This window comes from Chrysemys picta, chromosome 9, assembly GCF_011386835.1.
Source record: "Chrysemys picta bellii isolate R12L10 chromosome 9, ASM1138683v2, whole genome shotgun sequence".
NCBI lineage: Eukaryota > Metazoa > Chordata > Testudines > Emydidae > Chrysemys > Chrysemys picta.
In genome coordinates this window covers 47215463-47491675 of record NC_088799.1, presented here as the reverse complement: position 1 = coordinate 47491675, position 276213 = coordinate 47215463, and the positions used below count along the sequence as shown (strand labels likewise).

The 276213-nt window shown below is 46.3% G+C and overlaps 7 protein-coding genes and 1 long non-coding RNA gene across 35 annotated transcripts in view; 4 read left to right on the top strand and 4 right to left on the bottom strand.

Moving 5' to 3' along the window:
• Positions 1 to 8333: 8333 nt before the first annotated feature.
• LOC101933935 (coagulation factor IX-like) lies at positions 8334 to 28634 on the top strand. 4 transcript variants are annotated; one of them, XM_065556124.1, is made up of 9 exons: positions 8334 to 8469; positions 9189 to 9311; positions 11218 to 11378; positions 14001 to 14025; positions 14195 to 14308; positions 16457 to 16591; positions 17264 to 18036; positions 26140 to 26257; positions 27911 to 28634. In XM_065556124.1, the coding sequence occupies exons 2-9, from the start codon at positions 9221 to 9223 to the stop codon at positions 28483 to 28485; spliced, it is 1992 nt and encodes a 663-aa protein (XP_065412196.1). In that variant the 5' UTR covers positions 8334 to 8469; positions 9189 to 9220; the 3' UTR covers positions 28486 to 28634. The 4 variants fall into 4 exon arrangements, with proteins under 4 accessions (XP_065412196.1, XP_023958995.3, XP_065412197.1 ...); XM_024103227.3 differs by having other exon boundaries at positions 8335 to 8469; positions 9192 to 9311; XM_065556125.1 differs by lacking the exon at positions 8334 to 8469 and adding an exon at positions 8508 to 8644 and having other exon boundaries at positions 9192 to 9311.
• A 3048-nt stretch (positions 28635 to 31682) lies between these two features.
• On the bottom strand, positions 31683 to 58298 carry IWS1 (interacts with SUPT6H, CTD assembly factor 1). Of its 4 annotated transcripts, XM_005286414.5 has the most exons (15): positions 58028 to 58286; positions 55322 to 55437; positions 47085 to 48111; positions 45164 to 45359; positions 44852 to 44909; positions 44145 to 44245; positions 42653 to 42803; positions 40790 to 40872; positions 39660 to 39789; positions 37988 to 38105; positions 36894 to 37005; positions 35812 to 35868; positions 35467 to 35578; positions 34695 to 34855; positions 31683 to 32080 (listed from the first exon to the last, which is right to left on the bottom strand). In XM_005286414.5, the coding sequence occupies exons 1-14, from the start codon at positions 58059 to 58061 to the stop codon at positions 34727 to 34729; spliced, it is 2424 nt and encodes an 807-aa protein (XP_005286471.2). In that variant the 5' UTR covers positions 58062 to 58286; the 3' UTR covers positions 31683 to 32080; positions 34695 to 34726. The 4 variants fall into 4 exon arrangements, 3 of the variants coding, with proteins under 3 accessions (XP_005286471.2, XP_005286470.2, XP_005286473.2); XR_010590140.1 differs by lacking the exon at positions 34695 to 34855 and having other exon boundaries at positions 35049 to 35578; XM_005286413.5 differs by lacking the exon at positions 34695 to 34855 and having other exon boundaries at positions 58028 to 58298.
• Positions 58299 to 61264: 2966 nt separating this feature from the next.
• MYO7B (myosin VIIB) lies at positions 61265 to 178426 on the top strand. Of its 3 annotated transcripts, none has more exons than XM_042853501.2 (49): positions 61265 to 61392; positions 95728 to 95770; positions 100076 to 100189; positions 101579 to 101731; positions 103140 to 103324; positions 104554 to 104675; positions 106342 to 106484; positions 106579 to 106692; positions 110441 to 110594; positions 111640 to 111716; positions 112093 to 112212; positions 112448 to 112590; positions 117601 to 117811; positions 121021 to 121156; positions 121425 to 121585; positions 125598 to 125735; positions 128982 to 129134; positions 129689 to 129787; positions 130341 to 130435; positions 131721 to 131805; positions 132315 to 132533; positions 133832 to 133939; positions 135076 to 135255; positions 137289 to 137498; positions 138731 to 138901; positions 144450 to 144530; positions 146314 to 146441; positions 148462 to 148588; positions 150100 to 150219; positions 150903 to 151076; positions 152053 to 152280; positions 152760 to 152927; positions 153705 to 153822; positions 153914 to 154040; positions 154622 to 154791; positions 155493 to 155677; positions 157351 to 157478; positions 158082 to 158239; positions 159043 to 159196; positions 163108 to 163263; positions 167414 to 167519; positions 167969 to 168082; positions 169243 to 169330; positions 170523 to 170629; positions 170959 to 171144; positions 172660 to 172776; positions 173730 to 173813; positions 174956 to 175075; positions 176727 to 178426. In XM_042853501.2, the coding sequence occupies exons 2-49, from the start codon at positions 95753 to 95755 to the stop codon at positions 176814 to 176816; spliced, it is 6543 nt and encodes a 2180-aa protein (XP_042709435.2). In that variant the 5' UTR covers positions 61265 to 61392; positions 95728 to 95752; the 3' UTR covers positions 176817 to 178426. The 3 variants fall into 3 exon arrangements, with proteins under 3 accessions (XP_042709435.2, XP_023959026.2, XP_023959027.2); XM_024103258.3 differs by lacking the exon at positions 61265 to 61392 and adding an exon at positions 87179 to 87326; XM_024103259.3 differs by lacking the exons at positions 61265 to 61392; positions 95728 to 95770 and adding an exon at positions 95906 to 96073.
• Positions 178427 to 179389: 963 nt separating this feature from the next.
• On the bottom strand, positions 179390 to 236298 carry LIMS2 (LIM zinc finger domain containing 2). Of its 16 annotated transcripts, XM_042853511.2 has the most exons (12): positions 236086 to 236239; positions 231027 to 231118; positions 216919 to 217005; positions 209127 to 209286; positions 206980 to 207046; positions 206536 to 206656; positions 191850 to 191999; positions 191064 to 191214; positions 189178 to 189270; positions 188024 to 188072; positions 187779 to 187854; positions 179390 to 183729 (listed from the first exon to the last, which is right to left on the bottom strand). In XM_042853511.2, the coding sequence occupies exons 3-12, from the start codon at positions 216963 to 216965 to the stop codon at positions 183582 to 183584; spliced, it is 1062 nt and encodes a 353-aa protein (XP_042709445.1). In that variant the 5' UTR covers positions 216966 to 217005; positions 231027 to 231118; positions 236086 to 236239; the 3' UTR covers positions 179390 to 183581. The 16 variants fall into 16 exon arrangements, with proteins under 16 accessions (XP_042709445.1, XP_065412174.1, XP_042709444.1 ...); XM_065556102.1 differs by lacking the exons at positions 216919 to 217005; positions 231027 to 231118 and having other exon boundaries at positions 179390 to 181067; positions 183578 to 183729; positions 236086 to 236227; XM_042853510.2 differs by lacking the exon at positions 231027 to 231118 and having other exon boundaries at positions 236086 to 236215.
• On the top strand, positions 194218 to 206113 carry GPR17 (G protein-coupled receptor 17). 3 transcript variants are annotated; one of them, XM_005286406.3, is made up of 2 exons: positions 194218 to 194363; positions 203202 to 206113. In XM_005286406.3, the coding sequence occupies exon 2, from the start codon at positions 203236 to 203238 to the stop codon at positions 204250 to 204252; it is 1017 nt and encodes a 338-aa protein (XP_005286463.1). In that variant the 5' UTR covers positions 194218 to 194363; positions 203202 to 203235; the 3' UTR covers positions 204253 to 206113. The 3 variants fall into 3 exon arrangements, 2 of the variants coding, with proteins under 2 accessions (XP_005286463.1, XP_023959031.1); XR_010590137.1 differs by lacking the exon at positions 203202 to 206113 and adding an exon at positions 198624 to 198753 and having other exon boundaries at positions 194233 to 194363; XM_024103263.3 differs by lacking the exon at positions 194218 to 194363 and adding an exon at positions 198622 to 198751.
• A 14658-nt stretch (positions 236299 to 250956) lies between the features above and the next one.
• LOC135973332 (uncharacterized) lies at positions 250957 to 254668 on the bottom strand. Its single transcript, XR_010590138.1, has 3 exons — positions 254532 to 254668; positions 251420 to 251495; positions 250957 to 251095 (listed from the first exon to the last, which is right to left on the bottom strand). It is a non-coding gene; the product is annotated as an uncharacterized LOC135973332 (long non-coding RNA).
• A 64-nt stretch (positions 254669 to 254732) lies between these two features.
• Positions 254733 to 257130, top strand: SFT2D3 (SFT2 domain containing 3). Its single transcript, XM_042853514.2, has one exon. The coding sequence runs from the start codon at positions 254853 to 254855 to the stop codon at positions 255510 to 255512; it is 660 nt and encodes a 219-aa protein (XP_042709448.2). The 5' UTR covers positions 254733 to 254852; the 3' UTR covers positions 255513 to 257130.
• A 2338-nt stretch (positions 257131 to 259468) lies between these two features.
• Positions 259469 to 276213, bottom strand: part of WDR33 (WD repeat domain 33) — a 99791-nt gene continuing 83046 nt past the window's right edge. Inside the window, exons 13-22 of one of the 3 annotated variants that reach the window (XM_005286403.5) lie at positions 275813 to 275899; positions 275386 to 275525; positions 274987 to 275139; positions 273441 to 274499; positions 270147 to 270249; positions 269442 to 269892; positions 265368 to 265534; positions 265166 to 265258; positions 261947 to 262132; positions 259469 to 260858 (exon numbers count right to left, since the gene is read on the bottom strand). In XM_005286403.5, coding sequence (XP_005286460.1) covers positions 260629 to 260858; positions 261947 to 262132; positions 265166 to 265258; positions 265368 to 265534; positions 269442 to 269892; positions 270147 to 270249; positions 273441 to 274499; positions 274987 to 275139; positions 275386 to 275525; positions 275813 to 275899 — 2669 coding nt within the window. In that variant the 3' untranslated portion in view covers positions 259469 to 260628. Of the gene's footprint in view, positions 260859 to 261946; positions 262133 to 265165; positions 265259 to 265367; positions 265535 to 267049; positions 269348 to 269441; positions 269893 to 270146; positions 270250 to 273440; positions 274500 to 274986; positions 275140 to 275385; positions 275526 to 275812; positions 275900 to 276213 lie in introns of those variants that run through there. The other 2 variants (XM_065556097.1, XM_065556098.1) reach the window with 2 other exon arrangements.

Here is a 276213-nt window from a genome sequence, read left to right as displayed (position 1 = left end):
AATGGGCAACAGGGGATGGATCACTTGATGATTACCTGTTCCGTTCATTCCCTCTGAAGCACATGGTCTTGACCACTGTTGGAAGACAGGATACTGGGCTATATGGACCATTGGTCTGATCCAGTATGACCATTCTTATGTAAAAATTAATTATAATAATAAAAATGTTTAGTACAGAAACTCCCCAACATAATGACTTCTCATGATAGCAACAATGTGAGATAACAACCTTGGCAAATAATGCATTTTAAAAATCTTGGCCTACTAGGAAACATATTTATATAAGTTTCCATTCCCAGTCACAAATCTAGCATCCTGGAGCACAGTCACTAAAATATAGTCCAACAAACAAATGTTTTTTTAACATGCCCCTCACTTTTCCCTCCACTGCACCCCACTCACTGGGGTTGTCCTTGGTCAGTGGAGACTCAGAGTTCAGAGGTGCTGTCACGTGAGTACACCTCCCAGGTGGGGGGCAAGAAGGCACCTTGCTCGTTCCTTCAGCTGCTCACTGTTCACTCTGGCCATGGCTGTTCGTTGTGCCACCGTTCACTCCACCACTCTGTTGCCAATGGCCCTACGCAGTCACCTTCTGCTGCCACTGTGACCTCTGCTAGTTGGTCTCTTGAGGTTCCACCCAGCCCTCAGTGATTTCAGCTGAGCTCTCAGTGGGGGAATCTTGCTGCTAGTGTAGTCTGGGCTGTCTTTTACACAAAAACACTGTACCCACAGGAACACTGTGCCCACAGCAGGACTAAGCACTTAGACCTGATTATCAGTGATTTCAGCTCCAGTGGTCACTTAACAGAACAAAAGACTATCTATGGAGCCTAATCAGCTCTGTCTTTAAACAGCAGAAAGGGACAGATCTCCACCTTCCCTCTTGATGCCCTCAATCAGCACAGGCTAAGTACAGTTCTACTGCCCTTTACTCACACAATAAGAACAACATTTAATCCCCCCACCACCCCACCCCGCATTCAAGTGATTTGTAACCCAACCCCAGCCAAAATCTATCACTTGGGCAACACAGCTCTGTTTGCTGGATACCTAGATAGATTAGGTGTGAATGTAAATACAATCTGATCCTGAAGCCTTTCCCACCAGCACCAGCTCATCACTAGCTGTCAGGGATAGCTCATTTAGACTGTGCTTACAAATCATCATTTGAAATTATTAGGTTGGCCAACATCACCGAAATGAATGCACTGACATTGTCATAAAAAACAACAGCTGTATAAGGAAGCTAGTCTATGTTCATACTTTTCAAATCTATTATACTTTCAGATACACGTATTTTATCATACATTACATATACTTTTAAAGTGTGTATTAATGTTTCAATTTCAATTCAAATTTCCAAACAGTCACTAAATTGGCATGTTTCAGAGTAGCAGCTGTGTTAGTCTGTATCCGCAAAAAGAACCAGGAGTACTTGTGGCACCTTAGAGACTAACAAATGTATTTGAGCATAAGCTTTCATGGGCCCACTTCAACGAATGCATAGAATGGAACATGTAGTGAGGAGATATATATACATATAGAAAACATGAAAAGGTGGTGTCACGGAGTATTGGGGGACTCAGGGCCCTGCACCCCCGGCTTCCTGCGATTCACCATGTCTCTCAGCCAGCCAGTAAAGCAGAAGGTTTATTTGGATGACAGGAATACAGTCCAAGACAGGTCTTGCAGGCACAGACAGCAGGGACCCCCTCAGTTAGGTCCATCTTGGGGTCCCAGGGCATCCCAGCCCCCCTTGGGAGGTCAGAGCAATCTCTGCCTCCCCACCATCTCACCACCCAGCTTCCCAAGACTCTGCCTTCAGCGACCCCTCCCACAGCCTTTGTTCAGTTTCCCGAGCCAAGGTATCACCTGGCCTTCAACCCCTTCCTGGGTTCTCATGTTACACACTCAGGTATGCGCCTTCGGGCAGACTCCCATCCCGCAATGCAGACTATCCCAGCCACACTCCCCTGTCAGCATTCACAGACCACAGTAAGAACAGTCCCAGTTCGTCACATCTCCCCCCTTCGAGACCGAACTGAGCAGGGTCACTTTAGCCAGTGACCCGGGGAAGTTCGAACCTACCCCCGTTCCCATGGATGCCCCCGCATCCCTCCCATTCCTTGGTGAGAATTACACCAGGCCCCTCCAGTTTCATGCCCCCCCTTAGGTCGGGGGTGCTTGATGGCACTCGCAGTTCGCATGTGGGAAGGTTTATGCGGCCTGTGCCCTTTTCCCACCCCCATACCTCTGGGGTTCCAACTGGGCTGTGGTCTTCTCCCAGCGCTCCAGTCTGGAGGTCTGTGCTTTGGGCTCTCTTGGTTTAGAGCCGCCCTTTTAACCTTGGCCACCCTCCGGAAAGGATCCTTTATGCTGGGCAAGGGTCCTAAAGCTGTTTTCCCCTTGTCCCAGGCCTTCCTCCCCTTCTGACAGGGGTCACAGGATCCGCAGTACTGTCGGACAGTAACAAAGACCCTAGGCCAGTAAAAGCTCCGCAGCAGCCTCTGCTGGGTACGCCAGGTTCCCTGGTGCCCTGAGAGGGGAATGTCATGGGCCCGGCACAGCAGCTGGCGGCGATACTTCTGGGGTACCACCAGCTGCCTCCTGATCCCCCCTGACTCCATTTTCCCTGGGGGAGCCCATTCTCGGTACAGGAACCCCTTCTCCCACAGGAACCTTTTCCAGCCACTTCGTCCCATGGTCTGTACCGCATTGAGGTCGGCCAGGTCCCTTATCTTCCGCAAGGAGGGATCTCTCTGCAACTCGGCCTGGAAATCAGCAGCTGGGACAGGGATGGCCACCTGCTCTTTCTCGCCCGCTGGGTCTGAAGCTGCAGCCTCCCTGAGCCGTGTCCCTGGGCGTTCCCTCCCCACCAGGTTAGGGTCCTGCGCCTCAGGCAAGGCACCCCCCCCAAGGCCAGGGCGCAGTGCCCCTCGCCGGCTCTGACTGCGGGTCACAACCAGTGCCCTTTGGGGGTTGCTTGGCCAGTTCTAAGGGTCCCCCCCATCAATACCTCAGTGGGCAAATACGGGTGTACCCCCACATCCTTGGGGCCCTCCTTGGCCCCCCACTTCAGGTGTACCCTTGCCACGGGCACTTTGACTGGTGTTCCGCCCACCCCCGTCAGGGTCAGGTAGGTGTTGAGCACCACCTGATCTGGGGCCACCACCTCGGGCCGGGCCAGCGTCACCTCTGCGCCCGTATCCCAGTATCCATTGACCTTCCTCCCATCCACCTCCAGGGGAACAAGGTACTCTCTCCGGAGGGACAGCCCCGCGCCCACCGTATAAACCAAAAACCCTGAGTCTGGAGCATCCAGCCCCCTAGAGGAGCTGGCCTGGGGTCCTTCTCTCTCTTGAGCAGTTGATAAGCTGCCATCCCCTCTTGCGTGAGAAGCCTGCCCCTCGTCCGTCTGGGCCTCTACCAAGTTAACCTGGTGCGGGTTCGGTCTGTTCAGTCCGTCCTTGAGCTTGGGGCACTGGGCCCGAACGTGGCCTCTTCGGCCGCAGTAATAGCAGTTCATGTCCCGTGGGTCCCCTCGAGCCGGTCGGTTGTCCCTGACGCTGGGCATTCCCCGTGGGAGGGGATTCCCCATAGTCCCCCTTTTGGAGGTCCCAGGGTGACTCTCTCTCTGCATCGCGGCGGGCCTGTTCCTTTGGGGCTCCTCCCTGCCACCCCCTGACCGGCTCTTTACAAACTCATCGGCCAGCCGCCCTGCGTGTCGCGGGTTCTCTGGCTTTCTGTCCACCAACCACAGCCTCAGGTCGGATGGGCACCGCTCATACAGTTGCTCCAGTACCAGCAGTTTAATCAGGTCCTCCTTCGTCTGGGCCTCATCAGCCCACTTGCTGGCGTATCTTTCCATGCGGACGGCTAGTTGCAGATATGAGATCTCAGGGGTTTTATCCTGACTCCGGAACCTCTCCCGGTACATCTCAGGAGTCAGCCCAAACTCTCGTAGCAGGGCCTTTTTGAATAGTTCGTAGTCCCCTTTCTCTGCCTCTTCCAGTTGGCGGTACAATGCCACGGCTTTGAGGTCCAGTAAGGGGGTAAGGACCCGGAGTCTGTCCGCGGGATCAACCCGGTGCAGCTCGCAGGCCGTCTCAAAGGCCTCCAGGAACTCATCCATGTCCTCCCCCTCCTTGTGTGGGGCCAGGATGCACTTATCAAAGCTCCGTGCAGTCCTGGGTCCCCCCTCACTCACCGCAGCCAGGGGTTCGCTGCCCTTCAATCTTGCCAGTTCCAGTTCATGCTGTCTCTGTCTCTCATTCTCCTCCCGTTCATGCTGTCTCTGTCTCTCTTTCTCCTCCCGTTCATGCTGACGCTGTCTCTCTTGTTCACGATCCCCCAGCTCTCTCAGTTTTAGCTCTTTCTCCCATTCCAGCCAATTCCGCTCCACGGATGCCGAACGTCGCCGGGAGGATCCTCTGCTGGCCGGCGAGCTTCGCCGGGAGGATCCCCTGCTGGCCGGGGGGGTCACGGCGCCCTCGGTATTTGCTGGGCTCCTCCCCACCCTTCCCCTAGGCATAGGAAGGAGGGGTCTCGGGAAGCCCTCAGCAGCCGGCTGACCACTCCCAGCTGGGACAGACTCTGGTGCCTGCGCTGCACTTGCCAGGCTGCTTCCCTGAGACACAGGGATCAGTTCATTCGCGCGATCTTCCGCCTCCAGCCGGGCAATGAGCTGTTCTTTGGTGAGCCTCCCACTGCGCAGCCCCCTCTGCTTGCACAGCTCCACCAGGTCGCTCTTAAGCCGCTTGGCATACATCTTCCTGCTGGCCACTCACCGGCCTGTGTGCTCACAGCTCCCCACAGTTCCCAGGGAGACCCCTAGTGTGCCAGCCCTTCTCGAGGTCACCGCCTCTCTGCCAGGGTCGAGCTGCAGACTCCTCCGCCCCTGGGACCACTCGCTGCGATCCCCCCGGGGGACCCTGTTACTGCAAAAGTCCTTCTCGCTGGTCACACACTCCCAGGGGTAATAACCGTCTCTCTCTCACTCTTCAGCACGCCTGGTCCTCGTCAATCCCCCTTCGTTTTACTGCTCCCCAGTCACTTACTGCAGGAAGCGCCGTCCACGGGGTGCAGTAGATCCCGCCGCTGCCACCAGTTGTCACGGAGTATTGGGGGACTCAGGGCCCTGCACCCCCGGCTTCCTGCGATTCACCATGTCTCTCAGCCAGCCAGTAAAGCAGAAGGTTTATTTGGATGACAGGAATACAGTCCAAGACAGGTCTTGCAGGCACAGACAGCAGGGACCCCCTCAGTTAGGTCCATCTTGGGGTCCCAGGGCATCCCAGCCCCCCTTGGGAGGTCAGAGCAATCTCTGCCTCCCCACCATCTCACCACCCAGCTTCCCAAGACTCTGCCTTCAGCGACCCCTCCCACAGCCTTTGTTCAGTTTCCCGAGCCAAGGTATCACCTGGCCTTCAACCCCTTCCTGGGTTCTCATGTTACACACTCAGGTATGCGCCTTCGGGCAGACTCCCATCCCGCAATGCAGACTATCCCAGCCACACTCCCCTGTCAGCATTCACAGACCACAGTAAGAACAGTCCCAGTTCGTCACAGGTGGGAGTTGCCCAACCAATTCTAAGAGGCTAATTAATTAAGATGCGCTATTGTCAGCAGGAGAAAAAAAACTTTTGTAGTGATAATCAAGATAGCCCATTTAAGACAGTTTGACAAGAAGCTGTGAGGATACTTAACATGGGGAAATAGATTCAATGTGTGTAATGGCTCAGCCATTCCCGGTCTCTAGTTAAGCCTAAGTTGATTGTATCTAGTTTGCATATTAATTCAAGTTCAGCAGTTTCTAGTTGGAGTCTGTTTTTGAAGCTTTTCTGTTGCAAAATTGCCACCTTTAAATCTGTTACTGAATGGCCAGAGAGGTTGAAGTGTTCTCCTACTGGCTTTTGAATGTTATGATTCCTGATGTCTGATTTGTGTCCATTTATTCTTTTGGTAGAGACTGTCCGGTTTGGCCAATGTACATGGCAGAGGGGCATTGCTGGCACATGATGGCATATAGCATATTGGTAGATGTGCAGGTGAACGAGCCCCTTATGGTGTGGCTGATGCGATTGGGTCCTATTATGGTGTCACTTGAATAGATATGTGGACAGAGTTGGCATCGGGCTTTGTTGCAAGGATAGGTTTGGGTCAGTGTTTTTGTTCTGTGGTGTGTGGTTGCTGGTGAGTATTTGCTTCAAGTTGGGGGGTTGTCTGTAAGCGAGGACAGGCCTGTCTCCCAAGATCTGTGAGAGTAAGGGATCTTCTTTCAGGATAGGTTGTAGATCTCTGATGATGTGCTGGAGAGGTTTTAGGTGGGGGCTGAAGGTGACAGCTAGTGGCGTTCTGTTATTTTCTATGTTGGGCCTGTCTTGTAGTAGGTGACTTCTGGTACTCTTCTGGCTCTGTCAATCTGTTTTTTCACTTCAGCAGGTGGGTATTGTAGTTTTAAGAATGCTTGATAGAGATCTTGTAGGTGCTTGTCTCTATCTGAGGAATTGGAGCAAATGCGGTTATATCTTAGAGCTTGGCTGTAGACAATGGATCGTGTGTTGTGTCCTGGATGGAAGCTGGAGGCATGTAGGTAAGTGTAGCGGTCAGTAGGTTTCCGGTATAGGGTGGTATTTATGTGACCATCACTTATTAGCACAGTAGTGTCCAGGAAATGGACCGATTGTGTGGATTGGTCTAGGCTGAGGTTGATGGTGGGATGGAAATTATTGAAATCATGGTGGAATTACTCAAGGGCTTCTTTTCCATGGGTCCAGATGATGAAGATGTCATCAATGTAGCGCAAGTAGAGTAGGCTGTAGACAATGGATCGTGTGTTGTGTCCTGGATGGAAGTTGGAGGCATGTAGGTAAGTGTAGCGGTCAGTAGGTTTCCGGTATAGGGTGGTATTTATGTGACCATCGCTTATTAGCACAGTAGTGTCCAGGAAATGGACCGCTTGTGTGGATTGGTCTAGGCTGAGGTTGATGGTGGGATGGAAATTGTTGAAATCATGGTGGAATTACTCAAGGGCTTCTTTTCCATGGATCCAGATGATGAAGATGTCATCAATGTAGCGCAAGTAGAGTAGGGGCATTAGGGGATGAGAGCTAAGGAAGCGTTGTTCTAAGTCAGCCATAAAAATGTTGGCTACTATGGGGCCATGCGGGTACCCATAGCAGTGCCGCTGACTTAAAGGTATATATTGTCCCCAAATGTGAAATAGTTGTGGATGAGGACAAAGTCGCAAAGTTCAGCCACCAGGTTTGGCATGTAACTAGTTCACAAAACTGTGTGTGTGTGTGTGGGGGGGGGGGGGGGGGGGGGGGGGGGTTGGGGAAATTCAGGGGGGGTGTAGGGAAATCACTGGTAAGCATCACAAGATTGACTCATAGTCAAACTAAAATTAAACATAATCACATTTTATAGGCTTTGCCTTCATCCCTAAACCTAGTAAAATAAATGTTACTGCAGAGAGTAAAGATTAGCCTTCAAGAAATCAAACAATTCAGGCACCGTGGTAAATGATGATAGCATCTCACCCACCCTTCCCAGCTTGGATCAGGGAACACGGTGGTCCAGTTGTAACGCACATGTGCAAATATTTGTAAGAAATCTAATCCCCATTCAGCAATGCACTTTTTTTAATGAATGTAAGTAGTCGCATTGATTTCAGTGGGACTGCTCACATGCTTAAAGTTAAGCATGTGCTTAAATGCTTACCTGAAGCAGGTCCAGTGGAACGCTAGAGAAGGGCAAATGCTTGGTGCTCTCCTGGACTCCTCTGAAACACACTTGCTCTTTTCACAGTGTGTTTCATTTGGGAGTAGAATTAAGGCAGAGGGAGTAACTAAGGATATTAATGCAGGATTATGTTTCTTGATAGGGAAGCATTTGCAGGAAATTGAACCCCAGGGACCTTTGCACCTGAGCGAATTGGGGCTGCTACCTACTGAGCCAGGAGGAAGGATCTGTCTCATCTATTAGTAATAACCTTGTCAAAGCTTCTAAGCCAAGGTTCCAACGAGAGGCAGCAAACATGAATAGCCATGATTATCACAGGGCAACATTTGCCTTCCAGCAAATGGCTCATCTGAATCCTTCTGCCCACACACGAATCTGAGGGTCACCCATTGCAGCAGATATTTACAGAGCTCAAAGTTTCATGGGTCATTCAAACCAGGTGATACCAATGCACCACCAAAAGACAGGATTTCAGAAGCCCTCCCACAAAAGCATAAAGGATACAATCAAAACCCTCCCCAAGAAGCACGCTGCAGGAAAACAGCCTTTAGTACAGGATTTAAAGATGGAACAAAACATTTTTGCTTTAGAGTGCAGGTTGGCTCCATGGACTCAAAAGAGCTTTGCTTCCTCTGTCAATATTTGTGATAGGTTAATGATCAACCTCTAGGCCCTCATCTCTGTCTTTGGTGTTCATCCAAATATTACTTCTAGTGCCCTAAAACGGTAAGTGTTTATAATTACAGTGCTTTCAAAATGCAAATGTATTCTGGGCCCTGGCTTTTAGAAGGGGCTGTCGGTGTCCCAAAACAGTCTGCACTGACCCGCTCGCAAGGTTCCCTAGTGTTTGATGACCGTGTGAAGAGATCCCATCGTTCCCTCTCAGAACCCTTACTGGCAGGTGTGTGTTGCTGTCCTGTGGACTTGCATTGGCGGGTGGCTCACTGTGTAAAAGTCTAGCATTTGGATCTTACTTGACAAGCCCATCAGGAGCTCAACAGCAGCTAATAGACACCAGGCTCGACTAGCCAATGTGTAAGCCAGATCTGGGTGTGAGGTTCTCCATAGACTTTAAACAGGGCTGTCAGAACTGGTTTCTGCTCAGTTTGGGCCTGATCCAAAGCCCGTTGAAGTCAATCAGTGTCTTTCCATGGACTTGGCTCAGGCTCTTTATCCTCTGCAACTTCCCTGGGTTCTGTCAGTCTGCACACTTGGCCTTGTGAGCGGAGCATTTGGGTTCCTATTACAATGTGCATCGTCAGTCACTTGGAGAGAGAATACAAATGGAGTCAGATGACTAAGACTAACAAAACCTAGTTTTTCTCTGTATTGCCTCCTCCTTTTTTCCCTTGAGTCCATTTTCCCCTCTCTCTCTCTTTCACTATGTGTTGATCTCTGCTTGTTTTTGTCCAGGATCTGTCTACTTCATTCTCCTTTTCTCCCAGCAGGGGACCATCTGTAAACCAGAAGATTCTGCATGGCCACGAAAATGGCTAGAGGTTCCTTACTTGTGACATTTCTCTTACTAATGTGTTTCATCTACAGCAGCTGGTCAGTTTCATTTTCAGGTAGGGACTTCTGACCTACATTTTAACTTCACTTTCTCACACCGAGAGCCTGCATTTAAAATTACACTGCACCCATTTTCTGAGCACAGCGTCTTGAAGGTTCAGCTGGCGAGAGGCACTTCCTGAAATGCACAGGAGAAAAATGAGAATTCATTCATAGTTATTAATGAACTCACCATATCTGGGCTTCCTACTTGAGGCCCAGTAACCTCCTTGTGATGCTGGACTTATAGGATCCAATGAGTTATGCACAGAGGGCCACATTCTCAGACTTGGATGATCAAAGTGAGGCACCTAAATCTGTGTTTTAGGAACCTGTGGTGATCTAATACTACTACTTTCCTGTTCTGTAGTGCTTTTCCTACGTAGCCCACAAAGCGCTTCGCAAAGGCAGGTATCATTAACCCCATTTTGTAGAGCTGTAATGAGAAATGAAGTGACCTGCCAAAATACACAAGTCAGCTGGGAACAGAACTCAGGTCTCCTGACTCTCAGCCCAGTGCACTATCCCCTAGACCCCACAGTGCCTCCTGACAAGGGACCCAATCCTGCAACTGGAATGGCAAAGGAAACAAAAAGCCTCATGCATCTGATTGCAGGATCAGAGCATATATCAGCATTTAAATGCTTCAAATTGTATTTAAGTGGCTCACTTCAGGCAGCCAGGTTGAAAATTTAGCCCAGAGAGACTCCCAGCTGAGACAAGCTTTGGAGAGCTCCTCCTGGCTCAGTAAGCGGGAAGTTCCCTTTCACTCATCCAGTAAAGCTGCTGATTACGATTCCTATGGTTTTGGGGGGTTTCTTTTAAGATGAGCTAATAATAACAATCTAATTTCTTTCATTGGGTTCCGGGATCCCAGGGCTAGTAATTTACTGACTCAGGAATTGCAGTATTGTCTCTCACAGCAGAGGTGCAGTGATACAATATCTTAACTATAGGAGACTAAAAACTGCTTAACAACCTCTGATTTTGGTCCCCCATTTCTCCAGGGCCACTGTTCAACAGGAGAGTGACAACAGTCCCTCTGAAATTCAGATATGCCAAACCAAACATTTGACATGCAATTGACAATCTCTACAGAATGTTTTAGCCAAAATGGGAAGAGAGTGATGTCACTGCCCAAGCAAAGGATAGGTGGGGAACTTTTCACAATGCTGCATGAAGCTAAGTGGTAGCAGTTTTCTTTTAAGGTGTTATCTATAGGCACTGATGTTCTCACAAAGGTGATTGTAAGCAATAGCTAAGCAGATGGAGGTGACGTATTGTAGACTTTCCTCCACTGCTATGTTCTATCAGAAGCTTTTTTTTTTTGTCCGAAGTTGCTTTACACTGGAAGAAATGTTCTGCCAAAAAGCATTATAACAGGGGAAAATGGGTATGCTTTATTGAGATATATATTCGGGGTGTTCTCTTTCATTTCTACTGAGTTTTTCTTGTCCTGGGTTTTGGCTTCATCTCTGAGGTGACACAGTAGAGAGCCTGAACATTCTGTTTTTATATTTTGGACATAAAATATTTAGATAAGTTTTATTTATTTCATTTGGACACAGTAAGTCCTTGATTAACTGAGACCTGCCGAACACTATGCCTGGTCATTAGCACAAATAAATGAACTTTAACCCAACCTCATGAATTTTGAGGCTGGGTCCTTTTAAATGAAGTATTCTTCTTAATCCACTGAAATACTAGTCAGCTGCTCACCGCCTAGTGGAATACTGACTCTTTGTTGGGGCATAGACAAACTGAGTAAAGTTGTCCTTAAGTCTGTTTTGATTTTTTGAAAGTTGTCTCCTCCGCTGTGTTATTTAGCCAAGTTAAAGCATAAATGACTCATTTCTATCCTAAAGATGAAGCTTTGGCTTCCTGTGACAACATTAATGGTCGGATCCAATTTTGTTTTCCTAGTGTTTGTGAGAAAAGAAGAAGCACACCAGGTGCTGAAGATCCGTAAACGCGCTAACCAGTTCCTGGAGGAAATTCACCCAGGGAACTTGGAGAGAGAATGCACTGAGGAAACATGCTCCTTCGAGGAGGCAAAGGAGATTTTCCAATCGCAGGAGAAAACGGTGAGGCATTTCACTTCAGAAAAAGCAGCAAGCAATAGCTGGTCAGTTGGGAGTGTTCTCACCCAGGATTTCCATTGATACGATTAGGGCTCTGGGTTTGTCAAGGAGGTCACAGAAGTCACGGATTCTCTGACTTTCCACAACCTCCATGACTTCTGCAGCGGACGGTGTGATTGACCCAAGGGCCGTCCAAGCAGCTGGCTCTGGGGCCAGCTGCTCAGGTGGGCCCGGGGACAGCCACACCAGCTGCTGCTGCAGCAGCCCCCCAGCCAGACGCCCCAGAGCCGCTGCTGGAGTGGCCCCGGGGCCAGCCGCACCGGCCGCTGCTTGGGCGGCCACAGGCAGCTGGCCCCAGAGAACGCCCAAACAGCGGCCGGTGCGGCTGGCCCCAGGGGCCGCCCGAGCAGCAGTCCTTGGGGCAGCTGGAGCAGCCACTGTCCGGAACCCCTGGCATCAGTCCTGGGGCGGCCAGAGCAGCTGCTGCTCAGCGGACCCTGGCAGCTGGTGCCGCTGCCCCCCGCTTGGCAGTGGCCCCCAGGGCACCCCTCCCCCCAGTAGTGGCCCCCCAAAGATTTAGTCAGGGGTATTTCTAGTATGTCATGGACAGGTCACAGGCCATGAATTTTTGTTTATTGCCTGTGACCTGTCCATGACTTTTATTAGAAATACCCATGACTAAATCGTAGCCTTAGATATGATTAGGGCTCTACCAAATTCACAGTCCATTTTGGTCAATTTCACGGTCATAGGATTTTAAAAATCATAAATTTCATGATTTCAGCTATCTTAATCTGAAATTTCAGTGTTGTAATTTGTAGGGGTCCTAACCCATAAAGGAGTTGTGGGGGGGTTGCAAGGTTATTGTAGGGGTGGGTTGTGGTACTGCTACTATTACTTCTGTGCTGCTGCTCGCAGCAGCGCTGCCTTCAGAGCTGAGCAGCTGGAGAACATCATAGAATCATAGAATATCAGGGTTGGAAGGGACCTCAGGAGATCATCTAGTCCAACCCCCTGCTCAAAGCAGGGCCAATCCCCAGACAGATTTTTATCCCAGTTCCCTAAATGGCCCCCTCAAGGATTGAACTCACAACCCTGGGTTTAGTAGGCCAATGCTCAAACCACTGAGCGCTCCTGGAGTGGCTCTGCAGCCAGTCGCTTTGGCGGCCCCCAAGTCAGACGCCAGCAGCAACGCAGAAGTAAGGATGTATGGTCTGGTATTGCCACCCTTACTTCTGCGCTACTGCCTGCAGAGCTTGGCCCTCAGTCAGCAGCCGCCACTCTCCAGCTGCCCAGCTCTGAAGGCAGCACAGAAATAAGGGTGGCAATACCATGACCCCTGCTAAAATAACCTTGTGACCCCCCCCTGCAACTCCTTTTTGGGTCAGGAACCCCAATTTGAGAAATGCCAGTCTCCCACGTGAAATCTGTGTAGTATAAGGTAAAAGCACACAAAAGACCAGATTTCACGATGGGAGACCAGATTTCACGGTCTGTGACACGTTTTTCATGGCTGTGAATTTGGTTGGGCCCTACATATGATAAACCGCAAGGCCAAAGGCCACCAGAATGCCAATGATAGAAAAAAATTATAATTTTGATCATTATTATTAGCTAATTCCAAAAATGTAATTAAGCATAAAACAAACAACCCAGAAATTATGTAACCTTAACAAAAGAGCACAGACAGGCTATGATGTCCTATTCCCCCATTTCTAAGGAACATGAGTTTTTACTCCAGGTTTCTGATGAATTGCAAAGCATCAAATAAGGTGCCAAGAAAGCTGGTTGAATAATTCAGTGCTACTGAAGCATGCCATGAAGGAAATCAAGATTTTCAAAGGCAACGGGTGATTTTTTGGCTGTCCCACTTGAGACATGTTGAAGGGTGATTCTCAGTGGGTGGATGTGGAGCACTGTCAGGACATTGGGTCCCTTTAAAGTGCCTGAGGTTGGGTACCCAAAACTACTAATCAACTTTGAAAATCTTGGCCAATGTCAATACTGTCCTTGCTGATTCTGGAGATCCCACCAGCTTACTTCAGATGCAGGGGATTGGGGACCCCTCACCACCCCAGATATAGGAAACAATATAAAGGAAGTACAGGATCTGTCAAGACCAGAGATGGGCAAGCTTAGCACTTAACAAAGAGAAGTACAATTATCTACAACCAGCTGATTGGGTGGTTACCTGTTAAACTCTTTAATAGAATCTTATTTGAGAGCCCCAGATGATAAATTAAGAGGCTAAAAGATCAGAAGTTTCAGTCTCTGAACATAGGAATTAGGATTGTTGGCTACTGGCAAGTTAAAAAAGGAAAATCTTTGGGGAAATCCTTATGCCTTTCCATGTTGTATTTTCCAAAGCAAAAGCAAGAAAAATAATCTGTCACTCGCTACCTGGTTCGCTACTGGTTTAACCAGTTAACTGTCACTTTGGCCCAGTGGTTAACTGGCTAGCGAAAGAGGCGCTCTCAGCAGCTAAGGGTGAACCCACAGCCACAATATAGATTAGTTAAGGAAAAAATGCTACAGGGACCATTATTTCCTATTTCCTATAGTCAGTAGATAATGTGTCTTGCCCTATTAACTAATGTTTTCCTCTCTTGTGATTATTTCTTGCAGATGGAGTTTTGGTTTGTTTACAAAGGTAGGAGCTGGGGAGATTTTCTTATGCTGTTGTTGGTTGCCACGAGGCAGTGTGGAAAGAAGACCCAGACAGAATACATGTCAACTTCCTCGTGCCAGGCCTTTGCTAAGTCACGGAACTGTATGTGATGTGACAAGGTAGCACAATGTGCGTCTCTTCTTCCAAACAGATTTAAATCCCTGCAAAGAAAATCCCTGTAAGAACGGTGGCGTCTGCAAACTGAAACACTACGATTATTTCTGTATCTGTCCCCCACTGTTCGGAGGAAAGCAGTGTGAAATAGGTGAGTGTGGAAATGCACACAGGCATTCTCTTGAAGAAAGGTTAAAGGCTGAAATTCACCCTAGACACTTATGCTGGCTGTCTGAGCAGGGCTGAATTTCACCTATAAAGAAGACATTATTATTAACTCCATTGGTCTGATTGAGACACAGCTCCTCCGGTGCCCTAATACCACAGAAACATATACTGTGATCACAGAGCTGCATGGATTGGGGCTCCATTATCTTAGTAATCAGCTTCATCAAGTGTATCATCAAATGCCCATGAGGGCAGGGAACTGGACTCGACCTCTCGAGGTCCCTTCCAGTAGTAGTCTATGAATCTGTGAATCAGACACGCTAGCCAACACTCAGTGTACAATACAAACATGGAGAAACCATATGTGCTAAGTTCATGTTAAGTGAACCATTCTAGAACAAAATGGTGGCACTATTGCCTTTAAAAAAAAAAAAACTTCTGATTCCTTCCCCTCTGAAACACCATCTACAGTCTGCAAGAAAGAACACGGCAGGAAATTGCTACCCAGAATAACTAGAAGTGGGAACTAAGAAAAATTACAAGTGACTCTTTCTTTGTCCATAACTTTGTCCAAGTTCAGGCTTGAAATTAGACGAAGGTTTCTGACCGTCAGAGGGGTGAAATATTGGAACGGCCTTCCGAGGGAAATGGTGGGGGCGACGGACCTGTCTGGTTTTAAGATTAAGTTAGATAAGTTTATGGAGGGAATGGTTTAATGGTAAAACATAGTAGTCAAGGAAAACCAAGCAATGGTAGGTAAATAGTATAATGGCTAACAGGGGTCAGGCTGGAGACTCTTGCCTATATGCTCGGGGTCTTACTGATCGCCATATTTGGGGTCGGGAAGGAATTTTCCTCCAGGGCAGATTGGCTGAGCCTCTGGAGGTTTTTCGCCTTCCTCCGCAGCATGGGGCAGGGATCTCTAGCAGGAGGGTCTCTGCCGATTGAAGTCACTAAAAACAGCATTGGGGACTTCAACAGCAGAGTCCAGGGAAGGGGTAGGGACGGTTTTATGGCCTGCAGCATGCAGGGGGTCAGACCAGATGATCATAATGGTCCCTTCTGACCTTAAAGTCTATGAGTATGAGTCTATGATCTCCCCAGTGAAGTTTCATTCACTTATGTTTGCCAAATACATCTCATTACAGCAATGTTGCTATTATTTATTATCTTTTCAAGTGCACCAATATGTTCAGCACCTCCCAGAAACAAGTGAAGGAATCTTCCCTACCCCCAGGCGCTTACAGACTAACTGCAGAAGGGAGATAGATAGTACTGTAAGCTCTTCAGGGCAGGGCCGGATTAACTCACCTAGGGCTATTAGATTTTGTGGGGCTGCTGGGGTGTTGGAGTGAGAGAGTGGGCTCAGGGCTGGGGCAGGGGATTGGGGTGCAGGAGGGGGTGCAGCTCCAGATGGGGCAGTTGGGCTCTGGGGTGGGGCCAAGGATGGGACGGGGTTGGGATGCAGGAGGGAGTGCGGGGTGCAGGCTCTGGCCGGGAGGCGCTTACTTCAGATGGCTCCTGGTTGCAGTGTAGCACGGCTAAGGTCAGTATCCCTGCCTGCTCTGGCTCCGTGTTGCTCTGCTCCTTGAGGTGGCCGGCATGTCCGGCCCCTAGGCAGAGGGGCCAGGCTGCTCTGCACCAATGGGAGCTGTGGAGCTGGTGCTGGGGGCAGCATGCAGAGATTCCCTGAATGCCCTTCACCTAGGGGCCACAGGGGCACCTTGGCGAGCTGGTGCTTGCGGCTTCAGCTTTGGGGGGTGCACCGAGGCTCAGGGACTGGTGTCCGGCCCACAGCACAGAGACTTGCCGTGAGCCAGATGAAAAGAAACAGCAGGCCCTGTCCGGCCCGCAGGTCCCCCTTAGCCTGAGGCCCTGGGCTGCAGCCCCTAAAGCCCCTGCATTAATCCAGCCCTGCCTCTCACTCTGTCAGGATCTTGGCCATTCAGTTAAATTGGGGGATGTGGTTTTACTTCTGGCCTCCAAAGCAGTAGATCAAATAGCATAGAGATGTATTTCTTCTCTGCCATTGGCTCCATTGGTTTGTTACAGCCCTGCTGCTGAGAAACTGATGTGCTACTGGGCCCTTTCCTAACAATAAGCAGAATGATTCAAAGTCTTTCCCCTGCAGAGAAGTTTGAATGCTGGTACAAGAACGGCGGCTGCTGGCAGTATTGCCAAGACACCGCACACTCCCTTCGTGTGATGTGCTCCTGTGCGGAGGGTTATGCCCTGGGTGATGATGGAAAGAGGTGTACGCAATCAGGTAATGGCTCTGGGACGCTGGGTTACTTAGAGTGAAGAGCAGGACAGGTTTACAGCCACTGCCCTTCCCTCTTCATTGGGTTGCCCACTTGCCCTTGGACTGTCACATGCACCAATGAATCTATGGGAAAAACTGGTTGCTGTGATGTAGAATTGAAGTATACTCATTTACCAATGGAAACACCAGCAAGCCTGGAAAATCTGGCTTTTTCTCCACTGTCTTTATTCCACTCCCTTTACTGAAGGCAAACTCTGATCTCGAAGCCCAAATATCCCTCTAGGACTTTCAGGCTCTGCCAACATTATTTCAGCAGGGAGGAATTCCTGGGCAAAGGAAAAGGAGATTACTCCACACTGTGTAGTGCAGGGAGTACACCGCTGACTCGGTGACCAGACAGGGAGCCTGGTCACCAGACACAGCTGCTCACAGTACATTGAGTAAAAGCACTTGGCATGAGTAACAGGGTTCCTAGAGCCTAGGAACCAGTGGAGGCAATGTGTTTGATCTATCAGGAGTTGATACCCATTGTACGTCTCTTCACTTGCATTTGGATGATGGGAAGGATTAATGGGTGGTCAATGGTTCATCTTCAGACAGCTGAAGAGGAGCAGAATTAGTTTAGGGATCAAAACTTGACACTTAAACCCAAAGGCTGTTTTTCTTATTTTTCAGCTCAGTTTCCCTGTGGGCTGATTAAAAGATCCATGAGTGCTTTGGAGGAAGTTGCCCCTGGGCTCAATGGGATGGCAGAGGGGGGAGCCCCCAGGCTCAACGGGAAGGTGAAGAGGGGTGCCCCCGGGCTCAATGAGTCGGTGGAGGAGGGCGCCCCTGGGCTCAATGAGTCGGTGGAGGGGGGCGCCCTCGGGCTCAATGAGTCAGTGGAGGGGGGCGCCCTCGGGCTCAACTGGATGGCAGAGGGGGGCTCCATCCCTGGGCTCAATGAGTCAGCAGACAGGGGCACCCCTGGGCTCAATGAGTCAGTGGAGGGGGGCGCCCTCGGGCTCAATGAGTCAGCGGAGAGGGGTTCCGGCCCTGGGCTCAATGAGTCAGCAGAGGGGGAGACCTCCAGGCTCAATGGGTCAGCAGAGGGGGAGACCCCCAGGCTCAATGGGTCAGCAGAGGGTGGCACCCCTGGGCTCAACTGGATGGCAGAGGGGGGCACCCCAAAACTCAATGAAACAGCAGAGGGGCGCGCCCCTGCGCTCAGTGGGATGGCAGAGGGGGGCGCCCCTGGGCTCAATGGGTCGGTGGAGGGGGGCGACCCTGAACTCAATACGTCAGCAGAGGGGCAGAATGTGCACGACGGCCTCAATCAGACCGAAGCTGAAGGAAACCTGACAGATGGAGATCTACACAGCTGGACAAATGTCTACCAAACTGCAGAGTATGATGATACCAGGATCACTGGGGGATCTTTCTGCCGTCGTGGCCACTGTCCCTGGCAGGTAACATTTCTCTTGCATATTGAGTCACGAACACGGCATCTCCTTCCCTTATCACTGCTCACTCTGTGCCACAGCCAGGACCTCATTAAGGTATTGCCAAGTATCCCTGTTCAGGGCCAAACAGAACCACGTAGATCCTCAGTGTATCTCCGAAGCTTCTTTTTTGGTGGCCCACACTGTAGTTACAGTAACTCCTCACTTAACATTGTAGTTGTGTTCCTGAAAAATGCAACTTTATGTGAAACGATGTTAAGCAAATCCAATTTCCCCATAAGAACTAATGTAAATGTGGGGGGCGGTTTAAGTTCCAGGGAAAAAAATTTTGCCAGACAAAAGACATTATATACATATGCAATATAAGTTTTAAACAAACAGTTTAATATTGTACACAGCAATGAATGATTGTGAAGCTTGGTTGAGGTGGTAGAGTCAGAGGGTGGGATATTTCCCAGGGAATGCCTTGCTGCTGAATGATGAACTAGTACTCAGCTGAGCCCTCAAGGTTTAGTATGCTGTTGTTAATGTAACCTCACACTCTACAAGGCAGCATGGCCTGAGGCAGGAGGGAGGAAACACAATAGATGCAGGTCAGTAGCTGCAAACACTTCCCTGCAAAAACTGAACATGATGATGAGCCCACGCTATCCAGCTGGAGCACACAACCCACCTCCTGACAGCACATGCACGGCTGCACAGATGCTGACTTTCCAAAGTGCTGGGGGGTGCATGCATGAGTGAGAGAGAGAGATGTGCATTGCCCCTTTAAGTACGCTGATGCCACTTCAAGTACATTGCCCTTTTAAGCAGATCAGCTAGTTCTGACTGGAAACAACAGCTTAGAATATCAGGGTTGGAAGGGACCTCAGGAGGACATCTAGTCCAACCCCCTGCTCAAAGCAGGACCAATTCCCAACTAAATCCCCAAATCCCTAAAAGGCCCCCTCAAGGATTGAACTCACAACCCTGGGTTTAGCAGGCTAATGCTCAAACCACTGAGCTATCCCTCCCCCCTTCCAGCAAGCTCCCTCCGTTCTGTCCCCGAGCCCTGTCCCCGTCCTCCACTTTGTGGAGAGGGGGTACGGAGTGGCAGGCAGGAGCAGGGGGACATCCTGATATCAGCAACCCTCTCCTTCCCTTCCCCAGCAAGCAGGAAGCTCCTGGGAGCAGCTCCAAGGCAGAGGGCAGGTCAGGAGCAGCACAGCAGTGGGGGGAGGGACAGCTGAACTGCTGCTGGGCAGCTGCCGGGCCAAATACCTTACAGGGAATTCAGGGGAGCTGATGGGAGGGGGGGCTGGCAGCCCCCCCGGTTCTAATCCCCACAATGAGGGGCTGTTCTTCCAGAGAATCCTGCAAACAGTGGACAAAGCAGGCAGCTGCCAAACGACGTTATAAGGGATCATTGCGCAACTTTAAACGAGCTTGTTCCCTAATAGATTAGCAACGTAACAATGTTAACCGGGACAATGTTAAGTGAGGAGTTACTGTACCTCATTCATTGGTGTACATGGGATCCTAAATATAGTCTATCATAACTCCTCTTCTTGCAGTACAGCGAACCAATCATCGTCAGTCTAAACAACATGTCCTTCACCTTAGTTTACTTACTTACCCAATGGTCAGTGGCAAATATTTTCATGAATCACTGTTCAGATTTTAACTTCTGCATCATCTGCTTGGTATGTGGCTGTGTTTCTCTTCCATGCATCCTGCCTGATAGGATCATGGTTTCGAATACCGTCTCTCATCAGCAGAAAAGGCACTTACTGTTTAGATACTGAGCTTTTCACAGACCTTTATATTCACTCATGATGCTTCTCTTTATTTCATTTTCCTATCTTATAACAGCATGTGGCAGTGAGCCCAGGGAACAAGACTCCTAAGCCTTTCCTATCCAGTGTCATTTTGGCCATATCTGTAATTAAAAGAACAGGAGTACTTGTGGCACCTTAGAGACTAACAAATTTATTAGAGCATAAGCTTTCGTGGGCTACAGCCCACTTCTTCGGATGCATAGAATAGAACACATATTGAGGAGATAAATATACACATACAGAGAACATGAAAAGGTGGGAGTTGTCTTACCAACTCTGAGAGGCCAATTAAGTAAGAGAAAAAAACTTTTGAAGTGATGATCAAGATAGCCCAGTACAGACAGTTTGATAAGTAAGTGTGAGAATACTTACAAGGGGAGATAGATTCAATGTTTGTAATGACTCAGCCATTCCCAGTCCCTATTCAATGCCACCCGCAGGTCTGTCATCTACCAATGTGCTATATGCCATTATGTGCCAGCAATGCTCCTCTGCCATGTACATTGGCCAAACCGGACAGTTTCTAAGCAAAAGAATTAATGGACACAAATCTGACATCAGGAATCATAACACTCAAAAACCAGTAGGAGAACACTTCAACCTGTCTGGTCATTCAATGACAGACCTGCGGGTGGCAATTTTGCAAAAGAAAAGCTTCAAAAACAGACTCCAATGAGAAACTGCTGAGCTGGAATTGATATGCAAACTAGACACAATCAACTTAGGCTTGAATAGGGACTGGGAATGGCTGAGCCATTACAAACATTGCATCTATCTCCCCTTGTAAGTATTCTCACACTTCTTATCAAACTGTCTGTACCGGGCTATCTTGATTATCACTTAAAAATTTTTTTTCTCTTACTTAATTGGCCTCTCAGAGTTGGTAAGACAACTCCCACCTTTTCATGCTCTCTGTATGTATATATATATCTCCTCAATATATGTTCCATTCTATGCATTTATACTGGCACTAGAAAAGGTTCAGAAAAGGGCAACTAAAATGATTAAGGGTTTAGAACGGGTCTCATATGAGGAGAGATTAAAGAGGCTAGGACTCTTCAGCTTGGAAAAGAGGAGACTAAGAGGGGATATGATAGAGGTATATAAAATCATGAGTGATGTGGAGAAAGTGGATAAGGAAAAGTTATTTACTTATTCCCATAATACAAGAACTAGGGGTCATCAAATGAAATTAATAGGCAGCAGGTTTAAAACAAATAAAAGGAAGTTCTTCTTCATGCAGCGCACCGTCAACTTGTGGAACTCCTTACCTGAGAAAGTTGTGAAGGCTAGGACTATAACAGAGTTTAAAAGAGAACTGGATAAATTCATGGTGGTTAAGTCCATTAATGGCTATTAGCCAGGACGGGTAAGGAATGGTGTCCCTAGCCTCTGTCTGACAGAGGATGGAGATGGATGGCAGGAGAGAGATCACTTGATCATTGCCTGTTAGGTTCACTCCCTCTGGGGCACCTGGCATTGGCCACTGTCGGTAGACAGGATACTGGGCTAGATGGACCTTTGGTCTGACCCGGTACAGCCTTTCTTATGTTCTTATGTTCTTATGCATCCGAAGAAGTGGGCTGTAGCCCACGAAAGCTTATGCTCTAATAAATCTGTTAGTCTCTAAGGTGCCACAAGTATTCCTGTTCTTTTTGCGGATACAGACTAACATGGCTGATACTCTGAAACCTGTAATTAAAATGAGTTTGGCCTTCTTCATCTGTATTTCTTATTTTACGTGTTCACTGCTTTTAGAACTTTCAGGTGTTTTTTGGCAAGGTGACAATGTCATCTGAAGTTCTTCTGGATCCCTTATTATTTTCAGAGCAATAGATTAGTCAAGCGAGTTTCCCTTTGAAGGTGTCTGGCGATACGTTACAGATGAGATGAAGCGTTTCATTTGTATTTCCTTATCTACCTCTTTACTGCCAACCTGATCGCTTCACCCACTTTGTCAAGCTGAAGTACCTCGCGATTAGTTAGGTACATGTGATTTAACATACTTCTTTCTACTCTCATTTAAGGGCTTCCTCCAGCTCCCATTAAAGCCAATAAAAATTGACTTCAGTGGGAGTCACATATGGGCTAAAGGTTGCCTAACTCTCTTAGGCTCCTTTGAAAATCCCAGCAAAATAAAGTCATATATGATGGCTCATTGATCCATGAGTGAAAAGTTACATCTAAATCAGGGGTGTCAAACTCAATTGCACAGGGGGCCAAAACTCAAAACTCGCGGGCCGAACAGTATAACCATTTATTTAACAGACTAAATATTTATGTTTTTTAACCATTAATATGAACCAAAATACAGGATATCATTCCAAAATAAATACATTTCAACTTAAAATATTTTGCTCTTCATAAAAAAATATCCTGTCAATACAATACATTCAAAATCTGTACATGCTGGAATATTAAAAAATCTGAAAATATAAATAAAAAATTGAATTTAAAGCAAAAGTATAATCATAACAAATCATAACATTCCATTTTCTTGTCCTATTTAGTCAGAGCCTGATACTTGGAGTCTTTTCTTTGCAACAAGTTCGTTTATGTTTGGGGTTAGGTTCTGTGTTGTGAAGATTCTCAGGATCGATTGCAGGTGTTCATCAGTGAGGCGACTCCTGTGTGACGTTTTGTTAATTTTCATCACAGAGAACAGCTGCTCGCACAGATATGTGCTGCCAAACATGGACAGGATTCGAGCCGCATGTTGGCGGAGCTGCGGCATCGCTTCAGGAATGAAGCGAGTGAACTGTGCTGGCCCCGCAGTGTCGTACTTTGCCTTCAGTGTCCCGTTACATTGCAGTTCTATCAGCTCCATCTGCATTTCTACAGGTGCGGTTTCCACATCGACTGCAAATGGGTTGCGAAGCAGCTCGAAGTTACTTTTCTGTGCCTCAAAGTCACTGAAGCGCTGTGCGAACTCAGTGCGCAGCGCGCTGAGTTTTTCAGCAAAGGTGGCATTTGGGAAAACTGTGGCACTTTCTTGGTTCCGTATTACTTGGCAACAGGGAAAGTGAGACAAGTTGCATTGGTGCATTTGTGTCTCCCATAAGCGCAGCTTCACTTGAAATGCCTTCACTGCATCATGCATATCGGTTATTATGTGCTCCCGTCCCTGGAGTTGAAGGTTTAAAGCGCTAAGATGCGACGTTATGTCAGCCAGGAACGCCAACTTACATTTCCACTTTTCATCCCGCAGAACTGTGCAGTCTTTCCCCTTACTGTCCATGAACTGGCAGATTTCCTCTCGCAGCTCAAAGTGTCTTTTGAGAACTTTTCCCCGACTTAGCCACCGGACCTCCGTATGATATGGCATATCGCCAAACTCGCTATCTATTTCCCGCAGAAAAGACTGGAATTGGCGGTGATTTAAACCGTGGGCTCTGATAAAGTTGACGGTTTGTGTTACAGTGTTCATCACATGATCCATTTTTAGGACTTTAGCACTCAGCGATTCCTGGTGTATGATGCAGTGATACACTGTCAACTCACCGGCACAGTTCTCCTCCCGCATCTTTGAGCGCATCCTTCCCACCAGTCCATTTTTTTCACCACATATAGCAGGTGCGCCATCTGTTGTAAGTCCAACGAGTTTTTCCCACGGCAGTTTCATGTCGGTTACACTTTGAAATACATTTCCAAAGATGTCTTCTCCTTTCATTGTCCCGTGCATCGATTTAATGTCCAGTATTTCCTCTGTTACGCACAAATTGGAATCCACACCACGGATAAATATCGCCAGCTGTGCAGTGTCAGTCGCGTCAGTAGTTTCATCCACGGCAAGGGAGTATGCAACAAAATCTTTTGCTCTTTCAGTCAACTGTGTTTTCAAATCAGTCGCCATCTCACAAACCCGATTAGCAACAGTGTTTCTGCTGAGGCTTACATTTGCAAACGCTCGCGTTTTATCTGGACAAAGGACGTCGCACACTTTCATCATACAATTCTTTACGAATTCCCCCTCGGTAAACGGCCGTCCTGATTTGGCGATCTCTTCGGCCACAATGAAACTTGCTTTCACAGCAGCTTCACTTTGTGATTTTGCTTTGGTGAAAAACGTCTGCTGGGATGTCAAATTCTTCTTCAACTCCTCTACCTTTTGTAGCTTCTGTCCTGCGCTCAGGTTTTTGAATTTGTTCTCATGTTTCGTCTCGTAGTGCCGTCTTAGGTTATACTCCTTCATTACAGCGATATTACTCCCGCAAAGGAGACACACTGGTTTACCTGCAATTTCAGTAAACATATACTCATTCTCCCACCGGCTTTGAAAGCCTCGGTTTTCAGAATCAATTTTTCTCTTGGCCATTGTTGGGGTCTAGCTTTGATTTGATATTAGCGTTGTATACATCAACAGACCGCGAACTTGAACCGCAGCTTGCCGTTGGCGGCAATTGCACTGCATCATGGGATTTGTAGTGTGTGTTATTGGGGCGTCATATCACAGGGCCATTAAAAACAGATATATAAAACGATTTCGCGGGCCGGATATAATTGTATGGCGGGCCGGATGTGGCCCGCGGGCCTTGAGTTTGACACATGTGATCTAAATCAATGCGGGAAGTCCAGAAATTTTGTACTCTCTTCATTAGTTGATGGCTAAAGATTTTTTCCTGCTTTTAATACTCAATTGACTGCTCTATATTTAGTGAGCTGCAACTTGCCTTGTTCTGAATGCACACCATTGTTATAGTGGTCTATCTTTACAATATTGTACCTTTGCTTTCTTTTGACCCCTTTGTGAATAATTTCCCTCCCGGGTCTAATACAGAATCCAAGGTAGTGCCATCCCTTGCTTCATTGTCCTTTGCCACTTTTGTGTTCACATTTTACTTTATATTTTAACAGTACAATAACTGGGCCCGAGACTCGGCTCTTTTACACAGATGTAACTCCAGTGACTTGTGTGACATTACTCCTATTCCAAAGCACCGTAAAAGAGTTCAGAATTAGGGCTGAAATTTATAAGCATCAAGCTCACAAAAGTCCTGAAATACCAAACATTCAGGTTTAATGCTCATCTTTAAACTTGTTCACACATAGCTATGCCTTGACCGTGTAGTACCGCTGTATTTTATAGCTTGTTCCTTTTTGATTTCTTTACGATACTTGTATTTAAAAAGGGCATGGAAGTTTGTTGTTTTTCCCCCCAAAAAAGTCATTTCTTCCCCATCGCCTCTTTAATTTTAACTTTAAAAATATGAGGAATATCAAGTCTGGTTTCCTTTAGCTTTGGTGAAGGACTTATTAGCAAGTTCAGGGAATGTGTGTTTTGATCTTTCTCAGTCCTTTTAATTAAAGTGTTTATGGTGTTGATTCATTAGCAAAGCCAGCACTCCATTCAGGGTAGACAACACCTGAACATCTAATATTAAAAAGAGGGGCCTGGGGAGATATCCGCCCCCCCCCCCCCCCACACACACACTTTTACCCTTTACAGCTCACCCTGACGTCCAATATCATTTTTCCTTGCCCTTTCTGTGTGTGTGGTTTTCCACAACTTTATAAATCTGGAGACCTGTGAGATGCTGGCTCAGTGGCTCCAATTCCCACTGACCTAAAATTGCAGGTGCTCAGGATCAGTTCCTCTTCATTATTTCTAATAGTTCTGTTTCTTTTCTTGGCCCTTAACTTTCGCTCTTCTTGTGCAGCTTCATATACAGCATTTTTTAAACTAGGCACTGTTTGGCTATCATAGTCTCTTGGCACTGACCTTGCTTTCTTTTGTTCTAGCATCTCCCAAAGCTTTGCAGCCAGTACTGGAGCTCACATTAGATTTGTTTTCCCTACAAGACTGACATCTCCACTTTGGTTATCGCCTTCTGCTTGAATTTCTATCCTGGTCTGCAAAAAGAACAGGAGTACTTGTGGCATCTTAGAGACTAACAAATTTATTAGAGCATAAGCTTTCGTGGGCTACAACGAAGTGGGTTGTAGCCCACGAAAGCTTATGCTCTAATAAATTTGTTAGTCTCTAAGGTGCCACAAGTACTCCTGTTCTTTTTGCGGATACAGACTAACACGGCTGCTACTTTGTATCCTGGTCTGGTGATTATTCTGTTCTGTTCTTACAATCTTATCATTGTCCATAATTACACTCCTTAGACCCATCCACCCTAGTGATATCACACTGATTAATTCTGAACACCTGTGTAGTATTTGGGATTTAGTCCTAATCATTTTCATCCTCGGTATCATAAAATTAGTAGTATTTTCTAGGGAACTATTAAAGTACATTTAAATAAGTCCTGTTGAGTGTGTTCTTGCTCTTGTTTTTTCACTGTAGGTACTTATCCGAAATAGCAGAGGTTATGGTTTCTGTGGAGGGAGTTTAATCAGCAGCCGCTGGGTGGTCACTGCTGCCCACTGCCTTGAGATTGTCAAGCCACATCATGTTACTGTAGGTGAGTGAACTCACAACTGGAAAAGTCTCTACGCTCCCGGAGACACTATGAAAACATGAGTCTGCTCTGAAAAGTGACTAGAAAGGCATCGGAGGTGTTCCAGTTCCTTGACTCTCACTGCTCAGTTTATAAATAGAAATAATTTTTTTCTAACTCCCAGCCCTGCAAACGCAGGCTCTGCTGTGACCATGGTAATGGAACTGGCTAGCAGGAATTGAGCTACTTTTAGCTTCAGGTTTCCACAGATAGCTGACAGGGCAAACCTGTGGTTAACAGAGCCACTGATGATAAAACAAACCTCAGCCCAAGTTTGGCTGTTTGTAGGGTTTCCTGCAGGACCATCTAGTGTGTGCACCTAGTTCCCTCTGAGCAGAACATGCTAGTTTCTCTTATGGTCTATCATGGTGAAAGTAACAAGTCACATCTGCCTCACTGAATCAGCAGAACTTACTTAGCAACTGTATGCAGGATTCTAATTTCCTTTAGGAGGAATGGGGGAACTGGATGATGAGGAAGAAAATAGCCTGTAGTTGAGGCACTGGACTTGGACAGGTGAGACTTGGGTTTAATTCCCAGCTTTGCCAAAGACTTCTTGGGCGAGTCACTTAATCCAGGGGTTCTCAAACTGTTTTAATGGGGTTGCCAGGGCTGGTTTAGATTTGCTGGGGCCTGGGACTGAAGCCCTAGGTGGTGGGGCTCAGGTTACAGGCCTGGGGCTGGAGCCCTTGGGCTTTGGCTTTGTCCCCCTCCCTCCCCTCACCCAGGGTAGAGGGGGCTAGGGTAGGCTCAGGCTTCAGTCCCCCATCCTGGGGTCGTGTAGTAATTTTTGTTGTTAAAAGGGAGTCACAGTGCAATGAAGTTTGAGGACCCCTGACTTAATCTATGCTGTGCCTCAATTCTTCCTATATAAAATGAGGATAGTACTTCCCTCCCTTACAATGTGTTATATGGATAAATCCACTACTGGTTGTATTAGGAGTCATGAAAATTCCTAATTAGAAGAGCCCTGTATCCCTATGAAGAGTCAAGCCACCATACGGAGGCTAGTGAGTTTTTCTTCCCTCTTGAATTGGAGTAATGTTTTCTTGGAGAGGAAACTGGTTGCTCTGAATACCTGCAGCACTGGAAACTTTAAGCAGTATCCTCTTCTCTTAATCTATCTATACACATGTAGACATAAAATAAGATGTGAAATTTCAAAGGACACATGACTTTCATTATCTACTTTGAGCAGGCTTGTGACTCCATGCAAATTAACAAACAGTCCAGTGTTCATTCTAATAAACCAGCTAGTTCTAGTTCCAACCAGCTTTGAGCCTGTAGTTAAATTGTGGTGGGTGTTTTAAAATGCATTTAAATTCTTCATGAGCATGGTAGTGAGGACCCAATAAACTCTCACACTAAACAATTTCAGATAGTTCCGCCCTCCTCTCCCTACCCTCTGCTGTGCATAGATCTTGTCATGCCAAATTATAAAGTGGTAGCAGTGCTGGCTTTAGACTGTAACCTCCATATTTAGGTTCATGGGTGTTGTAACCTATTTTGATTTAATTTGGGAGGCTGAAGCATTAATCTACTACCATAGCTGCTTCCCCCATGAAACTCTTACAGAAGGGATTTAGAATTCTTTAACATCTTTGTTTTCAATTGCAGGAGACTTTGACAAACACCAGAGAGAAGTGAAAGAACAAAAGATTGAAGTGCAACAGAGCTGGATACATCCACACTATGACTCAGATAACTATAACGGTGACATTGCTTTGCTCTACTTGAGCAGCGATGTTGTATTTAATGAGTATGCACTCCCCATTTGCCTTCCCAATCCTAACCTGGCAACCTTGCTGACTTCAGAAGGGACTAGGGGGATGGTGAGTGGATGGGGTTCCACACATCAGAGGGGTCCTGGAACACGCTTCCTCATGAAAGTCAAGCTGCCCATAGTAAGCATGGAAACCTGTAGGCAGTCAACAGCAAAGCTCATTACCGATAACATGTTCTGTGCAGGCTATGCTGCCAAAGCCCACGATGCTTGTAAAGGAGACAGTGGAGGCCCCTTTGCTGTCTCTTACCACGACACTTGGTACCTGCTAGGGATAGTCAGTTGGGGTGAGGGCTGTGCTGAAGAAAGGAAATATGGTGCATATACACGGGTAGCCAACTATGTACCATGGATAAAGGAGGTTATTGAAAATCTAGCTGATGCAGGAGGATTTTTACCTTCATTCTAATAAGGACCATTTTTAAAACATCAGAAATGCTACCAGTAATAAAACTGGAAATTTTACAATAGTTTTAACTTAAAAAAAGTAGCTTATTCAGTATGAAGCTAAATAGTCTATTCAGTATTCCTTGTTCTGCTAATAAATGTAATACAGTATTTGCTGCTCCTGAGACTTTTGTAATACAAACCACTGCACTAGAAATGTTGAAAGTGGAGGGTTTAACAGCATTAGGGATTTTGTTGTCTTTATGTTGCCGTGGAAGGAAATAACTTTGTTCTCCAGCTATTCCACTCACTGTGAAAGTACATTAACTGTTAAAAGACTCAGGACAGTTCACTATGTTGACAGTGATATATCTGAGTTAATCACTTTATAGTATGATTATTATCTGCAATGTGGAGGCTTCAGAATTCATCAAGTTGTCTAATGATAAGACTGAGTTGGAGTTTGAGTTAAGAAAACATATTAATATCATTTGTTAGCTTTATGGTAATCAGGAAAATAGGTGAAAAACTTTAAATATCCAATTTATTATAAAGAAAGTTGAAACTTTACATAGCAGCAGCAGCATTCAAAGGCATGGACATTTAACCCAGTAAGAAGGGAGAGGAACAGAATATAGTAACTAGTGGGAAACTATTAGAATTCCCAGTAGCAGCAATTATTCAAACTAACAATATGCAGTAAAGCAGGTTTAATCATCTTACTGCTCATGTGATGTCCTTTGATTTTTCTTGCAAGGCATTTAGTGCATTTAAGCACATTAGACTCTAAACTACTATCCAGCAGCTGGGGCAGTAGTTACCTACCATGGGTCAGAAACAGAACATATCATGGAGCCAGCTTTCACTGTTGGTATTTCCCTTTTACACATTCTAGCAAAAAAGATGTAAGAAAGGGAAAAAAGTAGCACTAGCCCCATAGAGAAAGGCATTCCACCCCTAGACAATTCTATGATTCTACAGGGTTTAACATTCAAGTTAGATGATTGTTCGCAGCAGATGATGCAAGATTAGTGGTTTTCTGACTGAGTATGACAGACTGGTGGGAGCAGGAGATGGGGTAAAAAATTTAGACAAGAGCTCTTTTACTGTGAAAACTTACATGCCATATACAATTGATTTTTGCTGTCAGACATGAAATAGTGGTGAACAAACTTGGAAAACCTAGTAATACTATGAGAAACAACTTTTCTAACCGTCTAAAAGCCAAAGGGCGCAGGGGGAAAGAGGACCAAGCCTCTAGTCAGCCATCCCTCTGCAAGAGTTTGGCTTTCAGGGTTTCATTTAAAAAAATTAAGAATGTCGCATAGCCTTCCACATAAATATACAGGTAAAACAACAGTTAATTCTGCAATCTTATTCTAAATTAATATCTCCTCTCACCAAGCAGGACTGTTACCACAGTATGTTAAAGAACTTCACACTGCTGTCCTCGGGTTCAAATATCATTAAACAGCACCCTTGTGCAGTATTTGGAGGTGATGGAGAAGAATTCCTTCCCACTTTAATTTTTTTAAGGTTGTATGAGACCAAACATTCAAATTTACTATTAAGTTTTCAGAGTTAAAAAATAATAGTTCAAATTAATAGAAATTTGTGTCCCTTCACCCTCACTCCTCAAAGCATTTAACCCCTAACTGTCACTGCTCTGGGGGAGAATTAAATGCAACTTTAAAGATTATTTGATTCCCATCAACTTGAAAGGAAAAGTCTGCTCATTTTCCATTGCAGGAAAGGACATCAACTCTTGGAGCAGTTGGTAAGTGGAAGAAAGTACAATGTAGAGCTACAGCACAATCTGCAATTTTAAATTTCAACCCTTCCCCATGTGGAGAGTAGCAGACTGCTTCATTCAACCATGAAGTAAATAGCACTAAAATACTGGCAAAAAACTCATGCATCAATGACAGGGGGGAAATCTTAGCAGTTGAAAAAGGAAGCTCCAACACATAAGGGCCAAATTTAGCCCTGATATTTTATGGAACTTCATGGGTTTCCATAGAGTTGCACCTACTTATGTAGCAGAAATGGAATTTGGCTGCACCTTTTTTCAAGGAATTCTTAATAAACTAAATCAATTCTCAGCATACCATAAGAAGGATGTAGTTGAACAGACACTGTACCTTTAACAGAAAGCCATGCAATTCAATGCAACAGTCGACAACTCAAGTTCAAATAATAATAGGCTCTAGATCAGAGTCCAGGGGTTTGCTTCTCTGCATCGTCCGTTACCTGCTACTTCTCACATCAGGCCTTTGTTTATTTTTTATGACCATGGTCCAAGCTCAGTATCAGAGGGAACAAACTGGAAGAGGAAGCATCCAGTTGCCTGGAGTTCTAATTTTTTCCAGCAGAAGCCATAGCATGCTAAGTGCTTTCCACATACAAAAGGCAACAGCACTCCTGCCTCAAGGAACTCACTGTGTATCCACTCTGATTGTAGAGATGTTATGTGCTTACTTGGAAAGATCATTGTTTTCTGACTGAACTCCAAACCTCTCTCTCAGCCCCAGTTTACAGACACCAAGAACAGTTTCAGAGATAAAGGTATACAATTCCACTCTAGTCTTTTTGCTGCAAAGAAATAGCAGCATGATCATCTAGGGGTTTTATGGGCCATTTAGTAAAGAAAATATCCAGCATTCTAGAGTCAGGCTGGTTGAGCACCCTTGATATCCTAAAGATTCACCCTTATGGCTCAGTTTTTAAGACAGTGAAAGTAATTGAACTAAGGACAATTTTCTTTAGTTAAGATGACATACTTCACAGTACTGCTCACCAACTGCAGCTATTATCATTCACCCTTAAAGATTTTGCCTTGATCTTTTATCAGTGATTACTAGTGATTCTTAAATGCTGTGCAATCTTAGGTCAACCAATCATTTTAGTCACTGGAAGTTTCAGCTCTACAAAGTCTTAGCTTCTTGGGGTATACACCATGAGATGAAAAATCACTAGTGGGAGACAGCCACTGTTTAAGGTGTTTGGCGAGCTGCAGGTGTCAGCTTTGGTATCAAAAGGCAGAATTGGTAATTAAAATAAAATCACTGGCACCCAAATAAAGGAAAAAACTGAAGAACTAGATGGTATGAACAGAATTCACAATTACTAAGTGAATGCTTGTTCCTAAACATTAGGTATTTACTGCCTTGTCCTGGCTGTCCCCCCACCCCTTTCACCAATCAACAGACACCCCCCAAAAAACAGAAGTATATTTTATTGTCTAAAGTGGGCAGCAGTACAACAAGTATTTGATCTGTACAAAGGACACCACAGAACAAATTTAAATACAGTCAGGAGGGAAAAGTCCCAGGATTCACAATCCTCAGACAACATTTTATTTCAGAAGCTGAACAAACAATTTAAAGATCCACTAAAAAAACAATTTTGTTAAAAAATGTCAAGGTCTCCAAAGAGTCTATGGGTGCAGATCTCTCAGCAGAGATCAAGGAGTATCCTGTGAAGGGTCACAATGGCATCTTATTGCCTTCAATGCTGATTTTCACTGCGTGGGCTGATCTGCTTTTTTTCCTGATATCTGTGAACTTCCGCATCTGTTTGTCCAGTCGACTTACCCCTTTCTTAGAGGTGCCTTGGTACTAAAAAAAATAAAACTTAAAATTACCATTGAAAAAAACAGAAGAAAGCCCAGAGATTCAAGCAAGATGAAACATGCATTGTTAAGTCTTCCAGCACCTGTTGCCCTGCAATGAGTGTTGTGAAAGTTCCAGAAAAATTCCAACAGGTTTTTTGGGACAGACGAATCCCACAAGTATATGCACTACAAACACACACAGCACACAATAAAAGCTTTCAGAATAAGGAAAATAAAGTGGCCATTTCATTGTCCACATTCTAGCTAAATGCTCAATAGCTAGAATAGTTCTTAAACTGCATTAAACAGTCTAGTGCAGGGGTTTTCACAACAAAATTTTAGGTGGCCTCAGAGTGCGGCCACCAACTCTTGCTGGTGGTCGCGCTGACAATTTTTCCTAAAATAATTAATTTAGGAAAAACAAATAAATATGCACATATACATGTCCAAATCATTGTAATTTATTTATGTAGGGGTTTTTTTGCAGACTCAATAATAAAAATAATGTACAGTTGTCCCTATTCCTTACTGGACCTATACAGAATAAAAACACAAATAAGGTGCTTTGCCTGTTTTGCTTTTTTTTGGTGGTGGGTTTTTTTTGTTTTTTTTTAAAAGACTTGCTAGCTAGTAAGTCTGCTGTGAAAAGTGATATTTGCTAATATCACTTTTCACAGCAGACTTACTCATCCCCAGCAAGCTGGGGGACAAATTAAATCCTGGATGGGGAGGTAGGTAAGGAGGCAGGAGGGACTGGATGGGGGGAGGAGGAGGTGAGTCTGGGCCTGGAACCTGGGGTCCTGCTACATGAGTGGGGGCTGGAGGAGGCAGCGGGAGCTAGGGGCGATGTGGGGGTGTGAGCCTGGGGCCAGAGCCCGAAACCCTGCGGCTGGGGGACAGAGCCTGCTGACCAACCACCACCCCAGGGCTGAAGCCCAAAGCCCAAGCCCACTACCCCCAGGAAGGGGGGAGAACGCACACTGGTCACCTGGCTTCTACAGTATTTGTGGCTCCAGAAGGGGGCCGGGAACAAACCCTGCTGGTGACCCTGGGGGAGGGGCCGCTGCTTTGCCCCCCACCAACCACCACCCAGGAGGCTGTGGCCACAAGAAAAGCCCCTGGTGGCCGCATTTGAGAAACGCTGATCTAGTGTCATAAGTACATTTCATCACAGCTTCATAAACTGCAGGTTTCCTGGTGGTGGCTGATGTGAGGACATGACTATACTTGGTGATGTTAATTGGTCAACTGAAAGTGATTCTACAGGTCACTGTAATAGGCACCAACAAGACTGGAGACTACTGGGAAATGTAAGTGGAAAGGAGAAAAAATGCCTGAGAAAAACTGGCCACAGAGTATTACTATTACAGGTGTGCTTGCATTTTATTTCTGTATTTTGACTATTTGCAACCGGAAGGCTAGGATGCAGCAGTAGGTAAGTTATTTTGCATAGACAAACTGTAAAGGCTCTGTAGAACAGTACAACAGAAAGACAGCAGGGCCCTTTCAGTCAATAAGCAATATTTCCTTGAAAAGATGAGTATTCAGACTGTATCAACACAATGTGCAGTAATAATAAATTATGGAGACTCAGGGAAAGAAAAGGATTTGGGAGATCTGATAGAAACATCTCTTCAGAAGCTCAGCTTTTACTTGTTGAGAATCCAAATGGTAACCAGTCCATAATCAGATTTGGACTATTAGTAGGGTAGCAGCTCTCCAACACCTGGATCCAGACAGACATTCTATCCACAATACAGAGAGAAAACGGATTCCTGATGGGAATTACATGCAGGGCTTCTCTGCTTTTTCATTTATTTTCTACAATAATTTAAAAAAATATGAAATATGAAGCTGAAGAGTGGCAGGGATAGTCCAGCATTATTTGCACTATCCTTTCTAGCCATCAATTTCTGCCATCCCTGCTCAAAGAACTGGAATATAGAAACTAAGGTGTCAAAAGAAATTCTGGTTAATATTTACTATTTGTTCTCTCTCCACCTAAGATTCTCAGCAGAGGATCAGCCTTCCTCCAGTCCCCAGAAGACTCTTTTGCCTTATACTGTCACTTACTCCTTAAGGCCTTGCAAAACAAATAACTTCCAAGGCCTTGAAGGGTTTCTTCTTTTAGATCTTGTTCATACTACTAAAAACTCAGCCACAGAGGTTATTATGAAGTGACAATGAGGTACTAAATTAAGGGCTAAGAATGCTTGTTCTGTGCCATTTCCTAGGTAACTGTTTAAATTAAATTGGAGGCCCTAATTAAAACATGAACATGTTTTACAACGTTACACCTGCTCATCTCAGATTACTCAAAGGTGGCTTCCTTTTTACTTAGATGCCTACCAAAGATATTTTTGTGGGTGGGTATTTTAAATAATACCTGCCATCAGGGCATGTGGAAGCTGTAGTGGCAGGATCATGGCAGAAGTTATGTGCTACATCAGATTATTTTCTGCATCAATTTGCACAATTGTAGGTCACAGTACAGACATTACAGAGATTAAAAGAGACTAGCTGCCTATGTGCAGGTTAGTGAATTCACACTCCTTCCACTGGATATGCAGACTGCCAACTGAAGCACATGCACTGTTCATACCTCCCTTAAAAGATACCTCTAAAACTTGGGGAAGGCAGCGTGTCAGGACTACAGGGGCATCCTGTTGCCTTCAATGCTGAATTTGATAGCCCGATGCACTTTGCTGAGTCGTTTCTGTTCAGCAAATCGTCTCTTGTGCTTTTCCAAGCGACTAATACCCTTTTTAACAGTCCCGGGCTAGAAACAACATCTCAGTTAATGAAAGGAAGGAAAAATGATGACAGCAGAATTTAATGATCTCTCCTTCCTCTTACATTTGGTTTGCCATATGAAGATACTGACATCTCTACAAATTAACCTATACAAGATAAATGGATGAACCAAGGTGGAACGCATGGGCCACATTTAGTGGCAGAATGTTAATACTTACCAAGTGTTTGATTCCTCAAGTCTGGGAAAGCCAACAGGAAGGCCATGATACTAAAACTTGGAAGTGGTTAAGAGGAGTTATAGTAAGAGACTTCTTTGACGCCAAGATGGTCTACAGCAATGGGTTTTCAGTCAGAGCCTTAACCTTGATATAAATAGCTTGTTCCTCTGTGTCAGTTATTGATTTTGATTTGATCTTATATGAGATAAGGAACCATTTAATAGGTTCACCTATGAGCAGGACTTATGGTCCTTAGACTACAACAGACGTAACAGTAAAGTGGTGCACAAGAGCCAATGGCACCTGAGATAATATAGCAGTGATTAAAGGATCAACTGATTCTCAGTCTTAACCACAGAGTTTCTAGATATAGGATCAGCATAAGAGACCAATTTCTTCCCTTTGCTCTGTGGCTTACCCTGGAAGATTCCATTTCCACATTCCACTTGGGTCTGACCACATAATCCTTGTTGGAGGGCATTGGAACCCTTGCACGAGCACAAAATCCAGGATCACCAGGTCTAAGAGCTCTGGGGGAACAAAAGAAAGTATGTATGTTAAACAGATCACTCTCACACAGAAAGATATACAATCAATACAATCCCTTCAATCCGCTGTATTTTCTGACACCTTTAAAAACACAAAGCACCACCACTTCAAGCATCTGCATTTCCATTACAAACAGAAAACAAACAGCTGCAGTGAAGAGCCTACAGACAGTCTTGTCATCATTACTAGGATGCTGCGAAAAAAGAGAACTTACTTTTCTTCTCCTGTTAACACCTTCTCCAGGTCTCTGCGAGGGGTCTGACCGCCAGAACTGTACAGACAAAACAGAATGTTACAGCTGCAGACAAATGCAGGGTTTCCTCCATCGGACAAAGACCACCTATCACAGCAGCCTCTCCCCCACATATTCAAAATATTTGATGTTGCTCTGGAGCTGCATCTATGAACTACACAATAAAATAAAAACCCACCACATTAAAATAAGATCCACCAGCTCAAACAGAACACAAACCAACCTAAAGGAGTGCTACAAGGGCATACCCCATAACTCTTGGGCAAATTCACTCCATGTAAAAAGGGACCAAGTCTATTTAAAAAAAGGTTTCACAGATACAAAAAGGATGCAGAACAAAGGAGGAGGCCAAAACCATAAACAAGAGTAAATGCAAAAACAAGGGTGGCTTGTGACTTAGACCGACCCATCTGCCAGATGATGACAAAGCAAGAAGCAATTACTCAACTTCTTAGAGCCAAGATTATGAATAGCAATATTTACCAATATTAAGTGCTTCAACTATATCCTTTGGCATGCTGGCACTTAGTCCAGATCATGGAGAGCAGGCATAACCAACACCACTGCTACTCTCAAGGAACCGGAGCAACTACCCGGGTGAATTTCAAGTAAAGAGTGCTATAGCAGCACATTAGAGGAATTAACCTGCACGGGATTCCTGGTTGTGATAGCGGCAACAGAACAATTATCATGTCTGTTTGTCTCAGAAAAGGAGTAGATTTTCTGGATAGATTAAAATAACAGCGACTTGACTACCATCACACATGGGGCTTCACGCTGAGAGAGCAGTCAGGAGGGCCCCAAATTTAGAAAGGAAAACCTCTGTTCATTATCCAGTGTAGAAAATCTTGCAACACATTGTAAATTGGACAAGGGTAAAGACAACAGCAATCTACTAAGGGAAAAGGATTGCTTAGAGGAAGCCTGCAGGTTCCCCCTAACACTTTATTAGCAAGTTATCTGATCTACCATATTGATCACGTTTCCTAAACAGAGTCTCAGATTCACAACATTCTTTGTTTGTCCATATTTGCAACTCCTACCTGCTCAATCGCCTTCGCTGAGGCATCTGTTCCAAATCCCTCTGCTCCCTTTCCTCCCTTGTCATTCCTTTGTAGTTTGAGGTAAGGCCAAAGATGGGTCGAGACCATTCATCTGTAAAAAGAAACATTTCAATGCAGAAACAGTATCACTGGGCACATACGTTTTACTTGCAGGGAACTTCAATGGGTCTAAATGCAACTTGCAACAGCTTAAGGCTAGTATTTGTGCTGCTTGTCTTTTTAACCAATAGGGTTTTAACCACTTTTAGTGTCTCATATATGTCAGAATTAAGTGACTTCTGAAACCCAACCTATTGGATTATAAAGTGAGTTCTTGCCCATCTACAGAGCTTTGGAAGAAGCATTTAGTGTCATGAGTGTCAAGGAATTACAACATGTCATAGCAGATGTGGTTTCAGATAATTAAGGCTAAGATTTTGTCATGGATATTTTTAGTAAAAGTCACAGACAGGTCATGGGCAATAAAGAAATATTCACGGAAATCGTGACCTGTCCAAGACTTACTAAAATATCCATGATAAAATGGGAAGGGGCTTGGCAGCTGTGAGGTGGCTGGGACTTGCAAAGGTCCCCCTGCCCTGCTGGCCGAGGAGCTGTGAGGATCCCCCTGCCCTGCTGTCCATGGTAGCTTGGAGGTCCGCTGCCTCAGGTGGCAGGGGTGTCTCACAGCTCCTTGACACTGCAGGAGGCGGCGGGACCCTGCAGCTCCCAGCTGCCGGAGCAGAAGTCACGGAGGTCTTTGGAAGTCACGGATTCCGTGACTTCCGCGACCACCGTGGCAAAATCGTAGCCTTAAAGATAATGTATACCTGTTGTGCTCCATACAGACTACAACTTGCAGTCCTTCCGTTTTTATAAAAAAACGAAGAACTAAACGTAACACAATGTCTTGCCAGAGATTTGAAGATGTAAAGCAATGTTAAACATTAATCTATGATCATATAGATTCTCTTATATCACCAGTTCAATTTGCTCTACATAGAACAGAAAATCAGTGTGTGGAAGAAACAGGTTAAACGCTAAAATGAGACCTCTGTGAGCAGACATGGTGTTGTAGGGGGAGGTTTACATACTGATTAGCTTCCCTGCCATGTCCTTGTTGGGTCTTGACTCCTTGGGGTGCTTGTAGAGGTACATTACAGCTCGCCCAATTCCACTGTGCTTCAGGGTCTCTTGGCTCACACTAGGCAGCTGGAGGACAGAAAAATACTCCGTAAACCATGAATGACATCTGATCTTAGTTTTTATTAATATCTGGCACCAATAAGCCCAATAGTTAGCCATACAAAACTGAAAGCAGAGTATATATTTTGTTACTAACTTGCTATTGTCATCATAGCTATAAAAACACTCCAGAGACCTTTTTTAATCAAACAGCTGTACTGGAATTGCAGTCTACCGCTAAACAATTAAAGGTGGTTGTTCTTTTTTCTCTAGACATTTGGCATGTTAACTTATCCTGACAATTTTTCTTACAAATTATAACTTTGTTTCTTAAATATAAAGTGGTCTAAAGTTCCTGAAAGAAAATACTCTTTTGCTTATATTAGTTACCTATGTTAAGTGCCTGCGATCGTATTAATCTGGCTCTGAAGCAATAATTTGTTGATAATGGCAAAAATCTCTCTGTGGGTTGTTTCTTTCAGTTTTACGGCCAGGGATTAGCATAATTACTTGTTTAATAGAGTAAATAAGGGAAAAATTAAAACAGTGATCAAGATTAAAGAATTGAAGTTTCCTAGTTGCCCTCATCCCAAGCTTTGTTTAGCCAGATGACATTTGTATGAGATAGGAAAAGCCTCTTAAAGCAAACTCAACATTTGTTTCAGAGTTTGCTCTTCCCTAGGTCTCACCACTATGGTCAGTTGATAGCAGCATCCAAACTGCATCTCACTACTACCTGCACATGCCATTTCCTGAAATGTACATTCTGGGTTAAAAGTTCATAAAGCCTCATCACTTTAAGGCTGCAAGTCTGTCACGGAGGTCTGGGAAGTGAGCAGCCGGTGCGGCTGGTCTGGGCCTGCCTGAGCTGCTCAGGCAGCCCCCAGGCCAGCTGCACCAATCACTGCTGGGGCAGTCTCGGGCTACTGCGCCCGTACACCCACCCCTCCAGCAGCAGCAGGCATTTGGGTGTGTGTGTGGGTTCAGAGCGGGGGCACGTGAAGGAGTGAGGGCTTGGGGTGGCGCTTACCTCGGGGGGCTTCCCAAAAGTGGTGACATATCCCTCCCTCAGCTCCTAGGCGGAGGCACGGCCAGCCAGGCGGCTCTGTGTGCTGCCTCCGCCTGCAGGCACTGCCCCGACAGCTCCCACTGGCCACGGTTCCCAGCCAATGGAAGCTGTGGAGCAAGTGGTTGGGGCGGTGACAGCACACGGAGCCCCCCCCCCCGGCCGTGCTTCTGACTAGGGGCTACAGGGACATGCTGGCCAATTCCAGGAGCCCCACGGCACTTGGTAGGGAGCCTGCGAGTCCTCCCCCGCCAGCAGCAGCAGGGGTCCTGGGCCATGTGCCCCAGAGCACCCGTGGCGCCCCTGGGCCGCCTCCTGCCCCAGAGCATCCAAGTTTTAGTCAGGGGTATATAGTACAATTGACAGGTCACGAGCCATTAATTTTTGTTTACTGTCCATGTCTTTTACTAAAAATACCCGTGACTAAAACATAGCCTTACTCATCACTAATGAACAGATTCAGCATGCAGGATTCAAGTCAGACCAAGGCAAACAGCTAGGCACCAGCTTCTAACCTCTTGTAGGATCTTCAAGAGCTCCTCACGTATCTTTAATGCTGGTAGACTCCGATCTGGAAGAGGGGAAAGCCACTCTTTGATGGCCGACATCACACCACTGTCAATGAAAGTTTCCTTAAGGTCCTGTCTGGAAAGTTTAGAATAAAGGAAGGTCAGAGTTTCAGGAACAGCTATGTCCCACTTCAGAGAACTGGTGAATGCAAGTTCTAAAAAACACCTACTCCTCTTGCTGCACAGACACATCCACTTACAAGACTTGGGCCTTGCTCTTGGTTTCTCCACAACAGACATTACTCTATAGTGGCTCCCGAATACAGGGAAAGTGACCCCTTTAATCTCCTCTTACTCCAAAACTTATGACATAAGCCAGTGGTTCTCACTGGGGTCCGGGGCCCAGTGGGCGGGCCGCGAGCTAGTTTCAGGGGGCCCACCAAGCAAGACTGGCATTAGACTTGCTGGGGCCCATGGCAGAAAGATGAAGCCCCGCCATACGGGGCTGAAGGCCAGGGCCCTGAGCCCTCCCACCCGGGGCTGATGCTGAAGCCTGAGCAACTAAGCTTTGCAGGGCCCCCCGTGGTGTGTGGTCCCTGGCAACTGCCCTAATTGCTGCTGCCTAACACTGGCCCTGGCTTTTATATGCAGAAAAACAGTTGTTGTGGCACAGGTGGGCCGTGGAGTTTTTACAGCATGTTGGGGGGGGGGGGGGCGGGCTCAGAAAGAAAAAGGTTGAGAATCCCTGACATAAGCTACAGAACTAAAGGAAATACTTGTTCCAAACAGCAACTGAGATCTATAAAACTACTCAAACTGTTGAAAGAAATCAAAGCTATCAAGCATCTCAGCATAGATTAAATAGGGGAAAGCAAGGCAGCCATTACTTCACAGCAGGTGGTTTCTATAATTTGTATCCTCAGCATGGCAACACATTTTAACTCATTTCGAGATAAGGGATTTTTTTTTTTTAATTATCTTTCTGAGAAGCCACCTAAACTCCAGCACGTTGTAGCCAGAACAGACAAGGAATCGGATTTTTTTAGCACACACTCAGCATCACCAGAGGGTTAATATATGTAGCCTTCCCAGTATTGCCCCAGGAGAGTAAGTAATGGGGAGAATCAAACACTTACTTTTTAAGGTGCATAACTACAGTTGGTAGCAAAGTTAGCTTTTTTAGTGCTGGTTTCTTCTGTGTATTCAGCTGTCTATCTTCCTGTGGGGAGTTCATGAAGAAAGAATTTCAAAATAATTCTTTCAAAAGAAGAGTAGAGTAGCAATAAACTCCAACTCTTCAGACAGTCATAGCAAAATGATTTGTCTTCTCTTGCAGTAGAATGGCTATCTGGGAAACCATATTAACCCTTGAAGGAGGACAATTCACTAATTGAGATGTACCCAAACTCCAGTTGTGAAGCAACTCTTGCCTTCATGTGGCCCTAAAACCTGCTTTAAAGAAAGATTTCTCTAAGGAGTCTCAAACTTGGTCAGTCAACGTTTTCCTTAAAAGATGGTAAATGTGAAAGGGGAAATTCCCAGTAAAAGTAATCACTTTTTCTACTTCAGTTCTATTGTAATTCCAGAAACTAATTTAGAGTTTTGTAAAAAGTTCTGCATATTATACATGGGTAGCCAATCTATAGAGCTATTTAATAAAAGACAAAAAATCCTTCTAAAAATATATATATATATATATATATATACACACACACACACACACACACACACACACACACACACATATAATGTAAGTATCAAGGCCACAGAAAACGTAAGACAACACATGCATTCTATGTAAAATGCATGCAAAGAGCTAATTTAACCTAGAAGTTTTGGGCAAAGCACAACACATTATATTACTAATTTATCACCACCCAGATATGTGCTTGGGTACTTCAAAAAAGAAACAGAAAGATGTGGTCCTAGTTCCAAAGGGCTTATTATCAAAGTCTTTGATCATAAAAAAGATGCAAAGAAATCCCATTACAGTCAACAGACCTGTGCCTTGATCACCTCATGTTGACTAGTACAACAACTTCCTTTCCCACCTCCTACTCTCAAGACTATCCAACATGCTGGAACTGAAAATCTTTCTTTTTTCCAGTGTTCCAACCTTATCACTCCATTTGAGACACTTCACTGGCATCTTGTCCTTACCATCAAGGCGCTACACAGCTTTCTTCTACATCTCATTTCTCATCTCCCATACTTTTCCCTCTCACAATGTCTGCACTTCCTGTTTCTTTCAGTCTCACTTTCTCAATGCGATTCACTGCCTTTTCCACTATCTTGTAAGCCTGGAAAGGTCTGCTCCTTCTCATGCTTCAAACGACTTAATTCCTTCCTAGAACTTCTTTGGGTTACCTTTACAACTTCTACACTACATACTCTCCCTAGAGTATGATCTTACATAGATACTCAGAGCCAAAAAAGGCAAAATACACTAAATATGCATAATCTGCTTTCCTTGAGAAATGACGCTCTGCCATCAGTTGTTCCTTTCCCATAATACTGTTGTCTTGCCATCATCTACCATGGTGTGCTGTTATTAGCAATGCTGTATGTAATCTAAAAAAGTTTCAATCCCAAGAAGCTTCTAGAAGAGCAAACACACAAATGGTGCTATATATTCAAGTAATGTTATAATAAAATTAACATTGATTGAAACTTGAGAAATACATTCTGAGTATCCAAGGTAGCTGACATAAAAAAACAAGTAAATATATAAAACTCTAGAAATAACTGGTTTAACAAAGTTTAGACCATAAGCACCAGTTTTATTCTCATTTTCAACAGCAGAAAACTTTGAAATTCAGATAAGTGAAAGGATTATTTGATGCAATAGTAAAAGTATTTGGATATTTGAAATTTTCAGCTATTCGCGGTGTACTACAACTGAACACAAGATTGTGTCTTATATTATGCTGAAAACAATTACTTTCCCAGTAAGCAAAAAGGGAACTTAACCAATATTCCTGGCACATGAGAAAACTCACCTCTGCAGCTTCATTCATTTTAACAATCATAGCACTGACTACATCATCTGCATCACTAATAAATGTCCCACCATCACGGTTTCGTCTGCGCTTGCCACTCATGCTCTTCTTCCTTTGTAGCATCATCTCAAAATCTGACATGAAGTCCATACTGAAATGCAGGAAAAGAGTTTACTGAAAGTCTGATAAGGAATCTTCCCCCTTTCATTTTTCTCTCTGCAGGTAATGGCTTTTGCACACTTTTATAATGCAATCCATCCAAAGATCTCCAAGTGCTCTATAAACACTGAGCAAGCCTCATTACATCCTTGTGAGGTAAACAATATCCCTATTAGACAGTGTGAAAAACTGGCCGAGAAAGAGGCTACGTGATTTCCATGGTCTCTCAGAAATCTTTGTCAAAACTGGACTAGCTTTGTTCTTCTGAAATGTACAGTTTTCCACTAAGCTTATGCATATTTCTCTCTCAAACTCCCAAGGAAAGGAGATATTATAAAAATTGTACTGTATTCTATGGGTTTGTGAACTTGGTGAGGTTACATTTAGCAGGGTTTCTCACAGGATGGGTAAACAAAGATTGTGAGTGGTAAGCCATCCAACATAGACAAAATCTACCAAAGAACATACACATACAAAGTCCAGAGTTCAAATCTGCTAAGAATACAAGTGAAAGTAGGAAACTTTAACTTAGCTCCTACCACACATTTGTGTCAGCCTTTCCAAGGCACTTCACAGCTCTATTGGCCACTTTTGATCAGAAGATGCCCAGGACTGAACTAACGTAAATGATATAGAACTGGATTCCTGTGAATTGTGGAAAGGCTACATTGGAGAGATGTGTGTAGTAGATCCTTATCTTATGCACTGGTTTATAGTCTGGAAATAAATCCCATTTTGCTCACCTGCCCATAGCAGCAGTATGAAACTGACAAGGATCCATTTCACTTTGCTGTACTTGTAGGGGAAAGGCTCTATGCTGAAGCAGCTGCAACACAGATGTGGTGCTCTGTTACTAGAGGAGCAATATGCAAAAGCATAGGAAGGAAGAGGAAACATACTGACTGTATATCCTTCCACACCTCATCACCTGCACTAGTAGAATATCACACCTATGCCGCCAATGTTCCTACATGTAGCACTTCACCAGTGGGCCATCAAAAATAGAGAATGAACCGATTAGATGTCAGTTTCACTCAGCTTCTGATGGGGAATTATTATCCTCAGGAACAGCACAAGTGGTTTGCTATGGGCTCAGAAGTCACTGACAAAACCAGGTTAGAAAGGGAAAAGAAAGACAAGCTGATTTGGTGGCCCAGTGGCAGAACATGTTACTTGAATATGGTCCCTTGCCTTTCTAAGCCAGCGGGCAGCCCACTCAGTCTCTGAGGATCCCTGTCACATGAAATCATGTGCTGGATGGTGGGAAGGGGGATATATAGTTGTCTGAGAAAAAATAAAATTAACCCCTTGCCATGTCTTCACATGGACTTACTGTTTCCCTCTTTTGATGTTATCATCAGAGTCTGAATCATCTGCTGTCTCTTTCATCTCTGCCTCAGCTTTCTCTTCTTCCAAATCCTCCTGGTTAAAACCCTGGTGGTACAGACAGTGCAAGTCAATATGGGGAGTTATTTTTGTATATTTACTCACATCTTCTCAATTTACACAATACATGCACTATCTTTTTACTGTTCTCTTCTTCATGCTGCTATTCTCTAAACCCAGGCCAACACTTTTCTCATCTACAACAAGGATTCTTACACAGACAGTACTCTCCAAACAGCAAGGGCTGACAAGACCATCTAATTCATGAATTGCCTCAGTGAATCTGACACAGACTCAGGGCTTGCCTACACATGAAAGTTATTCTGGAATAAAGTAAAGTGTGAATTTAAAGTGGAACAGCTGTTCTGGATTAACACTACATACAGACAAGCTTCTAAAACAATGGTTAGCTATCATGCTGGCCAATGCTGTCTCATTGTTTCCTTGTGCTCCCTCATTGGTCTAGCTGTATCCATCTGATGACTCTTGGCTTATACTTAAGATTGTAAACTCCTTCAGGCAAGGACTGTCTTTTTGTTCTATTTATGCAGCACCTAGCACAATGGGGTCTGGTCCATGACTGGGGCTCCTAAAATGCAAGTTAATAATAACAAAACTGAACCAGATCCATTGTCCAGTGGTTTACATACTTACTGTAAATTCCTCCTCCTCTTCATCACCAGACTCACCAAATATATCTGCAATCAGGTTCCTGTAAAAGTAATAGTAATATACTTATATTTTCCATTTCTAACAGATAACCCAAGAATAATATGACAATGACTATAACAATGTTTGCTGGGCAATTACTAATGTAATTGTGGGAATATCTGAAACATACAAAGAACTAACGTGTTCTTCCTGTGGACATTCATACTGTTATTGGGACTCATCCCTTTTCATTTGAGGCAAACCTCACTGTTCATTACCATATAGGAATTCACATTTAGAAAGAAACATACTTACTCTTGTTCATTTCCTGATTCACTGTCACTCCCAAAAAGATCCTTCTCTTCTTTTTTCTTTCCGGCGCTGTCCTTGCTCTCCTCCTCTTCCTCACTATCTGATGCTACAGCATTCTTCTTTCTTTTGTCAGATTTCTCTGATGCATCGCTATCAGATTCTTCCACATCTGAGATGATGCGCCCTTTCTTTGCAGCTTCTAAACATGGGAACATATTACAGGACACATAGTAACTAAGTTGGCTCAATTACAAGTGGTCCTCCCAACTAGCTACGTTGTGGCAAGAAAAACTACAAGACAAGGGAGAGAAATGGAAACTGCCCAATTCTTTTTTGACAGCAATCTCTTATCCGAGATTTTTTGTACAGATACAGTGACATTCCTAACCATGTCACCACTGACACTAATTTTTAAAACATAACCTTCACTAAAAATTATTTATACTCTCCTGCATGTCTTCTCTAAAGAGAGATTGTCATCTTGAAATCTAGCCAATTCAATAAATAAATTACTTAACCTAGAGCCCCACTGACAATTTTTGTAGTTTTACCATCATTTTCCTATTTTCAAAATTTTGTTTCTCTCTCCCATTGTATGAAAAAGAGGAGAAACCGTCTATACAAGGATAACAGTGAAAGTGACTTTATTCAAAGTGCTGTCAAATGCATAGAGTGAACACATTGCAAAAAAACGAAAAAAACTTCTCTAATCTCTTATAGTTCTAATAAACTTGTGTTACTTGTAAATTAGAAATAAAAATTAAGAGAACAGTACAATTTTTAGCAAACATTCCTTTTGAGTGCAGTTATCTAAAAACTACTGTGTGGAGTTTCATATTTATGGTCTCTCATTTAATCCTATGTGAGAGCTACTTAATTTTCAGGGAAACATTTTTATTTATGCAAGTCTTGATCACTCAGTTTGGAGTCTAGAAGTCAAGTTGGATTCTCTGTCGCTTGTGTAACACCAACAATAAAAATTCTGTAACAGGAACGTAATGAACAGTTCTCCTGTTGAAGCACAAGCCATTATGGAATCTACCTCATTCTCCTATAGCTGTAACAACTCTGCAGGGGATAAAACAAGTTAGTTTGCCAGGCAATTACTAAGGCAACTGTGGGAATATCTGAAAAATATATAAGAATTGAAGTTCATACTGTGGACATTCACACTGCTATTGGGACGCATCTCTTTTCATTTGAGGCGAACCTCACTATTCACTACCATATGGGAACTCACTACAGAAGTACTTACTCTTGTTCATTCCCTGATTCACTGTCACTCCCACATAGATGGCAGTAAAAACTTGTCTTAGGCAATAATTGAATACAATTTTAAATACATATAGGGGGCAGACTGTTTTGGTAAGAAGCGCTGTTTTTACAAAGCCACATTTCAAGACAATCATTCTTGAAGTGTATGAAAAAATATCATATCATGGGATACCGCTTAGTGGTTCATAGATTAGCAGGCTACATACATCAAGAAAAAGAGTTGCTGCCACCTAGCAACTGCTCCTACATAGAACAGGGTTTCCAAAGAGACCAATCTGAAGACAGGGCACTGTCAACCCCAGGAAGTTAGCTACATCGAATTCCTATGGGAAAAATGGACACTGAAAATAAATATTCAAAAGACATCTGAGTAAGTTCACATTGTTAACAACAACAGTAGGCTGAACTTCTCTTATCTGGGGATTTCAAGCAATGAAGTATAGTTAATAAAGAGGTGGGAAAAGCAAATGTGATAGAATGAACTTTTCCAGCAAACGGTTTGGAAGCATTAAGTGTATACCCTCCTTCTCCAAGATATGTAGTCACAACTTATCAGTTTAAATTATTATTTAAACCGAAATTTGATCCTTGGAGAAAGAGCTAGTTATCCATTACACAACTGTTTCTCGTATAGTTAGTATTTCCTTACGTGTTTTCTCATCATCCTCGCTGTCAGAAAAGACTGCTGCTTTCCTCTTGACTGCCTTGTCCTCATTTCTCTCCTCGTCTTCATCGCTGTCTGTTATTTTCCGTCTCTTAGGACCTTCCTCCTCACTGTCAGACGCATGAAATCCTTCTCCTGCCTGCTCGCTATCTGAATGCCGAGAGTCATTCTGCATTGCCTCTTTCCCATTCCCTCCGTCACTGTCATCAGACTCTATTTTTTGTTTGCGTCTGGGAACATCTTCGATCTCAGAGTCACTTGCAGGATGTTTCTGAGGCTCTTCGTTCTCAGAGTCACTAGCATGAACTTTTTGGGGCTCCTCATTTTCAGAGTCACTGGCTGCATGTTTCGAGGGCTCTTCATTTTCAGAATCGCTGGCTGCCTGTTTCAGGGGCTCTTCATTTTCAGAGTCGCTGGCTGCCTGTTTCGGGGGTTCTTCATTTTCAGAGTCGCTGGCTGCCTGTTTCGGGGGCTCCTCATTTTCAGAATCGCTGGCTGCCTGTTTCGGGGGCTCCTCATTTTCGGAATCGCTGGCTGCCTGTTTCGGGGGCTCCTCATTTTCGGAATCGCTGGCTGCCTGTTTCGGGGGCTCCTCATTTTCAGAGTCACTAGCTGCATGTTTTAAAGGCTCCTCATTTTCAGAGTCACTAGCATGACCTTTTTGATGTTCCTCATTTTCCGACTCACTGTGCAGATTCTTATGGGGATCCTCATTTTCAGAATCGCTATTGTGAACTTTCTGAGGTTCTTCATTTTCCGAGTCACTTGCATGGTGATTTAAGACATCCTCATTTTCAGAGTCACTTATATGATGAATTGGATGGTCCTCAATATCAGAATCACTGTCTTTGTCCCCATGAGCCCCTTCATTTTCTGAATCACTGGCATTGTGATTCGGAGGGTCCTCATTTTCAGAATCACTATCTTTTTGCCTTGGGGTGTCTTCATTTTCAGAGTCTGTCATGTGATGGCCTCTAGTTTGGCCATCATCTTCTCCATCACTTTGTTCATTCTGGAAAAGAAAAACAATCCCAGACAAACTATAAGTTAAGAAGCACAGTAACACAAAGAATAACTTTCCATTTGCTTAAGTGTGGCAATCTGAAAATATTTTAAACACAGAAATAAACAGACTATTGTATCACAGTGCTCCATCATCAAATTATTCAAAGTGATGAAAACATAAAAAGAAGATCCCCATGAGAATTCTGTCCGCTTTACTGTCCAATCATCTATTTAGGCCAAGATTTACGAAAATAGTGACTTTGAATACCAAGCCTGAGACACCTTAAGGGGCCTGATTGTCTGAGGATGCACACACAGCACTTTCAGAAAATCAGGCTGGTAAGGTGTTTCAGTTTGGGCTCCCAAATACTGAGCCATCCAAAAATCACTAATTACTGTTGAAAATCTTGGCCTTAAGATTGTAAACTCCCAAAGAAGGGATTGTGTTGTTTGTACGGAATATATTCCATACTAAAATAACATGTACACCTACTGTTATTCTTTATATTATAACATATTGCAAAGGGGAAAAAATGGGTTTGTGCCTTGTTCTTTAGGCCTTGTCTACACTATGGGGGAAGATCGATCTAAGTTACGCAACTTCAGCTACGCGAATAACATAGCTGAAGTCGACGTACTTAGACCTATTTACCGCAAGATCCACACTACGCAATGTCGACTGGAGACGCTCTCCCGTTGACTCCCCTTGCGCTTCTCATTCAGATGGCATACAGGAGCCAATGGGAGAGCAATTGGCGGTCGATTTAGCATGTCTAGACACACTAAATCAACCACTGATGCATTGATCATCGCGCTTCAAACCCTTGGTAAGTGTAGACAAGCCCTTAGAATGTACAAAGGCGGCCTGAATTTTACTTTATTTTTAATCCTGCTTGCTGTGTTATATTAGAAATTCAGGTATTGTCTGCTCTGGAGAACTATGACTGGAGAGCAATTGAATTGATACCAAGAGGGTGAAAGCTTAACAACAGAGAAGAAGAGATTTTTAAACAAACTTTTAACAGTGGTTTCTGTTAATTTTTATTAACATGTGTTCAATGACTAATGAACGTTTTTGGGAAAGGACATCTTTTTTAAAAGATTCCACACCTCTGCCCTTTCAATGAAGCAGTGAGCTAACAATATGTCTCCTCAGATACCCAGGAGATCACTTAGCAAAAACAAAGAAGACCAAAGATGACATTGTTGATACTTAACTTAAGTAGTAAAACAAGCCATTTTTTAAACCAATCCTATCAGGTCTTTTGTATGTCACAAATAAATGAAAAATGTCACAAGCCCAAGCTTTAAAAAAAAACACTTTTGAATATGAATGCTGGTAACAAGGTCTAACATTTTAATTTATCCTGGATGGAAAAAGGAAGTTTATATAATCCATTCTCCCACCAGGATAAAAACTGAATATTAAATTTTCCTGTTTAAAAAAACAAAAACAAAACACCATCATCATCCATTCCTTCAGAGAGACTTTTCAGACTTCCATCCCCTAGATATTATCCAATTCAATAGTTCAGCATATCAAACTTCCAATGCCAGAATAACCCTGTCTTCCTCCCGAACAGAGAATATAGCACTGTGAAAATAACTCAGTTGTTCTTTCTATAGCACTGATTCAAGTGGGACATCTCCACTTCTTATTAAGTTTTTTCTCTTGCCTAGTCTAAACTTTATCTTCCTTAGCTTTAGACTCCATGCTCTACCATCTTTGCAAAATTACTAACTTTGTTCTTTTGTTTATTTACCATGAACACATTTATAGACATATCTCCCCCCTCGTCTTCACTTGGCCGTAAGTTAAACTCTCTTGGGAAGCTGCATTCCTTATTCACCTATTTCTTCTACATGCATTTTCCCCCACAACTGAGAATGGCATACAATATTTCAGATGCATTCAAATCAGAGCTAAACTGAAGAGCACTGTTAATTTCCAGTTTTACTTAAAATTCTCTCACGTACATACACTTGAAATTTGATCATGATTTTAGCAACTGCTGTCTCCAGAATGACGATAGCTAAAAAGCAATGTTGTTTACTATTCAGTCTTAGATGCCAGATTTCAAGTGATGCATTTATCTCTAACTAGCACTCCAAAGATATTACCTGCTAAATTCCATCACTGCTGCAGATACAAGGAAGCAGCAAGATAGTATCAGAACTACATGATCTTAAAGCATGTATGTGACCAAATTTATCTTCAAAATGTTACTGAATGGTACTTGTGTAAAATCTCTCAGCAGCACCACAAAAGCAAGCTAACATTTTCTCTCGTTTGTTTCTCTCTCCCTGTAACACTGGAGGCCATTTGAATCTCATGATGATAATGTTAGTATTCTAAGTAGTTCCCATTTTCTATGTTTATAAGAAACTAGAGTGCCACAATTAGAGAATATATTAATTTTAAGAAAAAAATTAAAACAAAAAATTATAAAGGTAGAAAAATTCCTCCAGCAGCATGGGACCAGTAGTTCTGCTTGACCACAGTACTAACCACCTCCCACAAGTCACTGCAGGTTCCCTCGGGAACTAGCTAATCATAACATTGATTCTCTTTCCCTCCATTGCAAGGTATCTCCTAAGTAATGTACTAGGAACATGTCAAGTACATCTACAGATTATTGCTGCATTTGGCGTGCTTTCTCTCAACACATTATTGAAGAAAGAGCTACGATCAAGAAGAAAGCTGCAGCTGAGGAAGAGAAAGGTCAAGAATGCCTGTGGCAGTCAGCGCTGTAATCAAGAATGTCAGGATGGAATCTACAGAGTGAATGCTGGTCAGTGCTGTAGGTGGGGAGGATTAGAGGAACTTCTGGTCACCTTCTGGTAGAAGAGCCTTGTACCTTCCCACCCAACCTCCCAAGTTATTTTTTTGAATTTAATTTCATTGAACTGTACATCATGAAACCAGGAATTGTTCATGATACCAGCAGTAGCATGAGATTTTGCTGGAAAGGGAAACAGCAGCAGAGGTACAAACATTAATGTTTAAGTCCTTTATCTTACAACCTGCCATGGCTGGAAACTCTTTGGGGATATGTAATGAGAAAGTAAAACAATTCGATACCTGGGCCAATAGCGTTGACTGCAGACTATTGGTTTATCTTTCGGAATACACTAGAAAGATCTTGGTAACTTGGTATTCATATTAGTTGGTAAGAAATCAAAGCCGAACAATCACACAGACACATTAATAGCATCTCTTAGAAATCACACTGCTATAGCAAATCATAGCAATTCCAGCAGCATTAATATATGTTGCATCCTATGGAAACAACATCTTTCTCTAAACCTGTGACAGACTGACAGTAAGCATCAGGTCAGTCCTGAGAATGAAGAGGAGCTAACATCCTATTTAGCCTGTATGATGTTTGGTGCAGGAATTGTCTTTAATTTTGTTTGTTGAGTGCCCAGCAACATGGGGCCTCATTCAATCCTGATTAAGGCCTCTGGGCCCTACCTTACTACAAATAAATAACAAGCGCGCTAAAGACCTGTTTCAGAGAATACAATAGAAAATACACAGGTAACTATATGGGCTGAAAAGTGTTTATGAATAAAACAGTTTATGAAAGTCTGTCTTGGAGTACATAGTTTATGTGTATAACATTAAGAATGTGACTTTGCAGAGATATTATTTTAGTTAAATGACTAAATATGATGAACTAGAAAATGAAGCAAGGAAGAAGTTTGGGATCTAAGCCTTATGAGACAGTCAGTTATTTTACTAGTTCGTCTCTAAAAATTTGTTCAGCAGAAATTATGCAACACATGTGCATTTAATATCATAAGTTTTCTATTTTTCTTTTCCAAATACTTAGTTCAAAGATCAGACAATGTTAATAATAGGTCTCAGATAGCTGCCCCCACCCTATTTTTTGCTCTAATTCCTTTGCTTTCTTTTCTGCCTTCTCTTTATCTATGAACTTTTTACTTGAGATGTCCTTAATTATCTTTTTTAGCTGAAAGAATTCAATAACAGCAGACTTTAGTACAGTACAATGTAACAAATATATTAAAATCAAATTTACAGTTTTAATCTTCTATGTAAAACATTAACAGATTAGTAAATAGGTTATTGGATCAATGCATAAAGTTAAAAAGTTAGCCACCCAGTATGATCCCATGAATTACTACACCAAAGTTTATATAAATCATCAAATGGTGATCTGACAATAAATTTCTATTTAAAAATCCAAGGTAAATAAGAAAATGTTTTCCATAAAATCTTAGAATCCCAATTCTGCAACTGAATATGCAGGGATGGATCCTTATACCCACAGGGTCCCATTGCAGTCAGTAAGGCTCCATATGGGCCTGGTCACAGAATCTGGCCCCCAAATCATACCAACACTGTAAATTTGATTTAATATGCGTTACTGTACTAAAACTGTGTGTTATCTAATTCTATTTAACTAAAACAAAACTGATAAGGACATCAAAGAAAAACATTTATAGATAAAGTGGGATGGGGGAAGGAAAGCCGGGAAAGAATTGTAGAAAGAACCCCCCCCCACATATACCTGAGACCCACAAACCTAAGACCTACATAAATAAATCCTCAAGAGCCCTCTTTCTTTAAGTTAAGAACCTGGAAAAGAAATTTGAAAATTTTAAAAGGTTTAAAAAGTTAGTTTTAAAAAAATCTAATTGAATTCTAATTTAGAGACGAAATAGTAATTAAAAAGACTTATCTGATTAGGCTTTCTCAAAGGTTTTATTACCCTTGAATGTCATTCTTCCCACATTTTCCTATGGATGAAGAAAATAAGAGGACATAAGAAAACAAATTCAGGAAGGAGAATATGGTGAAACACTGAAAGTCATTCCTTTTGGGGGGCGGTTCTAGCGTGTTATAATTTCAACTACATCTCTAATCTTGACTTGTAGGAAATCTGGAAATTACTGTACCTTAAGACTTGGCATGCAAAATTAACACTTTTTAAAATAAATTTGTGGTTTTTAAGATTACCAAAATATCTTTAAAATCTAGTGTTAGGAGTCTTGTTTGAAATTAACTGGACTGATTATTTTATCCATTTTCAAATACAGAGGAGTCTCCAAGCAAGCCAGAGTGTACCTACCTCTTACATCAGTGTCACAAACCGGTCGATCGTTATCGACTGGTTGATCCTAGAGGATCTCCCTGTCGATCATGATCTCTGGCGGCACAGTGTGACTGCTGCTAAGGAAGACTCCCTGCCTACCCCGGCCTCATGCCGCTCCCGGTAATGGCCAGCGCAGCCCTGTGGCCCCAGGAGGGCAGGCGTCTCCCTCGGTGCGCTACTCCTGCCTGCAAGCACCGCCTCCACATCTCCCATTGGCTGGGAGAGCCACGGGGGTGGTGCTTGCAGAGAGGGGCAGCGCATGGAGCCACATGCCCGCCCCTTTTGGGAGCGGTGTAGCACTGAGGTAGGCAGGGAGCCTGCCTTAGCCTTGCTGCACCCACCATCGACTGGGAGCTGCCGGAGGTAAGTGCTGCCCCACGGGAGGCCGCACCCCAACCCCCATCCCTGAGCTCCCTCCCAGAGCCACCACCCCATACCCTATCCTGCACCCCAATCCCCTACCCCAGGCTCAGCCCAGAGCCCCCTCCCATACTGCAAACCCCTTGGCCCCAGCCCAGAGCCCGCACCCCCTGCCCCAGGCTGGTGAATGTGAGTGAGGGTGGGGGAGAGCGAGCAACGGGGGATGGGGGTGGAGTGGGCGGGGCTTTGGGGAAGTGGTGGGGACTCGGGGGAGGGGCAGGGTAGATCCTGGGTTTCCCTTAGATTCCAAAAATGATCTTGGGTGTAAAAAGGTTGGAGACCACTGCCTTACATACTACATCTCCCTTACATACTGCCATGCGCATGTACAACAAGGTCACTTAAGAGTGATGATAGCTCCCTAATGTTAGTATTCTCATATGTTTTTAATAGCAGTGGATATGTGAAAAAAGTCTGTCTGTCAATGCAAAGGACAGTCTGAAAGCAATTGCTTGTGTATTTAAACCAGATCTCAAATGACCATAAATGCAGTATGTAACACTAATGCCCCACAAGACTATACAAGAGTTTGAATGATTAACTCAACCCTCATACATCAGATGAAATGCTAATGGCCCCCAGGCGCCAATGTTACCTTCCCTGATCAGACTGGCAATTCTTTTGTTTTGCAATTCCTGTCATATTCTGAAACTATTAATTCCCTAAAATACTACCTGATCTCCATCCTGCACCTACTGAAGCCATCCCTCTGAGACCCTATCATCTCACTTATGCTAAGAAAATTGGTCCTACACAGGGCCACCTCTCAAGCTTCTCCACTCCCACAGAAGACACCCCTGATCACCGCCACCAACCATTTCTGATCTGGCTTCTTCTACTACAAGCACTGACCTTTTTTTCGCCCACACATGGCATTCTAAATTTAAAATCTGAACTTAAGTAAATTAAAAAAATTATATTTCATGTTGTTAATAAAAAATACTTTGTTCTATTTTCTCTTTCCAACATTTGGGGTTTGAATAAAATATAGTACACGAATTGCTCTTCTGCGAGAACAAAATAGGCCTGCATGCTAAGCTATATAAAAGAGTGAAGTGTTACAGTGTATCACATTAAGTATTTAAACAATTTGTAACACAATACACATCCAGAGACATCCACATCATGTAGTGTCAACCTGGAACACAGAACCAACAAGAAAGTTACTGCACACAAGCAGATATCCAAATTGTAATTAAGGCCCAGCCTTTGCGCTGTGTCAGGGTTGGATGCAGCCTCACTGCCAAATCCGTATCCCGGGGAGGAGAGGGGGGTGCAAGGTGACCTCCCACCTCTGTGCAGCCAGTGGCCTGTGCTCCCCACTGCCATGCTGGAGCCTCCACATTTATTTGACAAATAAAATATGCAGAATTTTTAAATATTGTGTGCAGATTTTTTTTTTGGTGCAGAATTCCCTCAGGAGTAAACTTTACTAGCTAAAGCACAGAATCTGTTATTTTATCATGATAAGAAAACTATTAACCTACTCGCTTGCCAAAAAATTACATCCCCTGGCTGTCTAGGCAAGTAAATTTTGCAAGAATACTCTAAGGGTCTGGTATAAGGAATCCAATATCAAATTAATCTCCATTAAGAGTAAGGCCCTCTCTCATTTAAACTCAGGCTACAGAAAGACATGTTTGGTTTGATCAAATAAAAACATTTCACTGGTACCTCTGAATGATGCCCTAAGCTTTCATTGTCTGATCCAGAATGCTGATCATTTACATCATCTTCAACGTCAGACCCTGAATCTCGCTCATCTTGTACTGGGGTGGCTCCACCATCATCTACACCAAATAATAAAAAAAAAAAAGTAAGATTCAATAACATCTTTCAATACCTATAAAATATGAGCTTTTTGACATTTCTGCAGATCAGAGAGCCAACAGGCATGACTCAGAACCAGAACTTCCAGTTCCAGAATTAAAATAATAGACACTGTTAAAAGACAGAAAGAGACATCAGCAAGTAGTGGATTTCAGAGCATAAAACCAGAAGCTACAGTACACTACCAGTTAAATGACAAAAGAATAAAGTTTGGTGCTTTTATAGCAGCTCCTTTATAGGTTGCGAATCCCATCATCTACATTCTTAAAATGAATTAGATTATCTCCAGAACAAAATTTATCAAGAAAATTTGAGGTAGAGGCAAATCCGCCACTGTGATCCTTACTACTCTCAGAGACACAGGCCATAGAAACTTACAGTATAACAATGTGACCAACAGGCTCATATGATCATCAAAAATACTATGTGTATCATAAAATCAATCACTTCATATTCAATCACACTTAAGTAGAGCTGTCACAGATCTAATGATGTTAATTACCTGCATGCTTTAGGGCTTGTCTGCATAGTTTTTGTACTACTATAACAACTTGTTTAGAAACAGATGTAGTTAAAATGGTAAAACTCCCATGATCAGGGCCCAATCAGCCCATATGACAGCTGCAGCCCATATGACATCCTGAGGGCCATCCAGGTAGTATATATATTGTTTGGATGCGGCCCACATAGAACACAGAGAGCTGCATATGCAGCCCACAATGGTAAATAGGTTGAGAACCACAGTATGCATATGCATATACAGCCCACAATGGTAAACGGGTTGAGAACCACAGTTATACTATATACACCAGTAGCTGCAGCCACACTAGAGAGTTGTACCATACAAGAACTGCACAAAAGTGGTATGTACTCAAGCCAAAACTGGTGCTTTCTTCCATCGTATCAGCACAATCCAATTACTTTAACACAATTTCAAAGTCACCTTAATACTCATTAATATGCAGGCTAACACATCTGAAAGCAAGTTAGCTGGTTGTGCTGTATCCTAGGAAGGAGTCTAGTATAACACAGCCACCTAACGAACCTTCAAACATGTTGGCCTACATCTTAGGTCTACGCTAGGAAAAAGGTGTCTTTTTAAAATGCAATAGTTAACATATTTTAAGAGTCTAGCACAGATAGGACAAGCTGTAGTTTTAACAATAATTGGTTCACCTCAACCAGCTAACATGTGTTAGAACTACAACTTGCCCTGACTGCTCTAGGATTTTAAAACATATTGGCTATCATCTTTTAGAAGCACCCCCGTTTTTCCATGGCAGACATGCTATTAATGAGAATCAAGAGGAGTTTTAACTATGTGAAAATAACCTGACCAAGCTGACATTTGAAAACCACACTTTTTTGCTCACCAAACCAGGACCTTAAATCATTTCAGCTGATCATGCTGTAGCCCATAGGCTTCATCTAGACTAAGATTTGAGATGTTAAGCATGTTAGCCAACAGTGCTAATTAATAAGTTTTAAAAATCTATTGTGGACAAGGCATAAGCTAAACTAGTCAAGTTAAAACCTAGTACCTAGCATGTGTAAAAAGGTGCTTATGTCACCATTAAATCCTAGCTTAGGCAAGACCTCTTGCTAGCTCAACTGGGTCAACCTGGTTGAAGACGACATCCTCAACAACCTTGACAATCTACAATAATTCACCAGCCAATGTGATGTAGGCATCATTTTGAGGCTAAGATATCTTTGAAGACAGTGTGGAGGTTCTATTGGGTCAGAAACATCTACGTGTAATAAACAAATGGGATACTTTGTTTAGAAAAAACTTTTATTTGTGGGGTAGGAGGAAAGCTTAATGACCTGATTCTCAGAGATCCTGAGCTTCATAACTCCTGATTTAAAAATGGTAGGTGATTGCCATGTAAAGTTCTCATTACTATCTCTTTGGCTTTTGATAGCATCTATCAACCACATGCTTAATTTGTCTCACCCATATTGGTCAACACCAAGCCTGTCCATTTCCAAACAGTACAAAATAATCCGTCACCACTCAGCCTGTCACTCACGCACCTCAGCCCAAGACAGACCTGTTGCCGCCCAGCCCAACACCCAGGCACCGCCTCCCAAAGACAGCCCCGTTGGCCCCCAGCCTTTCACCCATTCCCCCCCGGCCAAAACAGCCCCCATCAGCACCCAAGGTGTCACCCAGTTCCCCACCAAGGACAACCCTGTCACACCCAGGGTGTCACCCAGCTCGCTACCCCCAGGAGAGCCCCCCCACCCAACAACCTCCAGCTTGTCTCCAAGACCCCCCGAGCCAGCCTGTCACCGAGGCAGAGCCATGACCGCACTCTTAGGATATACTGTCCCTGACAGCCCACTCCTCTCTCCCTGGCCCAGGCGACCCCGCGCTAGGCCCACAGACAGGCCGTGTGGAGACAGGAGTCCAGCCCTCCGGTCGGACGGGCCTGGCGGCGCTGCCCGAGAAAGGGGATGAGAATCTCTCCCTTGAAGGAGCTGCCCCGGGCCCGGCAGCCGCCAGCCCTACCCGCCACCCCCAAAACGGTGTCTCCCGCCCCGCACCTGACTGGTCCCCGCCGTAGTACTCCGCCTCCATCGCGGGCCTCCGGCCCCCGCCTCCCTCTCAGGGCTCGCAGGCTGCTGGGGGGGGGCGGGGCAGGGCCCCCACTCCGGGACTTGGTACTAGGGACCTGCCGCTCCGACCCCCGCGCCGCGTACAATCAAATCCCCGGCGCTTCGTGCTGCCGCGGGCCCAAAATGGCGCCTCCCCCGCACCCTCACAGACAGCTCGCGCGCATGCGCTGCACCGGCCAGCGGTGTCAGAGGGCAACACACCACGCTCCGCTCGCGAGAGGTCAGGCACAAAGAAGTCTCGCGGCGTTTTGGCGGCGCGCGCGCTACCTATTGCTAACTGGGTCTAGCGACGGGGGCGGCCGCCCGCTCGCTCTGTCAGGGCCAGCCCACCGGGAGGGTGGAGCCGGGCTAGAGCCGTCTTCGTCCGCCCCCTGGAGCCTGGGGGAGACCAGGGCTCCACCGAGTGCCCCTGGGGCGGGCCGCCCCCAAGGAACAGGCAGGGGCCCTCCCCACGGGCCCCTCAGGGGACAACACCGGGCATGTGCTGCCCCCCCCCCCCCCGAGTGCGGCCCGTGACAGCGAGCCCGGCACCTCCTGAGTGTGACACGGAGCAGAGACCAAACTAACCCTGAACGACATAATCAGCAGCGTTCATCTCTCTCTGAAAGAATCCATAGTTCCGTGACTCGCCCATAGCCTATTGCAGTGTTTCTCAGCCAGGGGTACACAGGGATCGTCCAGTGGTACATCAACACATCTAGATAATTGCCTGATTTTACATCAGGCTGCATAAAAAGCACTAGTGAAGTTAGTACAAACTAAAATTACAAACTAAAATTTCATACAATGACTTGTTTATACTGCTCTATATACTATACACTGAAATGTAAGTACAGTATTTATATACCAATTGATTTTTATAATTATATGGTAAAAATGGGAAAGTCAGCAATGTCTCAGTACTAGTGTGCTGCGACACTTCTGTATCCTTATGTCTGATTTTGTAAGAAAGTAGTTTTGAAGTGAGGAGAAACTTGGGGGGGTACACAAGACAAATCAGACTCCTGAAAGGTTGAGAGCCACTGCCCTGTTGCTAATATGCTAATATGAATAAGTAACTGGTGTTTGAATATATATAAATGGCAAAATACCTCTCAGGTCATCCCGAGTGATGCACCTATGCAGCCCTTAGTTCTGAACAGGAAACAGCAGAAGAGTAATTAATGTGCATTCTTCCATCATCCAGTCCCATCCAAAACACAATATCTAAAGTGTGCCCAGGCTTGTAAGTGGAGTCTACCAACTACCTGGGACCATCCAGTGATTTTTACAGCAGCCCTGACAATCTAAAGCAAAACAAAAGAATCACCATCTGGGTGGGTGCTGGAAACCCAAGAACTATAGGCATTGATGACATCAGTTCCAGCATAGGAAGGAATCTATAGCCCAGCAAAGGCCTCTGCAGTGGAGCAGGTTGACATGAACATCAACACCCCAATCCTATCCTATCATCATCCCAGGCTTCACACATCAGATGGAGACACTCAATTTGATACAGATTTGAGGTTAGATGCAGTCTGCCAGCCACACTTTGGTTACACTCTGGCTCTCAGCAACCTTGGTTATACTGCAGGGTAACCCCAAAAGACCGCCAGTCCTGGATTTTCATCAGCAATGTATGTCTTGTACTGCCCTGCCCTCCCCTAGAAACTACAAATGTTTTAGGTCCATTATTCCTTAAAGGGAATAATATGCTATCTTATTAGCTCAAATAGTTAATCAGACACTTCAGTTTAAACACACTGAATTAAAGAAAACAGTAAAATAGGTTTATTATCTACAAAGAGAGATTTTAAGTAAGTAGAAGCGATGATATATCTATATATATATTATAGAAATGGTTACAAGAAAAATAAAGATAAAAGATAAAATGTTTACTAATGCCTAACATAAACTATATCAGATTCAAGCAGAGTTTCTGACCACATGCTTTCAGCACTTTTACTGACCAAACCCTGTAGGTCAGGACCCCCTCCCCCAGAGTCCAACGAATGCTTCCTTTGTCACTTCAGGTGCAGTGAATGTGATGGGCAGGGAGAGAAAGAGAGAGGTCCCTTGGGGCACTTGTCCCTCCTTTTTATAGTTTCAGTCTCCCTCTTGAAAAACATTTCCAGCTGGGCACTAGGAGACAAAGAATCTATACGGACAGATGTTCCCTGCTGGCTTTTTCTTACCTGTTTGAGTTTTCTTTGTTTCCATCCTTGCTTAATGACTCTGTTTACTGCTTAAATCCAAATTAAGGCAAGCACATATTCTTTTCTTTAGGATAAACATGTCTGCCGACTTTTGCCTGCGCAAGGTTGTGGGGTTTGGAACATGTGATAACATCATACAGGGAAATCTTATAACTTCACATACAATGTTGCCACACATATTTTATCAGGATGATACCGACCAGCAAATTATGAGTTTTCAGTGATGCCTTACAAGACATGTCTTGTATTAAAATTATTACAATAGTGTGTAGGGTGTGAACAGAGACATATGTTTTGTCACAGCCCCCTAGGAAACCTGTCATACAATGAGATAAGATTTCCTCTCCACTGGACCATGATCTGGAAGCATATACTATGGAGCTGGGCATTATGGACATGCCTAAGGAACAGATGAATGTCAATGACTGTTTTGCAGCATCTGTACTTGGTGCATTTATATCCATGAATATCCTCTGAGTTGAAGGGATGAATGTCTCTCAGGATACATCCTGCTCCTGCCGCTATACCACAACTTGCCAGCTGTTGTGCCACTCTCTCATTGGCTGGTCAACAGATGTCCCTCCCTGCCCTTTGCAAAGAGCCACATGGACTTCTTCCTTCTCTGTGAGCACTCTGCACAGCTGCAGAAAAATTTGTCACTTCCAATGAGTTGCTACCTCACTGCGTAGTTGTATGTCAATTCCAATAAGATAGTAACTGTGTTACAGCTCTGTGTGTATAGTATTTGCATGCCTATTTGTGTATGCATGTGTGTTTGTACTTCATAAGCTAGAGCTTGCCACTCAATTCCCCATAATATATGCTTCTAATGCTCTGTTGGCTACATTCCAACGGGAAGGATGGAGAGACACTCAGACCATAATGGGATTGCACGGCAGGGGAGCATGACCTGCCTTCTAACAGCCAGAGTGAGAAGCCCCACATTGTGTGAGTGGAGAAATGCAATGCCGCGGATCCAAAAGCCTCCTGGATCTGCTTTTCAACCCGACAGCATGAAGTGGCTGGAGTGAAATAAACCTTCCCTAAGAGACAGGATGCTCAAGAATACCTGGGGATGTATTTGAAAGTCCTTTGCTGGTATGTACTTTTCTTATTCAGTCAGCTTTTATTCTTTACAATGTGCCTTTAGCATTAACTACAGACATCAGTGATTTACAGCTATAAATCTGCTTAGCTAAAGGGAGGAGGTTAATGGGCAGTTACCAAAGGCTCAGGTTTCTGGATGAGCAGTAAGCGTTTAGTTGTTAACCCATAGCCACAACTCTTCAGAACACCCAGAAATGTGATTGGGACTAACATAAACCTCTGCTCAGCATCTAGCATTCTGTGATATGGAAATACTGAGGCCTGTATGACTTATCCAAAGACACTAGTGCCATGTGCTATTTAAACCCTCTGATCCAGAGAGAAATCTCTTAAGTAGGGAGCTGCTGGGAAGAAACAGTTTCGTCAATGGATGGCCTTACTGATAGATCTATTGTTCTTCAGAGCGGCAGGATTATTGTCACCTGGATTACACAGATTTTAACTTGTCACATTTCTGACCCATTTATTCATCAATATTGACCAAACTATCAAAATTATTACCATGTTACCACAAATTACATCTATAAATGTGTCTGAGTCCCATAACCATCACTGGGCTGAGCAATTAACATGTCCACTCACTGGAGGGCAGTCCTAGACAAATTCCTCTTGCCTCTCTGTGACGCAGCAAGGAGTGGGGAGTATTGACCTGGGAATGTTGCAGGGGAGTTTTACTGGGACTGTCTGCATTGGGGACGGGAGACTTTCCTTGAGGGAAGATACCTGAGCATGTAACATGAGAGCCCAGGAGGGGGGTTGGGGCCAGGTGACACCTTCTGCCTGGGAAACGGCACAAAGAAGGGAGGAGGAACCGGGGGAGAGGGGTGAGACAGCTGGAGGGGGTTTACGTTTAGAGTTGGCTGGGGAAATGGAGGGAGCCCCAGGGCTGGGGTCTAAGCTCCCTGCCTCCCAGAAGGACTTGACTAAGGGGTCCTGGTTGTACCTACGAGCTCTCTTTGGGACTGTGTTCCTGTTGTCCAATAAACTTTCCGTTTTACTGGATGGCTGAGAGTCACGGTGAATCGCAGGAATTGGGAGTGCAGGGCCCTGACTCCTCCACACTCTGTGACAACTGGTGGCAGTGGTGGGATCTACTGCACCCCATGAACGGTGCTTCATGCAGTAAGTGACTGGGGAGCAGCAAAATGAAGGGGGATTGACGGGGACCAGGCATGCTGAAGATTCAGAGAGGAGCAGTTTTGGGGGGCGGGGGAGCTATGCTTAACCCCTGGGAGTGTGTGACTGGCGAGAAGAACTGTTGCAGTAACAGGGTCCCCCTGGGGACTGCAGTGAGCGGTCCCAGGGGCAGAGGAGCCTGCAGCTTGGCTCTGGGAGAGAGGTAGTCCGATGCAAGGAAGGGGTCCCCCGGTGAGTGATTACAGGGGTGGTGGAGTCTGCAGCTCGATCCTGGGAGAGAGGTGGTGACCTGGAGAAGGGCTGGCACATTAGGGGTTCCTCCTGGAAACCGTGGGGAGCTGCAAGCACACAGGCCTGCGAGTGGCCAGCAGGAAGATGTATAGTAAGTGCCTTAAGAGCGACCTGGTTGAGCTGTGCAGGTAGAGGGGACTGCGCATTGGGAAGCTCACCAAAGAACAGCTGATTGCCCAGCAGGAGGAGGAGGATCGCTTGGAGGAGCTGGTCCCTGTCTCTGAGGGAAGCAGCCCAGTAGATGCAAGGAGGGCACCAGTGTCTGTCCCAGCTTGGAAGGGTTAGACCGCTACTGAGGGCATCCCGAGACCCCTCCTACCTATGCCTCGGGGAAGGGCTGGGAGGAGCCCAGCGAATACCAAGGGCACTGTGACCCCTGCAGCCAGCAGGGGATCCTCCCAGTGGAGCTCCCCATCCCTGGAGCTGAGGTGGCTGGAATGAGAGCGAGAGCAAAAACAGAGAGCTAGAGGATCGCGAAAAGCAGTGTGAGCATGAGCTGGGGAGCGAGAAGAATGGGAAAAGCAGCAGCGGCATGAGCTGGAGTTGGCAAGCTGAGGATCAGCAAGCCCCCAGGTGTGGTGAGTGAGGGGGGACCCAGGACTGCATGGAGCTGTGGTAAGTGCATCCTGACCCAGTGTAAGGAAGGGGAGGACATAGATGACTTCCTGAATGCCTTTGAGAATGCCTGTGAGCTGCACAGGGTTGACCCAGCAGACAGGCTCCGGTTTCTCACCCCCTTACTGAACCCAAAGCCGTGGCGATGTACAGCCGAATGGAAGGGGCAGAGGTAGGGGACTATGAACTATTCAAAAAGGCCCTGCTACATGAGTTTGGGCTGACTCCTGAGATGTACCAGGAAAGGTTCTGAAGTCAGCGTAAAACCCCTGAGGTTACATATCTACAACTGGCCATCCAAATGCAGGGATATGCTCACAAATGGGCAGATGGGGCCCAGACGAAGGAGGACTTGCTTGACCTAATCATACTGGAGCAACTGCCCCGAGCTCCAGGACAGACTGAGCAAACTGAACCCACCCAGGGTTAACTGGGTAGGGAGCCAGCCAGACGAGGGGCAGGCTTCCCAGGCAATGAGGGTCTGACACCTTTCCACCTGCTCAGGAGGGAGGAGTTTCCCAGACCAGCTCCTCTGGAGGGCTGGATGCTCCGGACTCAAGGTTCTCCATTTACAGGGTGGGTGCGGGGCTGTCCCTGCAGAGCGAGTGCCTTGTTCCCCTGGAGGTGGATGGGAGGAAGGTCAATGGATACTGGGATATGGGTGCGGAGGTGACGCTGGCCTGGCCCGAGGTGGTGGCTCCAGATTGGGTGATGCCCAACACCTACCTGATCCTGACGGGGGTGGGCAGGACCCCATTCAAGGTGACCGTGGCGAGGGTACATCTGAAATGGGGGCCAAGAAGGGCCCCAAGAACATGGGGGTGCACCACCATTTGCCCACCGAGGTGTTGCTAGGGGGGAACCTAGAGGATTGACCAAGCAACCCCCAGAATGCCCTGGTCGTGACCCGTAGCCAGAACTGGCAAGGGGCATTGCATCCTAAGCTTGGGAAGGGTACCTTACCAGAGGCACAGGACCCTACCCGGTGGGGAGGGAGTGCCCAGGGACAAGGCTCAGGGAGGCTGCGGCTTCAGACCCAGCTGGCGAGAGGGAGCGGGTCCCCATCCCTTCCCAGCTGCTGAGTTCCAGGCCGAGTTGCAGAAAGATCCCTCCTTGCTAGGGGACCTGGCCGACATCAGTGTGGTACAGACCATGGGGAGAGGTTCCTCTGGGAGAAGGGGTACCTGTACCAAGAATGGGTTCCCCGAGGGGAAGTGGAGTCATGGGGGATCAGGAGGCAGCTGGTGGTCCCCCAGAAGTATTGCCGCAAGCTACTGTAACTGGCCCATGACATCCCTCTCGCAGGGCACCAGGGAATCCGGTGCACCAGGCAGAGGCGCTACAGAACTTTTACTGGCCTGGGGTCTTTACCACTGTCCAACAGTATTGCCGATCCTGTGACCCCTCTCAGAGGGTGGGGAAGACCGGGGACAAGGGGAAAGCGGCTTTGAGACCTTTGCCCATCATAGAGGAGCCTTTCCAGAAGATGGCTATGGACATAGTGGGACCTCTCAGCAAGATGACCGGGTCAGGGAAGAAATAAATTCTGGTGGTGGTAGATTTCGCCACCTGCTACCCCGAGGCAGTGCTCTTATCTTCCATTGAAGCAGACACCGTGGCAGTTGCACTGCTGACCATTTTCAGCCGAGTGGGGTTCCCCAATGAAGTCTTGACAGACCAAGGATCCAACTTCATGTCAGCCCTGCTCCGGTGCTTGTGGGACAAATGTGGGGTCCGGCACAGCTGGGGCTCAGTATACCACCCCCAATTCAATGGGCTGTTGGAGAGGTTCAACGGAACGCTAAAGATGATGCTGAAAACCTTTATGAACCAGCACCCGCAGGATTGGGACAAATACTTACCTCACCTGCTGTTCGCATACAGGAAGTACCCCAGGAGTCTACCGGGTTTTCGCCTTTCAAACTGTCATATGGAAGAAGAGTAAGAGGGCCCCTGGACTGATGAGAGACAAATGGGAGGGGAAGGCCACTCCCAATGCAGAATCAATGGTGGAGTATGTCTTGACTTCCGAGAAAGACTTGCTGAGCTCATGGGCCTGGCCAAGGAGAATCTGGCCAGATCCCAGAGGAAGCAGAAAGTCTGGTATGACCGCACGGCGCGGACCTGCGCCTACACCACCGTGGATCAGGTGATGGTTCTCATCCCCGTGAGAAAAAACAAACTACAGGTCACTTAGGAAGGCCCTTTTAAGGTTGTCAAGCAATTAAATGAGGTAAACTATGTGGTGGAGCTGTCCAACTGGATGCATCAGTGCCGGGTGAACCATGTGAATATGATGAAGCCATATTACGATGGGGAAATGTGGTGTTAGCCGTGTGTGCACATTGGGAGGAGCAGGGAGATGACCCTTTAGTCGATCTATTCCCTGAGACAGGAGCTCCCAGGAAACAATTCCTCTCTCTGACTAACCCCTGCCCAGCAATCTGAGATCAGAGGGGTGCTGCATCTGTACTGACAGCTGTTTTCCAACCAGCCTGGACTCACTAATCTGACTGTCCACCGGGTGCAAACAGGATCGCACCCGCCAATGAGATGTTCCCCCTTCCGAGTCACAGGGAAAACTGCTCAGGACCTGGAAAGAGAGGTCAATGACATGCTGGCTTTGGGGGTGATCCAGCCATCTTCCAGCCCTTGGGACTCGCCGGTGGTGCTGGTCCCCAAAAAGGACGGGTCGATCTGGTGTGGACTATCGGAAGCTCAGTGCCATCACTGTATCTGATGCCTACCCCATGCCCATGCCTGACGAGCTCCTAGACAAGCTGGGAGGAGATTGCTACCTTACCACCATGGACCTTACAAAGGGCTACTGGCAAGTGCCACTGGATGCAGATGTCAGGCTGAAATCGGCCTTTATCACCCCTCTGGGGCTCTATGAGTTCCTGACCTTGCCTTTCGGCCTCAAGGGAGCACCGGCCACTTTCCAGCACCTGGCTACTGAGGGGGATGGAGAGTTTTGCCGTGGCGTATATTGATGATATCTGTGTCTTTAGCCAGACCTGGGAGAATCATGTTTCCCAGGTTAGACAAGTGCTGGACCAACTCCAGGAGGCTGGGCTGATCATAAAAGCGGAGAAGTGCAAGGTGGCGATGGCTGAAGTATCCTACCTGGGCCACCGGGTGGGGAGCGGCTGCCTAAAGCCAGAACCCGCCAAAGTGGAGGTGATCAGAGACTGGCCCGCTCCCCAAACTAAAAAGCAGGTACAAGCCTTTATTGGGATGGCGGGGTATTATTGAAGATTTGTGCCCCACTTTAGCGCCATAGCCGCCCGCATCACTGAGCTATGCAAGAAGGGGAAGTCAGCCAAGATGGTCTGGACCGAGCAGTGCCAGAAGGCTCTCTGGGCGCTGAAGGAGGCTCTGTCAGTGGCCCAGTTCTGGCAAACCAGACTTTGACAAGCCCTTTATGGTGTTCACCGACGCCTCAGACACGGGACTAGGGGCGGTGTTAATGCAGGAGGATGAAAAGGGGGAGAGACACCCCATCGTGTACTTGAGCAAGAAGCTGCTACCCCGGAGGCAAAACCACACAGCCATCGAGAAAGAATGCCTGGCCATGGTGTGGCCCTTAAAAAACTAGAGCCATATCTATTTGATCGACCCTTCAGCATGTACACTGACCACTCTCCCCTGACCTGGCTATACCAGATGAAGGGAGCCAGTGCCAAGCTCCTGAGGTGGAGCCTGCTCCTGCAGGATTATGATATGGACGTGGTCCATGTGGAGGGAAGTGCCAACATGATAGCGGATGCATTGTCCTGGAGAGGGGGCCCTGAACTTCCCCAGATCAGTGGTCGGAGTGACCCCGCTCAGTTCAGTCTAGAAGGGGGGAGAGATGTGACGCAGCAGGGAGTGGGGAGTATTGACCTGGGAATGTTGCAGGGGAGTTTTACTGGGACTGTCTGCATTGGGGACGGGAGACTTTCCTTGAGGGAAGATACCTGAGCATGTAACATGAGAGCCCAGGAGGGGGTTGGGGTCAGGTGACACCTTCTGCACGGGCACAAAGGCAGGAGAAGGAACGGGTGGGGGGGAAGATGGCTGGAGGGGGTTTCAGTTTAGAGCTGGCTGGGGAAACGGAGGGAGCCCCAGGGCTGGGGTCTAAGCTCCCTGCCCCCCCAGAAAGACTTGACTGAGGGCCCATACAAGCTCTATTTGGGATTGTGTTCCTGTCATCCAATAAACCTTCCATTTTACTGGCTGGCTGAGAGTCATGGTGAATTGCAGGAATTGGGGGTGCAGGGCCCAGGGCTGGCTCCAGGCACCAGCTGACCAATCACGTGCTTGGGGCGGCACCTGGTAAGGGGCAGCCAATCTTGGGGTGGTGGGGGCCACTCAGGGTTTTTTGTTTTTTTTGGGGGGGGGGGTTGGTCGGGTGGGGGTGGGGTGGGTTGTTTTTGTTTTGGCAGCTGGGGGGGGGGATTCGGCAGCGGTGCTCCAGGGGGGGTGTGGCGGCGCGGCGGGGTGCTCCACGGCGGGGGTGGTGTTCGGCAGCGCGGCTCGGCGGTGGGGGTGTTTACCGGCGCTCAGCGGGAGGTGTGTGTGGCGGCGGGAGGGTTCGGCGGCGTGGCACTCCGCGGTGTGGGGGGGTGTTCAGCGGCACTCCGCGGGGGGCTGGGGGGTCGGCGGCGCTCCACGGGGGGCTGGAGGGTTCGGCGGCGCTCTGCGGGAGGTGTGTGTTGCGGTGGGAGGGTTCGGCGGCACGGTGCTCCGCGGGGGGGGGTGTTCGGCAGCGCTCTGCGGGGGACTGGGGGGTTCAGCAGGGGGATTCGGCAGCACTCCACGGGGGGCTGGGAGGGGTTGGTGGCGCGGCGCTCCACAGGGGGCTGGGGGGGGGTTCGACGGCGCTCCGCGGGGGGCTGAGGGGTTCGGCGGGGGGTTTCGGCGGCGCTCCGTGGGGGTTGGCATGTTCGGCGGCGTGGCACTCCGCGGGGAGCTGGGGGGGGGGTTGGCGGCGCGGCGCTGGGGGGGTTCGGCAGTGCAGCGCTCCGCGCGTGCGGGAGGGTGGCGGCGCGGTGCTGAGAGGGTGTGTTATGGCGGCGCTATGCAGGGCCCTGACTCCCCCACACTCCGTGACACTCTCCACATCTGTTTGCACACAGTTTAGGAATCTTCCAAACTACAGCTTTCACACCCACTCTCAGACACTTAGGGCATGTCTACACTGGCAGAATTACAGTGCCGGCAGTTACAGCGCCACTCAGAGAGTGCTGAAGGGAAACCAATGTTGTGTGTTCACACTGTCAGCTGCCTGCGCAATAGCATGTTCACACTTGCGGCACTTGCAGCAGCCAGGGCCGGCTCCAGGCACCAGGCACCCAAGAACATGCTTGGGGCAGCACCTGGTAAGGGGCGGCGGGGGGAGCGCGGTGCGGCATTCCGCGGGGCGGGGGCGCTCCGGGGGGGGGGCGGGCTCCAGTTGCGCGGGGCTCGGCGAGGGGGCGGCGCGGGTGCGGCGCTGGAAGGGGGTTCCGGCGGCACTCAGCGGGGGGGGGGGGCATCGCGGGGCTCAGCACTGGGGGGGGGGGTTCCGGCGGCACTCGGCGCAGAGGGGGGGTGGGCTCCGGCGCGCGGCGGGGGGGCGGCGCTCTGGGGGGGGTTCCGGCGGTGCGAGCCGGCCCTGGCAGCAGTATTCGGAGTGGTGCACTCTGGGCAGCTATCCCACAGAGCACCTCTTTCTCTTCTGCTGCTAAGAGTTGTGGGAAGGTGGAGGGGGTTGAGAGGCATCCTGGATCCTGTCCCAGTGCCCCATGATGCATTTCTTCGCATCCCAGCAATCCCTGTGCTTCCGTCCACATTTGGCGCCATCTTTCAACGGTTTGTGTACTGCATGCCCTGCATCTTTGGGCTGTAGGAATGGATCCCTAACAGTTGACCAGTATGCTGCTCGCTGTGGAGTCATTCCTTAAACTACAAAGGCAAGAGGAGTGCAACATTGATCTCACCATGCGTAACAGCTACGATACAAGAATGCTTGTGGCATTCACGGAGGTGCTGACCACAGTGGAATGATGCTTTTGGGCTTGGGAAACAAGCACTGAGTGGTGGGATCACATCATGATGCACATCTGGGATGATGAACAATGGCTGCAGAACTTTCGGATGAGGAAAGCCACATTAATGGGACTATGTGATGAGCTCTCCCCAGCCCTGCGGTGCAAGGACACGAGAATGAGAGCTGCCCTGCCATTGGAGAAGCACGTGATGATTGCACTGTGGAAGCTGGCTACTCCAGACTGCTACCGATTGGTCGCTAATCAGTTCGGAGTGGGAAAGTCTACCGTTGGACTTGTTTTGATGGAAGTCTGCAGGGCTATTCATCACATCCTGCTTCAAAAGACCGTGACTCTGGGCAATGTGCATGACATTGTAGATGGCTTTGCATAAATGGGCTTTCCTATGTAACCCTTCTGCCCGTCAGAGTTGGCAGCAACAAGGGCCGGGTTCAGTATCTAGGGGTTCCGTGTCAATAACACAATGCAAAACCGGCTCGAGCCCCCACTCAGTGACCTGGGACAATTACATACCACCCCCCTGGGCGCTTCTAAGAGGCAATACTTCCCCTCTCACAAACACGGAGTCTGAGTGTAGCAAAAGCCTTTTAATAAAGGAGGGAAACTGCAGCCCCTGATCAGCCCCTGAAGTCCTTTTCCACAGCTCACCACCAGATGTCAGGGGAGAGCTCATTCTGACTCTGCTTACACCTAACTGCAGAGGGGCGATAGATGGCACGCATATTCCATTTCTGGCACCAGACTACCTAGCCACCAAGTACATTAATCGCAAGGTGTATTTCTCAATGGTTCTCCAGGCGCTTGTGGATCACCATGGGCGTTTCACTGACATTAACGCAGGCTGGTCCGGAAGGGTGCATGACACACGCATCTTTCAGAACACTGGCCTGTTCAGGAAGCTGCAAGCAGGGACTTTCTTCCTGGACCAGAAGATCACCGTAGGGGAAGTTGAAATGCCCATTGTGATCCTGGGAGACCCTGCCTACCCCTTAATGCTGTGGCTGAGGCCATACACGGGGCAACTTGACAGCAGCAAGGAGTGGTTCAACAACAGGCTGAGCAAGTGCAGAATGACTGTTGAGTGTGCTTTTGGCCATTTAAAAGTCCACTGGCACTGCCTCTATGGGAAGCTGGACCTGGCTGATGACAATATTCCTATGCTTATACATGCTATACGCTCCATAATATTTGTGAAGGGAAGGGTGAAAGCTTCACTCAGGACTGGACTACAGAGGCTCAGCGCCTGGAGGCTGAGTTTGAACAGCCAGAGACCAGGGCTATTAGAGGGATACAGCGCCGGGCCATAAGGATCAGGGATGCCTTGAGGCAACAATTTGAAGCTAAAAGCCACTAATATTTGTTGCTATGCTCGGGAGTGCAGTGCTTTTAATGCTAGGAGGTGATTGGTGCAGATGAGGCAACATGTGGGTTTAACAGAATTGTATGTTGCTTTGCAGGGCTCTTTTTGCTTTCAATTAATAGAATAAAGATTGCTTTCAAACCAACACAATTCTTTTATTGAAAGACAACAACTGAAGGAGAAAGTCAAACAAAACAAAGAAAACGATCAGCATTGAGGGGGATGGGAGAAGGGAAGGTCCCAAGAGGAGGAGGGGTCCCGGGACGGTTACAGATTTGTGTATGTCCAGGGATCATATCCAACCAAGCAGCAGGTACTGTACTTCAGCAGGGCCAAACTGCAGAGGGACGGGTGTTGAGTGTGGTGGGTAGTGGAAGTCCACAGTGCTGGACTGTGAGTGGGGAGGAGTGGAATGCAGCAGGTACAGATTGATAACAGTGTATTGGCAATGTCTGGGGGGAGAATGGGAAAAAGTTTTGCGTCGGTGGCTGCAGGGGAGGGTGGGCGCAGAGCTGCTCGGTTTGAAGAGCTAGTATTGCCTGGAGCGTATCTGCTTGGCGTTCCATAACCTTTAAGAGCCACTCCGTAGTTTCATTCTGGCATGATGCATTCACCTTTCGGTCCCTCTTCTCGCTGTCTGCCACTCCTTCAATTTCTGTTTCTCGGCGGTGGAGTGCATCATAACATCACGCAGAAAGTCCTCCTTAGTTCTTCTTGGCCACTTTCTAATTCTGTGCAGCCGTTCAGCCGCCAATAACAAAGAGGGAGGCTGGGCTCCCAGGCAAGCACACGTGAGCCACAAGACCCGCAAAATGGTGAATAGCAGCAGGGTAAATAACTCTTCCCAGACCCTGATGTACAGTGGGCACGTGGCTCTTGGGGAGAGCCTAGGGTTACCATACGTCCTCTTTTTCCTGGACATGTCCGGCTTTTCGGCACTCAAACCCCTGTCCGGGGGGAATTGCCAAAAAGCCGAACATGTCCGGGAAAATGCCAGCCAGGCACTTCCCCTCCTGCGGCGGCTCTGCTCCTCCCATGACTCTTCGGCTCTGTTTAAGAGCCGAGCTGCCCGAGCGCTATGGGCTTCAGGCAGCCCCCTTGCCTCCGGACCCCAGCCGCCGGCCGGGCACTTCCCCTCCCGGGCTCCGGCGGCGCAGGGTCCGGAGGCATGGGGGCTGCCCGAAGCCGGTAGCGATCGGGCAGCCCGGCTCTTAAACAGAGCCGAAGAGTCAGGGGAGGAGCAGAGCCTCCGGCCGCGGCGGCTCTGCTCCTCCCCGACTCTTCGGCTCTGTTTAAGAGCCGAGCGCTACGGGCTTTGGGCAGCCCCCATACCTCCGGACCCTGCGCCGCCGGAGCCTGGGAGGGGAATTGCCCGGCCGGGGGCGCAGGGTCCGGAGGTAAGGGGGCTGCCCGAAGCCCAAGCGCTACCGGCTTCATGGTTTGCCGGGCAGCCTCCAGACCCTGCGCCCCCGGCTGGGCGCTTCCGCTCCCGGGCTTCAGCTGCGCTGGGGAAGCGCCGGCCGGGGGCGCAGGGTCTGGGGGCTGCCCAGCAAACCGTGAAGCCGGTAGCGCTCGGGCAGCCCTTTCCGCTGGGAGTGGGAGGGAGGAGGGGGCAGAGTTGGGGTGGGGAAAGGGCGGGGCCAGGGCCCGTGGAGGGTCCTCTTTTTTTATTTGTTAGATATGGTAACCCTAGGAGAGCCAGCACAGTAGGTGGGGCCTGATAGTCATTCCTGTCCCCCACACTTTCCACAGGATGTGATCATTATGGAAGATATCTTGCTGCTGAGGGTGAGCAGGGACTCAAGGGAGGATCTTCTCCAAGACTGTGACTTCCTCCCTGGCCCCATGTGGCTCGCTTGTGTGCAGCAATGGCTCCTTCTGTCCCCCCATGATGGCACATTGGCGTGGGAAAGTTACCATTAATGGGGCCAGAAACAAAGCAGCTCTGGCGAAGAACCTGTGGCAGCAGATTGCCCAGTATCTCCACAAAAGTTTCCTGGAGATCTGGGGGAGATTCCCGTGAAATGAGGGGGTCAATCAACAGTCTGTTCCACCACTCAGATTAGGCATGCGGTGGGAGACAAGCCTGCTTTCTGCAACCCTCCTGCCCGCAACAACTTGCTTCAGCGATTCCCAAAATCAAATCCACTTACCAGCGGCCTCCTCTCCTGTTTGCACTTCGCCAACATCCAACAGCTGTGACTGGCTAGCCTCCTCCAGGGTAGAAAACAGCTCCTGGCTGCATGTATCTCTGACCACCGAGTCATCCTCTGCCTCTGGGTCCCCCTCCCCCACCACATCCTCGTCCAAGATTTCCTCCTCCTGACTCGGTCGCAAGCCACTGAAGTATCCATAGTGGTCTTCACAGTGGAGGTGGAATCGCCACCGAGTATCGCGTCCAGCTCTTTGTAGAACCAGCAGCTCATGGGCGCAACACCGGAGTGGTGGTTTGCCACCAGCGCCTTGTGGTAGGTGTTCTGCAGCTCCTTCACTTTGACCCTGCGCTGCAATGTGTCCCGGTCATGGCCCCTTTCTGTCATGCATCATGAAATCTGTCCGCAGGTATCATAATTCCTACAGCTGGAGTGCAGCTGGGACTGAACAGCCTTCTCTCCCCAAATGCTGATGAGGTCCATCAACTCGGCATTGCTCCAAGTGGGGGATTGCCTGGTGCATGGAGCAGGCATGGCCACCTGGAAAGATGTGCTGAGACCACTGCATGCATCACTGAGCAAACAGGAAGGTGACTTTCAAAATTCCAAAGGAATTTATGACCAGAGAGGCAAGAACAGGCATTTTGGGACACCTCCCGGAGGCCAATCGCTGTAATTGACCACAGTGTCTACACTGGCACCGCGGTGCTGTAGCCCCAGTGCAGAAAGCTCTACGACTCTCGTCGGGATGTTTTTTTTTAAAGTGCTACAACTGCGCAGTTTCTGCGCACTAAGTGGCATGGCAGTGTGTACACCTTGGGAGTTACAGCACAGAAACTTGCTAGTGTAGACAGGCCTTATACTGCAGGGCCCCTTAGCAAGCAGCCCTCCTTCCCCCAATCCATGTTTTACAAAACCCCTTGTAGGTGCTTCTTCTTGGTATGTCTGCACTTGAGCAGTCTGGCCTATGGTTTTTGTGATCCCTTTGTACTATGCTTGCTGTGCTGATCCACGGTGGCGCTGCTTCACACTTTCAGTATGTACTTCAGATTTATGATGCCAACAACACTTCCTACAAGCATGCAGTTTGTTTTCATAGGATCACCCAGACAACCTTGCATGGGCGGCAGGTAGCATAGGCAGGGGAAGGCTATGACTCTCCAAATAGCCTTGCGTGGCCCTGCCCATGCTCTGCCTTGAAGCCCCCTCCCCTGCCTGCTTCCAGTTCCCTTCCTGCTCTTCTGTGGCCCAGAGGCTGGGGCAGGCAGGCTGGGGCCAGTGTGCACAAGGCCTGGGGCTGGGGCCTTGCCTTGCTGCCTGTCCACCCCATGCTGAGGGTGCTCCAGCTGCGCTGCGTACCCAGCGATCCAGGGCTGGGGGCACTCCAGCCACACAATCTGTCCGGTGCTCCGGGGCCGGGGCCACTCTCCGGCCATGCTGCCTGCCCAGTGTTCCGGGGTGGTGCCAACTCCGGCCATGCCGCCTGCCCGGTGCTCCAGGGTTGGGGCCGTGCCACCCATCCACCGGGGGCACACGGTGGGGCTGGAGGCCGTGCGGGGTAAGAGGGGTGCTGAGGACAAGGGGGGGCATAAGGGGAGGGGCAGGGCACATTCACAAGCATGTTCACCTGCTGTCCATGCCTCTTGGTTCAGATTATTCTTTCTCCTGTTGCACTATAGTACCATAGAAACACTGTAGTTCTAGCAAAAATAATACCTCCAGTCTAAACTCCTAGTTTCAGTCACTTAAAACTCTTTTAAAAAACACCTACCATTTTAGAATGAAATGACTCTGCCCAGAAACCCATTAAATTTGGAAAGTTTCCTAAAAACTGGCTAGGCAGCTTATTTGCTAGGGTACGGGAAATAAGGGTAGGTCTACACTTACCTCTGGGTCCGGCGGTAAGCAATCGATCTTCTGGGATCGATTTATCGCGTCTTGTCTAGACGCAATAAATCAATCCCGGATCAATCCCGGAAGTGCTCGCCGTCGACGCCGGTACTCCAGCTCGGCGAGAGGAGTACGCGGCATCGACGGGGGAGCCTGCCTGCCGCGTCTGGACCCGCAGTAAGTTCGAACTAAGGTACTTCAAATTCAGCTACGTTATTAAGGTAGCTGAATTTGCGTACCTTAGTTCGAAGTGGGGGGTTAGTGTGGACTAGGCCTAAGAAAAGTGTGTTTCAGCTATTAAGCAATGTTCCAAGTCTTTTTTTTTTTTTTCACTCTAGTAATTCAAAGTAGTTTTCTCTTAAACTTCAGATGTGGTATGTGTAAAGTCCTGAATCAGAGATGAGTGCTTTGACCTCTGTGAAGACATGTACCTGGATGTAATGAAGTTATGACTGCTTAAAAACTAACCTCTTGAACATGTGTATATACATTTCCTCAGCTTCAAAAATGTCATGTTGAAAATAGCATCACACTGGTTCATCACCATACTTCCATTTAAGTACACAAGCAAGAAGAATTTGCACTCAGAAACTTCAGGAAAGCCTTTCTGCCTCTTTCTAGAGGTCTCTGATCCTTAAAGAGACAGTACTCCGTTATTGCAATAATATCTTAAAGACAACTATCCCTACAGAAGCTATACTGAGCTCTCAGATGAGATGCTTGGTATTAAAACCCAAACATAACAGAATGGATAGAATTTTATCACAAGATATGAACCTGCAGTGCTCCAAATGTGTCTTGCTGTGGTTCTTTGAAAGATTGGACCTACAATATATGTATTTGAATGTGGAACTACAGTAAAAGCCACCAGAGTGCATAGATCATACAGCAAGGTCTTTTTGTTTTTATTATTCCCCCCCATAAAGCAACTGAAATGCATCTGGGAAACAAGAAAATAGAATAAAAGATATGAATATATTATAATAGCACTGTCACTGATGCTTAGTAATGCCAGTAAGTTACAGTTTACAAAGGATATACAGAATAGTCAATGGCAAGGAAAGCCACGAAATACAGTAGTTAATCCACTACATACAGTGTTTTAGGCTATACACTCACATCTGTAGGATGACTGAACCTTTAGTTTATGGTAGACATGGAGTGCGCATCCATGCTGTTTTTGTATTCATCACTCGTACAAAATTTGATCACGTTTATATAGCAGCTGACGATTTGGCTTTTACAGTCAGGATGAATGCTGCTCAGTAACACACTTCAGTAACAATCCCCCTCAGAACTCCAGCTTGTTACCTAGGTAGCAATTTGTACAGCTTTAAAGCTAGTGCAACAACACATTCTAATATGACACTTTATATGTGCAATTGGATTCTGGAGTGGGTCTCTAAATCAGTATTGAAGTAGCAGTGGTGGAGGATGCTAGAAAGAATATGGCAATTGTTATTTGACTAGGTCCAATGTCATGGGACTAAGAGCTAAGCCAATTTGAATCTGGTCAAAATATAGACATAGTACCTCAAATTACATGGGATCAAATCCTCAGCTGATTTAAATCATCATGGCTGCTTAGAGCTGCTCTAACTTATGTGGGCTAATAATGATTCCCAAGGGTCCTTTATGCTGGCTGGGGATCACTGGAACACAGGCTGATCTGATACAGTGCAACTGCCAGTGTGGGGATTCCACACTGCCTCTTTAGTGTGGTCCCTTAGTGCTTCAGCAGCACTGCAAAGGATTTTTTTCCACCCAGGCTAGGATCTGGCCTGTAGAATTTACTATAGACAAATTGCAACACTTCAGAATTCATCTCTTGATTGTTACCAGATCTGCCCGTTACTTTGGGTTATGCTCATTGACTCGGGTTACTCTTCGGGGGGTGAGGGGGGGGTGTTTCTGTAATTCTATCAATGTACTGCTTGTGTCACTTGTGTTTTCATATGGAGCTCTACTTCTCCCTTATGCAAGTCCCCTCCCAATGGAGCTATCCTGCAGGACCTAGGTTCCCCAGGGCTGGGTTCCTCCAGCCCCGGACCCAGATGAACACACACACACACACACACACACCCCACACACACATTAACAGAGCAAGTCTGAGCGGACTGGGTCAAGCAGCACTTTCAAGCTGCCACCCTTATGTGTCCCAGATTCAGCACATCCCTATCCCCACTCTCAGATCACAATTGTACTGGTAGTAACCTACTTGATGAGCAAACCCCACAGTATTTTGGGTGCTGCAGGGATCTTTAGCTTAGGTAAAAGAAGTGTTGCTGCAGAGTAAATGGGGGAAGCTAAAAACACAAAAGAGTAAAGTTCAGCAAGAGAGAGAGAAGCAACCAGCTTAACCATTATTTATTGAATAATAGTGATAACTACACAAGGAGAGCCTAAACCAACATATCATACATTATTAAAGGTTAATGCCTAAGGTAGAAAGGAAAACAGAGAGAGAGAAAGAAGAGGATCTTACCCCTCCCTGAAGCTTGAACTGGTCGGGGTTCCCAGGTGATAGTGGTGGCTCAGGGTCCTGAGTTCTGGAGACAGGCAGAGCCCCCAGCATGATCAGTCAGGAGAAGATGGAGTCCCAGAGGAACTGATGCATAGTTTGGATCTAAGCATCAGAACACTTACTGGAGGGTAAGTAGAGATTTTTGTAAAGAAAATACAATGGTTCAAGGGAGAACACTAGATTTGTTTATAGGTAAACTGATGACTCAAGGGTTTTCTTTAGGCTAGACAATAGAAGCTGATCACTCTTGGCTATGGATAGTGTTTTCTTCCAGGGAGCTCACAATGCAACTAGGCTGCTTCAGTATTTTGGATATCAATCAAGGATTCATTACTAGAATTGGTCTGATAACTGCTGAGCTGGGTGTGGGCAGGCGTACGTTCATTAACATCTGGAGCAGAGATTCCCATGATGCAGTGCTTCCCTGCTTTTTCTGGTCCCAGAGTTCAGTGCGGTTCTCTGTTCTTCATTCTGTATGCTAATCCCTGTCCCGTCTTTCATGCAGATGAAGCTAGGGGAGTTGTCTCTGCTCTCCATTCTGTATGCAAATGGAGATGTCTTAATCTTGGCACCTTTGTCAGGAGGGGTCTAGGTGTGTCTCCCAACGCCCTTCACTGCTCTCTGCAAGCCTTTTCTCTGATCGGTTTGGTTCAGGCAGAGTCTGGTGGGGGTAGGAGGGGAGGGTGTCTTTCATGAGTCAGACAGGCTAGATACTGCGCCCCGGTTCCCCAAGAACACAGAGCTGACTGGTATCATGATGAATAAATAAGTTGCAAAATTGTCCTGATGTAACCAACCTAAAGTAAAAGTGTTAGTTTTTCCAACTCTTTCCAGGTGTGTTTGTGCCATAATGGCCCTACATGAGACTCCAGTAGAAGACAGGCAACGTAGAATTCTCTTAGTACAGCATCTCTCATTCCTGACTGTCCGATTGCAGCTGCTCGTTAGCTAGGTACTCCCTCTGTAGAATTCACTTTTTTTCAATGCATTCTCAGCACAGATCTTGAAATATAAATTGCTCAGACTAATTTACCATCCCATTCTCATTCCCTGTCTATTGTAAACCCAGTGTCTGGCATCAGGTGCTTTGGAACTTCGCAGGCAGATGATGGCAGACAGAAATGCTAGTACTTTAACACTTCTCTGTTTAAAGAGAACATTTTAATAGTGTGTTTCGTTGGAGAGAGGCATCAGCATATTGATGTACAGGGCAGACTCATCTCCTTGAGATTGTAGTCTTTACTAGTGTAATCACGACTGTCCTCCCTTTTCTTGCATTTGCAACATCGTGGCAAATTAGTGGCAAATTACAATGCTTATAATAGTAACCTGGCAACTAGAGGCAGCTGCTGAAACATCCTGACTCATAGGTTCTTGCTCTGGCTGGAGAAATCCTGAATCTGTCTCCAAAATAGCTCATGTCTGGGACACATCCCTGTTTCCTTCCCAGTTGTTATGCCTAGGGTGACCAGACAGCAAGTGTGAAAAATCGGGACAGGGGGTGGGAGGTAATAGGAGCCTATATAAGAAAAAGACCCAAAAATTGGGACTCTCCCTATAAAATTGGGACATCTGGTCACCCTAGTCATGTCTGGTGCTGCATAGTAACAGGACTCCCTGGAGTGCAGCACTGGGTATAAGTCGCAAAGCCCAAATGTACCTTAACTCCAGTGGGAGGTTTCGGCATGAAGGTGCTTCCCTCCTCCCCCCCGCATTCTGATCAAGGATAGTCAGTCACTCTTTAGTTACAGCCTCTCATCCATTCCTCCCACGTTCCCCGCCCCAGTACAAGATGCCTCAGCATGGTTAGTAGACTGAGGCTTGCTTTCCATCCTAGGATGTTTGTGCTCAAGGGAGCAGATACGGGACCCCACTGGGGAACAAATGACCCCAAAGGAAGAGAACAGGCAGCCCCAGCCAGCAGGAGAACCTCTCCTCTGCCTGCCACACAGGTCTGGTCCCCACTAAATCCCCAAATCGGACTAAGGTACGTAAATTCAGCTACGTTAATAACGTAGCTGAATTCGAAGTACCTTAGTCCGAACTTACCGCGGTCCAGACGCGGCAGGAAGTCTCCCCCCGTCGATGCTGCGTACTCCTCTCGGCGAGCTGGAGTACCGGCGCCGACTGTGAGCACTTCCGGGATCGATCCGGGATCGATTTATCGCGTCTTAACCAGACGCGATAAATCGATCCCAGAACATCGATGGCGTGCCGCCGGACCAGCCGGTAAGTGAAGACTAGGCCTAAGAGAGGTACTAAGGAAGAGACACCTGCTACCCCACCTGATTCCAGTGAGAGAAGTGCAATGGGAGTGGAAGGGGAGAAGAGCTTCCTGGATCCAGTGAAGTAGCCCTCTTGACCCCTCTTTCTCTAGTGAGGGAGGTCGGGGTGTGGATGGAGACCCACTAAACAATGCCCCACCCTCAGTGTGAGAAGCTGCCATTGGGAGCAGAGAGCAGTCACAGATGCTGAGTTTGAACAGTAACTCTTCTCCATTTCCTCCACTGGCCACACAGAATACAGCAGGCAGCAATAAAGCAGCCAATGTAGCGTAGGGCCCTGCTGTTTCCCTCCAGCTTTAACATGGCACGCCCAGCCACCATTCTGCAGCTGTGGAGTGGGGCAAGAGAAGCAGGTGTCATGGTCAGGCTTCATAAGTCAGGGAAGTTGTGAGTAGGCAGGCTAGGCCTCAGAGAGTCCCAGTGGGGCAGGAGGAGACCACATTAAGAGAGGGAGAATGTGCCATTCTGTTCACATCAGGAAAAAAAAGTTCTTAAATTCTGATATCCATTTTGCCTGGCTCCCCAACATAAACATCAACAACCTAGCTTTGGCAATAGACATGGGCTTGCATTGCAATAGTGCTAGCCTTTGTGGTGCACATACTCTGTGGACTGGTGTGGGGGGCACAGAATGGGCACGTGGGTATCAGCTGTAACACCAGCACAGTTCAGGCAGCTCAACTGTTCAAACCGTCTGTGACCTAAAGGACATTCTGCATGTTGATCACGCTACCCCTGCAGTATTTTACACAAGTTTACGTGCATCTCAACCACACCAGCCCTCCCTGCCTGCCCAACCCCAAATGTTGGTCCCCTGACCAGCAAGGTTTGCTAGCTTCCACACTGTCATTTGCGACTCTCTTCATGATGCCACGCTCTCCCCTTGGTTGTCTTGTGTTTCCAGTACTACAGGGAGCTTCCCACAGAGCTGGAAAAGGTCTCCTAATGAAGTCTCACAGTCATAGCTCCTCATCTCATGTCTCCAGCACAGCCCTGTTCTACCAATCATTGGTTGTGGGTCAGACACAAAAGTCTGAAGCTGTTATAAACTGGTGCAGAGCAGGGCCTGGAGCAGTTTCTACCTGGGGAAGGATTGGTTTGTCTGAGCATCTCTCCAGCAGGTGCAGCAAAAAAACCATGGCTGTTGTTCTTGGTCTACGGTAGCCCCCTGGCTGTGCTGGAACGTCCTCCACTGTCACTCTGACCCCAGCAGTCATTTGCAAAGATGGGCAGGGGCAATGCATTGGAGAGAATCTTAGCTGTCCCCCAGTTTATGGGAAGGGCAGGGTGCATTGGCATTACTACCGGGATACTCTGTGTGGCCAATATTGATGGCACAATCTTTCACTCCAGCCTCTGGCTAGCAGGAATCCAATGACTGTTAAGTGCAGCCCTCTCCAGCTTCTGAAAGCAGAAGCAGGATCATTAGCTTGTTTTCTCTCTTTCCTCCTACCCCACAGCCTCTTGACTGCTGTGAAGAAGGGTAGAAGTAAGGGGGAGACCACAGAGCAGAGCTCCTCACTCCTCTGCTGAAAGCAGAAGAGCTCCCTCTTCTGCTCCAGCTGCTGCAGTGCGTTTTCCTTTCATTTCAAGCTATTTAACCAGTAGGTATGTGTCTGCTACTCTACCCCCTCCCAGTTTCTTGGTTGCTGTGATTTGGCAAGGGGGGGTGTCTCTCCTCTACTCAACATTTCCCCCACTTCTTGGCTTCTGAGTTGGGGGCGGTGTGTGTGTGTGACTCTGCTGCTCCTATCCCTTGACTGGACAAATCAGCCTTGGAAGCTATGTTTTCAGCAATGTGTGAATGCCAAGCCCTACACCCAGACCCTGAAGATGAAGATTCAGACAATGATTACGAAGGGGAGGAGTATGACGTGGAGGCCCATGGTTAGTGATACGCTACCATTTAAATACCTACCAACTTTTGTGTACCTGGAGTCTCTCTTAGAAAGCTATTCTCAGGTTAATCATTTTATCTATTGTGCGTGTGTATTTTTAAAAGACGTTCCTTGGCTGTTACTGGTATCATCTACATTTAAATAATTTTTTATGTTGTAGTTTTGGGGCATAGAAGCTCAGAAATTAGCAGAAAATCACTAATCAGACTGCAGAGTGTTAGTTGGAGTTCAGCAAAAATCCAACCACAGCCTTGTTTGTATTCTCCAAAGCATCAAGATACTAACTGACAGCAGCCTTCCCCCTTCCCAGTCAACAAGCTAATGTGATTTCAGCATCTACCCTATGGCTTGGTCACTTTGTTTAACACAATGTAGTGGACTGTTAGTTTACACACCCTCTTAGAGTCCCTTGATAGCACCACAGTAGCCTTCTCTACTTGACCTAACTAGTGGCTCCCTCTGATTCAGGCTCCTCCTGCTTCCAGAAGTATGACCTACAACTTGCTTTGCTAGGATATGGGATTCTACTTGGCAATAACTGCTAGGTAGTTCCAGCCATGTTGTGGAAGAGTGCGTGGTAAAAGGCCCTGAATGAGCAAAGCACTTGAGCAAATGCTTTATTTTAAGCATATAAATAATGCCAATTGAAGTCTGGTCCAGAAATAGTAATAAAGGGAACTTTCAGGGAGTGTGTATGTGGTTGAAGCACAGAATTAGGAAAGGTAGGTTCTGTTCTCCACTATGCCACAGTTTTCCTGGAGAGCTTGGACAGTTGACTTCTGTTTCCTCCTCTGTAAACCAGGAAGTATTATTCCTAACTATTTTGTAAAGTTTCTAGCAGTCTGAAGTTTATTATAAGCTTGGTTTAAGTCCCTGGATCACATAGGAACTTTGTGGCAAAGGCTGGGATAAAATTCAGTTCTCCAGGACAGCAGTGAATGGCTTTTACCATAAGACCATCCCTTCTCTTCCTGAAATCCCACTGCCTCATTCACTACACACCTTCCAACTTCTGCAACAAAGGAGGCGGGGCCCCTACAGACCATAGGTTTTTTGCCGCCCCAAGCAAAACATTTTTTGGCTGCCCCCCCACCCACACCCCCTGCTGCCCCAGCGCTGGGCTCTCCCCCCAACCCCACCCGCACCCCCTGCCACCCCAACTCTGGGCTTCCCCCCACCAGCGCTGACTCTGCCCGCTCCCCCGTCGCCTCCAGCCGGTCCAGCGCTGGCAGGGTTGGGATAAGCAGCGGGGCTCCTGGGCCATGCCTCAGCCCAGGGTCCCTCCAGCTGGGGCTCCCACCTCCAGGACCGGCTGGGACCAGGGAGGACAGAGCCGGGGGACCACCCCGGCAAGGGGCTGAGGCACCAGGGCAGGGCAGCCCCAGAGGGAGCGGAGCCCAGAGAGCGGGATGTGGGCCCTGCACAGCAGCGCCCCGCCCTCTATGGCCCCACTCCTGCTGCTGCTTCTGGCCGCTCTGCGCAGTCCCTGGGCGGCTCTGGCCGCTTAGCCCAGCCCCGGCTGTGGCACTGGGGGGGGCCGCCGCCCTGCGGCACCTGCAGGCGGCTCCGTGTGCCCCGAGGGGCGGCCCCCAGCCTGCGTTTCCCACGCTCGGAGCCCACCCGGCCATAAGGTGTGGGCGCTGCTCCCCGACACAAACCGCAGCGGCCCCAGGGCACCCCTGGTGCAGGACGTGCTGCTGCTGCCAGGACCAGCTCTAGGCTTTTGCCGCCCAAGCGCAAAAAAAAAAAAAAAAAAAGAGATGGGCTGGAATGCCGCCCCTGAAAATGTGCCGCCCCAAGCACCTGCTTGGTTTGCTGGTGCCTGGAGCCGGCCCTGTCCTTCAGTATACAACTCCGATTCATTCCCTGAACACCGTCAATCCCGTGCATCTTGTGGAGGGAGATAATATGTGGTCATGTAATTAAATATTGTACTAGAATCCAAATGTGCAAGGGGCTGAATTAAGGTTGCACAGGTCACCTGGTTCTGGGATTTCCTAAATGTTGAGTGTTCGACTTTGCAACCTTACTGTTCTCTTAACTGATTTTGTATGTAAAATATAATTAAATGGCAAAAGACTTTGTTGGCACAGGGTTACAGTTGCCCAGTGATGGCTTGTGCCCTTCTTGGATGCTGGGTTTGGTGGAGCTCAAGCTTCTGAAGGCAGGGACATACAGCATTAAGATAAATGCCCACACAACTTAACTCTGCTCCCCTGGAGCTGACTGTACTCCCTGGGAATTATATGCACTTACTGTGTTTGGTGTAATTGTATTGAATGGGGGAGGAATAAGTGTGGGGTCACAGGAAAGAGGTGAGTATGTACCTTGAGGTTCCAGTCTGCATTGTTTCAGTGCAGAACTGTGTAGGTTGTGTTAGCAATAGGGCACTGGGGTCTTTTTGCCCTGGGTATTGTCAGTAGTGAGGTGGGGTATGAGAACAGTCTGGATTTAATGAGGGGTAAGGGAAAGTGTAGTGGAGATGGTATTCTGTGAGTGAGTGGGAAGGGGTTATAAAAGGGTATGAAGTAGTTGTTAAATTTTACAGGTGTGGTATTCTGTCAGGGGACTAGGCTCAGTGTTTGAGCGTAGGGCAAGCACAGGTAACACCTGTCCATTACAGTGAGTCGGCAGAGTGTGTGCTGGGTGTATTGGGGCATTGCTGAAAGAGGGCAGAGTTAAGGTAGCCTGGGCAATTACCTTAACTCTCTATTTTCTGGTTTTCAGGGGTTTGAGTTTTGCTGGGCTCGGTGTTCGGGAGGGGCATGAGCTATTACTGGCGGCCTTAATTCTGTGCTAATGAATATTTTGCCATTTAATTTCCTAGTTTTTTAAATAGAGAAATGTTTGTTGGTAAGCATTAGTGGTCATTTAGGCAATTGTAGTTCTCACCAAGGTTTGCAGTTTGTATGCAGCTGTGGCTAGGTAATCAAAAGACCTACCTTTTATGCAGTGCCTTTCATCAGTAGATCTCAAACAGCTTCAGATCCTTATCCCTATTTTCAGTTGGGAAACTTAGGCACAAGGAGATGAAGTGACTTGCCCAAGGTCACCTAGCAAGTCAGTGACAGAGCTAGGGATAGTCCCTGTCCAGTGGTCTTTTCACTAGCCCACCTGGTTGCCATGTGATTCTGCAGTGCTCCTCCCTCTCCTGGATATTTTGTTATAGTGGAGTGGGGATAGTGGTCATACTTTAAAAAGTTTTCCATGTCTGTGTAGTTGCTAACAGGGCCAGTGAGAGAAGTCTCATCCATGGTCTGTGACCCAAAACCTTGACTGTTTCATTACATAGTTAGAGTGGGTTGACCAGACAGCAAATGTGAAAAATCGGGACAGGTGGTGGAGGGTAATAAGAGCCTATATAAGAAAAGGACCCAAAAATCGGGACTGTCCCTATAAAATTGGGACATCTGGTCACCCTAGGTTAGAGAGACAAGGTGGGTGAGGTAATATCTTTTATTGAGCCAACTTCTGTTGGTGAAAGAGACCAGCTTATGAGCTACGCAGAGCTCTTCTTCATGTCTGGGAAAGGTACTCAGAGTGTCCCAGCTAAATACAAGATGGAACAGGTTATTTAGCATAAGTAGTTAACACATTCTAAAGGACCTTTCAAGGTGAAGCTGCCCGTTAACATCCCTGCAGTCATAGGACAAAGAAGGGGAGGTTAGTAGGGTGACCAGATGTCCCGATTTTATAGGGACAGTCACGATTTTTGGGTCTTTTTCTTATATAGGCTCCTATTACCCCCACCCCTGTCCCAATTTTTCACACTTGCTGTCTGGTCACCCTAGAGGTTAGTGAGTTAATGGTTCTTGAAAAAAGCCATAAAATCAATGTTTTTGTTAAGGCCATCATGCTTAGTGTCCTGCAAAGTTATGAATTTAAGCTCCCCAGCTCATCTTTTGAAGGTGTAGTACATGGCAGGCAGCATGGCTGGAGGCTGCCTGGGATGTGCATTAGTGGCTCCACATGGTAGGGGGACTGGAGCAGACCCCCTCCTCCTTTGCCAGGTAATGTAGAATAAAGGAGGGGGAGAGCATGGGGGCTCTGGGCTGGGCGGGGATGAGTGACGTTGGGGGAGGTCACGCGGGGACCGGGTCAAGGAGGAGTCATGTGAGGGGGTGTGACGTTATTGATATAATCTGGGACCATATAGATCATTGTTGCAACCAAGGTCCTGTAGTGGCACGCAAATCTTGTATAAAGGGGGTCAAATGTGGTGTCTAAGACAAGGTTATGGTTTACTGGTTATGATTATGCTGTCTATATGTGTGTATCACTTTTGTAGTTGAAGTTATGAATATTGGCTCTATACTGTCTGTATTTCAAACTTATGCTATGCTGCTGGGTGACATCCCAGACAAACTGGTGTTAGCTCGGCCTAGCCTGCTTGATGGCCCATTAAGGACCATCAGCTATACAATGGACCCATTGAGAGAAGGCAGATACGCCTTGTAACTCAGCAAAGTATGCAGGGACTGGCCCATGTGACTCCAGACTCCATGTTGCTGTAATTTTCCACAGTAAGAACAAAGAGGTGTTCTTACACCTGGAAAAGACTATATAAGGCTGATGCCTCATCTCCATCTTGTCTTCAATCCTGCTTCATACCTCTGGAGGAACTTTGCTACAAGCTGAAGCTTTGAACAAAGGACTGAGGACCCATCCCAGCGGGGGATGTATTCCAGAGACTTGATTTGAACCTGCAGTTTATTCCATCGCTGCTGCAAGCCTGAACCAAGAACTTTGCCATTTCTGTATGTAATTGATTCCATTTAACCAATTCCAACTCTCATCTCTATCTTTTTCCTTTTATGAATAAACCTTTAGATTTTAGATTCTAAAGGATTGGCAACAGCGTGATTTGTGGGTAAGATCTGATTTGTATATTGACCTGGGTCTGGGGCTTGGTCCTTTGGGATCAGGAGAACCTTTTTCTTTTACTGGGGTATTGGTTTTCATAACCATTTGTCCCCATAACGAGTGGTACTGGTGGTAATACTGGGAAACTGGAGTGTCTAAGGAGATTGCTTGTGAGACTTGCGGTTAGCCAGTGGGGTAAGACTGAAGTCCTCTTAGTCTGGCTGGTTTGGTTTGCCTTAGAGGTGGAAAAACCCCAGCCTTGGGCTGTAACTGCCCTATTTGAGCAATTTGTCCTGAGTTGGCACTCTCAGTTGGGTTCCGCCAGAACCGCATTGTCACAGGGGGTCACATTAATGGCTATTAGCCAGGATGGGTAAGGAATGGTGTCCCTAGCCTCTGTTTGTCAGAGGGTGGTGATGGACAGCAGGAGAGAGATCACTTGATCATTACCTGTTTGGTTCACTCGCTCTGGGGCACCTGGCATTGGCCACTGTCGGCAGACAGAATACTGGGCTTGATGGACCTTTGTTCTGACCCAGAACTCCTCAACATAAACATGGAGCCATGTGCAGCGGAGAGGCTAAAGTTTAAGGCTCAGGCAAGCATTACGAATGAGAGCAATTGACCTCACCACTGCCTGGAATCCCTGGTGTGGAAATGGAATAAATGCTGAACTGGGGGCAAAGTCCCGTAATAAATAACGTGAAAGGCGCTTCAGTTACTTCCTTCTTTTTGCCAAGGAGGGCTGACACCCAGGGCAGGATTCACAATGGCTCCACCACCAACTTCATCTCCCTTTTCTTTCCCACTCTGCTATCTGTGAGAGAGAGGAAACGCAGCAGCACCAGGCAGACAGCAAAACCTTCTGTGTGAACAGGTAACCTCCCATCCTTTTGGGCACCATTCAGGCCCTGATTTAGAGGGTTAGCTTGCTCAGGTGAGAAGAGCAGCAAAGACAGGCACTGCAAAAAGCAATACAAGCAAGGAGCGGGGAGGGCATTTGCTACTAATACTTGGTAAAAGAAGAAATTTTACTCTTGAATCTGAAATCCATAAAAACTAAGGGGCTTCCCAAGAAAATTCCTGATGAGACTTGAAGAGAGAGAGAGAGAGATTAGATCCTAACTAGATGCTGCTGGAGAGGCAATTTTAATGGTTCAGTGGGGAAAGATTTCTGGGCAGGTAGGGAGTGGAAGTAGTTGCAGGAAGCGCAACTGAAAGATGGACAGAGGGAGCCTACTCAAACCAAGAAATGAACGGGAAGGAGAATAACTGTTGAACTTGTCTCCAAGATCTTGGAGATGAGTTCCTGATAGTGCTGAATAAGCTAGGGTGTTATGATGTTACAGATCAGTTGGGGGACCAGGACTGGATATCTATGACTGGGTAGCTTCAAGTTGTCATTTACTCAAGTTTATATTCATATTTTTCTGGATTCATGATTTCTGCTGATTTGATAACTAGCTAGAATTATTCCATAATTATAATTATTCTACTTGTTGGAAAAGTTGCATAAATATCATAGTTAAGATAGACAAACATATTGTTGGGGAAGAGGAAGTATTTTTCAGCTGTTAAGGACATTTTCAGACTTTTTTGGCATTTAAAAAAAGGAGCTTTCCAAACTTCAGATTTAGCATGTACTGAATGATGACACATGATCTGCCTTGTTTGGGGGATTAAATGTACTTTCAAAATAATAAAGGTGTAGCCCAGGGGTAGGCAACCTATGGCATACGTGCCAAAGACGGCACGCGAGCTGCTTTTCAGTGGCACTCACACTCACATTTTAATTTTAAATGAAGCTTTTTAAACATTTTTAAAACCTTATTTACTTTACATACAACAATAGTTTAGTTATATATTATAGACTTATAGAAAGAGACCTTCTAAAAACGTTAAAATGTATTACTGGCACGCGAAACCTTAAATTAGAGTGAATAAATGAAAACTCGACACCCCATTTCTGAAAGGTTGCCGACCCCTGGTGTAGCCTTTAGACATCATTTGCAGAGCAGGCACACTCTGTTATTTTCTTTGACTTCACAAAATGCTTCCAAGTACAGTTTTCAAAATATCTGTAGATGTAGATTGTACCGACTTTCAATTCTGCAATCACATACACACATCCTTAAATAGATGCACTGTGAATAGCCCTTGGAAGTAACCGGGGCTATTTGCTGTGTGCAGAGTTAAGCATGCACTTAAGTCTTTGAAGCATCCACAGATCACATGGCTTAGCCCAGTGCTGGCATCCCCCTGCGGCCTATTCCTTTGTATCTTACTCCATAAAGGGGCTTAATTGCTCCTTCAATTTATCTGGAAAGAAAGGTGGTTAGCACACTCATTGGCTTAATCAGGCCTGAGATTGAAGGCAGTCATTAACACCTTCTAGCATAATACTATTAAAGGAATAGTAGTGAGTTGCTTGAAAGAAGGTGGTGGCACCTATCCTGTCATGGTAAAGGATCACAAAGCTTTCTTTTAACACTGAACAAGAATTATATTAGAATAAGGGGGAAAAAACAAAACAAAAAAGTATCATCCCTAAAGCTACATTCTCTCTGCTTCACTAGAGTTTCTTCTAGAATCTCCCCTAACGTCCTCCCATCTGGCTTCCTGCTACAGCTGTAAGAGAAACAGGTCATGTCCTCACACTTTCATTTGATTTCTTTTTTAAAGTTATATAGGTTTGGACATGCTTCTTACTTGGATAAATGGCTCTGTGAGGGGAAGGTAACCAGGTGTCCCAATTATAGGGACAGTCCCAAAAATCTGGGGCTTTGTTTTATATAGGAGCCAATTACCCTCCACCCCCTGTCCCGATTTTGTCACACTTGCTATCTGGGCACGCTACATGAGGATATCTCGTGCTTTAGTCTTGTTGCACTCTCCATTTGATCCTCCAGCAGTACCTCTTGATTTGAACAGCTCCCTTAGTTTTACTGGTTTCAGTCACATGATTAAAAACAAATCTCTTGACTTAGTGTGGTTTCCAGAGACAGGAAGTCTCATCTAGTTGGAGGTGGTGGGAGCTGGAAGGTTGGCATTCCTTCTGGGGCGTTATGATGTTGTGTGGTGCATTGCCTGTGCAGCGTAGTGGCTGTATGATTGGTGGAGGAGCAGAGGGGTAGGTACCAATAGCATACGTTTTCATTTCCTTGCTTTTGAGATTTTTGTCAACGATGTTGAGTGTAAAGCAACCTTTAGCTGATATGCATACAACATCACAATGCTGTGCATGGCCTTTGGGCTAGGTTCCATAAGAACTTTAACTTTTGCATTTTATGACTGGTTTGAAATTGTGATCTTAATGTTGCATTAACGTAATTAAAAGAAAATGGTGATTAAGACACTAATCTCTAATAATTTAATTAGAAGTTTCCACAACTTTTCAGCTTGGAAAAGAGGAGACTAAGAGGGGATATGATAGAAGTATATAAAATCATGAGTGATGTGGAGAAAGTGAATAAGGAAAAATTATTTACTTGTTCCCATAATATAAGAACTAGGGGCCATCAAATGAAATTAACGGGCAGCAGGTTTAAAACAAATAAAAGGAAGTTCTTCACACAGCGCACAGTCAACTTATGGAACTCCTTGCTTGAGGAGGTTGTGAAGGCTAGGACTATAACAGGGTTTAAAAGAGAACTGGATAAATTCGTGGTGGTTAAGTCCATTAATGGCTATTAGCCAGGATGGGTAAGGAATGGCGTCCCTAGCCTGTGTTTGTCAGAGGGTGGTGATGGACGGCAGGAGAGAGATCACTTGATTACCTGTTAGGTTCACTCCCTCTGGGGCACCTGGCATTGGCCACTGTTGATAGACAGGATACTGGGCTGGATGGACCTTTGGTCTGACCCAGTATGGCCATTCTTATGTTCAACGTCTTAGTGAAAAGTTTATGGAACCCCACACTAAAACAGTTGAACAAAGTCACAAACTTGTGTAGCTACTGAATAGCATAGATAGGTAGCCTCAATATTATAGTCTTATAATTACTGTCATAAATATAAACCTATGGGTCAATACCTTTATTTATGGCGAGTAGCACCTTATTCTGTGACTTCAGTGGGGTTACTCTTGGAATACACCACCATTCAGCAAATGTAGAATTATCAGACTCTGGTCCTTAATGATATTTTGTATTGCATATGTGCAAAACTGATCTTTCAGCATGGTTCATTTTTGCTTAAATTTTCTAGAAAGAGACATTTTGTGGAGCTAAGACCAAGCCAAAGAGTACAATTTTTCAAATAGCACTGAGAAAGTGAAGTGTGAACATAATCTTAACTATGCCATAGCATGTACAACCAGACAAATGGGTTTTCTTTTGTTTCAGTTGAGGATGTTACAAGTCGGAAGTTTTCAAGTAGTTTGGGGTGAGCTCCAAAGATCAATTTCTGGTCCTGTATTGTTTACTCATTCTGTTAATGATTTACTTGATGCGTGCCATCAAATCAATAATTACCTGAATGCAAATGATGCTGTATTTCCTGATTAAACTCTAGCCAAGCAGGAAGTTGACAAATCCTTTTGGGATGTATAGAAGAGTGGACTGTCCACTAGTATGTCCCCTTGTAGCAGCTTTTTCCTCTCATGCAGCCCCTGCTGATGGTCGATCTGGTTCTCCTCTTCTCATGACTTGGCCCTCCAGCCAGATCAATTTAAAGCAGTGGTTCTCAAACTTTTGTACTGGTGACCCCTTTCAGATAGCAAGCCTCTGAGTGCAACCCCCCCCCCTTATAAATTAAAAACACTTTTTTATATATTTAACACCATTATAAATGCTGGTGGTGAAGCGGGATTTGGGGTAGAGGCTGACAGCTCACAACCCCCCATGTAATAACCTCGCATCGCCCTGAGCAGTCCTGACTCCCAGTTTGAGAACCCCTGCTATCAACATCCCAGACAGAAAGTGTCCCACACAACATTGGTCATCCAGACATCTTCCACACCTCTGGGGCTCCTCTTCCGTTCCCTCCTCTCTCAGAGTAACAGCCCTAAGGCCTCTCCCTGGAGTCTTGTAACCAAACTTAAAAAGCAAAACACAAACTGCAACAAAAGAAATTTCTGCCCCTCCCTTAGGGAGAAACTTTTAATCCGTCCCGGGTCCTCCCCAGCCCTCCATTCTTCTGCAGAACACTGACTCTCAAGAATTATCTCCCTCTAGCCTTGCCTCTACTCCGGATCCTCCACTCCCATCTACCTCCGAGGTTACCTGCCTGTCAGTTGGCCTTCTTTCAGGCTGACTCCAGGCGTCTCCTTCACACCTGCTGTCATATTCCATCAGGGCACATCCCAGAGTGTAAACCTCCCTCCTGAAGCACCTCTTTAGTTGAACATCTCCCTGGGTTTCTTCCCTGGAAGCCCAGGTCCTGCCTTTTGTCAGGGCTCATGGCCAGAGCCTACTCCAACCTGGTAGCTTCTCTTTATCTCTCCAAGTTCTACTCAGAGCAGGTCTGCAAAGTTCTTTCCCTCTCTCACTTCAGCCACCTTCTGACCTGAGCTTCCTCTTTTTTTTTTTTTTTTTTTTTTTTTTTATAGAAACCACCCTGCTCCTCCTCAGCTGGGCTTCATCTTTAATTAGGCCTGCCCCATACTCCAGGTGCAATCAGGTGTGTTAATTGGCCTCACAGGCCCATATTAACCCTATAATCACCTGTATGGGGTAAACAACCCCTCACAGGATGATGTCCTGAAACAACTTTTTTTCAATAATTCATCATAAATGGCAGCAAAAATGGAATATAGTATTTTGGTTCTAGATTCAGATGTTTCCAAATGGGAGAAAATATATTGCAAATATTTCATTAGTATAATAAACCCTGAAATGAAACATCTTCTTTCTAAGGGTGTCCTGGAACAACCAGAAAGAGGCACCACTGGGGTAGGGGAGCTCCTGTGGGTGGATTGAAAGGAGGTGAGAGAGAGTGTGGTTTTTCACACAGACACACAATGGTGAGAGACCTGTGAGAATGTGGGAGCGAGGCTGGGGTTTGGTGGATATTGTTAGGGACTAGAGAGGGTTCACAGGCAAAGGAGGCACTTGTAGCCTGCTCTCAGGGCCGGCTCTAGGTTTTTTGCCGCCCCAAGCAAAAAATTTTTGGCTGCCCCCCCACCCCAGTCCTGGGCTCTCACCCCTCGCCCACCAGTGCCCTCCCCCACCTGCACCCCCTGCCACCCCAGCCCTGGGCTCTCCACCCCACACCACCCCAGCCCTGGGCTCCCCTCACCAGTGCTGACTCTGCCTGCTCCCCCTTCGCCTCCAGCCGGTCCAGTGCTGGCAGGGTCGGGGTAAGCAGCGGGGCTCCCGGGCCGCTCCTCAGCCCAGGGTCCCTCCAGTCAGGGCTCCTGCCTCCAGGACAGGCTAGGACCCAGGAGGGCAGAGCCGGCGGACTGCCCCAGCAGGGGGCTGAGGAGCCGGGGCAGTGTAGCCCCAGTGGGAGCGGAGCCCCAGAGAGTGGAAAGCAGGCCCTGCATGACAGCGCCCCGCCATCTATGGCCCCACTGCTGCTGCGGCTTCTGGCCGCCCTGCCGCAGTCCCTGGGTGGCTCAGGCCGCTTCGCCCAGCCCCGGCTGCGGCGCTGGGGGGTGGCCACCCTGCGGCACCTGCAGGCGGCTCCGTGTGCCCTGCGGGGCGGCCCCCAGCCCGAGTGTTCCCCGCTTGGAGCCTGCCCGGCCCAGCCACAAGGTGCAGGCGCTGCTCCCCCGCGGCACGAACCGCAGCGGCCCCAGGGTGTCCACCACGCAGGACGCTCTGCTACTGCCAGGGCCCACTCTAGGCTTTTGCCACCCGAAGCAAAAGAAAGAAAGAAAGAAAGAAAGAAAGAAAGAAAGAAAGAAAGAAAGATGGCTGAAATGCCGCCCCTGAAAATGTGCCGCGCCAAGCATGTGCTTGGTTTGCTGGTGCCTAGAGCCGGCTCTGCCTGCTCTGGAGGTCCCTTGTAGCTAGGGCTTAAATTCTCAAAGATTATTTCCCAAAGCCACCCTCATTTGGGGGTCAGGGCTTTAGCCCCACAGGGGAAGTGAGGACACCGGGGCCCAGGGCTTCAGGCCTCTGACAGGTTTGAAAATATTTACCAGAGTTCTGCTTTGGTGGGCGCCAGCTGAATTTAAGCCCTGCCTTGTAGCAGTGGAACCCCTTCATGTCTACCTGGGGGTTTGGGCAACACAGAGCTGGGAATATGATGGCCTGAGGATTGAATGGCTGCAAGTGGCATTCCCACCCTGCTCCAAATAAAGCCCATACATATAGGGCCAAATGTCCCCTTCCTGGGGTTTAGCTTCACTGGTAATTTGACTAATGCAAACAGAATATCCATCTCAACTTCAGCCTGCCAGATCCTAGGGCCTCCCTGTAATTTCCCCTACTTCCCTCTGACCAGAGAGTCAAGCTTCTCTCCCTTTCTACCCTGCCAGAGGTAACAAGCTATACCCGCTGTGATGAGTCTGCAGAATTTACTCATCAGCTTTACTCAGGGGGCAGCTCCTGTTAATAGGGGTAATTTGTTGACCTAACAAAAAAGCGCCCCCCACCTCCAATCTCTGTGTGTGGTTGTAGATCTTGCCACCCTGTTCCAGTGGGCTTGGGGAGACTAAGCAAAAGAAAGCCATTATTAAGCTTGGGTCAAGGCAAGATGGACTCCTCAGGTACACAGAGCATCAGCTGGCAGGGACTTTGCTCTTTGACTCATGCTGTTTAGTATAAGATCAGTGACTAATAATAGCACCCATGATCAAGTGATGGATGACATCCCTGACTTTGCATACGTAACTGCCTCAGCTGCTCCCTCCCCTTTGTTTGCTGAGTCATCTTCGCAAACCAGATAATCTGTCCCCCCAAGCGACTGTCAATGATGTTCATTGTGGTTTTTTTATATGATTTTTGTAATGGAGGCTTGGGATCAAACTCTACCCGTATCCCTAATTTCTGACGTAATGTAAGGAATGGAGAGTCTGCGCTGCTTTAAGTTTTAGTTCCTCCAGCAATTGTTTCAGGAGATAACACAGACATCCGATCTTGGGCCTTGGAAGTTGAAAAGCCTTCCAGCTCATCTGCTAAATGGATGTATTTGGCCTCTTTAAGTCAGCGCGATTATCTTGTGAATGATCTTAGAGATCCCAGATCATATTAAAATGTGGTTTTGGGTGTATTTTCTAGAGATGGTCCCAAATCAAAATGCTCACACTTTGGAAAACTTCAAACCTGGTTCTAGCGCCAGACTTTGCAGCCCAGTCCCAGCTCAAACAGTTTCTGAAAAGCTTTGCCCATGATTTCCCCGTGCATATCGAAAGGACACTGGACTAAATCTCAGTGTAGCAAGTAAGGCAACCAACAGATCATGTTTATCCCTGAAATCGCTGCAAGAGTCCAGTTGCAGGGAAAGGTGTATGCATTTGTGCTTATGTAATCTGTGGTTCTTTGGTTGTCCTGGGTCTCATGGCCTAAATAATATAATCATTTACGTTAAAGCAAAGGGAGCAGATTCAGTAGGGCCTGCACACTCAACAAACCAGGCAGTCCCTTGGACTCTTGTCACCAACACAGTCCTCTCAACCGTGGGCTCAATGCTTCTGTTTGTTTCCTGGGGGATTCTCCACTTTGCAACTGGAACCCTCAAACACATTTCATTTTCCCTCCTCCGCAATCCTTCTCGACGCCCTTCACTGCAGCCACAGCTGAGGAAGGCTGTATATGGATCTCTGCTTCTATATGCATGTTGCGCCAGACCTATTGGGCAGCTTAGCAAAGTAGAAAATAAATCTGGGTCATTGGGCTGACCACTCACAGGAAGTGAGCCACTAGGTCACTGGACCAACTGAATGCAAATAACGGTATTGTACAGGTGATGTCTTGTTATTGGGGGTTAAATTTAAGCTTGAGTCTCTGCCAATAAACTTTCTTAGCATTAGCTTAAGAGAGTTCTGTTAAAAAAAACAACAACAACAACATTCCACAGTGATGCTTTCTGTGTTAGTTCACCTCTTAGGTTATGTGGTAGAACTCCAAGTAGCCTGCAAGTCAATTTGTGCATTGCACTGTGTTGAGGATTCTCTTGACTTCAGGTACGTGGTTTATATTGTTTCCACATTTTGTGTGTACTTTTAATGATCACTTTTCCTTTCTTTAATCCTATGCTGAATCATAAAGAAATTATGGTTTTGGTTTTTAAGCAGAGAGTCCTGACTGTGCCCCACTTTTGGCAGCCTTTTGATCTGTTCTTACCCCTGAACCCTCCTGTAGTCTGACTCTGTTCTTCTCTTTGTGAACACAGGCTGTATGTGGGACTGTGAGGCAGGATGGTGGTTCTCAGAAAGGTAAGTCAGATGCTATGCTCTGGTGTACTGGTGTGGTGTTTAGATGTGCTTGTAATTATTAGAACTGGGCGCACTGGCTGTTGGGAGTCTGAAAGGACAGGAAACAGGAAGGAAGGGGGAGGAGTTGAGGAGGCTGAGTGAGAGTTACAGAGAGTGCAGCAGCAGCTTGGTAAAGAGGTTTCCACTGTAAAAATAAAGTCCTGTTGAAATTTGTTAGTACCTTGCCTGGTTGATACAACATTTTGGCGACGAGGATGGATCTTCTGCCTCTGAACCCACCTTCACCCTTTCTGCAAAGCCCAGGTGAGCCTCCAATTGCTTTTACTGTCTGGATCCATATGTTTGAGACTTATCTGCTTGCAATCAGTGCTACAGAGATTTCTGAAGTAAGAAAGCGTGCTCTGCTAATCCACTGCCTTGGAGCAGAAGGGCAGTGTATATTTTACATTTTTCCCCTTGCAGATGATAAATATGAGACTGCACTCACTGCACTAAAGAACTTTTTTGTGCCAAAAGTGAATGTAGTAGCTAATCACTACAGATTTCGCCAGTGTGAGCAGAAACCAGGGGAGACAATAATGCAGAATATTAGTCTGATTGTAACTTGTGACTTTGGGAATATGGCAGATGAGATGATTAGAGAGCAGCTCATTGAGAAAACAACGATGCTTTGTGTAAGAGAACACTTACTTCTAGAACCACAACTTACACTAGAAAAAGCAATAACCATTGCTACTCAGATTGAGTCAGCTACAGCTGAAGCCAAAATAATGAGCAGGGATACAGGAGGCACAGTCCAGGCTGTGACTCCTTTGCAGAAAAGTTCACTATCGCTGCAGACAAACAATTGCAAGAGGAAAACTAATGAAAAGCCACTGAATCAGCAAATTCAAAATACAGTAAAAGCATGCTTTCGCTGTGGATCCCCACAACATCTTGCAAGCTACACAGGATGTCCAGCAAAAGTAGCTCAGTGCAATCAATGCAAAAAGATTGGGCATTTTGCTAAAGTGTGTCGCAGTAGCCAGTTCAATCAACAGGTGCATGCAGTTACAATACCAGATGTTACTGTGCTGAGTGTGGACAAAATCACTACTGCACATATTCCAGAACAGTTTCCGCCATACCCTCAGGCACATCACACTCTATTCAGCTAATGTTGGACACTGGCTCAGCAGTATCTATACTACCTGATTCCATCTATTTGCATTACTTTAAAGATGTGCCTCTTACTGAACCCAAACTTCAGTTGGTGTGCTATTTGAAAAACCATATTCCAGTACATGGTTGCCTGCCAGCAATAGTTACTTTTGGTGATTGCTGTGTAACTGCAGAGTTCTGCATTGTCCACAAAGGCACTCCTATCCTTGGCAGAGATTTATTGGCTGCTTTAAATCTCAGGGTAGTTAATGGACAAATTGATCTTCCTCAGCAAAGCACTCTTGCAGTACACACACCAGTTTCAGCTGGGACCCAACACCAGGTTGAGGAGAAACTCGGCTGTGCTTATGGGTTTCTGCATAAAGTTAAAATGCGGAATAATGTGATGCCTGTACGATAGAAATTACGGCGCTTACCATTTTCAGTCAGGGAAGCTGTTTCAGAGGAACTTAGAAAACTTGTTCAAAAGGACATTATTGAAGAGATTAACTCCTCGGAATGGGTTTCACCTATAGTAGTGACGCAGAAGAAGGGTGGAGGCATTCGCCTTTGTGTGGACTTAAGGGAGCCAAATAAAGCTATTGTGACTGACAGCCATCCTCTTCCTCACATAGAAGAAGTATTTGCAGAACTCCGGGGAACAAAGATGTTTTCTACTCTTGATTTGCAGAGCGCATACCACCAGGTTATGTTGCATGAAGATAGCAGAGACTTCACAGCATTTATTACACATGAGGGACTATTTCGTTTTAAATGTGTTCCATACGGTCTTGCATCAGCCCCAAGTGCCTTCCAAAAAACGATGTCATTGATTCTGAAGAATCAACATGGAGTTCAGTGCTATTTGGATGATATTATCGTGTTTGGAAATACTACTGAAGAGCATGACAATAACCTGCAGTCTGTACTAAACTTCATCAGCAAAGCAGGCCTCAAGCTCTATAGGTCCAAATGCAAATTTAGACAAACTGAACTCTCCTTTCTGGGGCATACAATTTCACAGGGTGGACTAAAACCTGATCCAGATCATATCCTGGCAATTTCAAATGCTCCTCCTCCAACAGATTTGCAAACTTTACGTTCCTTCTTGGGTCTTACCTCCTGGTATGCAAAATTAATTCCCAATTATGCTTCTGTCATCAAACCATTACGAGAAGTTCAACCTTAGTGTGGACAACGGATGCACAAGCTAGTTTCAAAATGGTGAAAGACTTGATTGTACATAGTCCAGTACTTGCACTATTCAGTCCCACATTGCCCACAATTGTAACTACTGATGCTTCTGATTATGGACTTGGGGCTGTCCTCACACAACTTCATGAGGACAACACAGAGAGGACTGTTGCATTTGCTTCAAGGACACTAAGTAATGCTGAGAGAAAATATTCTACAGTCGAAAAAGAAGCACTTGCTTGTGTCTGGGCTACTGAAAAATGGAGAACTTACCTGTGGGGCCGCACATTCAAGTTGCGCACAGACCACAGCCCTTTGACGACGTTGCTCACCACGAAAGCGGGGGGATGCTGCAGAAAGAGATTAAAAGAACTTAACACATTTCACTTTAGAAGTAAAAGCAACAGAGAGCCAATATCAACTAGACATCAAACAACATCTTCCCAAACAAATTACAGAGAAACAACTGGTTCTGTTTCCTGGGCACCATGGTTATTTTGGGCAAGCTTGCAGTACTTTTGCTCATGCTGAATTGGTGCCTTACACCATGAGCAGTTCCACTGAACCAGTGCGACTCCTTGAGGGGTAAAGTTCCCTTCACCGCAAGTAAGGGTTCTGTTTGCAGATGGTATTCTCCATTGGCTGGCGCAGCATTTATTGCAATAGCGCTTTACATTTTGTTTGTCTTTTAATATAAACCAATAACATATTTTAAGAGGGAAAAAACCCAACAAGGTTTGAATTAAATAGTCAGCCACTCCATGGTAGTAAATGTTATGGAACCGACTTGGAATAATACGCAACAGAGCCAGATCCTCAACAGGTGTAGCTCCATTGAAGTGGATGGAGCTATGCCAATTTACCCCAGCGGCGAATCTGGCCTATAGTCTTTATTCTACTTGCAGCCAAGTTTTGACCATTGGCATAAAACCGATCAGGGCAGATGTGACTGCCCCTGTCTGGGCACATGGGATAATGGAGGGGAAAGTGCAAAGGATCCCTCTCTATCTTGCAAGAGGCTGCCGTGATCTTGGTCTTTGCATTCTGTGGACGCAAGGACTGGGGGAATGTTAGCCCCACCAGCAGTGCAAGATACTCCAAAGGGGATGTAGTGCAGGATGGAGGGGTCGTTCATGCCTGGCAAATAGCAGCCAGTGCTGTATGGAGCATTAGCTATACCTCTCTAAAGGAAGTCTAGCAGCCACCTCGGAGTATGCTTCCCTCCTGTGGCACCATAGGCATTCTGCCTGCCTGTTTGCTCTGTAGACAGAATACTGACTGGAGCTGCGCCAGGTGTGTTCCTTCATTGATGCCAAGGTAGGAGTTTTGCCTGAATAAGGAGTGCAGGATTTGTCCCCAGGGAAGGAGCTGATACATGTGCTAATGTTTCCATGTACAGATTATTCAACTGATCGTTGAGGGAATGTACAATTAGAATTTACTATCACAAATCTATGAAAATTACCAGGATATCTAGTCAGCCCATCAGCGTTATCTTGTCTGAAGATGCCCTCCTATCACTTTTCCAATACTGCTTTGTCTTTGAATGTTTTTAAGTAGCTGAAATAATAATAATAACTGCACATACAGACTGTATCTCATTTGAGAATCTCAAAGCACTTTGCGGACAGTTGCTGAGCCTCAGAACTTCTCTGTGACATAATATAGTTAGATAAGCAGTGTCATTGTTATAACTTCTGTGCCATTTCTGCCTATAAAATGGCTATCCCAAATGACTTGTCCAAAGTCACATAGCAGGTCACTAGCAGAGCTGGGATTAGAACCCAGGAGTCCTGACTCCCTAACCTGCTTTAACCACTAGATAACACTTCCTCCAGGCAATAGGCACTGGGCCAGTTAAGCACAGTAAAAGAAATCCCACAGTTATTAAAACCAGGAGGTATATGGCTAAGAGTTAGTTGGAGCCCAGATGTAAAGCAGTACTTAACAGGAGCACTTCCTTCTCGCCAGGGTGATCACGTGTGGCTGGAATCCTTGTCCAACAGTGAATTCAATGTCCCTATTGGGGCAGTTGTGAAGATCTCTGACTCGGGACAGATCTTGGTGGAGGATGATGAAGGCAGGGTAAGCTATGTTATAACTTCCTCAGCAGAACATACTTAAGTTTTATGTAACATGGTGAAGAACACGAGATGGGCCTGAACCAAGCCACAGATTTAAATATACCTGAACGTTTTGGAGTTCTAGGGTGAACTCCAGATCCCATTTAAGTCAACTGGGCCAGGATTTCACCCCTGGAATCTACACCTGGATACAGAACTGACTGTTGTGGCTAGTCTCTTTCATTATAATGGGCCAAATCAAAATCCTGGATATCCAAACACCCTCTTACTTTAGTGGAGTTCAAAATCTGATCTGGATGTCATGATTCAGGGCCAGTCTTAGTCTAGTGTATGGCCCATCAGAGCATTACACAACTGCAAGAATCAGGCAGTAGTACTTGCCAGAGGCAAGACACAGGACTTAATGAGCCAGTGGTCTGGTCCTATCTCCAAGCCTGTATTTCTGTGAGGCTATAGTCTCCGTGTAATCCACATCAGCTGAATTTGCCACAGAGAGTATTTCTCGTCCCAAATTTGCTGGAGAATTGTGCTCCAGCATCTAAGTTCTCATTCCATTTCTAGCCCTCATGATTGTGCAGAGAACACTGAGAATAAGAACCGAGCACAAACTGATGCAGTGTTGTGTTCCTGCACCTGCAGCTGGCTTGAAAGGATTGCTCTGGGAGGTGTGAATGGCTCCATTCATCTCAAGGGATTGTTGACTCAAACATAAAGATGACACTTTAAATGTCATACTGTTAACTGTTTCACGGCTGATCTTTTTTAAAAATCGGAACCATCCAATGCCTGTGCTTATCCCACGATCCCAAGCTTCTTCCCACCCCTTCCTGATACCCAAAGCCCAGCTGTCCCCATCCCAGCTCCCAAACCTCAGGCTTCCCCTCAACAGTTTCTACAATGTCCTTATGCTTTGTCAATACCCAAATCTGCAGCAAAACTGAAAATATGGGGACAGCATAAAATCACTAACTGAATTTAATATCAAGATATGGGCTACTGAACTAATTGTTTTATTCCTTTCCATATTTCAATTAAAAGCTTCCATATTTTTAATTTAAGTGTAACTGCCACAGAAATTCCACTGAAGCAGAACAGAATCCTGGGCTGGCTCACCTAGGTCCAGCTTGCTACAGGATCTTGACTATATTCCCCACCTGTAATGTCCTATCTTGATTCAAGCATTGCATGCTGGGTCTTGGTCTCAGTGGGCTGCACCTGTGTATTAAAGATAAATCTGCTCTGTGTTATGCCAGTTAAACCCACACGGTGCTAGTGTGAGTTACATTCGGGTTCCCTCCATGGCAACATGGCTCCCTCCTTTGGATGCCCCTGAGCTAATGTACAAAATCCCAGATGATTAATTAAAAGCTGTTGTGTTGTTCTATTTAAGGAACATTGGATCACTGCCCGGAACATCAATGCTGTGCGTCCCATGCATCCCACCTCTGCGCAAGGGGTAGAAGACATGATACGCCTCGGGGACCTGAATGAAGCAGGCATAGTGCACAACCTCCTCATCCGCCATCAGGAGCACAAAATCTATGTGAGTGCCAAGGCGAATGGGCAAATCTCAGTCAAGAATAAGAAACGAAAAACAGCACATTTCTGTCAGGGGGGCTAATGTGTCAGCCAAGGAGCAGCCTCTGACACGTGGAGGCCTGGTTTCCTTTGCCAAATACTGGGCTGAGAAAGCCTTAGTGTCTCAGCAGTTCTGAAATTCTCCCTTTTCTTCTCTCATAACTGATCTCATCCTAGCACCTTGTCTGCAAGGACAAGAGCTGACACCAGACTTTGAAATCATGGAGTGACTCGACAGCGAGAGAGCTGCCTTTTAGTTTTCTGCCTAAAGTGAAAGTTACCAGTGGTGACCTCTGTCTGTCAATCCAGACATTAAGACAGATATCAGGTCTGTGGTACAGCATGCAGTTAGGAAATCAACATACACTCTGCTATGCTAATTTCAATGATTCACCTGCGGATATAACAAACTATTAGTCTAACCAGGTGCTCTATTTGTTATTGTTGGCAATGGTATGATCTGACTTGACTTTAGGTTCAATTTGATCTTTATTTAATTGTTATGCAATAAAATACATTGAGAGGAATGTTGCTCTTGTAGTTAAGGCATTGCTTTGGGACTCAGGAGATGTGGTTTCATTTTCTGGCTTTGCCACAGACTTCGTGTGTGACGCTGGGCAACTTAACCCACTTAATTTCTCTGTGCCTTACTTCCCCATCTATAAAACAAGGATATTGGTACTTAGTTTCTCCCACACTTTGCTCTGCTGTCTGTTTGGATTGTAAACTTTACAGGGCAGGGGCTGTCTTACAACATGTTTATGCAGTGCCCAGCATAATCAAGCCCTGATTTTAATAGGTGCTACATTATAGCAAATGTAACAATCTAAAGTAACAGATGAGACACCATTACAATAATAAACTCTGGCAGTCATATTTTGAAGCTCGTGTATATAATCATCTTGCATTTATATACTGTAGTGCCTTTCATCCAAAGGATCCCATTTGGCACTTTATAAATTTACCAAATAACACTATATACACACAGACATTGTTTGGGATTTCAGGGATAGGCAAAATAACTGGGGTATGTACACACACACCCCAGTTATTTTGCCTACCCCTGAAGTGCAGCCACATCTGGGGTAGAATACAACAGCTGTTTAACATCACTCAGCAAGAGCACAGCTTTGTGTTTCATCTGAATGATCCTATGTCCGATAGCATAGTGCCAGTTCAATACTGATTCAGAGGGAAGAATGCAATCTACTGAGTCATCTTTCTGCAGCACCCGGGGTTTTCCCTAAGAGTTCCTTATCCTTTCCTGAACCTGCTCAGCTTATGAGCTCTGATGAGAGCAGAGCCCAGGGTGGCTATGGCTGTGTTCTGCTATGTCTGGATTTGATGTTACGGGTAACTCTCTCCTCTTTCAGACCTACACAGGCTCTATCTTGGTCGCAGTGAATCCGTACCAGGTGTTGCCACTGTACACAGTGGAGCAGATCCAACTCTACAGTAACAAGCGAATTGGGGAGCTGCCTCCCCATGTCTTTGCCATCGCAGACAACTGTTATTTCAATATGAAGAGGAATAAGAGAGACCAGTGCTGTGTTATCAGGTAACTGGATGAGTGGGTAGGACTAGTGGTAGTAGGTTTACCACCGGGATTGGACAGAGAAGGGTTCCCAAAGTGTTTGGAGAGGTGACAATCTCTTCAGTCCCTCGGGGAGGCATAGATAACACCAAGGAAAATGAGAAGAGAACATTTGCTTTTTTGCTGTGTCATTTTCAGTTAGGACTCGGAAATGTTTAGTCCTGAATGTGCATTTATGTATCCATGTGACCGTATAATGTGTGTCCAAGCATGTTAGCTATGTTTGCACAAATGGGTGCATACATGACATTTTCATGCATAGCTTCAGAGACAGGGCTGATTTCCGCCTGCATATTTGTGCTGTGATTTTTGTACTTGGACCCTTACTGGAAATATTTAGCAAGAAAAAGGGATCAAGAGACTGCTCCTTTGCACTCTTGCATCTGAAGAAGTGAGGTTCTTACCCACGAAAGCTTATGCTCCCAATACTTCTGTCAGTCTCAAAGGTGCCACAGGACCCTCTATTGCCCTTTGCACATGTTTATATTTCCAAAACCCATCATTTCCCCGCCCCAAGCCCTCTTAGTGCAGCAGGACATTCTACACAAATAGTCTCTTTATAAATAGATGGAGAATGGGAATCCTGAGTACATTGTCCATAGCAAGGAAGGTACCTTTTTTACCTTCGGAAGGTAGCCATTATGTTTGAAGATTAAATTTAATTTTCTGGAAGCAGAGATTGTCTCTGAGAAGGTTAATCTCCCCCTTCTAAAACAGGACAAGAGAAACATTATCTTTATCCTACAAAGGTATTTCCTGTACTTGTTTTCTGTTCATCTTTTGTGCAAGGAGTTGGGTAATCTCAATGCAATGATGTCTCTTGCTAGCAGAGGAGACACTGGAAACAAGAAGTTAACATACTAAAACCAGCACAGATGGTACAATAAGGTACTAAAGATGAAAGGCCAAATTTTATTTCTCCTTCACACTGGAGCCAATCTACTAGTGTCAGTGGATTTGCACTTGTGTAACTGAAGGAACAATTTAGCCCTTAACATTATAGTACAAAGAATAGCTTCACTTCAGAGAATGAGACGGTGAAAGATAAGCCTCTCACTCCCTACGAGACTCAGGACAGTCCCATAATATGGAGAAGATCTGTGAATTCTTACCCTGGTCTGCCATTTTTTCCACTGTAGCAGAGAAAAAGAAACCAAGACACTGATTTACCACATTTATGTTTTGGATTCCAGTGGAGAATCTGGAGCCGGGAAGACTGAAAGCACTAAGCTGATACTGCAGTTTTTAACTGCTATCAGTGGCCAGCATTCCTGGATTGAGCAGCAGATTCTGGAGGCCAACCCCATTCTGGAAGGTAGGTTATGTAGCCAAGATACCTGATTCACCATAACACCAGTGATTGTGATGGATTTATGCCAGTGTAAAGCTGGAGTAATGCAGTAATGTCTCAGCAGCTGAACTCCTTAAAGCCTCAATGATGTAGTGGTTGACCAAGGAATCAACAAGAAATTTTGGCAAAGTCTGCAGAGAGTTTTCCCCAAAATCTGTGTGGTTCATCTGAGATTTTGCCCTAGATCTGCAGGGTTTTTGACTCATGTTAAAACTAGATATTCTAAGATACAAGGAGAGTCATTCAACATTTTTAAGACGCTTAATCTATTGGTTTTATCCAAGAGAAGATTAAGAGTTGATTTGCTCATGGTGTATAAGTACCTACACAGGGAAAAGTTTTCAGATAAGTCTTCAATGTAGCAGACACAGGCATAACAAGATCTAGCCATTGGCTAGAAGCTTAAGCTAAGTAAAATCAGGCTAGGAATAAGGTGCAAATTTTTAACAATGAGGGTAATTAACCATTGGAACAGGTTATTTGGAGTGATGGGTTCTCCATCAATGTCTTTAAACTCAAGATTGGATGTCTTTCCAAACTATATGTTCTAGCTCAACCACAAGATATGGGCTTGATGGAGGGTGTAATCCGATGGCCTGTGTTATGCAGGAAGTCAGGATAGATGATCAGAATGTTCCTTTCTGCTTTTAAAATATGTGAATGAATAGGATTTCTGGAGTGAGCTACTCATATTAGTTAAGTTTTATAGAAACTCTGTTCTATGCCTATTACCTGCTAGTCCTCTGCTTTGTAGATGAGAACTCTGTAAATCTTACTCTCACCTGCATTTTTAGGAGAGCTGCCAAGTATCTCAATTACCTGAGTCATTGAAAGGCAGTCTAATGATGGGTCTGGCTGCTCTGTGGCATTTCAGTGCCATGTGAGATGGCTAGTTTGCCTGCTCAATCCCTATGTCTATCTCTGCAGACCAAAAAAAAAAAAAAAGGCTTGCATGGGCTCCTAAGTGAGTCCCATACAGCGTTCTCAGATCAGGGAGAGTCTCCACAGGGATGAGGTCAGGGATTGCTTCCCTAGGGAGGCACAAAAGTTTCTGCGGGTGTGGGGCACTGAATTGGGAACCTGTGGCAAGGTTTTGATGGTTGGGGTTGGGAAGGACTTATTCAAGGTGTGACAAGCTTGGTGTTAGAGTAGGCCTAGTCTAAGCAATTGCGGGAGGGTTTTGGGAACAGGAAGGGGTCATGCTGGGGAAAGATGGGGGAGTTATGGTGAGGGGTAGGTATGCACTTGCACTAGTCTGTAGGAAGGTGTTTGGCTGAGGGAGATTGTATCTTCCCACAGGATCTTCCCACAGCTTTGCAGCCTCCCCACTTCCCATGAAGAGAGATCTGGTGTCCCCTCCCTACCTACATGAGAAATTTAGGGCCCACTTGCTTCCATGCACAGCTGTCTGCCTCTCTGCTCAGCTGAGTGTAGGATGGAGTCTGGGGCCTGCCATTGCCAGTGTGAGTCAGATCACATAGCATTGGAATCTGGAGCTCACCAGATTGGAATCTGGAGCTCACCAGAAATGCCACCAGCAAGACCAGGTAGTTTGAAAGTGACATTGGCATGCCCTAAGCGGGAGTAAACTCAATGTCTGTCTCTGTTCTACACTCCCTCCCCACACCAGCCTTTGGAAATGCCAAGACAATTCGAAATGACAACTCAAGCCGCTTTGGGAAATACATCGACATCCACTTCAACCGAAGCAGCGTGATTGAAGGAGCCCGGATAGAGCAGTTCCTTCTGGAGAAGTCCCGGGTTTGTCGGCAGGTAAGGGCTCATCTGGGAGTCAGTGCTAACTCTGCTCCTGTTTTATGAGACCGCACTGACAGGCCTGTCCCCTGGGGTACTTCTCTCATTCCAGGCTCCGGAGGAGAGGAACTATCACATATTTTACTGCATGCTAATGGGGATGAATCTGGAGCAGAAGAAGATGTTGAATCTGGGCACTGCTTCAGAGTACACCTACCTCACCATGGTAAGATGCACCTCCCTCTGCTGCCATTGCCTTGAGCATGGGATTCCTCACGCTGGGCCGCTCTCACGTGTCACAGTGAAAGCGAGTGCAAGAGGGCTGGTTCTCACATTGAAATAGCCATGCCTAGAGTGAAAGAAGAATTATCATTAAGGGTGTTGTGGGCTCAGCTACAGTGTCCTCTAAGCTTTTATTGTACTGTATCCACCACTGGGTGCAACTTATGGCCGTTAGAAGCTATCCGTCAAGAGCAGCCTTAAGAAAGATCAATAGCATCTTCAATTGGCTCCTCAGTGCCAGCCTTTGCACTGCAGTCCAGTTTTGGGTGATTGTCGTTGATCTCCCAGCAGGGAGAACACAAGGCCTGGATGTATTTCTCAGAGAAAAGGAATTAATAGGTACAAAATGTTCCTTTATTTCACAGCTGAGGCAACACCAGTAGCCATGGTCCTTATCTGTGGTGGGCCTTGCAGAAATAACTCAGTAATGTGGTTCTTGTTAGGGGGCTTATTCCTTCACCCTCTCACTTCCCTGGTCCTTCTTGCATGAACAGAGAGCAACAATACCCAAAGTCCGAAGGTGCAAACAATTCAATGTTTATTGGGGTGAACTTCCAGCAAGCATGATTCCAGTTTCCTTCCTCAGTGTCCCCCTTCCCAACTCTGACACCACAGAGCCTTGCCTGTGTCCCTGTTCCCATTCCCTGTTCCCATTCCCCCCCTCCTTAGCGAAACATGATTCCAGTTCCCCCACCCCATTCCCTGTTCCCATTCCCCCCCTACTTCCTGATTGACTGCAGACTATATAGTAAAACTTGAGTTCTGCTTAGCTATACCTTAACCAATCATTTTACTGAAATTTAACTAACCAATCCTAACACATTGTAACATGGTTATTTAACCAATTATATCCCACCACCTTAATTGGTTTACACCCAACAAAATTAATTATACAGCAGACAGAAACAATCACAGAACCAGACAGAGATTATACAGACAAACAATAGGGAAGTGGAGATTACAGTGATAGAACAATACAAAAATGAGAATTTCACATCCCAGTATTGATAAATGAGTTTTTGCCAGACAGGATGCTATCAAACAAAGTTTTCTTTTACATCTTCTAGGCTCTTCCCTTTCTCTGGAGGTGATAGGAATATCAGGACAGGATTGTATTCCTTACAGCCCAATAGCACCTTATTTCAATGGGACTAGTTTGGAATGTGAGGATGTGACCATACACTTCCCAGTTTATGGCTGACCTCTGCTGCTTAGCCGAAGGCCTTAGCCTAAGAACCAGGCTTCAGACTGTCACAGTAAGAGAAGGCCCTTATACCGGCAGACAGTGATTTTGATTCTTTCTTTTATACCTCTATAACTAGCTAAGTGATAAGAATACACCTAAATTCTTAAAGTATAAGCCTTTGCAGACAAGCCTGAATATCTATATCCTAACAGTTCTCTCTCTAATCTGGGCTAGCTAACATAAAGTTCCCAGTCTGCGTTTATGTTTTCCAGAGAGTTTCCCCTGTGGGATGTGGGGATTCATCTCAGGGGAGACCGCTGAAAGTACAGAGTGGTTTAACAGCAACACCACCATTGACTTTCTGTGGGATTTTTGCTTCTGAGCAGTTTTGGAAACCCCACCCCTACTCTGGCCAAGTTCTTCACGCTAAAAACATGAGCTGAGCTGCTTTGCTCTGTGACTTGGACAAAAACGAGGAAAGAAGGAATTAGAGCCCAGTACTGCACCTGCTGAAGACAGCAGTATTCATGCCACAAACTTCAGTGGGAGCAGGGTTGGGCGCCCAAAAAACAAAGCTACTCAGATAGTGGAGGCTTTTGTAGGCCTGAATGTTTACAGAAAGCTGTGGAACTCTGCGTTAAAGGATGGGAAGAATCTCACTAGCTAGGACATGCCTGCAGTTCCTCTGGGCCATTCGCACGCACTACTGCCATGGGCTCAAATGATGTTGCCCCTAAAGGAAAGTGCCCCTGTGTGACATTGGCCCAGGGAGTGGGAGCGGATTCCCCAGCTTGTTAATTACAGGAATGGAATGATTGAGGACAAAGTGATAACGCGGTCAGCACTTATTACGGCAGTTCAAGCACTGTGTATTCCATGAAGGGCGAAGTCCTTTTAGCTCAGTGATGAGTGCAGTAAAATACTTAGATAGGCAGATTAGATCCAGGGGAAATGCTCCCGTCATTTTTGTTGTGCTCAGCTATTGGTGCAAATAGCTATTCTTAGTGCTATAAATAGAGAAGCACATAAGGACACTTCACTCTTCCTGCTGCCACAGCACTGCATTGTCCAGAACTCACTGACCCAGCAGACATGCCCTACACTATGGGCTAGCCCCGAATCAGTTATTTATATGGAAGGTAGCAAAGGGCAGAGTGCTGAGCTGTGCCAGGAAGACTTTTGCTGAAGACCTTTCTCGTGTTGTTTTTGGATCGTGCCACTCAGTGTCTTGTGCTAGATTCTAGTGTTCTGATTTTGCAAAGGTATTTTCTACCACTGTCCCAACCCTGCCTGTCTTTATTTCTCAAACGGAGGTTACTCCTACTGACTAGTGTCAGGGGATGCTTGTACAGAGCAGAGGAGAGCTAGAGCAGGGGCAGGAAAAGAGATGTGACCTCAAATCTGCCCTAAGAAAGACTGCAAATGTATCCCATGGTGATCCCCAGCAAGTGGGTGGACTGCTGAACGTTACATCTCCTCTTTCCCTGCTCCAGAGCAGCCTTTAATGTAGCTGGTTATTGAAGCAGTCCCTGGCCTAAGCTTCTCTCTCCTCTTCCCATATTACTCAGCTCAGCCATGGAAGCATGTGCTGTGTGACCTCAGAGACCCACTAATGGATGCCTCATCCCACTACTGACAGAAAGGTGTGTAGCCAAGTGTTTGACTACACTCACGGTTTGTTCGTAAAAATGTTCAGGAAAGCTAAATGCATTGTCTAAAGACAACGCAGCACAACATGAAAAGGAAACATCTATTCTATACCCTTCTTCTGGGAAACCATTCTTATCCCACAGAATGTTCACCTTACACAATAGGTGTGGTTCAAAGAGCCATCCTCAAACCTGCTTCTGTTTATATTGTGCATGTGTGCCAGCTAACAGGCCCCTCTATTCACTTTAAGTTTAAGTCTAACCCACTTGTTAGTTAGGTTTGTCCTTGGTAGCTCTCTATACTTTCTCATATCTCGTTTTGAATGCTACATTCCAAGTGCTGATGAGCCCTGGAAGTACACCCTCTCTGTACTTGGCACACGGTGTATTCATGCATCTCTGCTTTGACACGTTTCCTATGTTCTAATGGCAAAGCTGACTTCAGCTTTGCAAAGTGGTGTGCGAGGCTTGACACGGGTGAACAGAACTGTGGGAAGAGCATAATCCATTCAGTTAATGTAAGTTCTCCCACCACCCATGTACATAACGTATGTTATATTAATATCATGCTCATCATACCTATTCACGTGGTGTATACTATGCCTAACTGATGCATATTGGCTAACACCACTCCAAGCAATGTGTCACCTTCTTTTGAGTGGGAGCGAAGAAAGAAACTACCATGGAAAAGGGAAATTAAAAAAAAAATACAAGAGTTTGTATCTTGGGTCTGTAACGAGCAGCCTACAGGGCAGTTCTGTTATATATGTTTTGTTCTGCAGCCTAGAGGCTGCTATGCTAGGTCTGTATTAATACCCAGATGATTTCTCTGTGCCTATGAATGTGCTGTCATGCAGGGTGACTGCACTTCTTGTGACGGCCGTAATGATGCAAAGGAATATGCTCACATCCGCTCTGCTATGAAGGTCCTCATGTTCTCAGATTCTGAGCACTGGGACATCAGCAAGCTGCTGGCTGCTATTCTGCACCTGGGGAACGTCGAGTTTGAAGGTAAACCCAGCACTGCCTGCAGCCAGGTCTTCCCTTCATCTCGGTGTTTAAAGTCTGTGGGTCACTATCTGCCTTCTTGTCTAAGGGCCAGCTCGTGGCTGTCCGCCAGACAGGTGTGGATGGCAATTGGGGTTTTGGAAGGGCAGCAGCTGCAGACAATAGAAGTACTGGTGGGTGAGCTGACTGAATTCTGTTCTGAGAGGGGACCCTGTTACTATTCTCACTGTGAGACAAGGTTGCCAGGCCATAAAGAGGCCCTCCACACATACTAGGCATTAAATAACACCGTGCCCTGGCATGAATGATAATGAAAAGCACTCTGTGTGCTGGGGGAAGGGAGAGGCTGAGGCCACGTCTTCACTGGCAATGTTAAAGCGCTGCCATGGCAGCACTGCTGCAGCTGCGCTTTAACGTGGCTTGTGTAGTCACGGCACAGTGCTGGAGAGCGCTCCCTCAGCGCTCTAAAAAAACCCACCTCCACGAGGGGAGTAGCTGGGAGCGCGGCTCCTAGCGCTGGTGCACTGTTACACTGGCGCTTTACAGCGCTGAAACTTGCTGCACTCAGATGGGTGTTTTTTGACACCCTTGAGCGAGAAAGTTGCAGTGCTGTAAAGTGCCAGTGTAGGCAAGCCCTGAGTCAGGGTTATTGTGGAAACTCAGAATTCTCTGAGTTGGGTTTGATTCAAATTGCAGCCTTAGCGTTGCATTGAATGCATTCTGTAGGTGACTCTCACATCCTCTATTCAGTGCAATCTGATTAGTCTCTTAGCTTGGGAGCTTCTCAGGGCAGTGACTTTCTCACTGGGGCCAGGTCTACACTACAGAGTGCCGGCAGAGCTATGCTGGTCAGCGGTGTGGATTAACTATACTGCTAACACTCTGCTGGTGTGGACATGGCCTGTGTTTCTGTACAGTGCTCCACCCAAGATCCTGCTCCTGGCCTTGGATAGTACAGTAATACAACAGTAACAATACAGCCATGCACCATAGTGGTAGCGACTTGTACTGTGTGTGTATACTGAGCTTTGTGGTTTCCTCTTCCCAGCTGCTGTATATGATAACTTGGACTGCTCTGATGTGCTGGATTCTTCACACTTTTTTGTAGCAACCAAACTGCTTGAGGTACTGGATTCTCATCTTCTCTCACTAGCTCTCTGGTTTGTTCCCCCTTCTGGGAGGGTGGATTGTTGGCACATGTGCTTCTGTGGAGAGGTTGTTTATGGTGTTTTCCTTTTGTGCTGTGTCCCCTTGTCACTGCTAATGCTCACAGTGATGCCCCTCCAGACTGAGAGATCTTTCCCTACATAGGCCCCAGGAACAGCCCCCTACAGGAATAGGCCCCCTACTGTGACAGTAGGCCACAGTATCAATCAGGCAGCCTGTCTCTGCTTTCCCCACTTCTATCTTACACTCTTTTTCCTGAGTCAGACTCCTCCCGTCTTTGCCAGGTCTGCTTTATCTACATCGAATGATCCAGCTGCAATGATTATTCCTACAGGTGGACTACGGAGAACTGCAAAACAGCCTTACAAACCACTCGATCATCATCCGAGGAGAGAGCGTGTCCATGCCCCTGAGCGTTGCCCAGGCTGCTGATGGGAGAGACGCCTTTGTGAAGGTAAAGGAGTTCATCCCCTCCAAGTGTGCATTGCATTGATGCTTTTCAAAGAGCGTGAATGCTTTCAGAGCTGTGACTACTGACTGTCTGAGGGCCTGGTTCTGCAAACACTTATCACTGGGCCCTAGATCTTGCTACACTGAGCATGCATGTTGACTTCATTCTGAACAGCAAGCACAAGGCCCAGTAGGGTTTGTATTATTGGGCCTTTACCGCCTTTTTAACTCTTCCGCAGGGAATCTATGGCCACCTCTTCTTGTGGATAGTAAATAAGATCAATGCTGCAACTTTCAACCCACCTTCTCAGGATTCTAAAAGTTTGCGCAGGTCCATTGGGCTTCTGGACATCTTTGGTTTTGAAAACTTTAACACCAACAGGTAGGATGTTCCAGATTCATTTTTGTCAGGGAAAGTGACAAATAGCAGACATAAAGGTAGGGAACAAATGAATTAATTTGGTCATTCATTGTCGTCTTCGCGATCAAAGTAAAGATGGACCACTATAAGGTGGGTGCATAACTGGCTGGATAACCGTACTCAGAGAGTTGTTATTAATGGTTCCCAATCCTGCTGGAAAGGCATAACAAGTGGGGGTCTGTTTTGGGACCGGCTCTGTTCAATATCTTCATTAACGACTTAGATATTGACATAGAAAGTACGCTTATTAAGTTTGCAGATGATACCAAACTGGGAGGGATTGCAACTGCTTTGGAGGCTAGGGTCATAATTCAAAATGATCTGGACAAATTGGAGAAATGGTCTGAGGTAAACAGGATGAAGTTTAACAAAGACAAATGCAAAGTGCTCCACTTAGGAAGGAAAAATCAGTTTCACACATACAGAATGGGAAGAGACTGTCTAGGAAGGAGTATGGCAGAAAGGGATCTAGGGATTATAATGGACCACAAGCTAAATATGAGTCAACAGTGTGATGCTGTTGCAAAAAAAGCAAACATGATTCTGGGATGTATTAACAGGTGTGTTGTGAGCAAGACACGAGAAGTCATTCTTCTGCTCTACTCTGCGCTGGTTAGGCCTCAACTGGAGTATTGTGTCCAGTTCTGGCCACCGCATTTCAAGAAAGATGTGGAGAAATTGGAGAGGGTCCAGAGAAGAGCAACAAGAATGATTAAAGGTCTTGAGAACATGACCTATGAAGGAAGGCTGAAAGAACTGAGTTTGTTTAGTTTGGAAAAGAGAAGACTGAGAGGGGACACGATAGCAGTTTTCAGGTATCTAAAAGGGTGTCATAAGGAGGAGGGAGAAAACTTGTTCACATTAGCCTCTAAGGATAGAACAAGAAGCAATGGGCTTAAACTGCAGCAAGGGAGGTTTAGGTTGGACATTAGGAAAAAGTTCCTGTCAGGGTGGTTAAACACTGGAATAAATTGCCTAGGGAGGTTGTGGAATCTCCATCTCTGGAGATATTTAAAAGAAGGTTAGATAAATGTCTATCAGGGATGGTCTAGACAGTATTTGGTCCTGCCATGAGGGCAGGGGACTGGACTCGATGACCTCTTGAGGTCCCTTCCAGTCCTAGAATCTATGAATCTATGGTGTTTGCTTCCATCACTGAATTGTCCTAGCGATAATCATGATGCACATCCCTGTGCTGACTTTTCCTGCCACACAGATGCCATTACCTCTGCTGAGCTATGTTACACAGCATAGGGGTTCTCCAACTTCATCATAGCATGGACCACATCTTAATGGAGATCATGTTGTGGATACCTCAGGTTCCCATTCCCTGCATGCTTTCCTCTTGCCCAGTCTTCTCCTGTACATAGTTTCAGGCCGCTTGATTTCCCTGCTCCTGTGGACATGCTGCCCAGATTCCTCTTCCTCCCTGACATAATGCCCATTGTCTCTTTCCCATCTCTCCTGGACATTCCTCTCCCACTGGTGGCTTCAGGCCCCAAGGGCAGCTTCTGTTTCTTCTTAGGTAGTAGCTGCCCTGTCGCGGGGTGACGACTCACCGGCACGGCACCTCCTGCTGGTTGTCCAGGGAATTAGTTCTTTTCCAGCTCCGAAGCACCCCCTGCCGGCTGATGTCTCACCTGCCACTGGCCCCCTGTGTCCCTCCTGGACTCCGGTGCCCTTTGCCCAGGGGTTCTGCCCACTGCAGCAACCCACAAGCTCTGGGTCTCCCCTCCCAGGGGAACCCCCAACCCTCATCCCCACCTCGCCTCAGTGGCTACTGCCAGTCATCATCTAGCCCCTGCTCCCTGGGGCAGACTGCAGTCTATAAACCACTCATCATCGGCAAGGGGGGGTTGGACCAGCTGCCTCTGTCTATCTCTGGGCTGCCCCCTGCAACCCCAGTACCCCTTCGTGGGCCCTTAACTAGGCCTGCAGCCTGGGGCTTTGCTAGAATCCCTCTGCCCTTCCCCAGGACTGCTCCACCTCAGGTACCTTGCTCAGCTCCCAGGCAGCCAGGGCCTCCTCTCTCAAAACGCTGGAGAGATAGTGTCTTCTTAGCTCCTGGCCCACTGCCCTCTTATAAGGGCCAGCTGGGTCCTGATTGAGCTGGCCACAGCTGCAGCTGCTTCCTTAATCAGCCCAGCTTTCCCAGTTGCCGCCCTCTCCCGGTCTGCTTTTAACCCCTCTTTACTGGGGTGGGGCAGCCACCCCACCACACACCCTCCCCCTTAAAACCACACCAGGGGAGGGGGGGTCCTCTGTCTTCCCAGCTTCCCTCTCAACTGGGTCCGCAGGATGTCTCTTTCCTGCCACAGGTTCTCTATTAAGAGGAGCCACTTGCTTCCCTCTTCTGCAGTCTGGGTCCCCACCATAGCCGGTCCCGTCCCTGCGTGGGTTCCCCTGTATGTCTGGGTCCGCACTGTAGGTCGGCCCGTACCCACAGGGTTTCCACTTTTGATCTGGGGCCTCTCTGCCCCAGACCCTCTCCTTTCCAGGGCCCTGGTCCTCACCACTCCCTCCTTCGGGGCAGTTTCGGACCCAGCCCGATTCTCCAGCCTCCCTCTCTTTCTGTGGGGGCAAGGCATATCCAGTGCCTTACTTTAGCCACCTCAGGGGTAGGCTGGGCCCTGTGAGTCCCATGAGGGCACTCCCTCTTCCTGTGCCCAGGCTCCCCACAGGCCCAACAAGTTTGGAGCCCCCCTGTTTACTTCACAGGGGCACTCTGGCCCTTCCACAGTTTGTCTTTGACGTAGCCCTTCCTTCAGGGCTAGCCTGGGCCCTGCGAGTCCTGTAGGGGCACTCCCTCTTCATGTGCCCTGGCTCCCCACAGGCCCAACAGTCTTTAAGCCCCAGCATCAGCCTCCAGCCCCAGGTGCCTGGCCCCCAATGAGGTCCATGTGCCCTCCCCTGCAGCAGCTGAAGTAGTCCTGCTTTAGGGTTACCATATCTATTAAATAAAAAAAGAGGACCCTGCACCGCCAGAGCCTGGGCGGGGAAGTGCCCGCCCGGCGGCTGGGGTCCGGAGGCAAGGGGGCTGCCTGAAGCCCATAGCGCTCGGGCAGCTCAGCTCTTAAACAGAGCCGAAGAGTTGGGGAGGAGCAGAGCAGCCGCGGCTGGAGGCTCTGCTCCTCCCCTGACTCTTCGGTTCTGTTTAAGAGCCGAGCTGCCCCAGCGCTACCGGCTTCGGGCAGCCCCCGTGCCTCCGGACCCTGCGCCGCCGGAGCCCGGGAGGGGAAGTGCCCGGCCGGCGGCTGGGGTCCGGAGGCAAGGGGGCTGCCTGAAGCCCATAGTGCTCGGGCAGCTCGGCTCTTAAACAGAACCGAAGAGTCAGGGGAGGAGCAGAGCTGCCATTTTCCCGGACATGTTCGGCTTTTTGGCAATTCCCCCCGGACGGGGATTTGAGTGCCGAAAAGCCGGACATGTCCGGGAAAAAGAGGACGTATGGTAACCCTATCCTGCTTGCTGTTTGGCGAGCCGGATCACACAGGCTCTCCAGTACAGTCTGTCACCATTTTTCTCCACCTTCATTTCCTCAATGCTAGGATTCGGGCAATACTCCCACAGTCCTTGCCCTGCCCCTTGTACCTATGCTCACATTCTCCACCATGTGTGGTGGGGTGATGACTCACTGGTGCGGCGCCTCCTGCTGGTTGTCCAGGGAATTAGCTCTTTTCCAGCTCTGGAGCGCCCTCTGCCAGCTGATGTCTCGCCTGCTGCTGGCCCCCTGTGTCCCTCCCGAACCCCGGTGCCCTTTGCCCAGGGGTTCTGCCCACTGCAGCAACACACAAGCTCTGGGTCTCCCCTCCCAGGGGAACCCCCACCCCCTATCTCCACCTCGCCTCAGTGGCTACTGCCAGTCGCCATCTAGCCCCCACTCCCTGGGGCAGACTGCAGTCTATAAACCACTCATCATCGGCAAGGGGAGTTGGACCAGCTGCCTCTGCCTATCTCTGGGCTGCCCCTCTGCAGCCCCAGTACCCCTTCGTGGGCCTTTAACTAGGCCTGCAGCCTGGGGCTTTGTTAGGCTGGAGCTCCCTCTGCTCTTCCCCAGCACTGCTCCACTCCAGGTGCCCTGCTAGTACCCTTTGTGGGCCCTTAACTAGGCCTGCAGCCTGGGGCTTTGCTAGGCTCCCTCTGCCTTCTTGTGTCCTGCTCCTTCTAGGGGCACTGAGGCTCTTTGGTAGGGAACCAGCAGGACACAAGGAGGAGAGCCAGAACCATATAACCAGCCAGCTTTCCACAGATCATCAGCAAATGCTGTGCAGACCATGAACCACTGGTGGTCTGCATATTAATGTACCAAAGATTCTACACCTGGGATAAAGCCCAGGGAGCATGTGATCAGTATCACATTTCTGTATGCTACCTTTAATGGAATATGTGATAAATCTGGCTATATTATGATTGTGCCTAGTAATCAATAATAAATAATACTATTTATTATTCCCAAAGGTCACAATCCAGATCAAGGCCTCATGGTGTGCAGACACACCAGCACACAAAATCCTTGCCCCCAAGCATTTACAAGACCAGATGCAAGATGCGTGAGTGACAAACAAAAGGAGGGAAGGTGGCAGAGAGGACAAGAGTAAGAGGAATCTGATCACACATCTATACAGGCTAGCTAAGCACATACAGGCTGGCTAGGCACACAACCAGGAAGCTCCTAAGGGTCTCTGTAAAAAACAAAACAAAATATAAAATGAAACAATCTGTCCTGCCAGCCGCACACTATGTGAAGAAGGAGTCAATTGCATGTGAGTTGTTGGGCATGGTGATATGTGCCCAGATAGAACAACATACACCAGGAGTGTTCGTTAACAGTGTGAAATGGTATTACCTAAACTATAACAGTGTTCCCTGTGTGCATGTATCTAATATAGAGTATCAGATAATACTGTCCAGTGATAGTGATGATACCAGGTAACATGGAGATGACAGTGGATTCCCCATGCTGTTCCCCTGCAGCTTTGAGCAGCTCTGTATTAACTTTGCCAACGAGCACCTTCAGCAGTTCTTTGTGCGCCATGTCTTCAAGCTGGAGCAGGAGGAATACCTTGCGGAGCACATCTCCTGGAGCCACATTGACTTCACAGACAACCACCAGGCTTTGGAAGTGATCGCACTCAAACCCATGAACATTGTCTCCCTCATTGATGAAGAAAGCAAGTTCCCTAAGGTGAGAGTCTTATTCTGTCTGGTCTCTTGGTTTTACACAGAGGGCAGCTGCCTAGAAAGCTCTTCTGGAGGGACTGTGAGCTGGTAAGACCCAGTGAAAGTCATCTCCCCACAGAAGTCCCTTCACTACCTTTAGTGTCCTCTCCAATTGCAACCCAAAGAGGAAAGTCCATGAGATTAAAACTTTTGTGCACACTGTAGATGGTTCCCTGGTTGACTGTGTGCCAGACAGTGCTTACAGGTGAGAGGAATTGCTGCTCTAGAATTCTTCGGGGCCTGAATCATTTATGGCCCTTATAGACTCATATATTCCAAGGCCAGAAGGGACCACTGTGATCATCTAGTCTGACCGCCTGTATAACATAGACCATAGAACTTACCCGAAATAATTCCGAGAGAAGATCTTTTAGAAAAATATCCAAACTTGATTTTAAAATTGTCATTACAAGACAATTGAGAATCCATGACAACCCTTGGTAAATTGTTCCAATGGTAAATTACCTTAATTGTTAAAATGTATGCTTTAGTTCCAGTCTGAATTTGTCTAGCTTCAACTTCCAGCCATTGGATCATGTTATACCTTTCTCTGCTAGATTGAAAAGCCCATTATTAAATATTTGTTCCCCATGTAGACACTTATAGACAGTAATCAAGTCACACCTTAACCTTTTCTTTGTTAAAATAGATTGAGCTTTTTGAGTCAATCATTATACGGCATGTTTTCTAATCCTTTAATCATTCTCATGGCTCTTCTCTGAACCCCTCTCCAATTTATCAACATCCTTCTTGAATTGTGGACACTAGAGCTGGACACAGTATTCCAGCAGTGCCAAATATAGAGGTAAAATAACCTCTGTACTCCTTCTCAAAATTCCCCTGTTTATGCATCCCAGGGTCACATTAACTCTTTTGGCCACAGCGTCACGCTGGGAGCACATGTTTGGCTGATTATCCACCACAACCCCCAAAGCTTTTTCAGAGTCACTGCTTCCCAGGATAGAGAGTCCCCCATCCTGTACGTATGGCCTGCAGTCTTTGTTCCTAGGGGTATGCATTTACATTTAGCCGAATAAAAAGCGTATTGTTTGCTTGCACCCAGTTTACTGAGATCCAGATCACTCTGAATCAGTACCTGTCCTCTTCATTATTTACCACTCCCCCAATTTTTTTATCATCTGCAAACTTCATCAGTGATGATTTTATGCTTTCTTTCAGGTCACTAATAAAAACCTTAAAGAGTGTAGGGCCAAGAACCAATCTATGTTGGACCCCACTGGAAACTCACCCGCTCAATGACAATTCCCTATTTACAATTACATTTTGAAACTTATCAGTTAGCCAGTTTTTAATCCATTTAATGTGTGCCATGTTAATTTTATATCGTTCTAGTTTTCTAATCAACATGTCATGCCTTATAGAAATCTAAGTATATTACATCAACCCTTTTACCTTTATCAACCAAATCTGTAATGTCATTAAAAAAGAAATCAAGTTCATCTGACAGGATCTATTTTCCATAAACCCATGTTGATTTGCATTAATTATCTTACTTTCCTTTAATTCTTTATTAATTGAGTCCCATATCAGCTGCTCCATTATCTTGCCAGGGATTGCAGTCAGGCTGACCAGCCTATAATTACCCAGGTCATTCCATTTACCCTTTTAAAAAATTGTTACATTAGCTTTCTTCCAGTCTTCTGGTTTCTCAGTTCTCCAAGACTTATTGAAAAACAACATTAACAGTCTAACAAGCTCTTCAACCAGCTCTTCTAAAACTCTTGGATGCAAGTTATCTGGACCAGATTTTTAAAATGTCTAGCTGTAGTAGCTTCTGTTTAACATCCTCCAGAGATGCTAGTGGAATGGGAATTATGTTATCATCACTATAGGATGAGACTATAGCATCTGTTTTCTCCCCAAATACAGAACAGAAATATGTATTGAACACTTCTGCCTTTTCTGAATTATTATTGATAATTCTACTATTTCCACCTAGTAATGAACCAATATCATTGTCAGGATTTTTTTTCCCTATTATATTTAAAAGACTCCTTCTTATTGTCATTAATGCTGCTGGCCATAGCTGCCACCTTGTGTCTCTTTGCTTCCCTTATCAATTTTCTACAAATTCTAATTTCTGATTTATATTCATTACTATTAACATCCCCTTCCTTCCATTTGTTATAATATTACAAATATATGTATTTGCCTTCACTTCCACTCTATTTTTTTGTTTTTTTAAACCATCACAGCCTTCACCCTCAGTTTTGGCTTTTTAGGCCAAATACCTAGTAAGATATTCTTAAATTATGCTGCTGTGCCAGGTGGTAAGAGCACAGAGGCTGGAGAGCATCCCCCATGTTCTCTGCATGCTCCAGGAAAAGGATAATCACGACTGCAGTCCCTGCACTCAGAAGAGCAAAGGGTTTGCTCCCTCTTTATTATCTCAAGGGCCCGTGGCACTTCAAAGAGCACAGCCCCGCCCATTCTACATGCTCTCCGCTACCCCAAGGAGGAGGAAGCTGTTGACAACATCCCTTTAACAACAGCATTATCCTGGTGGGTTTTTTCCCCTCACTGATGAATTGTAATGAAAACTATACGCTTAATGACAAGCATCCAACTGATTACCAGCCTACCAAACTCACCCATTGAGCTTCCCAGATGATTGGCTATGCAGGGCAGAATCCCGTCTGTAACCTCCAGAGTTGCACAAGGGCCGGGCTAAGGAGAGCGGTGCCAGCCTCATGGAGGGCCTCTGTGCCACTGAGCCTGTGCTGGGCAGGAAGGCTCAAAGAGGCCAGGGGAACATTCTCTCAAGGAACTCTTCCTGCCTCTTGCACAGCTTTGGGGATCTCCTAGCAGCTGCAGGTGACCTCAGTGGAGTCAGCGGGGGTGATTCCCTGGCCCCAAGGTAGCAGGACACACTCACTGGTGCTGTGAAGTGCCAGTTGATACTCTAGCTAGGCCCTGTCTTTGTATTTGAGAGTTCTAGGATGGTGCCTTGCCCTACTGCTGGATCCAACTCCTAACAACACTTTCCCTCCTCCCACTCCAGTGCAATCACCCAGTGCAGGTCCAGATTTAACCCTTTTTTTGTATCTCGGAGCACTATTTTTTTTTTTTTTTTTTTTTTGCTCGCACTGTAGAAGCCAGTGCTTGCAGAGAGAATCTGCTTCACCCCTGCCTCTTGGTTGTGTTTGTTCCTAGGGCACTGACGCCACTCTGATAAACAAAATCAATTCCCATCATGGCAAAAGCAAAGTCTACCTCCCACCGAGGAGCGTCCATGACACCAAATTTGGTATCAGCCACTTTGCTGGGATTGTCTATTACCAATCGAAAGGTGAGAACACTTCTCTGTACAAGAACTGTCCTCCTCAGAAGCAAAGAGAGGAGAGCGCCTCTCCCCTGAGGCAGCTGCACCATGGGTCATTGTCCTCTCTATGGTGCTAGATTACACACAGCCTCCTGCTTGCCAAGCAGAAGTAATGAAGGCAAGAGGATTCATTTAAATTGAGTTGCAAGTTACTGTAAATTAGGTTTATTTTAGAGTGGCAGCCTGGGATCAGAGCCTGCGCAGATGATGAGGTTATTTTATTTCTGACCCACAGGTTTCCTGGAGAAGAATCGTGACATGCTCAGCTCCAACATAATGCAATTGGTTTACTCTTCCAAAAACAAATTCCTGAGGCAGATCTTCCAGGTGGAAACACCCGTGGCTACCTTAGGCCGTGGGAGCATAAAACATCTCAGAGCTGAGCATATCCTCAAGGTTGGTTTTCTTCCACTTGATTAAAAAAAAAAATCTGAAGTGTGCTTGATTATCTTCAGCCTTCCAAATGGTCTTACATTCTGTCTGCAAACTCTTCTGTCTTTCCCTTGCGCAATTTGTGTGCTGGTAGAACAGCTTGTGTGATCAACTGGAATCCTGAGTTATTGCCATAAACTGCTGTGATGCCAACCCAAAACTCAGAGTAACAGGGGGCCTTAGGACTTCCTCTCCCTGAATGGCCCACGTGGAGGCTACATTCAGGCTCGCATCGAAGCATTTGAGCTGTACTTCTTTTTCAGCATGCTCAGAAGCAAATTGACAAGTCTATATTGAGTCTGCCTCAGCTGTGCCTGGTTTTCTGTCTGAAGGTAGATGCCAGCTGCAACCGTCTAAGAGAGAGGGAGAGTGTGTGTATGTCTGTCTGAGTGGAGGTGGCATGGAGAAAATCATGACTAAAGGCGTGCATTGTAAATCCAGAAGCTCCTTTTAATTGAAGCAAGGTGTGACCAGGAGGCACCACGGTAGAGTGAATACAACTCTAGGAGCAGGCAGACAACTGGCAATTGATAAAAAAAACCTCTCCATCTGAAGTCCCAGGATAGCTTGGTGGGAACCTCAGAACTTCATGTGGGATCATTTAAGAGTATCATAGGAAGTGATCTGGGAGTGGAACATTGTGCAGCCCAGGCATTGTGCATGGGATCATTCAGACAACCAGTCCAGAATAAAATATGAGTCCTGTGAACTACAGCCTAGGAGCCCTGTCCCAGATACTGCTGTATGGGATAGCAAGGTTGTAATGGGGTGCACTCATCTCTTGCGAGCACCCCTGATCGAGTGTGTGTTTTTTCTCGATTTTCTCCACTCACAGTGCTCCGTCGGCTGCTGCAGTTGTCAGGCAGGTCTTTGAGGACTCAGACCTCTGGTCAAGTCTCTCACAGTCTATGTGCAAACCAAACAAATCCCTTCTGGGGTACACAATCCAAACTGTCCCCCCATGTCCTGCACTCTCCCTGGGCTCAGTCTTTAACCAGCACAACAGTGCCCATCACGGTTCCCTCGCTTGGTCCAGCTAGGTTGCAAGGCTCCTACTCTGGAATTGAGCACTGCCTTGAGGGCTTTTTCCCTGGGGTCGCCTTGCCTCTACTTGAGTCCTCAGTGACCCTAGCTTTCCTGCTAAGTCACCCCTCTTGGACTCAGTTCGCTGACCACAGCTCCCCACTGAGTCAGTCCCAGTGCAGCCCTTTTCCCTGCGATGCCACAGCTCTAATTCCCTTCCTTAGGGAACAGACACTTCCCTCAGTGGCTGGGGGGGGGGGGGGGAATACGGTCCCACTCATTGCTCTGGGTCCCAACCCCAACCTTTAATCCTTTCGCTGTGTCCCTTTGCTAATTGCTGCTCTATGTTTCCCTGGTGTCAAATATCAGGGGGTAGCCGTGTTAGTCTGTATCTACAAAACCAACAAGGAGTCTGGTGGCACCTTAAAGACTAACAGATTTATTTGGGCATAAGCTTTTGTGGGTAAAAACCTCACTTCTTCAGATGCATATGTTTCCCTGGACCACTTCCCTGTAGCCCATCTTAGTTGAGTCCCAGCAGCCAGCCAGAAGCTCCTTCCTCACTCCCCCAGTCCCTGCCAGTAACTACCTACTTGGTCCCAGCAGCCAGCCAGAAGCTATTCTCAGGCTCCCCCAGTCCCTGGCAGCAACTAATCCAGTGTTTCTTTTCTTGCGGCCACAGCCTCCTGAGCTGTGATGGGGTGGGGGTGGGTGGCAATATGGGTGGCTGCATTTGAGAAACCAATGGGTGGCCCTCCCTCTCCTGCTCCCTGTTGCTCCTGGATGCACTGCCTTGATGTTGATTGCTGGGACTGCCAGCAGAGGGTATATGCAGGCAAGAGCCACGCGCCTCTGCCTAGGAGCTGGACCTGCTGCTGGCTGCTTCCAGGCGCAGCCTGGTCCGCGGTGCCAGGCAGGCAGGAAGCCTGCTTTAGCACCGCTGCTGACCGGGAGTCACCCAAGGTAAGCCTGTGCCCCAACCCTATGCTCCAATCCCCTGCCGCAGCCCTGAGCCCCCCCAAACCTGGAGCCCCTTCCTACACCCCAAACCCCTCATCCTTGGCACCATCCCAGAGCTTGCACCCCCAGTTCCCCTCCCACACCCCAACCCCATCCCAGAGCCCCCTCTCATACCCTGAACCCCTCATTCCCAGCCCCACCCCACAGCTCTGAGCTCCTCCCACACCCTAAACCCCTCATCCTGAGCTCTGTTGGGTCACGGGCATCAACAATTTTTTTCAACTGAGTCACCAGAAAAAAAGTTTGAAAACCACTGTTCTAAGGCACTCTGAGGAAATATTTTCCAAAAGTACACGTGTTTGGCCACGGGAGGGCAGTGTTGATCCATAGGTAAAGCTGCAGAAGTGCTCAATGTTAGATGCTAAGTGTGAATGTTTAAAGAGGAATGACGATCAGAATGGATTTGCTTAAGTGTAATAGCAACATGGGCCAATGGAGTCTGTGGTTCCCCAGCGTCAAATAAACCTTCTGTCACACAGTTATTAGCTCCTTGCTCTGAAGAAGCCCTGTAATAACCAAACAAACAAACAATCGCAATGGAACCCTGCTGTAGGTAGGAATCTTAACCTCTGAGGATAGGAAAAGAAGCAATGGGCTTAAATTGCAGAAAGGGCAGTTTAGGTTGGACATTAGGAAAAACTTCCTGTCAGAGTGGATAAGCACTGGAATAAATTGTGTAGGGAGATTGTGGAATCTCCATTATTGGATATTTTTAAGAGCAGGTTGGACAAACACCTGTCAGGGATGGTCTAGATCAGGGATCGGCAACCTTTGGCATGGGGCTCGCCAGGGTAAGCCCCCTGGCGGGCCGGGCCGGTTTGTTTATCTGCCGCGTCCGCAGGTTCAGCCGATCGCGACTCCCACTGGCCGCGGTTTGCCGTCCCAGGCCAATGGGGAGCGAACCGCGGCCAGTGGGAGCCGCGATCGGCCAAACCTGCAGATGCGGCAGGTAAACAAACCGGCCCGGTCTGCCAGGGTGCTTACCCTGGTGAGCCGTGTGCCAAAGGTTGCCGATCCCTGGTCTAGATAATACTTAGTCCTGCCTTGAGTGCAGGGAACTGGACTAGATGACCTCTGAAGGTCCCTTCCAGTTCTATGATTCTATGATTTGAACAGAGGGTCACTGTAATGGAATGTGCAGTTTAAACACAATGGAAAGATGAGATTAACTCCTACTACAATGCTCTGTGTAACAAAGACTGTGGAAAATTCTGCTCCCACTTAGGTGGGTCAAAACTGGCAGTAACTAAAATAAAGGTGCGTTTCCATTGGAGTTGCACCAGTGGAACAGAGAGCAGAATTCGGCACTGTTGCTATAAGCATAAGAATTCTGTATTTATGACCATATGCAGATCAGCTCTTAACTTTTCACTATGTATTCTGTGTATTTTTACCATTTCACTATTTACAATAGCAATAATGACCTTGGAGTTAGATTTCTGTGGCTAATGGCTGGCTGGGAAGCCGAGGGCCCTGAGCCTGGCCAGCTGGGCATGAACTGCCAGGTAATGCCTAGCCTGGAGGTCAGTATTGCTTACGTACATGCTGTTTCCTATCAAGCTCACAAGCACACACATATTAATTACCATTGCAATAATAACCTGGTACATGCCAAGACAGGTCCTATAATATACCCAGAACTTGTCCGCAGAGAAGGATCCTTGCCCTTGGTACACATGATGGGTAGGACTTTACCACTCCCATGAACACTGAGCAGCACTTTATTCACGTGAGTAATCCCAGTGAGCACAGGGGGGTTACTGGCACAGGTAAGTACAGCATAGAGTAAGGATGGCAGATCTGGCCCCTAGTGGGTACAGAAACAGAAATTAGGGGACTGTCAAAAAATGTGTTTCTCTTTCCAGGAACACACAGCAAGGTTATTAGTGGGCCCATGGGAGGTAAGAATCATGTATGTGCTTATTCTCTCCAGGGCTCGGATACCACCAAACGCCTGTCTACATTAGGTGGTCAATTCAAACAGTCTCTGGAGCAGCTGATGAAAATCCTGGGGAGCTGCCAGCCGTACTTTATTCGCTGTATCAAACCCAATGACTACAAGAAGCCTTTGGTAATACTTCAAAAATACTAGATCAATGTCTTACCCGCAGTAACGTTTGTGTTTAGAGGGAAAGTGACTTAGCAGAAATCCTCAGTTGCTGCATGGCATCTTGTATTTCCACCTTAACCAAGAATAGCTGGAGTTCTAAGGTGGCTGTAATAAAAAAGGCAATAGTATAGAGTGGCTTTAATTTTAAAGGGCCCCTGCAAAAGATTTTGGAGTGATCTATTGCAAAACCAGGAATGAGGAATATACTGAAACATGTTATAAAAGCCGCCCTTGTGCCTGCAAAACAGAGAATTGGGAGGGTTTTAACTAACAACAAATAAGGAAAGGGAAAAAATATAACTATGGGGCCAAAAGTGATCATACTGAGGGACAAAGGTGTTTAAAGTGGAGAAGGGCCATCTGAGCAGTGTCACAAGGGAAGAGGGAAGGTCTTGCTGTTAAGACACTGGACTGGGACTCAGGAGATCAAGACTTGGTTCTGCCCAGACAGGGCCGGCTCTACCATTTTTGCCACCCCAAGCAAAAAATAATAATAATAATAATTAATAAAAAAAAAATGCCTCCCGAATTGCCAAAGCAAAAAAAAAAAGCCACTCGGACTGTGCCACCCCAAGAATGGACGGAATGATGCCGCCCCTTAGCATGTGCCGCCCCAGGCACGTGCTTCCTCCACTGGTGCCTGGACTGGCCCTGGCCCCAGACTCCCTGTGCGACCTTCATCTATCCATGCCTCAGTTCCTTTGTTTGAATTGGGGACAGTAGCACTGTGCTATCTCAGCTGGTGTGCTGAGTCAACAGAGAGGAAGGGCTCAGAGATTGCAGTGATGTGGGCTATAGAAAAACCTAGATCAAATGGAATTAAGTTCTATGTTGCAAGGTCCAGCACCGCCAAGGTGCAATTATCTGCCAAGCTAGGAAGCGATGATGGGATCGTCCTTACTAGAACCTCCCAACTAGCCAATGGCCAGACTACATTTAAAACGTGTACTTGGGCTTTGCACTCACAAGCTTGCATCTTTTCAAAAACCTGCATCAACCTGCTGTGGGCAACTAAGGCTTGGCCCAAAGCCCACCGCGGTCAGTGAGAGTCTTCCTAAGGACTTCAATGGGCTTTGGACCAAGCCTCTAGTGACCAGTGTTTGGCAGATGTAAATTCAGGGGATGGGTTGAGCTCCTTTGACAAATGTGTGTCCACCTTAGTTTTGGAAACAAAGGGCCAACTCCTCAGCTGCTGTAAATCAGCAGTGCTCCATTGAAGTCAATGGAGTGATGTCAGCTTGCACCAGCTGAGGATCTGGCCCAGAGACAGAGAAATACTAATTAAAAAAAAAAGAATTGGTCGTGTATTGACTCACACACTGGCTGCGCTGTGGTTACCTCAATGGAGCACATAATTTTGGTTAGGCTGAGTCTTCTCTTGCAAACTGCCGTGTGTTTTCAATTCCCATTGACTTCAGCAGGCATTAAGGGTGCTCAGAACCTCCTGGGAGAGGTGCTCAGTGCCTGGCCGAATTGAGCCCATAGAGTGGTCTAATCATATCAGACCTGATCCAACTCCCTTTTTAAGTTTAAGTTTGGGAAGGATGCCATTGCTTCAGTGGGAGATAGACTGGGTCCTCACCTCCAACAGGGAACAGGGCTCAGGTTGCGACAAAACAATAATGGAACAACTTCTTCCATACTGCCATGCAGACCAAGGCCCTGACCCTGCCAACTTATGCCTGGGCTTACCTGTTAGTACGTGACTAGTCCCACACAGGTCACTGAGACTACTTGCCTGCTTAAAGTGGGTCAGCCTGGGCAAGATGGGATCCTGTGGCATAACTGATGTCACTTGGAGGGGTGTATCCGTCTTTCATCCAATAGCCCTGAAAAGTTACAGTTACTGTGCACCTCTCAGCCAGCGCATGTCCCACCACAGCAGACGTAGCCACAAGTAAGCATGCCAGTGCTGGTGGTATGTTTCTATTTTCTCAGTCTATGTGTGATTTGAACAGAACAACAACTATAGAGGACCAAAGAAGAAAAAAACCCTGCCCACCCTCAACTGTTCAAAGTAGCTGGCGAGTATCTCTTCACTGGTACTTGATGGTCTGTTCATATTTACATCAGGCAAGAATTCTGAGATCCTGTCCCTTATCTACCCTCTGGGGCTGGCTATTCAGGATGTGAGGAAGTTCACTTCTTAAAGTAACCTCCTTAGAACCCTGATCTTAACACTTAGCAGTTCATGAAATCCTGCCCTTCCCCTCCCTTAGTCTCTGCAGCTTGTAGGAAGGGCTCTTTAAAGGGTTACAATTTTCAAAGTGACATTTTAAAAACAAACTATGCACAAAAACTATAGCACTAGACCAAAGTATGTGAGGTCTGATGCTCCAGGGTCTTGCCGCTTGTGCTGTCACTGACACTTTTGCAAAGGGAGAGTACAACCCTACTGGGCTGATTCGGTAGCATTTGACAGCCACTTGTAGAGGTGTCAGTGACTACACAGGTGGAAGTCTGTGGTGAACCGGGCCTAGTTTGTGTCATCTTGGTTTCTTTCAGCCCTTGTGGTTGCAGTGGGGATGTTAAGCACTCTTGGTGGAAGTTTCAGGGATGTCCAGATTTTATATTTGCTTGCTCAGATTGGGTCTTGCCTTCAGAATTACCCATTTCATACACCTATCTGGCAATCTGAATGCCATGGTATGGGATGTCCTGTGTACATGCTCACCTTTGAGCACTGGGCCCAAAGTATGATGGATGACTTTAAGGTGTGGATTTTTAAAGGACCTCACCCTAATCTCTAATTTTGTTCCTTTGATAAAATGCAGGCACAATTTTGCAGGGGCAGTTTCTGATCTGTAGATATCTCGCTGGTTTGCAGGATCAGTTAGGAAGTCAGACCAATAAGTGTCACAAATTGTTCCTGCAGTTATTTGCTACCTACAAAAGCAGACCCACAATTTCTCATGGGTCTAAAAGTGCAGATGTGGAATTGGAAATGGCCTTGAAAAATTAGACCCAAAGTAAGTGGATCATTTCTGCTGCTGGCATGGGCAAATATGCAGCTCCTCAGAAGTCCCTTTCTTACACCAGCAATGAATTTGGTGCATTGACTTATATAAAAAAGGCCATTTAAAAAGAGAATAGTATCTCATTTTAAAACCATCCTGGTATCTGCAGGAGTCAACAGATGCTCTCTAAGGAACGTTACATGAACAATTTGTTTCTGTGATAAGTTTCTTCATGTGTCTGTCCTTTCAGTTGTTCGATCGGGAGCTATGTATCCGACAGCTGCGCTATTCCGGAATGATGGAAACCATTCGGATTAGGAAGGCTGGCTATCCAATTCGCTACAGCTTTGCAGAGTTCTTTGAGAGATACAGAGTCCTGCTGCCAATGTCCACTCGAGAACAGGTGTGTCCACAGGAACTTGATTAATGCTAACTGGACTTTTCCTGATGAGGCATTGAGAGTTATATACTCTGTTAGGTTTTAAGCCTAAAATGGTCTCACATATACTGGAGCACATGGCTAACCAGGGTTTAAATACCTTTATTCTTCATGTTCATGTTCCCTTTAGCTCAGGCAGTAATGGCTCATGCTTTTAGATCCAGAGGGCCTGAAATTCCTGAAAATATCCCAGCCAAGCGCATCATTCCAAATCTAAAACACTTTCATTCTCCGCACCCTCATTTCTGAGCTCTCTCTGCGCTGAGAAATTAACATGCCCCTGGCTTTGGATACTGGAACTTCTCAGAACAAACACTAACATTCCTCCTGCTCTCAGTCCTGGAGCCCTTTAAACCCAAGCCATTTCTGCTCTTGTCACTCTCAATCCTGAGGCCTCTCAGACCTCGTAAATTTCTGTTCTTCATGCTTTGAAATGCCAGGGCCATAGATGTTTAGATCCTGCAACTTCTTTATTTCTAACCAAGCCCCAATCAGTGACAATGATTTTTCCCCATCAGCTGCAGGATGATGCTCGTCGGTGCTGCATTCACATTTCTGAGGCGGTTCTAGGGAAAGATGAAGACTGGAAAATTGGAAGAACCAAGATTTTCCTCAAAGTAAGTAATAAAGGTCGTTTGCTACCTCTTAAGGTAAAAAAAAAAAAAAAAAAAATTATGGGTGCCTCTTAGGAAAGCTTGAATTCCCAGCTAAGGAGAACTAAGTCAGCAATGCCGAGTTCTAATGTGAATACTATTCTCCTCTCCGAGTCTGGCTCTTTGGCCCTTAATACAATGTAGCTCAGAGGGTATCGCTGTGCCACCAAATGGCTCGTCCCATAAGAGGCTGATTCACTCACCCACTCCCATTTCCCATTTGTGCAGTGGAACAGTGCATTACACTTCATAACTCCCTTCTCAGGCCCTGAGGGTACAGAGCATGTTATAGTGTGGGCGTACTGTACGTCTGCAGATGGCTACAAGCAAGCATAGTGGGCCAGGTGCTGCAGAAACTTCCTCCTCCAGCTCCGAGAATGTACATTGAAGCCAACTCGCAGCACGCCTGCAAGTTCTGGGCCCCTTCAGCACAGATTCTGCCCTTTGTGTCAAGTTTCTGGTGGTTCTGTGCTGAAACCATTAAATCAATGTATATTTGTGACCTCTTTTTAAACAGGATTATCACGATATGGTATTGGAGGTGCAGCGAGACAAGGTGCTCACTGAAAAGGCCATTCTGATCCAGAAGGTGCTGAGGGGATTCAAGGACAGGTGAGTGCTTTTAAAGAGCACAAGAATTCGTAGTTGTATAAATTCTCATCGACTATTCTCCTCCTTGCATTATAACATAAGTAAAGCACTGACTATGTCAATCCGCAGCTTCCATTGGCCTTAAATTAGATTCCTCTGGCACTCAGATAATATACTGATTGGGCCATATAAATAGATAGGCAAAGATTTTGCTCATAGATTATGTTTTCTGATTCATTTTATCTCAGTGCCTTACAAAATCCAGTGGTGCTGTACACAGCACCCTGCAAGCATGTGAAAGAATGATCAATAAATCCAGCTGAAAGGAGGATTTGCATTGATCAATTTCTAGTAAACAATGGGCTAAGTCTCAGTGCATGAAATCCTACTGCAGTCAGTGTCCTCTTTTAATCTGCAGAATGACCCTATTCAGTTCTTCTCCCTGCCAGTGTAGGATTGTTCCCTGTAGTTATGGTTCCTAATGTTTTGTCCAGTTCAGTTTAAAAAGTCAATGTATGTCGAGTTTACTTACCTACTAGTACACAGCCATCCTCAGCTGCTCAGATTCCTTAAAGGTTTGATTTATCACTTATTAATCTAACTCTGGCCAATCAAAGTGTGTTTTAGGGAACAGTTCTAACTGTGGTCGGGAATGCGCCTGTCAATGAATGTGCAATACGGGTGTCATCCACCCTGCATTTACTGGGAGAACTTTCACTGTAGGAAGTTTGCTTCTTCAGTTTTGCAAACATTATCAGTTATAACTCGAGTTCTAAGCATATGGTGATCAGATGCATAGGGTTAACTTAACTAGGTCTGATTTCTGGAAACTGGACCATGTTTTCAGGTGTCACATCTCCAATGCATTCCACGGAGCTACTCCAGCAAAGCATGTGGCCTGGAATTACTGCTGAGAACATTACTGGAGCATCATGGGTCAATCAATAGGGATTACTGGGACTTTCCCTAGACTCTCCTCTCCATTAGCAAGTGGATTCAGAGTGCATGTGACAGGATTTTGGATATCTTGTCTAATTCACTCTGTTGCTTTACTTGCGCTGAGAGCTGAGAAGCAGGGTGAATCTCTGACTGGTGCTATGCAAGGGGTCAGGCTAGATGATAAGAATAGTCTCATCTGGGCTTACCATCTGTGAGCACGGGGTGCAGGCGGGCAGGATGTTGTGACTGAGAGGGGCTAAGAGGGGCGAGCCACCGCTTCATTCCTGCCCCTCACCCTTGTCTGTTGTATAAGATATGGCAGGACTGCCTAGCAGAGTGACCTGTTTCTTCACCCATCTGCTTTTAGGAAGCAGTTTTTAAAACAGAGGCAGGCTGCCGTGAAGCTGCAGGCAGCATGGAGGGGTTATTACGGCAGGAAGAATTTCCGACTGGTAAGTGAAGGGGGTCTGTGAATGCTGGTGTGTGAACTGTGCTGTATGTGGCGGGAGTTCAGAGTGGCTGCTCAGCAATAAGAGAGAATGGGCAGAGGGGTGGTGTATGGAGAAGAGAGGTTAAGCCCAACAGGGGCTCTGGAGCACCTTAACCCTTGTTGAACCCAAGACACGCCCCCTTATTAGTCCCAGGAAGACCATTTTCTTCCATTCAGTTCTCTTCAGTCCTGTTCTCTCCCTTCCCTCCCCTCCGTTTCCTGGGATTAATGTCATTCCCTATATTCAATAGGCCATGGAGGGGGATCTTCAAAGCCCACTTTATAGAGCACTGCACTGGCAGGAAATAAAGCATTCACTCCAGAGGTAATTTCCAGTAGCTGTGTCAGTTGTCCTGAGTCTCTGTCCAGGATAGCTACAGAACTTGTTATCCTCTGTCCAGCCCAACACAGTCCTGGCCTCATTTGCATCAAGCCTAATCACTTCAGCTCATTCTTCTCCACCTGCTGCAGATCCTGCTGGGCGTTGAGCGCCTGCAGGCCCTCTTCCGGAGCCGGCGACTTGCTAAGCAGTACGAAACAGCCCGGGCCAGTGTGATTAAGTTTCAGGCCCTGTGCCGAGGTTACCTGATGCGTCAGAAGACAGCGGAGCAGATGAAGGCTGTGGGCGTTATACAGGCATATGCTAGGGGTATGTTTGCTCGTAGGAGTTTCCAGAGGATAAAGAGAGAGGTATGTATGCCCAGTCAGCCATCTTTGAAACGTGACATTGCTTCTAGGATGCTCTGATAAGCATGGGGAGCAGCAAGCTCCTATAGGTAGCCAGTCCCCCTAGTGATAACATAGTGTCCCTGGATGAGTTCTTAAGGCATCAACATAGAGTTGACTGTAGGATGTTCTCTTTGGTGTAGAATCCTAGAGTTAGCATGTTGATGGTTTTCCAGGGTCTGGACAGGTATGAGAACAGAGTCTTTAACATAGAGCTCTCATGTATGTCTGTCATCTGTGCTTATTAAATTAGTGGATTTGCAGACATGGGACAAAATCACTTGGGGAAATCGCAAAAAAATAAAATGCATTTTGTTTTAAAAACCAGAGAGTTCATGAATATTTCTGTGTGGGAGGCATGGAGGGAGGAGAAAAATATCTTATATGATAATATGTTCCAGTAACTTCTGAAAAGGTAAATCAGTTTCTATAACAGGTATCGTCTCTTATGGAAATCAGACTGTATTACATTCTGGAATGAGATATACTCATGGACAAAACTCCTTATTTATTATTCGTATTTCAATAGCAACTAGGCACCCAGTCATGGGCCAAGTCCCCATTGTGCTAGGCACTGTACAAACACAACAAAGACTGTCTGCCTATCTGTCTATGGCTCTTCTAACATGCCTATTATCAAATGTCATATACATAGCTAGGAGATGGACTTCGACTCTCCTCCAATTCCTTCATTCAGCCCCTGCTACTTCCCAAGGGCCAAGTGCATACCTAGAGGGAAAGATTTTGGGTTTTCTCTTCTTCCTTCTCTCACTTATTCCCAAGCAAGATCATCAGGGCAACCCCTTCCCCACACCCTTCCTGGAGAAAGCATTCAGGCTTAGAGTGGACTCATAAATTCAGTGCACGTTCTCTTACTGTCAGGGACGTCCTTACAAAAATTTGTAAAGGGGGCGGGGTGGCCAAATGCACCTGCAGTACTTGTCTCTTGCAGAGGACAGCAAGAGCTTTGTGGAAGAGCCCCGGTTAACCTCCTGGGCATTTCTTTCATTTGAATATCTGCCCCTTTTCAAACTAAAGAATTCCAAAGGCAAAAATTCTCCTCTGAAATAGTTTTCTTACATCCAAATAGTGCTAGTTTATATGGGCCCTGTTGCCAAAGACAGCCAATCTATAGCTGAGCAGCCACTGAGGGCTATTACTAAAATCTTGGTGTGGCAGCCACCCCTGCTTCTCAGCTGATGGCAGAATGTAGCCAGCAAAGCAGGGTGGAGATGATCATAGAGTGTTACTGTTCCCTGCAGCACCAGCATAGACTAGAAGCCAGAAGGCTATGCTTAGAAGAGGAGAAGCGCCTCATCCAAATCGTTGGGCCAATGAGAGCAAAGCAAGAAGCCATGAAGCTCGAAGAGGTAGGAGTCAGGATTTGGAGGGATGAATACAGAGTTCTCGTGTGTGCTCACAGACACTCCACCCCACCAAACACACATGCGTGGACTTGCTTAACTATCCACACACACATATATGCATCAGGCTGCATTTTCAAAACGTAACAACATGCAGGTACAGTTGTGACCCCACTTGTGTTTGCAAAGTAAGAACTGTGCAAGCAAGTCAGACGTGCTTATCTGCCTGCACATTTCCCCAGATTGCTCATGCCAGTCTATCTGCAGCAATGTACTGGCACATTTGCCCAGATTGCCCATGTTAATGCGTTACCAAATATTTGAAGTCACACTCTTCTCTTAAGAGTTTGGGATTCTGTGCTTTCCCTGGAGCATCTATTGACACCACTGCCCCTTACAGTTGCATTGTTTTTAGGCTAAGATTTAAAACAAAACTAATTAATGAGCACCGACAGTCAGGCTCCTGGTCCATACGACTTTAGACTTCCAGTTTTTAGAATCTTGGGCTTAGTTTCTTGTCTCATCACCTATTACACATCAGTGAGTGAAGGAGAACTGACTTTCTGACGTTTTCTTTTGTAATGTCCATAATCCATCCAATGTAATCTGTTGGTCATTTGGGATCTAAAACTATTTCCCCCCCTACAAAAGCTTTGTTGTTTACAGGAACAGGTGCAACCATGGGAAGCTGTGGACTTTGTGGCCTTCTACAACTGCAAAAACAAAAGTGACTTTTTGTGAAGTTGGAGAAGAGAAAAATGTTGCACCCAATTCTGATTTCATTTACATTTTCATTTATTAGATTGGTACGAATCACTGACTCCTGAATTATCCCAATGTGAGCGGGATCAGAGTCAGACTGCTGTTAGTTTTGGCTTTATGCCCCACTTCTAGCATGTACTTCAATTATTTTTTATATCCTAGGCTGTGTCAATCCTGGATGTAGTTCTCCAGTACAGATGCATCACTCCAATACAAGCACCATTTTGCGCTGGTGCATTGTGTCTACATTGGGAGTTTGCACTGGTCAAACTACATCGATGTAGTTACATCAGTATTAATGTCCCTAGCTTAGATTAAGCCTTTAGTTCTAGCTAAACAGGCTTCTAGTTAATCCTAATATGTCTTTTGTGTGTTTAAAGGAGCACCTGGCTATGCTGAAGAGGGAGGAGGAGGAGGAGAAGCAAAGAAAACACAATGCTCTCTCCAACAAACCACCACTTTATGATGCTATCAGCGATCAGGAAATGGTGGATAAAGTGTTTGGTTTTCTGCCTACTGTGATTGGAGGCCAAGAAGGGCAGGCTCCTCTGGGATTTGAGGTAAAGAGCAGCAAAGACATGATGGGCCAAATTCATGCCTGCTGTAATGTCCTTGACTTTGCTGAAGTTGTACCAAGGATAAATTTGGCTCAACCAGCTTCTATAAGGTGAAAACATGAGCACTGAAAGAGACCAGAAGAGAAGAATTAAGTGAATCCACCCTCTTGAGTCACATGATCTCATGCACTTGGCATCCTGGGGAAGCTCATTAGTAGCTCAATTAGCATAAGCTTCTATCTCGTACAGGGCTTGAGAGTCCTGTGCCTCCTATGGTCACATAACGCCAGTTCCTTTCCTCTGGCAGACCCTAGAAAACCCATGCCAGCCTCTTCATTCTGTGTTAGTCTCTTTTGTTATGCTTCCAGGGCCCGTTTCTCTGTCTGTAATTTTCTTGTTAGTCTTTTATAATACATGCGTGCATTTCTTGTGGATTTAGCAGCTTTCTGTTTGAAAACGAGAGTGAGGTAGAGAGTGGTCCTGATATATAGAGCTATGTAGCCTGTGTGATAGCATCAGTTAGTGTTTTATCTAGAGGCAGATCTTGTTTTGCACACAGATCTTAGGTCATGGGGAGGATGTTCAGAAATGGCCAGCATATTATCCATGCCCAGTGAGACATGCCTTGGAGCCTCTCCAGCTTGATAGTTTGTTGCCTTGGAAAGGAATGTAATTTGGCAGGACATGGGATCTGCTCCTGGATATCACCTTGAGCTGTCAGGTCCACAGAGAAGTTGCAAAGGATACTTCCAGCCACACCAAGGAAAGCTAAGGCCTGGTCTATATTAGAAAATTTGGTTGGTTTAACTACATCGGTCACACCCTTGAGAGGTGTTTTTAAGCCAACCGAAATCCCCGTGTAGACAACGCTTCCCCTGACCTAGCTACTACCTCTCGGGTCGGTGGATTAGCTATGCCAAGGGAGAACCCCTCCTACTGGCATAGGTGGTGTCTATACTGAGGTGCTAGAGTGGTGCAGGTATGCTGCTGTAGTGTATTAAGTGCAGGCAAGCCCTAAGTCCTACTTAACAAGCATAGGACTCTCTCCCCAGCATTTTGTTGACAAATCTGCTTGTTGCTGGGAGGCCGGACTGTGCTTTGAAGTCCCTATTTCTGCAGCATTGTTGAGGTTAGGTCCAGTCTTCTGCTGAGCATCCTCTGCCTCAAGAAAGCTAATTTCATCTCTGCAAGAGGAAACATCAGGAGGACTTGAGGAAGTGCAGTCACTTGGGAGGGTTTAGTGCTGGGAGAGGTCCTTCTTCCAACTTGCTTTCTTAGCATCCCCTCCCTTGGGGTTAGTTCTGCCAGGACCCATCAGTTGCCAAGTCCCCAGTCAGCTGATTGCCCAGGATAAAGTAATTTGGGGTCATTGCCATTCATTTCAGAGGATGAGGCTTCCAGGTTTCTGATGAGTGATGGAAGACTCCAGTATTAGCTGCACCAACCGGCTTAGGTCACCAGTCTCAATGAAGCATGCTTGGGGTGCATTGTTTTGGAGATACCTCAAGTGCTTTACCTTCATGACATTAAGAACTGTAGGGTTCTGAAAGCTGCAGCACTGAACCATGTATGACACTGCCGCAAGGCTGAGTCTCTAGCACTGCAGAAGTACAGGGAACAGAGGAAAAGACTTCGGAGTTGCAGAAGGGGTCTGTGGTCCCGGTGGAATGGAGTGAGAGGAGGCAGGTGGATTAGAATGAGCAGATAAATCTCTCTCTAGGTCAGTGTATAGTGAGGGCTAGCAGGAATGATAGGATAATGAGACAGAGCCTGGCTTTCTCAATGAGCAGACACCATAGTGTTCCCAGGGCAACTGGGATTCCAGGCTGAATGCACTTAGTGATGGTTCAATCTCCAAGAGCAGAACAGGCACAGCTCCCAGTGCCTACTCCTGGCTGATGGAAGTAGCACTGATATTAACTGAGATCCACCTGGCTGGGACCCCAAGGTCTCTTTCTGGCAAAGCCGGGAGGCAGAAAATAACTATACAGGACATGAGGAGAAAGGAAATGGACTCTTTTCTGTGTTCTGTACAGGACCTGGAAGCAAAGGCAGGCAAGCTGGATGAGGTGGACCTGGACATGATTCCCATGAGCATGGAGCTGGAAGAGGAAGTCGATGACCTGGCAGAGTACACGTTTCCAAAGTTTGCAGCCACTTACTTCCAAGGATCCTCTACACACACGCACATCCGGAGGCCGCTGCGTCACCCGCTGCTCTACCATGATGAGAAAGACGATATCCTGGTATGTTCCTTCCTTGAGTGCCCCTGCAGGCCTTTCCTCTCCTCCAACAGGCCTGTCGTTCCCTGACCAGGGGCTGTGGGCAGGGGAAACTCTAGAGCCAGAGATACTCCTGAGCACTACAATGGAACTAGTAATTTCCATGTTCCCTGGAGGCTGCTTGCCTGTGAGTCTTTGCTTCCTGCTGGCAGGTGCTGCCCACAGCCCAGCACTGGCTGCACAGGAGAGAGCCCTGCCACTCACTCAGTCAGCTGATACAAGAGACCCTGATGTAATCACTTCTCCACCTTTATTCTACCAAGGAAAAGACTCTGGGAGCTGGCCCCGGCCACTTCTACTCAGGGTGGGGGTGGGGAAGAAGGGGCTTTAGGCTCACCCTTTGCCCAGCTGCTGTTGAGGCTTCTGGTTTTTGAGGTGGAGGTCCATGCCTTCCCATCATCTTGCTGTTGCTGCTCCCGCTGAGGGGTGAGGAGTTCCGGGATTCCCTCACTTAGCACAGGGCAGCCTTAGAAAACCAAGGTCCCCGTCCTGCAAGAGATTTGATGTCACTCCCTTGCAGGTTTGGGTCCTAAGGGCTCTTGGGAAAGCTGAATGCTGGCTGCCAGTCACGAGTAAGTTCAGACTCCGGCTCAGCTAATGTTTCTGTACCACTCGCTAGCCCCTTCCTGCACCATCCCCAATATTAAAAAAACTGCCTCACAACAGCAGCTGTCTGAGGGCTTTAGCAATAATACAGCTGGTCTAAGGGCTTGTTTACACTTAAACGCTGCAGCAGCACCGCTGTAGCACTTCAGTGAAGACACTACCTAGTCTGATGGGAGGGGCTCTCCTGAGAGGTGGGAGGTAAGTCAATGGGAGAACTGTCTCCACCGGCGGTTAGGTTGGTTTAACTGCATCGCTCAGGGGTGTGGATTTGTCCCATCCCTGAGCAAGGTAGCTATATCCACCTAATTTCCTACTGTCGAGCAGACCTAACGTTTCCGCCAGAGCCACCTGAACCTTCACACGCCATCCTCTCTGCATTGGGGATACACGAATATTGCTCATATATGACATGAGGGTCTATGGAAACTTCCCATGTGAATGATATGGAGCACAGGATTTTATCTGCCTGAACAGTGGATGGGGGAAGCGAGAAGTCCTTCCCAGATGTGCGTGTGTGGCTCTCAATGAGCAGTGGGGAGCCTGGAGTTCTCCATACCTGTCTGACTTTGCATTGGTCTCCTGCCTTTCAGGCTTCCTTGGCCGTGTGGAATATCATCTTGAGGTTCATGGGCGAACTCCCAGAGCCAGCCATGTTTGCTAAGAACACCAACAGCAAGAGCAGCTCTGTGATGACGCAAATCTATGACACACTTGGCAAGAAAAGCCAGGTCCAGATAATGGGCAACAACACTCCAGAACTGGTAAGAGGGAGAAGCCTTTATTTTCAAACTCTTCCCTCTGCTATCGTGCTGCTGTTCTGAGGGGTGAGAGACACAAAGGAACACTTGAAGGCTTTAGCACTCCTGCATTTAACACATACCAATAGCCTTCTCTGGAGAAAGCCAGCCTCGCTGGAGGAAACTGCAGCCAGTTCTGGCAGCCAGGGTGAAAAAATTCACATACCAGTAGCAAGGCTTAAACACTCTGCCTGCTGAGTGGAGAGCCTCAATTTGAGACAATCCCTATGCATTAATGGCCAGATTTTCAAGCATTCAGAATCCTCACTGTGATGTGGATGGCCAGGTTTTCAAAGGAACTTTGCACCCAATGGACTGAACACTTGAAAATCTGACCCAGTGTTTAAAGAGACCATTTAGAATATTTTTACTAACAGTTTTAATAGCATCTTAGAATTTTTTAACTAGTTATTGTAATTTTACTTCTTCCCAAGTGCTTGTAGCTGGAAACAGCCTTTTTCTCCATCTTGAGCCTGTCTCTAGAAAGCCCTCCTGTAGGAATCATATCGGACCTCTGCGAGTGGCACCTACAGTATGGCTCCGCACAGGCAATGCAAGTGGAGAACAACCAACACTGGCAATAAGCTTTTTTCTCTTGAATTGAAGGTGGCCTCAGCATTATTGGGTGTTAGCACTCTAGCCCTCACAGATAAAAAGAGCAGCTCATGCTAGTGACCTACAAGACAAGTATGGGCACAGCAGTTGTGATCTGCTCTGCATAAGAAATTATCTATTGTAAGGTTTTCTATAGAAGTGGCTCTCAACCTATCCAGACTACTGTATCCCTTTCGGGAGTCTGATTTGTCTTGCATACCACAAAGTTTCACCTCACTTAAAAACTACTTGCTTACAAAATCAGACATAAAAATACAAGTGTCACAGCACACTGTTACTGAAAAATTGCTGACTTTCTCATTTTTACCATATAATTATAAAATAAATCAATTGCAATATAAATATTGTACTTGCATTTCAGCATATGATATACAGAGCAGTATAAACAAGCCATTGTATGACATTTTAGTTTGTACTGACTTCGCTAGTGCTTTTTATGTAGCCTGTTGTAAAATTAAGCAAATATCTAGATGAGTTGATGTACTCCCTGGAAGACCTCTGCATACCCCTGGTTGAGAACCACTGTTCTATAGCACACATCAGAGTAATGTCTAAGCAGTGTGACAAAGTTTCTCCTCTATCTTGGTGGGTTCTGCGCTTATTGGCAGATTTTCTTGTCTCAGAGATTCACCATGTGGGTTGGGGAACAGCCCAGAGACCTTCCCCTCTGGAAGAACCCACAGTCCAGGTCAATTGGGAGGTTTGGGGGGAACCCGGGCCTGCCCTCTACTCCGGGTTCCAGCCCAGGGCCCTGTGGACTGCAGCTGTCTATAGTGCCTCCTGTAACAGCTGCATGACAGCTACAACTCCCTGGGCTACTCCCCCATGGCCTCCTCCAAACACCTTCCTTATTCTCACCACAGGACCTTCCTCCTGGTGTCTGATAACGCTTGTGCTCCTCAGTCCTCCAGCAGCACACCCTCTCACTCTCAGCTCCTTTCACCTCTTGCTCCCAGCTCCTCACACTCTCACCACAAAGTGAGCTCCTTTTTAAAACCCAGGTGCCCTGATTAGCCTGCCTTAATTGATTCTAGCAGCTTCTTCTTAATTAGCTCCAGGTATCCTAATTAGCCTGCCTGCCTTAACTGGTTCTAGCAGGTTCCTGATTACTCTAGTGCAGCTCCTGCTCTGGTAACTCAGGGAACAGAAAACTACTCATCCAGTGACCAGTATATTTGCCCTCTACCAGACTCCTGTACCCCACTGGTCTGGGTCTGTCACATATCCCTCCCCCCTGCTCAACGCCAAGGGGTTGGGCAGCTTGGGACGCCAGACAGTGCACACATGACAAGCCATCGGCGTTGCCATGACGGCTCCCTGCTCTGTGTTGCACATGGAACTGGAAAGGTTGGAGGGATAAGAACCAGCTGGTCACCCTTGTGTTCTTCTCCTTGTTCCGCTGCATCCATTGAAGAGGGGCATGGTCGGTCACGAGGACAAATCTGCACCCAAGCAGGTAGTAGCGCAATGTTTCCATGGCCCATTTTACAGCGAGGCATTCTCTCTCCACCACTGCATATTTTTGTTCCCTTGGAAGGAGTTTCCGACTGAGGTATAGAATTGGGTGTTCCTCCTCCCTTACCATCTGTGATAGAACGGCCCCCAACCGTACTTCCGATGCATCCGTCTGCAGGATAAACTCTTTGGTGAAATCAGGGGCTATCAGTACGGGGTTATTGCAGAGGGCAGTCCATAGGTCTGTGAATGCTTCCTCTGCTGCGTCAGACCATCTCACCAGATCAGGTCCATGGGCTTTCACTAGGTCTGTCAGAGGGCTTGCCCTTGTGGCAAAGTGGGGGATAAATCATTGGTAATACCCCACCACACCTAGCAACGCCCGGACTTGTTTCTTGCGACTTGGTCGGGGCCAATTTTGGATGGCCTCTAACTTGTTCACTTGGGGTTTTACCAAACCTTTATCATAGCCTTGAGGGTTCGGTTAAACCTTTCTACCAACCCATCAGTCTGTGGATGGTAAACCGAAGTTCTCAGGGTATGTATATGGAGCAGCGTACAGAGGTCCTTCATTAGCTTCGACATAAATGGGGTTCCTTGGTCGGTTAATATCTCCTTCGGTAGCCCCATTCGGGCAAAGATCCCCACCAGCTCTTTGGCTATAGTTTTAGAGGCCGTGTTCCGCAGGGGGACGGCTTCTGGGTAGCGAGTAGCATAGTCCAAAACAACAAGTATATATTGGTGGCCCCAAGCCGTCTTCTCCAGGGGTCCCACTAGGTCCATGGCTATTCGCTCGAAGGGGACCTCTATGATGGGAAGGGGTACTAAAGGTGCCCTCAAGTGGGGACGGGGACTGTGCAGCTGACACTCCGGGCAGGAGGCACAGTACCTCCGCACTTCTTCATGTACTCCGGGCCAAAAGAACCATCGTAGGACTCGTGCCAGGGTCTTCTCTACCCCCAAATGCCCCCCAAAAAGATGAATATGAGCAAGACTTAATACAGCATTCTGGTGTTTTTGAGGTACTAGGATCTGCTGTACCTTCTGCCCCTGTACTGGTGCAACCCGGTATAAGAGATCCTTCTTCATTATAAAGTAGGGTCCTGGTCCCTGGGTTTTTCCTTCCACGGGGACCCCATCTATTTCAGTCACCTCCTTCCTAATGTTGTCATACCTTGGGTCTTCTGCCTGTTCCCGTCCAAAATTTCCTCTCCCGGGGCTAATCTGCCCAAGATCTAGGGGCCCAGTCTCTGTTGCCTCTACTGGTTCAGAAGCATTAGGGTGGGGGTCAGACTCAGGTGCTTCTCCCTCCTGCATGGCCTCCTTTTCAGCTGCGCGGGTCCGCCTACCTACAAGAGCGACCCTCTGGCTTTGGGTCAGTATTCGGGTTCCCAAGGCCTTAGCTGCCCTTCTTTCCCTTTTTGTCTTTCTACCCTGTCTGGGAGTGAAAAACAAATCTGGGGATATTTCAGAGAAGATTGGGGGTTGACAGTCTGCTGTGGATGCCTCACCAATTTTAGGGTCCCCATCTTTCTCCAATCCCCCTACTGGGAGTAAGTTTCCAAACCCTGGGAAGTCCCTCCCTGTGAGCACCGGGTATAGGAGTTTAGGGACTACACCTGCTGCTACCTCAGTAGTGTTCCCTTGGATCTCGATTTTTACTGGGATGGTGGGGTAGTAACTAACTGTCCCAAGGACACATGTTATCCCTGTACGTTTAGCCTGTAGCAGCTGACTACGCTTCACGAGCTTCCCTGAGATAAGCGTGATAGCACTCCCCGAATCAACCAGTGCCGTGGTCCCTACCCCATTTAGTTTCACTGGTCTGGTATACATATGTGGGGTTAGTGAGACCCCCACAAGGTGGATTAGGGAGAATGGATCTGCCCAGTTCCCCAGGTTACACTGCATTGGCTCCTCAGCATTGGGACACTGAGCGATGTGTCCCCACTCCCCACAGGCATAACATCTGTATGGAGCCTAGGCGTTCCCCGGTCTCTTGGTTTGGGCAGTCTAACATCACGATCCTCTTCTCCCTCAGTGCTCCGACTCTTTGTGGCTTCTGATGGGCCTTCAGCCTCTCTCTTTTTCCACCTGGGCCCTCCTGGTGGCCCAGTCACCCGAACTTTAGGGCTTGGTGCTGCTAGTTTAACCCGGGGTGCCTCTTCCTTAACTGGTCAGGTCAGCGCCCTTGCTGTCCATCGCCTCTCTACCAGGGCAACAACCTCGTCATAGGTGGCAGGTTCGTTCTGGCTTACCCAGGCACAAAGGTCTGGCGGTAATCCCCTCATGTATTGTTCGATGACCAGAACTTCTAGTATCTCTTCCGGACTCCGGGTCTCTGTTTGCAACCACTTTCGTGTGAGGCAGTCCTGGGATAGGCTCTGGCCCCACCAGGCCTTCTTTCAAGGGCTTAGCACAAAAGGCCCTCTTCTCTTCCCAGCCAGCTCCTGACTGAACGGGGCTGTCCCTTTTAACTCCTCCCTCCAGGCTTGGCACTGCTCCCAGGTGAAGTGGGACAGGGCTAACTGAGCCCACATGCTCTCATTAACTCCTTCCCATCTAGTGTGGGTTTTGTACACCCTATCCCAGGGTCAAAGAGGGTCTTGCATTTAACATAGTCCTTGGAAGCCTCCCCTAGGGGAATGGAACAAATGGGAGGTTGCAGCCTATTTGGGGAGTGAATCCGGGACTGGCTGTGCTCACAGAGAACTAGAGTTAATGATGCAGATACCCTGCAATGTAAAACATCCTGATTTTTGCCTTGAAACTAGTTCAGAGTTCATCAGGGTGGCAGAGTCCTGACAAAGACACAGTCTACTTCCATTGTTCAATACACAGTTTAAAATACTGTGAAGAAGATGGTGGAGGCTCATGGGATTTCAAAAGAGTCAAGCCCTGGCATAACTGTTCTACTTTTGAAGTCAACGGTAAAACTCCCAATGGGAGCAGAGTTAGGCCAATGCTGACCACTTCTGAAAAATCACACCCTGAATGGCTGCTCCTAAGAATGTTACCTGGATTTTTCAGACCGAGCCATTGTACCTGAATTCCTGTGTGTGAACAGTTAACTGAATTGCTGAACAACTATTGTACTCACAAGATACTAATACTTTTCTATTCTTTTTTTAAAAAATCACATAGGCCCAGTAGAGTGCAGAAAGAATGAAACACAATAACTCAGGTCCTCAGCTGACACAAATCACTGTAGCTCCATTGAAGTCAATTGTCACCAGCTAAGATGCTGGCTCAGTATTTCTCTATAACATTGTCAGAAAGCTGTCACTCCAAAGGCCCTGACACTGGAGAGAGGGTGCTTTGGTTGATGACTACCGTCACGTAGTTCAGTATTTCTTTCCCTGTTTGCCATTCCTTAATTCACTGGTCTCTACTGCGCTTTGGGCATTGAACTAGTTTTCTGTCATGACAATGTCTATTTTAGGGAGCCTACAGAAGGAATAACAGAGTCTCCAGGGGGATCTCCTCTGTGAAGCTGAAACGTTCCTCGAAGCTGACAGGAAAGGTAAGAGGCAGACACCGATATAGCTTTCTCCAGGTATCTTTGCCAGGCCTCCTGCCTCCCCATGCTGATAGGCACTACGGGCTGCCTGTCCCCTGGGCTAAGAACGCTCTCCCCAAGCAGCTCCAGGGCCAGCCGTTCCCTTTGTATGGAACTCCTGCTCTGCTACTTGCCACTGAGGTCATTCATGTCCTAACAATTCCCCCTTCCTCCAGCCTTGCCAGCCCTTCCTGCGCCTGTTGAAGAGCAGCTCTTCTGCACAATGAACCCTGCATAATTAACAGTTGTATTATATAGGATGGCTAAAGGCCTCGCTCAGGGCCCCATCGTGCTAGGTGCTGCACAGATACAGTGAGTGTTCTGCCTTCAACAGCTTACAGTCCTCCCCGCTTCCTCTCAGACAATTCCTCCAGAGCAGAGACCGCACATCCTTTCCCACTCAGTGGGGAAAATCTTTCCCTCCCATGGATCTTTGAACAATCCCCAGGCCCTATTGTGCTTACACAGGGTGGTTCAAATTCAGATTTTCTCCAGTCCTTCTCTGAAGGACAATCCCTCCCCCAGTTCTCTCTCACAGATGTCTTAGCCTCTTCTAATCCTTGCAACTGGGAGATTCCAGACTGAGCTTCCTACCCTTCCAGAGCAAGGACAGGCCTTTCTTGCATCAGGACATTGAACCAGAGCTGGTTGAAAAATGACAATTGTCATAAAAAATGTCCAAATTGTGTCTGTTTTGCAGGGTTTAAAATGAACCCGTACCCATTTTTCACCACTTTTCAAATTGAAATTTGCATTGATGGTGTTACTGAAAATTGCCATTTACCAATTTTCAGTAAATGAAAAAACAATTGATAAAATATGTGATAGAAAATGTGGTGAAAAGCTTCACACAAAAAAATAAATGTAGAAAACCAGTTATTTGCACTATTTGTCGTTGTTTATGAAAAGGCCATTTTTTCAAGGAAAATTTTTTGAAAAATTTCAACCAACTTTACTGTTAACACTGTTTGGAAGGGAAGGACACCACCCCCACACCCACCCCCAGACACACACAGTTTGGTATAACTAATACAAAGTCCAGTGTTCTATTTTCCCATTCCCCGTGTTTAGGCTTCAGATGAGAAGGTGATGCTAGTGTTTCATTTTACTTATTTAGACAAACTGCTCTTTGATAGAGAATGACTACTGACAGCAGTCCTTAGGCCAGTCACAATGTATGAACAGCTCTACTGAGCACATAACATAGTGTAGCGCATTGGCTTTGGGTGCATGAATGAGGAAAGGAGGCTGCTTGCTAGTGCATGGTTCACTGAAAGGATAAGGGACCTACCAGCTAGAGGAGTTCTGCTTTGGCACTAGAGGGAAAGGCTTCTGTGGTTGAAAATGAAGGAGCAGCTTTCTAGTTCTGGCTCTTCAGATATGTTCTTTAATAACTGTCTCAGTTGATGCAGAACATAGATCCTTTATATCTATCTAGATGTTTACAGAATACTCATCACTAGGGTATATGAGTGCAACAGGGACTTCATGCTATTGCACAGCAGAGCCAAAGGTCACAATAGAGCTAAGTAGAACCAGCTAGTTGGTGAGGGTAATGCTGCAGCAATAGATATTTCAGGTTAATTTACATTGAAATGATGATGCTCTGGTCAGCTCTCAGCTGTCACTGGGTTATGCTGGGAATGTTTGGGCTGTAGAGATACAGTAGAGGCATCTATTCCTGTACCCAGTTGCAACTGACTAGTACAAAAGAAGAGCTCCTGAGAATTCTGCCTTTCTGTTTCAGGTGGTGAGCCAGCTGAACAGTAGGGAGGAGCTAATCCAGGAGCAGAGTACAATCTTGGATAGACCTATGTCCAACCTTGAAAAAGTGCACTTTGTTATCGGCAATGCAATCCTGCGCCCTGCCATCAGGTACGGAACTTGCACCTGTCATCAAAGGCCAGCCACCCACAGCTACAAAACCATCCAGAGCTCTCTTTCCAAATCCTGCTATCAACTCCCATTAACTGCGGAGTTGGGGCTCAATTCATCTCTGGGGAAGTCTGTCTAGATTAGGGTGACCAGATGTCCTGATAAAATCAGGACTGTCCCGATATTTAACCCTTTGTCCCGCGTCCCGATCAATGTACGATCGGGACGCCTTTTGTCCCGATATTCAGGTAAGGAGGCGAGTGGCAGGGAGGCACCGACTCCGTGAGTGCTCCAGGGTTGGAGCACCCATGGGGAAAAATTGCGGCCAAGGTCCCCATTCCTCGCCTCCTTCTCCTCCCCTCCCCCTAGTGTGCCGCGTCCCTACTCCTCCCCCCCCCCAGCGCTTCCCGCCGCCTAACAGCTGTTGGCGGCATTTAGCGCTTTCCAGGAGGGAGGGGGGAGGAGCGGGGACGTGGCGCGCTCATGGGAGGAGATGGAGAAGAGGCAGGGCAGGGGCGGGGACTTGGGGGAAGGGGGTGGAATGGGGGCGGAACGAGGGCGGATGCTTGGGCAGGAAGAGGCGGGGGGTGGGTGACCACCCACCCGGCAGAAGGGAAGTTGGCACCATGGGGTGAGTGGCGGGCGGCGGGGTGAAGAGGCGAGCGAGCGGGCGGGCAGGGTGAGGAGGCGAGCGGTGGGTGGGGGAATGAGGAGGGACGCAGCAAGCCAGCAGGGAGCCGGGGGATGAGGAAGAGCACGGGTGGGGGAGGGGAGGCTGAGCGGGGAGGGAGGGGACCTGGGACAGAGTGGGGGCGGAGCCTGGGAGGAGCAGGGGTGGACCGTGGGCAGGGCCGACGGCACCCCAATGTGTCCCGAAATTTTAGTGTTGTGATCTGGTCACCCTAGTCTAGATTCTAGACTAACCAGCTATTCCCAAGAGGTTCTCTCACCACTGTCTGCTGGAACCGCCTTCCTCCCTGCCTGTCCTGCCATTTTTGATGGGATCAGTGTCCATCTTACTGGTTCTCTCACCTATATCGACCTCTGTCACTGAACATCTCAGGGGTATGCAGTAGGGCCCGCTTTTGTGCTGTAGCCTGCCAAAAGCTCAAATGTCTGATGCAACACCAGGTTTAGAAAATCTGACGTAAGAGGAAAGGTTGAAAGAATTGGGCATGTTTAGTCTAGAGAAGGTGGGGAGGACATGCCAAGAGTTTCAAATATGTAAATTGTGGTTATAAAGAGGACTCCGATCAATTGTTCTCGATGTCCACCTAGAGTAGGCCAAGTAGTAATTGGCTTAATTAGCATCAAGGGGGATTTAAATTAGATGTCAGGAAAAACATTCTAACTCTAAAGGGCAGTTAATACTGGAATAGGCTTCCAAGGTAGACAAAGTGACAACTATCCTGCTTGTTGTTTATATAGAGCCATTCTAAAATCGTCTATGCTTTCCCTGGGTCACTGTCCACAGTGGTCAAAGCCTGCACATTCTTGCCTGATGTTTCCGTAGACAATGGAGTGCTTGCCTCCTGTGAGCTGGACTGAAACTCCCAAACTCATTTCACATAAGCCACCAAAGAGCTGTCCAATGGTAACAGCCTTTGGTCACAATCAGACCGGACTGGACGTATAGCATCCATGGGGACAAGGCACTGTAGGATTAACTTCCTTGTGCAGGAGGCACTGGGCTGAGATTCAGAACATCCTGGCTTTCTGTGTGACTTGGACAAGTCAATCACTCTCTCTGTGCCTCAGACCCCCACCTGTGAGATTGGATGATGACACAGTAATAGTTCCTACCTCCAAGATATCGGGAGGCTGGATTCCTGAATGAGGGGGAGGTGCCTCCTGAGCACCGTGGAAAAGGAACTAAATAAAATATACTGAACTGACACAGAGGCAATTTTAAAGGGCTGAAATGGTCGGTCTGAATGCCTCAGGGATCCATCGAGCCACAGTTTGACAGCAAAGTCCATCATCCTTTTTGACAGTGTGATCAGCATGTGTCTTGTTACAGAGATGAGATTTACTGCCAGATCTGCAAGCAGCTCTCTGAAAATAACAACAAGAGCAGTCGAGCTCGAGGCTGGATCCTCCTCTCACTTTGCCTGGGCTGTTTCCCTCCCTCAGACAAGTTTGTGAAGGTATCGTGCCCTCATTTCCTGGACCAGGTCTGGGGGCTTGTTTGTTGTTGTATTTGGCTACAATATGTAGAATTAACTGTTTGGTTGCTATAGCGGCTGGTGGTAGGGTGGAGGCAGAAACTTCCCCACATCATTACTCCTGTGGACAAATCAATACATAAATCTCTGGTACTGTACCCTTCACCCTCCCTCAGACCTAAATACACGAGCCAGAGACTCGGCTGCTGCATTGACTTCAGTGCTCTGACTTCATTTGAGTTACTCCAGGTTGCTTCAGAAGCGCTACACCAATTTACACCTGCTGAAGATCTGGCCCATACTGTACATATTACAGGCATTTGTAATGTGATGGGAGGGGAATAGTTAAGAGTAAAGTTCAGCAGCAACTCCCTCATCACAGATTACTCTGCAAGTGTTCCTCCCCTCTCCCGACAGCTCTCTCTGCAAAGCCAAGGACCCAGCCCAAACAGAATGTCTGGGGCATGGACAAGATGAGTGCATCCCTGCTGTAATTCCATTGACATCAGTGGGGCCTGATTCTGATCTCACCCACACCACTTTCACAGTGGTGTAATTCCACTGCCTACTTCAATGGCATTATTAGTGATTTAGAGGAGAGATCCAAATCAGGGCCCGTTACCCCAGGGATGAATTCAACACAACAGGCCTGATTCTGATCTCATGCTGGTGCAACATAGGAGTAGCTCATTTGAAGTTAAATAAGTAAGTGAGATTGAGTCAGGCCTACTGTCTCCAAAAGTTTCTTTACAGCCCATAGTCAATTACAGTGGAGCCTATTTTAGCATCCTGCTCTTCCAATGATTGGTCCCTGATCCTTCAGAGGAAGGTGAAAACACAGTAATACCCCTGGCCAGTTGTTCCAGGCTGCATGTTGGAATGGAAATAGTGCCTTTCCTAATTTACAGGGTTATGAGTACTCTGCCCCTGAAGCATGAGGTTTGCAGGAGGCTTCTACACTGACCTGTGGATTCAGTTAACAGGCCAAATTTCCAGAGAGAGTCCTGAGGTCCATGTGCAATTAAGCACCCATATTTGCATGTGCAGTTACTGCGATTTTGTGCAAACAGTATGACTGCACGGACAAAGGATGCCCTTGGTATCATGCAGTCACCAGGCAGGCGCGTGCATTTGCAATAATAATTCCAATCATAAATATAGTGAGCAATTGGCACAGATCTTACACCCTGTTGAGGGTTTAGCTCTGCATATCACTACAGACACTTCTAGTGCAAAACTCCTTGAACTGCAGTGAATTGACAGGCTCGTTTGAGCTCTGCAGGAATTGAAGATTCATTTCTCCATAGAAATCTTAATGGACGATAAGTAGTATGATTAGAAAATACCAAGAAAACCAGTGCAATGCATTGGCAAGTTGGTTTGGGAACAGCTATTATAGGATCGGGCTGATCTGATTTACTGGCCCTTGTGAGTCCCCAGTTCTTTAGCAACATCTGCGTTTCCTAACTGTCTCTTATGTTTTGTACATCCAGTACCTGCTGAATTTCATCCGCAGTGGGCCCACAGGCTATGCACCGTATTGTGCTGAACGGCTGAAGCGCACCTATACCAATGGAGCGCGGGCTGAACCTCCCAGCTGGCTGGAACTACAGGTAGTTTATCTCTCATCAGCGGGTTCTCAGTTACATATCTGTGTGTTCATGTTGAATGGTATTTACTTGTCTTCACTGGCTGATCTTTCCAAGGCCAGGAACTGAAATACAGTAAACCTGCTCTGGCTATGCTGTTAGACATGCACAGTTGTAGTCACTCCTTGCCAGGTGGACTAGCAAAATCAGGACTTTGTCATAATGCATCAAATCCATAAGACGGATGACCAGTTGTGTGCTGCTGCATTTGCTGTCCTTTTGATGAAGCTGCAAGAAGGGTGTGGAGCTGATTTTTATTCTCTTTTCCTTTGTATGGGCCCTGCAGACTGAGGCCAGGCCTACACTAAAAGGTTAGGTCAACCCAGCTACATCGCTCAGGGGTGTGAAAAGTCCTCAAATCCAAGAATTCGTCTGTCAAACTAGGTACCGCCTCTTGGGGAGATGGATTAACTACAGCAAGGGGAGACCTCTCCCATCGCTGTATTGAGCATCTACACTGATGCACTACAGCAGCATTTCTAGTGAAGACATAACCTCACTTAATGAGCTGAGATCTTGAATGTGATTGTGACCAAGGTGTAAAGTTGATTCAGAGAAAGCTCTTAAATCTAAATGACTCCTCCATTCTCCTTGGGAAAGTGGGCTCTGCCTCTGATTCTTCTCATTCACTTAACTCTGGCTAACAGGCAACAAAGCAGAAGAAACCCATTGTATTTAATGTCACCTTGATGAATGGCCAAAGCATCACGGTCCCTGCAGATTCAGCCTCCATTGCCAAAGAGATCTGCCAGTTGGTAGCTGATAAAATGAAGCTGAAGGATACGTTTGGTTTTTCACTCTACATTGCTGTGTATGACAAGGTAAAGTATTGAAATCCAGCCTGAAATCCTCAAACTCCTCCCCTGGAATGGCCTCTAATAACCCTCTAGAAGCTCCTCCCCAAGGAATGACCTCAAATAGTCCTCCACAAGCTCCATGCTGGGAATCCCCGCTAATAGCTGTCCCACCTGGCTGAGGACTCCTTTACAGCACTGGTTCAACTCTCCTTGCTTTTTGTCCCTTCCAACTACTGACAGTTCCCCTCTATCTGTTGGTGGGCATGTGCCCTGCTCAGGCATTCTTATTCTCCATTATAGAAATTCCCCTCTCACTGCTGTCAGTACTTCTCAGCCCTACACAGGGGAGAGTTCCATTTTCCACGCTCCAAGTCCTAGGAGCTGCTGATGCATTTTGCCATCAATGGCGGTTAACCCAAACCTTGGAACAGTTGCCTGTGGTCCCCCTGAGGCACAGCCCTTTAATTCATATGCTGTCGTTCTGCACATCCTTTCCCACTATATAGTTACGCTAATGATGTACTGGTTTGGAACCAAGATCCCCAAGCAGCATGTGGTCTGGGTGCTCAGAGTTGGGCTCTAAACTAAATGGGCTGAACTCAGAAGTGACACCATTATGTAAAATATACCACCAATGCAAGTGCAGGTGAGTGGGTGTATGCTAAACTCTGAGGGGGCAGAGGTGCATGGCTGTAGCAGGAAAAGCAAATAGATGGGTGTATGATAAAGCAGTCCTACTCCTGGACCCCCATACCATCACCTTCCTGGTTGTTTTTCCAGACACCACCCTGCCCTTCCGTGCCCTGGTGTGTAAGTTACACTCACTTACCAGTGTGTAACTTGCCCAGTCCCATCCAGGACCCCTCTGAACTATCCCACCATATGAACTGATGTGTCTGGGACCTCTTTGTTGTTAGCAGATAGGGGCATTCTAGTCTACTGTCACTCACTAATTACAAATCAGGCCTTTCCCTGAAGCAGACTATCCCTCTGCTCTTAGGTCTGGTCACTGGGTAGCGGCCGGGATCATGTCATGGACGCCATCTCCCAGTGCGAGCAGCTGGTGAAGGAGCAGGGTGCCCATGAACGCAACACTCCATGGCGCCTCTACTTCCGGAAAGAGATCTTCACTCCCTGGCACAACTCGAAGGAAGATCCAGTCAGCACGGAGCTCATTTACCACCAGATCATTCGTGGGATCCGGTTTGGAGAATACCGCTGTGAGAAGGTGGGGTTCCTGACTCCCCTTTGCGCAGGGGCAGTAGGACATAGGGGCTTCCAAAGGGGATAAGCAGAGGAGGGAAGGCTGATGGAGGTGTGTCCAACCACCCTCTCAATGGGCACCGAATGACGGTGCTAGCAGCCCTACCAGAGTACGGTGTAAGGTAAGGTGCATCTGCTAGCTCACGTTGGATGCCACACACACGTCCAGAGGAGCTGCTTGGGTTCTATTTTAATATTGACTTGATTGTCCTGCTTGGCACTGTGACCACATCCTAGATCATCTCTCTTCCTACTGTATTGTTACCTACGGCAGCCATGTTGAGAGCAGAAAAATGACTGTTGCTATATGGACTCCAGACTGTATAGCGTTGGATAATAATAATACCCAGCTCTTGTATAGTACGTCTCATTAGTGGATCTCAAAGGGTCGTAGGACTCAGCTATGACCTTCCAGGCTTCATTTAACCAGCTGAATTGTTGCAGGAGGAGGATTTGGTGGAGGTAGGAGCAAAATATTGCTACATTCAGTTTGGGGACTCCATCCACAATGAGCTGGTCCAGAAGCTGCTCCAGGACTTCATCCCAGCCAAGCTGCTGAAGTCAAAGCCCCAGGAGAAGTGGGTGAGCCTCATAACGTATGCACATGCCAAGGTATGGACCTCACATAACACCGTGACTTGATCTTGAGCCTCCAAGACCTTGTGTTAAGCTCCAGCTTCTACTTCTTTAATTAATGAATTCCATTTATAACAGGCCCATTGGTGTGAAGTGTCCCAGGGATCAGTGAGAGGAGTGCTGGCTGGTGCCTGGAGATTTCTCAGAGAGCAGCAAGAAGCATCTCCATGCATGTGCCCTGCATGGTTCGTTAGGGAGGAGCAGGAAGAGGGGCCATGCTGTCTCCTCTGGGAGCAGGCAGAGGCAGTACAGTTTATTTCTGCAGCCACTCAGGGGGTTTCTTAAAGGGTCATCACTGGCTGCTGCTGTGGTGATTGATTCGGAACAAACGCGGCATGGGATGGTTGGTGTTTATGCATATTACGCTCCCTGTTCTATTGGCGAGATGGGTTATACTGATTAATTGTGTTAGTATTTCTATGGCACCCACTGTGTGTTAAACCCTTAACAGACAACTAAGGAGATGAGATCCCAGTCCAGGGGAAATTAGAATCCAAATAGCTGCCTGTGCCATTAGCCGTGTGTGAATGGGACAGTTCAGGTCCATAGACACTGCCTGTAGCTTGACTTTTTGCAGGTGAAATTGGGCCCAATCTTGCAAAGTGCTGAACTCCCTAAGAAGACTAGGGAGTTGAGGGCTCTCTGCACCTTGCAAAGTTGGTCCTGCTCCTTGTGTGTCTTTGGACGTTGCACTTCGGTATGCGTACCATGGATCTGCATACAAGAAGCCATGGCCTTGTTTTTGTATTGTAGGCCCCATACACACAGGACCGGCTTTCCCCTCAGAGCGTGAAGGAGCAGCTAGTGGATTTTGCCCGTTTTCAGTGGCCTTTGCTCTTTTCCAGGTTCTTTGAAGTCACCAGATTTTCAGGTAACAACACCAGTGAGTGGGCAAGGGGATGGGAGTGGGATAAAGAGAGGAGAAGGGCTGAATTTATAATGGGCTATTTCTACCTTTTCAGGGCCCAGTCTGCCCAAGAACCACTTCATAGTAGCCATTAACTGGAAAGGGATCTGCTTCCTAGATGAGTCAGAAAAGCGGCTCCTTGATCTGTCCTTTCCAGAAATCACTGGAATACACACCAACAGGTCAGTCACCTGGATTGGCAAGATCCAGAGAAAACAGCTGCCTCTCAGCCTAGACTCAGCTAAGGGCTCTCCATGGAGGATGGAGATTCTCTTCCCCTCGCTCCCCAAGAAAGGTGGTTGTTCTGGGTTTGGGTCAGCATCTATTCTTGGGACACGTCCAGAGAGTTTCTGAATGAATGAACTTCCCAGTCAGTCCAGGGAAAGCTCATCCTTCCAGGTCAGGACTGAGGTGCATTAGTGTGAGGGAACCTTACATTGAATTAATTCACTGCTCACTCCAGGAGACGGATGCTCCTCAGTGCCTAGAATGAGGTAACTTTGTGGAGACACATGGGGCAGCTGAACCAACTTGTGGTGCTCTCAAGAGAGAGAGAGAGCCAGAGTTTCACTCACCTACTTCCGAGAAGTCGAGTCAGGAGCTCCTAACTCCTGTTAGGGCTAATGCATGCTCAGGAAGTTCCTGCCCCTGTGTGGAGACTTTATCTGCCTTGAGCTGCAGATAGAGGCCTGTGTATGAATTTAGGACAAAGGAGATACATGGTTTGCAGATGTTCCAGTAACAAACCACTCTGGATCCGCAGGGCAGTGAAGTCTTTTGGGCAGAGCTGCACTCTCATCACGCTGCGGGCAGAGGAGTTTGTCCTGACATCTGTCCACAGCGTTGTCATCGCAGAGCTAGTGGTCCTGTTTCTGGAAGGACTGAAGAAGAGGTCCCAGTATGCTGTGGCCATGCAAGAGAGCAAGCAGCAAGGTTAGTCTGACAGCCCCTGTCTTGGGCAGGCAGAAGTCTTGTGAGAATCCCCAGTACGCACTCAAAAGAGCTAAAAGAGAAGCAGGAAAGCTCAGGGAGACAGAAACTTTACTCCAGGAAGAGCCAGTAATGAACACCACAATGAGCCAGCATCTCAGGCACCATAGTTCAGGCCTCCCTGAAATCAGCAAATCAACCTTCCTTCCCCCTTTGCTGCTGTTGTTTGCTTCCTCTTGGACACTGCATAGTCCAGGAACTCCACCTGCCTGGACAGGAAGTGAGAGCCTGACTATCTGGGGGACATTCTTCATAAGAGCTCCACAAGGGATGGAGATGGCTGTGGAATACCATTGACTGAGGGGGCGAAGGGTTAGGATGCAAATGCCACATTCACTTAATTCTCATTCGTGACCTCTTTTCCCTGCATTACTGCCAGTCCCAGGAACCCGTTCTGCTCCCATCACAATCAATGTAAGTTTTGACCTCAGTGGGAGCAGGTGCAGGCTGCCAGAGGACATGTCAGTGACTGCTCCAAAAAGTGCTATTGTATGATCAGCCATTGTTAAACAAATTACTTCCTACTGGTAACTGAGCCCAGGCCTTGCAAACTCATTTCACTTGTCTTCATGATTGAAATCCCCTGCATTTTCTTCTGACATTATAGAGCCTGAATAGAATACTGCAGTTCTCTTTGTTTCCAGGGGACCCTGCCATTCTGCCCTTCAAGAAGGGGGACTTGCTGATTCTGACCCAGGACAAAGAGCTGGAAGCAAATCGTGGTGACTGGGCCTATGCTCAAAATGAAAGGACTGCCAAGACGGGAATTGTGTCTTTAGAAGCAATCTATATTATCCCTTCCATTGCAAAACCATCTAGCCAAGTGCTGGTAAGGAGCATGTGATGGGGACACAGACAGTAATAGAATGGTCTCCAGGCCTTACAGACCCAGGGTTGAACGACATGACAGGAGTGAATGCGACTGTTCATTGGAATGAGTGGTCCTCCCAACTTGGACCAGGTTGATGCCTTTCATAGGAGCAACAAACAAGTCAGAATTAAATGCAAAAACAAAGACAAAACAAACAAAACCCTTAGTCCAACAGTGAGGATGAGATTTCAGTTGCACAAAAGGAATAATATTCCAGATGATGGCACATACAGCAGCCATAACTCCATGCCCTCTGTGCTTTGTATGAATTTATACAGTTAATTGTAATGCATGGAAATGTGCGTACAGTTGAATTCCCAGACATTTGTGCTGAATGTTGGATTAACGCCACGATTTTGGATATTTTATTTCTGCCTTTTATAAAAAACCAAAACAAACCCCACAGCCTCAGTGCATTTTTCAGAACTACATTATTTGTTGCAAATACAGTCACTGGATTTACTTAGCCGACGGGTCCCATCTTGCTGCAGGTTGGCTGATTGGAAATACAGGCCTACAAACGGATGGGAGTCGCTCCCATCTCGGAATGTTGTGTTAAAGGAACACACCTAACAGGCACCCAGCACAAGTTTCACCCTAATCGCCATCTTCCCAGTGATTAATTGTCGATCCCAGTTTTAGAGAGTTGCTATATTTTGTACTGTACAAGTGGATTAAATGGGACAGTTATGGGGCACACTTAAAGCTAGGGCACCTCCTCCTGGCTGCTCTGGGGATTAGCTCCTTCCAGCACCCCCTTCTGCTGCTCGTACACATGCCCTGCTGCCCCTGTCTCTGCAACTCAGGGTGCTCTCTCTTTGTGGCTTGGCCCTCCACCTAGGTTAATATGGGCCTCCCCTTCCAGGATAGCAGACTCCTATCGGACAACTGTCCCAGGCAGGCTTTGTTCCACTGCCCAGTCTGTGCCACTTCCCCAGTGACTGGTAGGGAACCCAGGGACCCTATGTCTAGCGACTGTGGTCTGCTTTTTCCAAGATCCTGTTGCTATGTCCCTGGACTTCTGCCTACATCTTCCAGCTTCCCCCTCTCTGGATTTACCAACCCAAACTCCCTCCTCTCAGGAAGTAACTGTAGACTACTCAATTCCATAGTCCCAAACAGACCTCCCTTCTCTGAAGCAGGGAGGAGTAAGTGCAGACTATTTCCACTGAAGCCCCTTTTCTGCTCCCCATTTCCTGGCTTTATACCAGTTCCACCTGTTCCTTCTCAGCTGGGGTCCATCTTCAATCAACCTTTTAATCCCTGGCTCCTCAGCAGATGCAGCCTAGCAGGTTAATTAACCTAATTTAACCTGCTCTGGCTTGTGCAAGGGAGGACTCCTCATCCCAGGGACCTACTGAAAAAGATGCATCAGACAAAAAGGAGGTGGATTTCTAATGAGTGCTGTGCTGGCATTAGTCAAGACTGACTCCAGTGCTCGCTGTCGGTGTTTGTGTCTGCATAAGAATGTAACTCAGCTGCTTTCTTGAGCCTCTGCAGATTCCTAACACTATTGCAGCAGAGAATAATTGGGCGTGGTGTACAACGCCATCTGTGGGGATCCAATGACAATAACGTCGAACGGTTTGCGCAGAGCCCCGTAATAGTGTGAAGTCTCTGTGTATTTCCAGAGCTTGCTGATGATGTCACCCGATCAGAGGAGGTTGGCATCACTGAATTCCCGCACGGAGGAGGCAGAGGAAGAGGAAGTGAAAATGAAGCCCTACACGCTTGAGGAGTTTTCCTATGAGCACTTCAGGTAAAGCTCCCTGTACCTGGTGAGACTGCTCCATGCAGGACTCTGGAAAAAGGGTTCATGTCTGGCTGAATGAAACAAACTCTTTAATCCTACCATGGAGGTAGCAATGATTCCATGGCGGAACACACCTCTGAGCTACGTTTCCGCTTACTTACTTGTAATGAAGCTGACAGTGGAGTGACTCCCACTGGGTGGAGATTCTGACCCAGGAACTCCTAGTTTCTCCTATCTGCAGGGTTGCAAAGGCCAGACTAGGATGGTCTGAACTATAACACTCTTCCTTCCACATAGCACTATTCTTAGCTCCAGGATTTGCCATGTTATTAACACAGAACTGGGACATGCAGTCTCCTCTCGGGTCCCAGCAGAGGGAGGAAAAATAGTTTTTCAAACCTCTGATGTCTTCTTTGCTTTCCTTCTGCTGATATCAACAAGGATGTGTGGTCACAGTGCATTCCCAGGCCCTGGCAGTCCCATGTACAGTACTAGCTCACCTCTCTGGCATAGAACATGGTCACAGATTAGTCTTCACAGTGCTGGCTTCCTGTTTAATGTTACTACTGATCTAATAGGTCAGAGTGAACTATTTCTCTTTCCATTCAGGGTTCCTGAAAAGGAGTCCATCAGCAAAGCTGTCCTCCACAAATCCCGTGGGCGCAGCCAACTGTGGGCACTCTCCAAGGAACCCCTGAAGCAGCCCTTACTGAAGAAGGTGTGTGCAGATCCAGAACTTCGGGATCTTGCTTGCCAGGCTTTCATTGATATCCTTTCATCTTCCCCCTCAGCTGGGCGGAGCTGTGTTACTGGTGGGGCAATGGAAAACGTGCCAGCAGTGATCCATGTCTGTCTCACTTCCTTTAGTCTCATATCCCAGCCATTGTAAATGGGGGGTAGCTATATAGAGCACATGGGGTTAAGAGAGCCTCATCTTTCCCAAAAATGGAAAAACTGTTCAACTCTGCTCAAGGGCTCAACAGCCCCACTGTGGCCCACCATGCAGGGTACATCCCGAGGGTCAATCCAGCTAAGAGGATCTTGAGGGAGCTGCTGCTAGAATGCACATACAATATGCCAGCAATTAAGTAATTCCACTTAGAAAGAGTGCGGTTTCCTGCATGATTCCAGAGCTTCTGAACTGTTGGGTGTCCTCCTTCAAGGGTCAGGCAGCTAAAGCCATGGGAGTCATGCGGCTGAGATGGCTGTGCTTGTGGAGAAGGTACAAGGAACAGAACAGGGTTCCTCTCATCAACACACACCAGGAGTCTCCCAAGAGCCCCTGTGGAATAATCCCAGGAGAGGCATTCTGGTACAGAGGGTGACAAATCCATACAGTTATTAGTGGTGACTGTAAAAGTAGGCACAGCTCCTAGCTTGCTGGTGGCTATGCTGGGAAGAGAAGGGGTAGGTTCCAGTGGGCAGCACAGCCAGGGGATATGACTGGGCCTCATGTATCTATTGCTTGATTGGCAACGAAGCAACGCCCAGCACCATGACCAGGATTTGCCCCAAGTCTCTGCTGATTATGTGTCCTTCCCATGAGGACAGTCCTTAACTGTGCCTTCACCCATCATGAAGTTCATGGGAGACTACCCCTCGAAACAGGCACGGTCCTCCATGGAGCTCACTGACCAGATATTCGTGGCAGCCATCCAGGAGGAGGTGCTGCAGGATGAGATCTATTGTCAGATCATGAAACAGCTGACCGAGAACAGCAACAGGTACCAGGCCCGTGTGCGTCTGGCCCCATCCTCCAGTACATGAAGGGTAACTCCAATCCAAGATCTGGGGAGCTTCTGTGCTGTAGCGAGCTGGAATTCCTGCAGCAGCCGTAGTGGGAGGGAATATCTGCAGGACCGGCAGCTGCAGCACCCTATAAGAAGGGTGGGATGGACACCCTCCCCTCTCAGCACTATTGGCTGGTGCTGGTGGGGAGCAAGTGTGACTGTGGAGGCCACATCCCTTCCTGAGATTCTAGTACTGCAGCTTTACTCCCTAGGGGACTGTGGCTGTCTGTGCAGGGGAGTGAGTGGAGAGCCTTTTCCCCTTAGTGCTGGCTATGTAGCTGTGAATGGAGATACAGTCCTAGAGGTGTGTGCCTTTATAACCGTTATATTAGGGGATAGGTTGTCCCGCTCCACCTTCCCATCCAGCCCCCCCACCAAGTTCAGCTTCCCTGCTGTAAGGGTCATGTTAGCACACGGTTGTCACTAGATCTTCTGTTGGCTTCCCCTCATTCTGATTGTTATGTATTACTTTACAGCGCCTTGCAGAATAGATGGATTGCCCCAGGGTCCCTGCCCAAAGAGCTTGCAGTGGAGTCTCAGACAGGACTCGGGGCAACAAGACAACAGAGTGGGGCAAGGTGGGAAGGATGGGTCACAGCAGTAAGGTTATGTCATGCTGACTCACTTCACGGAGTCAGGACAGAAATGGGTCCTTAAGGAGTGAGGGGATTTGAATGAGGAGAGGTCTCCCAGTCCAGGGAGGACATTCCATGTGCAGGGAGCTGCAGGAAACAAGGTATGGAGATGTCTGTGCAACAAAGCAGCAAGAGATGCACTGAGTCTGGCATTGTTAGCAGAGCAGGGTGGGCAGAGGCAATACACCTGGGGCCAGACTGTCAAGAGAGCTCAGCTTCCATTTAGGCATCAGAGTTAGTGGCTAGTGTTTTCCAAAGAGATCAACAAGGTGAGCTGCTGGGGCTGGAGCAGGTTTGAGAACAAGGCCCCATGAGATGTGAAAGCAGCCCCCAAGCAACTTCCTGTCCCAGAGAAACGGGCTCAGGAGGCTGTTGTGTAAAACAAATCAACAAGATTAATACATGTGAGACCAGCACGTTCTGTTACATCATTGCTATTGTTTCCTCTAGTAGCAATCATCGATAATGGGTCAGAATCACACTCCAGTGTGATAAGTGGAATGTACGAACATAGGCAAGAATAACCATTTCAGAACAAACATATACACAGCATGTACTTGAGATGGTTCGCTGTCTTGGGGCAGGAATTTGCTTACACCTCATTGTCATGTAAATAGCTTGTAAATCTAAACTGTTTCTAGGTTAACATTTGGCCTCACAGTTGTAGACGTTGGTGACATTCCATGGATCACAGCCAGTACCACAGTGTTATTGTGATTTCTAGAACTGCAGGCTGTCAAGACAACACATTACACCTACCATCATAGACCCTGCACCATGGCAGTCCATCCAGGCGGGCTGGGCACAACTCCCTTCAGAGATCATTAGTGCCCCTTTGCACACTGCTCATAAGGATTTAAGAATTACACAAGGCATAATGATCAAACCAGATCACTTTGGAAGGGAGCAAGGCAGAATGATCTAGTGGTTAGAGGATGAAACGGGCAGGCAGGAGTTCTAGGTTCTTTTCTTGACTGCATCTGGCTAGCTGTGTGACACTGAGCAAGTCTCTGAATCAACCTGTGCCTCAGTTTCCCCATCTTTAAAATTGTAGTTAGTTACCTATTTCTCAAGGGTGTTGTATGGCTCAATCTCAGAAAGAATTGCTATAGAAGTGCAAAGTATTATTATTATTTCACCAACAGAGTTTGCCAGCCTGCAGTGTTGCATCAGTGCTCTACCATGATGGTGCTGCAAGTGGAATGGTGCTGTACTTTGCATATAAATAGCTGTATAATGGTGTAGGAGTGTGTGGCTGTCCCTCCCCGTCAATCTCGGAAGAAGGCCACACCCCCTCGCTCTCAGGTCCCTCTCTAGACAAGGATTACTGGGGCATTAGCCATCTCTAAGCCCCTGGCCCTCTAGGCAGGGCCAAGTGGCAGGTAGTCCAGGGCCCTGGCTGCAGGCAGAGCACAGCACCACACAGCCCAGGGGCTCAGGCAGACAGCAGACAAACGCAGGCCTCTTGACCTAAGGTGGGGAGGCTGCCACCCCAGGGGTGGGGTTGCAGGGGATAGGGGAACCCCGGCCCACCCTACTCCACCAGGTCCCAGCCCAGGGCCCTAACAGTGGCAGAGGGCTCTGCCACTGGGTCAGTGGGGATCCTACCACAACACGCTGACCAGTACTTAGGCAACACCACAACCAGAGTACAGACTGGTGTCCCTGAGCTACTTCCTACACTCCCCTCGTGCTGTACCTGTGTCTTGGGGTTGTCCTCAGTCTCCCTGGAATACACTGCTAAGGCAGTCCCAGCAACTCCTCAGTGTCCCTGGCATCAGGTAGCTGTGGCAGCTCCTCCGCGTCCTAGGTGCTGTCAAGGTCTCTGTTGGGCTCGAGCCCCAGCAGCAGGCGAGAGGCATCCATCTCCTCCAGTGGCTCCAGCCCAACTGAGCTAGAGAGCCCACCCTTTATACTTCCTGCCCCGCTCCTCTGCTTCTGGTGAGGTAGTTGTGGGTGACCTGGCTCCATCCATGAGGGAATGGGCGGCGGTCCCTCCTTGGCAATCTCAAAGGCCACGCTCTCTCACTACAAATGGTATTAGTACAGGTTTTCTAATTATGATACTAGTGCAGTTCCTCCTTCATTCCACCACTTTAGCCCTAGCTATTATCCACTGTGTCACTGTGGTAGAAATAAGCAATCCCTGGAACAGCAAGGGAAACAAATGTTGTTCCTTCCAGACTGGTGCACTATGGACCAAATTCTGCCCTCATTTACATGGGTGTAAATTCAGAAACACTCATCACTGAAGATCCTCCAGATTTATACTGGTGTAACTGCGATCAAAATCTGGACCTCAGAAAAGTGACTGTGTAAAAGGTCAAATCGACTTCCTTCACTGACCAAACTGGCTCATGACTCTTAGCAGTTCAGAGCCATCACCGTGACTGGAACTGGAATCTGTTCTGTTTCTGGCCTCATCAACAGAGTTCCAGCTGCAGAACCATTATTACTGGTGATGCTGTACAAGCCAGAAGACCCCAGAGTGACTAACAGTTTGCAGGGCTGGAGGTTAGATGTACAGTGCGTGAATTGAGCAAATTTGATTGAGAGTCACTGAGAGATGATAATCATGGAACCTCACCATGCTGTTGATACTGTCCCTTTTCAGAGTAGAATTGTATGCTCAGAAAAATCAACTGCAAGGCAAGTGCCTGCAGAGGTGCTGGAACAATCTGTACAGTGGGGGTGCTGAGAGCCATTGAACCAAACTGTAAAGCCTGTATCTGATAGAAACCACTTCAAGCCAGGGGGTGCTGCAGCACCCCTAGTTCCAGCACCTATGCGTGCTTGTGTTATGGGCAATGGGGCGCAGCTGGAGGAAGATGAATGCAAATAGTGTGCTACAAAAAATATTTAACACTATCCAAATAAATGTGAGTTGGTAGCACTCCATGGACATGAGCACCCAATTGCTTTGCAGGAGAAAGCCCCAGGGATTCAGCTGCCACGATAGTCTTGAAGCTGGAGCTCATTCTTATTCATGAGATTTGCAACTGTCATGAATAATTCATTAGCCTGGATTTAGCATGATCTCTGCCATTGTACAGTGCTAGCCTGCTGGGTTCTGCATGCAGGCTCTGGTGACTGGCTCCTCTCACTGGGAGTGACACAGTGCTCTATTGTGAGGCCATATTTCTACACAGGGCTTCTCGTCTCTGTAGCTAGTGCATGGTTTGAGGAGTACCGGCTGTTTTGTGTTTGCAGGTACAGTGTGAACAGTGGCTGGCAGTTACTCTGGCTCTGCACTGGCCTGTTCCCTCCCAGTAAATCACTGCTGAAACATGCCCAGAAGTTCATCGAGACTCGTCAGAAAGAGACCCTGGCTCTGGACTGCAGCCGGAGAATTCAGAGGATAATGAGGTAAAGAATTGCCAACCACAAGAGTTCAAAAATCATGAGTCAGGCCCCCAAACATCCTGAGACGGGGTTAAAAATCATAAGAGGGTTTTTAAAAAAAAATGACAGTTTTGGGTGTTTTCTTTTGCCTTCTGAATTCGGAGCCATTAGGGAGCACTCCGGTCACATTCACAACCATGAGGGCTAGACACTTTTAAATGGAAGCTGAGATTCTCACAGAATCACATAACTCCAGGAGCTGGGGCTTTATGAAAAACACCAAATATTGTGAGACTTGTGATAAAATTGCAAGAGTGGACAACACTGAGATTCCCTTTTAGGATTCCCTGGATCATACAGAAATCACCAGGTTTCTCTTTCCCCTTCAGCTGCAAATGAGGGTGTGTTTTGATTCTGTGGTATCCAGACAGTAAACTCAGTGTATGCCCCCCTCTTCATTTGCAGGTAAAATGTTGGGTTAAATTCACTATGCTGTGACTCCAGTGAAGCTGATGAAGTCACACACTGTGTAAATATGGCTCTGTGAACCAGAACCATGCTGAGAAGAGTAGCAACATCTGAGTGGGGCCCCATGCAGCATACATCCTGCTCAATAGAGATGCCAGTTGCACCCGTATCTTTCACCCTGCCGCTGCCTGGTCATCTACACCAATGCAATTCTCATTCTCACTGGGTTGCGTTACAGTTACACCCAGTCTGCACTGGTCTGAGTGACATGGGGGCAGAGCAATGGGGAATCAGGCTCATAATACCTCTGGTGTACGGAGGGGGCAGGGTGCTTAGGTGTACAGCAGGTACAGAAAGCCTGCTCTGCAGCCAAAAGCTGATGCATTGTGAGGGGGAAGCAGGGCTATGATCATGCCCTGCTTCCCCCTGACATGCACCCTGTTCTAGCAGGAGCATTGTTGTCAGCATTGGTCTGCTTCCCTTATCGCCCCAGAGCACTAGCAACCCCCTGGGGACTGCTGTGTGTGCATGCGTCTCTCCTCTGCGTCTCAGCCCCTCAGAAAAACCACAGGAGCTGAGAGCAAAGCCCAGATACAACAAGCGGGAGGGACTGAAATCCTCTTTTGGTTGGTGTCATGAACGTGAGGAGGGCTGTCACAGAAACTGAAGTGGTTGGTGGGATCACGTGAGCTGAGGGGGAAGGTCTCACTGGTTTCCTCCAGAGCTGTTCTGAGTTACCTGACCTGTCACTGCAGCGAGCTGGTGCTGTGGCATCAGGGTCAATCAGATCTGTGGCATGACACGTCTGTATTCCATGCCATGTGAACATATGTACGTTTAATCATCACACTATCTGGAGTGGCTCATGCCTGTGAGTGCCTGCCTGAGGGCAGACTGTCTAAAGCAGGTCAGACACCCCAATCTGATGTGATGTTCTATAATTAGATTACGCCAAGCCAGTAACAAATGTGAACTCCTAGGTCACTATAACAGTCTTACCAAGGAGTTACAAACAGGCCCCTGAGACTCTCCAGTCTATCTTGCCACCCAGACAAATTTGATTTAGTGATAAATGGTCACTTACACCAAAAAAAAAAAAATATCACACCACATTCAGTTTGTTTCCAGTCCCAAGAAACCAGTCACTGACCTCAGATCAACTGGCACCTAGATCCTACACCAAAGCGAACGCCTGTAGCCAATCCTGTAATAAACTAGTTAAAGGGTTATTAACTAGGAAAAATAAATGAGTTATTTACAGGTTAAAGCAAGCAAACATATACACACTAAGGAGTTACTGTCTAAATCCTAAGCGGGCCAGAGTTGTAGTAACCTGTCAATTCAAAGCATCTTTCAGGGCAGACCCAAGACGCAGCCCTTGGGGAGCTCTGGCTTCAGTTTAGAGTCTCTGGCCCTGTCAGTATTCAAACAGCCAAAAAGATGGAAAATTTTCTCCCTGCAGATCTTCCAGCTCGTCTACCCCCCCCCCCCGTCTCTAGGAGTGGGCCCCGTGTCTAATCCCTTCCCCCTGCCTTCCCTGGCCCAGACTCGGTTGGAATGCTAACGTGGCTGCTTTGCCTGCTCTCAGTGGGTGGCATTGTACAATTAGGGGAAACGTCACTGCAAAGTGAATTTCCCTTTAAATTGCCTGACCAACACCAGGGCGGGAAAGCTATTCATTGCCTTGTCTTCTGAGGGACTGAAAGTCTCCTGCCTCCCCCCAGAGTGTGCCATCCTTCCACAGGGCACTGCTCAGCTAGATGGAGTTTCTTTAGCTGGGAAAGGCAGCTTTTTATTAAATGAAGACGGTCTCCATTAAGTTGCCCAGAGAGTGGGAGGGGGGGTACCAGAGCGTATATGTTTCAGAGGCTGTTTCTTCTCCTGCTCGGTCAGTGCTGATTCTTCTCCCACCAGCCCATGGGGAAGGTGGGCTTCCTAAGACTCCCCTAAACTCTGGGGAGGGGGAGCCAAGTTGGGCTTCTGGGACTATCTCTGGTCCTCCAGGGCTGCACCTTCTTGCCATGGCTCCTGGGTGGGGAAAACCAGGGCCGGCGTCCCAGCAGGTGCTCAGGGTACCTTTCCTCCCCACCTAGGGTTACCATACGTCCAGGTTTTCCCAGACATTGCCTCTTGTTCGATCCTCCACACTCGGTCGTGACGGATTTTTCAAATAAGAGGTAATATCCAGGTGTTTTAGGGAGCAGACCTGGTCAATCCTGATAGGTCCCTCCCCTTCATCCACAACTGAGTGTCCCTTGCAGCTGCCAGATCCCATCCACCCAGGCTCTAGCTCTCAGCCGGGAGGTGCTAACTGATGGCTGGTGCTGCGTCCCTGGGTCTGCTCAGCTGCCCTGCCACCATGACAGACGGCGACGCTGCTCCGCTGCCCCGCCACCTTGAGAGAGGCCCCAGATACCCCCTCCCAGTACTCACACAACCCCTCCAGCACCTCCCCAGGTACCGCTCCCAGTACTCACACACATCCCCTCCAGCACCTCCCCAGGTACCGCTCCCAGTACTCACACGTAACTGCTCCAGCACCCCCCTAGATACCCTTCCCAGTACTCACATATACCCCTCCAGCACTCCCCAAATACCCTCTCCAGCACCCCCTCTCTCCCTCCCGCTCCAGCAGTGTCCTCTTTTTGGGACCCTGAACCATGGCATCTCTTTCCCCATCCCTTAGGTCCCTAGATCAGGATGCACGGAGAAGTGGCCCGTGCTGCTGCTATCTGACCCTAAGCCAGGCGAGAATGACTGAATCCTGGTGAACTGAATGGGCACAGATGGCTGGCTCGTATCAACAGCCGTGCTGTTAAGCAAATGTTAGGTTCAGTTTTCCCCTCCTTAACTGAAATTCACATTTTACTAAATTAGAAGAAATGACGTTTTAAAAACACCAAAATAACTCCATTCGCTGGGTCAGAGGCCAGGCCAAATTCTTCTCTTAGTCACTGTGGGTCCCCCCATCCCACATCTCCTCATTGATTTGGCTGGCCACAGCAAGCAGGGTCTGCCCCACTTCTCCCCTCTACCTGAGCTACTCCACAAAGTGCAGGAAACAGAGAAAATAGCAGCACCCTAACATAATGGGCTAGCTTTGTCCCTTCTGTGCCTCTGTTGAGGTCTGGACTGAGTCAGACTCAGCTCCCCTTACCTTAAAGTGTAGCTCTACCTGCAGGGTGACTCTGTGAAATTGGCATTGTGGAATACACTTCCACACCAACCCTGCTCAGTTGATAGGTAAAAACATAATGCTTCTAACAGCCCTTCCAAGCTGGGGACTTAGTGGCACCTGCATCATTAGCTGTATTAAAGATTCTGCATTGGAATCTCAGTTAAATTCTTTTGACGATGCGTGAAGCAGAATAGAATCTAGCTCTCTCACCATGGTCTCGCAAACAGGAGGAAAAAATTACGGTAGCTATTAAAGACAGAAGCTAAGATGCCGAATACACACAAATGCCATTTTTATCTGGCCACTTTGCAGAGTAGAATGGCTTTTTAATGGATGCTCCAATCAACCTGCACATCCTTGCTCTGTTAATATATTTAACATGCTTTAGGGCCAGAGGTGCAGTGGGAAACTCTCCTTTCCCAAAGCCAGAGTGCTGGGGTCTCTGCTTCAGTTTAATCTCACTCTGCAAATCCCCAGGGGGATGAGTGAATGCCCAGCTCTGAAGTGCCTTGGGTTGTTGTTTTCCAGGAGCGGCTCTCGGAAGTGGGCTCCCCATAACGTGGAGGTGGAGGCCATCCAGCAGAACATCACCAAGATCTCGCACAAGGTTTGCTTCCCTAACAATACAGAGCAGGTGAGAACTCCCTTTTTTTCCTACCCTTGACTTATTTGATTCATGTTGGGCCACATTTCAATGGAGTATGCTGCTGCTGTGTGCAGAACAGTGGCTGAATCGGACTCTTCATTTGGTTCATAAGATCTACCTCGACCAGTGGTGGGCAACCTGCGGCCCACGGGCTGCATGCAGCCCGTCAGGGTAATCCACTGCTCCCATTGTCCGGGAACAGCAAACCACGGCCACTGGGAGTTGTGGGGGAGGGGGACCATGCCTGAGGATGGTCAATGTAAACAAAGTGTCTCACGGCCCGCCAGCGGATTACCCTGACGGCCCAAGGGCTGTAGGTTGCCCACCACTGACCTAGACCCACAGAGCGTTCTGAGTGGTCAGCGCAGCTGAATCTGTTGCCTCTAAGCACCCCTTTCTTCCTAGTGCATTCCATCAGGGCCTCTGTTATGTTTTAGGTGTTTGAGGTGGGAACAAACACCAGAATCCGGAACCTGTGTCAGACCATTGCCTCCAAACTGCAGCTGAGCTCCTGGGAAGGATTCAGCCTCTTTGTCAAGATTGCAGACAAGGTAACTCCGCTCAGGTGTGCTACAATGGAGCGTGGCAGGGAAGTCTGACCTATGAGGAAAAGCTAAAAAGACAGGACATGTTTAGTCTGGAGAGAAGAGGAAGGAGGGGGGGAGCTGATGAGTCAAATATGTTAAGGGCTGTTATACAGAGGATGGTGATCAGTTGTTCTCCATGACCACTGAAGGTAGTAGTGGTAGTAATGGGTTTACTCTGCAGCAAGGAAGATTTAGGTTAGATATTAGGGAAAACTCTCTAACTATAAGGATAGTTAAGCACTAGAATAGGTTTCCAAGGGAGATTGTTGAATCCCCCCCATCACTGGATGTTTAAGAACAGGTTGGACAAACACCTATCAGGGATGGTCTAGGTTTACTTGGTCCTTGAAGGCCTTCCGAGGTCCCTTCCAGCCCTATGTTTCCATGACTCCATGAAGGTGCAAGGTGGTTTAGGACCTGTGGTCTCTGTGGGTAACATCCCTATGTGAAGATGAGTAGTTGGGAACAGCAGGGGAGAACATTGAGGGCCACACTCCTGTATCGGGAGGAGAAAGATCACTTACTGCACACTGCTGTGGTCAGATCTTTTTCATGCTTAGGGTCGGACCCTGCGAGGTGTTGGCCTGTAACTCCAGTTGGCTTCCATAGTGATGGTGGGTGCTCAATACCACCCTTGAATTAGCTCATCCCCCAAAAGCCTCTCTGACTCAAGCTGAAGCCAGGCTGTTGGTGCTGGCAGTCCAGCAGGTCTTCCCTCTCCTTCTGGTGCCATTTGATCTTTGTGCACCAGGAGCAATAGATAGTCTGCAAAGCGCTGAGCTCCAGAGGAGAGGAGCCCTGTGTCTGCCAATATTGCAGCAGCAGGAGCTGGCGGAGAACAGGCAAGGCAGCTTCCATCTGTTTTAAGGGCAAGCAGCCAGGGAGGAGGGAAGAAAAGAATAAACAGAGTAAAACTCCAATGAGAGAAGGACACTTCCATTAGCCTTCCCCCTACTCCCCCCCCCCCCCAATCTCTCCTCTCATTTCCCTTTGCCTCTGATCCTTCCCCTCCATGCCTGTGCTTTCGCTGTCTGTACTGTTGGCAGGGACAGTTCAGGCCATACTGACCTTCACTGTCTCTGGGTGATGCAATTTCCTTCCTCCCATTGCTCTGCATCTTGCAGGTGATCAGTCAGAATGAGGCCGACTACTTCTTTGACTCCTTACGGCAGGTTACTGACTGGACTCGGAAGAACAAGCCAGGGAAAGATGGTAAGGAAAGGGATCTACTCTTGGTGGCTGTGTTAATCTGTAGCAGAGCAGTGGGTGAAAAGCAGGATCTATTCATCCTTTGTGAACGTCTGATTGGTGGGCTGGTAAAACCCATTTCTGGCATAGTGTTCGTGTGCATCATTGGTGTCGTTTGCCATGGTACTAGGAACCAGCTGACCTGGGGCGGCCAGGACAGGGTTGTTAAAGACAGTGGAACTGGTCTGTATATGGGTAGCGGTGGCTGACTTTGATACCTTTGAGTTTCTGCATCTGTAACGTGCTGACTCGTGGATCTGATGATTGCAAGTTACAGTCTGGGACTTGTGCATTGCCAGACCCAATGTCACCAGGTACACACATCAAATACTACACAGGCTCTCAATATAATTCAGTTCCTTGCTTCATTAGCAGCTTGTTATGTGGATTATTCTGGCAGCCAGTTTAATATCTGAGCTCATGTTATCTTGCTGTATTGTTTAGGGAAAGCACTTATGGGGTTAAATCTGATTATAATTCTCCCCCTCCCACACTTAAGCTTGTAGTTCTAAATTTGGGTTGAACTCAAATTCCACCCACTTTTCTTGCTAATTTCTCCAAAGAACTGGGGTCAAAATTGCCAAATGTGGCCACTGACTCTCAGTTGCTCATTTGGAGATATCTGGAACCCCGTTGTCTGAAGCGCTGAGCAGGCAAGCCTGTCGACTTGGAGTTACCAGGAGATGTGCCTGCTAGCGCTCGGAACATCAGGCCAGAGGGGTCAAATACAGGCACCTAAAATCAGCATCTCTTCTCACAAAGGCAGCTGGCAGTGAATGCTTGGTAGGAGAGGTGGCAGGAATTGCTCAGTGTGATGGGTTAGGATCCGGACATAATACACACAGCTAAGGAGCTCTGCCATTTCTTGCCGCTCCACGAAGCAGTGTACACATGGGACTGTCATTCCCTTCCCTCCATCGCATCAGCTCGCTCCTGTTGTAAACCTACAGCGACTGACAGTAACAATAGTGCAGGCTTCATTTGCCAGTATCTTTAACATTATTTCTAAAAATAAATCAAACCTACAAAGTACAGTAGCCCTGAGCTATGTGGACCCATCAGAACTGGCCTCAGGGGACAGAAGCATTGACCCAAAAGGGCTACAGTTCCTTAGAGGATGACCTGGGGAGCACTGAGAATGTTGTTGTTCCCGTAGGGGTTGCTGTGGCTGTGACTTACCAGGTGTACTTCATGAGGAAGCTATGGCTGACTGTAACTCCCGGGAAAGACCTGAAGGCTGACTCCATCTTTCATTATCACCAGGTAACTACGTCTCTAGGGAATGGCCAGTAAGGGAACTCATGTCATGCAGTGTGATCAGGGCGATCTAGTGGAGAAACCGATCCTGCCGGAGTATTTATTTCTCCATCTCAGACAGGGCAGCCACCATCATAGCTCCAGGGGCACACACACATTTTAAAAAACACATAATAATCAATTTGGCATCTGTCAATATAAATTTACCCTTCAGGGCTGGCCTTTTCCGGGGGCTTGATCTGTGAGGCCTGCATCTCCATTTCACAGTCTCTGCCTGGCTTGGCCCATATTGGCTCCAGACCATTCTGCACAGATTCACTGCTTATGCCTTCCAGGAGCTGCCCAAGTATCTGCGAGGATATCACAAGTGCTCCAAAGAGGAAGCTGTCCAGATAGCAGGGCTGATTTATAAGGTGCGTTTTGACAAGGACCGATCGCAGCAGGCAGCCATCCCCAAGATGCTGAAGGAGTTGGTGCCAGACAATCTGATCCGAGCGATGGCTCCGGAGGAGTGGAAGAAGGTAAAAGCCCCTACACCTGTGCTTGAGGCAGCCAGCCGGTCCTGCTCCTCACGCTGCTGCAGCTACTCTTTTACACGCCCAGCTCGCGGAGAGCTAGCGCGAGGATGGCTCCTCAAGCTGGGAGTCAGGCCGCCAGCTCAAAGTGCAGCCGTAGCCTGTTCCTGTTTATAGCCAGATTTTGCATCCTCTAAATAATCCTCTGACATGTGCCTGTGTCCCCAGAGCTGTGCAGTCCTCCCAGAGACCACCCCAGACATAGGCGCTGACTCCGTGGGTGCTCCGGGGCTGGAGCACCCACAGGGAAAAATTGGTGGGTGCAGAGCACCCACTGGCAGCTCACTTCTGCCTCCACTCCACCTCCTCCCCTGAGCGGGCCACCGCGTCCTGCTTCTCCCCCCTATTTCCCAGCACTTGCACCGCGAAACAGGTGTTTCGCGTGGCAAGCCTGGGGCGGGGGTGTGTGGAAGAGAAGGAGGAGGAATGTGGCGCGCTTGGGGAAAAGGTGGAGCCCAGGCAGGGATTTGGGGAGGGATCCAATAGGGGCAGGGAGGGGGCAGAGTCGGGGCAGGGGGCGGGAGCACCCATCGGCGCCAACAAAAGTTGGCACCTGTGACCCCAGACCTCTTCATTTTCTGTGTCTACCATGGCTGGGTGGACGGACACTCAGTTAGGAAATGTCATTGGATTTGAGAGTTAACTTCATCCACATCAAAGCCGGTTCACATAATCAGCCTTTCATGGGTAGCCAGTTATCATGTAACAGCCAGAGGCAGTATACACACCTCTGCGCAATTCATAACAAACAGGACAAAGACCCCTCAGCCCCACCAGGCAGAGAGAAGGGTTGGATGGCTGCTTGGCAGGGAATCAGAGGGTATATGCATTGACAAGAGGTGCCAGGGCACAGCTTGTCCTACCCATTTGTATAGGACAGGTGAGACTTGCTCGTGGAGGCAACAGTTCCCCTGTGTTTGACTCCCACCCTGACTCAGCCACTCCCTCTGGGGCACCTGCTTCTGCAGGGTCTCATCCAGCCCCCTGGAGAGAGGACAGACAGGAACTGCTAGGAGCTCCCCCTCCCTACATGAGCTTCACTTTCTCTGCCCCAGGCCCAGGGGAGGAGAGCTGGGAGCCCTGGGTGGAGTTTTCCACTGTGCTGCCTGGAGGCCGAGCCAGGGAAGCTGCTGGGCCAGGTGACCTTCACTCAGGCTTGGTGGGGAGCTGCTGGTCTGGGAGGATCTTCAGTTCCCATTGCTGGAGTCCAGGGCAGAAACCTGGGTAAGGGGAGCTGCTGGGAGATTTCCACCTTCTTTCCTCGTGGCAGCTGCAGGAGACCCCGGGGCTCCCCCATTCTTGTAGGCATAGGTGCCCCTTGCTGCCTTGGGGTGATGTGGCCACGTGACTGATCCTGCAGTGTGATGGGTGAGTGCATATCTGCAGGACAAACCCTGGGTGGGGAAAAGCCTGCCCCCACTCTCTCACTTACTGGGGTGCATGTGTCCCTTTTCTATACAGAATATCATTGGCGCCTACAGCAAACATGAGGGCAAAACAGTGGATGAGGCCAAGGTTGCCTTCTTGAAGCTGATCCACCGGTGGCCCACATTTGGGTCAGCCTTCTTCGAAGTGAAGGTGTGTCTAGGCGGCTTCTCATTCCGCGTGCACTAATGGTTCTGCCAGGGGAGCACCAGGTGGGGTGCGCTCATCTGCCAAATGGGAAGCTATTCCAGCCCCCATCCCTCCTGCCGCCTGCAAGAGAGGGGGAGAGACTGTGGGAACACATTAGTGAGGGAAAGCAAAACTCATTTCCTTCCCTGTGGTGAGGTTCGTGGTCCCTGCCCTTTTGTGGGAGCGAGTCAGTGATCTAGTTCCAGCTCCTGGGAGAGCTCTGGCTCATGAAACTCCTCTGTCCTGTTCACCACTCTTCTTGTTCCAGTGAAACATAATTGTCATAGGGGGCCATGGTGGCACAGGGAGAGGGGCCCCCTCAGGTATCCAGGGCCACTCCCCATGGGGGTGCTTGAACTGAATTCTTGGTTGGTAGGAACCAGTGCAGAGAGCACAGGGGGATGTGTTCGGTGACTGGGGTCGACTGCTGCATTATATATTCTTTGGAGACCGTTGATCATGTAGGTGCCTCCCTAACCTGAATGCAGTGTTCTGGGTCCTGCTGCCCTCAACCTAATGCAGATGCCTTCTACTCCTTTCTTCCCCAGCAGCAGTGCACACTACTAACCTTTTCTGCCACAGTCCCCCTCCAATCTCCTATCATCCCCCACGGTTTGGCCCTCAACACATTTTGGTTTGTGCAGTACCAGGAAGGGTGTGCCGCAAACCAAAGTGAGAGAACTACTGCCCAATAGCCCAGAGCTAGCAAACTAGATCTGCCTTTAAACAGCCATTGTGCAAATCTTCGGTATGGTCTCAGAACAGTCACCCTTGATAATGGTTACATGGCACTTTCTGAGCTTGTTGCCTCAGTGACAGTAAACAACATTGGGGAAAGTTGAAGGTCTCTCTGCGATTAATAGGAATCTTCATTCACCTCCTCACCAACACTCGCTTATTTTGTTCCTGATCACCAGCAAACCTCCGAGCCAAGTTTCCCAGACATCATACTGATTGCAGTCAACAAACAAGGAGTCTCGCTAATACACCCCAAGACCAAGGTAAGAGTCACTTCTCCAGGGCTTGGGGGACGCTGCAGTCTGGCTCTCTGGGAAATGCAGACTACCTCAGCTTGGCAGCTCTAACGAAGGATCCCCTCACTGGCCAGGCCCATTAAGGAACAAGGGATAGGACCTTCTACTTGGATCTTAGGAGGAGACAAACAGAGCCCCTATTCTTGTTCTGGGAAACTGAAGGATGGGTGGTGCCCAAAATCACCGCTTGGGATTAGAGCTGCTGTTCCAAAATAATTCAGGCAATTGCTACAAGCAATCTCTGCCCGGGAAAGGAAAGACCTGATGGCAGCTGTAAAGGGGAGTGGTGGCAAGAAGGATATGTGATGAGGAAGGAGCAATCCCCAGCTGAAGGCGTATGGCCAAGTGGATGGAACAGATAGTAAGGAACCAGCTTTAGGGAATTAGTGGCAGGAAAGCTGAGCTGTCTACAGGACAGCAAATACGTAGGATGGAAAGAGACAGGTAATCAGACTGTAGGCCTGTCAGTGTAGTTGGCTCTGTCAAGCCTGCAGAACAGGGCCATGTCTACACTGCAATAGACCTGTGGCTGGCCCCGCTCAGGTGATTTGGGCTGCAGGGCTATAAAATTGCATTGTAGATGCTTGGGCTGGAGCAAAGGCTCGGAGACCCCCACGTAGGGGAGGGGTCCCAGAGCCTGGGCTGCAGCCGAAGCCCAAACATCTTCACAGCAACTTTATAGCTCCACAGCCCGAGCCCAAATCAGCTGACCTGGACCAGCCGCAGTGTAAAACATACCCTATAAATTCTTATTGTGAATGTCACCATGTTGCTTTTTACAAAAAATAAAGGCACTGGTGTATCCAATGGCTTAATGGCTACTAACATAAGCAGCAGCATGGCATGATAAAGGCTAACAGCGAACAACAGCCTTCCAGAAACCCAAAACCGCAGGGATCAGTTGCTCTGTGCAGGAAGGGAGGATTATGCTGTGCTGCTGTTTGGGGCATGAGCTGAATTCAACAGCTGTGTGCCAGTCCCTAACAGAAGGCATTAGGAGATGAAAGGATACACTTGCCTTACTGGAGTGCTTTCTCTAACCTGGCACAATCTGTTTTCCTTCCGAACTGTTGCACTGTTTGGTTATTTATGTCTCTTTCTGTCTGCAGGACATCTTAACAGTTTACCCCTTTAATAAAATCTCGAACTGGAGCAGTGGCAGCACATACTTCCACATGACAATTGGAAACCTGGTGCGGGGAAGCCGGATTCTGTGCGAGACATCTCTGGTGAGGAGCCTCACTGTCCCATACATGTTCTCCTCCTCAGTTTTCCCTTTCTTCTTATGTCTATAAGCATCACAGATACCTGGTGTAAGGATGCTGATGTACATGAAAACAGCCAGAAAAGGAAGGAGACCCTGTAACAGGACCGCCTTCGTTCTGCCTGTCTCAGTCCACAGATTACACAGAGACCCTTTTGCTGGTTCAACGCCCTGCCCAGGGCGTTGAACCAGTTGCATCCCACCATCTTCACAGGATACCTAAGACCATTCCCAAGCAGAGGAGAGCACTCTCTCACTCCTTCTTACTACCTGCTTCCCTCCTGTGCTCTTCCTTCATGTGCCTATTTGGGGGCTTTTGGCTAATGGGCCTTTCTGCCCTGCTCCACCCACAAGTAGGCACAGCCTTGCATAGTCAGCTCCAATCTGCTTTGCCTGATTGGGGCGGCTGTGAAGAGTGCTGACTCAGGTCTTTATACCTAGCCCTTTGTCACAAGCACACTGCTTCCTGCCATGACTGGCTTTAGGCTTGATGGAGATGACAAGAGCTTTCTTCCGACTCCCTGCAAAAACAGTAATTGTTCTTCCAGCTTAACTGACAAACTGTCTCGCAGGTCAGAAGCAGATTGGTGCTCTATGGCACCAGCTGCAGTGGAGGAGTGAGTGAGTGATGGGTTGAAGCCAAAGTGAGGGGAAAAAAGTAGCACTTGCCCCCGTTCTGCCAGCAAAATGAGACTTCATTCACCTAGATCTTTGTAATACAATTACAGCCCTGTACTTTTCACAAATACAAAATAAAATGAAAATCAATATATAAAAAACCCCTCATCCCACAGTGGTGGCTCCTGTGCCAGGGGGCTGGGCCAAGCTCTCCTCTCCAGGCATTGTGACCTGGTGCACGGAGTTGCAGTGCAGCTCAGATTTGGCCTAGTCAACCCTCCATTGTGACCGGGGAGGGCAGATGGGTCAAATTTGAGTGAGTGGTATTGTGACCCCTCCCTAGGGCCTTCTAACCCTCCTGGTGAAAGTGTCATAACACAAAAATCCTGAAAAGTAATTTATAAAAAAAAAAAAATTCATGGAGTTTGAAATATGATCTTCCTTTTCTGGTATGCTTTGATCAGCAGCGAAATGGTTAGCAGTACTGAGACCTTGTCATTAGATTTCAGAGTCAATGATCCATAAATGAATGGGGAGTCCCATTTCTCCCAGAAGTCTTGTTTCAGGCTGTCTGCAAGACTCAGGCAGGCATCACTGCATGGGTTTATAAGGGCTCGTATTGTTAAGGTTACCTTTGCAAACGTAAGGACTAGTGACTTGTATATGAAAGCTGAGATTCTGAAACAAGATGGCAGCCCACAATGTAAAACATTAGTTTGCTGAACCACTACAAACCAACCCTGTTTGATCACTAGACCAGGGACCACATGGCTTCTTGCAGTGTACACAGCACTGCTTTTAAAAGCGCTACTGTAGTAACACACCAACTGGAGCCATGGAAAAGAATTATCTGAACGACGTTAGGAACTGGGAGAGGAGGTAGACATAAGGAACAGGTACAGAGGGCACACAGCTTGGGGAACAACAACTCATGTTGCCAGCTGGCACCTTCTAGAGTTCTTTTCAAGAGACTAGGTTAAAGTTTCTCTCTCCTGCAGGGTTACAAAATGGATGACCTGTTGACATCCTACGTACAGCTGCTAATGAACGCTGTGAACAAGCAGAGGAATCCCCGCCTCCCTGCCTGAGGGTAGAAGCCTGCAATTCATATCTGTGCCAAACAGCCTCCATTTCATATCCCAGACCAAAACCCCTTTAACACTAGTCTGCCAATTAAACCTCTGATCACACCCATTCTTCAGAAAGCCACGCTGGTGAAGTACTGCCACAGGGGAAGCACAAATGAACACACGCTAGCTAACATTTTAAGCTCTACTGTTCTAGACCCAATGGACAAATTCAATATGGATTATAAACGTTGCAGCGTTTTCCTGGATTTCAACATGGACACGGCCCTCAATTAATACATGAAAAAGCAGTCTGAAAACCTCTTCAGATCTACTATGGTGTCCTCCATTCTGACAGGGACATGCCCCTTCAATTCCTTCCCCCTAGCAACATAGGACATAACTTCAGTCTTCTAGCATTAGTATACTCACAGTAATAGCCATCCTATTCTGCTATTATGGGAGAAACTGCATGGCTCCTGGACAGTTCAGGCTGGTAAGCCATACAGGGCTTTGCAGAAGGGAAGAACCATTTCTCCTGTAACATGGTTATTGTCTGCTGTCTTGTTGCCTTAGATAAGTTGTGAGCTAGTGCACTTCCTTTTGTGTCCCCTTTGGTAACTGCACCTGGGTGTCCCCTAGCCTTCCTTTCTCATAAGGAAACAGCACAGTGCTCCCCAATATGCATGAACACACACTGATTCGGGCTGTTATTAAGGACTGATTCTGGACCCTTACACTGACAACTCCCTATAAACACTACTCAATGTGACTCAGGGTTGCACAGGATTGAGCCTATAACACACAGAACTCTTTTGAAAGAGCCATTTTCCTGCTCTATAGAAGTGCTCCTAGCATGGAGTTATGTAGACATTCTTTCAGGAGACAGAATTCCAATTAGTTAATTTTATTGGTTTTCATTTCTCTTGATCTTTCTCCAACTTCCTGTTTGGCAGACAGCTTGAATGGTAAAGCCTGATTCAGAGTTTGTCTATGGAGGAGCATGTGATGAACAACTCCTGTCAGCAAGAGAGAACTTTCTCACAATAAGAACTGCTCAGAGTTCAAAAATCCTGGGAGGTAACCTTGCCCCTACACTACTTTCCAGTACTAGAAGAGCAAATACTTGTCCTTCCCAAATCAGAACCACCCTCCTGTGACCACAGGACATGTGGTGCTTTTAGTGCATTTACACCAAGTTCCTTGAGGCATGGTTTGACAGTGCTGGAAAAGCAGTGCTGTTGAATCTCTCGTTCTAGTTTGCCAATGTATGGACAATGGGCTTCGTTGTCCCCTGGACGTCTGCGTGTAACACAGCCATTAATGGGAGGATTGTACATGCACTGCAGGGAGAATAGGGCCTCAATATCTCTATGCATCTAAATGAGTGCCACACTTTTCAGAATAATTGATCTTTTTGCAACCAATCAGATATTCCCAATGCAATGTCCATTGCCAGCAATGGATGCTTTGAGACTACCAATGTCAAGGTGTTAATGCTGGCATCATACCTTTGAATTCAATTTAATTAGATATAGTATCTGATAAATGTTTTATATATTGACTCCGTACTGAAATCTTTGCAGCCAAACTATTCTGTTTCCCGTTTTTAAATAAACTGTTGCAGATCAGTGATGACAACGTGGTTTCTTTCTTCCACAAGTCTGGTGAGTGCTCTCCCAACCTCAATATAATCTGAAAACCTCTCCAATAGCTTATACTACCTCTGCATTACTACAGCATACCATTCACCACTGACATCCGTAGTCCAACCTAGCTACATGGCATGTGTCAGACACAACAGCAGTGCCTCCACTATACTAGAGCATTGATGAATACATCACCCTTGAACCAGCACTGATCAAAAATGTTTCAGCAAAACATTCTTGTCATAGACTCACCCCCCTGGAGCACCTCCTCATGGCAAGACCCAGCACTGCAGCCCCTCCACCTCACCTTCCTCCTCCAGACTTTGGTGCTCTGTGTGGTGACTTAGTCCTCTGGCCAGGTCACACCAAGAGTCCCATCCCTTTTTGGGTAAGAACGTCCCAACTCAAAACCCAGAGGAATGAAAATCCTGGGTTCAATCTTCTGCAGATTCTTCGCTCATCTCCCGGGCTCTGCAGAGTTCTTCACTCAATTACTGAGCAAGGCCTCCCAGGGCTTTCTCCTTGGAGGCCCAGTTTATCACGAGCTGTTAACTTTCAGGGTTTTTTCCCTGGAGTCTCCCTCTGCTCCCAGACCTGCTGTAGGAGTCTCCTTCTCTCCAACTGCCCTCTCCCTTCAGGGACAATCCCAGGCTAGATACTTCCTGCAGGTCCCTCTGTGGTTCTTTTCCCAGAGAAGAAGTTCCAAACTCCTCCCTCCTGGATCTCCTCCCCCTATTGCTTTGCACTCCTTCCTTTATAGGAACCACCCAGCCTGGTTCTCCCCAGTTTGGTCTAATCCTTAATTACCTGTCTCCCCTTCAGGTGCCACAGAACAGGCTAATTGTCCCTGCCAATGTGGGGTTAATAATACCATCACAATTCTGAAATAGGAATATGGCTAATCCTTGGAGTTACTGAGTGATTCACCCTGGGTCACATCAGAGGTGTAGATCCAAAAGATTCCGGTTTTATTGTACAGTACACATACAATAATTTTTATATTTTAATCTTTAGTGTGAAGATTTAAAATGTATTGCAGTTAACTTTATTACAAGAACATACATAACAGGTGCAGATTATAATATTTTAGTCCAGCAGTCACAGATTTTGGTTAGACATCACAAACTCAGAAGTACTATAAAACAAGAAATCCGCAGTCTGCAGAATACATGCCGTGTAATAGGGAGTGGGCTTGTCCCTTTAGTATTAATACATTTCTTCATTCATTCTATATAATCCTTAGCACTAAGAGTGCTTTACAAACTAAGAACTAAACACCTCTTAGAACAACTGCTTTAGTCACAGGTTTATCTGCGAACCAATGCCTCCCCTGCTATATGTTTCAAATTAACACTTAACCTCTTCAGTCCCAAAAGTCTGCATCACCCAATACAAAACGTTTGGCTTTGGGAACTCTGAACATGGAAGGTTAAACAATGTTTGCTAATGTTGTGTGGATAATTGTGAGGGTAAGGACCAGGACCCAAACCCTAGAGAAAACATATAGCAGTTTGTTTTGTAATAAGGAAGGATATTAAGGAAGTGATTAATATTCCCCTTGAATATCAGTAAACTGCACATATCGCAGTTGCTAAAAGCATTGCCATCTTCAAGTGTAGTCAGTGAGCATTAGTGATTTATTTTAAATATAGATTTAAAACTGTGAAAGTATACAATGGACAGCAGCTTTGGGTAAGTAATACAAGCTTAGCCTTTTGAACCAAATTCATCTAACACCACAGAGGATAATCGAGTGACAGCAAGAATGAATTTGACTTTCTGAATTTAGAGCAAAGGAAAATGCACACATCTTAGTCGTAAATTTCTTTCTATGAAAGAGAGTCTCCCCTGACTCCAACACTATGAAGAACACATAGGTATTGGCAAATTCATCACACCAAAAGACTCTGCCCTAAAGAAGTCCACAGATCCTATCACATCTACATCTACTTTACATCCTATGCCATTTACTTTTCCAAAGGTGGAATCTGGGGAAAGATGAATGTTTCCAAGCTGTTCTGTAGTTATTTCCCATAACTCTCTTGATTGCTCAGTCTCTCAAATCTGATATTGTAACTCTGTAGACAACCATGTGCTCTACAAAGCAGGACTCTAGTGAAATATTTGTCAGATTAACAGTTAAAGAGAGACACTTTAAGACATTTGATTATCCATATAGTATAAAGTTTAGAGTCTATGGGTGTCTCTTCCCTTAAGTAAAATATTAGCAAACCCTGGCCTAATCTACTGAATTTCAAATATTAGAGAGGAAATAAGAGTCCTCACTGCATCTCTTCTTATAGTACAAAGATATTCACATTCATCTCTACATGCACATGTTCAACCATGTATTTGCATTTTCCATTGCTAAACTCAAGAGTGGCCTCTGCAGGAAACAGCTGACAAGATTTGAGTTGGTCTGGAAGACAACTACTGTCCATGAAGTACTCAATTTTTGCATATTCACAAGCAGATATGATGCCAAGTGTCCTATTGCCATCTTCCCAGGAAAGTCTCTTGAACTGGGACTGGTGAATCAGCTGAAAATACCCCGCTGCTCAGATTCAGCATTGGGCTCCTTCCTGTGACCAAGGCCATGGGGAAAGGGGCTGCATGCTTCAGACTAGGAAGAATCAGCATAATGAATTGTGAATACCCATGGGCCTGAAGTGCCTGTGCTTTAGTCCTTCAACCAAACTCTAGAGAGAATAAGCATAGTGGACTGGTCCCAGCAGTGGCTACTTAAGATTGCCTTCAATTGTGCAGTTCCTTGTGCCCATACCTGAAGGATGGGCCAAGGGCTAGAGAAGAACAAGAGCTGTCCTCAAGTGCTATTAAACGGTGACAAAAGTAATACTGTCTAGGTTACTGTGCAGATTGATAGTCACGGTGGAAGACAGACAAGCTCTCTAATTAGATCAGAGAGTCCATCCCTTTGCAAGTGCCATAGCGGAGGCAGTGCACAGAAGGTGTTAAAACAGTTATGGTAGCTTACTATAGCAGAAAGTAAAGCAGCCAAAGGCAGTTAGTATTAGGAAAGCAGCTAACTAACCAGGAGCCTTGCACAAGGAGTGCTTGTCTGCACTAACCTTTTCCCCTAACATTTTTCACCATTACTATCTCTGGTGCAGCTTCACTGGTGGTAGCAACAGCAAGTGCTCTCATGTAGAGCAGCCAACAGCATTTTAGCCACTAGATTGTGTGAGTTTGCTCTAAGCAGGACTAGACAACAGGGGATAGGTCTTCCCTGCAGCATTAACCCAGCTCCCATCCACACACAAAAACCTCTCACCCAAGTGTGGTGTTGCTTTACACTTGGGCTCATTGGCCCAGCTGTGGGTACAGGCTAAAGCTTATCGAGCTGGTAACCTACCCACTCTGCAGCAAGGACACAGGCTAAATCACTTAAGTGTTGATACTCCTCCAATGCCTTCCCACAATTCCCCTCCTGCACCCAGGACAGACAAGTTCTCCCTTTATTCAATGGGAAAGAATCACAGTGTGGTTCAGCTTACTGCAGTGCTAAGAACCATGGGGTATCATGTGCCTCCGGAAGTCCTAACATCTCAGACAGGTGACTGCAGCACCACTAAGTACATAGTAACTTGGGTAATGCTCTGCAGTGTGGCCTGTTACACCTGAGCTAGGCTAAGCCAGGCACCAATCACCCAAGTTAATTCTGCAATGAAGACATGCCCAAGGTGGTTAAAACACTAGAAGCTGTTTAGTGCCCTGTCTACACAACAACATCCACTGGTGCTACCAACAACGAGGTTCCATCAGTAATAGCAAAGGTGCAAAATTGTAGCGTGGACACAGCTAGTGTCTTCCTACAAGATTTATAGGTATGAGTCTGCAGGCTCTTTTGGTTCACTCTAAGGGTCTTAGAGCCCAGGCTCCAGCCCAAGCCCAGAAGTCTACACTGCAATTAAACAGCCTCGCAGCCCAGGCCCCATTAACCCAAGTCAGCTGGTACAGGCCAGCCATGGGTTTTTAATTGAAGTGTAGACATACACTGAGTGTCATGGAAACTGAGCTGAGAAGGTAGTCTTTCCATTCAAACAAAGGGAAAAGGCTTGGCTCAGATTGAAGTGTTTAACAGTTACCAGATCTGCCAACTGGGTTTTGTTATGCAAAAGAGTAACCACACCTCCAGTCATATTGCAGGTACTGTAGAGGGTAATGGCAGGTGTGTCAGTGGGTAGGGTATTATATCACATTGGGCAATTCCAAGCCCTGGGTATCAATGATCTAATGGAGAACTGGCAAGTAAACATTGAATATTAGTTCCTGGCATGCCCTGCCTTCACCCTCGCACTACATATCCCCCTTCAATTGTAAGGGAATTGAGTACTTTTGAAAAGTATCAAACAGAGCCTCAGAGATTGAAATCCTCTATACATCAACCAGGAAAACAGTAGTGCAACTTCTGTGCACTGCCCAGACATTATACATCCACTCTGGCCTGGACTGAGGTGAGTAGGCAGCATAGACTCTGTGCCCATTCACTCCTTGCCTTGCCTAGCCTAGAGAAAATGTCAACCAGGGTGTCAAGAAGGGCGATTGCTGCGGCAGTTTTGTGATGTGGATATTTGTTCACTGGGAATTAGACAAAGACCAGCTCATTTTGGACATACCAAACAGTTATCAGATGGTGGTAATTTTGGGCCACATTCAGAACATTGTCCTATAGGTGAAAAGCTCTGCATACAAGTCATTTAAGGAATCCTTGATACTTATAACTGGTGTTGAACAATCTGCACGTTTCACCATCTGATATTTAAACCACTGTTCTTTCCAGTGAGAGAGAACTTCAGCTCAATATAGAAACGATGAAAGACAGAAAAACAATGGTGTACATCTGATCAATGGCAGAATAATGCCAGTTAACTACCATACCCATTGCTCTGCCCTACCCCCTCAGCAGAGGCCAAACTCCCCATGCTGTCAGTGTTAATTTGCAACTGCCAGAGTAAAGGAGCATTCAGGGTGAAAGCTGCAGTAACAAAAGCTGGAGGAGGTACTATTTGTCTGTGGTTTGTTTCAGACATTCTTAACAGCTCCCTTTGTGATCAGTAGCTGCTGCAAGTTGCAGTCTGTGAGGATAAGAGTGCAGCGAGCAGAATGACAGACCTGTTTAAGCAGAGTTTAAATCCACAGCTTTGGGATGCGATTTCTTGGAGGCCAGCTCAGACAGCTTTTTCAGACGTTTCTTCAGCTCCAGAGGGAATTTTTCATAGCATTTCTTGCACACTGGCTTCATGTCAAACTCCACAAACTTGTTCCTTTCAAAGAAACACTGAGCTATTAAAAACAGCACTTACAAAACTACAGTCATGGCTTGATGTTCAGTATTCAAGTATGTGTGTGTCTGTGTGAATGTGGTGGCTTGATTTCTATCGCATGTATAAAACCCATTTCAACACACAGATGCCAATCTTGCCAGGTATGTTCACATATCAGAATTTAATGCACACGTTTGGTAGTGTTCATGCCAAGTTAGGTGCCCAACTGTGTGAACACAGATACACATGGACTGATCACTGGAGATCAGGTCCACATGTTTACCAATAATGAAATGTCCAGCCATGGAACACTTTGTGATTGGCTCTTAGCAACACTTCTGCTTGGCTGCTTTCCAAAACTTGGGGGTAGCAGCTTTGCATTGGCAACAGGAAGACATTTTGATTCTTCACGCTCCTCTCCCCTGTGCTGCCAAGTGCATCTCAGCCTGCTATGAATGCCCCTTGCTAGCTAGTACCAGGGTGGAAGCACATTAATTTCCCCTGTACATATATCCACAGTGCTTTTCTTCTGTTGCAATTCAATGGCTTTCCTATGTTTGCTATTTCACAGAAATCATAGAACTGGAAGGGACCTCGAGAGGTCATCTAATCCAGACCCCTGTACTCAAGGCAGGACTAAGTATTATCTAAACCATCCCTAACAGGTGTTTGTCCAACCTGCTCTTAAAAATCCCCAATGATGGAGATTCCCCCTAGGCAATTTATTCCAGTGCTTAACCACTCCGACAGTTAGGAAGTTTTTCCTAATGTCCAACCTAAACTGCCCTTGCTGCAATTTAAGCCCATTGCTTCTTGTCCTATTCTCAGAGGTTAAGAACAACAATTTTTCTCCCTCCTCTTTGTAACAACCTTTTATGTACTTGAAGACTGTTATCAAGTCCCCCCCTCAATCTTCTCTTCTTCAGACTAAACAAACCCATTTTTTTCAATCTTCCCTCATAGGTCATGTTTTCTAAACCTTTAATCATTTTTGTTGTTCTTCTCTGGACTTTCTCCAATTTGTCCACATCTTTTCTGAAATGTGGTGCCCAGAACTGGACACAATACTCCAGTTGAGGTCTAATCAGCGTGGAGTACAGCGGAAGAATTACTTCTCGTGTCTTGCTTACAATACTCCTGTTAATACATCCCAGAATGATGTTTGCTTTTTTTGCAACAGTGTTACACTGTTGACTCATATTTAGCTTGTGATCCACTATGACCCCCAGATCCCTTTCTGCAGTACTCCTTCCTAGGCAGTCATTTCCCATTTTGTATGTGTGCAACTGATTGTTCCTTCCTAAGTGGAGTACTTTGCAATTGTACTTATTGATTTTCATCCTATTTACTTCAGACCATTTCTCCAGTTTGTCCAGATCATTTTGAATTTTAATCCTATCCTTCAAAGCACTTGCAACCCCTTCCAGCTTGGTATCATCTGCAAACTTTATGAGTGTACTCTCTATGCCATTATCTAAATCATTGATGAAGATATTGAACAGGACCGGACCCCACTTGTTATGCCCTTCCAGTATAACTGTGAACCACTGATAACTACTCTCTGGGAACAATTTTCCAACCAGTTATGCACCCACCTTATAGTAGCTCCATCTAAGTTGTATTTCCCTAGTTTGTTTATTAGAAGATCATGTGAGACAGTATCAAAAGCCTTACTAAAGTCAAGATATACCACATCTAGTGCTTCCCCCCATCCACAAGACTTGTTACCCTGTCAAAGAAAGCTTGACATGATTTGTTCTTGACAAATCCATGCTGACTGTTATTTATCACCTTATTATCTTCTAGGTGTTTGCAAATTGATTGCTTAATTATTTGCTCCATTATTTTCCGGGTACAGAAGTTAAGCTGTCTGGTCTGTAATTTCCCGGGTTGTCCTTATTTCCCTTTTTATAGATGGGTACTATATTTGCCCTTTTCCAATCTTCTGGAATGTCTCCCATCTTTCATGACTTTTCAAAGATAATTACTAATGGCTCAGATATTTCCCCAGTCAGCTCTTTGAGTAATCTAGGATGCATTTCATCAGGCCCTGGGGATTTGAAGACACCTAATTTGTCTAAGTAATTTTTGACTTGTTCTTTCCCTATTTTAGGCTCTGATCCTACGTCATTTTCACTGGCATTCACTATTTTAGATGTCCAATCACAACTAACCTTCTTGGTGAAAACCGAAACAGAGAGGTCATTAAGCACCTCTGCCATTTCCACATTTTCTGTTATTGTCTTTCTCCCCCATCATTGAGTAATGGGCCTACTCTGTCCTTGGTCTTCCTCTTGCTTCTAATGTATTTGTAGAATTTCTTGTTTCCTTTTATGTCCCTAGCTACTTTGATCTTGTTTTGTGCCTTGGCTTTTCTAATTTTGTCCCTACATACTTCTGTTATTTGTTTATAGTCATCCTTTGTAATTTGACCAAGTTTCCATTTTTTGTAGGACTCTTTTTTGAGGTTTAGATCATTGAAGATCTCCTGGTTAAGCCAGGGGGGTCTTGCCATACTTCCTATCTTTCCTACGCAGTGGGATAGTTTGCTCTTGTGCCCTTAATAATGTCTCTTTGAAAAACTGCCAATTGTTTTCAATTGTTTTCCCCCTTAGACTTGCTTCCCAGGGGATTTTACCTACCAACTCCCTGAGTTTGCTAAAGTCTGCCTTCTTGAAATCCATAGTCTTTATTGTGCTGTTCTCCCTCCTACCAATTCCTTAGAATCATGAACTCTACCATTTCATGATTACTTTCACCCAAGTTGCCTTCCACTTTCAAATTCTCAACCAGATCTTCCCTATTTGTCAAAATCAAATCTAGAACAGCCTCCCCCCAGTAGCTTTCTCCACCTTCTGAAATAAAAAAATTGTCTCCAATATATTCCAAGAACTTGTTGGATAATCTGTGCCCTGCTGTGTTATTTGGCTCCTTTACTTCCCCCTCAGTTGCACGAGTGTCTCTCACGAGGGAGATAAAGACTCAAGCAGTCATGAACGTCAGTGGGTCACAATCTGACAGTGATCTAGGTATCACAAATGGTGACTGCAGCAGAATCAGGCCACTGCATTAATTTGGTTGGCAAAAATCAAGAAGTGGAATTTCACTAGCAGAGTCAGTGTCCCAGACACTCGAGTCATGTTTAGTCTAGAGCCCACTCAGTCTGAGACTTGCCAATTCCTTATCCCCCAATAGCCTCATATTCCCAGACTTCCTGCCATTCAGCTTCCACCAAGTTTACTGTGGTTAATGTTGCTCCATTAAGCAGCAGCAAGAAGAGTTCACTACAATGTGGCCCAGCCCCAGGAATGTGCCCAGCCTCCATCAATCCAGGGAAGGAAAAGTTGTCTCTGAGATAGGCACATGACAAACTAATTTTCTAGAAGTTTGAACTAACTTTGCCACTGCGTTTCCTAAGTCCCAGTTCTTATAGGTAACCTGTAATATTGTCTTAAAGCATGGCCTATACGTAGTATGCTTTTAATGCCTCAAACATTAAACACAATGCTGAGTGGGTACCTCTGGAATCATGCTGGCTGGTGCGACAGCCTGGAATGTCCAATGCTGCATGTCAGTTACTAAACAGCCCAGTTGGAGCATGGAACTGGGGGCTCAGGGCAGTGTCATTTTATTATGGAGTGAGACTTTGCTAAGCGTTTTTATCAGTATAAAAGAATAAAGAATTTAAAAACACTTTCCAAAACCCACATTCTATAATGAAAACACCATTCCCTTGAGCCCCTAAATCCATTGATAACTGAGACATGTTGGGCCATCACAGCAGAGGTGGGGTGATATTAGAGGCCCTGAAACTAGGAAAGGGGCATTTAAAGTTAGTTTGTATTCATTGTCCCTGTGCCACTTACTATTTGAGGCATCAAGGCACAACTCCTTGAAAATGGGCTCAGTTACCTTTCCATAGGGGAAACCTTTCTAGGGAAAAGCTGTACATACTGCAGGAGAGGATACTGCTCTACAGCTGCAGGATACCAGCACCGTTCCCCTAGGCTGCTGAAAGAGTTAGCCTAGGTCTGCAAGTATCTACTTACTTCAGTGTGAGCTTGATGTTGCAGGTGGAGCAGGAGAAGCAGTTCACACACCAAGCCTTGTTGAGAGCTGATACCACTGCGCAAAATAAGAGCAAACAACCAGATTATCTAGTCTCAGAGTCCGATCCCAATTCAGTGAACCCAGATGTAAAAAGAAAACACTGGAGCCTTGCAACTGCAGGACTGCAACAGCTGCATTGTCAGAATGGGAGAGCAACCCAAAACAAGGAGAGAACAAATCTTACCATCCCCCTCGATCACGTGGCTGCAGTTGTAGCAGACATCTCCGAAGAGCTACATGCAGAAGGAATAAAATGGGAACTTATTTTACTGACTATGAAGGAGTCTGCCCATGCTCCCCAAATTAGACAGCTGGTGCAAACATCCAACTTCTGATGGATGCAGCAGCACCCTAAAATTCATTTACGTCTCCTGAATAGCTTCTCATACACTTGCCCATTGGTCTATGGTCATTCAGAACTTGTATTCTCAAATCTTAGTTTTTTTTGTTGATGCCTCATATTCTTGGTACCATTATAACATGATCTCTGAGCCTTATATGCCTGGGAATTTGGGAGACAATGTCAATAGATCACAACACTGATCAAAGATAAATATCTCCTGATCATCGACCATAAACATTGAGGTAAAACCAAGAGCACTATTTTAAAAGCAGTTGATATTTAGCCTTTAACAACTCTACAAGGGAAATGTAATATTTTGTCTGATGGAAACTGGTGTAGAGTCATGGCTGCTCATTGTATCTTTATGATAATGTTATCTTTATATCAGCTTTCAGGACAGATCTTTTCTGTGCTTTAGCCAACTAGATGCTATGGCATTTATTTTAAACAATTATAAAAAGGGTGGCTTAACATGGGTTTTAGAATGTTTTCAATTCTTAACAAAAGGTTAGCCAAGCAGCCATCTGATTGGTTAACACTCATTTTATTTGGTATAATTACAGAAATTTTAATTTGTTTGCTATGTTGTTATAGTTGTGTTGCTCCCAGGATACAAGAGACAAGGTTTGTGAGGTAATACCTTGTATTGGACCAACGACTGTAGATGAAAGGGACAGCAATTTTTTCTTTCAACAGGGAAGATCCCTGTCCCCATTACATTTTCATTCTCTAATCGCCGTCACTTTCCCTAGAATTATACGTCAACACACATCTGCCACGGAAAACATTTTTCCTTTTTCAATTAGATTCCCCACCACCAGAGGCTATTGATATCTCTTAACAACTCACTCCAGATAACAATGCATTTCTGGTTATATGGTGCATGGGAAAAATGCTGTGCTTATTTCCCAAATTTCTATTGGGGGCATTCTTTCTCCTCAGCTCTTCAGTCGAGAGAGGTGCCTGCTGAATGGGTGCAGGACAGCAGTGCTTACCTGGTTGTAGTGAGTCTCGCAGTAAGCCAGTCCTTTTTTCTCGTAGTGGCGGTGCCCCAGAAATGGCTTCTCACATTTGGCACAAACAAAATGCTGCAAAAGTAAAGGGCATTCAGTGTTGGTGGAAGGGCCTCCAAAGCTAGAAGACATGCATGGTCGCTGCCCCCAAAATAAGCCAGTGGTTTGCACAAGAGTTTCAGATCTTTATACAAAGACAGACAAGAAAACCCTGCAAGAATCTTGTGGGATGGTGATGGTGGGACGCTATGACAATCTAAACGACAGTCACAGGAACAAAGTCACAGCAAGGTTAGAAGACAGTAGTAAACATACCTGCACTCTGGCTACACAACAGAGTCTACCACTACCATCATCTGTTGAGCTGCACTGTACAAAAAAATTGCTTCCAAGATTTGGAAGGTCAGATGTGTGACTCAAGAACCTCTTAATGCCAACTGGCAAAGGGATGCAGAGCGGTTACAGGAATCTCCTGATTTTGATATGTACATTCTGGTTCAAAGAATGTCTTGTGAGATCTCAAATGAAAGCTGGTGCCATGCTGGTTATCAATACTGTTGTGACATGTGTACAGATACTATGTAAGGAGTTATATAGTTATACACACACACACACACACATATATACATATACACACAAAATATGTTCTTAAAGTCTGTATGGGAGAGTTGGACAGCATCAAAGGTGAAAAACAAGTTTTCTGTCAGACAAAAGGTGTTTATTCATCTCTCTTTACATGTAAATTGAATATTGTCTCATTCACTACTGGTCACTTATTGCCAGTCAGAACTAAATGCAACGAAGGATTCTGCAGAATTCAGAGAAAAAGTCTACCAGGAAGAGAAAAGCAATAATGCTTAGGGGAGATGGGGGGGAGGGAACCCTATCTAGAGATATACCTCAAAGGTTTGCTCCACTATATTTGGGAGGCAAAGACAACATCCTGGCACCCTTCATTAAGGGAATAAAAGGACAGTGCTTCTGCTTCATGAAGAAGAGTCTTGGTTGAAAATGCTGAAGAGAATTTTGGGTGAGAGATGCTTCTTTAGACAAGACAGTAACTTGTTAGTTAAGATTAGTCTCTAGAAAGCATGTTATGATTTTGTTTTACACAAAACCATTTGTTTCCAATATTCTCTATTTCTTTGATAATATATTTATAGTGAAAACAAGAATATATTTTTCTAAGTGATGTGGTAGTAAGCAAAGTGCTGGCTCTGAGTTGAATCTTACATGCTGGTGTGTCTTGTTCCTTTGGGAAAGGCAGACCTGGTAATTTTGTGAGTGTCCCACAGATAAGGGATTGGATATTACAGGGATTCAGGAGTTGGTGTGTGCTTATGGCTACCTGTACAGTGAGAATGAGGACTGGAAGGTAGTGCTTGTGCTACCAGAGGCTGGTGGTTTCAGGGAGCTGATCCACCACAGGCAGATTCAAGCGTGCTTCACACTAAGGGCAGATGGTGGTGAGGTGTCTCACAACCCGGGTACCCCTGGGAAGTGTCACAACGATGTTACAGTTTGTTACTTAGAGCTGAAGGGAAGGACATAGAGAGGATGTACATAACTTCAGTGGTAAATACTATTTTGCAGACCCCAGAATCTTTGCAATGTAATGCAGAAATTTTAAAATAATTTTCCTGAGAGTAAATTAAACAATGGTATTGTTACTGTGCAAAAGATGAAGTGCACCATTCACAACTCTAGTGCATGTGACTTACCCAGGTAAAGCTCACCCCAGGTAAATACAGTCTGAATTCGGCCTAAACAGGAATGGTGGAAATTTCTAATGTTCACCATAACAGCCTCCAACTTGCATTAGACCTCTGGCAGTATGCATTCCACAGGCAGCTTCACACTGATCTCACCTCAACATGCCATTGCTTCCCCAGAGCATTGACCACTCGTCCTTCGATAGGCCTGCGACAGGCTCCACAGATTGGGATACCCATCTTGTCATGGCAGGGCAGGCAATAGAGTTCCCCTTTCAGCTCCCTGGCCTCAGCAGTCAGCTCCTTCCTGAAAACAACACAAACAAGTGTTCTTGAAGCAACAACACTGACCCAAGCCCCAGCCAACAGCTGTTTCACGATTAAACCTTACATGAGCTTCCCTCCAGATGTGAATATCTAAGATGAAGCTGTGGAAGAGTGAACTTCAAAGCCAACTTCCATGTTTTGGCCCCCATCTACACTATAAACACAGGAATCCTGAATTATGCTTGTGAAACATGACTGTGGTCAAACCACTTTATAACATGCTAGTTATCTAATAGGTCTTTCTGTCCACAAATGCAAGGCTAAATCATGCAGAGCAGTCTGGCCACAACCATGTTTAAACAAGGTTATTTTTGTAATGTAAACAGGACCTTTGAGAGTGGCTCATTTCCAGGAACTGCCCAGTAGACAATGGTGCCCAGTAAGCAATGCATGGAGGAAGGAAAACCCTATATAGCTGAACAGAAGAACTCCAATTCTTCTATCCTTTTGATTCCAATTTTTTTGATCTTTCACATACAGAACTTCTTGTCTGCCGGACAACTTAAAGGCTGCAAAGTGTAGCTGACGATTACAGAGTCCAGAAAGAGACTGAACTGTTGTCCATACAGTATATTTCCCTGGTTTATTGATGGAAGTTGGGAGAGGAGAACATACCCGCAGTGGGTGCAGTTGAAGTGATCTGGATGATAGGAGTCATTCCTGAACATCAGAGGCTGCTCATCGATTATCAGGTGGCACTTCTGACAGATATACTTGCCTAGCCCCTTGGCTTTCTCCCGATTATGGCAAGGCCTGCACAGGTGCCTGGGTGTGAATTGGAAAGAAAGGGTAGCATTAGTACTGTAGAGTCTTTCTAGAAGAGAGTCGTGCTCTGCACATTTTTGGTTAGGGTTACAGGTTTCTGTAACCTTCTTCCAGAGACAGCAGCCACTGTTCTAACCCCACTGCTCTAGAGGATGGGAATTAAACATCATCTAATGGTGCTAGTGTTAACCAAATCCTGAAGTAGCCTTGTAACTCCATCTGCCCCATTCAGATACAGTTAGGTATTTCCTAGGCCTCCTTATGTGGCATTTCTTCTCTTCACTACAGGTATCAAGTACAGTAAAAACAGTAGACAGTTTAGCAGTCTCTAATTGCAAGTGTGTGCTCAGCTTACAAACACAATGGAGACTGCACGTGGGCCCGAATCACTATGCATGAAGCGGCTGCTTTTGTATGTAGCAATAAAGACACTCATAGATGTGCATATCAGAGTAGCTAATAAGTGTCTTAACACAGTGGAGAGCTTGTGTGCACATATGCATGTAAGTATATTCCTACAAATCTATAAATGTGTTTGTGTTTACATAAATCTATGCACACAATCCTCTGACTGCTCTGTTGAAAGGAGTTCACTCTCAGTGCTTCTCTTGAAGGTACATTGCTAAAGTGCCTCCACCATGGTTGGATCCATTAGTCCTCACTAACCAGGACAAACCAGAAAGTCTTTGAATCATAGCCCTTCTACCCAAAAGCTCCCTATTAAGTTTAAGACAAACAAGGGAGTCTGCAGCTCTGTGCTGCAAACACTTAATATTTTTCAAACTGCAACAGAAGCACAAGTCCTGGTCGGGCATGAGACTGACATTGCTGGGAGTGAAGTCTGTGACAAAAGGGATAAAAGATAAACAGCTGTAAAGGTCAGTGCTCCTGTTTACACAGAGACCAATCAAAAAACAAGGAGCTGAATCAGCCAGTTTGATGCTCAGTATTTAAAAGCTCTCATGAGGTGGTCTTTAGTTTAGTTCACCCATCAGCTGTCTTCCCAGCATTAGTGTTGTTTGCTGGGTGCGGAGGTTTGGCTAAATTGAACACATATCAGGCAAATGGGGGAAATAATCTATGCCTGTTTTTTCACCATTGTCCAACCTGACAAAAGCATGCTTAGTTCCCCCTCACTACAGTCACACGTACATCCCTGGTTAAGATTTAAAGGTATTCTCCCAAAGAGCCCATCAACTACAGGTAAAAACGGTAAAGGAAAGGTGGTGTCATAGCTAATGCAACAAACTGACTAGGAGTCAGAAGATCTCGCTTCTATTCCAGGCTCTCTCTTGGATTTCATGTGGGACTTTGGGCAAGCCACTTAACCACAGGTTTCCCCATCTGTAAAATGGGGCTAAGAATAATTCTACGTGACACAGGGGTGTTGTGTGGCCTCAAACATTTATGATCCTCAGATGGAAAGCACCTACATAAGCTGAAAGTATGATTATTATTTTCTCACTTTTTAAGTCCTCCTTGTGTAATAGTCTCTTTGCAGGGCTGGAACCACTGTCCTCCCAGATGGAGCCACAGTCCCCACAAAAAGCAGACAGCGCCCCATTATAAGAGATCATGCAGCTGTGCTCATCCCTGGATAAAGGCATCAATTTTATTCAGCACTGTCAAATGGGGACTAATTATACAGGGCAGGACACTGGGACCCTGCAGCAAGTGTCCTGAAAAAGACCCCTCTCATTCAGCTGAATAAGGGGCCTTCAACCCTTTGCACTGATAAACCATTATCAACCCCTCCCCATTCACAAACCCTCTCTGCTGTCCCATAGACCCTCCTCTATTGCAAGCAAAGTGAAGTCTTGGAATCGCAGAGCTGTTGCCATAGCAGCCGCCCCTCTCACCCCCACTCCCACCATTATGGAATTATCCCATTCTCAAGTGTCCTGTTGTGTCTATTAATACCAGACTCCCCCCCTGCACAATACCCTTTTCCACCCCTCTAAAATAATCACAGAACTCCAAAGAGTCAGTGTAAAAGACTAGGGGGGTTCAGAGAGACTTTAATAAGCAGGACAAACACTGAAATATTCAAAAATATAACAGCAGCAGCAGTGGTTTGCCCCTTCCAAGGCTTCAGCTGGAATGAAAACTGCCTTTCATTGCAAGTGTGCCATCTCCTCTCCTCTGTTGTGTGAGCTGATAATGCACTATCAGAGCTAGCAGGACTCTATATAGAGGGGCTCTCTCTTCCACCCTCACTAAGTCTGAAACGATCTGCTCCTTCTGAATCATCAGATGGCTTTCAGCTTTGACGCTTCCCCTTGATTCACTGGCGTCAGAAGGAGCTCCCAGAGATTTACTCTAGAAGGACTTTACCCTTCACCAGTAGGACTGCGCCGTCAAGAGGTAAGAGAACTGGCTTTGGCTAGTAGAATAATGGAGGCACTTTCCTGGTGGCTTTATGCTGTTGTAGTCGAGTCAGTGAGGGTGGTGGGAGATGTACAGAGTGGCTAATACACATAGTGTATGAGTTGTTAAACAAATAGAGTCCACAAAGAATTTCATTATAATCACTCTTGTCCTCTAAATTAGAATAGCTTTCCAAATGTCTCCATTTTCAACCATTAGTACAGACAGGCATACACCACAAACATCACCCCATTACAGTATTAATTTCCCATGGGCAACCGAGTATACTCAGCCAGAGGGGAGTCAGCTCTGGAGGGAGTTTCATCCAGTGTTAAACAATTTTCTGGGAAAGATGCAAGATCTTCCTGCTTGACAAAGCATTTCCACCATCATCAGCCCTGATCATTTAAAACAAAACAGATCATTCCCCAGGCAGAACCACCTTTAATCAAAAGAATGAGAGAAGAGCAGAAAACTGTGAAGTCCACCTGAGAACTCATCATGCGCTTCTAGCTGGGAAGCACTTAGATTGTAGCAAAAACCAAGCTAGCTTGATTTCTTATTTAGGATCAACTAGAAAGTTTTGCTTATTCTTCATCAAGCCTTTTATTAACAAATAGGTAGAGCACCCGTTGGAACAGTAATATCGTAGTATAAACTATCCAAGAGAGTATCAATGTAGTGTGGCTGTGAGAGAGGGGGAAGGCCATAAAATATGGCTATATGCACACATTCTAAATGACTAACTACATCCCTGCTTACAAATCAGCTATGGGAGGCTTGGAATAATGGCTAACCCCAGAATAGAGCTCTATTCAGCAATCTGTAAATCACTAAATTCTCACACTACCCCAGCAGCGCAAGTCAAGTGGAATTCTGGGCTTGGGAACCAGACAACTAAAGAATTATTCTGTCTACAGATTCAGAACCTCTTGCATTGTAGAACAAGTCCCGGAAACTAGATAATTTTAAAAAGGAGATATGATTTCTAATTAGCTTCAAACAAAAGCATTTGTACATGCTACAATGACAAGTTTATTAGAGATTCAGAGTTATTCTACAGTGTACCACAATAAAGCAAAAATAAACTAAAAACCTAATACAAAAATGTGCACGTTTATTTTGAATCAGATTTTTAAAAAAAAATTATAATAATTTGCTAAACCTTCTTCATATGTTATTACTAGAGACACAGAGTAAAGCCATCACTGGTTTTCCACAGCTCTAGTGTTATTGTGCTATGAACACTTAAAGCCGCAAATTTTTTAAATTAGCATTTCAATTCTGAAAGCCAGTGCAGCAATTAATTCTAGTGATACATAAACTTCTCCTGAGCTATTCAAATGCCAAGGACACCTTCATTTTCATGTCAACAATCAACACTAATGGCTTCAAAAATTAAAGTACGTTAAAACAGCACGAGTTAAAACTCTCGGAGGATCATTTGAGTTTAGAACCTAACTGAAAGGGTTTTGTAATGTAGCAAATTGCTGGCACTACTATGATGGGTCCCATGCTTTCTCTTCTTGTGGGGGTGTTCAGGGCCCCATTTCTCGCCCCTCATCTGGGGTATTAACTGTCCCACTAGTATCCCAGAGAAGGGGAGTGGAGAGGGAGGGACCCAGGCCCGCCCTCTACTCTGGGTCCCAGCAGAGGGGCCCTAGGGATAGCGGCAAACCACTTGAACTAGCGATTCCTTCCCCTGGGCTACTTCTCTCTCTGGCCCTTCATCTTGTGGGGCTTCCTACCCTCTCTGCTTGGGCAAGGTTTCTCCCAACCCTTTGTGTCTGTGGAGTCCCTCTGCTCTGTACAAGCCAGGTTTCCCTTTACCTAGGGTCTTGGTCTTCTGGCCCGCCACAGCACTTTTCCAAACTCTCCTCTGCTTCCCTCAAAACTGCTCTCCTTCAAACTACTCTCTGCTCCAATGCCAAACCACTCTGCTTCAACTCCTCCAACCCTGATTGAAGCAGGGTGTTTTTTTTTTTTAACCAGGTGACTGGCTTCAGGTGCTCTAATTGGCTTAATTGGCTTCAGATGCTCTAATTAAACTGTAGCAGCCTCTCTTCCCTCTACAAGGAATAAGGCTCTCATCATCCTGGGGCTTACATATCTCCCCTCTATCACTCTCCTGTTGCCCTCTGGCCATGCTGTATCACAGTAAAAAGAGCCATTTATTTTCTTCACACCTTCTGACAAATAAAAAAAAAAAGAAAGGCCCTCACACGGTAACATATGTAACAGCAGCTTCCTCCCATAACGATACTGACTTTTGACAGATAAGAACATATGTGCGCTAGATCCATCAACATTTAATCAACTCCTGCAGCCCTAATCCCCAAGATGTTTCTCCTCCCTGTGACTACCCTACTAGACTTCTTGATATTCCCCACTCAACCCCCTGCAGTCCTGTGGTGAAATCCTGGCACCACTGAAGTCAAAAGAAGTTTTGCCATTGACTTCAACAGAGCCAGGATTTCATCATTGGTGTCTTTGCTATTCTGTGTCAGATACTGACAGAAAACTGAGCTCAAACCCCAAAGATCATAGCTCAATGCACCACAGGAAGTCAGTTCTAACAGAGTCTGATCACTACAGAGAATTTTAAGAACATGATAAAATGCATGTCACTCTGAGGCCCTTAATGTTGGGGCTGCAGATGGAGAGCAAACTGTTGCCCGGAGGAAGATTCCACCAAAGAGCTGGCCTACAGCAAATGAAATCTCTGTCTGGACTGTAGGAGACCGGATGCCAGCCTTTTAGACTCACATCCACCTGGTGTTTCATTTTTAACAGGGTGTTATAACTGAATATAAAACTAATGGCTAACCACAGTGTAATCTAAGTCTTGCTATGCAGGATCATGCCTCCTTACACATTTCTTTGTGGATGGGATTAGTTAAATAAATGGAGTGGCAGCACAAAGAGTGTAAATTCAAAGAGTCACACAACGAGTATTAATGTGGATGTGCCCTGTCTTTAATAGCCATTAAAAGGGTAAGGTTTCATCCTCCTTTGGTGTAAAATAGAAAAAATAAGAAAAATTCCTTCCGATAAGGATAACAAGTCTCTAAGCTTCCAATACCACTTTCATTTAGGGACTAAACTCACAAGGTTTTTTCCAAAGACACTAGGACCCAGAGTTTCAAAGAGACAAGTAACACCAGCAAAGATGTGCACACTCCACAAACACTGTCTTTGCATGTGCACACCCGGGAAGCATGTACACAAAGAGGCAAGTCTCATAAGGACATAAGAACAGCCACACTGGGTCAGACCAAAGGTCCATCTAGCCCAGTATCCTGTCTTCTGACAGTGGCCAATGCCAGGTGCCCCAGAGGGAATGAACAGAACAGGTAATCATCAAGTGATCCATCCCCTGTCACTCATTCCCAGCTTCTGGCAAACAGAGGCTAGGACACCATCCCTGCCCACCCTGGCTAATAGCCATTGATGGACCTATCCTCCATAAACTTATCTAGTTCTTTTTTGAACTCTGTTATAGTCTTGGCCTTCATAACATCCTCTGGCAAAGAGTTCCACAGGCTGACTGTGTGTTGTGTGAAAAAATACTTCCTTTTATTTGTTTTAAACCTGCTGCCTATTAATTTCATTTGGTGACCCCTAGTTCTTGTGTTATGAGAAGGAATAAATAATGCTTCCTTATTTATTTTCTCCACACCAGTCATGATTTTATAGACCTCAATCATATCTCCCCTTAGTCGTCTCTTTTCCAAGCTGAAAAGTCCAAGTCTTATTAATCTCTCCTCATACGAAAGCCATTCCATACCCCTGATAATTTTTGTTGCCCTTTTCTGAACCTTTTCCAATTCCAATATATCTTCTTTGAGATGGGGTGACCACATCTGCATGCAGTATTCAAGATGTGGGCGTACCATGGATTTATATAGAGACAATAGGATATATTATTATCTATCCCTTTCTTAATGATGACCAACATTCTGTTCGCTTTTTTGACTGCTGCTGCACATTGAGTGGATGTTTTCAGAGAACTATCCACAATGACTCCAAGATCTCTTTCTTGAGTTGTAACACCTAATATAGTTGGGATTATGTTTTCCAATGTGCATTACTTTGCATTTATCAACAAGTCTCCATTTTGCACATGTAAATGTGGGGCAAATATGCATGCCCACTGTTACAGAATGTGCTGTGCTTTGAAAAACGGGGCCCATGAAACAGTATTCCGCTCAAGCACTGATGCAGGCTGCCCTCATACTCTCATTTTTATTCTTTCAGTAATAAACAGGAATAAGCACACAGCTGGTTGGCGCACAAAGGATCCTGCAGTCCTAAATCTCCAAACTTCACAGCTCAGCTGCACAGCATTTCAACACAGAGAAAGAGGGACCCACTGTGGCCAGATGGTAGAATTTCTATTTCTTAATTCTATCCGTTCTCACTTTTGTTGATCTTCATCCTTCTTGTCTGTCAACCAACTTGGCAGTGGAAGAAATCTGGTTCACAGTATGCCCACTTCTATCCACCTATTTGAAAGACAGGTGTTTTCTTGGGATTCTGTTTCCAGTGAATGTGTTACTGGACTATTCTTCAGCAGAAATTTCACCTCTTAAATGTTTCTGAGCAATAATCATAGCTCTGAGGGAAGGTGAGGCATTACCTTCTGCTTTCAGGATGCAGCAAGGTTTTTGCCAGAGGCATCTTCAATAACATCAGCAACCACCTCAATGGTTTGTTAACTAGGGTAAGGGGGAACTGGCTGATCAGAAAGGAGGAAGCATCTATTTACATATCTTAATTAACAGCAATGATGTGAAAGTAAAGAGTGGCCGCTTTGCACAGACAGGGTTGCCTGGACAAAAGCCAGACTCCTACACCAAACAGACATTCTCCTTGACTTGTGCGATCATTACTGAAGGAAAACACTCTTCTTTTCCAGATATTTTTCAGACGCAATTCCACTTCCCACTGCCTCTGTAGTCTCCAATACATCCCAGACCACTCCTGCTCCCCTTGTGGGCTTCCTTCCCTGCCTAATATTTCCTCCATCTATCCCAGCACCCTATCCCTCAGACTTCTTCAGCTTCCTTTACTGCTTCCCCTTATACAAATATACTATAGCATCCTGTACTACTGGTCAAATACCACAGCAGTATCCGTGCCATGGCGTTAAACACTCCCTTTGCTAATTCAGAATCTGGACCAGTATGACAGAATATTAGAGCCTTTTATTTTTAAATAAACAGAGGAAAACCAGATACTTGATCCCCATTTTAAGCAAACAAGTAGGAATAATTAAGTTTTGCATAAATCCTCAACTAGCTAAGTACAAGAGTTTAATGTGGTTTTGGTAAAAATGTTGCAGGTGCTAATAGGTTCCCCTATCAAAGAAAAACCTACAGGGTGCCATGATCCCTGGGAATGTTGTGGAGGAAGAAAATTCCCAAAAGTTTTCTCTCAGTTTCCAACAGATCATTCGATTGCGCATGTGGGTTAGCATGCAGGTGGTTTGAACACAGATTTTTGCGATCTGCCAGAGCCCAAGGCTGTCTACACAGAGCCCCTGTACCTCCATGATGCCCCTTAGTCTCAAGTGAATCTCCCCCATACCCCGGTTAATACAGCAGCAGGTGAGTCATACTGACATTCACTTTGTCCCTTTGCTGGCTGTTGCCTGTATATCCCAAAATACACCTCTACCCCGATATAATGCGACCCGATATAACACGAATTTGAATATAACGCAGTAAAGCAGTGCTCCGGGGTGGGGGGGGGGGGTGCGCACTCCGTCGGATCAAAGCAAGTTCGGTATAACGCGGTTTCACCCATAACGCGGTAAGCTTTTTTTGGCTTCCGAGGACAGCGTTATATTGGCGTAGAGGTGTACATTAGCCTACATTTTCAAGAGTAATTAGTGATCTTGTGAGCCCAAGTTGACACCTCAAAGGATTTTCCATGTAGTGGATCATGGCATCAACCCCTGCAGGTTTTCCTTTGATAGGGGAATGCTTCCACTGTCTTCGCTGTGTCCCAGTGAAGCACTGTCAGTGGGCCCCATGGACAAGGGGATGGTGCTGCAGACACATCTGACCCACTCTCCCCTCCCCACATCCCTCAGGGACAATGGGAGATGTACAACAGACAACTCCATGCACAGATGTAGTTGAGGAAGGGATCCAGCTCACAGTTTTGTCATATTTTCATTTTATAGACTAGGGAGCAGATGAGGGGAATAATACAAAAGACTCAAAGCCAGAGTAAGAGTTACAGATTCTAATTCAAGATCTGTTGCATATCATAGAAAAGCTCTGGGTAAGTGTCCATGAAAGTCTGGTCATTTTGCACTGCTGCTGTGGGCAGCAGTGGGAGTGACAAAAATAAGATCAATTTCACTATGTTGCTGGTTGAGAAAGCTACAGGGTCAGTTGCAGCAGATATAGTTACTGGAGCTTTCAAGGAAGAGGAACATGCAGCGACTGAAAAAGGACCAGAGTAGCAGAGAAATTCCCCTGGTAATAGCCAGGCAGCCGGGGAAGTCCAGTGCTCTTTCCCAAAGCAAGTCAATAGTGTTTCACTTTCTGAATCAATTGAGGCAGAAGCCACTGCACTGTTTGGAAGAACTTTCTTCTGAATCCCAGCCCAGTAACAAAACCAACTCGGGGGATTTTCTGGTTAAAAAATAAATAAATAAATAAATAAAAATTAATTCCTGGCACTTGTTCCCAGGAACCATGCACCTAGAGACATTTCTACCAGAGATGGATATATGAACTCTCCCCTCCCGATTCTCTCCAGCAATAAGCCAGATACTCTCAAAGGTGTTTAAAAAAAAAAAAAACCACAGAGGATACCTATGTCTCCAGTGAAGTTTCTGTATAAGGAGCTGTGACTGTAGTCCCAGGGTGCCAGGCTGAGATTGCTCAATTAGGGCAAACTGTAAAGAAGGGCAGACAATCTCCAAAACTGGTGGTTATTCCAATACTTAGATCCACCAAGCCAGAAACAAAACAGCTTCTATAATACCTTATTGGTTACTCAGAAGCCAAAAACACAGTTCCCTTAAAGCAACCAGCCTTAGGCTTTCTCCCAGACAGCCAAGTCAAATATGATGAGGATTACTAAAAATCTTGTTCATCATATAAAAAGGATCGGACACATTAACTCCCAGGTTAATGAATATTTCAGATCTTACCCAAATACACACTTACGGCCAATTATTATTATCTAAACTAAGATTTATTAAAAAAAGAAGAGAGCGCATATTGGTTAAAAGATCATTATACATACAGGTATGAAGAGAGTTCATAGGTCAGTTTTATAGTACAGATGGTGAGCTTAGAGTTGCAAAGCGTCCTTTCCAGAATCACTTCATTAGGTTATAGTCCAATGTCCATATACAATATCAGAGCTATCCAGAATGGCACTGGAGATCACAGTCTTGCGACTACAAAGCTTAAGCAGATCTGAGATCCCAAGAGTTTTTAATAGAGATTTCCTCTTGACAGCACACAGTCCTTGGACGAACAATAGGCTTTTGAAATAACCTTCTATTTCCTAAGCATTACTAGTAATTAATTAGTACAAGTTATTTATCTATTAAGCAGTTCGTAGACAATTTACTACAAACTTCAAAGAGAAGTATAGACAATGAAATTACTACACCCAAGTTTCATTTAAACGTTAATATTCCTTTTTGATCTCTGAATCAATAGACAGGATTCATCTATGTACATGGTTAACATCATATTTACTCGTTCATTAGCCTGTTCGTTTATAAACTGACCCCCCCAAAGATGGATAGGTAAAAATAGCAAAAACTGTCACCCTTTCATAAGCCGACCCTATATTTCAGGGGTTGGCAAACTCTGGCTCCTGGCCCGTTAGGGTAACCCGCTAGTGGGCCTGGATGTTTGGTCTACCTGGAGCATTCACAGGCACGGACCCCCTCAGCTCCCAGTGGCTGCAGTTTGCCATTCCCAGCCAATGGGAGCTGCGGGAAGTGGCGCCACTTCCCACAGCTCCCATTGGCTGGGAACGGCAAACCGCAGCCACAGGGAGCTGAGGGGCTCCATGCCTGCAGATGCTCCAGGTAAACAAAACGACAATGTATTAGATATTCAATTCAATGATTCCATAGAGTTTAAAATCATCAAATTTTGGTGTAGACCCATTTATAAGCTGACCCCCGCTCTTTGATGTGTCACTTTTTTACCAAAAATATTCAGCTTATGAACGAGTATATACGGTAAACACATACAATTAGTACTACCTCTAATTCTCTAACAATACAGGTTTGCATGTCAAAACTCTAGTCTATTTAACAGGGCTATGTTAGCTATTGCTAAGGAACAGCCCTAATTACCATTTATATACTTCTCTAATATGTCTTTAAAGGTTCAATTTGGCTAATTTATTCTGCAAGTTGCTTAACCTTTTCTGGCCCTGTGTCACAGGAGCTCTTTAAATCCTAGGAGAAGTAGTACCAATATTTTGGCACCATGCCAAAATCAGTCGCTCTCTGACTGTATAGTGCCTATTTCCACTTTTCTGTTAACCTGGTACATGGGTGTTTAGCACCTTTATCGCTTACTAAGTCGCAGAACATCTTGGAGATAAATGTACAGCCAGCTGATTGCATTACAATATTTTCTTCAACTGACAGGAAAGGTCTGGAAAACCCAATTGAGAGGGAGGGGTTTAATAATTCTGAAGTAGGTCAGACTCTGAGTTTATAAAAATTGGGCAGTGTCCTTTTAATTACTTCTCTCAGCAAGCAGGAGACATGTTGTCTGATTTCCATGCTGTCTCACCATTACCAAGGTTCTTTGTAAGATCTGTTTTCTTGATTTTTTTCAGGTCCCTGGTTGTTGCCCCAGAGCTGAAGTGAAGAATGAATGATCCAGCAGATCCCTCAAGCCTATTCCTCAACTCCTCCCTGGAAACTTCAGAACAATGTGGCAAAGAGACCCATATAGAGAACATCCTTTTTGCCACTTTTTATCTCCTGGATTTCATCCTGGCTTTTGTTGGCAATACCCTGGCTCTTTGGCTCTTCATCCGGGACCAAAAGTCAGGCACTCCAGCCAATATTTTCCTGATGCATCTTGCTGTGGCCGACCTGTTTTTTGTGCTGGTTCTACCCACCCGGCTGGTATATCACTTTTCTGGCAATCACTGGCCATTTGGCGAGATCCCATGCAGACTCATTGGCTTCCTTTTTTATCTCAACATGTATGCCAGTATCTACTTCCTCATGTGCATTAGCGTTGACCGCTTCCTAGCCATCGTGCACCCTGTGAAGTCCATTAAACTCCGCAGGTCACTCTATGCCCACTCGGCATGTGCCTTTCTTTGGGTTATAGTTGCTGTCGCAATGGCACCTCTGTTGGTCAGTGTGCAGACAGCTGAGATGAACAACACAACTGTCTGCCTACAGCTCTACAGAGAGAAGGCATCACGCCATGCTCTCGTGTCCTTGGCAGTGGCATTCACCTTTCCATTTATTACTACAGTGACCTGCTACTTATTGATTATCCGTAGCCTGAGGAGTGGGAACAGAGTTGAAAAGCACCTGAAGGAAAAAGCCATCAAGATGATCATAGTTGTCCTAATGATCTTTCTGGTCTGCTTCGTACCCTATCACATCAATCGCTACATTTACATTCTCCATTATGACGGCACCAAGACTTCCTGTGAAACCCAGCGAGTCCTGGCACTCAGTAACCGCATCACTTCCTGCCTCACCAGCCTGAATGGCGCCCTTGACCCAGTGATGTATTTCTTTGTTGCTGAGAAGTTCCGTGAGGCCTTGTGCAGCTTGTTTTGTGGCAAAAGAGCTGCAATGATGCCTCCAAGTTATGAGGGGAAGACAAATGAGAGCTCACTAAGTGCTAAATCTGAACTATGAGCAAGTGATCATATTTGTTGTCACTTCCGGGCACAACACAGACAGAGAGAGTAAAGGCAAGTGACTCCAAGGACAAAAATGTTATCCCCAGAGTCAGTATCATTCTTGCAATATCAAGGAGGAGAGTTCAGTTATTCTATGCAGCTACAACCAGCAAGGGCTCATCTCTGCCAGAAGACAGATTGTAATCTCTATAAATCGCAAGACATCTAACCATGAATGCAACAGCAGCAGCATCTTTTGCCCAATCCTGAAGCTGAGGCCTGAATATTTAGGGATGGAGGAAGGAAACAAGAATGTAATCAATCCATGATTTCTCCATCTAAGAGTTTTATACTCAAGTCTCATTCAAGCAAATGTTGGCCACCCTGAGAAACAGAACAACTGGAATTCAAGGACTAAGATTCAGTGGGTGATTGCCCCCTGCCCAACAAGCACACCCTCCCCTGAAATCCTATGTTGTGCCAGCCAGAGAGATTCAGTCCTGGGTTATCAGAAGAGAATAGTAGTGTCTCTAGATCTATTGTGAATATTTGTAGAGAGTTGGGGGGATATGGTATGCCTATTGAACAGGGGAAAGGGGAAACCTGTGGCTGGAATAAATGGGAGACATCCTGATTCCCCAGGGATGTCAAGCTATTGTCGCCACAGGCCTCTGGTCTATGCTGAGGATTTGGGCATGAGCAGTAAACATCATGCTAATATTTCAACCTGTCCTTGGGTTTGTGGTTTAAGGCCCCAGGAGCTGTCTTCAGTTATAAGGCAGCATCTTCTGAATGAGCCTTGGGGTGTAGTCCTGTTTGAATTATCAATCACCTTAATAATCTCAGGCTAAAATAAAAGGGAATGGAAAGAAGTCTCATGAAAAAAATCAGTAAAGGGAATATCTTCCATTGGTTTATAAATGCTGAACCTAAAACTCTGAATCCCTGTAAAAAAATTAGCCAAGAAGATGAAAAGTAGATGTGCTGAAAGTGTGAAACGCAGGCTGCTTGGGGAAAGCCTTAAAGCTCTTTAGAGTGTTTTATTTGGTCTGAAAAACATTTCATTTGCTACATATGATCACTAACCTAGTTTAGCTTAACTACCCTCACTAATAAATGTTGCACCAATGGAACACATCTGGGTATTAAAACAAGCAGGGGAGATAGGAGAAATCCCATGGTATAAAAGGAGAAGAGCAGAAGAAACCATTATGTCCACTAGGAACCTTGCTAAGCCAATCATATTTGCCTCTCAAATGCTTAGGTACGGCAGTGATGAGCATGATAGAAAGCCATATGATAGCTCAATCTTATTTACATATTCTACCCATGACATAGGGAAAGAGCTCTCATGTCTCCAAGAGTATGAAATCAAACAGCTTTTTATCTTGGTTAAGTTTCTGGAATCCTGACTGCTTTCCCAGCTGGTACCCAGCACTGCTCAAAGGCACTAGCCAATCAGAGACACAAGCCAAGAAGCCAAAAGGAAAATCCATTAACTGTAATTCTGGAAGCCTAGAGACTGGTGTTATATGGAGGATTACTTGAACGGGAAGTAATTATGGAAGGTTCCCTGGTGGACAGGGTGAAGCAAATAATCCTCTTTCCTTTTCCCACGTTGATCATGTCAGTGGGTAGAAACATCAACTCAATGACTTTCCCAACCCCTGCTGGACAGAGGTATAACAGTCTGAAGTTAATCCACTGTGCTTCAGAATTCAAAGCTATCTGCCAAACTGTCTGTCTCTCTTCTTACCGGGATGTGATTTTGTACTGTCTTGTTTGTATTATTTTTGCCATTAATTTTTTTAAAACAAAAAACTTTTTGGACTTGTTCATACTTATTATACACATGTAAAATAAATAGTTTAAAAGGATCAGTGAGAAGATGGTCTTTATATTAACAGAGGCTCCCCCTCAGTCTCTTATTATGCCCAGGGTTCCCACTCAATCAGCAGAGACATGCCCCTTTATCTCTCACATGCAGACCAGCATCATGCCTGGAATCCTTTCCCTCTCCAGCCTTCTGCCCATTCACCCAACTCTATCCACAATCCACTGGCATTCCGCCTTCAGGCCCCTCCTCTACCCATATGTCCTTGGATAGTCAGTGTCCTGTCCATTGCCCTTTCTCTACCCCATCTCTCACTTTCCAACCACTCAGTCCTACTCCGGGCTTATTCTGTGCCTTTCCATTCTTCATCTGCCACTGTGTTTTTGTTTTATTGCGCTAACAGACCTCCTGTTCCCACATCCACAATGTACCGGGCTAAGCCCCTGTGGCTCTGCTCTCTCTTACCTGCCAGCATTTTTTACGAAGCCTAGGTCAGCAAGTGCCACATCACAGAGCTCACAACGGAAGCATTCTGGGTGCCAATTATTATTCATTGCCTTGATCACACGTCCAATAATGAACTCACCTTGGAAAGAAAAACACAACCCTTAGATGCAAACAGAACCAATTTGAGCAAAAAACTCTCCCCCACATCCACCACCATTCCTTTTCAATGCCACAAGGCCCAGTATATTCTGATTTGCTGAAAATACCACTTCCTCCCACAAGAGTACCAGAAGAACATCTTCATTCTTAACCACTGCCAGAGTAATTCTTTGTTACTGTCCAGAGAGCCTGATGCTTAGGATGACCCTTGGGTTAAAATTTTCATCCCCAGTGATCCTCTGCCCCATGACTTCTACTCAGGGAAGAGAAGAGACTACATAGTTTTGCACATGGAGATCTTACCACATTGCCCACAACAGGGTGCAAACAGCATCTGGAAATCATGCTCACAATACTTTCGACCCTCAAACTGTTAACGAAACAAAGGAGAGAAAATCCTCAGTGAATCACAAACTGTCCACTATAAAAATTCAGACTATTATTAGAGCTTGCAGGTGACAACCTTGTAAAGGTTAAGCAAGTGTTTTCATTTCCAACCCATTCTTCAGTTGCTTGTCATTGCCTTGAAAAAAAATCCTTTGTCTCAGCCCCATGGAGAATTTTCTTGGACAATGGAGCCAAATCAATGCAGGTATGTTTAATATGGGCAAAGGTGCAGGGGAAAGCAAAACCAAAACATACACAAAACTCCACTGTTCCTATAATTAGCTTTTCTTGCCCTTTTCTTCTGGGTTCATATACCTCAAAAGAGCTCAAACTTGACATGATTGTTGTCCACATAGAAAATGAAAAAGAGCTTAGCATTTTAAAAATTAGATAGTTTTCAAATTACATGTTTGTACATGTGCTATAGAAAAATTTACAGCTGATTTTCAGACAAGTTCACTAATTTTGGTTACCTAACTTGAGAAACCTTGTGCCAAATTTTCAAAACACCCAAGAACCCACTCATGCCTTATTCCCATATGCAATGTTGAGCACATTATTTTTCTTTCCTCCCCTTCTCCCATCCCCCACTTTTCTTAAAAAAAGAAAAAAGGGAAACCAGGAAATTAAATACAGAAAATTAAGTTAGTGCAGTATTAGGGCTCAGAAACTGAACATGCAAAATCAGGAAATTAAGAAGTGAAGATTCTGACAGAAACGTTAAGCCCCAGCTTTTTAAAGGAGATCATTTTCTTCTCTGGCGCACTAGACACCCACAGAAATTGTGCCCACATTATTTGCAACCATAATTAATTGTGGATGCAAACTCTACCATTTAGGTATTTAAGTACCTGTCCTAATTTGGGCTTACTATCCATCTCTATGCTAGTATTTATGCCTAAAACTTTATATGAACAAAACACAGGGAGAGGAATGAGTAACAAGTCCAGATACAGAGTGTGCGTTTGTGCAGAACTGAAGGAATAATTGACAGTGATTTCCTGACATGAGGATGTGGGAACCTGAAATGTATCTTAGCGGTCACATGATAATGATAAAAATCACAGTGTTGCTTTTCTCTCACCCTGAACAAGCAGCTATATTAAAATAAGGAAAATGGTAATATCCTACAGCTACAATGCTTCTTCCTATCCCAGACCCTCCTGCCTGGCTTCCTGCTATGGTTTTAAAGAAACAGTTCCTGTATGCTCACATCAGCCAAGGTCACGAAATAGAAGGAGAAGATTGAAGGGGAAGGTTGAAAAAGAGAAGATTGAAAAAAATGGGTTTGTTTAGTGTGGAGAAGAGAAGACTAAGGGTGGGGGGGACATGATAGTAGTTTTCAAGTACATAAAAGGTTATTGCAAGGAGGAGGGAGAAAAATTGTTCTTCTTAAACTCTGAGGATAGGACAAGAAGCAATGGGCTTAAATTGCAGCAAGGGCAGCTTAGACTGAACATTAGGAAAAACTTCTTAACTGTCAGAGTGGTTAAGCACTGGAATAAATTGCCTAGGGAGCTTATGGAATCTCCATCATTGGGGATTTTTAAGAGCAGGTTGGACAAACACCTGTCAGGGATGGTCTAGATAATACTTAGTCCTGCCTTGAGTGCAGGGGACTGGACTAGAAGACCCCTCGAGGTCCCTTCCAGTTCTATGATCTCATATCTGCAGGGAATTACAGTTATCTCCATTGATCTCCCAGTCAGCATAGAGCATCTCACACTCCCATGTCATGTGGCACTGGACCATGAGCATTCCACCTTGACCTGATGAGGTAGCCCCTCACTCCGGTGACTTAAGAGGCCCCTGCTGCTTCAGATTTAGCATCAATGTCTGACCCAGCCCTCTGAGAGGGCTAGTTACACTGGGAAGGAAAAGGCAGACAGAAACAGTGATAGTGGGCAAAGAATGACACTTGAAGCTTTATCCTGTCCTGTTGAGTGCTCTCAGTTTTCACAGAGTTCACTGACAGCCACTGATACTCAGCATCTTCCAGGACTGGGTTTTTAAAGGGGGAAGTCAAGAAACTTTCAATAGCTTCACATAGGCAGTAACCTCACCTCATAGAAGAGTCCATCTGGGAACTGTCGGAAACACTGAGCACAGACAAAGCAGTTCTCATGATAGAGCTCCCCATTGCTGTTCACGATCCTCTCCGAGGGATCAAAGCGAGCCTGGCAGCGCTCACAGACTGCATTTGCGAGGGCATCAGACATATTACTGAGGAGGAAATAAAGGTCAGAGTAAGAACATGGGCAATGTCACACCTATCAAATGAATATGCATACATCACACAAGTAACATTACAGTCACCAACATCTTTTCATCCCTTTTTGCACGAATAAGTACGATGAAAATAATGCAGCATGCAAGGGAATGGAATCAACAAGTTATTCAGAATCAACATCTGATATCTGTTTACATTTGACACAGGTGGAGGTGACAGCCACATAGTAATTTGCAGAGCTATATGATGGATTCATTTATTTTTCACCTTTGACCACCTTGCCTGCCCTCTGTCCACAAATCCCTGTCCTACCAACTTACTCCAGACACCCTCCATTAAAACACAAAATAAATGAAAACCCCTGCAGAGAAATGTTTTCTCCTTTTCTCCTCAAATGTATAATTGCCCCACCCCCTTTCAACAAACATCACACTTGCCTGAGGCCTACGATGGGAAAACATGAGTCCAGGTGTTCTATGTATTAAAATGTCACAGCGTTAAAGTCCTATCTCTCATGTCCCTGCAGAGCTAGGAATGGCAACTTCAAAAAATGAATTCCCAGTTTCCTAATGGGATCAGCTTTATTTTAAAATTTGGAGTATCGAATATGTGAATTTAAAATGGTGTGACGGGTTCGATCACAGAGACCCCCTTGGGACTGTCATCTGGCATGCTGAAACTACCTCTGAGCCCCTTTTCCCTGTCAGCTTGGGACTCCAGAACCCTGTCTTGTTGACACGCATAGGGTTACCATATCTAACAAATAAAAAAAGAGGACCCTCCACAGGCCCTGGCCCCGCCCATTTCCCCACCCCCAGCCCCACCCTAACTCCACCCCTTCCCCGCCCTAACTCCGCCCCCTCCTCCCTCCCACTCCCAGCCACACGAAAAGGGCTGCCCGAATGCTACTGGCTTCATGGTTTGCCGGGCAGCCCCCAGATCCTGCGCCCCCGGCCGGCGCTTCCCCAGTGCAGCTGGAGCCCGGGAGGGGAAGCGCCCAGCCGGGGGCGCAGGGTCTGGAGGCTGCCCGGCAAACCGTGAAGCCGGTAGCGCTTGGGCTTCGGGCAGCCCCCTTGCCTCCGGACCCTGCGCCCCCAGCCGGGCACTTCCACTCCCGGGCTCTGGCAGCGCAGGGTCCGGAGGCTGGGGGCTGCCCAAAGCCGGTAGCGCTCGGCTCTTAAACAGAGCCGAAGAGTCAGGGGAGGAGCAGAGCCGCCGCGGGAGGGGAAGTGCCTGGGCGGCATTTTCCTGGACATGTTCGGCTTTTTGGCAATTCCCCCCGGACGGGCGTTTGAGTGCCGAAAAGCCGGACATGTCCGGGAAAAAGAGGACGTATGGTAACCCTAGACACGCAAGCCTGCTGCAACACAGACCCGGGGTCTGCACCATGTCCCCAAAGCTGCAGCTTTAACTGAAAACCACTCAGCAGGTACTCCTGTCTCAAACACCCAGCTCCCAATAGGATCCAAACCCCAAATAAACCTGTTTTACTCTGTATAAAGCTTATACAGGGTAAACTCATAAATTGTCCACCCTCTATAACACTGACAGGGAGATATGCACATCTGTTTGCTCCCCCAGGTATTAATCACTTACTCTGGGTTCAATAATAAACAAAAGTGATTTTATTAAGAATAAAAAGTAGGATTTAAGTGGTTTCAAGTAATAACAGAGAGAACAAAGCAAGTCACCAAGTAAAATAAAGCAAAAACACGCAAGTCTAAGCCTAATACATGAAGACAGTGTTTCCCAAACTTGGGACACTGCTTGTGTAGGGAAAGCCCCTGGCGGGCCGGGCCGGTTTATCTGCCCCGTCCGCAGGTCCGGCCAATCACGGCTCCCACTGGCCGCGGTTCGCTGCTCCAGGCCAATGGGAGCTGCTGGAAGCGACGCAGGCCAAGGGACGTACTGGCTGCCGCTTCCAGCGGCTCCCATTGGCCTGGAGCAGCGAACCGCGGACAGTGGGCGACGCGATTGGCCGGACCTGCGGACGCGACAGGTAAACAAACCGGCCCGGTCTGCCAGGGGCTTTCCCTACACAAGCGACGTCCCAAGTTTGGGAAACACTGCATTAAGAAACTGAACACAGGTAAATCTCAGAGATGTTCCAATAAGCTTCTTTCACAAACTAGACTCCTTCTTAGTCTGGGCCCAATCCTTTCCAATGGCATAGTTTTTATAAGTTCCAACTCAGGTGGTAACTAGGGTATTTCTCATGATTGCAGCCCCCTTTGTTCTGTTCCACCCCCTTTTAGCTTTGGCACAAGGCAGGAATCCTTTGTCTCTTTCTGGGTTCCTTCTTGCCCACCCTTCCTTCTAAATGGAAAAGCACCAGGTTTAAGATGGATTCCAGTACCAGGTGACATGATCACATGTCACTGTAAGACCTCATTCTCCATTCTTTCAGGGTTGGCCTGCACGTACCTAGGAAGGTTTGCGAGTACACAGAGCCATTTACAACCAATTGTCTTTGTTAATGGGAGCCATAAAGATTCCAAGCCATTATTAATGGCCACAGTTTACATAATTACAATAGGACCTTAGAGAAATACTTCATATTTTTAGTTTTAGATACAAGAATGATACATGCATACAAATAGGATGAACACACTCAGTAGATTATAAGCTTTGTAATGATACCTTTACAAGAGACCTTTTGCATAACGCATATTCCAGTTATATTATATTTACACTCCTAAGCATATTTCCATAAACATATGGAATGCAACATCATCCATGGTAACATTTTTAAGTATAGAAAAGCTATTTTTAAGATGTTTTTGTTGTTCCCTCTGAGCTCTGCATGGTTGGAGTGATGGTAGCATTACAGGTTGATGCATATGAAAAACAAACCCAATTAATCTTTTTAAGACACTCATACACTTATAAAATAGCCTTCCTGTAGCATATGTTGTATATACAGAATACTTGAGGGGGTGATATAAAATTTTAATCAACACTTGCATATGGTCTGCATACATTTCTTCTTCCTCTTCTTTCACTTTATTTGTAATGCTAGTTCATCTTTTATTTTATGCATAGCATGAAGTAAAGACCACAGTGATGGCTGTTCTGTCTTTCCCTAAAGCAAGGGGTCAATATCTGTGCTGCAGTAGACACCTAGATTTCTTTTGTTAACATTATTCTGGGTCATCTTGTTTTCTGCAAATATTTATTTCAAACAAGAAATCAATAAGTGTATTCTAGTAGTGGCAGCTTCTCTTTCCTCTGACCAGTCAGAGGTGCCAGCAGAAAAACAGACATGGAAGACAGAAGCCTGATTCTCCAATGCCCTGCGTCTTGTATAGTCATCTACAGTCCGGCAAAGTGAATATAAAAATTCCCCTCTCACTGGTGGAAACACTTTACATCCATTTTGCATAGGTATAAGCCAAAGGAGAACTATAGATTAGAATCAATAGTACTAATTTAGAGACATTAAAATGGATTTTGTTTCCTCCCTGCAGTACAAATGGGCCTTTACACTTAGAATCTCACCAAAATTATGAATAGACAGGAAATCCTGTAACCTGGTGGCCCACAACTCATGGTTTACAGAAACTCCAGACATTTGCCTGAGCTCTGCTGTGGCAACATGGGAACAGTCAACCCAAAATGTCAGTGTTTGTAGCAAAACCCAGAGACCATCCTTGGGATCTGATCAATTCTGTTTCCAACCACAGCTTTGCTTCACCTAAATCACAGGCCAGGAAGGTTCATAATGGCAGGATTTTATACAATAATTTCACCATTGAACACTCACTCAAATCAACCTGGAAAAAAATAAAAAAATAAAAACCACTTGGTCCCTGGTTTCAGAGGCTTGATCTAGACAACAGGGGGGGGGGGGGGGGGCGGAAACCATCAAGGAGGAAGATAAACAATAAAAAAAGGCAGATAGTATTCTAAGTGTAAAGCTGTAATTACTGCTCCTCTCATTCATCTTCTGTATTATGGGAAGAGACTAGAGGGGTGGGGGGAAATGACAGCTTCTATGACTAGAGAGATAAGGTGGGTGAGGTAATATCAAATCTCAAGAAGAGGTCTGCATAGCTCAAAAGTTCTCTCGTTTACCAACAGAAGTTGGCCCAATAAAAGATATTACTTTACCTCACCCACCTTGTCTCTCTAATATCCTTGGACCAAGATGGCTAACCCTCTAAGCTTTATGATTGTCAGAGATCCACGTATGATATGATACTCCCTATGTGCCCAACACTAAACACAATGAAGCACGTTTCTGGTTGTCCTTGATTACAAACTAAGTTATTAAAAAAAAATCTGCTACTTACATTTCCATTTTAAATTTATTTTAGTTGCTATCTCAGAAAGATCCTGGCTCCCCACCACCTTCCACTGACATTATACTGGGTCCTATTGCCCCCAATACTGCAAGAATGGAACTGGCTGGCATTAGACAACTGTGTTTTGAGCCCTCAGCTTGCAATCTGCACAGTCGTATTCCTGCGATGAGTAAAATGCAGATGATTTAGCCAGGTCTAAAGGGATAATTCCTACTAAGAACTATTTGTCATGAGAGGTTTTAGGGAAAAGCCACATAGGAGTGTCGGCAAAAAAAAGATAATGGAAATTTAGGGTCTAATCTCTGTACCCCTCATTCATGAAACCAGGACTGTAAAGGCCCTTATTCAGGCAAATAGCTTTGAGGACTGTAGAAGTACAAACTGCCTTCAGTAAAAAAGCCTCATAACCCTGTAGGAAATTAGAGCTCCCACTGAGAGTCAAATGATCTGTTCTTTTGTGTGGCCACATTATTGTCCCCAACCTCTTTATTTACCCTGAAATGCAGCTTGAAATGCAGCTCAGGATTTAACTTGCAGCTGTCAACGAAATTCATTCAGCTCACCCACTCACAAAAATGAGAAAGTGTCAAAAGTTATGGGACTTATTTTTAATACACACACGACACCCATGACTCTTACTGCAAAAGAGCAACTGTAGACACCATCAAACCCCGAACCCTGTAAGACCATTCCAGATGTCCCAACATCCCTGTTACTGCATTAGATTGTGAGGAGCAGCAAAGAGGGTGATTAACAGCTAAACTAAGTAGTATAGTCTAAACTGGGATTTGGAAGAGAAAAAAAAGTTAACTGATAAAAGTATTTAAGTTTAAAGAAACTGGCAACTGCAAACAGGATTTCCTTGAAAATTATAAGCACAAGGCCTGTGCAGATGTCATCATACTGGCCAAAGAGGTGCAAAAATACAAATGATCTGTCCCTTAAAGATTAAGCACAATAGGACCTAGTAATCTAAAGGGGAAAAATAGTAAGTAAATGTCTGTATACAAAGTTACATACTACATACACAGCCAAAATATATACCACACAAATATACCATATGTCTAGCCCAGTGGCCTATTGGTAATCCTAGGTGCTGCCATGCAGGGAGTCTATGCTCAGTTGTTAGTCCCAAACTCTTACTCACAGGGTGGGAGTACCATTAAGCCAGTGTATTCTATGCACGTGCACACACTCCAGAGGGAAGAAAAGGGAAGAAGTACCTTGCATCTTTCCAATGCAACTCCTCCAGCCAGCTAGAACCAATACTAATGGAAGTCTCTCTTCCAGTCCTAGCTGGCTAGGACATTGGCTATGATTAGGCTTGACAGAATTTGATTTTATATATTATATATTATAATTTCAACAGATAATGTCAATGTGTATTTTTATTTTTATTGATTTAAAAGTTCACCATTGTGCAAAATTATGGGGTTTAAGTCTTTTTTTCAATTTTTATCAATCACAGTTGTGGGAAATTATGGGGAGGGGTCAACAATATTTATTTAAATTACAGTAGATGCTCAGATTCAAAAAGTTAAAGCTTTATAATTATTAAAAACACAAATTATCAACATCACATGGAAAAATATACACAGTAAATATCCTTGAATCAAATTCTACTAAATTCTCATGCAGCATTTTTACTTTATCTATTGGTAAATTTCTATTATTATTGATGGGCTTTTCTGTCCATTTGTGTGTACGGTGAAATTGACATTTACTGATATTTACCAATAAAAATCAAATCCTTCCAAGCCTAGCTATGATGCAGGTCTCAGAACTGGAAGGGAGACAAAGTAGAGAAAATGTAAAGGGTGATGGTAACAGTCCTTATAATTCCTGCAGAGAGAGAGAGAAAAAGGACAATCCCTGTGCCAATGAGAGGCAACAAATAAAAAAAAAAAAAAATGTATGTAACCAGGAAAATAAAACTACTACAAAAAGTACAAAACTATACATAGTTTTACATAAGGCCAAACAAATATTCCCTATGGAGATCATCTGAAAAGTTATCGGTTTTAAAGAATGCTAAACTATGTTCCACATGTTACAGAAAAACTTTCAGCTGATTCCATGCGTTAAGGACTTCTGTTCCATTTTGGCAGTCATGCCAGGGAATAAATGAATGAGTAAAACGGCAGATGGAAATCTAAAGATCAGTTCCTAGAGCCATCCTGCATTCCAAGAATAATTTTCCTAATGCAGAGAAGAGCTCAGCTGGTCAAGCACATACAGTCTAAGGCCTACTCCTCTTCTCTTCCCTGCCCCACTCCACCCCTCTGGGAGGCAATGAATTTGCAGCTGGTTGGTGAGCTCTCTTAGCCATTGAGGCCCCACCTACACAACACTTACAATGGGGGTACCTAATGATACCATGATTGTTCCCTGCCTCAGTTACAACACAGCTGAAATCTGTAGGGAACATAAGTTCCTGAGTACATTATAAATCTCAGCTGTGTTGCACCCAAGTCAGAGGACAATTGTATCATAAATGGGTTCCCTGATTTGTATCTGTAAGATAGAGAGGATTTAACAACAATGGATCTTGCATAACCATGAGCTGAGTTCTATACTCTCTTTAGCTCTTCACTCCTGACACTTCTTTCAGTTTTATTTAAGACATTTATTCCTTTGATCTCAAAAAAAAAAAAGGATTTAGTCTCACTTTTAACTTTAAAACAATCTCAGCAACAACCGCAAGATGCTAAAATACAAGTCTTTTTCACAGAGTATACTCTCAAACCAGAAAAGCTACATTTATTCCAAACAATTCACTAATTTACTGTGTTGTACTCAGATATCAAACACAGATGTCCCCACTCTTTAAATAATAAGCTTGTAACACAAAGACAGGAAAGACAATTAAAACAAAGTAAATGACAAAACATCCTGAACTTCCAGCACTGTGACCGAAAATGGCACAACAATGAGAGAGCAGAGCAGCACCTAAGCAAGGAATTTTCCAGTCTTTCACCGGTTTGCATCGTAACTTTTACTGACTCAGTTTTAAAATGCAGACATTTTGTGGGAGCATGTTATGTACCATTCTAATCAGGAATAGGTTTCTCAGATAAATACACAAATACTCAGACTTCTTAAAAGTATGTTCTGCTGGACACTAGCACTGGTCTAAACTCTGGTAAAACCCTCTGAACATACTTTATGTGAAGTGAAAATTACAGGCAGTAGCTACAGGTGACATACAAGCTAAATCATTATCAGATTTAGAAATCTTTTAGAGAGTCAGCAAATTGGGCTTCTCTCCCTCCAGAAGAAGAGTCTGGGACTTCACACGATGAGAAGACTGTTAAAACAAACCCAACAGTTGCAAGACTTTTCTGCTGCTCCTTCCTCTTTTCAAACATCTCCACCAAAAACCTCAGCAATGATGTGGAGTTGGTGACCCTGAATCGAGAAAGGGAGCAAGGTAAATAGCTGGCACTGCAAAGAAAGTACAAAGGACAACCTCAAGTGAGGTTGCGGGGAGGGATAGCTCAGTGGTTTGAGCATTGGCCTGGATTGTGAGTTCAATCCTTGAGAGGACCCCTGCCTTAAACCAAGGAAGTGCCTTTTCAGTCATCTTAAATAAATTTCATTTAACAGATTATATTTTTCCTCTTCACTACGTATAACTAAAATACCCTCTTTAGGTTTACAGGGATCGTTTTTCCTGTTTCCATTTGGTAAATACTAATTCCTCCAACACACATACATTCCCTCTCCCCAATCAAATCTTTTGAAAGGACCTAAAATGACCATAGCTATGTTAGTTTAGTGGATTCTATAACATATATTAAAAAAAGTCATGCCCAAATATGCCTGTCATTCACCATCATCAACTGATATCGGCACAGCCTTGGGATTGTTATTTGCCTGAAGAAGGAGCACTAAATATTGGGGCCTTTTATATTTTGGGGAAGGAAACCACAAAAAGTATCCTTCAAAAAAAGAATTCTCAGCAAGCAAACAGTAGACTTAAAAACAGTCATTTATAGCCCAGAAAGCAATTTCCCCCCCACAGATTATAATTAAGGCTGTAAGTCTGTCACAGAAGTCATGGAATCCGTGACTTTCTGTGACCTCCATGACTTCTGTAGCTGCCGCAGCAGCAGTTTGGGTGTGTTGGAGGGGGCTCAGGGCTGGGGCAGGAGGTTGGGGTGCAGGGCGGCACTTACCTTGGGGGGCTCCCCAGAAGCGGCCAGCATGTCCCTGCAGCTCCTAGGTGGAGGGGCCAGGGGGCTCAGTGCGCTGCCCACACCCATAGGCGTCGCCCCCGCAGCTCCCATTGGCTGCGGTTCCCGGCGCTTGGGGCTGGAGCAGCGCGAGGAGCCCCCCTGGCCGCCCCTCCCCCTAGGTGCTGCAGGGACATGTCGGTCGGAACCAGGTAGGGAGCCTGCCAGTCCCGCCAACCCTCCCTCTCTCCCCCAGCACCAACAGGGGTCCCGGGCCGCCACTGCCTGCCCCCCCCCCAAACACCCACGGTGCCCTAGACTGCCCCTCCAGAGCATACACACACACACACCCAGCCCAAGTTTTAGTTAGAAGTATATAGTAAAAGTCATGGACAGGCCATGAGCCATGAATTTTTCTTTACTGCCCATGACCTGTCCATGACTTCTACTAAAAATAACCATGACTAAAATGTAGCCTTAATTATAATCTAGATCAGCAGTTCTCAACCTTTCCAGACTACTGTATCCCTTTCAGGAGTCTGATTTGTCTTCCATACCCAAGTTTCACCCAGCTTAAAAACTACTAGCTTACAAAATCAGACATAAAAATACAAAACTGTCACAGCACACTTGTACTGAAAAACTGCTTACTTTCTTGTTTTTGCCATACAATTATAAAATACATGAACTGGAATATAAATACTGTATTTACATTTCAGTGTATAGTACATAGAGAAGTATAAACAAATCATTGTCTGTATGAAATTTTAGTTTAGTTTGTACTGACTTTGCTAGTGCTTTTTATGTAGACTGTTGTAAAACTAGACAAATATCTAGATGATTTTATGTGCCCCTTGGAAGACCTCTGCGTACCCCTGGTTAAGAACCACTGCTTTTGATTATCCCCACTGATAAGAGGAAGTAAAGTCCTAAACCATAAATAGCTTTGGAGATCAAAAACAGCATTGTGAATTGTACCTGGAAGGCAACTGGAAACTAGTACAGACTATATGTCATAGGTATAATAAGACCCCTGTGTGAGCTACCACTTAGTCAGCAAACATTCACATTGAAGACTATTCAGGAAGAATAGTGCACAAGGATAGTCACATACAGAAAGCACTGCAGTAGTCTAGTCTAGCATTGACATAAGTATAGATACTTATAGTGAATTCTGCATTGTAAAGTAAATGGGGCTCAATCTCCTTTTGGGGGAGGGAGCACTCTTGGCCACTGCTGCTATCTGGGCATCCAAAACAAGACAATGAAATCAAAGTTCCTCAATTATAACCGTACTTACAAATGGTAAACATACTTCAAACCCTTCAACCTAATGGGCTATCAGCTCCGACACTTGCTATGTATGGTGTTTTTTCCTATCCACCAACATCACTGCCGTTATGTCTGTACGGAGCTTCAGAGATCAAGCTCCTAGGCCTTGCCTACACAAAGGGAAAAGTCGATCTAAGCTACGCAATTTGAGTTACGTGAATAGCATAACTCAAATCGACATAGCTTAGAGCTACTTACTGCGGGGTCCACACTATGCGACGTCGATAGGAGATGCTCTCTCGTCAACTCCCCTTTCTCTTCTCAATCAGGTGGAGTACAGGAGTCGCCAGGAGAGCAATCGACGGTCAATTTAGTGGGTCACTAAATCGACCGCCGATGCATCGATTGCCGCAGTGTTCGTCTCTGGTAAGTGTAGACAAGCCCTTAGTCAAGCTCCATTCTTGACAGACAATGGGAAAGACAAGTGACCAAAGCATCTGGGTCTAAATGTTATCAGCATGTCAATGGTACTGCAGCCCAAACCACTACTCCAGTAGTGGCCTCACATATACATTTTACATTTAACAGGCACAATGATGACAAAACCCAGCAATACTCTCCAAATACCAGCCTCTTAACAAAATTGTCAGCTATATTTTGATTTAATGACAAACAAGGCAGAGTAAAATCTATCTTGTTCTCCTATACCTGTATTAGCTTTGTACTGCTGACACTTGTTACAATTTCTGCCTCTTGTGAGAGCTATATTAAAATAGGGAAAAGATGTAGAGTAAAAATGATATTATTTTAAAGTTTTTGGTTTTTTTAAACCATAAAAGTCAGGCTTGAAAAATGTATTATTGCACATCCACTTGTCTAAAGACCAAGCCTACTAACCCCAGTGAAAAATACTTAGGCCTTCATCTAAACCACTCTGCCATAACCCCTGCAATTTACAGGAATAACACTTGTGTACTGTATTTATATGTAACTTGTTACATTATGAAAATATATTAACTAGCAAAACGACTATCTTCTTATCTTTTCTAGCTTCAATTCACATTCTCTTTTATTTTCTATCATAGATCCTGGTGTATTTTTTCTGCATTGTTTCAGTGTCTGTTTCCTTTTCACCTTCTTCCCAACCAACCCCTTATATCCTTTTCCCTCTCCTTTTCTGTACACTGTAATCTCTATCTCCTACATTGTTCCCCCCCCCAATCTCTCTTTCAGTACCCTACTTCTCTTTTCTAACTTATCCTATCAGCCTCTCTCTCCCTCTTATTTGCACACTTACCCCATCCATATCCAAACCACAGATACATACACTCACTCACCCCCACCCCTTTGAACATAAAGCTTGAAAATTTCACCAGATACTTAACAGCCAGAGGGCTAAAAGGCGGGGACTAAACTAAGATGAAGGACCCAGCTGTTCAAGATGAGAATCCAGGCCACCGATGAACAACTGGGAAACAGAAGGTACTAAGACTGCTAGCAGGGTGCTGTCACTGGATTCTACTTGAGGCTCCATTTTATTCTTCACCACATAGTAAGTGTCTGATAAATTTGAAGCCTCAAACCACCTCTGGCTGCTGAAGGAGAGAATTCTCTCTCTTGCATACCACTGCCCTCTTCCCCAATGCAATAGCTCCAGTATCTACCTCTGCTGCTCCTCAGAGCTCTCCCAAGCAGAACCAAAATAAAATTGACCTAATTCTTGTCAGTTTGACTAATACCACAGGGTGCTCATTAACATCTGTGAAAACTGACACAGCTGTCCTCAGTTTTTACTCTGCAGATAGGAAACCTCTGGGTGGAAGCACAAGTACTGGAGCCATCTGGGTACAGGCTACTGCAGAGCCTTAGTTTACCCTTGGTAAATTTTCTTTACAAATAGGCAACCTAGAAGATTAGCCCTCTCTTTGATTGAAAGCTTAGATTCATCAGAAGTCAAAGAGATCATCCAGGAAAGCTGGAAAACTGCAAAGTTATTTACAATATGTAAAATCAATTGCCTCATTCTTAACAATGTATGTGGAGAAATGTGCCTGAAATCAAACAATGCTAAAACCTTTTCAGCATTTAAAACAACTACAGCGTTTTACATTAGGTCCTTGTTCTAGCACAGTGCCTAAAACCCTCACTATTAGCAAGACCAGAAACATTGCTGGGTCTGAAGATCCCTGTATGTTGCTTCAAATGGGAAAGGTTCGCCATTGTTCCTTTCCTGTTATTGTTACAAACTGAAAGCTTCCGTGCCAGGAAAACCTTTTCCTTCATAAACTATCCGAAAATAAAAATACACTAATCTGAGCCTGTCTGCAGACACCGCCTGCTTCAAAAGAAATGTATGGAGCCTTAAGAAACATTCCAACAATCCCATTCCCTTTGTCTCAGAAACCTACCCAGGTATCCCAGCTGTTGCCCGTGTCTCGTCTTTCAGCAGTGACCCTGTGCCACTCAGCCGATCCTGCCGGCGTTGGTAAAGCTTAGAGGACGCCAGCCCCCGAAGTCTCATGCCAGCCATAGCACCCAATGCCACTGTGAAGGGGAGTGCAGAAAGACAACTGGAGAGAACAAAAGCACTGAAATGTCAGTGAGTCACTTTCCTTCTGGGAGTTTCGCTTATTTCTCAGAAGTGCTAAATCAGGATAGACAGAATCCTGCCCAAGTGCTGCTTGTTACCCATCATCTGCCATTCTGTTACAATTCTAACAAACCAGATTCTTTTGTTCCTGTATCCCACTGGTATGACCCACTGAAGCCAGTGGGTAGGATCGGCACCAGACATTAATTCTGTGTCAGATTTGCACACAGAATCTACACATGCTCCATTTTCCAAGAGATGAATTTAAAAATCTCATTCTTCAAGTAACTTATCCACTTAAACCAATAATGCTCCTCAGTCAAACCAGAACAGAACAACAGTAAAAAAGCAAAAGAGGTCAGTGATCTCCGAGCAAAGAACTCAGTCCTTTACTGCAGACTAATATCAGATCCTGGCTACTCTAAGTTGGTCCCCTGCAAGATGGTGCATCATACAATATGAGGTATGCATGATGTTTATGATGTATGTATGATGTTGCAATCAGCAGAACCCTTCACTCCATGTAGATAAAGCATACCCCCAACAGCGAAAGCATGAAGATTCTTGCTCTCCAGATACACTGTAGTCTGCAAGAGTTGCATTCCGTGCAAGATCAGGAAGCTGAGAAAAGGAACATACTTTACATTCCAGCCTCCAGAGCACTCACTCTGCTGGGAACTGAGCAGGGTTTCAGCCAGGCGCCCACCCTTTACACCACTCCTGCCTCCCACCCTCTAGAGGAAGAGAGGATCACATTACACAAATGGGACTAAAAATATTCTGAGACCACAAAAGTTGATTCCTTAAAGGAACAAAAGAACAGAATAGAGGATGACAGGAACATCCAGGCTAGAATATCATCACATCAGAAGCAGCACAGTCCAAGAAAACCAATCCAAGGGCCATTATAATCTATGATTTATTTATTTTACAATAAGACGGGATTTTCAAGGAAGTAATGAAATATTACATATATCATATCTACAGTCTGGCAAGCTCTAGAAATAATATGAGAGGAATGATTTGCACAACTATTTAACAGGGAGTGACCAACAGTGGTCCCTTCTGACATTAAAATTTATGAGAGAAGTAGTTTATACTGGAATCCAAAAAAACAGGCAGGGATGAAGAACATCATCGTTTCAAAGAGAAGAAAGCAGCAGCATCCTCACCTTCAGTTCCTCCTACCTTTCTTCAAGTATTTCAGACTGCCTGCACCTACAGGTGACCTGCAAAGAATTTTTTTTAAATTGCAACTTGTGCATTTTTTATATTATTTTACTTCTTTATGATGTATAATGAAGACCTGATTTTTTTAAATTTTCAAAATGGCATTTTCTGCTTGCTTTTAACTTTAGAAATATCAGGTATGCCAGCTCTGATCTTTCCTGGTATTGCTGAAGGATCTCCTAGGATGTCTTCGTCTTGGAGGATGTATACAGTAGATCTCTTACCTTTAATTGGGGGTGAAAATGTCAAATAATTAACAAGTGTGTTCTTTTTTCAAAATGTTAAAACCCACTTAACTTTAAGACTAATCAACTGTAGGAACACACAGCTCCCGAATTGCTAGTTCACGGCTGCGGCACACTGCGCCCGTGGCTGCAAGGCCGGAGCGGCCTACACCCCCACGCCTGTGATTAAAAAATTTATTGGCTGACCTAATCATCACCCTCGCTGCTCGCTTTCACGTGCACAAGATATGACCTTGTTAAGTCATGTTGATGAGTATTGTATGCTCCTCCTATGCGCAGAAATTCAACCACTTATAAGTGTTGTAAATAGAAAAGTAAGATAATAAAAACCCCAGAGAAAAGTCCCTGGGAGGCTTTTTCGGCTACCACGACCTGGCGCTCTGTCTCCTTCCTTTTTCGTCGCCACATCTGGTGACCCCGACGTGATCCCCCCTGCTCACCGGCTGGATACGCCGAGTGCATCTCTGCGGCCGTTTGCCGCCCCTGATTCGTGAGTGGGGGGGGGACTTTCCAGTGCCCAGAAGGAGCACGCAAGGGAGTTACAAAAGATTATACGGCAACGATCATGTGTCGTTGTCTCGGTCGCTCATATCGAGGACCTTCTAAGGGAAATAGATCGCCAGTGCCCCTGGTATCCGGACTGCGGGTCGTTGCGGCTTCTTGATTGGATACGGATTGGGACCACCCTCTATAGTGAACCCCGTGCCCCGGTTCAGCACCTGCTGCTCTGGCAGCGTTGTAAGGAGGCGCTGGAGGGGGTCGGCCCCGATGGTCCCAAGCCGGTCTCCCTTTTGCCCCCAGGTGATGGACCGCCCCCCTCTTACCCGCAGCTGACCCTCCCTGCGCCGCCGCCCGCGGCGGCGCTCCCCCCGCCCACCTGTCGGTCGGGGGGGCGTTGTCGCTGCGGCGGTGCGGCGAGCGTGTGAGGCCGGTCTCTTGACCGACGAGGAATCCAGCTGTGGGTTTGAGGCGTTTCCCGTCTCTTGGCGGGATGACGGTAACGGAAGGCAGATCGTGGACTGGCAGGCACTCCCCTATTCGGTTCTGCGCGAGCTCCGCAAGGTGGTTCGCGAGACCGGGGTGCGGTCTACTTTCACCCTGGGGAATCTTGGAAGGTGTGTTGAACGGCTATTGGTTAATCCCCCAAGACTGGAAAGATGTGTGCCGCATGGTGCTGTCTCCCGCGCAATACGTTGTGTGGGATAGCGAGTACCAGTGAGAGGTGCTTGCGGCGGCCGCACAGGGTGGGGGGGCCTATCTCGCTGAGCAGTTATATGGCACGGGACAGTTTTCGACCATCCCCCAGCAGGCGGTGGGAACGCCACAGGCCGCTTATCCCATTATCGGTCAGTGCGTCCGTCGGGCGTTTCGTAGGGTCCCCGCTATGGGCGAGTCCTCTAAGTCTTTCGCGGTTACTCGGCAGGGTGCCGCCGAACCGTTCCATCAGTTTATTGACCGCCTCCAAGAGGCAGTCCAAAGGCAGATCGACAACCCGGAGGCCCAAACTGAGCTTATGAGAAAGCTGGCTTATGAAAACACCAATGCAGATTGCCGCCGTGCAATGCAGGCAGTGGTCGGGCGCCCGGAGTACACCCTGGCACAGTTGCTACAGGCGTGTGCTGACGTAGGCACTCAGACCCATCAGATGGCCTTATTGGCTGCTGCCCTGCACAAGGGGCAGAAGCCTCAGGGGAACTGCTTTAATTGCCAAAAGCCCGGGCATTTTCGGCGGGCGTGCCGGGCCCCCGGGGGGGGGGGCGTACCGAAACAAACCCCAAGCAGGCCATAGGCCCCGCACGTTGTGTCCCAAATGCAAAAAGGGCTACCATTGGGCGACGCAGTGTCGCTCAGCCGGGGGGTGACAACCGGGCCCTAACAACCAGTCAGGACAACCCCCCGGGAAACTCGTAGTTGGGCCTGCAACCAGCCCGAGGCCAAAGGCCGCGCCCCTCTCCGTGCACGATGTTCCCGCCGCCACAAGGGGCAGTACGGGGATTGACCTTGTCAATCAGAAAAATATGGATATAACTCTCCCTGGGGAGGTCCTCCTTATGCCGTCTCAAATTCAGGGCCCGTTGCCGGAGAGCACGGTGGGCCTTGTTCTGCCCCGCTCGTCTGCCAGCAAGCAGGGCTTGTTTGTGGTGCCTGGGGTGGTGGACTCGGACTATGGTGGAATTATCCACATTCAGCTGTGGAGTCATCTGCCAAAACAACTGTTTCAGGGAGATGCCTGGGCACAACTTATACTTGTGCCCTACTCCCTTCCGGCAGGGGGAAGAAACGTCCCCCGAACCGGCGGTTTCGGGTCCACCAGCCAGCGCACTATTCACCCACAAGTAGCAGCGGTCGTTAAAGACATTGGATCACCCCAACCTAAACGTGTTTATTGCCTCGACGATCAGCCGTTCGAGGGTGTCATCGACTCTGGGGCAGACGTCACCGTCATCGCCGCCGCGCAGTGGCCCGCCCATTGGCCCACGGAGCAGGCTCCAGCTGTCTGGGGTGTGGGCGGGGCGCAGGACTCGCAACGGAGCGCCCGATGGTTGGAGGTTAGGGCGCCCCAGGGCACCCGCCGCGCCCGTATCCGGCCCATCATTCTCCCCGTCCACCTCAACCTGTGGGGCCATGATTTATTAATGCAGTTTGCTGCCACCATCCATATTGATGATTAGGCGTACGGCCCTCCCCCTCTGTTGGCTCACTGACGAGCCCGTCTGGGTTGCGCAGTGGCCGCTTCCTTTAGAAAAGCTGGAGGCCCTCCAGTACTTGGTCAATGACCAGCTACAGGCAGGGCATTTAGAAGAATCCACTAGCCCATTTAATACACCCGTATTTGTTATTAAAAAGAGATCTGGTAAATGGCGCCTCCTGCAGGATCTTCGCGCCATTAACAAAATTATACAGCCTATGGGTTATGTTGCTAATGTTCTTAAGTCTCTTCCAGGCTCCTATGTGTCGCCCTCCTGTGATGACAACCTATTGGCCCTTTTTCTCACTCTGCAACAGTTCTTTTCCGTCCACCTCAGCCCCCGCAGCGCATGACCTGGGAACAAGTTAAGGCCCTCTCATTGCAGGCCGAGCAGTTGCGAGTGCAGCAGCAGCTGGAACCTACCGCAGAAAATTATCTTGTGACATTACTAGCTTGCCTTAATGCTAACTTGCTCCTTATTTTGTGCATACTAAGAGGTTTTTTGCTGGCTCCTGGTTGTCAAGGTGAGCCCCAGATAAAGCAGCAGCTGCAGTTTAACATATGGGGTCCTAACTTTGGTCCTTGGCATTTCACTGTGCTGCTTTGTTCAATGTATACCTAGCCTGGTAGCACTGTGTATGCGACCCTGCGAGGGTGCCCCGTCTAAACACCGCTTTTAAAACAAAAACGGAGGGAATGTAGGAACACACAGCTCCCGAATTGCTAGTTCACGGCTGCGGCACACTGCGCCCGTGGCTGCAAGGCCGGAGCGGCCTACACCCCCACGCCTGTGATTAAAAAATTAATTGGCTGACCTAATCATCACCCTCGCTGCTCGCTTTCACGTGCACAAGATATGACCTTGTTAAGTCATGTTGATGAGTATTGTATGCTCCTCCTATGCGCAGAAATTCAACCACTTATAAGTAAAAAGAAGAACAGGAGTACTTGTGGCACCTTAGAGACTAACAAATTTATTAGAGCATAAGCTTTCGTGGACTACAGCCCACTTCTTCGGATGCATAAGTTATAGTCCACGAAAGCTTATGCTCTAATAAATTTGTTAGTCTCTAAGGTGCCACAAGTACTCCTGTTCTTCTTTTTGCGGATACAGACTAACACGGCTGCTACTCTGAAACCACTTATAAGTGTTGTAAATAGAAAAGTAAGATAATAAAAACCCCAGAGAAAAGTCCCTGGGAGGCTTTTTCGGCTACCACGACCTGGCGCTCTGTCTCCTTCCTTTTTCGTCGCCACAATCAACATGTTTTAGAACAGTCTGACTAAAAATCCCTTCCACTCTCAAATGCTCAGCTTTCAGACTGTCACTATTTCACTGGCACAACAGTCATCACAGTCTTTCACACTAGACAGAACCTGAACATCTAATGTAAAAAACAAATGGCAATGGAAGGAGAAGCTTTCAAAATGAACCAAACTATTATTTAAATCTTCTTTTTTTTTTTTTTTTTTTTAGAAAAAGCTTTAGGGCTCTCTTTATACCTCACAAGCTAAAAAGGGCTCCAGCCCAGTTCTCCACCATCCCCACATCTGCAGGTCACCTTCAAGAGACAGGACTGATGTCAAAACCTTATTAACATATCACTGTCTGAGACTAAACTAAAGAGAAGGCTGCCACACTTTTCTTAGGCATAGATGAGTAGCTCCCAAGAGAAGCAGCTCAATGATTGTCCAATAAATCTCTCAGGACTTTCCAGTGAGTTAAAATTTACTCCGCTAGCCTCAGAGGGCAGGTTTAAATAGAAAGATAAAAATAAGATTAAATTAAAAATGCATTTTTCAACCCAGAAGACCAAGAGTGGTTGTTCATAATTCAGACAGACAAGCTCTGCATTAGTGCTCTTGTTTGCAGTCACAATTCTTCTTGTAATTACTGAGGCTTGCTATGTCAGTATAACTATGTCGCTCAGGGGTGTGGAAAATCCATTCCTCTGAGCAATGTAGTTAAACTGATATAACCCCCAGTGTAGACAGTGCTATGTCAAGGTGAGGGCTTCTCCCATTGACATAGCTTCCACCTCTAGGGTAGGTGGAGTACCTACACCAATGGGAGCAGCTCTTCCATCTGCATAGGTAACATCTTCACTGCTGCTACAGTGCTGTAAGTGTAGATAAGCCCTGGCCCTCCATCTTCCCCATCACACTCCACTCATTTTACTTGCAATTACTTCATAAAGAGAATCATGTGCAAAGTAATATCTCCCTTTCCTTGTTAATAAAAAGCTTGTGGACAGATGGTTGCTTAAAACACACTTCATTATACTTTATATGTTGTGACAGACCCAGACCAGTGGGGTACAGGAGTCTGGTAGAGGGCAAATATACTGGTCACTGGATGAGTAGTTTTCTGTTCCCTGGGTGACCAGAGAAGGGGCTGCACTAGAGTAATCAGGAACCTGCTAGAACCAGTTAAGGCAGGCAGGCTAATTAGGACACCTGAGGCCAATTAAGAAGAAGCTGCTAGAATCAATTAAGGCAGGCTAATCAGGGCATCTGGGTTTTAAAAGGAACGCACTTCAGTTTGTGGTGTGAGGAGCTGGGAGCAAGAAGTGCAAGGTGCTGAGAGGGTATGCTGCTGGAGGACTGAGGAGTGCAAGTGTTATCAGACACCAGGAGGAAGGTCCTGTGGTGAGACTAAGGAAGGTGTTTAGAGGAGGCCATGGGGAAGTAGCCCAGGGAGTTGTAGCTGTCATGCAGCTGTTACAGGAGGCACTATAGACAGCTGCAGTACACAGGGCCCTGGGCTGGAACCTGGAGTAGAGGGTGGGCCTGGGTTCCTCCCAATTGACCTAGACTGTGGGTTCTCCCAGAGGGGAAGGTCTCTGGGCTGTTCCCTAACCCACATGGTGAATCTCTGAGGCAAGAAAATCTGCCAATAAGTGCAGGACCCACCAAGATAGAGGAGGAACTTTGTCACAATGTACATAGCATATTTCACCTGAGATTCTCAAATTGCCTCTCAAGTTTTAATTATGAGATTGTTTCTTTAAACAAACTAAACCCTAAAGAAAATAGGGTTCTCCAATCTTACTCTGTTCTAGTATCTTAGGATGTTACTTGTAACAGTAGCTGGTATTTTTGGCCAGAAGTGATTTTTAAATTGACTGTATCCTTTTAAACTTCGCACTGTTCACAGATCAGAATTTGTAAACAAATCTTACTGCCACTGATTAACTTAATGACTCAACTTTTCAGTGTTGTGGTTTAATAATCTATAAAATGATATAGCAACTAATTATGATTATATTCATTTTACAGATTAGTAAACCAAGGCAATGAGAAGTGGAGTCATTAAGTTAATCAGTGGCAGTCAAGATTATTATTCACATATTCCAGTTTACCCACCACAGTTATCTTTTTTTCCCTCTCATGACCCCAAATCCCAAAAATCTTTTGCATTCTCTGTTTCAGCCCAGGCCCTCCCACACTGTGAAAAATAATAAATGTAATATTTAAAAATGCATTGTTCAATATACAACCAAAGCAGTCATTTACAGTGATACTTTCACATTAAAAAACACACTTATTTATATTACTGAAACATGTAAGAGGTCCTATCATAAACCAGGACTCTGTACAGTGCCTAGCACAGTAAACAGACTGTCCCTGCTCCAAAGAGATTACAGTTTAAGTACCATGTATACATTCTTATTGTAATTTTAATTAATTGGACATTCCTCTCATGTTACCCCTCAGGTAATTAAATAAGGCTAATTACATTCAAAAAGTTATCTTCAATACTACAAGGGCTAGAACCATTTTTAAAATAAAAATTCAGTTCCCTGTTTTTTCCTTCTGCAATGCTTTCTTTTCTATCTGTCTTTGCTATTGATATAGCACCGATAATCATGGAACCTAGCAGCAGGTTATTTTGTACCCTCTTATTTGTTTTTTCTCTATCTCTTTTCCACTGTGTCAGCACTACCTCTTTCTCCGTCTGTTTAATTTCCTTTCTTCCAGTGTCACAGAACAAGATCATGCAATTTTTAAACCAAAAAGCTATTTATGGTATTTCTTAGCACCAGGTGTGTCCACACTGATCAGTATTATGCAGAAACTCAATTTTGGAATAGCTCATCTTGTTCTACTGTACTGGAATCCCAACAGCTCCAGAACTGAAAAAGACTGTAACTTGTCAGTACTATATATTCCAAAGAGACTACTATTTTGCAAATGTCATACAACACTTTGCCTTCATTAGTAATGCAGTGTAGAGCAGAGGTTCTCAAACTGGGAGCAGAGCATGGAATGTATTCTGGGGGTATATGAGAAACTTTGGGATTAAAAAAAAAAAAACCTTACTGCACACATTAAATCATAGACTATCAGGGTTGGAAGGGACCTCAGGAGGTCATCTAGTCCAACCCCCTGCTTAAAGCAGGACCTAATCCCAACTAAATCATCCCAGCCAGGGCTTTGTCAAGCCTGATCTTAAAAACCTCTAAGGAAGGAGATTCCACCACCTCCCTAGGTAACCCATTCCAGTGCTTCACCACCCTCCTAGTGAAAAAGTTTTTCCTAATATCCAACCTAAACCTCCCCCACTGCAACTTGAGACCATTACTCCTTGTTCTGTCATCTGGTACCACTGAACAGTCTAGATCCATCCTCTTTGGAACCCCCTTTCAGGTAGTTGAAAGCAGCTATCAAATCCCCCCCCCCCATTCTTCTCTTCTGCAGACTAAACAATCCCAGTTCCCTCAGCCTCTCCTCATAACTCATGTGCTCCAGCCCCCTAATCATTTTTGTTGCCCTCCGCTGGACTCTTTCCATTCAGAGCTGGGCAGCTGGATCTCTGAAGGCAGCCACCCAGTTCTGAAGGCGGCACCGCCACCAGCAGCAGCGAAATAGGGGGACAATACAATACCATGCCATGCCACCCTTACTTCTGCGCTGCTGCTTGTGGCAGCGCTGCCTTCAGAGGAGAGCACCTAGCCAGCAGCCGCCACTCTCTACTCTGCCTTCAGCGCTGGGCAGCCAGAGAGCAGCAGCTGCTGGCTGGGCACCGAGGTGAGGGGAAACTACTACAGAGACAAAGAAGTGGGGGCATGATCAAATAAGTTTGAAAACCACTAGTCTAGAGCCGGTGCTGTGAAGTTGTTTGCTGGGGGTTGGAAGCCCTTCTATAGAATCTAAGGGCCCAATCCTACCAGGCACTGTGCTCACCCAGGACTCAATAATGCAAGGAGATGAGCAGACCTACTGACCTCTCACATGGTTAAAGTTAAGCTTATTCACTTCACAGGACTGGAGACAGAATGCTCAGCACATTGCAGGATCAAGTCCCAACTTCATTATTCTTTTAGGGAGAAAAAAACCCAGTTAACACAGAACCATAATAAATATTTGTCTTTGAGAATTCCCACAAAAGAATGAGAAACTGTTCAATGGCAGAGGAAGCAATGGAAGCCATGAAGTTATACATTTTCATAATTGACAAGTTTTCCAGGTTAATTTTTTTTTCAAAACGTTAAACAATAGGGCACCCACATGTCTGTGCACTTCACTATTTGGAGGCTCATGCCAAAACCCACTCTATATAAGAAATCCAAGAAATTAGCCATTTGTATTAACTTTGAGAGGGGAAGAAGGTAAAAATCCTACATTATTTTAGGGAACTACACACATTACAGTGGCTTGTGTACTCTGGAATGTTCCACAAAGCCTCATGTTCTATGCCACATTGTGGCACTGAAAACTATGTTGATGCCTTAAAAGGCAGGGCTCTGAATATGCACAAGACAATGGCACAAAAGGGTTTAATAAATTTATTACCATGATCACTGGATTTGGCAAACTGGATTGGATGGGTCGGGGCACCTAGAGCAGGGGTCTCAGGACAAATTTTTTGGTAGCCTCGGAGCATGGCCACCAACTCTTGCTGGTGGCCGCTCTCACACTTTTCCCTAAAATAGTTAATTAGCTTTAGGAAAAACTAATAAATATGCACATATACATGTCCAAATCATTGTAATTTATTTATTGCTAGTTAGTAAGTCTGTTGTGAAAATTGATATTAACAAACATGCAAGTACTGTATCACTTTTCACAGCAGACTTACTCAGCCTGCCCAAGCCTGGGGACAAATTAAGCCCTGGATGGGGGGGGGGGGGTCAGGGGAGGCAGCAGGGGCAATGGGGGTTGGTGGGTGGAGAGCTGGGGGAGGCAGTGGGAGGGTTGGAGCCTGAGGCCCCAAGGCCAGAGCCTGAGGACTGCCGCCACACAGCCAGAGTCTAGAGTTGGAACCCAAAGTCCTTCAGCCAGAACCTGCTGTGAGGCCCAAAGCCTGAGCCCCGCTGCCCTGAGAAGGTGGGGAATTCACTGGCTGCCTGCTCCTCCAGCGTTGTGCCCCAGGTGTCTCCAGATGGGGGCAGAGCCCAACCCCTGCTAGCAGTCCCAGCAATCAACATCAAGGCAGTGTGTTCAGGAGCAACAGGGAGGGAGAGGAGCCACTATTTTGCCACCCACCCCCACCCCATCACAGCCCAGGAGGCCGTGGCCACAAGAAAAGCCCCTGGTGGCCACATTTGAGAAACACAGAAGAGTATGGCACTCCTCAGGTAACTCAAAAAAGACAACCCACAGTTTTTTCAAATACCACAAAGTAACTTCCCTTGCCCCTAAACTTGAATGATCCTTGCCTCATGTGGAACATATCATTTTAAACATTATCACACACTGTACCTATATGACACAATCAGCTTGGTTCATAGTCTAAATTCTTCCCAGATTTACCTCCTCTCTCCCCAATGCCATTCAAGAGCTGGACAGATGCTCACCAACAATGCCAGAATTTCTAGCACTTTTAGCTTAATCCTCTCCTAAGTAAGTGGAATATATGCACAACATGTCCGGTATATTCACAAGTTATAAGAGCCAACACTGAGCCCATGAGGTAGCAGCAGTTGAGGTTCTGATACAAAAAAAAAAAAAAATCCCATTCTGTAACAGACTGGAGGAGGGCTAATATATATGCACCAAATACACCCACATATGCACATCAGTCTATCACAGGGGTCAGCAACCTTTCAGAAATGGTGTGCCGAGTTCACTGTAATTTAAGGTTTCCCGTGCCAGTAATACATTTTAACGTTTGTAGAAGGTCTCTATGTCTATACTATATAAATTAACTATTGTTGTATTTAAAGTAAATAAGGTTTTAAAAATATTTAAGAAGCTTCATTTCAAATAAAATTAAAATGCAGATCTTATCAATTTAGTGTGATCCTTGCCTGGGATCCTTGTCTGAGGTTCCAGCCACCAGCCCTGCTCAGCCCCCTGCCGGTCTGGGGTTCCATTCACTCAGACAGCAGCGGACTGAGCAGGGCCGGCGGGGGGCTGAGTGGCTCAATCCGCTGCCAGTCTGGGGTGTCAGCAGCACTCAGCCTGCTGCCGGTCTGAGGTTCCGGCTGCTGGCCCCTTGCCAGTCGGGGTCCCAGCCGCTAGTCCCGCTCAGCCTCCTGCCGGCCTGGGTGAGCAGAACCCCAGGCTGGTAGCGGGCTGAGGGGGGCCGGCATCCAAGATCCCAGCGGTGGGGATCCCGGCTGGCAGGAGCTGGCGCACAGAACCCCAGTCCGGCAGCGGTCTGAGCAGGGCTGGTAGCTGGAACCCCAGACAAGGATCCCAGGCCCTGCTCAGCCCGCTGCCAGTCTGGGCTGAGCGGGGCAACTGGCGGGCTGAACGGGACCTGTGGCCGGGACCTCAGACCGGCAGCGGGCTAAGCGGCTCAGTCTGCTGCCGGTCTGAGGTCTCGGCTGCTGGCACCACTCAGCCCGCTGCCAGCCTGGGGTTCCATTCACCCAGACCGGCAGGAGGCTGAGCGGGGCGGGCAGCTGGGACCCCGACTGGCAAGGGGCCGGCAGCCGGCATCCCAGACTGGCAGCGGACTGAGCCACTCAGCCTCCCGCTGGCCCCGCTCAGCCCGCAGCCGGCTGAGTGAATGGAACCCCAGGCCGGCAGCGGGCTGAGCGGCTCAGCCCGCCGCCACTCTGGGGTTCCGGCCGCCGGCTCCTGACAGCCGGGGTCTCAGCTGCCGGCCTGCTCAGCCCGCTGCCGGCCTGGGGTTCCTTGCGGGTTCCCAGGCTAGCAGCAGGCGCTGAGTGGGGCTAGCGGCCGGGACCCTGGCTGGCAACAGGGCAGCAGCCGGAACCCCAGAGCGGCGGTGGGCTGAGCCGCTCAGCCTGCCGCCGTGTGCCATCAAAAATCGGCTCGCGTGCCATAGGTTGCCGACCCCTGGTCTATCATCATCCACTGTACAAACTATGAACATTTACCCATATTTTAGATATGAGCACGTGATAATTATTTACAATATTATTCTTTCCAGTATCTCCACAATGAGCTAGGTACTGTACAAATCAGAGAAGACACAGTCCAAGTTTACACTCATGGCTTTCTCTATTCTTTGTACACCTCTACCCCGATATAAAGCTGTCCTCGGGAGCCAAAAAAAATCTTACCGCATTATAGGTGAAACCATGTTATATCGAACTTGCTTTGATCCGCCAGAGTGCACAGCCCCGCCCCCCGGAGCACTGCTTTACCGCACTATATCTGAATTCATGTTATATCGAGTCGCATTATATTGGGGTAGAGGTGTACTTAAAAAATAAATTCCCCAGACTCTCTTAACTGTTCTTAGCTGTGAAAAGAAGTGATGCTTAAAAACCACTGCAATATAGTAGGGCTAAGGACACTAGGATTCAGCAGGAGAGAATTCCTACAATGCACCATTTTAGAAGTTCATACTCATATTTAATGCTTTTAACCTTCAAACCACTTTACGAACATCAGTTAACTCTCACAATACTCCTTTAAAGTAAGTTCTTCATTTTACAAAGGAGAAAATTCGGAAGATCAGCTACATAACTTGCCTAAATCCTCCCAAAATGTTAGAGCTGGGATTAGAACTACCAAGCGCTCAGATTCTCAACTCACTTACACTAGTACAAATTTGCAGTAACTCTGCTGAGTCACGGTATCAAACTGGTTAAAGTGAGAGGGGAACTGGGCTCAAGATGTTCATCCAGGGCTGACTCCAGGCACCAGCTTACCAAGCAGGTGCTTGGGGCGGCCACTTCGGAGAGGGGCGGCACGTCCAGCTGTTCGGCGGCAAATTTGGCGGACGGTCCCTCACTCCTGCTCGGAACGAAGGACCTCCCGCCAAATTGCCACCACAGATCGCGATCGCGGCTTTTTTGTTTGTTTGTTTGTTTGTTTGGCTGCTTGGGACGGCCAAAACCCTGGAGCCAGCCCTGTGTTCGTCTGTCAGTTCTGCGCTCAGAACACCTACCTCCAAGACTCAGGGCCAACTGGGCAGAGCCAGCTGCCCAGACTCAGAGCAGAAGGGATCACAGATAGCAGCATTTTATTGGAGGAAAGATAATTATATGTATAAATAAGTAACAACTGTGAATTACATAACTGCAATTCAATCTCAAACTTTATAAACTGTGAGAGTAAAGCTCAAGTCACCAGAGCCCCACCCTGGAATTAAAGCTAGCTTTAGTTTAGACACTGGGGAAGTACTGCACACTTTACAAATATAAACACAAACCTTCATCATCTCCCTTTCTTGACCAACTCTCCCAAATCCTGCACTTCTCTCCTCCTACCCCGCCCTCTTTCCCCACCCCCAGGGCATATTTAAGGTCTTTGGTCCCCTGAGCACACAGTACAGGGCGCATGTATTGTCTTCTCCCGTTTCTGAATAAGGCTCTCGCCAAATGACACGCACAATACTCCAAACGGGGCAGCCGTTTGCAAGAGGACAGAAAGGCGCTGTGCTCCTCCACCCCTGAGTTTGGCCCCTCACCCCCAAGCGGAGCTCTTGTACAGCCCTCGGGTGTGCGCAGGCTGCGCTGCATGGGTCCTGCCTGCCCGGCCGCCAGAGCCCCTCAGGAACGCAAACAGCCTCCCCCTGCCGTCCCAGCCCCCGGGAAACAGCCCAGCTCCCCGCGGCGCCGCTCGCAACGCGTTTACACAGGTGTAGCGCCGCTGACTTCAGCGCAGCTACTTCGGAACGACCTTGAGGGCAGGGCGGGAAGTCGGGCCCGCGCTCGGCAGCTGCGGGGGAGAGGGCGGCGAGCCAGGGCGCCCCACGGGGAGCAGCGGGCGGCGGGTCCCAGGCAGGGGGCGCCCACAGGGCGCCCGGCCCGGTCGCAGAGCCCCAGCCAGGCCGACCCCCGCACCCGTCTCCCCCGCCGCCCTCGGGTCCGCCCGGGGCGAGTGACCCCATCCCGGGGGGAGCGCCCCGCTCTCCGTTACCTGCCCGTCATGGCGGCTCCTGGCCCGGCCCGGGCTCGGACGGGACCCAACGCCTGACACTGGCCGGAGAACGAGCGAGAGCCGGCGGCCAGCCCTGGAGAGAAACCCCGCCCTGCCCGGCAGCGGCCTCCCTCTGCTCCTCCTGTAGCCCCCTGTGGGCGGGAGCCGCCGCCCCGCTGGCTCCGGGCAGTCCCCCCCAGCTCCGCACATACATTTCCTATAAAGGGAATGAAACGAGAAATGATGAGACAGTAGGGGCTGGACCCGCCTCCGCCACCACGGGAGAAGGGGAGACACCGTCTAGGAACCAAACCATCCCCTGGGAACAACACCCCCCTGGGAGACACCCCCAGGAACCAGCCCACCCCCAGGGATCAACACCACCCCCAGAGAGAAGGGGAGAAACCCCCCAGGATTACCCCCCTCCAGGAGAAGGGGAGACACCCTCCAGGAACAAAACCACCCCCAGGGATCAACCTCCACCCCAGGAAACATCCTCAGAAACCAGCCCACCTCCTGGGAACAACAGCCCCCTGAGAGATACCCTCCAGGAACCAAACCACTCTCAGGGATTAATCCATCTCCCCCCCCCCCAGACACCCCCAGGAACCAGCCTCCCCCAGGGAGACACCCCCAGGAACCAGCCCACCCACCCCCCAGGGACAAGGGGAGATACCCCCCCCGAACCAGTCCACCCCCAGGATTTCCCAACCCCCCGGGAAGAAGAGGAGACACCCCAAGGACCAGCCCACCCTCCCCAGGGGTCAAACACCCCCCCCAGGAGGAGACACACCCTCCAGGAACCAAACCACCTTCAGGGATCAATCCCTCCCCCCAGGGAGAAGGGGAGACACCCCCCAGGATCACCCCCCTCTGAGGAAACGAGATGTACCCCAGGAACCAGCCCACCTCCCGGGATCAAACCTCCCCCTAGGGAGCACAGGAGACACCCTCCAGGAACCAACCCCCCCCCCGGGGGACATCCCCAGGAACCAGCCCACGCCCTGGGAACAACCCCCTCCCCCGGGAGACACCCTCCAGGAACCAAACCACCCTCAGGGATCTATACCCCCGTCCCTGGGGGCAGGGCCGGCTCTAGGTTTTTTGCCGCCCCAAGCAAAAAAATTTTGGCTGCCCCCCACCCCAGTCCTGGGCTCTCACCCCTCTCCCACCTGCACCCACCTGCCACTCCAGCCCTGGGCTCTCCCCCCCACCCCACTCCAGCCCTGGGCTCCCCACACCAGTGCTGACTCTGCCTGCTCCCTCTTCGCCTCCAGCCGGTCCAGTGCTGGCAGGGTCGGGGTAAGCAGCGGGGCTCCCGGGCCGCACCTCAGCCCAGGGTCCCTCCAGCCAGGGCTCCTGCCTCCAGGACCAGCCGGGACCCAGGAGGGCAGAGCCGGGGGACTGCCCCAGCAGGGGGCTGAGGAGCCGGAGCAGTATAGCCCCAGTGGGAGCGGAGCCCCAGAGAGTGGGAAGCAGGCCCTGCATGGCAGCACCCCGCCCTCCTGGGGACACACCCCAGGAACCAGCCCACACCCAGGGATCAACCCCCACCCTGGGGAGAAGGGGAGGCACCCACCAAAGATCAACCCACCCCCAGGGAACAACACCCCTCCAGATACACCCAGGAATCAAACCCTAGTCCTGTGAGGGGAGAAGACGACACAGACACACCTCCAGGATCACACCCTCCGCCAGGAGGGGAGAAACTGGGAACACAAAAACACAGCCAGTCCCAGGGATCAAACCGGTCCCCTGGTCCCCCTCAGTTAGGGGAGAGGTGAGGAGAGTTCTTTCACCAGTCCCTGGGGGAACAGCAGCTCCCAGAGCCAATTCCATGCAGCCTGATCAGAGCTCCGTGCCCAGGGAAATACAGGCCACATCTCGGGGGGTCTTCTGTCACACCCCAAGGACCCATGGGGGTCCCATATGGAGGGCAGATCAGCATTGCATGTGGCTAACACTGTTGTAAGCATTGCAGAGCATGCTGGGAAGGGTTAAAGGTGTGAGTGAGGAATGGAAGATTCCTTTGCAGATAGCTAGAGGCCAAGAGGGGGAAAGAAGGAAGAGAGCAGAGAATGGGTTAACTTGGCACTTTAGCTAGCTCCATGCAGAGATAAGATGCTGGCCCCGGCCCAAGGTCATGGGCTTGACGAGAAATGTACAGATGAGAAATCTACAACTGCCCAGTCGTGAGCAAAGGAGAACTAAGTGGAGCAGAGCTGCAAAGATAGCAGCGAAAACAGAGCGAATGAGGCAGCGACGGTGAAGGCCAACAGAAGGGAAAACAAATTCTCCAGAGCCGGTGTGTTTTGGGCAGCTGAGAAGGCCACAGCAAGCCGATTGGGACTGGTACAAAGAGCACCAGGCACAGAGGGCCCTGGACGACACCCCCAAAGGAACCCAGGACTTAAAAACCCACCCGAGAGCTGGAGCACTTCGAAGATTACAGCGGATTCCCCAGACGACCTGGGCCCAGGGCAAGAACTCCCGTCCACCCCACCCCCTCTTCTTCTTACATTACACCCAGGCCTGGCCAGTCTTGGGTAGTGCATGTGTGAGTATGAAAGTGGGTTAGGGCTTGGGGCTCTAATGCTTTCTTTCTTCCCCTGAGTGACGTGGGAGCATTCCCAGCTCTCTGTGCTGTATTTTATTACTTTATTAATAAAGCTTTAAAGTTTAAACACTTGGTATGTTACGTCATCTCCTCCCCAAACGATCCTGCGGCGTCAGCCTGATCACCTGACGCTCCAGGCAGATTGGTAACAAAAATCTGTCACACTTCCCACATGCACCCCAGGGTGCTAAGCACAGAATTACAGTTCCCAAACTATTCTTTATGCCCATCATATCCACTTAGTGGCTGAAGATCTCTTCCTGGGGTCCATGCACAGAAGGGATTTGAGAACCTAGCAGAAGGAGGTTGATGTGTGAATCTGTGAGGGAATTTTGCCCTTCCAGAACTAAAAAGTTTGAAAACAGGTGGAGCTGCCATAATCCCAGCTTCTCTCCTCCAAGAAGTAACCCGTTTCCCAAAGTCAACTGATGCTGTACAAAGAGAATTGCTATGCTGACATGGGTAATGACAGAGGCTCCCTCCAAAGTTGCAAATTCATTGACTCCTGACTCCATCTAGCAACTTTGAGAATCTAACTGTGTGGAAAATGCTGATTTGATAGCATTTTACACTCACTTTCCATAGGTGTAAGTGACTCCACACACTGTTTTCTCCAGGAATTGAAATTAGAAAGGGTGTTCGAATTTACAGGGAGGGTTGGAAAATTACTAAATTGTCAACACTGCATGTAACTAGTTGACCACTGGGAGGAGGGATGGGGGAGTTCAGAGGGGTGTAAGGAAATCAGGTCCACAAGATAAAGAGGAGACTGAGGGCATGTCTACACTACAAAATTATGTCGACCTAAGTAATGCTGGCATACAGCTGATGCAGTAATTAAATCACTTTTACATGTCCACCCTATGCTCCTTGTGTCGGCGGTGCACGTCCTCACTAGCAGTGCTTGCATCGGTGGAGAGAACAGTGCACCGTGGGTAGTTATTTCATTGTGCAACTCACCACCATCTAGAGCAGGGTGTTTTGGGAAGGTTTTGCAATGCCTCACGGGGATGAGATGAGTCGCAAAGGGGTGACAGGGAACATGTTTTCAACGTCCCATAATACGGTGTTCTCCATTCCATAATTTTATCTGCATTCCATAACATTTTGCACCCCTTTTCCAAATACCTGCAAACCTGTGTGTCCCTCCTAGCTGTCCGCTATCTGTGTCAGAAGTATGGATCCTGCACAACTCTGCACCATTGAGATAAGTGTTGCAAGCACAGGGCACCTGATCCTGTAGTATTTTTGCAGAGCCATGGGCAACATAACAATTCCTTAGAGACTAGATTGCTGTGAGACATAAAAAGAAACAATTCAAAGTTGTTGCCATTCGTGGAGCAGCTGGAGACAATGGAGCTCTGGTTCTGGACCCAAGAAACAAGCACTGACTGGTAGGACCACATTATTATGAAGGTCTGGGATGATGAGCAGTGGCTGTAGAACTTTCGGATGTACAAAGCCACATTCCTGGATGTGTGTGCGGGGCTCACCCCAGCCCTCCAGTGCAATGACACCAAAATGAGAGCTGCACTGACAATGGAGAAGTGAGTGTCAATCGCTCTCTGGAAGCTTGCAATGCCAGATTCCCAACTCATCAGTCAGGAATAAATCTGGAGTTGGTAAATCCACATAGGGGCTATTGTGATGCAAGTGTGGAGTGCCATTAATCACATCCTGTTATGAAGGACTGTGACTCTGGGCAATGTGCAGGACATAGTGGATGTTTTGCAGCAATGGTGTTCCCAAACTGCGGTGGGGCAATAGATGGCACCCATATCTCTATTTTAGCACCAAACTACCTTCCCACAAAGTACATCAACAGAAAGGGCTACTTTTCTATGGTCATACAAGCATGGGTGCATCACTGGGGGGTCACTTTGCTGACATCAATGTGGGCTGGTTAGGAAAGGCACATGACAAGCATATCTTTATACGTTCAGAAAGCTGCAAGCAGGGATTTTCTTTCCAGGCTGGTGGATTACCATTGGGGACATTGAAATGCCAATAGTGATCCTGGGAAACCCAGCCTACCCCTTATTCCCATGGCTCATGAAGCCATACTCTGGCCACATCAACAGCACCAAGGAGCATTTCAACTACAGGCTCAACAGATGCAGAATGACAGCTGAATGTGCCTTTGGCTGTTTGAAAGGTCACTGGTGCTGTCTAGTCAAAAGATTGGACCTCAGTGAAAAAAATATCCCAATGGTTATAGCTGCCTGCTGTGTCCAGCATAATATCTGTGAAGCAAAGGGGGAAGAGTTTCTGCTGGGGTGGAGGTGAACCAGCTGTCTGCTGATTTTGAGCAGGTGGATACTAGGGCTATAAGAAGAGCTCAATGTAGAGCTATTTGACTCAGGGCGGCTTTGAAATACCATTTCAATAGTGAGCCACAGTGATATGTGTTTCTGTAGTGTGCTTTACCTGGCATTGCTCTTTTGCACTCTGGTATGAACCTTGTAATGAGTGCTCTGTGTGTAGTAATATAACATTGCAAATGCACCATTGCTGTTATCTGTGAATAGTGTCAGCCCCAGCCTGCATATGTTGTGAACTATTAAAGATGAATTAAGTTTCCAGAAATGGACTTTGATTCCAAACCCATACAGACAGACACATTTATAACTGAATAAAACATAATAAATAAAGGGAAAATAACTTCTAAAGGGGAAAGAACAGTCATTTCGATTTCAGAACATAAACCAAACGTGTCTTTCACAGCTCAGAGTATGTGCGGCTGTGATTGTCTGTACTCCCCTGGGGTGGAGTGGTAGGGGTCATGCAGCAGTCCAGGATGCCATGTGAAATGTGGCAGGGAGGGGGATATAAGGAGGTGCAGTTCTTTATGGGCTTCAGAGGGAAGCAAGCATGGGACTTTTGAACCTGAAGGTCAACAAGAGTCTGAGGCAGAGATGTTTGCTGCTTGAGAAGCGCCAACATCTTTTGTTGTATGTCCTCCTCCTTTTCCTGCAGCTTTCTCCTCTCCGCTCTATCCCTGCCCATGCTGTCCGCGAGGATGATCTTCCAAGACCTGTGGCTTGATATCCAAAGCAGCAGACGCTTGCAGGATCTTTTGGAACTTGTCATCCCACATCCTCTTCTTGCTCCTCCTTATCTGGTTGAGTTGCTCTGCTGGTGTGGATGGAGAGACCCTCAAGGCCACATTTCCAGTTGCAAAAGATACAGTGCACAGAGGTACTATTGTGGTTGTATTCACGAGATGAATTGAAACTGGGCATACTGAACTCACTCCCCTTTATCCACACAAGTTGCAAGCACTACATTCTCACTTCTCCTTGGGATTCATTGAGCATGGTGATAGTCCAGTCATGGTGACCATGGCCCTGGGTGGCTGGGGGTGTTGGGGAAATAAGGGGGGATAGCTCACAGGCATGAGTATATGCAGACAGGGCAACTGAACTGAATACGGGCACTGTTTTCCATAGGCACTGGTGATTTTAGCTGATATCTCACTCCTGAAGGTAACGGAGGCTGAAAGGAAACAGCTCCTGCTGCAGACTGGGGCCATAGGCTGTTAGCTTGTGTGCTGCAGTGGTGCATGTTGAAGTAATTTCTGGGTGGCGCAGGAAAATGTCATAGCACAGTGGAAGAAATAAGGCAGCCCTCTGCAGAAACCTTCAACAGAGGATTGCAGACTACTTCCATGAAAGTTTCCTCGAGATCTCTATGGAGGATTCACGGGATATCCCGGTGCACATAAACAAACTGTTCTACAGGGCCCTCTCTGCCTAGCTGAACAGGTGAATGAGAAGCAGACAGCAACTCTACCTCTGTTGGTTATTTCACTACCTCTTCTAGCATAAGTAAAAAAGAATAAAGCAACAGATGTGTCCTACTACTTTAGAGTTTCCATCCCTGCAATTTCAAAGCAAACTGCACATTTACTACAGGTTCCTTCCCCTGCATCATGCTCACCCGTGCTGGACTGTAGGGACTGTCTGGACTGCCAGAATTCTAAAACAGGTCCTGGCTTGCTGCGCCACTGGATCCCCCCGATCACCTGTTCCCCATACTCTTCCCCCTCCTCCTTCCTTGCTGTTCACAGTGGAGGCCTATGACTCATTATCTACAGGGCTCTTGGGAGTGGTGGTGGGGTCTCCTCCGAGGATGGCATGCAGTTCTCTGTCAAAGCAGCACATCTGAGGCTCCACAACAGAGTGATTGTTAGCCTCCCTTGCCTTCTGGTACCCCTGCTGCAGCTCCTTGGCTTTCACGCAGCACTGCTGCTGGTCCCTTTTGTAGCCCTCCTCCTCCATGCCCCAAGCAATCTGCTTGTATATGTCAACGTTTCTACAGCTGGATCGGAGCTATGCCTGCACAGCCTCTTCTCCACACAAACCCAGGAGACCCAACTCCTCCTGTGCAGGGCCGCCCAGAGGTGGGGGGCAAGTGGGGCAATTTCCCCCAGGCCCCACAGGGGCCCCACGAGCCCTGGCGGTGGTCCGGGTCTTTGGCGGCACTTCAGCGGTGGGCCCTTCAGTTGACCTGGGTCTTCGGCAGCATTTCAGCGGTGGGTCCTTCAGTGCTGCCGAAGACGGGGAGCGACTGAAGGACCCGCCCCTCCCCCCCCACCGCCGCAGACTTGGAGCGCTGCCTGGTGAGTACAGGCGCCGCAGCTCCCCCGCTTTGCCCCAGGCCCCCTGAATCCTTTGGGCGGCCCTGCTCCTGTGCACTCCAGGCAGGAGCGCGTCTACAACATGAAGCCAGCATGGTCAGCTGCGCAGTTGCTAGGCATGTTCTAGAGTTGCTAGATGAGCTCTCCAAGCCCGGCAAACAGGAAATGCAATTTCAAAATTTCATGGGGCTTTAAAGGGGAGTGTTGGCTTCCTGGGTACCTGGCCGCTGGGCAGCGGAGATCAAAATGGGACACTGTGGGACACTTTCTGGAGGCCACTAACAGGTGATGTAAGTAACACAATGTCTACACTGACACTGCATAGATCTAATTATATCACTCTAAACTCTATGCATAAGACATAAGCTGTGTTGTGTCGACCTAACTATGTAAGTGTCTACACTAAAATTTTGCTCCCGCTGATGTAACTACCTCTCTACATCGACTTAACTCCACCTCCACGAGAGGCGTAGAGTCAATATCAATGTAGTTAAGTTGATTCATTGTCAGTATAGACACTGCATTGCTTACATCAACTGTTACTGGCTTTTAGAAGCCATCCCACAATGCCCCACACTGACAGTACAATCGGTACTATTGCTCCTGGTGAGGTCGCACACACCCCCATACAAGGAGTGGACACACAAAAGCGATTTAATTACTGCAGCAGCTGTATGCCAACGTAATTTAGGTCAACATAATTTTGTAGCTTAAACATGCCCTCAGGTTCATAGCATGCTGCTGCTGAGGACAGAAGAAAACACTTACAGAAGACTCTTGCAGGATGATTAGATTGTGTCTCAGGCTGTCAAGCTACCAAATAGTTATCACTTAAGACAGCTCAAGCCACCCTTATTCTCTTGTACTAATGTTTGAGCTTTGCTTAGTGAGATAGAAATGTATTGCACCATGTTATATCATGATGTGGTAAAGCAATATCACAATGATCTGGCCAGGGGGAGGAGTTCCTGTCCAAATCCAATTTCTATTTTGTACTAATTCCCTGCAAGCTAATCAGGCAGGATTTGACAGACATCAAAATAGGATTTTTCTGAAAAATTTCAGGCAGGTGATGGCAACTCTACGCTCACTGAATTTCATGTTATGTAGAGCTGTCTTGTTTGAACCATTTGGCAAAAACCTAGACTTCTACTGACTAAACAAGGCTTTGATTGTTAAACCTGATTAATTAAATGGGTACAAAATGTGTCAGAACTTTCTTACTTCTGTTTAGCTTTAAGTTGATTCAGAATAGTTTTAAATAGGTTTCATTATTAACTGCAATATGCCACTCAGACTGAAATAAGAATGTTCACACTGATTTAATAGAACAAATTTAACTAAACGAGTGTAAGTTTGTAGATAGAAAAGCCCTTACACACTCAACCTATTTATTTTAGGTACTTATATGGCCCGTTACCACAGTATCAGAATATTGTGCAATATTTAATGTTTTTATCCTCACAATTCCCCTGTGAGATACGGATTATCCCCATTTTACAGATGGGGACCTTGATGTTGTCTGATTAAAATATAATTATGCAAACCATTGTTGCTACCACTGTTATATAATTGCAACGAATCTGGTACGAAGTATAATATATGGCCAGAAAGGGTTAAGCAGCTTGCAGCCTAACTAACCCAGAGCCAACCTGTAGAGACATGTTAGAAATGGTAATTAGGGCCATTCAATGCTAGATAGGCTAGAACTTTGAAATGCAAACCTATATTGTTAGAAGTGATACTAATTGTGTACTCATAAATGTTAGCCATGTAAACGGACAGTTCCTGTCTGTCACTATAACTATTAATTCAGAGATCAAAAGGGAATATTAACAGAGACAGGTGCATCGTGGAGGTGAATGCCTGGCTGCGAAGATGGTGTCGCCAGGAAGGCTTTGGCTTCCTTGACCACGGGATGCTATGACAGGAAGGACTGCTAGGTAGAGATGGCGTTCACCTTTCGAGGAGGGGAAAGACCCTATTTGGACACAGACTGGCTAACCTAGTGAGGAGGGCTTTAAACTAGGTTTGACGGGGACAGGTGAGAAAAGCCCACAGGTAAGTGGAGAACATGGGGACCTGGGAGATGGGTCGGAAATAGGAGGGAGCGTGGGCTATAATGGCAGAGAGAAAGGAGGGTCAGAGCAAAACTGGGAGGCAAAATCAAATCAGTATCTTAGATGCCTATATACAAATGCAAGAAGTATGGGTAACAAGCAGGAAGAACTGGAAGTGCTAATAAATAAATACAACTATGACATTGCTGGCATCACCGAAACTTGGTGGGATAATACACATGATTGGAATGTTGGTATGGATGGGTACAACTTGCTCAGGAAGGATAGACAGGGGGAAAAGGGAGGAGGTGTTGCCTTGTATATTAAAAATGTACACACTTGTACTGAGGTGGAGATGGACATAGGAGACAGAAGTGTTGAGAGTCTCTGTGTTAGGCTAAAAGGGGTAAAAAACAAGGGTGATGTCATCCTAGGGGTCTACTACAGGCCACCTAGCAAGGTGGAAGAGGTGGATGTGGCTTTTTTTAAACAACTAACAAAATCATCCAAAGCCCAAGATCTGGTGGTGATGGGGGACTTCAACTATCCAGATATATGTTGGGAAAATAACACAGCAGGACACAGACTATCCAATAAGTTCTTGGACTGCATTGCAGACAACTTTTTATTTCAGAAGGTTGAAAAAGCTACTGGGGGGAAGCTGTTCTAGATTTGATTTTAACAAATAGGGAGGAACTTGTTGAGAATTTGAAAGTGGAAGGTAGCTTGGGTGAAAGTGATCATGAAATCATAGAGTTCACAATTCTAAGGAAGGGTAGAAGGGAGTACAGCAAAATAGAGACAATGGATTTCAGGAAGGCGGATTTTGGTAAGCTCAGAGAGCTGATAGGTAAGGTCCCATGGGAATCAAGATTGAGGGGAAAAACAACTCAGGAGAGTTGGCAGTTTTTCAAAGGGACACTATTAAGGGCCCAAAAGCAAGCTATTCTGCTGGGTAGGAAAGATAGAAAATGTGGCAAAAGACCACCTTGGCTTAACCACGAGATCTTGCATGATCTAAAAAATAAAAAGTAGTCATATAAAAAATGGAAGCTAGGGCAAATTACAAAGGATGAATATAGGCAAACAACACAGGAAAGTAGGGGCAAGATTAGAAAGGCAAAGGCACAAAATGAACTCAAACTAGCTACGGGAATAAAGGGAAACAAGAAGACTTTTTATCAATACATTAGAAGCAAGAGGAAGACCAAAGACAGGGTAGGCCCACTGTTCAGTGAGGAGGGAGAAACAGTAACAGGAAAATTGGAAATGGCAGAGATGCTTAATGACTTCTTTGTTTCGGTCTTCACCGAGAAGTCTGAACGAATGCCTAACATAGTGAATGCTAATGGGAAGGGGATAGGTTTAGAAGATAAAATAAAAAAAGAACAAGTTAAAAATCTCTTAGAAAAGTTAGATGCCTGCAAGTCCCCAGGGCCTGATGAAATGCATCCTAGAATACTCAAGGAGCTAACAGAGGAGGTATCTGAGCCTCTAGCTATTATCTTTGGAAAATCATGGGAGACAGGAGAAATTCCAGAAGACTGGAAAAGGGCAAACATAGTGCCCATCTACAAAAAGGGAAATAAAAACAACCCAGGAAACTACAGACCAGTTAGTTTAACTTCTGTGCCAGGGAAGATAATGGAGCAAGTAGTTAAGGAAATCATCTGCAAACACTTGGAAGGTGTAAGGTGTTAAGGAATAGCCAGCACGGATTTGTAAAGAACAAATCATGTCAAACCAATCTGATAGCTTTTTTTGATAGGATGACGAGTCTTGTGGATAAGGGAGAAGCTGTGGATGTGGTATACCTAGACTTTAGTAAGGCATTTGATACGGTCTCGCATGATATTCTTATCGATAAACTAGGCAAATATAACTTAGATGGGGCTACTATAAAGTGGGTGTATAACTGGCTGGATAACCGTACTCAGAGGGTAGTTATTAATGGTTCCCAATCCTGCTGGAAAGGTATAACAAGTGGGGTTCCGCAGGGATCTGTTTTGGGACCGGCTCTGTTCAATATCTTCATCAACGACTTAGATATTGGCATAGAAAGTACACTTATTAAGTTTGCAGATGATACCAAACTGGGAGGGATTGCAACTGCTTTGGAGGATAGGGTCAAAATTCAAAATGATCTGGACAAATTGGAGAAATGGTCTGAGGTAAACAGGATGAAGTTTAATAAAGACAAATGCAAAGTACTTCACTTAGGAAGGAACAATCAGTTTCACACATACAGAATGGGAAGAGACTGTCTAGGAAGGAGTATGGCAGAAAGGGATCTAGGGGTTATAGTGGACCACAAGCTAAATATGAGTCAACAGTGTGATGCTGTTGCAAAAAAAGCAAACATGATTCTGGGATGCATTAACAGGTGTATTGTGAGCAAGACACGAGAAGTCATTCTTCCGCTCTACTCTGCGCTGGTTAGGCCTCAACTGGAGTATTGTGCCCAGTTCTGGGCACCACATTTCAAGAAAGATGTGGAGAAATTGGAGAGGGTCCAGAGAAGAGCAACAAGAATGATTAAAGGTCTAGAGAACATGACCTATGAAGGAAGGCTGAAAGAATTGGGTTTGTTAGTTTGGAAAAGAGAAGACTGAGAGGGTACATGATAGCAGTCTTCAGGTATCTAAAAGGGTGTCATAAGGAGGTGGGAGAAAACTTGTTCATCTTAGCCTCTAAGGATAGAACAAGAAGTAATGGGCTTAAACTGCAGCAAGGGAGGTTTAGATTGGACATTAGGAAAAAGTTCCTGTCAGGGTGGTTAAACACTGGAATAAATTGCCTAGGGAGGTTGTGGAATCTTCATCTCTGGAGATATTTAAGAGTAGGTTAGATAAATGTCTATCAGGGACGGTCTAGACAGTATTTGGTCCTGCCATGAGGGCAGGGGACTGGACTCTATGACCTCTCGAGGTCCCTTCCAGTCCTAGAGTCTATGAATCTATGAATTTAGAAGAATCTTGGGTGAAATAATATCATTGTCTATATGTCTCTTTGAAGTTTGTGATAGACTGCCTAATGGATAAATTGCCCTATGTTAATTTGTGTAACTAATTACTGGTTGTGCTTAGGAAACAGAAGGTTACATCAAAAGCCTATTGTTTACCCAGGATTGTATGGTCAAGTGGATGCTAAAACACTGTATAAAAAACCCTTGGGTCCTGATCCTATCATCTCAGATCTGCTTCAGGCTTCATACAGGGGAAGCTTAAGCCATAAGGACTGAGATCCCAGTCCTAAACTGGAACACCCTGAAATGATATTGGACATCGGACTATAACCTATGGTCTAAATTCTAAAAGAACCCTTTGCAACTACAAAGCTAACCATCTCTGCTATGAATCTGAATCTCAAGAATTGAACTCATGTCTGTATGTATATTAATTTTTGTAACCTATACACTCTCACTCTCCTTTTTAAATAAATTTTAGTTTAGTTAATAAGAATAGGCTGTAGCATGTATTTGGGTAAGATCTGGAATATTCATTAAACTGGGAGGTAGTGTGTCCGATCCTTTGGGATTGGCAGAACTTTTGTATATGATGAATAAGATTTTAATTAATCTTCATCATATTTGACGTGGGTATCTGAATGGAGGCCTGGGGCTGGGTACTTTAAGGGAACTGTGTTATTGACTTCTGAGTAACCAGTGAGGTAAGAAAGAAGCGGTGTTATGCTGGCTTGGTAAATCTAAGTATTGGAATATCCACCAGCTTTGGGGATTGTCTGCCCCATTCTTTGCAGTTCACCCTAATTGAGTGACCTCAGCTGGCTCTCCTGGGAATCCGGTCACAGGACCTGACCATTCTTAAAATGGCCTGAAAAAAAAGTGTGGGGGTCTGTAATTTTCTACAGAAATGTAAGTGACATATCTGCCTGTCCCCCCCCATCAATTCTGCCCCCACGTCTCCCCAAGCCTCACCTCTACTCCTTCTGTGGCTCTTCATCCACCTCTTCCAGGCCTCGGTGCTACAGTGGGGTCCCCTCTCCACCTTCCATGTTGGCAGGGAACAGCTCCAGGGGCTGCTTATCCCCTTCCCAGGCCAGGTGTTGCAAGGAGCAAAAGAGCTGTCCTATTGCTCACAAGAGGGGAGAAGGAAACAGAGGAGCTGCCCTGAATTGCTGGGCTCTTTTTGTTCCCCCCATCCTGTAAGAAAGGTATTGGCCCTTCAGATGAGGTTGGGGAGAGCTGGGACTGCTTTACACAGCAGCTCTGATTGGCCTCTACTTCTAGAGGGTAAGTGCGGGAGCCAGACCACAAGAGGGGTTTTCTCCATGCACAGCTGAAATGTGTGCCCTCAGTGCCTGGCTGGCGCTGTAGACATTTATCTCCTGGGTCTGTGACCCGGATCACTTTAAGCACTGGGAACAGAGGCCTGGTCTACACTACGAGTTTAGGTCGACTTTAGCAGCGTTAAATCGAATTAAGCCTGGACACGTTCACACGATGAAGCCCTTTCTTTCGACTTAAAGAGCCCTTTAAACCGGTTTCTTTACTCCACCTCCGACGAGGGGATTAGCAATAAAATCGGCCTTAGCGGGTCGGAACTGGGGTAGTGTGGACGTAATTCGACGTTATTGGCCTCCGGGAGCTATCCCACAGTGCTTCATTGTGACTGCACTGGACAGCACTCTCAACTCAGATGCACTGACCAGGTAGACAGGAAAAGCCCCGCGAACGTTTGAATTTCATTTCCTGTTTGCCCAGCGTGGAGAGCACAGGTGACCACGCAGAGCTCATCAGCACAGGTAACCATGATGGAGTCCCAGGATCGCAAAAGAGCTACAGCATGGACCGAACGGGAGGTACAGGATCTGCTCGCCATATGGGAAGATGAATCAGTGCTAGCTGAACTCCGTAGCAGTAAAAGAAATGGCAAAATATTAGAAAAGGTCTCCAAGGCCATGAAGGACAGAGGCCATAACAGGGACGCACAGCAGTGCTGCGTGAAAATTAAGGAGCTACAGCAAGCCTACCACAAAGCCAGAGAAGCAAACGGAAGGTCCGGGGCAGAGCCGCAAACTTGCCGCTTCTACGTGGAGCTGCATGCCATTCTAGGGGGTGCAGCCACCACTACCCCAACCGTGTGCTATGACTCCCTCACTGGAGAAACACACAGGGAAGAGAGTCGGGGTACAAGGAAGATGAGGATGGAGGTAATGTAGATAGCTCACAGCAGCAAGGAAGAGGAGAAACCGGTTTCCCCAACAGCCAGGATATGTTTGTCACCCTGGACTTGGAACAAGTAACCCCCGAACTCACCCAAGACCCTGAGGGCACACAGGGGACCTCTGGTGAGTGTACCTTTGTAAATATTACACATGGTTTAAAAGCAAGCATATTTAATGATTAATTTGCCCTGGCAATCGCGGCCAGTACAGCTACTGGAAAAGTCTGTTAACGTGTATGGGGATGGAGCGGAAATCCTCCAGGGACATCTCCAGAAAGCTCTCCCTCATGTACTCCCAAAGCCTTTGCAAAAGGTTTCTGGGGAGGGCTGCCTTATCCCGTCCGCCATGGTAGGACACTTTACCACGCCAGGCCAGTAGCAAGTAGTCTGGAATCATTGCATAACAAAGCATTGTAGCGTATGGTCCCGGTGTTTGCTGGCATGCAGACAACATCCATTCCTTATCGCTCTTTGTTATCCTCAGGAGAGTGATATCATTCAGGGTCACCTGGTTGAAATGGGGCGATTTTATTAAGGGGACATTCAGAGGTGCCCATTCCTGCTCTGCTGAACAGAAATGTTCCCTGCTGTTAGCCACACGGTGGGGGAAGGGGTGAAGTGATCATCCCAGAGAATTGGGTGTGTGGGTGGGAGGGGGGTTAGTTGGGTTTGTGCTGCATGTTAACCCGGAAACCGCAGCCCCTCCTTTTACATTGCAAACCCATTTTAAATGGCCAACCCAATTCATGCTTGATATGGGAAATGAGGGCACTGCTGTTTGAAACCATTCCCACATGTTAAGAAGGTTAAAAAAGTCAAAAGACTGGCTTACCATGGCTGCCTGCAAGCCGAAATCTGTTGCCTGGCACTGCGTGAGTGATCTCTCACACGAAACCGGCAGGCCCTCACTATAAGAGGAAAAATGCGACCTTGTAACGAAAGCACATGTGCTGTGTAATGTGAACAGCAAAATTTAACGTGAAAGAGTGTACCCATTGTTCTCTAAAATGTGTCTTTTTTAACCACCTCTCCCTTCTCCTCCACCAGCTGCAAATGTTTCTCCTTCACAGAGGCTACTGAACATTAGAAAGAGAAAACGGAGGACACGGGACGATATGTTCACGGAGCTCCAGATGTCCTCCCACGCTGATAGAGCACAGCAGAATGCGTGGAGGCAGTCAATGTCAGACTACAGAAAAGCACAATATGAACGAGAGGAGAGGTGGCGGGCTGAATCGCGGGATGAACAGAGCAAGTGGCGGGCTGAAGATGATAGGTGGCGTCAGCTTGCAGACAGAAGGCAAGAGTTGATACTCCGGCTGCTGGAGCATCAAACTGATATGCTCCAGCATATGGTTGAGCTGCAGGAAAGGCAGCAGGAGCAGAGACCGCCGCTACAGCCCCTGTGTAACCAACAGCTCTCCTCCCCAAGTTCCATACCGTCCTCACCCAGACGCCCAAGAACACAGTGGGGGGGCCTCCGGCCACCCAGTCACTCCACCCCAGATGATTGCCCGAGCATCAGAAGGCTGGCCTTCAATAAGAGTTAAAGTTTTAAAATGCAGTGTGTCCTTTTCCTTCCCTCCTCTCCCACCCATCCCGGGCTACCTTGGCAATTATCCCCCTAGTTCTGTGATGAATTAATAAAGAATGCATGAATGTGAAGTAACAATGACTTTACTGCCTCTGCAAGCGGTGCTCGAAGTGGGGAGGGGCGGGTGGGGTGGTTGGTTTACAGGGAAGTAGAGTGAACCGGGTGCGGGGGGCAGAGGGTTCATCAAGGAGAAACAAACAGAAGTTTCACACCGTAGCCTGGCCAGTCACAAAACTCGTTTTCAAAGCTTCTCTGATGCGCACCGCGCCCTGCTGTGCTCCTCTAACCCCCCTGGTGTCTGGTTGTGTTTTAAACACTTTTTTGGCTTTTTCTTTTTTTTTAATATACACATTACAAATTCAGGTCTTACCTACCATTGACGATTCTATGCTGACTAGAAAATTAAGAAGATCTGTCAAGCGATTAAAAAAATTAATCGCGATTAATCATGCTGTTAAACAACAATAGAATACCATTTATTTTAAATATTTTTGGATGTTTACTACATTTTCAAATATATTAATTTCAATCATCAGCATGGAAGCATGTCCTCTGGAATGATGGCCGAAGCATGGAAGGGGTATATGAATGTTTAGCATATCTGTCATGCAAATACCTTGCAACACTGGCTACAAAAGTGCCATGCGAACGCCTGTCCTCACTTTCAGGTGACATTGTAAATAAGAAGCAGGCAGCAGTATCTCCTGTCAATATAAACCGACTTGTTTGTCTGAGTGATTGGCTGACCATTTATTCTTTGGCCAAACCGGACAGTCTCTACGCAAAAGAATAAATGGACACAAATCAGACGTAAAGAATTATAACATTCAAAAACCAGTTGGAGAACACTTCAACCTCCCTGGTCACTCAGTTACAGACCTAAAACTCTCAATTCTCCAACAAAAAAAACCTTCAAAAACAGACTCCGATGAGAAACTGCAGAATTGGAATTAATTTACAAACTGGACACCATTAAATTAGGCTTGAATAAAGACTGGGAGTGGATGGGTCATTACCCAAAGTAAAATTTGTTTCCCCATGCTAATTTTTCCCCTACTGTTACTCACACCTTCTTGTCAACTGTTGGAAATGGGCCATCCTGATTATCACTACAAAAGTTTTTTTTCCCTCCTGCTGATAATAGCTCACCTTAATTGATTAGTCTCGCTATAGTTGGTATGGCAACACCCTTTTTTCATGGTGTGTGTGTGTGTGTATACCTTTCTACTGTATTTTCCACTGCATGCATCTGATGAAGTGGGTTTTAGCCCAGGAAAGCTTATGCTAAAATAAATTTGTTGAGTCTCTAAGGTGCCACAAGTACTCCTCGTTCTTTTTACTGATACAGACTAACACAGCTACCATTCTGAAATAAATATAAAGTGAGCACTGTGCACTTTATATTCTGTGTTGTAATTGAAATCAATATTGAAAATGTAGAAAAACATCCAAAAGTATTTATTAAATTTCAATTGGTAGTCTATTGTTATAAGTACAATTACTCATGATTAATTTTTTTAATTGCAATTAATTTTTGAGTTAATCATGTGAGTTAACTGCAATTAATTGACAATCCTAAAATTAAGTTATCATAAGAAACAAGTGACAAACTGGATTACTTGAGAAGGGAAGAGATTTTCAGATGGTTTAAAACTCTTTTTGTCTTCTTTGCTAACACTTCTTTAAGTCCACGACCTAATGAACATTTGAGGAAAAGTATCAGAGGGGTAGCCGTGTTAGTCTGAATATGTAAAAAGCAACAGAGGGTCCTGTGGCACCTTTAAGACTAACAGAAGTATTGGGAGCATAAGCTTTCGTGAATCTTGCACCTGAAGAAGTGAGGTTCTTGGGAGCATAAGCTTTCGTGGGTAAGAACCTCACTTCTTCAGATACAAGATTCACGAAAGCTTATGCTCCCAATACTTCTGTTAGTCTTAAAGGTGCCACAGGACCCTCTGTTGCATTTGAGGAAAAGGATAACATCATTAAAGTTTCAACACATCATCCCTTCAGTTAAGTTCTTGAGCTCACAATAAACATCCCTGAGTTTCCCAAGAAACCTTATAGCAAAATCCCTGAAGAGCATACATACCAAACAAACAGAACACAAGCATAAATAATATTAAAAGAAAACAAAAACTCTTACAGGCCTCCTTGATAAATCAAAAATATATTTAAAAGAACACAAACGTAATGCTCTCTCGCTCTCTCTCTCTATATATAAAAACCTTTGCAGGTCATAATTAAAATCCCCCTTAATTCTACCTTTTTCACGTGGCTAATGAACACCCAACTGACCCAGTGGCAGCCCATGACCTCTGAGCTATTGAACCAGCTCAGTAACTACAACCTGCTTAAAGCTTTGAGCAGCCACATTGATCCAGGTGCGCGGGAACAGGGCTGAGGATGGTTAGGCGTCGCACGCGGGGCTCCGCTCAGAGAACTACCTCTCTCCCCTAGATCTACGCCCTTTCCTGAAACTGGGGAAAGTCACGTGATTGATGGTGCCATGTGACAACATAACCTCCACCGCCTGTCGAGCTCTACGGAGTCTTCCAGTAACCCGGATGTGGCTGCGCTTCATTGAGGGCCTCGAAGAGCAACGTGTCCTATTGGCGCTGGCATTCAGATCCGGGTCTTTCCCTGCCTGTTGCTGCCCTCCCCCTGCAAGATGGCGGAGCTGAACCGGCAGTTACAGGAGTACCTGGCTCAGTCTAAGAATGGCAGCGGCAGCGGCCCCGGCCCAGCAGCCCCGAGCTCCTCGCGGCCGACGCCAGATGCAGCCGACGCCGGAGGGAGGACGTGGCTTGGCCGGCTGAGCCCCTTCTCAGGCCGCTCCTCCTCTTCCTCGCCCCCGGCGGCCGGCTCGTGGCCCTGGGCGGCCGAGCCGGACCCCTGGCTGTCGGGGCTGTCGCGCTGGCAGCGGCTGGTGGGGAGCGCGCTGTGCCTGTTACTGGCCGCGCTCTGCTTCGGCCTGGCCGCGCTCTACGCGCCGCTGCTGCTGCTCCGCGCCCGCAAGTTCGCGCTGCTCTGGTCGCTGGGCTCGGCCTTTGCGCTGGGCGCCGCCGGCTTCCTGCGGGGGCCGAGCCGCCTCCTGCGGGAGCCCAGCCGCGGCACCGTGCTCTACCTCGGCGCCCTGGCCGGCACCCTGTACGCCGCGCTCGGCCTGCGCAGCACCCTGCTCACCGCGCTCGGAGCCGCCGCCCAGCTCGCCGCCATCGCCGGCTGCCTGCTCGCCCTGCTGCCCGGGGGCCCCGCCGGCCTGCGCTACCTCGGCGGCCTCCTGGGCGGCTTCGTGCGCCGCCGCGTCTCCAAAACCCTGCCCGTGTGAGGGCGCGGGACGGCGTGCGCCGAGCAGACCCGGATGGGGGCTGAGAACAGCGGTCCCCACCCCATCCCCAGGACGGATCTTTGCTGCTGTCCCATGAGGCCGATCCCCCATCCCTGCCGGGCGGACGCGGAGGACACGGCTCTCTGGCTGAGCAACCGCCTTTCTGAATACAGGGCCACAGGCCATCAGCATCACGGCCCTCCAGTGCGGCTCGGAGGCCGCAGCGGGGCGTGGGTTTCCTGCTGCTCGGGGGTAGGGGGTGACTGAGCGACAAAGCCAGTGCGGGTTTCCCCCCTTCCCACGGTCCTATTGAAGGCAAGTTCTTCCTACACAACCGGTGCGCTGTGATGAGGCACTTGGGAGCTGCGCTCTGTTCGTGCGCCTCCTGAGGACGGGGACCTGTACAAAGACACTTGGCTGTAAGTCGGCAGAAGTTACTTGGGAAAGTTCAGGAAAAACTAATCAAACTTGACAGTTAATGTGGACAACAGGAGCAAAACCGACCAAAGGAGGGAAGAGTTTTGCTTCTCCAAGGACCAGTGTTGGAGCTGTGGAACATTTTCTTCTCCCTACCTTTGAACAGTGCAACTAAAATCCTAAAGCTGCATCTATGACTATACATTGTCGTTCTTTTACCGTATTCACGTGTAACATTTTTGTGTGCCCTCATTCCCAGTCCTATCTCAGTATATGCTTTGCCTGATCAGTGCAAAATGAGCTTTGTAGTAATATCCTGGAGTCTGTGTCCTGTTCTGGGTGGTAGATGACAGGATTACCAGATTCCTATATCAAGTGTAGGATCACATGGCTGATACTTACTTTGAAGTGGCCTGTAAGAATACAGAGCCAAGCATATTGTTGATACTAAACTCTACCCATAGTATAATGCTTTGTTGTACTCCTGAGCCTTGCAGGATTCACTCCAGCTTGGGATGTGCTGATACCAGGTGCCTCATAGGAAAATCTGTTTATAGATATCCATGAAACTTCAAAAAAAAGTTGGGTGTGTATATATAGAGCTCCTGTTTTTGGATGTTTATTTTTAACAATTTTGAGTTCTAGGTAGATGTCCAAAAATTTGAGGTGGGGGTTGGACCAAAAGTTGGTCCTTCTTTGTATATACTGTAATGAGTAATCTCTTTATTTTTCTTAGTGTGCTTTAATGTAATACTATTTCAGATAGTGCTACTTAAAGTGCACTAAGGAACCTTTTATACACCCTAGCAGGGTCTGTGTGGACCTATTAATACACAACATATGTACTTCAGAAATCACACACCCGTAGTCTGCATTACTGCTGTGTTGATCAGCCCTTAGACGCAAGTTAACCATATCCAGTATTGATTGGATAAATACTGTTTCTCTTTTTGGAGCAGGGGTTTTATTGGTTAAAACCTAAAATCAGCTCTAGATACATATTACGAGAGATGTTGTTTCATGACATCTTTATATCAGATTACAATTGTAAAGAGTCTAAATGTAGTGATCAGCTGTAATTGCAACCATCTTTGATTGGCTTATAGGGTAGTCCAGTGAATGTTGACATACCCATTCCATTTAACTGTCTTTTAAAAAAAAAAAAAAAAAAAATCCCTGACCTTCACTGTATTGAAAACAACATGAGCATTGGCCTGCTAAACCCAGGATTGTGAGTTCAATCCTTGAGGGGGCTATTTAGGGATCTGGGGCAAAAATCTGTCTTTGAGCAGAGGGTTGGACTAGATGACCTCCTGAGGTTCCTTCCAACTCTGATATTCTATGAACATTCTTTAACAAGTAGCATTCATAGAGGTGATGGATCACAAAGTCATATCCTTGGACAAGCAGGGGCATACCTCTTTTACGTAGGGAATCACAAAAAAAGTGAAAGCATATCATAGAGACCATTTAGTTCTTTGCAGTAAGACTGCCAGAATGGTGCTACAGAAGCTTTTGCCTCCAGAGCTGCAGAGTCAGTTCCTGAAGTCCTCGTCCATTGGTTCTAGGAGTCGGGCAGGCACTACTTATTTAGCAGTGATGCTTGTAGCCTGACCTTGAGAAATAGATGGGCTAGTAGAGGCTGGGCATATTGCAAAAAAACATACTTGAGTATTCTTATCAGATGCTACTTAAGAAGAGAGTATCTTAATCTACTCATTTAATATTTGCACAGAACTACAGTAAACAAATGCTTAACTTTATAAATTGTACATCTATTTTAATAAAATATTTTTATACTAAAGTGTTAATCTAGACAGTAGCAGGTCTAGTTTTTTTTTTTTAAACAGCAGCACTGAATCTGTCTTCCTGTTTACTTTTATAGTTTCATTTGGATTTATATCGGTGTAATATCAGATTAGTGTGAGATTGCTTCTAAACTAAACCTAGGTTAAAGTTCTTGGATGAGATTAACTTTTTTAAAATGTAGGTTAAAATATTTACAGTAAAAGCCTAGTAAATCCTTCATCTCTCTGGTAAAAGGTCTCATATGGAAAATGACAAAATCCTCCCACTACCGGAGGCTGGCCACAAGAACCTCCAACCACTAATCTACTCCACAGGCTACGGTTGTATCTGCAGTTTTGTAACAGGGACAGTAGATCTGCACAGATCCATTGGGTCACAGCAGTGCATGGCTCTATAAAGAGCTGAGGATGTCCTGGTTCTGCCTCATAGGCACTTTCTTCCCTTCCTCCCCCTGAAAGCAGCAGAGCTAGTGTGGCTCTTCTGCATTATGGACTTAAAGATATTACCCTAAAGTTAACAAGAGCTTTTGTGTACCAATTGTGATCATATCCACATGGCTTGTCTTAAGGGAGCTCAAAGCTTTAATTTAGAATGGTGTGGTTTGGGGAAGGTAGTTTTTCCTAAAGTCCAGTATTAAGAATTAAACAGGGTTTTAGGTTAAAGGAGACCTGCAGAGGAAAAACAGGGTTTTTGAATTTTTTTTTTTTTTTTTTTAAAACCTCATTTCTAGTGTTTTCCTGTTGTTGGGGTCAGATGTATGGAGTGAGTTTTTCAGCCCTTAAATAATGGTAGAGTGGTTGCTGAGTTCTCTTTTCTTCCAGCTGTTTGAATTACAATATTTATCTTCCCCTTTATTACATCCTAATACAACTAGGATCTGCCTTGAGCTGCAGAAATTAATTTACACAGATAAGCTATAACCTTCATCAGAAGTCCCCATATAGAAATTTAACCTTTTCTTTAAGCAAGAAGCCACGAGCCTGTGCCAAGTCTGGCTCAGAAGAGTCTGCTAAACTGTTCTGTGCGTATCATTTCCTTAGGGCTACTTCTCTCTTCAGCCATAGTATAATAAACTTTGTAAGCTGACCACCTCAAACATTCTGGAGCATTTCTTGTGTCACTGTATCTGCAATAAAACAATTAGGCAGTGTTCCTATTCACTACCCTGTGACTCAGTCACAACTGTTCTGTACAATAGAAGCATATATCTGAATGACAGCTGCTGAGTAAGCAGGAATGTGAAGATCATAGCAATTCTCCTTTATCCATGCTTTGATCTGTTTAAATAGAGTTCCTACAAATATCTCAAATCCATAACCTAATTAGACTGTGGACAGGGGAAGGTAGATGGCTTGGCAAAATAAGTGGGTGAAGGAGTGGCTGCCACAGCCGACACTCACAGAGTGAGGATTAATTTACTCTTTCCTTATGATTTCTTAAACAAGCTCCCTCAGCCCTACACTTGCTTTTCCTTAATGTACTATTTACCCTAGGGGGTTGTGGAAAAAAAAATTACTAGTGCAAATATGAAAAGGATGATAGTGGTATTTTAATCAGCCACCTCCCACATTTGATCTTGGTTCCTAATGCTATAGGGTGGGAAATCTGATTTTCAGGAAGAGGCTAGCTCTAGGTAATACTAATTTCTTAAATGAGGTTTAGGGTACTTAGGTAGCTATCTTAGAAATACTTTAGACAGACATGCTGGTGGATGAAGCCAGATAATCTCATATGTTATGGTGATAACTGAAACACCATAATTGGTAAACAACTTTATTATGAAATGCAAATAATTGTAATGTTGCAATGGCACTAAACAAAATCCTGTGGAGAATACTTAAAAATCTTTAAAATCAGGGTGGCTTAATGGTTCAGAATGCACCAGCTTGTAATTTAGTGGCCATTCCTCATTTCTCTGCAGTGTGGTGTGTACTACAGTACTGTAAAAAATTATATACATCCCTGTTAATCAAGATGCCGAATGTCTATCACTTATGGTGTAAAACTAACACCATGGAGAACAAAGGACAGATCCCTTTGCAAGGCTTGAATCAATGAGGATTAGCAGGAGCAGATGAACACTGAATGTGCAAACTGGATTAGGATGCTTGCTCATATGATCTATAGTTCAAAAGAAGCTTTTCACAGCATTCCCCATATGTCCTTTTACGAAAGGTAGGGGAGGGAGCATTGGTGTGGTTTTGGTTTTTTGTTGTGTATGTATGTACTGGACTCAACTTCTTCACAACAGAACATTTTTAATAGCACAAGAATGTTGCTAAAGGTGTAAAAATAAAAATTCTCAAAACATGAAACCCCAACTGATTGTATTAAGGCATTAGGAACTGTACTGTAGAAACTTCTAGAGCTAGTCCTATGGTGCCATGTACGTGACATATGGAAATTCTATGGAAGATGGGGTGTTTTGTAGTTTCATGGAGAGTGTAAAAATAAAGAATCACATACTGCACTGATTTTTTGTTAATTTTTGCGCAAATTACATTCTGTATTCATACAAAAACAACTTTTTTCTGACAAACTGTACATATAGAAACAAGTTTCCATCTGGACATGAACTGAAATCTGTGGAGGTGCTCCATGTCTCACAACACTAAAAAAAATTCCAGCTTTTATCTTTACAAAACAATGCAGGTAAAAGTTGAGGAGAAAGAGGTGGAGAGGATGAAATAGAAAGCCAGCTACCATGTTGCTGCTAGCAGCAGTCACTTGATCTTAGGAGAAGATCCTTGTTAGGAACTAATGCACATTCAGTTATCCCAGTTAAGAGTCCAGATTTGTGGAGTTGCAGAAGTACTTTCTCGAGTCCACAATAGGTGTCTATTTAAACACTGTCCAATAAGGAGTGGGTATCATCCAATCATAGCCTCTTCTATCGGCCCCTTCCACCACCCCTGGATGCTCCTCGCCTTGACTGGCCAGAGTTCATGTTACTGCCTCTTCCCCAATTACTTCCACTCCTCCCTCCTCTGGAAGGGTTATTGCCTCCTGCAGGGCCTCCAAAACCTTCATCTCTGTGGAATCCATCATGATGGTCTCCTTCCAAAGAGCTAGACCTCCCAGACTTTGGCACTCTCTGTGAAGGTCCTGAGCTTCCTCGTCCTAAAAGATGAGAACATTTAGTTTTTGATTTTATAGTTTACCCCATCCCTCTCAGGCTTTTGAGGATTACCCCAGGCTTAGACAAATGTTTGGGTTCAATTCCCCTATGATACAATCCCTCACAGATTATACAGAATGTGAAATCTGACATACTGGTCTCCAATTTTACATTTCTTCCCTCAACACAATTTTTCCTACCACATACAGATTTATATCAATATGACAGTCCTTGAGAGGGACAGCTACAAGGCAATTCCTCTGGAGCTAAGGTACTGCCGCACCTCATTGATCAGCAAGGACCTTGTTAAATAAGAGAACACCGGGAAATGGAATGCACAGGCTCATAAGCACTTGAGAGACCCTGAATAAAATATTAAAATCCAGATTCTCTCACTTGGCAGCAGTCCTATTTTGGCCCTGTTTTGCATACTTCTCATTCTAAATAGGGTGTTGCCTAAACCCAGTAACAGCATCTGTTCAACCATTTGGGGTAGTAATGAAGGAATTAGAGTAGTGTCCCTGAAGGAGGTTTATCCTCCTTTAGCCAGTTCTGACAGGGTGCAGTTGAAAGATGCTATATTCTACTGTGGGGCATAAGTATGACCTGCATCTTCTCTTGTTCCCAGGAAAGAGGACTGTCTGTTCTGCACAGCTCACTTTAGATGACACCAAATGCAAGAGAAAAACAGGACTCTTGCCCAAAACAGCAGGGGTAGTAATTTGAGGAAAAAATGCTTTGCCCACCTATCCTCTTAGCTAAGGCATAACTAAATATTTTTTGTTCCACTTTAACAAAACTTTTGAGAGGCACAGCATGCGTGGTTCTGTACAAAACAAGAAAACATGATTCCTGTCTCAAAGAGTTTACAATCAGTGTTAGATAAATTCATCTTCAAATGACCTTCCCACCACAAGACTGATGGCAGCAGGGCCTGCACTTGAAAAGGCATTACTCAAATGTTCTTTATCAAACTAAACCTTAAGTCTGCTTTAGCACCTTGGCCTGCATGAGGAATTCTGCAGAAGTGCACTCTGCGAAAACAGTATAAACCTATGTGAAGTTCTCAGTACCGGTTAGTTCCCCTTACCTTTGCCTCTCTCCTCTGGAGGTGCACCTGGAGCTTCCATTTCTCTGTGATCAGATGTCCCTGGTCCATCGTGCCAGGGACGTTTGCGTGGTGGCAGTGAGGCCATGTCCATACCCTGAAGTGAGGAAGAACGCTCTCGGCTGGCAGGAGACTGTCCATCATGAGGAGGGTGATCCTGACGGGAACCTGCCCATGAAGAGAAAAGACAAAGTCATGAGTAACATGCAACTGATGGGCACAAGGAATCTAACATTCTTCCTCTGTGTAAAAGATACCAAAATAAATGTATATGCATTCTACATTCTTTAGCAATTTCACTCATGGCAAGGACATCTATCTCACTGCCCTTATTCAGAAAACACATGAGCCAGTTCTTAATTTTTCAGAGCATCTGCTCTTTAAGGTGCACATATATACCTCTGTTCAATATTTCTAAAGATACCCATGAAAAATATATATAATTAACAGACAAATAACTGACAAAGAGTCCTGTGGCACCTTATAGACTACCAGAGGTATTGGAGCATAAGCTTTTGTGGGTGAATACGAAGTGGGTATTCACCCACAAAAGCTTATGCTCCAATACGTCTGGTAGTCTATAAGGTGCCACAGGACTCTTTGTCGCTTTTTACAGATCCAGACTAATACGGCTACCCCTCTGATACTTGACAAATAACTGCATCTTTATAGATGAATTAATGTAAGAGTAGAAGGAAAGATAAGCGTGTGCTGTCATAGAATGCCAGACTAGTTGCAATTTCATATTTGTAGCAGAAAGACCAGGTGGTAGGAAACATGAGATATGAAGTGAGAACAAACTGAATTTAAACAAATGAGGGAATCAGGCTGAAAAGGATGATTCTAAGGGCATGTCTTCACTAGCAACGTTAAAGCACTGGCTGTGTAGTCGCGGCACCAGCGCTGGGAGAAAGCTCTCTCAGCGCTATAAAAAAAACCAAAAACATCTCCATGAGGGGAGTAGCTCCCAGCACTGTAGCACTGTCTATGCTGCCATGTTACAGTGCTGAAACTTGCAGTGCTCGGGGGATGTTTTTCACACCCCTGAGTGAGAAAGTTGCAGCGCTGTAAAGTGGCAGGGTAGACAAGGCCTAAGTCAGAAGATGCAATGGATAGGCTCAAAATGTTCATTTCAAAAGAAAACACCCTCATATTTTAAAGAGGCAAAAATCAAGCATTGCTTGAGTCAGGACAGAACGCTCCAGAATGCCATTCTGACACTTTTTTGGGGAGCTGGAATGATGTTCCAGTACTTCAGATAGTTGTAAAGTAAACCAGTAATTATTCATGCTAAAAATATTGGAAAATGACCGCTAAAGCACATGATGTTGTGGCTTGTCAAAATAATGTGTTCTGGCACTTCTTTTTTTAGCATTTGAGCACTGAAATCCAGGTGTGCAACTTTTCCTTCACTTGACATTTGTATCATGATTTTTCCATTAGTTTTCTATGAAGTTCCAATTGCAAGTTTCACCCTCATAGTGAATCCCCATTCATATTGTTTTGTTTATCAACACTACTACCAATTCTGAAGCCAATAAACTGTCAACAATCACTGCAGCTGATAAACATTATCCAGTGGATAGGTAAGATACCCCCAGTGATCCAGCTTCAGAAAAAGATTATCTTAGTATTAATACATGCCCAAAACATATGAGCTGATAAAAAGACAAATGCACCAGCCAGTCTATAACACAGGGGTGGGCAAACTTTTTGGCCCGAGGGCCACATCGGGATTGCAAAACAGTATGGAGGGCCGGGTAGGGAAGGCTGTGCCTCCCCAAACAGCCTGCCCCCTATCTGCTCCCTCCCACTTCCCACCCCAACTGCCCCCCTTAGAACTCCCGACCCATCCAACCCTCCCCCCCCACTCCTTGTCCCCTGACTATCGCCCCCCCCCGGGATCCCCGCCCCTAACTGTCCCTATCCAATCCCTCCAATCCCTGTCCCCTGACTGCCTTGCCCCCATCCATACCCCGCCCCCTGACAGGCCCCCCGGGACTCCCACCCCCCTCCAACCACCCTCTGCTCCTCATCCCCTGACCATCCCCTCCCAGGATCTCGTCCCCTGACTGCCTCCCGGAACCCCACCCCCTATCCAACTCTCCCCTGCTCCCTGACCGCCCCCTCCCAGGACCCCCTGCCCCTAACCGCCCCCCTGGAACCCCAACCCCTATCCACCTCCCACAACCCCTTTTGGAATGCGGTCCTGCGAACATGGGCGGAGGACTCAATAGGAGCAGAGGCAACTGCGCAGCCGGAGAGAAGCTGCGGTTTCCCCTTCTCTCTGGCCTGCTGTGCAGCTGCCCGGTGCTCCTCCTGTCCTCTGGCTGCGTTCGCTGCGCTCCTGCCACCCACACGGCCTGCCTACTCTCCTGCCCCCGCAGTGCAGCTCTTCCCCCCCCGTGGAGGGTGTGCCGGTGCTGAGCTGCCCGAGTACCCGGCACTAGGGCCCCCTGTTGTTGGGGGGCCCCATGCCAGGCACCCTGTGTTCACTGTTAAATCTGCCCCTAAGCCGCGCCGCCCAGCCGGAGCCAGCCACCCTGTGTTCACTGTTAAATCTGCCCCTAAGCCACGCCGCCCAGCCGGAGCCAGCCATGCCGCCGCGCTGCTGGCACAATGAGCTGAGGCTGTGGGGGAGGAGGGACAGCAGAGGAGGGGCCGGGGCCAGCTGGGAGCTCAGGGGCTGGGCAGGACGACCCCGCAGGCCGGATGTGGCCTGCAGGCCATAGTTTGCCCACCTCTGCTATAACGGAATGAGGTTTAAAAGAATGATTGTGACAGGCAATATTGAATGGGCGCTATTGTATTTCAAACTAAAATCAAACTCAAGTGACAGAGGGAGGCCAAGTTCAGTCTTTGATGGGACAGCTGCATATAGAGTCCATTACATGTTGAATAACTTAGGAACACAGAAAAAGTAGCATCATGTTGCTAATGGGGAAGGACAGAAGGAGAATGATCAGCAGAGCTGCAGAATGAGAGATGATAAACTAGGAATTTACAGAACAGTTCTAAGTAACAGCTACATAAGAGTAATTACCAGCCATTTTCTAAAGATAGTGTCTAAAGATTTCCATCACTGGAAATGACGATTGGATGTTTTTCCAGTTCAAAGAAATTAATGAAAGATAGTTCTACAGCCTGTGTTATACAGGAGGTCAGACTAGATAATCACAATGGTAATACCCCAGTTTTTACCTGGTTCTCTGTTTCCATCCCAGGATTCTGGTTTCCGCCCTCCTTCAAAGCGGGGAAACTCATCTGGAGTGGGAAGTAGACCCTTTCGGCCTCCTGCGAAGTAAGAAACATAGGACACTGTACTCATTAACTATATTAACAACTTCGGTGCTATTGTCACTGACTTTCACATGGGTTTCAATTTGGAAGAATGTTCACTTACCTCTCGGAGCACCTCGACCTCGCCCCCGACCACCATGATCTCGTCCTCTTGAGTTCTCATCTGATGAGTTAAAATTGTCTTCTGGCCCAAAGTCTTCTGGCCCAGGAAAACTATCCCTTCCCCTGGGTCCCCGCCCCTCATGTCTTGAGGGTGCTCCTCTTCTGAAACTGCAAGAAAGAACACGGTACAAACACGTTTTTTATGCAGAATTTAATCACTAATGAACTAAAGGGTCATTTTCAATTTAATAATTAAACTTGTGTCTGAAATGTTTACCTACTATTGTTACAACATCTACAATTATTAGCACTGGAAGAGATTACTGGGGAAAAAAACTTCTCGTTTACTTTGTGCTTATTCATTTTCATTGTTTCCCCTCTTCAATTTTCTCCTGTTGTTTGTTCAGTTTTTCACATAGGAACACGGAAGAGAAAAAGACTGACTAGACTGCAGGTAGACAGTGTCCATTTAATGAAAAGTGAAAGGTTAGGGAGTGATGGTGGGTGTGAGTAAGGAGAGGTTCAAGTTCAGGGCCAATTTTTTTTTTTTTCAAAGTGGGATGAGTGAAATTCCTTAAAATGTGATGTGCTAGCACCTGTATTTTTTTAAAAAGCCATTTCCTTAGTAATGAAACCAAAAGTAAAAATACAAGTAACAAAAGAGTCTCATTCCATGGCTAGATAGAAGAATTTTAATTCCTGAATCTTACTCAATTTGGTTTCTTTTGCTGGCATAAAATTATCTAAAATTTATACAGCACCTTTTATCCCGAAGGGTCTCTGTAAGATTTACAAATTTAGCAACTGATTCTGGAGTGCAGCCACCTCTGTGGTGATGGCAACTGTTTAACAGTGCATAGCAATCTACTGCAACATGAAGAACAGTTTATTCAGTTGAAATACTGGGGGATTTAGTCTGGCAGAATACAGTTATCCAAAATCATTTTGGTTGGGGCAGTGAAGTAACATTTCCTTGTAAGACATACCAGGGGAGCTTTAATGATTTGATGTGATCAGGACCTTGATTTACATCTTATCTTAAAGAAGCACAATCATCATGCGGAGATATTAATTCAGAATTTCTTCAGAGAGAAGAGTGTCTCCTACTGCACCACTTCTTGTAGCATCTAGAATCTTGTCTAGACACTAGATAATTTTGCAAAAACAACGAGGAGTCCTTGTGGCACCTTAGAGACTAACATATTTATTTGGGCATAAGCTTTCGTGGGCTATAATCCACTTCATCAGATGCATGGAGTGAACATTTTGGTATTTACAGCACCTGGAATGTAGGTAGAACACTGTGTCCTTGCACAAAGGTGTTTGTAATGTTTTGCACATTCTAAGTACAATTCCAACAGAGTGCACCAGCTCAGTTTGTTGTAACTGTTTCAGTGCACACCAGCTCAGAATAGCTTCTGTACCAGCATAAATGAAAAGTTTAGGTGGTGCAGCTATTCTAGGTTCAATTAGTGCTCACAATGCAGTTCCACAATACTCCTGGCCACCCTGCTGTGATGGCTCTGACAACTCAGAGCACTGTCTCTGCCCACTTGTTAACACGCTTCCACCCCATCCCAATTCCATACCAGCCAAACTGCAGCAGAGGTGGTACTCAGACTGTCTTGGCTTTGTGCAACATCCCCTTCCCCCATCTCATTAAAGACACAGTGCATCCTATTACAAGCAAAGCTTTAAATACTTTTATTTAGGATTTTAACAACAGTAACCTTATAATTACAAATTTAAATATTTGTAACAGTAGTCATAACACAATACAATATTTTTAAACTTGGTGATACATTTTTTTTTTAAATTAACACAATAGATCTCCACCTCCTGGAAAAGACAAACACAATACAGAGATGAGGAAGCTGTGCTTGGAGAGGTACAGCAGTGGTTGAAGGGAGTGCTGTGCATGGACAATGAACCATTTTACAGTAATTTAGATTATTAGGGCAGACAAACTGAACAGTTTCAGGAACAAATGGTTCCATAACACTTAGCAATACTATTTAACCTTGGAACAGCACAGTTCTCTAATGTAGACCAATCCTAGGTGTTCTTTAGAGGGTCTCCCATTTAAATACTGACTAGGTTGTCTGAAGCTGTTTAGCTCGTGAGATCTTATGGTCACAAGACAAGGTCCTATGACAGCCAGGATCAATGCCTTACTTCCTGTTTTTCAAGCAATTTAATGGCCAAAGAATTCAGTTTGGAGTTCTATCACTACTATGCTGGACACAGTCATAGCCCCTAATTTGGGCTCATAAATACCCTTTTTCAAATCACAGTCACATATGAAATTCTGACTGGTGTAGTGCTCAGTTTCTGTTTGACAAGTCTCAAATCCTCTTTCATGAGACATAGGAACTTAATTTACAGAACTACACACTGTGCAGAATAACAGGAAAAAAATAGGCAGGTCTCTGCAGCAGAAGCATCATGTTGATGTGCACAAGTGGAGTAGGAACAGGACAGGGATGAAAGGACAGGAAACCAGAGAGAGAGATAAACACATACATACCACTCATGCATAATCAAACCAGTTATGGTGTTTAAACTCAAAACTAAATGGAATGAGTGGTTTGGAATTCTTGGGATCACCCCATAAAATCTCCAGTATTTAATGTCTATTTCACCTCTTCACTTGCTCAAATAATTTAAGTTTGCTAATCATAATACTTCTTACAGTTCTATGATGATTGCCTCTAACCAACTGTAAAAATGTTCTCTTATTTTGATCCCTGGTACTGTGACAATAGAATCTTTCCCACTTCAAAGGTCAAACTTACAGGTCTGCAGTTTCCTGGACTCTTCTCTTGAGGCCTTTTTAAAATCAGAATGACACATTAGCTTGTTCTCAGTCCCCGACCCTTACTTCCAACAAAGGGTTAAAACCCCCCAGCTACAACTATAGTTTAATTTAGTCTGCCATCTCTTTCAGAATTCTGTGATTCAGACCATTCAGCTCTGGAGTTCTCTGTTTTTAGTTACTCTAATTTATTTTTAAAGGTGTTCAGAGGTTACCTTTGTTTAGTTATTGTTCATTTCTTTTCATACCCCTCACACAACAGGAAGGTACATCTTACAAGTTAGGTAGCAAGTAGCTAAAAGGAGAGCTGTATAGGTGTAAAGTAAAAGGAATCTAAGAAAATTATTTAAAAAGCCAACTAAAAGAGAGGATTGTACATTATGTGAAGACAACAATAAGTTTTTACAAATATATACATGTGTATATATACATATGCAGTAGGTTAATGAGAGGTTTAAACCCTGAGAAGCCAAATTCTGCTCTCAATTATACTAGTGTAAATGTGGAGTAACTTCAATGTCAATGAACTTCACAGACTTTTAAGGAGTTATTCCATATTTAGTGATTAACTAGAAGCAAAACTTTTTCCTTTGAGGTTTACTCAGGGCAACTTGGTGAGTGATGAGATGACTATTGCTAGGAAACTAGATTATTTCTGTTTGTGTTTTTCACCTGGTAGTGAGAAAGAAATATGTCAGAAAGCGAAAGAAGACTCCTAAGAGCAAAAACATGAGAAAATAGTCTTGACAGTCCAAAAGAGGGCGTATCCATGCCCCTTGTACTTGATAGTAGGTTCACTGTTCCTGCTCCCTAACTGTATATTACATCTCACTCAGATACACTCTATACTCATGCTGTAGTTTGTGATTGGAGGCAAAGTATCAATCTCCATATCTAGTGTTCAAAAGTTTGTCGCTTCAGTGTGGAAATCTCTGACTTTCCAGTTTCCTGTTCACTCTTGTCAATATGATCTCAAATCTTCGGCCTGCATCACCCGATCTTCTCTACAGATTTCCTCCCTTCTCTTTACTTACTGTATACAGGCACTGAAGCTGTTGTGTGCAATGACCTTTTTCAAGTTCTCTTCTATTACTGAATGATTTTATGGACTCTATACTCGGGCACATTAGAGTTTTCATTTCCTTATTGGTTTCCAGTTTATAAATCTGAAATAGATAGACTCCTTATGAAAAGGAAACCAGGGAGGAAGATCCCCTCCAGTTACCTTTACCCAAAAGCACCAAATGAACTTGTTCTTACCTTTCATCCCGTCTTCCCCGGAATCTTGCATCCTCAGGTTCTCGCGGATATCTGTCATCAGAGGGTCTCCGTCCTTCCCAAGGCCCAGGAGGGCCACGATTTGGGCCCCCTCCTTCAAAGTCCCTGTGATCAGGGGGAAAGGGAGGCCCTGGGCCACCTCGTCTCCATTTCTCATCTTGTAGCAGTGGGCCGCCTCGCCCCTCAAATTCACGCAAGCGGTGGCCAAATCGCTTATCTGGATGAAAATCATCTGGTCGATCAAAGTCATCATGAAAATCTGGGTGAGGTCCTCGTCTATCAGGCAGACCCCTGTTGTCCCTACCATCACCCCACTCCTGGCCACCTCGGAATGGCCCTCTCTCAGGACCATGATCTGGACCACCACTGTTTTGGTCATGCCTTCTTTCTGAGAGAGGGCCCATGTGATGGTTTGGTGGGCCACGGTTGTCACCTGAAGTGAAAGACACAGCAGATTTCTGTGATGTTTTCTTAAAACATTCCAGGGAACTGTCTAGCTTTTATAATTCTATGAAAACACACATTAAAACACTGTCAGCCATTTGTTGTAAGGTTTTCCACCATATTCTTACCAGAGTCCTGAGCATACCCCCCCCAGGTGCACCTACCCCACATGCTGTGTTAGGGCCTAGAGGCACCCCACGGGATGTGACTCTCTTTGGAGGGTTACTTAAGATGTTTAGTTACCTTTATTAGGGCCAGGTCCTTGGTTGTGAGGGGCAAGACGGCCTTGTCCTCCCTGCTGCCCCAGTCCTGGTATCAATGGTGGGGGACCTGGGTTCTGTCCTTCCTGCAAAACCCAAGAGGCCATGTGGTTTCCATGTATAATACACAACATTAACTCTCAAAATTACAGCAAAAGGGCAGTAACAAATTTGATAAATGTTACATACAGTGGACATCTTCATAGATCTCCAAATGCTAAATACAGAAACATTCATGGATCTTGTAACCATTTGATTCTAATATCTTCAAGTAATCAAATGGGGCTACCTGTGAAGTAAAGTGTGCTACTCAATGTGAATAACAGTGTGTGGGGGGGGGAATAATGAGTGAGAATGTATATACAGAATTTATACCTTCTATTGGTTTGAAAGCAAATTTAAAACTGAAATTTTCAAGCTGACATAAAAACATGTTCCAGGTTCAAAGTATTCAACCATTTTAAGCAGTAACAGTGTATTTACATTAAAATGTATTAACAAAACATCACTGACAGTGTTGTAATAATTGAAAGCGTCATCACTGTTATTAACGCATAATAGTTTAATGTGTAACAGAGACCAGGACAAACCAACTCAAAGAGGCACCAGATATATTTCTGCTGCTGCGATGACCAATACCCTCCACAACACACCTTTCAAGATCCATGGGTCCTACACATGCTTATCACAACATATGGTGTACCTCATCTAGTACATCAAATGCCTAACAATTATGTGGGTGAAACCAGACAATCACTATGCTCTCGAATAAATTTACACAGAAAAATGATAACAGACAAAAGCACTTTACTAGCCGAGGGTGAACACTTTTCACAAAGTGATCACCTCACAACTGATGCCTCAGTCCTCATCGTCAAAGAAAACCCACACAATACCTTCAAAAGACGAGCCTAGGAACTTAAATTCATAACTCTGCTAGACACTGAAAATCATGCACTCAACAGACACACAGGTAGCGTGACCAAATGTCCCGCTTTTATAGGAACAGTTCCGATATTTGGGGCTCTCTCTTATATAGGTGTCTATTACCCACCCCCCACCCTCTGTCCCAATTTTTCACATTTGCTTTCTGGTCACACTACACACAGGTTTTATGGCTCATTAAAACAATCTGTAACTGACTAACCCTCCTATGTCCTATAACTGCAGAGGTGTTAATTGCCCACTTCATGTTAACTGGTCTCCTGAAATGTGTTATGCTTAATTTATCCCACCTCATATTGAGCTGTAATATTCTGGTCATCTTTTCCAGACCTGAAAAAAAGTTCTGGGAAGCTTGAAAGCTTCTCTTCCACTCACAGAAGTTGGTTTAATAAAAGCTACTACCTCACCCACATTGTCTCTCTCATATCCTGGGACCAACATGGCTACATCAACACCGCAAACAATGTATAACATTAACATTTCTGAACTTCTCAGTACTTAACTATGCAATGTTAACAGTTTTTGGTATTTATTCAAACACAAACACACATGACTCTGCTTATTAGCAACCTTTCGGAGGACAGCAAAGATTGCCATTATTGGACAGTTGCTAATAAGCGAAAGTCAGGTTTGCGGGGTTGCATCCAGAGATGGAAGTGCTGGGATATGCTGATACTGGGCCCCAGGATATTCTGCAGGCAGGGCCGCAGTGGGGAGGGGGGCTGCTGCCCAGATACTGGAGCTTTCTATGGAGAGTGGGGATGCTGGGGGTCCATGGGGCTGTATAGTACCTCTTCCTATGCTCTCCAGGCTGCGTCCTGGTCTGGCATCTGGGGCACAGGCTTGACTTGTCCCAGCGCCCCTGCTCCATATGGAAAGCAGCAGCTTTGCAGGGCTGCCAGCTAGGGAAGCTGGGACACAGCTACAGCCTGCATCCCCCTTCCTCCCCCAATAAATATATACAGACACACACATATGTACATACACACACACACACACACACGTACACACACATTCTTTCTTTTTTATTATTATTATTAACACAAATATATTTACACACACTCAGTTTGATCCAGCACCCACTGAAGTTAGTGGAAAAACTTCCATTAATTTCAATGGATATTGGATCAGGCCCTCAATTTGCATTTTTTTTTCTTCTGCAAACCAGCAAAGCTTCAAAGCCCTGGAGACTGTGGCTCCTTTATTGGTTTTACCTCCACCCCACATATACATAAAGAAGTACACGTGATCTGTCTATGGCCATAAATTCGTGACCATAAAAAAAAATCACATCACAGATTTGTGAAATCTGGTCTCCGGCCGCCCAGCTCTGAAGGCAGAGTGGAGAGCAGCGGCTGCTGGCCAGGTGCCCAGCTCTGAAAGCAGCACCGCCGCCAGCAGCAGCACAGAAGTAAGGGTGGCAATACCATGCAGCCACTGCTCTCCCATTTCCCAGCTTCAGATAGCGCTGCCGCCAGCAGCAGAGGAGAAGTAAGGGTGGCAATAACGCAACCCCCAATAGGCCTGTGACCCCCTTTTGGGTCAGGGCCCGTAGTTTGAAAAACGCTGTGGAGGAATCACACATTTTTCATGGGTTGGTCACAGCATAAATAGCAAATTTCACAGATGTGTAACATATCTGCAAAATTTGCTATTTATGATCAACCCGTGAAAAATGTGTGATTTCTCTGCAATTTAAGTAGACCCCCCTAACAATAATTCCATATGGGGACTCAGGAACAGGCACAGTATTTCAGATGACTCTTAACTTTTTTTTTTAAACTGAGCAGCAAATCCATGCCAGTTTAACGTTTAAAAAGAAGCTGTTTAGTCATATGAAGACAAGTAAAAATCTACAAAAACGACTTGTGAAAAGCACCACACTCATTTCTCAGAAATGGCTAGATGGAAGTTTACAAAAATTTTCCTCAAAAAAAGTCACCTGAACAGCTGAGAATAAGTATGAGAAATTTGCTTAATTCAACTTTTCTGAATTTTTTCTCGGAGGCTCCCTGTTTTCAAGAGTTCAGTGTGGGGACTCCTCTGTCTTAATTAGATAACAGATTTATTTTGAGGTTAAATATTTTCTTGCCAGACATTAATTCTACATCAGTATTAGTAATCCTTCCTTCTCTATCTTTATTATTGCTGTTTCAAGCTATATAACCGTTTTCATTAACTCACAGGTAATGGTGCTTCATTATTTTCCAACTGCACTTACCCTTCGGAACCCCACCTCTTGCTATTGAGGGTTCATACTGTGTAACTATAATACTCAGCATATCCTTCCTACATTCCCAACACTTTCAGCATTATGCTGACTCAGACATACCTGACTGAATGGGACACGAGGCCCATCACCAAGCAGAGGGGTTTTCTGCTGCTGGAAAGGTAGTGGACCCTGGGGAGGATGTGACCCCCTTGAAGGATTCTGCTGTCCCGGAGGTCCCGATGGTCCTTGCATACTTCCTTGAGGCCCAACTAAAGAGTTCTTTGGAGGCCCCTGCTGGCCTTGTGCACCTGGTGGCCCACGTAACTCCTGTGGAGGTCCTAACATTGAACCTTGAGGTGGGGGTCCCTGTAGGCCCCTCATCTCCTGGGGACCATGTCCGAGTAAACCACCCTGCATGTGAGGTCCTCTCATTTCTTGCGGATGACCCATCATCATCCCTTGTGGAGCAGGTCCCTGATTATCACGGGGCCCTGGTGGACCCTGCATCCCTCTTGGATTAAGTCCCATCAAAGGCCCTTGAGATATAGGGCCCTGCATCCCTTGAGATCCTGGACCTCCTTGCATTCCATGAGGAAGAGGAGGCCCTTGCATTCCTCTTGGACCAGGTGGCCCCTGCATTCCTTGACCACCAGGGGGACCTTGAGGACCTAAGTGACCTTGCGGCCCTAAATGAGTCTGAGACCCAGGTGGACCTTGTGGTCCTAAGTGACCTTGGGGGCCAGAATTACCCTGTGGACCCGGTGGCCCTTGAGGCCCCATGGGCCCATGAGGTCCAGGATGTCTCTGCATTCCTTGATGCCCATGTAGATCCTGAGGTCTTGGCAGTCCTTGCGGAGGTCCCTGGGGACCTGCAGGTCCTTGTGGTCCCATGAAGCCTTGGGGACCTCCAGATCCTTGATGTAATGGAGGACCTTGGGGTCCCATTTGTCCCTGGGGTCCTCCAGGTCTGAACTGTCCCTGTGGACCAGGGGGTCCCATTTGAGGCATATTAATTGGCATCTGCTGAGGTGGAATGGGCTGCTGAAATCCTTGAGGCATCTGCGACATTGGGCCTTGTCCTGGGAAAGGCTGGGGTCCATGCAGAGGGCCTCCTGGAGGTGGTGCCTGCTGCTGGACTTGCTCAGCTTGCTTTTGTGCAAGTCTCTCAATCTTCAGTTGCTGTCAGAAAACAAATACACATTTAAACAGGCTGCACATACATGTATGCAGAACTACTGGAAAGCAGACATAATCATTTCACTTTTGGGAACAAGGGAACTCTGAACAAAGCTTTAACACTTTTAACCTGACTGATAAATAGAGATACCATTAAAAAGAATAAGAACTCAACAGGATAAAGTTAACTGAAATGCTGCCAACTCATCATCAGTGTCACAATAAGCCAACGTCATAGTTTGGTGGTCAGGTTCAGTATTTACTTGCCCTTATTTAATTTTCAATTTATTCCAGCAATGCTTTTGATTATACTCACCACTAAGAAGTGCTATTTTAATAATTTTTAATGAAGTGCACCATATATTTCACCTAACTTCTGCTTTCTTCTCTACAGTGATTAACTCTGCTTTCCACCACTTCCTCTTTTTGTCTTTTATCCAAGCACACTCACTCGGTTGGTATTTGCTATAGTTTAACTTTCCTTACATACCTCCAAGAGCTGTGGGTTGGTGTACTGAAGTGCTGCCATTTCCTGCTCGATCTCTGCCTGTGTTTTCTTTTTCTCCTCTAGTTTAATATCCTCCTTTCTGTCATTCATCAGCTCAGGTGGAGCAGGGATAGGGACCTTATTCTGCATCCAAGCCTATAAGGGAAGTGAAGATCTAAAATCAAAATACTTACTATTTTAGGTAGTAACCTCGGATTGGAGGGATTTAACCAAATATTTTATTCTCAAATGTTCATGAACTGGAACTGGTTTGGTGAATTATTCTGCACTGGATATTGATCTACAGAAGCTAGAATTTGGAGTGTTGTATCAGGTACAGGCTATTGATAGTTGGGCTAAAATCGGTTTAGTCTGGTGTATCATTGTGTATCATGTACTTACCTGTTGAAACTGTGCTGGGATTGGTTTTGCATAGGGCACTTTTTTCTGTGGCACTTTCTTTTGGTCCTTTTGCATCACCTCCTCCATTCCCCAGTCCAGCCCTGGGATTGTCATCTCAATTTCATTTGACTCATCTTTCCCTTGAACGTGAGGAGGAACAGCACAGTCAGCATACAAAGGAAGATGAAGAAATCTTGTTAATTTTTTGAGTCTCTACTTAAACAAGGGGAGCAGGAAACCCTGTTCATTTCCGTCTTAACATTGAAAACATGCACTACACAGAATGTCAGAGAAGTTCAATGTGAAAGAAATACATCACTTTCTTTCTCCTCAGGCCCCCACGACAGATGAGAAGTATGAGAAAGAGCCAACCAGTAGCTGAATAGCTTATGAAAATGAGCCTGCATGCATCATTGCTCCCTCTTACCCATCTGCTCTTGTTCCATGGCTAGTTTCAGTTGCTCAGGTATTCCCATCCCAGGAATCACTGCAAGGCTGTTGGGTTCAAGGTCATCTAGAGGTGGAAAACAAATAGACTGATTTCAGCAAGGATTTTAGATCAGTAATGTCTTTCCTGGAAGTTGTCTTATTATTTGATACAATTTTTGCATACAGTTAGATTCCCTACATATTTCACAGATGCTGGGGCACACTTTGTCTCACTCAGGAACTGCAAGATATTAAAATAAGACCTAGAAATTCAGAGATGGAAAACCACGCATAAGACTACAACAAATGTCCTTTCAGCAAAGCTGCTTCTGTGAAAGAGACTGGGGAAAGAAACATGCTTTCCAATAGAATTCCCTGTTGTACTTTCATAAATATAGA

What these genes read in the sequence shown, in the direction of transcription:
- GPR17 (XM_005286406.3), top strand. Translation starts at nt 203,236, where the DNA reads ATGAATGATCCAGCAGATCCCTCAAGCCTATTCCTCAACTCCTCCCTG.
- IWS1 (XM_005286413.5), bottom strand. Translation starts at nt 58,061, where the DNA reads ATGGAGGCGGAGTACTACGGCGGGGACCAGTCAG. An exon ending in GTAGTTATGCACCTTAAAAA is followed by an intron (nt 39,790 to 40,789) that starts GTAAGTGTTTGA and finishes TAAACTTTCCAG; the next exon opens with ACAGGACCTTAAGGAAACTT. An exon ending in TCTTGAAGATCCTACAAGAG is followed by an intron (nt 38,106 to 39,659) that starts GTTAGAAGCTGG and finishes TCTGTCCTCCAG; the next exon opens with CTGCCTAGTGTGAGCCAAGA.
- LOC101933935 (XM_065556124.1), top strand. Translation starts at nt 9,221, where the DNA reads ATGGCCACGAAAATGGCTAGAGGTTCCTTACTTGTGACATTTCTCTTA. An exon ending in CTGGTCAGTTTCATTTTCAG is followed by an intron (nt 9,312 to 11,217) that starts GTAGGGACTTCT and finishes TTGTTTTCCTAG; the next exon opens with TGTTTGTGAGAAAAGAAGAA. An exon ending in GTGGCCACTGTCCCTGGCAG is followed by an intron (nt 18,037 to 26,139) that starts GTAACATTTCTC and finishes TTTTCACTGTAG; the next exon opens with GTACTTATCCGAAATAGCAG.
- SFT2D3 (XM_042853514.2), top strand. Translation starts at nt 254,853, where the DNA reads ATGGCGGAGCTGAACCGGCAGTTACAGGAGTACCTGGCTCAGTCTAAG.
- LIMS2 (XM_065556100.1), bottom strand. Translation starts at nt 221,574, where the DNA reads ATGGCTGGCATGAGACTTCGGGGGCTGGCGTCCTCTAAGCTTTACCAA. An exon ending in TTCGTAAAAAATGCTGGCAG is followed by an intron (nt 192,000 to 206,535) that starts GTAAGAGAGAGC and finishes ATTCACACCCAG; the next exon opens with GCACCTGTGCAGGCCTTGCC. An exon ending in TTCAACTGCACCCACTGCGG is followed by an intron (nt 191,215 to 191,849) that starts GTATGTTCTCCT and finishes TGTTGTTTTCAG; the next exon opens with GAAGGAGCTGACTGCTGAGG.
- MYO7B (XM_042853501.2), top strand. An exon ending in AAGAAAGCAAGTTCCCTAAG is followed by an intron (nt 117,812 to 121,020) that starts GTGAGAGTCTTA and finishes GTTTGTTCCTAG; the next exon opens with GGCACTGACGCCACTCTGAT. An exon ending in TTCTGTGCGAGACATCTCTG is followed by an intron (nt 175,076 to 176,726) that starts GTGAGGAGCCTC and finishes TCTCTCCTGCAG; the next exon opens with GGTTACAAAATGGATGACCT.